Here is a 288,358-nt window from a genome sequence, read left to right as displayed (position 1 = left end):
TGGTAGGTGTCTCTTACCTGTTGTTGGGGGCGTCGAGAAATGGTGATGCCGTTGGTGCGTGGGTAATCTTCTCTCCACGTTTTTTCCTTTGCTGGTGTCTATTCTTAAGGTTTACCCGGGTGTGTCTCCTCTCAGCAGTGGGGAAATACGAATGCCTTTTCCCTCTGCAGCATCATCGTGTTGGGGATTATTCTCAGCTGGATGTTGTTTCAAGATTCTTAATGGGGAGGGAAATCCGAACTGTTATCCTCTGGAATTTTTTCAAGGGAAAGACCGATAAACAAAGAAGGGGCATGAGCATTGATTCGTGGTTCAAGTGTTTCGATGTCCCCCTGTACACCTCCGAACAGATGCGAGTGCAAGTTCTCAAGGCTGAGAAGAATATAATGCCATGGGTCATCCCCTCCAAAATCGACATACGTCCAGAGGACAGGATTCCCCTGTTTCGCACAGGACCTGTGGATATTTTAATTGAGCAAAGGAGAAACAGCCTTGGTGAACCTGCTCCCCTTTACACTTTTGTGACCCAAATAGCAGTAGTTTCAGGGGGTAAAAATACAAAGCTAGCCCTCAAAGACCCAGAACAGGAACGAACTCAAATTTTCTTCAGAACCCTGTCAGGAAATACCATCTGCAAGCAAATCTGGACAGGAATGCTGATAAAAAATATAAAGGAAGAAATACAAGTAGATCTAGGCATCCCAGCAAACCTGCTAAGCTTGATACATGCAGGTAAAATTCTACAGGATAATTTCACAGTACAGCGCTATGGTATTGTGCGAGACTCAACCATCATTCTAAGCACAAGGTTGAGAGGAGGAAGTTTTGGTTCCTGCTCAAAAGGCATTGGTTCTTTCAAAGATGTTGTCAAAGGGAAGGGGGAAGCCACCAACAAGCCAACTCCAACTCAAGAGCTACCTGGACCCTACATTGTGGAGCAAAGATCGCAGACTCCTGTACTGCAAATCGATTTGCCTGAGGTAAACAATTTTCATTCTGATTATTCTTCCTTGGCTGTTATATGCAGATTCAACGGTTTTTGGCCTAAAACAGATGCTTTAAGACAATGGATCTTCTCCACATGGACTACAAATTGTGACATCCTTTTGTGCTCCAAGGGTTTCTTTATTGTCAAATTCGACACGGCTAAGGAAAAAGATTTTGCCCTCCATGAGGGGCCATGGTTCTGGGGCAATGCTGGACTCTTCATGACCCCCTGGTTCCCGGGTTTCAACCCCTCCTCTATGGTGGTTTCCAAAATGCCAGTTTGGGTCAGGCTTCACAACCTCCCATTACATTTCTGGTTTCCTAATGTTTTTGCAGCGATGGGGAATGCCATAGGTACATACATCAAGCAAGATGTGGAAAGAATTGAAAGATGCATACATACTTTTGCCAGAATCTGTGTGGAGGTTGATCTTAGTCAAGGGCTACCTGACAGTTTAATTCTGATCCATAACAACACTCAGTGGAAACAACCATTAGATTATGAAAACACGGCCTTCAGATGTCGAGGCTGTCAACAAACAGGACATCTCCGTAATAATTGTCCACAAAACAAAAGAGAAAACAGAAGGAACAAGAAACAAGTTCATAAACCAAGAGGCTGGAAATGCACAGTGAATCCAGAAGAAGAAACAGAGGATGAGGGGGCAGTTAACCCCCCACCTGAACAACATGATGACCCTATTGGGGAGGATGCCACGGCAGCCACCCCCATGGCAAACAATCAGGAACATAAGTCCCCAGATTCTGGAAAAATTGCAGCACAGGCATCGATGGACTCTCTGGCGGAGAAGATACCAGATTTAGAGGACATGAGTGGGGCTAAAAGATAGCATTCTCCAGAACACTCTGATACGGACAAGGACAATCCTTGCATTTTGGGGGACTCTTCTCTCGTTCTTTTTTCATCCTCACCGGCTCTGGGGGAGTGGCGAAAAGTAGAGAAGAAGAAGGGGAGGAAAACATAATTTCCACCCCTTTGTACTATATTTCTTGTTTTTTTTCTTGTTTGAGAATCCTTCTAGTGCTTACTGTGGATTCTCTGAGGAAGCTGATTGCCTTGCAGATCTTTCGGCCTCTTAGCTTCTGTTTGTTTTCATTCCTCTCCTATGCGTTATCCCCTTTTGGATCCCGGGAGGTGTGAGTGGTCAGGACGGGTCATTCTGCTTGTTTTGTTGTTGTGACTGGTGAGCAGATAGTCAACCAGTTGAGACTTTTTTTCTCCCTGTTTTTCGGCGAAAAACGAGTCTTTCCGAAATGCTCAGCATTTTCTTTGTAACTCTCTATTTTTAATAGATGGTTCGCTTTTTTCTTGTGGAAAAAAAAATACACACACAAGTTTACAATTTATATTAGAAAATTACAATATCCTGGACTATTTCAAGATCCACGATCTTCTCCATAAAAATTTCAACATGAATCTCTCCAAAAAGCTCTCACATGAGCTTCTCCACAAATCCATTAATGAATTCTTAAGATTCTCTTGGATATCATTTTTCATGCTTTTAATCCTTTACAAAATAGATATTACCCTGTTTTTTTACAACTGCACCTTCTAGAACTTGTTCTTATTGACTTTCTCAGAGGATGGGTCGATGCTCCACATTAGAATCCCAAGGTATGAAAATTTATGGCCTCTTAGTCATATGCATCTGGTCTTCTTGTAACAACTTCAACTCATGAGTTGCAACTTGCCTCTACAGTAACAAGTCTCCACCTTGTGACACAATACCTAACCAAACTTTCTACTAAGTTTTGGATTTTCACATCTTCTTGGTTCTCTTCTCTAGAACCTTTCGATCACTCCTTGCTCTAGGTTGTTTCCAATCTCCTCACCTTCTTATGTTGTCACCTACACAGATAAAACAAATCTCTTACAAGATATTCAATCAACTTGTACCTTCTTCCATTGCTTCTCCTCAAAACTACACACAGGAATCTTCTACGCTCTAATACCACTTGATGAAAACGATTTATGGGGGTCTATCATTTTCAAGTTTTCTTATGGACTCTATCCAAGACATGTGGGTTATGGCCCCACTATGCTTCTGTTGTGCACTTTGTCTCGTGCATGCATGGAACATTAATTCCTCATGCTTGGATCGCACAATCATTACATGTAGTGTTAATTCATCAAACAAATTAAATGCATCGAATCACCATGCACACAAACAAAATTGCATAAACCAGACATTAATTAATTTTTATACTATTACATAGCATCTATTGGCACCATGGCTGGCCAAATATTCGTTCTAATGGTTTCCTTTAATACACATACAAGTTTACAATTTATATTAGAAAATTACAATATCATGGATTATTTCAATATCATGGATTATTTCAAGATCCACAATCTTCTCCATAAAACTCTCAAGATGACTCTCTCCACAAAGCGCTCAACATGATCTTCTCCAAAAATCTCTCAATGAATTCCTAAAATCCCTCTTGGATTTGATTTTTCATGCTTTTAATCCTTTACAAAATAGATATTACCCTACTTTATGACAACTGCACCTTCCAGAACTCGTTCATGCTGATTTTCTCATATGATGGGTCAATGCTCTTTCATCACCTTATAAGTTTACAGGCCCTGGGTTGATGATTAATGTATGGATTTTATGCATATAAATAACTCAATGGGGAGTTCAATGGACTATGTTATTGGAAAAGTTAATTGCTTCTGCCTAAAATGAAGACTTAATCACTTATATTGGATCATAAAACTTACCATTTCATTTAATGTGCAATTAATTCTCTTGGAAACACTATTTTTGTTGTGTATCTAGAATGGTTATTACATCTAAATGCCTCGTATAGTGCAATAAGTTGCAAGTTTTGTTGTTAAGTTATTCATATCCATTACTTGTTCTTAAATTTTGCAGTAGATGTCTAGATTGATTTTCTACATGGGCCTTGTAAGTCAGAAGCATATCAAAAACTTCACTCTCAAGTTTTAAGAAATAAATCTAGGTTCATGTGGAGAAGTCATCAATGAAGGTTAAGAGATATTTGAATCTAGAGAAATGAAAAGGAAGTGGACCACAAAAAACACTATGAAAAGGCTACAAGGGGTTCAAGACATGCCCAAACCCAAGTTTATCAAAACCGTCTAAACAATGTATGCAAAAAGTACAACATAAATATCATATTTACAAGAAATGAAAGGAACACCAGTTAAAAAATTTTGGTTATATAGCTACTACGATGAGTGATAATATAAATTACTAAATCACTCATGCCAAAGTTTGCTCAATCCATCGCCATGGAAATAAAAACTAATGGAAAATAAGGTGACCCAAAGTTGTCAAATCCATAAAAATGGTGATATGATTCTAATTTTTAGAACACGCTTAGAAACTTTTAAATCCTTGATTACAACTTTGTCATATGAAAACTATATTGCTTTACCATCGTGTGAATGAGTGATTTGATATACTGACAAAAGATTGCAAGAAGACTTGGAACACATAATCATTAAAATGACCATCTAGTTGAATTTCCTTAGACCTTACAATATTGAAATGTATATAATCAACAACATATATTTGTTTGGTGTTACATTAGTTAAGAGAAAAAAAACTATTTTTTTCCTTATCCATATGATAAGTTGCTCTAGAATCAATAAGACACACATGAGAATAAATAAATAAATGTTGCATTGAAGGAAAAACCAAAAGAAAAATATGCATGTCCATGAGAAGAAGAGTTAAACAAGGAAGAACCAAGATTGATGTTTTGTTTCTTCGTTGTTGTTTCTAAGGCATCCATCTTCTCAAAACATTTAAACTTTAGCTTACCACGTTGCTTAAAAATTGAAACATCTCTCAAACTTCTTACTTTTTTATTTTGATTATTTGTTACCATTGGGATTAGAAGCTAGATGAGAGGATTTTGGACCCTTGTTTTGCTTGTTGTTGTGAGGATGGTGTTTCTTCATATGCTTGGATTATTCTTTTTTAGGCCTCTAAGGTTTTGTTAAAAAACCCTACAATTTTGATCACTCCAAGATGTCAAAGATTATATTTTTTTTTAATAAAAATAATTGCAAAAAAATCAAGTAGGGCCATATGTAAGCATCCCCTTGGGTTTCTCTAGTGGAATGAAAAGTAAATGCAAAAAAATAATATACACTGTGAAGCTTGGAAAAAATAGCATGTCCATAGTGGGAATATGTTTATTCTATTTTACAATCTTTAACTAAAAGTTTGAATGTTTTGAACTTAAATAATCTTCAATGCAAGAGAAATCACTAACCTTTGAATAAATCGTTTGGTTTTCAATATTGTGGGCATGAATCTCATTGTGTTTACCAAATACAATTTTCATCTTTTATGAAGCTTTATCTAGGTCATCAATTCTTTGAAGGTGAAACTATACATCACTAGAGATGGAAATTTCAATTAATTCATGTTATTTATCATTTTTATTATCCAACTTTAAAAAAGACATCAATGGGGCAGTTTCTTTTCCCAGGTTAATCTAGTAAATTTATTTGCTTCATAGTACATCACACATGATTTCTATGAGAAGTAGTTTGAATTGAAAAGCCAAAAACTCTTAAAGTAGTCATATTAAAATATACAAGTAATATGATTTCAAAAGTAAAAATTGACTATCTAGATAAAAAGTCCTTGAAAAAATATGTAGCTTAAAAAAATGCACTCAATTATTTTTAGATGTCAAAGTTGTTGGGTGAAATATTTAAGGATATTTCAGGCATCCTTTCCCCCATTTTTGGCCATTTTCCCTCATTTGAACCTACAATCTCCCTAGTACAATGTCACTCCCTCTGATAAAGAAGCAATCTTTTCTTTGACGTATTATTATGTTATTTTCTACTAAGTATTGAATGAAACGATGCTTTCTTTGGGATGACTAACTAGGGTATCTCTGGAAGAGTTCTTCATAATTTTTTTTCTTTCAAGTATTTCCATAGCTACTGATAGCCATGGATGAATGGTTGTTGATTCCTTCTTGTTACACAGTTCAAGTTGTTGTTACACCTCGGGTTTGTCATTTTCTATTGTACACGGTTCGAGTTGTTGTTACACCATGAAGTTGTTGTTACACCGCGAATTGTCAAAACTATAGCTACTATTTTCAAAGACAATTGTCAAGGGCCGTATAAAGTAATTCCATGTGGAAAATTAAGAGTATTTTAGCAATTATAATTGTGTCTAAACAAGAGTGGTGTAACCACAACAAATCTTTAATGAAATAGTTTGTATCAATTTATATCTTTTTATTATCTTTGTTAGTTTAATCAGCATGAGAATCGCAGATTCTCATGACTGATTTGTTTTCCTAATTTTGGGACTCTAAAAAGACTTTATAAAAAGAGCTTAGTCTCATGTGAAGGGGGAATAGAACAGAGACATTACCAACTATTTGATCTTGTACTCTTCAGATATTTTGAATACAAGCATATCTCGTGATGTTATTACAATTTTTGTGTTGAATTTTTAACTAAGTTTTCGTTTTCTTCCTGCACCTTGCTAGGGAGGAAGGGCCCTCCTCTTTAGCAGGGATCGTAGTGTTGTTAGGATATTTATCTCTTTCATGTGTTAAAGTGTGGATTTCTTATTATCGTTGTACATGTTCATTGTGGATAGATACACTTTTACTTCCATATTTATTGTGTGTTGTTACATAGATTAATCAATTTCATGTTATTTAATTATTGTTATATATTTAGCTAATAGCATATGGCGTGCCTATATTTATTCTAAAAATTTTATGAAGTGTGGATTCTTTCCTTGCCGAGTGTGTTTCACTTCTACAGTGTGTTTTTTAATTCCTGCAAGTTTGTATTTCCATTCTGCAAGAGTATTTTAATTTCTGAAAGCATGTTCAACAACATCTTTTGTTCTTTGTTTTACCTTGTTGTTACATGTATCAACATATATAGTAAAAACACCTTTGAAATAAAAAGGCTTACCCTAGTTGATAATTAATCATTGTGGAAGTGATAAAATTGACCAAACATTTTGGCGTCGTTGTCGGGGAAGGTTTTTAATAGATACATTCAACCAAAACTTTATTTTGAATTTCCTTTTGATAGAGTGTTTCTAATTTTACAGGCATTGGGCGGTAAGATGAGAGGTAAGAACCTATGCATCGCTCTAATATACCTAAGTGGGCTCACCATTATAATAATTAGAACACTTAGGGTGTGTAAATTTTTTTATTTTCTTTTGATAGTGTGTCTTTAATTTTACAGGCGTTGGGTGGTAAGACGAGAGGTAAGAACCTGCACATCACTCTAATATACCTGAGTGGGCTCATCATTGTAATAATTAAGACACTTAGGGTGTGAAAACAAGTACACATAGGTTCCATGTGTAGAATGTATGAGTGAAGAAGAAGCAAAACATAGAAACTCTAATAAATCTACAGGCAAAATGGGTCATAAAAAGAACAAGAAAAATATTGATCAAGGGAGAAAAACATTTATCCAAGAATTGATCTCAACATAAGAGAGAGAGAAGACACCATAGGGACATAAGAAAAATAGGCCCACAAAAATATACTACTTCTACATCAAAAATAGGAGTATCTAGTTCCTTTGTTTTAGGACCCCATTTTCCTCAAACTAGCTTACAAACTCTTGAATCTGTAAGCCTAACTCAAGAAAACCACAAAGAAACTAGTGGCCAGGATTTTGGATTAGAAGGACAAGGGGAAACCAGTGGGAAGCATCAAGAACCAAAATCAGAAGAACATTCTTCTACTTTTCAATACCCAAACTGAGGCAGTGCAGTAAAATAGCCAGTCCCAAAACAATCCAAGCCATTACCACAAGAGTCTCTATCTATAGAACATTTGACCGAACAGTCTTTAGAAGGATACTCACCAAAACAAGAATTGGGAGAATTTCCAATGGGGGATAATAACGACAACAATAATAGGATAGATACCACTATTACTACTTTTGAATTTCCAATAAGTGATATAAGGGGAGAAGCCCCCATGAAAATATCCCTCTATGATCCATTCCATATTTCTAGGGAGTGACTATAGAAGATCCTGATTCTTTTTTGTTTGAGTTTGGTGTTCTGTGCAAGAGTTATGATTACACTTCAAATGCTCATAAGCTAAAACTATTTCTTCCTGCTCTGAAAGGAGAAGCATTAAGATGGTTTATGGGACTAGGTTATGCCACTATCTGGACATGGGGAGATATGAAGACTACGTTTCTGTAAAATACCAGGATTGATGTCGAACCAGAGATCTAAGAGAGGAGATATTCATAATGACATAGAAGTAAGAAGTGAACTTGGAAGATTATGTAGAGTGGTTCCATTATAACCTATAAAGGTCTAAACATAGTGATTGGGATCTAGAGATTTTGAAAATAATATTCATCCGAGGAATGAGAGATGGTTGCCTTGACATGTTGAACCTATTAGGAAAGGGAGATATATCTCAGGAGCCATATGATGAGATAATAAGACTTTTCTTAAGGTGTTCACAAGGATCGTCATGGGCAAGAAGTATGGCACGGGAGGCCTCTGTTAAAATACAGAAATATGTGAATAGAGGTGTGACTAGAGCTGAGATTGGGAACCTGTTTGACAATCTCAAGACCGTTATTCTTTGTACCTGATATGCCTAATTGAAAACATAACAAGTGAAAAAGTCACAGGATGAAGCTGGCAAAGCTTTGGCTGTGCTCTACCCAAAATCTAAAGAGAAACATTCCCTAAAGGAATGTAGAGTCAACAACATCAGCTTGTGCAATATTTGTGACCTAGAGAATTCTACAGGATATTGTCCAGAGCTCCTAATCAAGTGAGGTGATCTGATATGGCCATATACTAAAAACTGATGTAGAATTGATTAGCCATTGGTGATTTGAATGATAACTTAAAGCACGGAAATCGAGGAAAACTGCTAGAGCAGAACACTTTACGACAACTGATAAACCATAATGAAGATTCAAACAGAAGTGAAAATAGCAAAAACACAGATATACTAGACAACAATATTGATTATGGAGTTAATCCCTAATGGACTACGTCTCCGGGTCCGCTTTCAAGATGGGCGACCGTTTTATTAGGAATGAGAGAGAAGAAGTCGGTTACACAGTAAAATGTACATATTGAACTTGCAGATAGGAAATTTTGACCTCTGTCATCAGATAGCTCTCTGAACCAGCTTTCCAATGCCGCTTATGGTTTCCAAATCCGACTCCCAATGCTCCTGGAATCCTAAAACCAAAATCGCCTCTATTCCTCCAGAATCTGCACATGAAAACTCAAAAACCACTCTTCTGTTCACCAATGAGAAAATTCGCCTCTTGTAGGCATCCAGGTTCATCAAAACCTCCTTGGGCTCAATATATGGTGAATTTGGTTAAGTTTGGATTGGCTTTACAACTCGGTCAAGTTGTTAAGAGACACCTTTAGGCCTAGTCATGGTCTTCGAATTAGTTGACAACGAACTAAACAATTAAAACCCAAAATAAACTTTATAATAGCCTGGAAACCATTAGTTGGCAGCTAACCAGGTGGAGGTCCTTGACTGTATATGTGAACAGTTCATAATTGCGGTTAGGAGTCCGGAAGTTTCACTAACCATTCACCGTAACGGTTGGCGGTGACGGTTATCTTGGCGCTCACATAGTGTTGCCACACCTAACCTTAAGTGCCCACCAAACCCGTTGCGCTAACATTGACGGTGAATCCCCCACAGCATTCACATGCTACCTATCCGTTGCGATTATGACTCTGACACGGTCAAGTGACTGTGGTTACCAGCCGGTCTTATCCAAACTCTGTCAAATGCTTCCCTGATACGATTTAGGCACCCCCGCAATTTGGACAGTGTTTATAAATTGTTTGTAATGTTTTTGGTAATTACATTTAGACTGAGGGTTATATAGAGTTAGGATTATTGCATGGTTTTGGTTAGGACCTAGGTTTATGTTTCCGCCATTGTAGTGTTAGGTGTTAGGCTTAGGTTTAATGTATTTAAAATACATTTTAATGTGTTGCATAGATTTAGGACTATGGTTTGAATGATTTAGCATGGGTTAGGGTTTGTATATTTTAGGGTTAGGTAGCATAGGATTAGTACACATATTTAGGATTTATTTTAAAAACCCATGTGTAAAACATTGTCACAATGCAACATTCGTGACTTTGTCACATGATGACAATAAACCCATGTCGATTGTCGACACACGATGATATCAATCCTATGCCACGACGACAACTCATGCACATCGTTGACTCCAGCTGTCTTTCCAACGACAACTCGGACGATGAATCTATGCCACTGACGACACTGATGTCGACACACCAAACTTGCACAGTCAAACAACAAAACACATGTAGTCGACCAATCCTAGCGGAACTGTCGATGAACATAAGTCGACAGCCAGGTACAACACCACATCAAATAAATGCCATGAAACCATAACATTACCTTACCAACCTGATCATAACCAACAATGTCGATCTATCAAAGTTGAACTAAAGCGATGAGGACACTGAACAACACTTAAACACCTGTACGATTGGATCGGTGGATCCTCCTGGATCATTCCTCTCCACTTGAAAGGTTTTGGACCACAAAATTTTGACTAAAAAGTTAGTCTATGAGGGTAGAACTCCCTCTCTTTCCACCTTGACTTGACAATGTACCAATACACTCGATCAATCACCTGCATGTGATGACCCTGATGATGCTGACCATGGTACCTTTTGATTCGGTGACCTGTTTCTTCCATCCGCAGTATGAAAAACTTGCGACGATGGGAAAACAACCTGTTATCAACATGGCAATTGAATTCTTTCCATGAAGAATCATGAGTTAGTGATTCAAAAACATCTTTGAAAACAGTATTTGTAGAACTTTGTTCAATACATCTGATGGGTATTAACAATCTACTTTCCGAAATAACTGAAATATTCAAAGACTCCTTTGATTTTGACTTCATATCAATTATTTGACTTGATTTAATTTCCTGTTGACTGATTACTAAGTGAACTTGCTGCACAGAACTCATCCAGCTATGATGTAAATACTGCTACAACTTAGTTTGACTTTGTAAGTATCTAAGTAATTGTTTATTTTCTTGAAACACTATGTCTATTAACTGATATTTCCATTGACTAACACTTTCAGTTAATGCATTAGTTTTCAAACCTTGGTAAGGAAACTTTAGATTTTCTTTTGAAAATGCTTTGTCATGAAAACTTATAGACTTCCTCTCCACTTGAAGAGAGGTTTCATTACTTTTGAAAGCATGAAATGATGATGCATTACCAAAGAAATGCAACACTGACTTTCCCCAATACTGACCTGCACCCCTGAAACTGAAAATAAACATACCATCTGAAACAAGTCTCTGATTGGACTCACATGTACCATTACTTGCAATACACTGCTGATGATGATAGCTTCTACAATTCAGTTGAATGAATGAATTGAGATTCATTATGTCTTTAAGAAGATGTTCATAGGAAAGTAACTGCATCTCATGTTGCTTATCCTATTCATGAATAATATTTATTGGAAAAGAATTAACCACCTTAACCAATTGATCTATAAACTGAATCTCCAATCTCGAAAAATCAACCTTATGTTGTTCCTTAATAACCATGAGTACATATTTACTTGAACTTATTAACTACTTAACTTGATTTGTAACAATTACATCCAAGTTTGATTTGACTTTATGTTCCCTAACAATAAATTCAACCCCTTCTTTCTTTAGGTGATATTTATGTTCTCTTCTATAAAACACTGCATCTCGATCATAAAGATAGGGACTTCCTAAGACAACTCCATATATGTCTACTGGGACCACATCTAACTCCAATTCATCAATGTACTTAGATGTAATTGCAAATTGTAACCGACACTACTTTGTGACATGTATCTGAGTTGATTTATTAATCCAACCTAATGGGTATGGTCTTGGATGATTCTGTGCTTCCAATCCCAATTGATTAACTATATGTTCAGATATTAAATTTGATTGTGATCCACTATCAAACATTGTGTCAATCTTTATATGCTTAGAATTTATCCTTATGTGGAAGAATTCAATTCTTTAATCCTAATGTCGAGGATTTATGTTTGAAGAAGATACATTAGTTTTCAAACTTGAACCAGTATCAGAAGTTTTACTTGTCGTAACCATGGCAGTTATCCTCCTTTCATCACCTGAATCTAAACCTACATCCTACTGGAATGTTGTAATGGCCTTCTTTTCATCCTTCGCCTTAAGGAACATTTTAGGCTTAAGTTCTGGATGAAGTTTCTAGCACTTCGATTCATCATGACCAATTCTCTGGCAATGAGAACAAGTAGGTCTTTCCTTCTGAATGATTGCTGATTTCTTTCTCTTCGAAATGTTCTTCCCCTTACTGTCACTGGAATATCTAGTTTCCAACTCTTTGGATGATTGCCAATACAATTTGAATGGTCTGCCACCTGATTCAATATGTATGGCCTAAACATACACCTCATCAAAAACATCAGGATTAAACATCAATAAAGTATGCTGCAAATATGAATGTAAATTACCGATGTATTTTAACAAATTTTCACATGTATCCAATGATACCAAGCGCCAATTCTTTCTTCCTGAACTCCTGAGTAAACTCCTGAACACTCTGCCCTTTACCTTGCCTCAGATGCTACCAATCAATAATAGCTTGCTGCATGTATCCTAAAGGATAGAACTGTTTCCTAAGAGCTTTTAAAAACTTAGACCATGAAGAGATGACTTTTCCTTTACGCTTTACATCTAGCTGAGTTTTTCTTTCCCACCATATTAAAGTTGTTCCCCCCATTCTAAGTGTAGCTAACTAAATTTTAGTTTTATCACTAGAAATGTTTTGAATGTGGCAATACACCTCTAACTGCTTTATCCAGTTATCTAGCTTTTGAGCATTCATTTCACCATCATAAACAGGTAACTCAAATTTAACATCAAGTTTCAAAAGAGATGTTTTCTTAGGTTTCTTTTCCATTTCAGATTCTACACTGCAAGAAGAAGAAGAAGAACAGGATGATGGATATGATGGAGGTGAAGGAAGTTTATCTTCCTTGGCTTTACCTTTGTTCTTCTTCTATGCCTTCGAAGAAGAAACTACATCTCTCGCTTTCTTGTCTTCATACAATTCTCCCAACATCTGCTGCATAGTTAAGAATGCATGTTGAAATTGTGCCTCACTCATCTTAGTCTCAGTGTTTTCACCTGCATCAGGTCCTGACATGGTCAATTTCTAAACGACTCGTCACTTTCCAATCTCTGGATCGATCTGCTCAAGGATTCCTTCTCCTCATTGTGACTTAGACCTAGTTAACATTCAATGGCACTTCTACAAACAAAACCTACTTTGATACAAAATTATATGATCTGATATGACCATATACTAAAAATTGATGTAGAATTGATTAGCCATTAGTGATTTGAATGATAACTTAAAGCACAGAAATCGAGGAAAACTGCTGGAGTAGAACACTTTAGGATAACTGATAAACCATAATGAAGATGCAAAACAGAAGTGAAAATAGTGAAAACACATATATACCAGACATCAATATTCATTATGAAGTTCATCCCTGATGAACTACGTCTTCGGGTTCGCTTTCAAGATGGGCAGCCATTTTATTAGGAATGAGAGAGAAGAAGTCGATTACACAGTGAAATGGACAGACTAAACTTGCACACAGGAAATTCTGACCTCTGTCATTAGATAGCTCTATGAACCAGCTGTCCAATGTTGTTATGGTTTCCAAATCCAACTCCCGATGTTCTTGAAATCCTGAAACCAAAATCACCTCTGTTCCTCTAGAATCTGCACATGAAAACTCAAAAACCACTCTTATGTTCTCCAATAAGAAAATCTGCCACTTATAGGCATCCGAGTTCATCAAAACCTCCTTGGGCTCAATATATGGTGAATTTGGTTAAGTTTTTGATTGGCATTACAACTCGGTCAAGTTGTTAGGAGACACCTTTAGGCCTAGTCATGGTCTTTGAACTATTTGACAACAAACTAAACAATAAAAACCCAAATTAAACTTTATAATAGCCTGGAAACCGTTAGCTGGCAGCTAACTGGGCGGAGGTCATTGACTGTGTATGTGAACATGCCATAATTGTGGTTGGGAGTCCGGCAGTGTCACTGACCGTTCACCATAATGGTTGGCGGTGGCTGTTATCCTGGTGCTCACATAGCGCTGCCACACTTAACCTTAACTACCCACCAAACCCACTGCGGCTAACACTAACAGTGAATCCCCCACAGCATTCACATGCTACTTGTCCATTGCGATTATGACTCCAACACAGTCAAGTGACTGTGGTTACCTACCGGTCTTATCCAAACTCTGTCACATGCTTCCCCGATGTGGTTTAGGCAACCCCGTGGTTTGGACAGTGTTTATAAATTGTTTGTAATGTTTTTGGTAGTTACATTTAGATCGAGGGTTATTTAGAGTTAGGATTATTGCATGGTTTTGGTTAGGACCTAGGTTTATGTTTCCACCATTGTAGTGCTAGGTGTTAGGCTTAGGTTTAATGTATTTAAAATACATTTTAATGTGTTTCATAGATTTAGGACTGGGGTTTGAATGGTTTAGCATAGCTTAGGGTTTGTAGATTTTAGGGTTAGGTAGCATAGGATTAATACACATATTTAGGATTTATTTTTAAAAACCCATGTGTAAAACATTGTCACAATGCAACATTCATGACTTCATCACATGACGACAACAAAACCCATGCCGATCATCGACACATGACGATATCGATCCTTTGCCATGACGACAACCCACGCACATCGTCGACTCTAGTTGTCTTTGCAATGACAACTCGAACGATGAATCTATGCCACTGACGACACTGATGTCGACACACCAAACCTGCAAAGTCGAATGACAAAATAAATGTCGTCGACCAATCCTGGCGGAACTGTCGATGAACGTAAGTCTACAGCCAAGTACAACACCACATCAATTGAATTCCATGAAACCATAACATTACCTGAACAACCTGATCATAGCCAACATTGTCGATCAGTCGAAGCTGAACTGAAGCGACGACGACACTAAACGACACTTGAAAACTTGTGCAATTGGATCGATGGATCCTCCTGGATCATGAGGAGGTTCAGTCTTCTTACTTTATTGGGTCCAGGAAGTGTCACACGGAATCAGTCAAGAGTGCAGACACAACCGACCTTCCTAGAAGTCTAAGACATTCTAATGACAAACAAAACAAACTGGAGCTATCCTTCTCTAAACATGCATTATGATATGAGAAATCAAGTGTTTCGTTCTTACCTTTGTCCAAACGCTGTTGTAGAAGTCCAAGCTTTGTTGATCTGGATGAGCTCCTCCTTTTCTCCAAAACCTGCAATCACCAACAGTCAAACAATTAAATAGCACCTGATTATAACATAAAACAAAGCATATTCAACATATAGACCAAGGAGTACATGAAATAACCCATAAACAACAAGTTATTGAGAAGAATGGACCAATTTGCATTAAAGGTAATCAAAAGGAACCATTACAACCTAAGCCTTGGTGTTGTGCAAGCTCCTTCCAGGGTCCACAAGAGTCTTCCTCTACTTTGACAAAGCTCACCCACTTCCAAATAGAACAAGCAAAGATGGCAATCTCTCCTCACAAGCTTCTAAATGGGAGTCCTAATTCCTGCAGCATTTACCCTTAGAAATGTATAGCTTTCAACCTCCCTCCTTCTGGCCCAATGCCTGTATTTATAGTGCTCAAGAGGAAGTTAATCAGGTCCACCATCAATGGGATAGTCCCCTCTTTGGATGGGATCACTCCCTTATTGATGGGATAAGTTCCTCTTTGGTAGGGGTGCATGAACCATCTGGAGGCGCTCAATACATGTCGAACAACCTTCTAGAATGCTCTAGAAATGACCACAAGTAAGTTTTTGAAGATAAAACTTGTGCATTTTAACCTTTTCAGAGGGACGCACCTGCCCCTTTAGATACAGAGCGTCCTTGGACGCAGACCTCATGAACAATAGGTGCGTACCCGCAGGCAAGGTTTGAGAGAACCTGCGTACCCAGAGATAAACACATTTATAAAGACTTTCTCTCTTTCTTGGAGTTTGACATGGATAGCAGAGGCATAAGACTTGCTTAAGAGGGTAGTATGACTGTTGATAGAGCCATACCAACTGTAAATAGCCATGGTGACATTTTTTAGTGTAACAGATTGCCCCCTAAAGTGCGAAGCCTGGAATAGATTAGGGTTTTGTATTATCTAGGAAGGGTGAAGCGCTTTATCATTTCAAGGATTATCCCGTGGAGAGCCCGGTCAGAACCTGCAATTTTCAACACAAAATACATGTATAAGATTATATCATCACTGAGGTAGGCATTCCCATACTCAGATTAAAACTTTAACTAACAGACTAACTACTCTGATACAGGAATGATTTTGCAGTACATCATAATCATAGACTTTTGTAGACACAGTATGGATGCAGCCATCTGTTTATGATTAGTCTACTTAGATAATGAATACAAAACTCCTCGCAGCCTGGATGGTAAAGATTTGATCCAGGGTCTTCATTCCTACTTCTCGAATTGGTACGATTCTAGCCATGCAAATAAATGAGTCGATGTCGAACATGGTAGAAACCACTTGATTACCAGTCGATGATGTGAACTGTTAACAAGCGTGAGAGAGACCACCAGTAATGTCAATGGTTCTCAAAGTACCCAGTACAATCCATGAGATGTGAATGAATGAGTTGATGTCAAACATTTCACGGAATCCTTTGATCGAAAGTCAATGATGTAAACTGACGTCAAAGGCGAGAAATCTGCCATTGATGCATGCAGACTTCAAGGCACTGACGATTTCTAAGTCATCTCTCTAGATAATGTGCTGATGTCGATAGAAAGTGACCCGTTGCAGGCAAGCCCACAACATGAAATCATAAGTTGAAGAAATGTTGCTGTAAGGACTGACTCAGGGATGGTCAAATGGATGACAAGTATTTTGCAGATGAAAGTTTTGTTTGCAGACCTCTTGAACACATAACGACACGACAGATGGTTTGGTGCTAAATAACTCAAAGTTAATCCCCGGAACCCGGCTAAAGACTTTCAAAGTGGTTTGATCAACTGTGAGGTAAAGAATTTCCCAACCCAGGTGAATGAAAAGTGTCGTGTTCAAGAGTGGTAGTAAAGTTTCTTCTGAGACAAAAGGTAACAAATAGGCTCATTCTTCTCTCTTTTCCCCCACCATTTCTGGCAAGTACCTCTTTATTTTTAACAAGCTTGAGGAGGATAACATATGCTTGATTATAAGCTCATCCTTCGGATGAGTCCAACCTAGTTTTGATTCGAACCCTAGGAAGGAGTGGTTCGTTCCTGTTTGTAATTGAACAGGTCCTTTACTGTGAAATTTTAACGAGCCCAGTATAGGAGAAACTCGGCGTTTTTCAATTTTAGAGAGTCTGAAAAACTTAAGAAGACTCCAAGTTGAACTTTTTCGTAGATTTGTGTCCCTCAAGCCCGAAAAAGTATAAAATAATACCTGGGGGAACCGCTTGATCTTGCGACCAAGGAGTACTTTCATAATTAGTGCCACTGACCTGAAAAGTAAAAAGCGATCAAGGACACGTCGTTTTATTTCCATATCGAGTTTGAAACGACAAAAACCCGGCAATCTTTTCCTGATTTTACGGTCAGAAAAGAGCTATAAGGGGACCGTCTTTTAATTCCGTTTTAACGAGTGTAAAAGAAACGCTCGGCAATCTTTTCATGTTTTAGGAGTCAGAAAAGGGCTTAAAAGATGACTCTGATATTTTGTTCGTGAAAAAATGACAATTTTCCTTCTAAGTCCCTTTGTCCTGCACAAAAGCGACACATTACTCATACCTGTTTAAGATAGGCAAAAATACATCGAAAAACATCTTTCCATGGTGAAAAATGAACAAATTCATCCAAAAAACCTATAAAAAGACTTTTTACCATGTCATTTTTACCGTTTGACTGTTGAGGTTGAAAAAGGAGCTTTTGACAAGAAACTTCCCGTGGCCGCTGCGGAAAATCCGACCGTTAGAATCGACCGCCGTCTCTTCCAGGTATTTCACAACATCCTCCTTGTCAATTTCATCTGTTTAGAAATTTATTTTAGGTTTCATTTTTTATTTTTGGGGGGTTTTGGGTTTTGAAAACCGCTCCGCGGGGGACGCAGGTTCCCTAAAGGTTGGCTTGCGTCCCTCGACTTTTTCCTACACAGGGAAAAGGTCGGGGGACGCAGGCTACCTTCAAGCCACCTGCGTCCCAGCGCACTGTGTGCCAAACGCGGGGTGCGTCCTCCGCAAAACGCGGATTTTGAAACCCCAAGCTCCCAAATTAACCATTGAATTTACCCAAAATTGATTTTAATGCCTGTTTGTTCATGTGTAGGGCACTTATCATGCTGGATTGGAGAGAAAGAGAGCATGAGGAGGTTGATGAAGCTGCAATCAATCATCAACCTTCCCTTGATGCCCTAAGAGGATGTGGATTATACAAATACTGGGCCATACCTGGCATGAGGGCTCAGGTAAGATTCTTGGAGTGGCTGGTCGAGAGATGGAACGTTCAAGAGCAATGCTTTTATATCGGGGGGCAACAACTCGAGATAGAGCCCTCTGATATCTACTTTCTCACTGGCTTGCCGAATAGAGGCGAGCAACTCAATCTAGCCGGGACTAGGCCGGGTGGCCAATCCCTTGATAGTCTCCGAGCAGATTGGTGCCTACCTGATCGACACCATGCGAAAGGCATAGAGATCAAATACATCTCTCGGCGTGAACTCATGGTCTTAGCTTTCACTGTGACCAGGATTTGTGGCTTAGCCACTTTACATATTGCCACTGGGTCCCAAATGCGGATGGCAATTGACTGTCTCCAAGGCACCATCTTCAACTGGTGTGATGCGGTGTCGGCTAACTTAAAAGCTCAACTGACCAGGGCAAAGACCGGGAAACTAAAGACCTTTGGATATGGGCCTATAGTCGTGAGCTTTGCCCTAGAGAGAATTCTGATGCTGATCCCTCAGCATCTCACTGTTGATATTTTGGGTCCTCAGGAGCCAAAGCTGGTACGATGGGTTGCGGTGATGGCCCGGCATCCGGACGAGGGTGCGGCAGTTGTTCGATTCACTGACAGTTATTTTCACTGGTTAGAGGACCAGGTGTTTGCGATTCAGGACTTTCCGTATGCCGGAGTAGATTTTCGAGGTGATCCGGACATGGTTCTTCCACAGGGAGAACAATGGGATGACAGAGGTACTTTATTTTTCACGAGTTTTCAAATTATGTATTTTTTTGTTTTTTATATATATCGTCTCAAAACTGACAGTGAAATTTTCAAAATGCAGATGTTGGTCCACAGCGTCCAGCCAACCTCCGGCCTTTTGAGAGGAGACATCCAGCTGCACCGGTACCGGCCCCACAGGACACGGCGGCTGCAGAGGTACTAGCTGAGTTGGAGCATGATCTACAGCGTCTGACGGCGGATATACCTGAGACTACTATGGATGATATTCCTATCAGACTTCAGCGCTATGTAGTCGCGGTCCCTGGACCGTTTAGGAGATTTTTGCGCAAGGTAGCCCGTGCAGTGGTGTCGTACAGGGAGCACCACCAGTGATTGGCTAGTCACTTTGTAGACACATGTGACATTTTTGACTTTTTGTATTCTATCATTTTTGCCGATCATAAGGTGTTTTTCAACCTATGATCGAAGACGATGTATATTTTTTGACACACTCCTATCTATATATATATCACTATTACCGGCTCATCTTGTTTAACATGTATGATGAAATGTTTTTAAATTTACTTGCATGATTATCGTAAATGTCTGTCCAACACTCGAGAAGCAATTGCATCTGCTAATGTATTTAAGGACCTTGGAATATGCTGATATTCAATGTAATCAAATTCACGTTCCAAGAGACGCACTCTCAAAAACAACCTTAATAACACAGGATTTCTAATGGCATAAACTCTATTAAGCTGTAATACAACAAGTTCAGAATCTAACCTCACTATCAAACGTCGAATTCCAAATGAAATAGATTCGGATAATAATTCAACCACTGCACTGTATTCTGCAATGTTGTTCGTTGTTTGACCGAGGCTTACCCCATGCATAGAAACTAACTCGTCAGAGGGTGAATAGATAACCCAAGCTGCGGAAGAGATATTTCGTGTACTACGACAAGCACCATCAGCAAATCCAATGTATGTTTGGAGAGGCGTCGACATCTGTAATATCAAGAGTAAAACCAAGATAAGCCAGAATAACGACGAAAAACACACTCACTAAGCTAAGCACACTAACTAACTAACAATCATACTAGCTAGAAAGAAAACCTAACCTAACTAAAAATTCTCCATACCCACCATTTAAGCATAATACCTCTTTAGGTAAAGTCCATTTCTGGGTTTACCCAAAGAGTCCCCATCAAAATCTACCAGCTCATAAGCCCCTTTTGCTAGCTTTCGCTTTACAATATAGGGTCCATGCCACATGGGAACGAATTTTCCAGCACCTAGCTTATCGTTAGCTTGATCATATAAAAGCACTAGGTCTCCCTCCGAAAAACTTCGAGGGGTCACATTTCTATCATACTGAGCTTTCATTCGCTTCGCGTGAGTCTCGATTGCCAATGCAGCGTCACGTCGAGTCTCATCTAATTTAGCTAAGTACAATAAACGTTTCTCCTCTTCGGAAGTAGCTGGGAGTAATTCGACAGCCATTTGAAGTGATGGGATTTCACATTCAATGGGTAACACCGCTTCCAAGCCATAAACTAGCTGGAAAGGAGTGAACCCTGTTGAGGTTTTCACTGAGGTTCGGTATGCCCATAGCGCCGAAAATAACATGTTGTGCCAATTCGACCGATGAATACCAATGGTTCGTCGGATCATGATAACCAGAACTTTGTTGATAGACTCAACCAAACCGTTGGCTTGCGGATAATAAGGAGTAGAGCTGTCATGGCGCAAACCAAGCTGGCTTGTAAGTTCAGTCATCATGGTGTTTCGAAAATGGCTCCCATGGTCAGTAATGATTGCTTGTGGGACACCAAACCTAGTTATAATATGATTGAATATGAAAACTGCAGCTGTTTTGCCGCTTGCGTCGAATGTAGGCATCGCCTCGGCCCATTTAGTGAAATAATCAACCGCGAGGATGATATACGCATGCCCCCCGGCCGAGTGAGGGTTACAAGTAATAAAGTCGATACCCCATTTGGCGAATGGACCAACGGCAATTATAGGGTGGAGAGGAGCAGGTGGTGCGCGCATCTTTCGATCAAACACTTGGCAGTTGTGGCACTTCCGGACTGCAATGATACAATCTTTAAACATAGATGGCCAAAAGTAACCAGCGCGCAACACCTTCTGAGCTGTGGCATACCCAGACATATGACCGCCACATGCTCCAGAGTGACAATCATTTAAAACTCTCTCAGCCTCTTCGTGAGTTAGACAACGTCGAAAAACTAAGTCTGCCCCCCGGCGATAAAGTGTATCTCCAATAATTTTGTATTGCTGGGATTGAAACCGAATTTTTCGACGTTCCGCCTTTGAAGCTTCAGGCCGAAAGGTTTGGGTTTGGAGATAGATGATTATATCCCCATACCACGGATCTAAAGTACTGATAAGAAACAAAGATTCGTCCGCAATGGACTCCTCTGCCACAGTCTCTGTGTCAGTACGCGGGAAATCACACATCAATTCCGCAAAAACTAAGGATTTCTTAGACTTGGACTTCTCGAACTCCAAGTCGAACTCTTGCAGGATAACAATCCATTTAGAGTACTTGCCCCCTAGCAGTTGTTTTGTCAAAATGTAAATCATAGGGTTGCAATCCGAAATAACTGTAGTTTTACGGAGAAGAATGTAGTGACGAAAACGCTGGACAGCTTGAACGGCTGCCAGGGCCAATTTCTCCACATGCGAATATTTTAGCTCAGTGGGATTTAAGGTCCTACTGAGATAATATATCACATGTTCCGTTCCGAATTCATCTTCTTGAACTAACACCATTCCAATGGTGGAATGCGAAGCTGCGAGGTATAAGAAGTAGTCTCGGTTGTAGTTGGGAGGATGCAACAACGGTGCATGGGTCAACGCGTGTTTAAGTGCATCAAAAGATTGTTGGGCAATCTCGTCCCAAAAGAATTGAACGTTCTGTTTCAACAACCGTGTAAAACCTTTAGTGACCTCGGCGTAGTTTGGGATGAATCGGCGTAAAAAGTTCGCTTTCCCTTGCAAACTTTGGAGTTGGCGCAAACTCGAAGGAGGAGGCAATTTGATGATAGCCTCGACTTTCGAGGGATCGACGCGAATGCCGGCTTTTGAAACAACAAATCCCAGCAATCGACCTGTTTCTATACAGAAAACACACTTGTGGGGATTCAACCGAATTCGATAATGCCTACACCTCATAAAGATTGCTCGTAGGTGGACAAGGTGATCAGCTCGACGTAAAGAATGAGCAGGCAAATCATCGAGATACGGTTGCACAATGTGCTTGATGTCGTGAAATGCGTAAGACATCGCCCGTTGAAAAGTGGCCCCGGCATTCTTAAGCCCAAAAGGTAATTTGCAATAAGCAAATGTCCCCCATGGACAAATGAATGCCGTTTTTGGTTGATCGGCAGGTAGAATATTGATTTGATTATAGCCCGAAAAACCATCCATGAAGGAAAACATTTCACTTCCGGCACAATCATCAATAATTTGATCGATATAAGGCGTAGGATAGTTGTCTTTTGGACAAGCTCGATTAATATCCCTATAGTCGATACAGATTCTTATTGTTCCTTGTTTCTTATTGACTAGAACAATATTCGATACCCAATCCGTTAACGGGATCGGATAAATGAAACCTGCTTTCAACAGCTTTTCGACTTCTGCTTTAATCGCAGCCGCTTTTCGAGGGTGAATCTGACGCAACCGTTGCCGGACGGGTTTAGCATCCGGGTAGGTCTTTATTTCATGAACAACAATGGCAGGATCGATTCCCGGCATTTCCTCGTAAGACCAGGCAAACACATCGCGGAATTCTTGGAATAGGGCCTTGTAAGTTTGGATTTCTTCTTCTGTACATGCGGCACCTATATGAATGTTCTCCTCAATTCCGGGCTTCACTGAAATATCAATGGGAATAGTACGAGAAATATTCCCTAAATTCAACTCTGAATCAGAATGTTTCGTTGGATCCTGAGCGTCTTTGACATATTCAGCGGTAAAGATAGATGAAAAATCATTTTCAAATGCATCATCCTTAGGTAAAAACGAAGATCTGTGATGGAGATCCTCCCATGGTAGATCGTCTACACTTAGGATTTCGCGAAGTTGTTCGTCAGATGACACGACTTCGGGAAACGCTATCCGTTCTAAGGGTGAGGTGAAAAGTGACTCTTCACTGACCACATTCATTTGGTCGACCTCGGTCGAATGAAAGTCGGTAAAAGACATGAGAGCTTCATAAGCAATTTCATATGGACTCAAGGGCATAGCATTACCGAATGAGTCTATCTCAGAGTCAGATGGGACAAACCAAGGATCATCATAAATAATGTTTTCTGATGTAATCATATGAATTGTTGCAAACGAAGGTTCTACGCTGAGTGGAGGGAGAGGAAAAGTTCCCAGTAAACCGGAATCCTTAACTAAACCTACACCAACGTCCCTATAAGGGATTGTCGTCTTACCGACATGCTGGATACTCTCTGAAGAGGCTGGGTCGGATGAAAAGTATGTCAGCTGATCAATAGTCACGATCTTACCGTTATGTGGAAACTTAATTACTCTGAAGACCGATGAAACGACCGCTGTCATAGCATATGACCAACTTCGACCCAAAAGAAGGTTGTAGTCTAGAGGGGCATCAACCACTTCCACATCCAGACTAACGGTTTTACCTTCTACCCCTATAGGCAATTCCTGTAGAATACCAAACGGACGGAACCCACGGCCATCAAAGGCCTTAAGGATGGTGGGGGATTGGTTCAACGAAGGAGAACCAAGGGATCTCCAACATTGAATCGACATAATACACGTAGAAGCTCCCTCATCAATCACAGTCCTATGAATAGGCCTGTTTTTAACTATCACTGGAATTTGGAAAGCCATTTGATGGGGGAGACGCGGTGTACTATTTTCTAGATCGAAGATCATTAGATTCGGATCCTGAACATCAACAGCTCCTATAGCCGACAAAAGCAATTTTCGTTGTGCTGGACATGATTGCAGCACTTCTAACGCCGACATTGCTGAGGGTGAAACAGCTAAGTCCTCAACAATGTTGTAATTCTGGGCCGCTCTCGCATGTGGATTGAAAGCAGACCTTCGAAGTACACCCTTGGTGGGCGGTTTAATTACTAAGTCTGGGTTAGGTTTCTCGATCTGTAGTGGATCGGAACCAGGAGCTGAGGTTGATGGGTTAGAGTGAGAAGATTCTGCTTCCTTACCATCAACAGGATTCTTACTACCATAATCTTGTGATCGAGTCGCAATCCTCACATGAGACATCATCAAAATGGGTTCTTCACTGGCATTCGAGGAAGAACCTATCATCTTATTCTCCTGCTCCGGAAATGGATTTTTTAACACAGCAGGAGTGGGAGAACCTTTGACTATTTTCACTACCTCGGCCCGATGAGGGCAATCTCTCGTAAAATGATCCTCTTCACAAATAAGACAAGGATATCGAGGTTTGCGTTTTTCGTCATTGGTTTCCGACTTTTCAGTTTTCTCCTTCGGAGCCTTGTCTGCTTTAGCCTTCTTCTTTCCGCCGTTTTTTTATTTGGCCGTAGATGACTCTACAGCGTGAATATCGGCGGTAAGTTCAGGAGAAGACTCTCCTGTCGGGGAATCGGGCAAAGTGATAATAGGAGTAGTTGAAGCCTTGGAAGACTTCTTCTTGCTCTTTGTATTCACGATACCAATCATACCATCAGCGGCATGAGATCCCGAAGGAGCAGCAGCGATTTGATTCGACTTTGGAAGATCTGGAATCTTCTCGTGTAATGTACCTGACTGAGTGTAAACTAAGTCAAGGTATTGCGCCTGAGCAATGACTTGCTCCTCAGTAACTACTCCGGCCTTAGCTACATCTTCAGTAATCCTTGGTAATAATGATTTAACAAACCATTCAGCTAAGATTTGGTCCGGGATAAAAAATTTCACTAGCCTTCTTCGACGTCTCCACTCATGAATGTGATCGGAAATATACGTGGAGGTTGATTGTTTTAGTGAAGTTAATAACTCCGTACCGTTATCGTATCTGACCGGTAACTGAAAGTGAGTTAAGAACGAGGTAGCTAACTGGCTAAAATTGTAAAAAGAGGCCCGTGGTAACTCAATGTACCACTTGGCCGCGAGACCAATGAGTGTACGCTGGAAAAGACGTAAGCGGATCGAATCATCCGAGATAGAATTTGAAGCACACCAGAGGTGGTAAGTCATCACGTGATTGGACGGATCCTCTCCAGACTTACCTTCGAACTTGGGTATATCGCTGGGCAACTTATTTGGCATTGGCGGCCAGAACGGAAGATATTGAATTGGATCGTTCGTTAGGCACGTCAAGTCTGGTAAATCCAAATTTGCGATAAACGGTAACTGCCGGTTAGGATCTCTAAAACTCTGGGTCACAATACCGGCCCCAGGAGGAGGATATCCAGGATAACTAGGAACAGGAGTTGCATTTGGGATATTATATCCTCCTGGAAAACCAGGATTAACCGGACCGTACTGGGGTTGCTGAGGTTGTTGATAAGTGTACCCAGGATACGGTTGATACTGGTAAACCGGTTGTTGGACAGCTTGCCCAGGTTGGTACTGTCCCTGGTACGGAGGTTGAACAAATTGAGGTTGAGTAGTGACAACCGTACTTATACCAGGCTGGCCTACAGGCATCTGGACCGTGGTTTGAATCGTAGATCCGGACAACGGTACAGATGTCTGAGGAGTGGTTACAGAGACAGTAGAAACCGGAGCCGTCGATACTCCAGAAGTAAGTATGGTAGATGTGGCGGTAGTTGCAGAAGCCGTTTGAGATGGAGTGCTAGGTGCAATTGGCGGCTGAGTAACTACCGAAGTTACAGAGGTTTGAACACTTGACTGGACAGGTTGCGGTTGCTGGGGTGGACCAGAAACTACAGGTTGTCCAGCTTGAGGTACCGACTGCATACTTGGCTGCAACATCTGTTGACCCTGTGAAGGATCCCACACTAACATTCCAGGGTATTGACCCATAACAGGTTGAGGATACTGAGATCCATAGCCGGATTGAGGATAGGATTGATAATTGTAAGGTGCAGTTCCCATACCTTGACCGTATGATTGACCTTGAGGTGGTGGATAACCTTGACTTGAGTATTGACCTTGAGTTTGATAACCCTGAGGTAAATACGGATACTGGGGTTGACCTTGACCTTGAGGTTGGTATCCTTGAGGTTGATACCCTTGGGGTTGCCATCCTTGAGGTTGATATTGATACTGAGTTTGACCTTGGGGTACATATTGAGGCTGGGGTTGACCTTGAGGTATGTATTAACCTATAGGAGCGTACTGACCTTGAGGTTGCCCCCCAGACACGAATGAAGTACCTTGAGGTTGCCCCCCAGGCATTAACAGAGGCTGTCCCCCAGGCGGTAATTGGCCACCTTGAGGTTGGGAAACGGGAACTGAACCTGACATCATGTAAATGTCTCCTACACCCAATGGTACATTACCACTGTTTCCAACTAATAACCCATGATCAACGGGTTGAGGAGACGCTCCCGCAAAGGTACCAGAAAGAGATTGATACCCATTAGGAACAGAAGGACCACCATGTAAAAAAGATTCAGGACTTTGTGTAAACACGGACGACTGACCAGACATATTTACAGGAGTATGAATACCTCCAGGTGGAAAAGGAGTACGAGGTGTAGAAAAACCTAGCCCAAAGTTGTCTAAATAATTGGTTAACGAAAGGTACCAAGTAGTACTTCTAGGAGGACTGTAAAAGATAGATTCACGCTCCCTTAGATCAAGGGTAATTTGATCTTCAGGATCAGAGACGCCTCTTTCTTCCTCTGGAACTAGCTCTTCAATAGCAATCAAACCAACAGGAAGATTTTCGGTGATAATTCTCTCTATTCTCGGTGAATCAGGAACACTAGAAGTCGGAGTAACAGGTTCGGATATTTCTGGTTCTTCGCCTGTATCACTAGCAAACGAAAAACTACCAACAAGCTCAGAAACTGTAACAGCTTCGGGATTATAACCTGTCTCTAAACTTTGGTAATCTGGATGGACCACCAAGGAAGATTCTCCTTCTTCAGGTGAACCTACTCTACTGCCACTAGGAGGAGTTACAAGGACCTTTAAACCTTCTAGATGACTGGACTCGTCTTGAGGAGGTTCACCCCTAAGTCTACGGGATCTTCTCAACAATTCGGCCACAGAAACAACTTCAGGAGACTGGCCCCGAAGTCTACGGGACTGTCTCGGTAATTCCGCCACAGCTAAAACTTTTAACTACTACACACGAAAACAAAGTAAAAATTTCAAATCAAACCACCTAAAGTCTCTAAAGAACCAAACAAATTTGAATCACACGCCTAAAGAATCTAGGGCGTCAAACCAAACACAAACAATAGTCTTCCGAACCAAAAGCGCTAGTTGGTGATGAAGCCCAACCTCGCTGGATTCAGTACAGAAATGGCGGGTGGAACAGTTACCCCGACAACCTGCTTAATGAATAGACTGGACCAAGTTCCTCCACTTTAACCGTCTCGAGTGAAGTGAACCCCCCAGAAAATCCAAGTGAGTATAGCCGACGTCTGCTCCAGGTACAGTGGGACCTTCCCTCCACAGTCACCTCGGTAGAATCCTAAAGATAATGGCCACTAAGGTTACCAACCGCAACAAATGCACCTGGGGGAACAGTCTAAACTTCGACAGCACGCAAGGGCAGAGTAGCAAGCTCAATCCCCTTGCCGGCTCCTTGACAATAATCCAAGGTTTACCGACAAGTGACCCCTGGTTCCTCGACAATGGTTAATCCGAGGTTTACCGTTTGTAATACGTGCGTGTCTGGCGTCGTTCCCAACGAGGGGGGAATGATCCCCTCACTGGTTCGGACACGAGCTCGTGCTTCTCCTTTAAGAGGAGCTTTCCCAGAGTACAAGTGAGACAATTGGATTTATTCTATCACAAGATAAGCTACTTGTTTGGTTTTGTTGTCTTGGAGAGTTAATTACTCACCTACTCCAAGACACTAGCCTGATCTAAATTGGTGCTTCAGAGCCCTAGTAAATAAAAGTTACTATTTCGATTTTACTTTAAGCGTTACTTTTATGGTTGTTCTTTAAAGTCACAAGGTAGTGGAAGTGAAACCAATGGTGTGTAGACTCGACTCCAACCACTACAAAGATGCACCTAAGATGATTTACGCTACTTTGCTTTTTCAATGAAATTCTTAACTAAGAGAGTTGAGAGAATGCAAATTTTAGAGAAAACAACTTCCTTAGAAAAGACAATCAAAGAAACAATTCTCTTTTTCTTTTCAAGCAAACAAACATGACTACTCTTTACTTGCACAAAACTCTCTTTTTCTTTCAAAACTTTCAAAGCTACTTGAAACAAAACTTTTCAAAGGAGATGTTTTTGTATTTTCTCTTTTTAATAAAGCATATAAACCTATCTTAACACAAAACAATCTCAAAAGCTACAAAAACTATGAAAACTTGACTCACAAGCAAATCAAAAGAGAAATTACTCTAAACAAACCTAACAAGGCAAAAGCTCACAAAGATGATTCTAGGTTGTTTTACTTGATCAAAATCAAATCAAGGACCAGCTAATGCAGAATCAAAAGACTAGTCAAAACAAAACTCAAATCTTTTTGTTCTTTTGTAAAATGGAATTCAAGACTTAAACAACAAGCACTTCGAAATTGGCCCAAGAGACAACTCAATGGTAAGTTGCTCTCACAGGTAGACTTTATGATAGGTCTGACTTCTTAGAATGTTGACAAAACCAGAGAGATCTAAGGCTTGACAACTCCTACCGCCAAAGTCACTACAAGACCTACTCAAAATCAAACCCTAGGGCTTACACTTCGATGAAATCCACTAAAACACTCAATGCTATCGAAACAAGTTCAGGTGAAGATTCTTGGCAAGGGACTAATGAATCTGGGCAGAAAAAACCAAGAAAAAACAAAATCTAAGAGCAAAAAGTGTAAAAAATGGAATTTTCTCAAATTTTGGCAGGGGACGCAGGCAACCCGTTAGCACAGGTGCTGGCCTGCTCTGTGCACACAGCAAACGTGCGTCCAGGGACGCACTGTGCAGCACTCACAGGGTGCGTCCTACTGAAAAACTCAAGAAAAACCAAAATAAAACTAATCCTAAGCTAACCCACCCAGAGACAGAATCACAGAGCCAAAACCAGAAAAATAAACCAATTTTCTCAAAGCAAAGTTCACACAAAGGAAAAGACTTTTCTCATCAATGGAATCCCCAGCGGAGTCGCCAATTTGTCACACGGAATCAGTCAAGAGTGCGGACACAACCGACCTTCCTAGAAGTCTAAGACATTCTAATGACAAACAAAACAAACTGGAGCTATCCTTCTCTAAACATGCATTATGATATGAGAAATCAAGTGTTTCGTTCTTACCTTTGTCCAAACGCTGTTGTAGAAGTCCAAGCTTTGTTGATCTGGATGAGCTCCTCCTTTTCTCCAAAACCTGCAATCACCAACAGTCAAACAATTAAATAGCACCTGATTATAACATAAAACAAAGCATATTCAACATATAGACCAAGGAGTACATGAAATAACCCATAAACAACAAGTTATTGAGAAGAATGGACCAATTTGCATTAAAGGTAATCAAAAGGAACCATTACAACCTAAGCCTTGGTGTTGTGCAAGCTCCTTCCAGGGTCCACAAGAGTCTTCCTCTACTTTGACAAAGCTCACCCACTTCCAAATAGAACAAGCAAAGATGGCAATCTCTCCTCACAAGCTTCTAAATGGGAGTCCTAATTCCTGCAGCATTTAACCTTAGAAATGTATAGCTTTCAACCTCCCTCCTTCTGGCCCAATGACTGTATTTATAGTGCTCAAGAGGAAGTTAATCAGGTCCACCATCAATGGGATAGTCCCCTCTTTGGATGGGATCACTCCCTTATTGATGGGATAAGTTCCTCTTTGGTAGGGGTGCATGAACCATCTGGAGGCGCTCAATACACGTCGAACAACCTTCTAGAATGCTCTAAAAATGACCACAAGTAAGTTTTTGAAGATAAAACTTGCGCATTTTAACCTTTTCAGAGGGACGCACCTGCCCCTTTAGATACAGAGCGTCCTTGGACGCAGACCTCATGAACAATAGGTGCGTACCCGTAGGCAAGGTTTGAGAGAACCTGCGTACCCAGAGATAAACACATTTATAAAGACTTTCTCTCTTTCTTGGAGTTTGACATGGATAACAGAGGCATAAGACTTGCTTAAGAGGGTAGTATGACTGTTGATAGAGCCATACCAACTGTAAATAGCCATGGTGACATTTTTTAATGTAACAGGAAGCCTTGGAAAACATGACCACCAGCTATTTCTCAAGAATTTTCTTTCAATCCATGGAATAATCTATATAATTTTCAACAATTTGCATGGCAGTATCCTACTCCTCCAACTCAATTTCCTTCACCATGGAACCAATGATCTCCTTCTCCACCTTTTCAGTATCCTCCATCTCAGCTGTATTATTGGCCCGAGAATTGGAAGGGAAACTCTTTAGGCTTGGTCCCTCCTACATGACTGATGCAACAACAATTGCAACTTCCACCTCTCTCATTATCTACTACTACTCCTCCCATATATCCCCAATTACCTGTACAGTCTAACCCTAACCCAAATAATAAGGCAGCTCAAAATATAGAAGCCCCCACTTCTTTCCAGACTTACTAAATTACCCATGTTGGATGTAATGAGATCCACCTTCGATTGGGAAAAGTAGTAAACTCAAAAACCTCCCTTGTCATTACTGAAGAGGAATGTGAATCACCTAGGGATGATCCTATGGATTTTGACGAAACTGCTACACCTATAACAATTGATTCAAATAATGCTGACACATCTGTAACAACCAATCCAACTGTTATAGTAACCAAGGATCCTCCATATCCGCAAAGACTAGCTGAAACTAGGATGATTCCACAACTCAAATATGATTTTCTCAAGGATTCCCTTGTTACAAGCCATTAATGATGCTCCCATCTATGTGAAAACAATAAGAGACCTATGTGTTAAGAAACCTGGAAGGAAGCCCAAAGATCTTGTTACCATCCATGTGATGGGAAAATTGTTGAAACTAATGACTGGTCAACCTCTTTTGGCCAAATACAATGACCCAAGGAATCCTACAATCACTATTTATATTGATGGGAAGCCCATTATGAACACATTAATTGATTTAGGGGCAACAATCAATGTAATGACTAAATAAATCTTCACCACTTTAGGACCGTACGAGCTAAGACAAACACCTATAGTGCTAGAACTAGCAGATAGGTCGTGTGTTAAACCTGAAGGAGTGGTAGAGGACGTAGTCATCACAGTGCACTCCTGGAGGTATCCAACAAACTTCCTTATTTTTCAAACTAATTCAAATATTGGGGGACATCCCTTGATACTGGGAAGGCCTTGGTTTGCCACTGCAAGTGCATTCATAAGTTGTAGGTCGGGCTTCATGATGATTTCAAATGGACAAGCCACAAAGAATCTAAACCTTTATCCTCCTGTAAAACCAAGTAAGGATTTGGACAATCCCTTATGGGATGAATTTGAACCTGAATCATATCATTCTTAGCCACTCCTCACTCTTCGCAAATCGCAGTATTTTAAGAAGGAAATCGAGGATGATATTATCAATGGCTTTATCAGCAATTCCCATGTTGTTACTTCTATTGATGATTTAGGGGTAGAAGATACCATGGAAGACTTGAGTCTGGAACATACGAAAATCTCCCCTAATCTCAAGAGAATCCCAGTTGAAATAGAGCTAGGCAAAATTTTAAATATTAATCATAATTTGACTCCCAAATAGAACAGGATGTTGTTACAGCTGTTACAGAGACATAAAAAGGAATTTTCATGGGATTACACATACATGAAGGGCATTCACCCTAACCTGTGTACCCACCACATCTACTTGAACTAAGATTGCAACCCAATTAGGCAGCCATAGCAACACATGAACCTAGCACTTAAAGAAATAGTAAAAGAAGAATTGTGAAAGCTTATAAATACCAACTTCATTTATCCCATTTCTGATAGCCAATGGGTATATCCACTTGTTATTATTCCTACAAAGAATGGAAATTGGAGGATCTGTGTAGATTATAAAGAACTTAACAAAGCCACTCAAAATGACCATTTCCATTTTCCATTTATTAAGATCAAGTCCTTAAAACCTTATCTAGAAAAAAAAAAAAAAAAAAAAAAAAATCATTTCTAGATGGGTTTAGTGGTTATAATCAGATACAGATTGCCCCAAAGGATCAGGATAAAACCAACTTTACTTGCCCTAGGGGAGATTTTGCATACAGAGTTCTCCCTATTGGACTTTGTAATGCATCAACAACCTTCCAAATGGAAATATTAAGAATATTCGCAGATTTGCTAAATGATTGTTTAGAAGTATTCATGGATGACTTCACACCTTATGGTGGTGATTTTGAGCCAGCATTAGCCAATCTCGAAAAAGTGTTAAAGCGATGTGAGAAAACTAATGTTTCTTTAAGAACTAAAAAATGTCACATGATGATGAATGAAGGAATTGTGCTTGGGGATTATATCTCTAATGAAGGAATAAAAGTAGACTCTGCTAAGATATAAGTAATTCTGAAAATTCCAACTCCCAAAACACAAAAGGAGGTACGTAGTTTTTTGGGACATGCAAGGTAGTATAGAAGGTTTATAGAAATAATTTCAAAGATTACATCTCCATTATTTTCTCTGCTTACTAAGGATATGGAATTTGTTTGGACAGGGAAATGTGGATGTGCCTTTACAAAGTTAAAGCAGTGTGTATCCACAGCCCCTTGTTTTGCGAGGACCAAACTAGAAACTTTCGTTTCACATAGAAATAGATGAATCTGATACTACTGTGGGAGTCGTGTTAGGTCAACTAGAAGACAAGAAGCCATATGACATCTTTTACATCAACAAGAATCTGACTTCAGCAGAGTTAAATTATACAGTTACAGAAAAAGAGTTTCTTGCAGTAGTGCATGTCATTAATAAATTTAGGCACTACATTACATGTTATCAAGTATTTGTACACACTTACCACTCTACCATTTGTTTCTTAATTAATAAACCTATTACTAATGGTAGGGTTACATGTTTCTTGTTGTTGTTACAAGAATTTGATATAAAAATCTTAGATAAATCTGGAAAAGATAATGTAGTGGTTGATTTTCTTTTAGGATAATTGTCAATAGTGATTGCATGCTCGTTTAGGATTCTTTTCTAGATTAATATATTTTTGTTATTTCAACTCACTCACCATAGTATGCAGACATAGCTAACTACCTTGCTACAAGGAGATTTCCATAACATCTGGCCTCAAAAGAAAAGAAGAGTATTGTTTAGCAGAGTGCAATATACTCTTGGGTAGAGGGATACCTCTACTACACAGGGCCGGATCATCAGATCAGGCGTTGTGTGAGAGAGGATGATATTTTTGACATCCTCAAAGCCTTCCATGAAGAACCTTATGGAGGAAATTTTGCTAACAAAAGGACAAGGCATAAAGTGCTTTCAACAAGATATTATTGGCCTACCATATTCCAAGATGCAAATAAATTTGTAAAAGGGTGTGACAGTTTTCATAGAATGGGTCAACCACTCCGATCAGATGAAATGTCATTAAAGCCTCAAATAGTCTTGGAACCATTTGAGAAGTGGGCCTTAGACTTCTTAGGATGAATTAATCCATCTCAGCAGAAGTCCTACATTCTATTTTGTACATACTACGTCACAAAATGGGTTGAAGCAAAGGCACTAGTTAGGGAAACTGAACAGGTCGTTTTAGATTTCTTATTTGAAGACATTTTTGTTTGCTTTGGGGTACCTAGAGAAATATTGACAGATGGGGGACCATAGTTCACATCTCATTTGATCCAGAGGTTAGTTGAAAAATTCATGATTTGTCACAGAATTACTTCACCATATCATCCTCAGGAAAATGGTCAAGTGGAGAGCACTAATAAGGTTATCGAGGGAATTCTCACTATGATTGTAGCCAACCACCAAAGGAATTGGGCTGAAAAACTTCTAGAAGCACTATGGTCATATAGAACTACATGGAGGAATACTATTGGATTTTCACCATATGAATTGGTGTATGGTAAGAACCCATTATTTCCCATTGAGTTCGAAATAAAAACACTTAGGACAGCATTGCAAGTGAACCTGGATTTGACTATAGCTCATAAACATCGGTTGAACTAGTTAAATAAACTAGATGAGAAGAGATTGGTTGTCATCCAACAAACAGACATCATCCAACAACAGAGGGCCAAGTGGCATGACAAGTTTATAAAAAATAAGGTGTTTCATAAAGGATACTGGGCTCTACTTTATGATTCTTGATTCAAAGACTTTAAGAGGAAGGTCTACACCAGGTACCTAGGTCCTTATGAGGTAGATACAGTATTTGACAATGGGGCATGAGATTAGTTACCATAGAAAATTCCAAAGTGCCATTTCTTTCTAATGGGCATCACCTTGGGTTATATCATTGATGAGCCTAGGTATTGCAACAAGAATGTTGCAACTCCCAGGGCTACCATCTTTACTTATCAACCTGGGGTTCATACAAACTTGGAGGTGACAATGCTATATGCACAAGTAAAAGTGAAGGTCCTGCCTATTGTCACTGCTCATCTGGCAAGAGACCCCAGGGGTTCCAAGACAAACTTCTATAGAGTCAAAAGAAGCTTAATTCTTTGATGGAAGAAGAGAAAATCTATTCTAAGAGAGAGCTACTCTACTGCAATAATGAAGAAAACAACATGTAATGCTAAACCACACCATAACCTAACTAACCATCTAAACAGAATTGCTAAATCAACACTAACCTAATGCTGCTATCTAAGTTGCAGAGGTAAAGAGCATTAAACTATACTAAGGTGCAAGCAAAGAAACTAAACTAAATCTGTTTTCAAGTAGAAGAGCAGTTGGAGATCGAAATTGGTGAAAGGAGGACGTAAGGACACAGTAGTGCATAGGGACCGTTGGATCAATCAACAAACAGAAGATGGATGGTGGAGATCTTATCGCAAGGGCTTAAGTGAATAGATGGATGAACAGGGTTAACGAACAAGATGAACAGCATAGATCTTTTCATGGCCGATTTAGTGAATAGGTGAACGAATAGGGTAACGAAGCAGATGAACGGTGGAGGTCTTATCGCGAGGAATTAAGTGAATGGATGGACGAACAAGGTAACGAATCAGATGAACAGCGGAGATCTTATCGCGAGGAATTAATTGAATGAATGGAAGAATAGGGTAATGAAGTAGATGATCGGCGAAGTTCTTATCGCAGGAGGTTTAGTGAATAGATGAACGAATAGGGTTAACAAAAGATGAATGGCAGAGATCTTATCGCAAATATTAACTCAAGAGATGGACGAATAGGATTAATCGGAGGATGGACAGCGGAGATCGTATCGCAGGAAGAAAACGTGCGGAAATGATGGAGCGGGTTTCGAAGGCGGTAAGTAGTTTCTCGTGTGCCCTTAAAGTTGTAAGTTGTATTTTGAAATTTCACCCGATTAGCCTAACTTCCCAACATGTAGCACAAGAAAACCACTTTTCTCGCATTCTCTTAGGCGGATAATGGTCGTGCAAGAATCTGCGTGAGATTGCATGATAGTTGTTGGATCATGCGGGTTGATCAATGGTGGAAGTCGGCCAAGCTAGTTGGTGATCGGGTGACGCGATAGCCATCGAATCAGGCGAGGCAGATCGACGGTGGGGATTGAAAGCACAAAAACTGTTGAGGTGATGTAATAGTCGTCAGATCAGGTGAGGTAGATCGACGGTGGGGATTTAAAGCGCATAAAGTGTTGAGGTGACTTGATAGTCGTCGGATCAGATGAGGCAGATTGATGGTGGGATTTAAAGCGCATAAAGTAAGTGGAAGACTTCATGCGAGGTGGCAGTTGGATAAACTAATGAATCAGACGGTGATTGGGCAGGTTTGTTGTGGATCAGACGGTAAGGGGATTATGCATGAAGAATGTGCTGAAGGAGGTTTCAATGAAAACGACAGAAAAACTAGTGAGGGTGAACAAGTAACTGCATCAAACAACAAACTCCATAGCTCATGCGAGAACCAGAAACCTATGTTTTTGGGGTTGTTGAAGGGTCTCTTCCTCAAGTCATGGTCCCAGAGGGAGGAGATGAGGCCAAGACACCTGCAGAAAAATGGAGGTAAACTAAAGCACAACTGATCTACTCTACACTACTATAAGCGGAATGCATCTACTTAAGCAAATGAACAGAAAATCCATACATCTACACTATACTGATGTAATTAAAGTGCAGCTACTTAAGCAAATGAATAGAAAACCAGTAAGCTACTTAAGCAAATGAACAGAACCAGAAATATATGCTAGCATACATGTACAATAAAGAGGAGCTTTGGCTGCTTGGGTTGGGCCCTAACCCAAGAGCTTCAACCCTCTAAGTTAACTCAGTGTCGACTCAAAACAGAACTCATCTTTATTATAAAAACCATGGAATACATCAAAAACTGTCACAAGTCTTGCAATTCAAAAATAAAGTAGAGTTTTACAATAAAAATATGAATCCTACTGAGGTCCTAAGCCTCTCTACTTATACATCTAAAGTCTCTAATGACTTCCTTCCCATTAGGGAGGCTCAGCTCCCCACTCAAGATAAACTGGTTTTTGTCACTTTCACTTGCTCGGTTATCTTCTAGTCCTCATGCTTTAGTTGTTTGCACTCTGAGCTGATGGAGGAATATTCGAATGGAGGGGTGGTAAATGAGTAGGATTTACCTCCTATAATTCCTCCCCCTTGTCCCATTCAAGTTTTCACCAAGGTCTTTACCACAGTTCCTTGATTTTATCCTTTATTCATGCATTTCCCCTTGCTTTTATCCTTTATTCCTGTAGTACATGCACATTAGACCAAAAAGCAAAACATCCAACTCTAACTCATCTCATAAACAAAATATAATCAAAAGTATGCAATAAGTTGTGAGAATAGTTGGTTTGACTAAGCTAGGACGTGAATTAAGTCAAATTAAGACCCATATAATTACCTAATGATGAGGCTCATCATCACCGCCTACTGAAATTGTTTCTCATCCTTTGAGAAACTTAGTCAATGTCCATGTCCTTCATGGCTCTGGTAGCCTCTCTGACATCACATGCCTATGTTGTGGTCTCTTCTTCTTGTTTATAGAAGCCTTCTTTCCTTTCTACTTCTTCCCACTGCCTCTTTTCCTCTTCTTCTTTTCTCCCTTCTAGCACCCCTAGGAGTAGTGTTGGACTGAGTTTTAGGCCTATCCAATTGACCTTCAACCTTTGCATTGATTGTTTATACATTGGTGTCCTATTGAGTGCCTCTCTCAACCTTTGAGGGGAGTGATATTCTCTGATCTTCAAGTTGTGTGGTAGTGTTTTCCATCTCCTTTAGTAGGCATGTATATTATCATCTCTTAGCAGCCTAAACATATCCTCAAAATGTGAAATTGCTTGCTCTTGGGCAGCAAGATATCTAGGTGCCAGCTGAGGATCATTTGCAATTAGATTATGGGTGTTGATTAGGGCCATGGGATTTGATTGTTCAGCTCTGATGAAAAGAGGTTCATTTTTCTCTCTATCCAATATTCTTTTCATCTCTGCAGCCCTTGACTTCTCATGGTTCATTGATGATGCCAAAGCCATTAATTATAGATATCCTAACTCTACATTAAGATCCCAAATATTCATGTCTATGAGGGCCATGTTGTGCAAGTAAAACTCAGCCATTTTTTCCCTATCCTCTAGTGCACTTTGATCACAAAGATCAATAAACTGCCTATAGTCCTGAAATGGCATGGTTCCCCTTTGTGCTAGATATTTAATCTAAAATTGCAACTATTTTTCTCTGAGGTAAAGAGCATAGGATTTGGCTGGCATCCTACACTATATGGCCTGCAAGGAGAGGCTATTCATACGTGCTTGTTGGCTTTACTTTTCCTGCAGTTGTCCTCTCAAGGGCCTCTGGATACACCCTAGGTGACTCCACCTTGTTTTCTTCCCCTTTTTTTTCAATGCCTTCTTCCTCTCTGACAGAAGGACTAGCATCATAGATGAGGGTTTTGATGTCATCCTCTGCTGGTAAGTCTCTGGAGACTGACCATTTTATAGGGATCCTGAGGTTTTGGAGGGAATCCTCAATGAGGATTATGATCAAACCATGGTGAGCCAACTATTGGGAATTCCTTTCCTTTACTTTGTTGCTGGAGTCTATGAATGATTGCATCAAGAAATAGGGTATGTTGAGTCTTTGGTGAACTGGTGTTTCTACCCCAAATCTTAGTTCTTCAAGCATCCTAAAATGGTAGCCATAAACAACATTGTATCTACCCTCATATGAGATATATTTGATGAGTTGGTAGCCTACCTCACTCCATGGGTATGGAAGATTGTCCCTCCTTACTCCATTTTTATCCTCTGTGGGTTCTTCACCTTCTAAAAAGAATTTCCTTTTTGCCACCTAACTGTCTACTCCGTCTTCTTTTCTCCATGCAATTCCTATGGGAAGTGTGGTGACCCTACTGATGAACTCTAGGGTGAGATCTATAGTGAACCCTCAAACTATAACAGTGGCATGGATTCTGCTATGTGGAGTGAGGGAATGAGCAAATTATTGAGAAAACAAAGTTTTCTATGTATTTAATCCACTAGCTTTTTAGAGCACTTCTAGTTCATTTTCTTGTAAATTGGGATGGATTTTTAGATCCTACCTCTTTAGAATAGTGGCAGTGGACAATTCTCTTGATATTCCCTCTTGAACCCTTCTTTTCCTATCCTGTAGACTGCTTCTGTAGACTGTTCCTATAGGAATTCCTATGCATGCTCCTATGGAAATTCTCTTGTAGAACGATGGATCCTTGCTTCCAATGGGTGGCCAGAGTTATAAGAGCTACTTGAGTGAGGGAGTTTCAAGGAGGTGGAATGCATGAATGCATGCAAACGATGTTTTGTTTCCCTTTATACAACCTCATCATTCCCACTCCTCGTAATCAACTCCCACAGTTGTTAAATCCATAGTTAACCACTTCTTGTCCTACTCCTCCTCTATTTTTTGAGTTGACTGCAGCCATGTGTGAGAGGACACCCTGCTTTGTATGTGATGACTGAACAAAGGTGGCCAAATTAACTAGCCACCTTTTCACTTAAAAAACAACTACTTCTTAACCTTTACAACTTTTTATCAAATGATGCATATGAGTGAGTGAGTGGGATACTTACCTGTGGTCATGATGCCATGCTGCAGTTTTCAAAGATCAGAGGTGTTGTGTTGTCATTGTAGTATAGTGGTGAGTATTCCCGCCTGTCACACGGGTGACCTGAATTCGAACCCCGACAACAGCGCCAAAAAGTGATGAGCCTAGGTATTACAACAAGAATGCTGCAACTCCCAGGGCTACCAGCTTTACCTATCAACTTGGGGTTCGTACAAACTTGGAGGTGACAGTGCTATATGCACAAGTAAAAATGAAGGCCCTTCCTATTGTCTATTTGATTCATGGTCATTCTTCTTCCTCCTCTATTGTCTGATGATGGTTTCTTGGCTTTTGGAGGTGTCTGTGACTGGATATTTGATGTTGCTATTGTTGTGGAGCTCCTGGATTATCTTTCTCACCCACATGAAAATAACAATTATGTCTTTTTTCTTTTTTTCTTTTATTATTATTATTATTATTATTATTATTATATATATATATATATATATATATATATATATATATATATATATATCTATTTTAAGATGCCTAGGCTGCCTCAGAGAGGTTTTCACCCTAGATATCTGCCCTGGGCTCCTTAAGGAAGGTTTTCACCCAAGGATCTTCTTACTCTTTTTCATTTTTTTCTCATCCTTGGGCCGCTTCACGAGGTTTTCAACCCAAAGATGGGACTCAGGCGCCTCATGGAGGTTTTCACCTAAATCCTTATTCTTTTTTTGTCTTTTTCAGTGCCCTGATGAGGGAGGAGTCGGAACTTGCTCCACTATAATCGCAATCTTATTGATATTATCAATGAACTCTTGTTTTGATAAAGGCCTCTTGTACATTTTCAATTGGTGTCCATTAACTAGCAATGGAATGGCTTCTTCATCTATAGTTTTGATTTTCACTTAACCATTGTCATGGCATCTTTCCACCACATAAGGTCTGAGCCATCTTGTCCTTAGCTTGCCCTTTAAGTCTTTATACCTAGAATAATATAACAATGCCCAGTATCCCTCTTGAAATTGCTTTTCCTTAATATGTTTGTCATGCCAGATCTTCCTCTAAAGCTGAACTATCTCTGTATGTAGGAGGGCTTGCATTCTGAATTCATCCAAGCCATTCAAATGGAACAATATTTATTTCTATGCATGACTAAGATCCAAATTTAGTTGGGATGTCATCCTCAATGTTTTATATTCAAACTCAATTCCCATAGACTAGCTCATAGGGTGTAAATCTAGTGGTGGTCTTCCATGTTGTATTATAGGCCCAGGTGGCCTCAACTAGTCTCTCTGCCCAATCCTTCATGTTGTTGCTCACTACCTTGGTTAAGATGCTCTCCAATGCCCTGTTGGTCACCTCCACTTGCCCATTAGCTTGTGGATGATAAGGAGTGGAGGTCTTATGCTTGATTTTGTGATGGTTGAGCAATTCTTCAATCATGTTGGAGGTAAACTGGATGTCTTGGTCTATGACTAGCTCTCTAAGGTACCCAAATTTGTAGAATATATTCTCCCTTAGGAACTCAGCCACCTTCTCTTCTGTTGCTGCCTTAATTGCCTTGGTTTTAGCCCACTTAGTCAAATAATCAGTGCACACAATGATGTACTATTTTCTCTTTGAAGGAGATTTGATAGGCCCAATGAAGTCCATGCCCCACTTTTCAAATGGCTCGAAAGTCACTTGAGGTTGTAGGGGCATTTCATCTCTTGGAGTAGTCTTTCCCATCCTCTGGCACCGATCACACTGACTAATGTATTTTTTCACATCCTGATGAAGATTAGGCCAATAATAGCCTACTTGCAACACTTTGAATGATGTCCTCTTTGCTGCAAAGTGACCTCCACAAGGCCCATCATGACAGGTCAGAAGGATGTCAAAAACTTCCTCTTCCCTTACACACCTTCTCAAGATTTGATCTAGGCCAAGTTTGAATAGATTGCCCTGAATCAAGGTGAAGGGGGGGATTTTCTTAACTATCTTACTCTTTTCTTTGGAGGGAAAGTTTGGTGGGAACTATGTTGATACCAAATGGTTTGCTATATCAGACAACCATGGGGAGAGAACTGAAATAGAAAACAAATGCTCATCTGGTAACTGGTCATCCACCATTCCTTATTCACCTGCAGGCAGATTCATCCTAGATAGAAAGTCTGCAACAACATTTTCCTTACCAAGCTTATCAACAATAGTTAGATCAAACTGTTGTAATAAAAGAAACCATCTTATAATTCTAGCATTCACATCTGGTTTGTTCATTAAATATTTGATTGCAGCATGATCAGTATGCACAAATGTTTGATAGCCTGTAATGTAATGCCTAAATTTGTTTAATGAATGCACAACAGCCAGGAGTTCCTTTTCGGTCACAGTATAGTTTAGCTCAGCCTTTGACAAGTTCTTACTGATAAAATAGATGGCATAGGGCAATTTCTCCTCTTCCTGACCTAAGGCTGCTCCTATGGCTTTATGTGAGGCATCAGCATGAATATGAAAAGGGAGGGCCTAGTTTGGGCCTCTAAGGATTGGTGCAATGGTTAACTTACCCTTTAGAATGTCTAAGGCCTCTTGACAGCTCTTTGACCATATAAACTCAGAATCTTTGGCCAAAAACCCAAACAAAGGAGAGGCCAACTTGAAGTCCTTTACGAACCTTTGGTAGTATCCATATAACCCTAAGAAACTCCTGACATCTCTCTACTTTTGTGGAGGTGGGACCCTTTAGGTGATTGCTATTTTGTTTGGGTCCACCTGCAGTCCTTGCTGAGATATTGAATGACCTAGCACGGTCCCTTTAGTCATTAAGAATTCACATTTTTCTGGACTGAGAGATAGGTTCATTTCAATGCATTTGTGCAATACTTTGCCTAGGTTAGTTAGGGCTTCTTGAAAATCACAACCATAAGGTGTAATGTCATCCATATAGATTTCCACAGCATCATGTACTAATTCAGCAAAAATACTCAAGACTGCCCTCCGGAAAGTGGTAGGAGCATTGCATAGGCCAAAAGGAAGGACCCTATAGGCAAAAGTACCCCAAGGATAGGTGAACGTGGTCTTATCTTGGTCTTTTGGGTAGATTTGGATTTGGTTGTACCCACTGAATCCATCTAGGAAGGAAAAAAACTTCTTCCCTACCAGGCCATCTAGTACTTGGTCAATGAAGGGTAAGGGAAAATGATCCCTGCTTGTGGCTTTGTTCAACTCCCTATAATCAACACAAATTCTCCACTTACCATTTTTATTGGGAACTAACACTAAAGGAGAGACCCACTCACTGTCTGAGATAAGGTAAATGAATCCTGCATCTAGCAATTTTTGTAGTTCTTCTTTGACTATGTCTTTAAGAGTTGGATTCATCCTCCTTTGTGGTTTCCTGACTAGCTTGCAACCTTCTTTGATTTATACATGGTGAGTACACACTGAGGGGTGTACTCCCTTCATTTCCTTATAACTCCAAGCGAAAGCTTCTAGGTTTTCTCTCAACATGTTGCATAGCTTTTCCTCTTCTAACGCAAAAAGAGATGGATAAATTTTCAAAGTTTTCTCTGGAACAAATTCTATGGTTTTGACACGGAGTGGGTTGGAATTAGCCAAGCATAAGTCAATTGGATGATTGTTATGGGTTTCCCTTACTTCTTCTTCTAATGGTAGTGAACTAGGAGTTGGACTTTGGAGCAGATGTTCAATTAAGTCATCCTCATCTTGTTGTCCTCCTCCTATGGTTGCTTCCAAAGCATAAAGTTGGGCAGAATAAACCTCATTTTCTTCCTCATCCTCCAACCATAAAGGTAAATCATGCTCTAGGGTAGGTTTAGCAGGAGGGTATAGGACTAATTGTTTGGACATATGCCCGTTCTTGATGGTCATATTCCCAGCTCTACAGCTAATGTAAGCATCAGTTGTCGCCAACCATGGCCTCCCAAGGATGAGAGAGTAACCAGTAAACTTAGCCTTAAGCTGGAGAACTAGAAAATCTGTAGGGTACTCCCAGGAGTCAATGGAGACCATCACATCCTTCATAAGTCCCTCAGGGGTGAGTATGGAATGGTCTGCAAGTTGCAGATTTGTTGTGGTCTTCCTCAATGACCCTTGGAGGTTGAGCTTGAGCATGGTTTCCTTGGTCATTACATTAATGGCATCCCCAATATCAATCAGAGTGTGTGGGACAATGGTTCCATTGATGTGCACATCTACTACAGGGCTTCCAGGGTCCAAATATATTGGACAAATAACCTGCCCCAGAATTAAGTGAGACAACTGCCCAATGACATTAATGGTAGGGGCATCCCTTTTTCTTCTTCCTGGATGCTTGAAGCACTTCTCCTTAATCAACTTATTGTAAATGGGAACATCTTTGATTGCCTGGAGAAGGGGGATCTTTACACATAGATTTTTCAATTCTCCCAAAAGTTCAGTTTCTTCTATGGTAGGCTGGAGTGGTTGGGCTAATCTCTCAGGAAAGGGTGGATTTACTTTAAGGTTGCTTTCCTCTCTTTCTTACTCAACCTCCCTATGTGGAGAGGGAGGTTGGTTATCAAGGAGAATTCTCTTAGATATTAGGTTGATCTCCTGTATTTCTACAGCATAAACTCGGTATGATGTCTCTCCACTATAGACTTTTTGAGCCTGCCTATTGTTCGGGTTCAGATTTGGCTGGGCAGGCATCTGGGGTAGCTTAGGTGGAGTAGAGTGTAGGAGTTGTGGTTGGGTAGGTGGTGGAGGCAATAAGGCTGGAACATTGTTGAATTAGGGCCTCCACCCTTGGAGTGGGGTATTCCACTGAGGTTGTGGTTGAACATAAGGTTGAAATGACTGGCTGGCTCACTGGGAATGATACTGAGATGCATAGGACCAAGGAGGGGGTGTAGACCAAGAAGGATGAGTAGGGGGTCCCAAAGAAGGTATAGTTGTGGTTTGGTTGGGGTTGTAATATGCATGGGATGACCCTTGCATACCCTGCTAGTATGGTCTAGGCCCAGGAGGTCTCCTTTGGTTGATGTAGCAAAGCTACTCAGTGACCCCTTCATATCCTTGATATACAGCTTTGATTCTAGGTATAGAAGGGCACTTTTCTATGGAGTGGTTTTCTTCACAGACTGAGCAAATATTAATGCAATTCAATGGACATTCGTTCCTAGGATGCCTCCTGGTACATCTAGGACAAAATATGGCCATGGCTAATTCTGCTTCCTCTTGCTTCATTTTGATGTTCATGGTGTCCAATTGCAAGGCAAGGGTTTGCAACATATCACTTTTGAAATCTTCCAGCATATTTCCAATTTCACCCTTGATGGATAAGTTGGAGGATGATGTACTAGCCATAGGTTGACTATCCCTACCCTTTTTCCTAGCTTCCCTAGAATGGTTTCTAAAGACAGTCTTGATATCCTCATATGGTAATTGGTAGATATCTCCTCATATTAACATGTGTAAGGTATCCAGAAGATCTTCCCTTACTCCTCTAAGCAGGACCAGCTTTAGCGACTCAGGGTCAAGTGTGCACCTGGCCCTTTTGTAACTGAGCTGGAATATTTCTTCATAGTCTTCTAAGGATTCATCCTGGCCTATGGTCATCCTAAAAATCTCTTCTTTAGTATCCTTTGACCTACAGTAGTCCCTATATTTCTTGTTAAAAACTTTATGCATCTAAGCCCAAGTTGTGATGCTATCCCTAGGTAAACCCATGAACCAGCGGAATGCTGCATCCTTGAGGGTAGATGGAAACAATTTTAACTTTTGCTCATCATCTATATAGTCATAGGTTCAGCATATAACAGAAAACTCAAATAGGAAAGTGTCAAAGTCCTCTGTGGTCAGGCCATGGAAATGAGGTAGAGCAGAGGGGCTTATATTCTTCATCTTGGGGTACCCATTGGTCTCCCTGATGGGGAAGGCACTCTCAATTCTCTCTCTATTTCCTCTGTCATTTCGGTTTTCAGCCATTGGTTCAGTAGGAATGGGTTCTTCGTCTTCCTCTTCCCCTGTAGGTTCTTCAAATATGTAATGTTTCTCACCTAAAGGTTCCTCCAAATCACAATCACCGAAAAAGAGAGAAGGTTGACTGTTGGAAGCAGTAGGGGTATTTGACAAGAATTTCCCTAAATTGTCCCTATTCCTACGAGGCATGAAAGTAAATGTTTTTGGGTTGGTTTTTGTAATATTTTTTTTTTGTAAGTTGGAAAGTACTCTGCAAAAAGGAAATTGTTGATTGAATGAAAAACCACTAACAAGAAAATCTACTTGCTGAATTGAAATTCTACTTGCAGAATGAAACGGAAAGAAAATAATGACAAATGAAAGAAAGGAAGCTACTAACAAAGAAACCACTTGTTGAATTGAAATTCTACTTGCAGAATGGAAAGAAAAGCAGATAATGACAACTGAAAGAAAGGAAGAAACTAGATTACTCTTGCAGAAATAAACTAATGGAAGAAAATTGGAGGCTAGAACTAGAAGAAAGCAGTAATCACATTCTACTTAGACACCTCCTCGGTAACAGCGCCAAAAAGTGATGAGCCTAGGTATTGCAACAAGAATGTTGCAACTCCTAGGGCTACCATCTTTACTTATCAACCCGGGGTTTGTACAAACTTGGAGGTGACAGTGCTATATGCACAAGTAAAAGTGAAGGTCCTACATGTTGTCACTGCTCATCTGGCAAGAGACCCCAAGGGTTCCAAGCCAGAATTCTATAGGGTTAGAACAAGCTTACTTATTTGATGGAAGAAGAGAAAATCTATTCTAAGAGAGAGCTACTCTACTGCAGTAATGGAGAAAATAGCCTGTAATGCTCAACCACACCATAGCCTAACTAACCATCTAAACAGCTATGCTAAACAGAATTGCTAAATCAACACTAACCTAATGTTGTTATCTAAGTTGTAGAGGTAAATAGCATTAAACTATACTAAGTGCAAGCAAAGAAACTAGACTAAATATGTTTTCAAGTGGAAGAGCAGTCGGAGATCGAAATTGGTGAAAGGAGGAAGTAAGGACGCAGTAGTGCATAGGGTTCGTTGGATCGATCAATGAACAGAAGATGGATGGTGGAGATCTTATCACGGGGGCTTAAGTGAATAGATGGATGAACAGGATGAACGGTGGAGATCTTATCGCGGGTGATTTAGTGAATAGGCAAATGAACAGGGTAACGAAGCAAATGAATAGCGGAGATCTTATCGCGAGGAATTAAGTGAATGGATGGACGAACAAGATAACGAAGCAGATGAACGACGGAGATCTTGTCGCAAGCGGTTTAGTGGATAGATGAACGAACAGGGTTAATAAGAGATGAATGGCAGAGATCTTATCGCGAAGATTAAGTCAAGATATGGACAGACAGGATTAATCGGAGCATGGATGGAAAAGATCATATCACGGGAAGAAAACGTGTGAAAATGATGGAGCGAGTTTCGAAGGCGGTAAGTATTTTCTCGCACACCCTTAAAGTTGTAAGTTGTATTTTGAAATTTCATGTGATTAGCCTAACTGTGCGACATGTAGCACGAGAAAACCACTTTTTCCGCGTGCTCTCGGGCGGATAACGGTCATGCAAGAATCCACGCAAGATTGTGCGATAGCCATTGGATCAGGTGGGGCTGATCAACGGTGGAGATCATCCAAGCTAGTTGGCGATAGGGTGACGCGATAGTCGTCGGATCAAGCGAGGCAGATCAACGGTGGGGATTTAAAGTGCATAAAGTGTTGAGGTGACACAATAGCCGTCGGATCAGGCGAGATAGAGCAAATGTCAGAATTTAAAGCGCATAAAGTAGGTGGAAGACTTCATGCGAGGTGGCAATTGGATAAACTAATGAATCGGACGGTGATTGGGCAGGTTTGTTGTGGATCGGACGGTAAGGGGATTATGCATGAAAAACGTGCTAAATGAGGTTTCAATGAAAACGACAGAAAGACCAGTGAGGGTGAACAAGTAACTGCATTAAACAACAAAATCCATAGCTCATGTGAGAACCAGAAGCCTGTGTTTTTGGGGTTGCTGGAGGGTCTCTTCCTCAAATCATGGTCCCAGAGGGAGGAGATGAGGCCGAGACACCTGCGGACAACATTATGGTAATATTTTTCTCCTAGCTAACTTGCTAATTGAAAGAAGACACAAATGGAGGTAAACTAAAGCACAACCGATCTACTCTACACTACTGTAAGTGGAATGTAGCCACTTAAGCAAATGAACAGAAAAAACCATAAATCTACGCTATACTGCTCTAATGAAAATGCAGCTACTTAAGCAAATGAAAAGAAAACCAGGAAGCCACTTAAGCAAATGAACATAACCAGAAATCTATGCTAGCATACATGTACAATAAAGAGGAGCTTTGGCTGCTCGAGTTGGGCCCTAACCCAAGAGATTTAGCCCTCTAAGTTAACTCAATGTTGGCTCAAAACATAACTCCTTTATTATAAAAACCATGTATTACATCAAAAACTATCACAAGTCTTGCAACTTAGAAATAAAGTAGAGTTTTACAATAAAAATCCGAATCCTACTGAGGTCCTAAGCCTCTCTACTTATACATCTGAAGTCTCTAACGACTTCCTTCCCATTAGGGAGGCTCGACTCCCCACTCAAGATAAACTAGTTTCTGTCACTTTCACTTGCTTGGTTGTCTTCTAGTCCTCATGCTTTGGTTGTTTGCACTCCAAACTGATGGAGGAATATTCGAATGGAGGGGTGGTAAATGAGGAGGATTTACCTCCTATAATTCCTCTCCCTTGTCCCATTCAAGTTTTTACCAAGGTCTTTGCCACAGTTCCTTGCTTTTATCCTTTATTCCTGCATTTTCCCTTGCTTTTATCCTTTATTCCTGCATTACATGCACATTAGACCAAAAAGCAAAATATCAAACTCTAACTCATCTCATAAACAAAATATAATCAAAAGTATGCAATAAGTTGTAAGAATAGTTGGTTTGACTAAGCTAGGAGGTGAATTAAGGCCAATTAAGGCCCATATAATTACCCAATGATGAGGCTCATCAATCATAAACTAACATCAAAGGGTTCATTCGTCAACATTGTCTCAAGATTTGATCTCCACATTATGAGAGCAAGGGAAATTCTCCTATGCTGTGAAATTATTAAATTTCAATAAGTGTAGCGGTTGAAAACCAACCTTTTGTTGGCATACACCAAAAAAAAAAAAATAATAATAATAATTAATTAATTAATTAAAAATAAATAAATAAATCTGTGTGTGAAAACCCCTTGTGGGGAGTAGGTAGATAATCATACCAGCTGAAAACCACTTTGTGGAGGCTGATGCACATTTTCCTTTTAATAATTTATGTAATAGAATGAAATTTATGATATATAACAGCATGCTTGTTACAATCCCGTTTTTTATTTTATTGTATTATTTTGAGAATTATTTTATAGGCACAAAATTTTAATGCCCTCAAAAGAATACACTATTGTAATAAAGTACTGCTACAAACACTATTCAACCATCATGGAGAAATTCTTTTGTTTTTACATCTGTAACAGTCGGTTTGACGAAGATAGTTATCACATGAACCTAGTTGCAGCTGTATGCTTCAATAATCGCCATCACCAACACTTCATTATCGGCATCAATCAAATCACCCGTCGGTAAGTCATTCGAAAAAAGGAATATTGTTTCTTTCTTTATTTAGCAATTATGGCAATTAATACGTCATTTCATTTTGATGGCCGAGGACAACCTTTGCATTTAAGTTGGGGGGGTGACAAATCATTTTGTGATTCATGACATAACTCAGTTTAAAGTGACAATACCCATTAATCATTACCACCCTGCATGATTGATTACCTCATTAATTCTAATTGTATCCAAGTCAGATTTTTACACCTTTTGAATTAATGATGAAATGATAACTTGGGTGCACAACTTTCCAACTTGATATCCTTTCCTATCACCCTGATATCCGCCCCAACATAGCTTTGCACCCTCATTGCATAGACTTTTCAGGAATTGTGACGATAAGCAGGTGAAAATTTGTTAGTGACTGTGAAGGGTCTGTAATAGTGAAGGATGGGGGGAGAAATGGTAAGGCATGAACCAGATTCCACAGATGCTTTGTAGAAAGGCCCGGAAGCATACCAAATCTTCAGAGAAGTAGGGTGCATCGAATTCTTCGAGTGACTCAAGGGGCCGAATGGAAATGTTGCTCTGGAATTTCCCAAAATTTGAACAGGAGTCTAATAGAGGTTAGAGGCCTAAGTAATTGCCTGCATAACAACACTTCGACCCAAAGGGAAGAGGTAGTTCAATCAAAAAATTTACGACCCAGATCTCAAAGTTGAATTCTTGCAAGGAGAAGAACAATTGGTCAAGAAGGGTAGAGGATTTGATCGCCTTTCCCTTCCTCAGTCATGGGACGATGTTGCCATGTTAATTATTAAGTACATTCAATGTTAGGTGCGCTCGATGAAAGTCTTCAACTATCATTTTCTGTTGCTGAGCCATCTTCAACATGGGCAATTGGTGAATCTTCCCTATTTCCTATTGGAAAATTTGAAACATGTGGCTCCAGCGGTAAAGGTGGCCTCGCATCCAAAGTGTTGCATTACCAATCATGGTCTCATAAAATTGATCGTGATGGAAGCCTTGGAGAAGCAAGGAAGAAGTTGAAATTTTTTTATCAGTGAAACTCTTATAGATGCTCCTGGGGGAAGCTGATACAACTAAGGAACATGGACAATCTTAAAGATCACTTGAGAAACTGATGGGTGGTAGAGTACCAGAGAAAATGGTTAAGGTTGTTTCTCAACCAGAACCTCTGCCACCAAAGAAGAAACCAGAAGCCTCGCCATTGAAGAAGACATAACCCTCACCACCATCCAAGAAGAGACCATACGAGAAAGAAGAACAAAAGGAGAAGCAAAAGAGGAGGAAACAGACCAAGCAGGAAGACACTTCTTCACCTGGTAAGGATGAAATTCAAACCTTGTTGCTTAAAATTGAGAAATTAGAAGAAGGAAATAAGAAATTAAAGCAGCAATTAGGAGATAAAAAAAATGAAAAAGAAGGTTTCGGGTCTCAATACATTGGTTGAGGATGTTGTCAAGTTAGTATCAGAAACCACCCAGAGACCTTTATGTATATAATGTGTGGAGGGTTTAGCAAAAACAGGGTATATAATTTTCATTACAGAAAATTTCTCAGAAGGAACCCAAATGGAACCATGGGAGGCTGATATACAAGAACCCATTGACGATGTTGTTGATACACAACAAACACCAGTTGGAACGGATTACCCCATGAATTTTGACCTAGAAACTGACACACAAGAACCTGTCAATGATGTTGTTGATACACAAGAACCAGTAGTTGAGACAGAGGTTTTTAAGGAAGAAGAAGTGAGAGTTGTTCCACAAGAACTTGTCAATGAAGCTGCTGATACACAAGAACCAGCAGCTAAGGCAGAACATCTCGAAACACGAGATGTTGTTACACCCTCTACTGTTATTAAACAAGAAATTGCACAGGACCCTGAAGCAGGGTGGCATTCAAAAAAACTTTTGTTGGTATTGGAACTGTAGAATTGGAAGCAATTGGAACTTTCCCTAAAAAAGGGAATGATTTATGTGGAAGAACATCATAAGTTTATTCATAACCTTAAGGATTAGTGGGCTGAGGAATTGCTGACAGAAAAGTTGATAAAGTGGGAAATGAGGAAAGCTGAGATGGAGAAGGAAAAACAGAGACAACAACTACAACAAGAGGTCAAGAGGCTGACCGAAGAGAAAGGTAAAATGTATGAGTTAGACCTAAACCTTTTGGGTTGCAGGTCACCATCTCCATCCTATTCGAACTTCTTGTGGTAAAAAATTTATTTTTTCCAATTAAAAGCTATTTATGAGAACAGGCCCTACGATAGAAATTGCACTAATTCTAGAGGTATTTCGTTCATGCAATTTCGATGAGCAGAGTTTGTTATGCGAACTCTTTTTAAATAATATATTTTTTGAACATTCTAGTTTAAAAATGGTTTTAAATATCACCACCTATGTTGGAGATTTGCAGCTACATGCTTTCATATCTTTTACGAGAAATCAAATTGATTGGAATCTTGCCACAAAATCATATGTTATGAATGAAGAAAAGGCAACCTTGATGGTAACATCAGAACCCAGTATGGTCACTACTATGAGATGAGAATTTAGGAAATTTCTCAGTAACCCTGGCATGATATACCAATTGTCCCTCTACAGGAGAAGAATTGTTGGGTTTCATTTAATGTTCATGAACAATTGAAAAGTAGAGCATTGGTCAAGATCCTGAAACGGTGGGAAGGTTGCAGTGACGCATTACAAGCAGGGGATCCCTTAGGATACATCAATTTCGTGATTGTTGTTGGGGCTCGAATTCAAGTTTCCTTTGATTTGGCTCCCAATTGAGAAATACCAGCCTCACTTCCACCTGAATAGATATGATGAACGTCCCTGGAAAACTTAGTTTGTGTCTACCCAGGGGTACAAGAAGGATGACGAAGACACTGTTGGCGCCTATGATTTCACAAGATTGCATCAACAACATGCCAGTGTCACAATATCTGAGGACCCTGAATATTCCGAAGAGACCGCATGAGGAAATGTAGTGACTTTAGTTGGGAAGAGATGTTGGGTGCAATATTTAAGGATGTTTCAGGCATCCTTCCCCCATTTTTGGCCATTTTCCCTCATTTGAACCTACAATCTCCCTAGTACAATGTCACTCCCTCTAATAAAGAAGCAATCTTTTCTTTGACGTATTATTATGTTATTTTATGCAAAGTATTGAATGAAACGATGTTTTCTTTGGGATGACTAACTAGGGTATCTCTAGAATAGTTTTTCGAAATGTTTTTTCTTTCAGGTATTTCCATAGCTACTGATAGCCATGGATGAACGGTTGTTGATTCCTTGCTATTACACAATTCAAGTTGTTGTTACACCTCAGATTTGTCATTTTATTTGTACATGGTTCGAGTTGTTGTTACACCATGAAGTTGTTTTGTTGTAGCAGCTACAATACCCTCCAAAATTTTGCCTTAGCTTCGTTTTGGAGCCCCCCTACCAACCATCCTCAGCAACATGTCTTGCACTATCAATTACATGAGCTTCATTGGTTTTCTAGCAGCATGACAGCCTGTGCATGATAGCTTGTTTCACTCCCCTCACAGGCTGCTTCTTTAGACTTGGTCCAGCTCCTGGCTGAGCAGCTCCCTCAAGAAATTGCGCAATTGTGGAGGGGAACCAGTCTTCCCTCCAGAAAATGCACAAATCTAACTGACAGTTTGTTGGGCCCAAAAACTGCACAATCCTGTCAGACAGCCTTCCCAGTGAAAACTGTGAAATCTCGCCCAACAGTGTAGCTCGACCCAGGAATTGCGTAATTTTGGGTAGCAGTCAGCTGCTTCTCCCAGAAATTGCACAATCCCTATGGACAGACAGCCCAGATTCCTCCCAAAACTTGCACAAAAAATTCCCCTCAGTCAAGAAGGTTGTTGCTTGTGCCCTCAAGTTAACCAGTTCTACTCGGGAACCAGAAAACTTGACTTGCATGCATGGGCTTCTTTTCCCAAAATAGAAAAAAGCAACATGCAAAAAGCATCCCTAGATTTTAGGGATTTATTTTTAGCAGTTGGACGTTACATGCAAAGATCGTTTTAGAAACTTTCCTCCAAGTGTCGCTTTTTCCTAGATTTGTGGCATGCGTGTCATGAGCCTCAAACTTATTTATCCGATGCTTCAGAGCTCATTTCTTCACATCTATCTTGGAGCTCTAACATCCCATAGCACATCCAGGAGTCTTCGACACATCCAGCTCAGCCATTTTCGGGTAAGTCCGCTTTACATGTCTTTTGCGGCATTTCTGTCGCTTTTTGTGTTATGGCTTGTGTGAGTGTTGTCTACTTGATTTATGTGAACTCTTGTTGTCGTTTGCATGCATATTAGCTTGTACAAGCATCGTTTCATTTTTCATTAGCATCTGATTGTTGTCGCATGCATGACATCATTTTGCACGAATAGTCATTGATTCAGTGACTCGTTTCGCACACATCCATGTTGTCTCATTTTCTGAACATTGCATTCACTTTTTTCATGCATGATCATTCACTCCTGCTTACACTCAATATCGCCATGCATTCACATCTTCATTTGCTTTCATTTTCCCATCAGTGGGTCTGGGCAGCCTTGGCCTAGAAACTGCCTCACCAAGACAGCATTACGCAATTCTGAGAGGCAGTGACATCTGGCCCAGAAAATTGCGCAATGCGGTCCCTAGGCTTGCATCACTTGCAAGCTAAAATTGCACATTGCGCAATCCTAGCACCCAACAGGCTATTTTGGATTGTGCATTGTGAATTCCAGTAATCAACCAGCCTCCCGAAAGTCCAGACTTCCTTTTACGTAGTTCCGGCAGCTAGTCTCCTAGCCTCCCAGTAAAAATTGCGCAATCCTTGCTAGTCAATCCCCAGGTATGTTGCATGTCATTCCTCAAGTTTTCTTTGGTTTTAGCTGATAGATTTATTTCCATGCATGTTGCCATGTCTCCAGATATAGGAGGTGTTCTTCCATCTCTCAGCAGTTCAGGATCAATGGCCTCCAAGAGAGCAAGATCAAAGGACACCGTGGAGGCGCAACTAAGTAGTAGTTGAGCAAGTGTCTATGAGTTTGCCGATCTATGAAGACACCAAGATGATCATAGACAAAGACATCAAGCTGAAATGGCAAGAGGTCAATGATGCATTCTCAGGCACATTTGGGGAATATCTCAAAGACCGCCAAGTCTATGCGAACATTCATAAGTCTGACTTGTACCGGATTGCATGCAGGTACCCTACATTCCCATGCGCAGAACATGATACATTGGATCGTCTTGCACACTGATCCCAAGACAATGACATTGAGCAGTATCAGCGGGACATAGATCGCTACCTTCAGGGCATAGGGTTATCAACAGATGTACCATATGTTGAAGCCAATGATCACGATGGAGACACCCTTCAGCATACCCAGCAGTAATGCCAACTCCAGGGATATCTTGAAGAACTGGGTTAAGGATCCAGCCAAATTCAGGATGGCACCTAACAAGATTTATAATATGGAGATATTGCGGAAGGCGTATCAATACTTGGTCATCTTTGCATGTCGCTTGTATGGCCAAGAGAGCACGGAGACCTTCCTGCAGAGTTGGGTGATCGTGTTGGACCAACTGGCCAGTGAAGGCAAAGCATGCAACTAGTCCAACATGTTGGCTCACAGGCTGAAGGAACAAGTAACAAGAGCTCGACAGCCGCCCAAAGGTCAGCAAGTATAAATCTACATGTTCGCTTACATCTTGGATGCAATTTGTGCCCATCAGGAGTTCCCGGGCTTGAAGTGGGCATGGACATCAGCGGAAACCTCTGTGAATACATATTGTAGAATGTTGTCTAAATGCAGTTTCAGAGGAGTCATCACACAGTTGTCAGATCATTTTGTCACCCTGGTGTACAAGATGATATTTGAGCAGGATCCACCTTGCATGTCGAAGGAAGCAATGGAGGCATTGATCAACATAGTAGATTGGTATGCCTCACCATCCGACACCTTCATATGGATGTACAGCGCAGAGAAGCCTCCGCATGTTTTGTCGAAGTTTGCCATGGAAAAGCTCGTCATGCAAGAAGTATCATACCACATCTCAATAGGACTATTAGCTAGGCTACACCAAAAGAAGAAGGCACATTGGCCCGCTCTTCCGTTGCGGATCGAGTTATACGATGTACACAATTTCAAGCACATAGATGTCGAAGGAGAGGAGATCAATAAATATCCTTTCGACATCTGAAGCTTCAATCCGTATGACCTCCATTGTTTTGCAAAATATCACTGCACAAGAGTACAGTTTCAATGGATCCACGAGGCATGTCATTAGGCAGAGGAATACCCATGGAGATATTGTCACAACTTCTCCAGGCCCAATGAACCAGTCAGCATCGTTGTGGAATGGTTAGCGAAGCAACATGAAGCAGCATCCAGGAGAGCACCAGCAGCAAGGGTAAACATATCAGCACACGACAAAGGCAAGAGAAAGATTGTCAACAACCCAGAGGCGAAAAAAAGCTGCAAGTTCGGAGTAGACCCACTTGTGCAAAAAGCAGCTTTATCAATAAAGGCGAAGAGGAAACAAAGCGACAGGATGAACGTGCAAAGGTAGAGAGAAAAATAGAGGATCGAGGAAATAGTGAAGGAGTTGCATCATTTCAAGGAGAAACTCCGGAGGGAACAGGAGCTGCGCAGACAGGAGAAGGAAGCGCAGCAAGAACAGGTACAGCAGGGGGCACAACATGTACAGAAAAATAAAATTGCACCTGTACAGGTAGTAGACTCATCTGAACAGTTGGCACCAAGCAGACAGGGTGAGTAGTCGCAGGAGCAAGACTTTTCTCAAGAGATTGAACAAGCACTTTAGCAGATGGATACGGATATGGAGCAGCAAGAGTTAGAGCAAGACATCAACCTCATGCCTTACCACCAAGAGGTCGACCCACTAGCTTCACCAGATCGGAAGTAGAGCAAGTCCCAAGCAACCAAGGACATACTAAGATCCTTGGAGACAATTTGGAAGGAGAGATGCACAACATATCATTCGACAAGTCGCAACATAGAGTTGTGCAATCTCACAGAGTGTCTACTCTGGATGAAAACACATCTCCTACGTAGTTTGAGGAACGAGTGATCGTGTCTAATGTGTGCAAGCATCCAGCAGCATTGGCCAATGCTACCAGAGCATATGCCGAGGCTACTAGCTCGAGTGTTCGCTTCCTGATAGCAGAGAATGAGCGAATGGTTGAGGAGTTACAGACAGCCAAGTAGGGAGGAGAACTGGTTACAGCATCCACCCAAGCAGAGTTGAAGAAGGCGATATTGGATGAAGTATTTACCCTTCAGACATTCATGCGGTGTTGTATTCCAAGTTTGGTACCATGCATAAAGAAGTTGTCCATCTCAACGGTTGGCAGCAGCGATGTGCTAGGAGAGCACGTATCTTGTCAAACGTGCATACTGTTGTTGACTACATGCAAACATGGAAAATGAGATACAAGGGAGCCCCATTACACTTGCCCAAGATGATGAAGCCCAGAGCGGTCAAGCTGAAGGCACGCATCCAGAGTCAGATCCAGAACTATGAAGATCTCCTGCAACTCATCACTAGTTTGTAGGCTTCCCATGCACAGGTATTCAGGAGTATGGATGTTGTTGTGCATGCACATGCGATCCCATCTATTGGGACACTCACCGAGGAAAAGACAAAGGCACAAGTATGACTGGAACTTTGACGAGTTGATGTGCATAGCCACCAATGCAGACTTGGTGATCAGTGCAGACACCATGCATCAGTATGTCGTTGGTCCAGCCACACTCAAGATAATGATGCGCATGTTATCAGACGAGTTGGACATAGGAGCCAGAGCGGTGTACCCGGATGCGATGGAGGCAAGATTTCACTTCCAGAAAGATATCACCACAGAGTACACGGACACCATCACGGACTACCAAGCTTGGCATCAGTTTGCCACCATCAACCATCGTGAGGATGTTGATGAGTTGGTCTTCCCACGGTTTTCCAAGTCATAGTGATGTCTTGCATGGCTTGCTCAAGCCTATTTTCTCTCACATGGATACAAGTGCAGATTGTATGTAACGTCTTGTCAAGTGGAAGTTCAAGAGTCGATAGTTGGATGTAACAGTCATAGAGTAGATGAAGAGTCATGAGGGTAGAGGAACAGTCACAAAGGGAAATGTCAAGGGCCACCCCACCCTTTGCTATATATAGTCCCTCATAACTCATTGTAGAGGCTTTTGGTTAACCAAGCTTCCAATAGGAGTATCTCATAGAAAGTTTGGAAAGTATTGTAACAAGCCTTGGCCTCTCCACTGTGCAGAGCTAGTATATCTCTTTGGAGGAGCAAGCGGCAGCGACTGTAACGTTTCACTATCGGAACTAGTGGTTGGTCATGGTTGTATTGTATGATTGGAACTTTCACTTCGTAATATAACAAAGCTAGCACATTTCATGCATATGTCGTATTATATTTCAGCTGTCTTGTTTACTCTAAATGATATATGTATATGTTTTCTTACACATGCATGTATGGCTTTCTTATATAAGCATGTATGAATCTTACTGAAATGTGTTGTTGGTTTAACCATCACTTTGGATTGCTAGCTTACTTGCCTTCCAGTTTGTGATGCATCTTTGCTCGTGTGTTCCCTACTTAACTCTGTGCTTTCACAAGTTTCCAAGGGGTGCACTCACCTAACCCTCTGTGTGTTATAACTATTCATGCACCTTCCTTGACTTGTTGCATATGTCACACCCTTGCTACCAACAGGGACATCTTACTTGCCTCTGTGCGCAACTGCATTCAAGTCAATACTGTACGACCGACTGCTGGGACTCCTACACCAAACAGTCTGAGGTCTAGTTGGGACTTCTTACTGAGGATATCCCCTTACATGTTGGCGGGTCCAGCACCGACAACATTTATGGTGCTAAAAGGAGGGTCAGATGACAATATGTGTCCTCTCATCCTGTTTTGAACCTTTGCACATCTATCATGGATTCTATTACACTCGTCCCTCCACGATGTCTTTCGCATGCCAAACCTCTCAACATCACGAGGGAGTTTTTTTTATCTCTTGTCCAAATTCACGTATGATGATGAAGGCGAAGTAGCATGGCCTAAGTTTTTAGAATACTTATATGTATCCTTGAGAATGTAGAAGAGACCAGTCTATTGTTATCATACACACTTCGCGAATCCCCACAACGGTGGTGCTGCAGTTTGCCTCCTGTCAGCATGCACTCACTTGACCAGTTCTGTGATCTCATTATATCTACTTTCCATCATTTTGATCCAGACCCTCTTGACCAAAAACTGTTACAATAATGGAAAGCCCCGTATGAATCACCTATCAAATTTTGGGAACGCTTATGTGTGTTGCAGTTTCAAGCTCTGAAAATTCAGATGGAATTTCCATATCCTTGGGATAGATTTGAATATTGTCTTAACAAATCAGTCCATCCCAAGAAGAAGTTTGAGCCCAAACCTCGCTTAGCATACTTCATTAATGGAGTTGTGCAATCACCGATGGAAATGGTCATTGTCACAAGTGATTGTCCGTCGTCCCCTCATCAAACAGCTCCACCATCGCAGGGTGATGTGGGAGAGCAGGCACATACATCTGTTCAACCGTCACATTCTCCCAACATCGCTCCTTCCGATTTTTGCACCAGCCTGGTTGTGAATCCATTGGGTTATCACATGGATTTTGTACCTCAACCTCCAGATGACATTGTCTTGTGTTCTTCCATTATGGACTCTACACTTGTTGTGAATGAGGATCAAGCCATCGGTGGAGTTGGTGTTGCACAACCAACATGCACTGTCATTCATGAAGAGTATGACTAGGAACTTGAGCATCAATACTCGGTGAAGGATGACTTCCTTCTGTCCGAGCCTCCTCTGTGTTTTCCTGATATCTTTGGTGATTCTTCCATCCATGATTTCACATGTGTATCTCTATCTATGGATGCACCCATTATTGATCATTCACATAACACACTGGATGTCAGTCCATCATCCGACAACAGAGAGGATAAATTATTCACTGAAAATCCACTTGATTTTTCATCTTATTTTTTCGGAAACACAGAGGGTGAATTGGTCTGCTTCTCATCTACCCCTCTGTTTGATTCATTAGATCATGAGGATGTCAATGAAATCATTGATTTTGTTGATCATAGCTATCGTGATCTATTTTCTCCAGTATTTGATCACGATGATGATTCTATCGTAGTTGATTTTTCGAAGTCACCCTTTTATGATGATCTATCTATCAACGAATTCGAAATCCCCCAGACTATCAAGGCACTTCAGGTCGAACTGATGGTTATGTCAGGCCCTCGCTTTCCTGAGGTTGGTTTCACTTCTGATTAGGAAATTTTTGAAACACCCAAGGCTCCTCATCACACATATGTATGCATTGAAGATCAATCTCACACACAGATCATGCTTCCTCCACTCGAACTACACGATCCCATCACTCATACATTGGGGGAATCTTACATAGCAAGCACACATGCATGATGCAAGTTGTATTTATTTCTTTTGTTTGCTTGCATGTCACAGTCAAGAGTATGTGTATGCTTAACAATTGCACACAGTATCACACAACATCGTGATAAGTCCACGGATTGCATGTCATGCACTTGCACTCACTTATGTTATGTGGACACATTTAAACTTGGAGTGTGTTTGTCTTCATTGTTATATCTTTCATGTTTGTTGGTTTGCACAATTGTGTTGTTTGCAAACCATGCCTTCACCAACATGGGTCGACCAATGCGCCGGTGGCTGCATTGGAAGTATCACTTCACGTGATCAGGCCCATGCACCATGTGTTATAGACATTTTTGGGCACTGCAACCCCAAGCATGAAATGTCCATAAACAAAGGGCTCCTAAGTCCCTAAAAGTGTTGTTCTAACCCCTAAAGGAACAAGGTCAACTGATTACAGCTTCTCCCAGAAGTTCTCCATGAAAAACTGCTCAAAACTGGTCAAAACAGGATCATTTCAGTTGCTCCATAGGCAAAGTGCGTTGCATCTCACCTAAGTACACTCTGTGGGTGCATTGCATTTCAAAAATCCCTTTTATGGGGTGCGATGGGCGAGAAGTGACAAATGGAAGTGTCATTCCGTGAGGTGGAGAGGCATGGAATCTTCCAGAAACTTCTCCTGTGACACTTGCCTCTCTGAATTCGACCAAGGATGAGTAAGAGATCATCAATCTCCAAGTGGAAGAAAGAACTATCAGAGGGAAGACACTAATCAAATCACAAGCTGACTCATCTCCCTTACAGATATCTATATATGGATCCCTCATCCCAGAGATCCAGAGGCTGGAATTTTGCATCTTGTAAGGAATTGTTGTTGGTTTCTTGAGACAACATCATAGTTTTGGGTGATCTAAGCTTTGTATGAGGTAAAGAAGGGCTTACTAGCTGAGAGGATGATGCTGGGTCAGAACAACTGGTTGTAACTCCCTTTGCTCTTTCTTGGTTATCAATAAAAGCTATTCAAGTTTTCCTCCATACTCTTGTGTCATTTATGTTTTATGCATTTGTATGGTCAATTTACATCTGATCCTAGATTGTTTATGATTATAGATCCATGTTCTTGTATAGTGTTATGCTACTATGATCCTACAGGTACTCTGTGAAGCTGCGCGTACAAGGGAGCAAGTAGCGAAAGGCTATCAAGAGAGAGAGGAATCGAACTAGGAGATTAGCGCAAGACAGAGGTTGGCCTTCTTTGTTCTTCTCTCATCTATATTTCATAAAGGAAAAACGAAAGTAGCTTTACTTTGTTTGTTTCTAAGGTAGCTACCACACCTTAGTGGGATAAGCAGTTCTGTGTAGACACTTTTCCCTGTAACAAAATGGCGACTACGCTGGGGACAAATTAGTTTGTTTGTTTATCTTCCTTGTTGTTTATTTTATAAACTTACAGACGGAGCCTGAAGTCGAGCCAGGTAGCTTTCGAACTGCATTTGCTATGCAAATGCAAAGTAGATAAATGCCACTTCAGTCAATCTCCGGGATTTGTTTATGACTTAAACAACTGATTCACAAACTCTCTAATTTCCCTCATGGTAGCTCTTAGAACCTCCTTAGATCTACCCCTGATTGTTGCATTACTGATTACCATTTGCTCAGCCAAAACCCATGAACTAAACTACAAACTGTGACCCGGAACCCAAGCAAAGTCTTGTCTCTGACCCAGCGCAGGTACTGTTCTGTGAATCTGAAATTCAGCGCACTTCCCAAGTGTAGTAGGTTCACTGCATTTCAAGTTCATTGTGTTACAGGTGCGCTGATCAGACTAGGCATTGTTCAGTTTTGGTTTCTGTGATTCATTCTTTTCAGTTCTATTCATAAATTTTGCTACCTGTAATCAGTATATCTCTGTTTGAAACCCCTTTTCCTTGTTGTTATTCCGCCTCCAATGTGCAAAGAACTGTAAATGTTTTTGTGTATTTGTTGAGTCATTTTCAGTTCTCCTTTGCAAAAAGTAACGTAATTGTACTGTCGTCCATTGATTTGAAAGTGTCGCAAGTGTCGTTTTCAGTCATAGGAAAGAGCTTGGTTGCTATTGATAGTTTATTACCCTGTTACTATTGTATTTGGTCTGAATTTGTAGTTTTTCTAGTGTCGAAAGCAAGTATTCATTTCCAAATCGTAAAGTGTTGTGATTGTCTTCATTTTTTATTTTGAAAAAGAAACTTGTTAGTAATTGTCGCTTGAAAAGTAATTCAGATTTGTGCATTAGCTTTCTTTTTATCATTCACATACTAAGAAAGCCGAAAACAAATACATGCATGTGCATTTGCATTTAGACTGTTTGATTGGTTTGATTTAGGACAGTGCATTTAGTGTGTGCTCTTTGCTCTTTGTGAAAGAATACTGTCTCTCTTTCCTTAGTAGCTAGGATTTTCATTGCACAAAGAAGATAAAAGATTGTTTATCATCTTAGATTGCATTTTAGGAATTGTACATCTACATCTCGCGGTGAACCTGAAAGGAAAATTTCTTAAGCAAGATCAACTATAAAATAAATTTAATGAATCTAACAACGCTTTGGAACCTAACGCACAACATCTAGAAGTCTAGGCTAGAGACGTATTTCGACATCGTAAAGCCTGGTAACTGTTGTTCTCACTGATGGTTGGGTGATTCCTCCACTTTGAGACGATAAGTGCCAGTACAGACTTGTGCTCTCACGTACCGTCGAGTATATTTTTGGAGACCACAATAGGCTTAATCCTTTATCCATAGGAAGCCGTGTATGCCACCCTATCGATCGCAATGCACTGAACACAGCATTCGGGAAGATTGACTGCCGTACCGTAAAAAGTATTCTGTAGTTTTGCGATTGGTTTGGTAATCCCTCTACCTAGATTTCCAGAGCAGTCCCTTTCGTTCCTTTTCAGACTCCTTAACGGAAAAGCTCCATCTGAGCACTTGTCACTTCAGGCTCATTAAAAATCGAAGGCGACTAGAGTCATCTTTTGTTTTTTCTCAACTCTTAAAAATTGAAAAAACAAGTTGTGTCAAAGCGTCTAAAATTTATTTTAAACGGAATAATCATCACCCTTTCCTACGTTGATCTTAGGTTGAGAAAATGGAGTCCACCAACCAAGGAATTCCCCTTGGAGGAAATCCTAGTCCCTTCTCCTCTTGGGGAGATGTTGGTGCACCTCATATGGCCACATTGTCACTTCCAGGACTGACAATCGGCTTGCCCGTATGGCTCTTCTCAACTTTTGTCGTTCAGAACACCGCAATTCCTGAACAATCGAGTCAGCAACTAGATGATTCCAGAGTTACCCACCAACCTTCTACTTCCTCCAATTCTTCCTCTCCTCCTTCCTCTTCGCTTGATGGGGCTGGTAAAGCCAAAAATCAAGTACCTGAGAAGAAGAAGGAAAAGAAGAAGAAAGAGAAGAAGAAGACAGAGCCGAAAGCGAAAGGGGGCAACCAAGCATCGTCTAGCGAAAATCCACACACTGCACCGACCAGGCCTAAATCGCCATGTGTCATTTGCAAAGGAGACCACTATCATAGAGATTGTCCCTGCATCCCTCGGATATTAAGGGACTGGTATCCTCATTTACACAACCCGGTGTCATCAACCTCTGATGATCATGTTGAAAGAACATCGTCGACTAGTGAAAGTGAAGCCCCAGGACAAAAAGGAAAATATAGATTTCCTTGTAAACTGTGCGAAGGCGATCATGCCGTCCACCGTTGTCCCTTCTTAGACGAGGCTAAAAGAGTTTTGGACGATCGTCCGGTTTCACCGTTACGACTTCCTCCTAGATATAAAAAACTCTTGCCGAGTCCGTCACTAGTTCAAAATCCAGCTGACCCGCCCAGGTGGTCAGCCAAAGCATATATCATTGAAGACAAACCATCTGAACCCATACCAGACGAAAGTCAAAAGGTCGAGGCGACAGTTGACCCGGTCTTGCCTTCAGAGGTCCATCTTCAGATGATACAGTCACCGGAGAGAACAAGGATGACACCGTCCAAATTATTTTCGTAAGCACAGGCTCCGATGAACATGGGGGCAATTTACCCATTCCTTTACCGCAGGAAGGAAGTTCGTCAGAGTTGTACCCGGCCGTCTATTTGGCCCCACCTCCAAGCAACCTAGTTGTTTCCTTCGACTAGAATCAATTAGGCAAACCCCGCTTACCGGCTAGTGTACCATTCCGAATCATTGCTCAAATATATAGAATGGTTATAGCTGGTACCATCATAGATGAAGGGACTTCTGTGAGTATCCTTTCCTCGACTGCTTGGAAAGCGCTTGGTTCACCATCGCTTTTGCCTGAGATGAGAAATCTAACAGGCTTTGACAAAGGAACCAGTCGACCGTTAGGGATCCTTCCCAATGTGCCCATAACATTGAGAGGGAAAACCGTTCACATAAATGTAATGGTAGTTCAAGGACCCCTGGATTATAATATACTTCTTGGATGAGACTATATTTATTGCATGGGAGCCATTGTCTCATCACTCTTTAGAGTAATGTGTTTTCTGCACGAAGGAAGAGTGGTCAAGCTCGTAGACCAGCTTTCATTTCCCGGATCACACAGAGAAAATAGTCATATGCCATCCCTGAATGGTCTTTCCACACAAGGAATGTCTCATCAATCCCCGGTCCATCCACCTGATGAGCGCGAGTGATTCGGGGGACATGACTGAAACCCAGGGGGCATGCACCCTGGTCTGCTTCGGCAGGAAAACTTCGGGTATAGGGTAGGTTTCCGCGAGAGATATATGACTGGTCTGTACTCCCGTCCGTGATTGGAAGAGGGGGTTAGTCTGGAATAAGATTCTCTCATCAAAGTTATGTGAGTGGATTGTCTCACCTTTGTCTATTTCGGTAGACATCACCGAAGAAGTGTTTTGTTTGCGCTGTGAATAGAACAATCTTTGGTAACCTGAAAGAGGTAGACCTTTCCTGATAAAACAAATGTTTTGTCGGTGATATGAAGGGTGACCTTGAAACTCTGTTTTATACCTGGGGGCATGCAAACCTTTTGGCCTGTAAGCGAAGAGTGATCATTTATCTGTTTTTTGGATTGGTCGTTTCCTAACTTGCATAAAGAAAGGATGTGGGGCAAAACTCTAAAAATTGTCGTTTTCATAAATGGGACATTCTTATTATACGACTGGATTAATCGAGCAGTCTTAGCACATAGTTCAAGCTCGTTAAAAAATAAACATAAGTCATGAGCAAATGTTTCTCCCCGCGTTTAAGCTCATTAAAAAATGAACTATTTCCTAGTAAATAACCATCGTGAATGTAGTACTTCAGCCTTTAAAGCCTTGGTCGTGTTCTCATCATCACCTCCACTCTGTATTGGTCGATCATTCACCTCCATTTGATTGTTTACCCCTTTTGAGGAACAGCTGCGAAGAGTGATCCCACTAGCCATCCTTGTAACACTGCCGTGATTGGAAAATTCCAAACCTTACCTGGAATCAGCTGCTACCCAAGTTTATCACTCGTTCCTCAAAAGACGAGTCTCCTTTAAGCTCTTTTCAACTGACTCGTAAAATATGAAAATATTGCCGAGCCATTGGCCTCTCCAGCTCGTTAAAGGGACCGGAAGTGCTATCCCTCCTTTAGATTTTAATCTTTTTGGACCCGAGGGATTATTACACAAAAAGATCGAGCGCTTGTTTTGTTTGGCTCGTTAAAAGTATTGAAAATTCATCCCTTCTGTATTGTTTTATACTTTTTCGTACTTAAGGGATTAGATGAAGAAAAAGGAATTTTGGAGTTTCCTTTACGTCCCTTTTCAGACTCTCTAAAATTGAAAAGGACCGAGTTATCTTTGTCGTTAAACTCGTTAAAACTTAATAGCGACAAACTTGTCCATAGTAGACAAGAACGAGTTTCACTATCGCTAGGCTCGTTAAAACATAGCGATGGGTTTGCTTGAAGGGAAAATTATAGAAAAAGCACATGTTATCCTCCTCAAGCTTGACAAAAATAAAGAGGTACTGGTCAGCAATGACTGGGGAAAAATTGGGAAGAAAACTTGAAGAAACTTTGTTGGTAGCAAGTCGCTCTTGAACATGACACTTTCACTCCGCATCCAAGTCGGGTTGGGTTGTTTCATTCACCGGTCACATCGCCATGGTCCCATCACACCATCCACATTTTGGGTTAATGCTACTAATCCATCACATCAGTGTCGCCGATATGTTCAAGAGAAGTCATTTAGAGAATTCACCTATGTCTCACCCGCTACAATACATTTACACTCCATTCTTTCATGACCGCCACCCTGAACCTTATGTCATCAGATCGTTTTCACCTCCATTAAAATTATTTGCTCTGTTCCGTGTCATTGATGTGGGATTCATTAAGGCCCTCCTGTGACGGATTGCTTCTTGTCGACATCAGCTCATTATCAGAGAATTCGATCTAGGAACACCTCGTTCAGTACTTTGAAGCTTGCATGCCTCAATGGCAAGTTTCTCACTTCCGGCGACAGGTTTACATCAATGGCCTTCGACCGAAAGATTTTGCGTGGTGTTCGACGCCAAGTCCTTTATTCACACCACATGAATTGTACTGCAGTACCTTGAGGGTCATTATCATTATCGGTGATTCCTCTCGTGCCTGTTAACAGCTTACATCATTGGTTGGTAATCAGGCGATGTCTTTCCATGTTCGACTCCAGAACATCTCTCACATGGATAGACTTGTACTTCGAGTGAAGATCGAATGAGATTGAAGACCCCGATCTAGTTTCATCCATCAGGGCTGCTATATATATTCAAGGAAATAAAGACATCAAATGTACATTATTGCTGCACAGATAATCATCCAATCAAAGGGATGATGACTCTACCAGAATCATCAGTCTACACTCAGACGATTGTCTGTCCTATGTACATGAAAATGAATGTATAAAGCTGAGCATGGGAATGCCCGCCTCATCTAGATCATGAAAATATTATGAAGATAATGTGTTGTATTGTATCTTATTACAGGTCTCGTCCCAGCTTGAAAGAACTTCGGATCCTCATAATAAAGCATTTCACCCGACATCAAAATATTAACGACCTCATGCTTTAGGGGGCAACTGTTATAGACATTTTTGGGCACTGCAACCCCAAGCATGAAATGTCCATAAACCAAGGGCTCCTAAGTCCCTAAAAGTGTTGTTCTAACCCCTAAAGGAACAAGGTCAACTGATTATAGCTTCTCCCAGAAGTTCTCCATGAAAAACTGCTCAAAACTGGTCAAAACAGGATCATTTCAGCTGCTCCATAGGCAAAGTGCATTGCATCTCACCTAAGTACACTCTGTGGGTGCGTTACATTTCAAAAAGCCCTTTTATGGGGTGCGATGGGCGAGAAGTGACAAATGGCAGTGTCATTCCGCGAGGTGGAGAGGCATGGAATCTTCCAGAAACTTCTCCTGTGACACTTGCCTCTCTGAATTTGACCAAGGATGAGTAAGAGATCATCAATCTCCAAGTGGAAGCAAGAACTATCAGAGGGAAGACACTAATCAAATCACAAGCTGACTCATCTCCCTTACAGATATCTATATATGGATCCCTCATCCCAGAGATCCAGAGGCTGGAATTTTGCATCTTGTAAGGAATTGTTGTTGGTTTCTTGAGACAACATCATAGTGTTGGGTGATCTAAGCTTTGTATGAGGTAAAGAAGGGCTTACTGGCTGAGAGGATGATGCTGGGTGAGAACAACTGGTTGTAACTCCCTTGGCTCTTTCATGGTTATCAATAAAAGCTATTCAAGTTTTCCTCCATACTCTTGTGTCATTTATGTTTTATGCATTTGTATGGTCAATTTACATCTGATCCTAGATTGTTTATGATTATAGATCCATGTTCTTGTATAGTGTTATGCTACTGTGATCCTACAGGTACTCTGTGAAGCTGCGCGTACAAGGGAGCAAGTAGCAAAAGACTATCAAGAGAGAGAGGAATCGAACTAGGAGATTAGTGCAAGATAGAGGTTGGCCTTCTTTGTTCTTCTCTCATCTATATTTCATAAAGGAAAAACGAAAGTAGCTTTACTTTGTTTGTTTCTAAGGTAGCTACCACACCTTAGTGGGATAAGCAGTTCTGTGTAGACACTTTTCCCTGTAACACCATGTTATGCTCTTAACCTGCAAGACGATACCAGAATACAGAATATGCAAAGAAATATACCCAGAACATAGAATAGTGAGAAACAACAGCAAGTATTTTGTTATTCAGAAAGAAATGTTCACTTGCCTCTTCGAGGGGGCAACCTCCAATAGAGCAGAGCTCGATTACAAAATAAGACACGATGCTCCTCTCAAGGAGTCTCTATCCTTTATATATGACTCATACATGCAATACCATGGATCAATACCATGGTTCTTATTAATACCATCTATCTAATACCATGGCCCATTTGCAACTAACTGTGGTCCTATCATTAATTGTGAGTTAACCAATTACAATTATTAATATGGGCTTTATCGACTCCTTACTTAACTACATAAATAAGGGGGTTAGGGTGGGACCCTAACATGCCCTCCCCCTTAAGAATAGCCTTGTCCTCAAGGCTGAAGCTGCGGAAACTGCTGAAGAATAGTGGTTGGTTCCCAGGTTGCATCTTTCGGAGAGGTGTCTTTCCACTTGACGAGGACTTCCCTGATCATGCGGCCACGCAGGTGCCGTTCTCGTGTGTCTAGGACCTGTTCAAGTTGGAGCCAGATTGACCCTTCTTCATCCAATTCAGGTAGACTGGTTTGAATTCTGCAATTGTTCCCAATCACTTTCTTGAGGCATGAGACATGGAAAACTGGATGGATTTTTGCAGTGGGTGGCAAAGCTAGCTTGTAGGCCACTTCTCCAATGCGCTGAAGTACTTGATATGGTCCATAGAATTTTGGAGATAGTTTATGAAAACCCTTGTCTTTGAGTGAAGTTTGCTTATATGGTTGCAGCCTCAAAAATACCTAATCCCCTTCTTGAAATTGGCGCTCTGAGCGATGCTGATCTACCTATTGCTTCATGCGGTTTTGAGCTTGATGAAGATTCTCTCTAAGATGGGCGAGCATGGTTGTGCGGTTTTGTAGGAGTTGATCCACTGCTTGTACCTTTGAGCACCCCTTGATATAAGAAGTAGGGGAAGGAGGGAGTTGACCATAAACTGCTTCATAGGGAGTCACTTTGGTGGTGGCATGATAGTTGGTGTTATACCACCATTCAGTTAGAGGCAACCACTATACCCATAGATGTTGCTTTTCTGAAGTGAAACACCTAAGGTAGGTTTCCAGACATTTGTTGACGGCTTCAGTTTGACCATCTGTTTGTGGATGATAGGAAGTACTGAGTTTTAGTTGGGTGCCTTGTAGCCTGAAGAGTTCCTGCCAAAAATTACTGGTGAAGATCGGGTCACGATCAGACACAATAGAAGTGGGCATGCCATGCAATTTGAAGATCTGATCCATGAAAGATTGAGCGACCAAAGTCGGTGTAAACGGGTGGGGTAGGGCGCAGAAATGAGCATACTTAGAAAGTCGGCCCACAACCACCATGATGACTAACTTGTTTCTTGACTTTGGAAGACCTGTAATGAAATCCATAGAAACCTCTGTCCATATAAATGCCGGGATGGGCAACGGTTGTAATGTGCCTGGTGCTTTAACTGTCTCCCCTTTGTGGCATTGACAGACATCGCATTCCGCTACAAAAGTAAGGATGTCCTTTTTCATGCCTGTCCAAAAAAATGATCTTCTAGTGCGAGCATATGTCTTCTGAAAGCCTGAATGTCCTTCAATGGGGGATGAGTTCAATTCTGCCAAAATGCGGCTTTTGAGGGTGGATGTTGGTGATATCACGACTCTATCCTTGTAGCGAAGAATCTCATCCTGCCATGAGTAGCCCTTGGTGGAATTTGGATCCGCTTGCAATTGAGTAATGAGTTGGGAGAGCCAGGGATGTGAAAACCATTCCCTGCGAGCCTCTTCAATCCATTCTGAAATGGGAAGGGAAATTGCGAGCAGGGTACTTTCCTCCTCAAATTGGCGAGATAATGCACCTGCTACACTATTTTCGCACCCTTTCTTGTAAATGATCTCATAATCATATCCCAGCATTTTGGCGAGCCATTTATTTTGTTGTGGGGAGGATAGGCATTTCTCCAAAAAATATTTAAGGTTGTGATGGTCTGTGTGGATTTGGAAACGTCGCCCCAGTAACTAAGGTCGCCAGGTATCTACTGCATGTAAGATGGCCATCATTTCCTTCTCATAGGTAGATTGTCCCAGATTCCGCCCACTTAGTTGTTGGCTTGTGAAGGCCAAGGGTCAACCTTCCTGCATTAAGACCACCCCAATACCCGTACCCGAAGCATCACATTCAATGACAAAAGATTTGGTGAAATCAGGTAGTGCTAAGACTAGAGTGGAACACATGGCATTTTTGAGAGCTGTAAATGCCTGTTGTGCATCATCATTCCAGAAGAATGAATTTTTCTTGAGGAGTTGAGTGAGGGGCTTCGCAATGTGACCATAATTGCAGACAAATTTGCGATAATAGCCTATGAGACCCAAAAATCCTCTTAGGCTCTTCAAGGTCTTAGGTTGAGGGCAATCCTACATTGCCTGGATATTTTTGGGGTCCACCTTGACACCTTCACCCCCCACAATGTGGCCCAAATACTCAACTTCTTCCATGCCAAAAGAAAATTTGGTCATCTTAACAAATAATTTATGCTTGCGGAGTAGTTTCAAGAGCAGATCTACATGGTGAAGATGTGCAGCCCAAGTGTAACTATAGATGAGGATGTCATCGAAGAAGACCAGGACAAATTTCCTGAGATATGATTTGAGAAGGTGGTTCATAAGGCTCTAAAAAGTAGATGGGGCATTACAAAGACCGAATGGCATGACCAGGAACTCATAATGGCCTTCATGAGTTCTGAAAGCAATCTTTGGAATGTCGACTTCCTTCATGGGAATTTGGTGGTAGCCTGAGCGAAGATCCAACTTAGTGAAAAATTGAGCCCCGTTGAGTTCATCCAGCAAATCATCAACAACCAGGATGGGAAATTTATCTTTGACTATCAACTTATTGAGGGCCCTGAAGTCTGGACACATCTGCCATTCCCCATCTTTTTTGAGCACCATGACCACCGATGATGAATAAGGACTAATGTTGGGACGAATGACACATGCTTCCAAAAGTTCCTTGATTATTTTTTCTATTTCATTCTTTTGGGTGAACGGATATCTGTATTGGCGCACATTTGGTGGTTGGGCCCCTGGAACCAAGGTGATGCTATGATCATGTTCCCCTCGCGAGGGTGGAAGCTCATGAGGCTTGTCAAAGACTGGCAGATGGTTATTTAAAATCTGTTGCATCTCAGGATGAATCGGCAGAGAATTGGGTTCGACGGCCTGGATGGCATTAAATTGAGCTATAACTCCATGATGGCCCTTTTTTAGAAATTTTTCCATCCTATGTGAGCTAATGATAGAGGGAGCTCCCGCCTGGAGTCCACGGAGGGTATGTGTGGAGTTGTTCTGCTTAAAGCTCATATATAACTCCTAGAAATCCATTGTGATTGGCCCAAGAGTGTGAAGCCATTCAGCACCGAGGACAATGTCGCACCCTCCCATGTGTATGGCAAACATGTGGGTTTTCAACTGATAATCCCCCATTTGAAGTTTGACATTTTCACAGCGGCCTTCACATTTCATTGTTCCCCCATCCACAATTTGGACTTGGAAGTTAGAAACTGCTCATACAAAACAATGCACTGCTTCCACGACTTTTTGATGGATGAAATTATGTGTACTTCCACTATCAATCAAGACTACTACTGGGCGATGTTTAATAAAACCTCTGATTTTGAGAGTTTGAGGTGAAGAAATCCCTGCCAAAGCATGCAACGAAATAGCTGGTTCGTCAGGGACATTGTGCTTCTGGTTGTCCTCTTCTACCTCCTCTGGTTCCTCAGGTGGTGGGGCTTCCTCCGATGAGTTGTAATCAGTGGCACCAATTTGAAAAAACTTAGGCTCCTTGCATTTATGACCTGGGGAGTATTTTTCATCACAGTAGTAACATAATCCCTGCTTTCTTCTTTCGGCCATTTCGGCAGGTGAAACCTTTTGAACCTTAAGTGTTTGAGTCGTGTTGTGAGCCTGTGGGGGGCGACCCTTGGCGGTGAAATTTGGGCGAATGGACTAGGCTACTAATGCACGTTCCACGTTACGAGCTACCTTGCAAGCCTCCGACCATGTGGGAGGGTGGTGTAGTCGGACGTGGGCTTGTATGGCCTCTTTAAGACCGCTGATAAAACATTCTGTGTAGAACGCATCTGGGAGATCCCTAGTGCGGAAAGCTAAGGCTTCAAAGGCTGTAACATATTCATCCACTGTGCCAGTCTGTCGGAGCTTAGTGAGACGACCCAAAAAAGAAGATTCTTGGTCAAAGCGCTCTGTAAGAGCTTTTTTGAAGGTGGCCCAAGTCATAAAACTTCCATTGCAACGTTGATGCCATTCCCACCATTGCCATCTTTCATTGTCCAAGTACATGCTCCCCACCATAAGTTGAGTCTCATTATCTAAGATGTTATTCAGATTGAAATACTGCTCCGTCTGTGCTACCCATGCGCCCGGGTGAGAACCATCAAATTTATGCATATCCAGCTTGGGAGGTCGCGGACGGGATTGTTGGTGGGTGCCCCAGAGGTGAAGAGAGTGGCTAGACTCACCCTCACTATGTCCATTGCCAATATACGCCTCCTCGCGGGCTTCCTCCTTGCCCTTAGAGAGTGCATCAGATAGTTTGTCAAGCTGAGCTTGGATGGCTTGCAAGGATTGTTCAAGTTTGTCGATCTTCTCATTGGCCATAGCTTGAGCTCTAGTTTCTACCATGCACCGATCCGATGTACTTGAAATTTGGGACCGCCCAAATTTTTTTCGCTAACAATTGAATGGTACCACCTTGATCAGCTCGTCGTCCTGATTCTTATGGGCTAGATCACCAATAAGCGCCCCGGAGGGTCTCAGTTTTTTTTTCTGAAAACTCCTAACGGAGTTTTACTCCTTGCTTAGGAATACTGCAGTAGCTGAATCCTCAAAATGTTAATGCTGCCAAAATTCCTGCGGAAATCATGCCCCGGTATAGGAACCCCACACAACTACTCAGATCTGGTGGATCTGAGAGATCTGAATGGCTGATCAGGTAGCTCTGATCAGCGGAACAGATTGCTGCTACAGATCTGATGGATCTAATAGATCGGAATGGCTGGTCTGCTAACTCGGAACTGCGGGACTGATGTCTACTGCTGCTGCAAACCCCCTTGCAAGATCTGATCTGGCAGAGATTATGCGTGATCCCAAGTTAGAAAAGGGAACTATGGTCTCGAGGAGTGTCAGGTGCTACAGATCGCAATATACATAAGGGTCTGACAGTAGTACTCGGCCCAATGTTTCAGGGCTCTAACTAAGGAGGATCAACCGTACCCTTATCCGTACAACTCGACTACCCTATCATACGGGCGAGTAATCTCTCCGAGTGCTGTTCTCGGTGTACTGTAGCAGCAAGACATCCGACGGTTTATCTATGGCGAGGTTTCAAAGGAGCTAGGGGGCTTCCGATATACCCAGAGGGTACTTGGAAGACAGTCTGTGCGTGGTTCTGTCTAATGCGCTACTACGAAGGGGTGCCCATAGGGGTTACAAGGGAGTCCAATAAGCGTGACCACCTCTTGTATTTCCTACGTGCATGCCTCCCCAAATCCGTAGGTTTATGCGCTCAACGACAAATCTTGTGGTTTAAAGATGCCGGAACACGTCTCTAGCCAAAAAATTTTGCTAAGAAATGGAGATCCCACCGGCCCTGGAAAGAGCTCTAATACCACTTGTTATGATTTTAACCTGTAAGACGATACCAGAATACAGAATATGCGAAGAAATATACCCAGAACATAGAATAGTGAGAAACAATAGCAAGTATTTTATTATTCAGAAAGAAATGTTCACTTGCCTCTTCGAGGGGGCAACCTCCAATAGAGCAGAGCTCGATTACAAAATAAGACACGATGCTCCTCGCAGGGAGTCTCTATCCTTTATATATGACTCATACATGCAATACCATGGATCAATACCATGGTTCTTATTAATACCATTTATCTAATACCATGGCCCATTTGCAACTAACTGTGGTCCCGTCATTAATTGCGGGTTAACCACTTACAATTATTAATATGGGCTTTATTGACTCCTTACTTAACTATAACTATGACTCGATCCAACTACATAAATAAGGGGGTTAGGGTGGGACCCTAACACACCATTAGCTTAGGATTAGGAGTAGTGTTTTCTTTTGGTTGGTTTGTTTGCATGCTTGTTTGCTTCTTACTTTGCATGTTTGTTTTGTTTCCTGCTTAGTTGCTTACTCGCTTTTCTTTCGCATTTACTTCTAATTTTGCTTTGTTTTGTGTTTTTTTTTGTTTGCGTTCGTAGGTTAGTTTCGCATGAAACTGTGTGCGACTCTTGAAACAAGATGGGTAAAGTACAAGAGGACTTGTGCAGTTATCAATACTTGGTTATCTATCGTCCTACCTCTGTATGAAGAACTTGTTATCTTTATTCCATGATATGTCGATGGAAAATATGTATTGTTTGAAGTGAACCTTGGTGAAAACACAACACTTGCACGCTAACTAGTGTCACCTACTCTAGTCGGTTGTTTTTGAGTTAACCCTTGGCAGCTCAGTCAAGTAGAGTAAGGTGAGGGGGAAAACCTTAACAAGCACATCAAAGGTATATATAAACTACTTATCTGAAGGAACAACCTCTTCTGCTCTCAATAAGTCAAGATCTCTCTTTCACCTCTGAATGAATAAGTGCTACACACAGTTATGAAAATGAAAAGTGAAAATTTTCGAAAGAAAAAATGAAAAATGAATCAAGTGAAAGAAGAGAAAGGCTTCCTGCGCAGAGAGGTGATGCAAGTAAATCCGTCGTGGTGGTTGGCAGTGGAGCGATGCTTGTGTTCCTGCGTGACTCCACCGAGGTACTGTCCAGGCCTGCTGGCAACGAAGCAACACCAGAGATGAAACTAAGACCCTGATGACTATACTGCTTGTGCACCAACATACCCCACATCCCCAATCGAAACAATTGTGTTGGCTTGGCTTGGAATGTGTGTCGACTGACCAAGAGCTTGGCAGATGCTACATCTTACAATCAAGAAAGTGTGGAAACCAAGATGAACAAAGAACTAAACAATACTTCCAAAGGTGTTAGACTTTCTTTTCACAAACAAGGTCCATTCAGAAAGTTGGAGTTCTACCAATGTGTCGCCAAGTGTTGTAGTGGCTAAAACACCCTCCAAAATTTTTCCTTAGCTTCATTTTGTAGCCTCCCTACCAACCATCCTCAGTAGCATGTCTTGCACTGTCAACTACATGAGCTTCATTGGTTTTCCAATAGCATCACATCTTATGCATGATACCTTGTTTCACTCCCCTCACAAGTTGCTTCTCTGGACTTGGTCCAGCTGTTGGTTGAGCAACTCCCTCAGGAAATTGCACAATTATGGAGGGGAAACAGTCTTCCCTCCAGAAATTGTACAAATCTGACTAACGGTCTGTTGGGCCCAGAAACTGCAATCCTGTCAAACAGCCTTCCCAGTGAAAACTGCACAATCTGGCCCAGCAATGCAACTCAGCCCAAGAATTACGCAATTCTGGGCAACAGTCAGCTGCTCCTTCCAAAAATTGTGCAATCCCTCTGGACAGCCAGCCCATCTTCCTCCCAGAAATTGCGCAAAAAAGTCCCCTCAGTCAAGCAAGTTGTTGCATGTTCCCTCAGGTTGACCGGTTCCACCAGGGACCCAAAAAACTTAACTTGCATGCATGGGCTTCTTTTCCCAAAATATAAAAACGCAACATGCAAAAAGCATCCCTAGATTTTCAGGAGTTATTTTTAGCAGTTGGAGGTTACATGGAAATATCGTTTTAGAAACTTTCCTCCGAGTGTCACTGTTTCCTAGATTTGTGGAATGAGTGCCATGAGACTCAAACTTATTTGTCTGACGCTTCAGAGCTCATTTCTTCACATCGAACTTGGAGCTCTGACATCCCACAGCACATCCGGGAGTCTTCAACACATCCATCTAAGCCATTTTCGAGTAAGTCCGCTTTACTTGTCTTTTGCAGCATTTATGTCGCTTTTTGTGTTTTGGCTTGCGTGAGTGTTGTATGCATGATTTTTGTGAACGCTTGTTATCATTTTCATGCATATTAGCTCGTACAAGCATCGTTTCAATTTTCATTAGCATCTGACTGATGTCGCATGCATGACATTGTTTTGCACGAACAGTCGCCAATTCGGCGACTCGTTTCACACACATGCATGTTGTCCTGTTTTCTAAATCTGGCATTCATTGTATGCATGCACGATCATTCGCTCCTACTTACACTCACTATCATCATGCATTCACATCTTCATTTTCTTTCAGTTTCCCGTCGACGGGTCTGGCCAACCTTGGCCTAGGACTCTGCTTCACCAAGACAGCATTGCACAATTCCGAGAGGGAAGGCTCTGCCTTTCTCCCAGGAAATGTGCATTTATGGCTAGTGACTGTCCTCCAATATTGCCTTGCGCAATTTTGAGAGGCAGTGACTGCTGGCCCAGAAAATTGCACAATGCAATCCTTGGGCCTACATCACTTGCTAGCTGAAATTGTGCATTGCGCAATCCCAGCACCCAGCAAGCCAGTCTAGATTGTGCATTGCGCAATTCCAGCAGTCAACCAGCCTCCCGATAGTCCAGACTACCTTTGGTGCAGTTCCATCAGCCAGTCTCCCGGCCTCCCAGTAAAAATTGCAGAATCCTTTCCAGTCAATCCTCAGGTATGTTGCATGTCATTCCTCGAGTTTTCTTTGGTTTTAGCTGACAGATCTCTTGCCATTCATGTCGCCATGTCTCCAGACATAGCGGGTGTTCATCCATCTTTCAGCAGTTCAACATCAATAGCCTCCAAGAGAGCAAGATCAAAGGACACCGACGAAAGCGCAACTGGAGTAGCAGTTGAGTGAGTGTCTACAAGTTTACCGATCTATGAAGACACCAAACTGATCGTAGACCAAGACATCAAGCTAAAATGGCAAGAGGTCAATGATGCATTCTCAGGCACATTCGGGAAAATCTCAAAGACCGCCAAGTCTATGTGAACATTCACAAGTTTGTCTTGTACCGGATTGCATTAGGTACCCCGCATTCCCATGCGCAGAACATGATACATTGGATTGTCTCGCACACTAATCCCGAGACAATGACATTGAGCAGTGTCAGCGGGACGGAGACTGCTACCTTCAGGGCACAGGATTATCAACAGATGTACCACATGTCGAAGCCAGTGATCACCATGGAGACACCCTTCAGCATACCCAACAGCAATGCCAACTCCAGGGATATCTTGAAGAACTGGGTGAAGGAGCCGACCAAATTCAGGATGACACCCAACCAGGTTTACAAGACAAAGATACTGCGGAAGGCATATCAATACTTGGTCATCTTTTCATGTTACTTGTATGGCCAAGAGAGCACAAAGACCTTCCCGTAGAGTTGGGTGATCGCATTGGACCAACTAGCCAGTGAAGGCAAAGCATGCAACTGGTCTGACATGTTGGCTCACAGGCTAAAGGAACAGGTAACAAGAGCTCGGCAGTCGCCCAAAGGTCAGCAAGCATAAATCTACATGTCCGCTTACATCTTGGATGCAATATGTGCCCATCAGGAGTTCCTGGGCTTGAAGTGGGCATGGACATCAGCGGAAACCTCTATGAATATGTATTGTAGAATGTTGTCTAAATGCAACTTTAGAGGAGTCATTACACGCTCTCAGATCATTTTGTCACCCCGGTGTACAAAATGATATTTCAGCAGGATCCACCTTGCATGTGAAAGGCAGCAATGGAGGCATTGATCGACATAGAAGATTGGTATGCCTCACCGTCCAACACCTTCGTACGGATGTATAGTGCAAAGAAGCCTCTGCATGTTTTGCCGAAGTTTTCCATGGACAAACTCGTCATGCAAGAAGTATCATACCACATCTCGGCAGGACTGTCCGCTAGGCTGCACCGAAAGAAGAAGGCACCTTGGCCCGCTCTTCCGTTGCGGATCGAGTTATACGAGATACGCAATTTCAAGCACGCAGATGTTGAAGCAGAGGAGATCAAGAAATATCTTTTCGACGTCCGAAGATTCAATCCGTATGACCCGCATTATTTTTTAAAAGACCACTACGCGAGAGTCCAGTTTCAGTGGATCCACAGGGCATGTCATTGGGTGGAGGAAGACCCACGGAGATACTGTCACAACTTCTCCAGGCCCAATGAATCGGTCAGCATCGTTGTGGAATGGTTAGCAAAGCAGCATGAAGTAGCATCCAAGAGAGCACCAGCAGCAGCAACAACAGAGGTAAACATACCAGCGTGCGACAAAGGCAAGAGAAAGATTGTCAACATCACAGAGGCGGAACAAAGCTGCAAGTTCAGAGCATACCCACTTGTGCAGAAAGCATCATTGGCAATAGAGGCAAAGAGGCAACATCGCGACAGGAGGAATGGAAAAGACGAAGAGAAAAATAGAGGATTCAGGAAACAATGAAGGAGTTGGATGAGTTGAAGGAGCAACTCCGGAAGGAACTGAAGTTGCGCAGATAGGAGAAGGAAGTGCAGCAGGAACAGGTACAGGAGGGGGCACAACATGTACAGACCGATGAAACTGCGCCCGTACAGGTAGTAGACTCATCCGAACAGCTGGCACCAAGCAGGCAGGGTGAGCAGTTGTAGGAGCAGGACTTTTCTCAAGAGATTGAACAAGCACTTGAGAAGATGGATACGGATATGGAGAAGCAAGATTTAGAGCAAGACATCGACCTCATGTCTTACCACCAAGACGTCAACACACCAGCTTCACTTGATCCAAAAGCGGAGAAAGTCCTAAGCGACCAAGGAGATACTGAGATCTTTGGAGACAATCCAGAAGGAGAGATGCACAACATATCATTCGAAGAGTCGAGCATAGAGTTATGCAATCTCGCAGAGTGTCTACTCCAGATGACAACACATCTCCTGCACAGTTTAAGGAACGAGTGATCGTGTCTGATGTGCGCAAGCATTCAACACTGTTGGCCGATGCTACCAGAGCATATTCCAAAGCCACTGACTCAAGTGTTTACTTCCTGATAGCAGAGAATGAGCGAAAGGTTGAGGAGTTACAGAAAGCCAAGCAGGGAGGAGAACTAGTTACAACATCCGCCCGAGCAGAGTTGAAGAAGGTGATACTGGATAAAGTATTGTCCCTTACGACAGTCATGCGGGCATTGTATTCCAAGTTTGGTACCATGGATAAAGTAGTTGTCCATCTCAATGGTTGGCAGCAGCGATGTCCTAGGAGAGCATGTATCTTGTCAAACGTGCATATTGTTGTTGACTACATGCAAACATGGACAATGAGATACAAGGGAGCCCCATTACACTTGCTCAAGATGATGAAGCCCAGAGCGATCAAGTTGGAGGCACGCATCTGGAGTTAAATCCAAAACTATGAAGATCTTCCGCAACTCATCACTAGTTTGCAGGCTTCCCATGCACAGGTATTCATGAGTATGGATGTCATTGTGCGCGCACATGCGAACCCATCTATTGGGACACTCACCGAGGCAAAGACAAAGGTACAAGTCCAAATGAAGCTTGACTCGTACTTTGATGAGTTGACGCGCATAGCCATCAGCGCAATCTTGGTGATCAGCGCAGACACCATGCATCAATATGTCACTGGTCCGGTCGCACTCAAGACAACGATGTGCATGTTATTAGACGAGTTGGACAAAGGAGCCCGAATAGTGTATCCGGATGCGATGGACGCAAGAGTTTACTTCCAAAAAGATGTCACCACAGAGTACACGAACACCATCGCGGACTACCAAGCTTGGCATCAGTTCACCACCGTTGAGCATCGTGAGGATGTCCAAGAGCTGGTCTTCCCACAATTGACCGAGTCATATGATGTCTTGCATGTCTTGCTCAAGCCTATTTTGTCTCACATGGGTACATATGCAAATTGTATGTAACGTCTTGTCAAGTGGAAGTTCAAGTGTCAATAGTTGGATGTAACAGTCATAGAGTAGATGAAGAGTCATAGGGGTGGATGAACAGTCATGAGGGTAGATGAACAGTCACAAAGGGGAATGTCAAGGACCACCCCACCCTTTGCTATATATAGTCCCTCATAACTCATTGTAGAGGCTTTTGGTCAACCAAGCTTCTGATAGGAGTATCTTAGAGAAAGCTTGGAAAGTATTGTAACTAACCTTGGCTTCTCCACTGTGCAAAGCTAGTATATCTCTTTGGAGGAGCAAGCGGCAGTGACTATAGTGTTCTGTTGTCGGAACTAGTGGTTGGTCATGGTTGTATTGTATGATTGGAACTTTCACTTCTTAATATAACAGAGCCAACACGTTTCATGCATATGTCGTATTGTATTTTAGCTATCTTATTTACTCTAAATGATATATGTATCTGTTTGCTTACGCATGCATGTATGGCTTTCCTATATAAGCATGTATGAATCTTACTAAAATGTGTTGTTGGTTTAACCATCACTTTGGATTGCTAGCTTACTTGCCTTCCAATTTGTGATGCATTTTTTCTCGCGTGTTCTCTTCTTAACTTCGTGCTTTCACAGGTTTGCAAGGGGCGCACTCACCTCATGCTCCGTGTGTTAGAACCGCTCATGCACCTTCCTTGACTTGTTGCATATGTCACACCCTTGCTACCAACAAGGACATCTTACTTACCTTTGTGCGCAACCGTGATCAAGGCGATAATACTGTACGACCCACTATTGGGACTCCTACACCAAACGGTCTGAGGTCTAGTTGGGACTTCTTACCAGGTAGATCTCCTAACATGTTGACGAGTCCAGCACCGTCAACATGTTGTTACACCATGAATTTTTTGTTACACCGCGAATTGTCAAAACTGTAGCTGCTATTTTCAAAGACAATTGTCAAGGGTTGTATAAAGTAATTACACGCGGACAGTTAAGAAGATCTTAGCAATTATAATTTGTCTAAACAAGAGTGGTGTAACCACAACAAACCTTAATTGAAACAACTTGTAATAATTTATATCTTTTTATTATCTCAATTAGTTTAATCAGCATGAGAAACGCAGATTCTCATGACTGATTCGTTTTCCTAATTTTGGGACTCTAAAAATAATTTAGTCTCATGTGAAGGGGGAACAGAACAGAGACAATACCAAAATTTTGATCTTGTACTCTTCAACTATTTTGAATATAAGCATATATGGTGATGTTATTACAATTTTTGTGTTGAATTTTATCTAAGTTTTCATTTTCTTCCTACACCGTGCTAGGGAGGAAGGTCCTCCTCTTTAGCATGGAGCATAGTGTTGTTAGGTTATTTATCTCTTTCATGTGTTAAAGTGTGGATTTCTTATTATCGTTGCGCATGTTCATTGTAGAGAGATACACTTCTGCTTCCATATTTATTGTGTTGTTACACAGATTAATCAATTTTTCGCTGATAGCGTATGGCACGAATATCTTTATTTTGAAATTTTTATGAGGTGTGGATTCTTTCCTTACCGAGTGTGTTTCACTTCTACAGTGTGTATTTTAATTCCTGCAAGTTTGTATTTCCATTTTGCAAGAGTATTTTTATTTCTGCAAGCATGTTCAACGACATCTTTTCTTCTTTGTTTTATCTAGTTGTTACATGTATCAACAAATAGTACAAATACTTTTGAAATAAAAAGACTTAGCTTGGTTGATAATTAATGATTGTGGAAGTGATAAAATTGACCAAACAAAAGTCACCCTTTAAGAAATGCATAAAAGATAACTAAAGTGATGTGTAGTAGGTGAAGGTTGACCCACATAGTAATGGATGCACAATGAGGTTAATGAGGTTGTTGAGTTACAAATAAAAATAAATAAAAAGAAAAAAAATTCACTTCATTTTCCAACTTTTCCTATAAGTTTATTTTTATAAATAAAATACATTTACATAAGGCGATCCATTTTATAAAATATATAAAAATAATTGCATACAATCACTTTATACATTAAAATTGCATATAAAATGTAATTTTAAAAAACAACTCAAAGTTACTTTATAGTGATTTACTTTTATAATTTAAGTGAATTGCACTTTACAATAATGTTATATTATAACTTAAAGTTTTATGATATTTTTTCAAAAAACAACTCATTATAAAAAGTAAGACTTAAATTCAAAGCCAAATGGAACAATGCAAACTATATAGTAGATTTAATGGAGAAAGAAGGCTTTTTAATTTTTTTTAGAATTGTGCTTACCCTAAAAACCTTTATTTTGTTTAGCAGATTATAAAAATAAACAAACAAAAAAAACAACTTTAATTTTGATGATGCAAAAAAACAAACAAACAAATATGAGATTTAACAATATTAGTGTTAGATCTTGATTAAGAAATCTAGATAATATAAGTTTTATCTATATTTTTGATTTGTTGGGATCACATAAAATCCAAAGTAAAGATCATACATTTAACCAACAACAAAAAAACTTTCTATTCTATTTTTGGTTTTCTTAGATCACCCATAATACACAGCAAAGAGCATACATAGTCTGAAAATGATAGCAAACTACGAATATAATCATAAAAACTAAAATATTAACACAATATAAAAAAATTTAAAACCATGATAAAGTTGTATACCTTTATATTTAACAAAAATAATCATACTTTGGTTAAACGAAGAACTTTTAGAGTGAAATGTAGTGTTTTCAATTGAAAGCAACAAACCAAATAGAACAACCTGCTTAACTTATGAGTATAGAGAAATAGAAAACCCATAAAAATTTGTATACTTGTAGTGACACAAATTCAAGATCTTGATCAACAATAGTATGTATTCATAAGGGTTTTAATACCATGTTCGACAAAATTTGGTATTTCCACAAAGACATTTAAAAAATTGCTCATGCAAATGAATCAAAGATTTGTACAACATTGTATTATATGATTCAAACCTTTAAAAAGGGAAAATGATCATGATCCTAAACATTGTGACCACATTAAGCAATATATTAAATGCAACAGAAAAAAAAAAATTACATAAGAGTTTCTCACAATCAATCATCAATAGATGACTCCTCTAAACAAAGATTATGAATCAATATAATTGTTAGTATTGAGAGGAATATAAATTGTCGGATCACTTTATATTTAGAACATATCATGATTATAGAATTTTTATTTTCTATGTGGTTCATGGACTGAAGATCGATGACTGCTACATCCACAGAGTATTTGTACTAGGAAAATCTACCCGAAGGGATCCCTTTATGTTGGCTCAACCATAGAGCCTGACCCTGAGAGTGTTGAGAGAATTGAACCTGTGACCTCTCAATAGCAAATGTGATTTTCACAAATGGCACTCAACCAATTGAGCTAACCCTCAAGGCTTGATAATGATTATTGAATTGCAAATTTGCATAATTACTAATACAATTAATGCTTACTAAGGAAACACAAGAAAAAAACACATTTTATCTAAAGACACATTAGATGATGTCGATCTTAACTAACTCTTTAAATTTCCGAATATCCTAGCATTAAAAGTGAAAATCAATATATATATCCTAGCATAACAAGTGAAAATCAATATATATATATATATATATATACTTAAATCCTTCCAATATTTCATTACTTCAAAAAAAGAAAAACACAACCCTCGATAAACAACACTAATAACTCAACATCATGATAATTCAATTATAATTCTTTTGATATACTAAAATAGTAAAAAAAAAAAAAAAACAATTGTTACAATACGATGGCTTATCAATATCACATGATCAAAAAAACATAACTCACTTCATATGCCACGTTCATATGACATTTTTTAATTAATCGGTGCAAATAAAAGGGGAAAAAGAGCGTATCTACTTCGGAAATAAATCTCAGCGTATTTTTTTATTTGTGTATACAACTATAAATATTCTAGAATATTCCATGGAAGCCAAATATCTGTCATCCACCTAATAATTATTGATAATTAAATTAAAAATCTCGAAGCTCTACTCCGAAATAAACACCTATTTACATAATATTAGGTTAATAAAAAAACCTTTTTATTACTACTAACTTTTTTTAATAAAACTTTAATTCATGATCAAAAAAACATAACTCACTTCATATGCCACATTCATATGACATTTTTTTAATTAATCAGTGCAAATAAAAGGGGAAAAAGAGCGTATCTACTTTGGAAATAAATCTCAACTTATTTTTTTATTTGTGTATAACTATAAATATTCTAGAATATTTCATGGAAGCCAAATCTCTGTCATCCACCTAATAATTATTGATAATTAAATTAAAATTCTCGAAGCTCTACTCCAAAATAAACACCTATTTACATAATATTAGGTTAATAAAAAAACCTTTTTATTACTACTAACTTTTTTTAATAAAACTTTAATTCCACACAACATTAACATGTCTGTCACCCAAAACTTTTGATGTAATGTATTGCTCTTTCAAATATATTGATAGGATAAACACCATTTCCTTGTGCAACTCTGAACATCGTGGTAATGATAATTATAACTATAGGTGACTCATGTAAACTTCAAATTCTATAAAATGCAACTGAATTCAACAAATAACAAGAAACTTCTTATTCTTAGAAAGTTGATTTTACCTTTAACAACCAAAATAACACTTAGAACCGCTCAACATAACTACATAACGCAACAAACTTATTGTTCTTAACCTTTAACACAAAACACTATAAGCTGCTCAAAGTAGTTACATACCCAGAAAAATCATGAAAAATACAAATGCATTATATATATTACATGCCCTGTGATGATAAAATCTATTAAAGAATGGGTAAATTTTAACTTCTACAAAAATAGATGCAAATGTGCATCAGGTACAACAATTCTCAACCCTGCAGACTTATAGGTTGTGTAATAATTCTGCGAGATATATCCATTCAACGATGCTCAATTCCTCGGACAGTGGCATTGACTTCCATCTATGGTTTATTTTGATATAAACCTTGCAATCACACCCCGAGAAGTTGTAAGGGCTTTAGACGCTGCTCTGGTTGTTGTTGGATTACAGTATATCCTACAAAATAAATCAAAAGTATGAATAAAATGTCCAAAAAATACAGTATCTTCCTTCTTAAGAAATCTCCTTCAATTGATGTATGAAAGGGAGAAATGCAAAAGTTGGAGGAAAAAGCATCCATATAGACTGTACAAAGGAAAAATGGTCTTACGATGAAGTAAACATGGCCACTAGTCATTAATAATATAGGGCTTGATCATTAATTTATCTTTTAAAGCATTATCAGTAAAACAAAAAATTATTGGTTAATAATCACACACACAAAGGAAAAATATTGATGAAGAATTCATGCAACTTCACAAAGAACCTGAGACAACCATAACATTGTGAAGAAAAGAAATACATGAAAGAATATAGAGAAGTGCTGGTAGAAAGAAATAATTTTCATTGCAAAAATATATTCGTGTATAAAGTTCCAACATTCAACTCTTGGCATTCTTTGTTTCTCATCAATCATATTTATTGTTGTGAGACATTATATGTGTCTCACACATTTTTATCTAAGTAAATGACCATTTACACATTCCAACCTCTAAGTTTACATGCAGGTTGGATGTTTTTCGAAACTTCTTATTTCTCCTATTAGATAAGAGCTTGAACCATAATTTGAACTTTATAAGGATTTTACTTCTTATTTCTCCTGATTAGCTAAAAGTTTAAACCACATTCAACTTTCCAAGAATTTTGCAAAAAAATATGGGAACTCCTAGGAACATTCTTTAAAGTTCTTTTAAAAATGAAGAAAAAAAGAATTCTATCACAAAAAACTACTTTAAATTCGTATTATTAATTTGAAAATCATTTGCTTTTTACAAAATGTAAAATATGGAAATTTACAGATTTTGAAAGCAAGATGTTGGACACTTTAAGAGAAACGTTTCAAAATAAAAGATACTGATAACAAGTAGCAGTGTGAAAGTTATTAAAGAAGAATTTCATAAATAAAGCTCCAAAGGTTAACTTGCTTGTACAAAAGTTCACAGAGGTTTCTGGATCAACCCCCATTGAAATCTTTAGGGTTTACTAGCCGGTATTTCAGCTTCCAGTTACTACCTTCCTCATAAAATAGGGGAAGAATCCTCACTTGGAGTCGTAAAGCCTGGTAACTGTTGTTCTCACTGATGGTTGGGTGATTCCTCCACTTTGAGACGATAAGTGCCAGTACGGACTTGTGCTCCCACGTACCGTCGAGTATATTTTGGGAGACCACAATAGGCTTAATCCTTTATCCATAGGAAGCCGTGTATGCGGCCCTATCGATCGCAATGCACTGAACACAGCATTCGGGAAGATTGACTATCGTACCATAAAAAGTATTCTGTAGTTTTGCGATTGGTTTGGTAATCCCTCTACCTAGATTTCCAGAGTAGTCCCTTTCGTTCATTTTCAGACTCCTTAACGGAAAAGGTCCATCTGAGCACTTGTCACTTCAGGCTCATTAAAAATAAAAGGTGACTAGAGTCATCTTTTGTTTTTTCTCGACTCTTAAAAATTGAAAAAACAAGTTGTGTCAAAGCGTCTAAAATTTATTTTAAACAGAATAATCATCACCTTTTCCTACGTTGATCTTAGGTTGAGAAAATGGAGTCCACCAACCAAGGAATTCCCCTTGGAGGAAATCCTAGTCCCTTCTCCTCTTGGGGAGATGTTGGTGCACCTCATATGGCCACATTGTCACTTCCAGGACTGACAATCGGCTTCCCTGTATGGCTCTTCTCAACTTTTGTCGTTCAGAACACCGCAATTCCTGAACAATCGAGTCAGCAACTAGACGATTCCAGAGTTACCCACCAACCTTCTACTTCCTCCAATTCTTCCTCTCCTCCTTCCTCTTCGCTTGATGGGGCTGGTAAAGCCAAAAATCAAGTACCTGAGAAGAAGAAGGAAAAGAAGAAGAAAGAGAAGAAGAAGACAGAGCCAAAAGCGAAAGGGGGCAACCAAGCATCGTCTAGCGAAAATCCACACATTGCACCAACCAGGCCTAAATCGCCATGTGTCATTTGCAAAGGAGACCACTATCATAGAGATTGTCCCTGCATCCCTCGGATCTTAAGGGACTGGTCTCCTCATTTGCACAACTCGGTGTCGTCAACCTCTGATGATCATGTTGAAAGAACACCGTTGACTAGTGAAAGTGAAGCCCCAAGACAAAAAGGAAAATATAGATTTCCTTGTAAACTGTGTGAAGGCGATCATGCCGTCCACCATTGTCCCTTCTTAGACGAGGCTAAAAGAGTTTTGGACGATCGTCTGGTTTCACTGTTACGACTTCCTCCTGGATATAAAAAACTCTTGCCGAGTCTGTCACTAGTTGAAAATCCAGCTGACCCACCTAGGTGGTCGGCCAAAGCATCTATCATTGAAGACAAACCATTTGAACCCATACCAGACGGAAGTCAAAAGGTCGAGGCGGCAGTTGACCCGGTCTTGCCTTCAGAGGTTCCATCTTCAGATGATACAGTCACCGGAGAGAACAAGGATGACACCGTCCAAATTCTTTTCGTAAGCACAGACTCCGATGAACATGGGGGCAATTTACCCATTCCTTTACCGCAAGAAGGAAGTTCGTCAAAGCGTACCCGGTCGTCTATTCGGTCCCACCTCCAAGAAACCTAGTTGTTTCCTTCGACTAGAATCAATTAGGCAGACCCTGCTTACCGGCTAGTGTACCATTCTGAATCATTGCTCAAATATATAGAATGGTTATGGCTAGTACCATCATAGATGAAGGGGCTTCTATGAGTATCCTTTCCTCGACTGCTTGGAAAGCGCTTGGTTTGCCATCGCTTTTGCCTGAGATGAGAAATCTAACAGGCTTTGACAAAGGAACTAGTCGACAGTTAGGGATCCTTCCCAATGTGCCCATAACATTGAGAGGGAAAACTATTCACATAAACGTAATGGTAGTTCAAGGACACCTGGATTATAATCTACTCCTTGGACGAGACTATATTTATTGCATGGGAGCCATTGTCTCATCACTCTTTATAGTAATGTGTTTTCCTCACGAAGGAAGAGTGGTCAAGCTCATAGACCAGCTTTCATTTCCCAGATCACAGAGAAAATAGTCATATGCCATCCCTGAATGGTCTTTTCACACAAGGAATGTCTCATCAATCCCCAGTCCGTCCACCTAATGAGCGCGAGTGATTCGGGGGACATGACTGAAACCCAGGGGGCATGCACCCTGGTCTACTTCGGCAGGAAAACTTCGGGTATAGGGTAGGTTTCCACGAGAGATATATGACTGGTATGTACTCCCGTCTGTGATTGGAAGAGGGGGTTAGTCTCGAATAAGATTCTCTCGCTAAAGTTATGTGAGTGGATTGTCTCACCTTTGTCTATTTCGGTAGACATCGCCGAAGAAGTGTTTTGTTTGCGCTGTGAATAGAACAATCTTTGGTAACCTGAAAGAGGTAGACCTTTCTTGATAAAACAAATGTTTTGTCGGTGATTTAAACGGTGACCTTGAAACTCTATTTTATACCTGGGGGCATGCAAACCTTTTGGCGTGTAAGCGAAGAGTGATCATTTATCTATTTTTTGGATTGGTCGTTTCCTAACTTGCATAAATAAAGGATGTGGGGCAAAACTCTAAAAATTTCCGTTTTCATAAATGGGACATTCTTATTATACGACTGGATTAATCGAGCAGTCTTAGCACATAGTTCAAGCTCGTTAAAAAATAAACATAAGTCATGAGCAAATGTTTCTCCCCGCGTTTAAGCTCATTAAAAAATGAACTATTTCCTGGTAAATAACCATCGTGAATGTAGTACTTCAGCCTTTAAAGCCTTGGTCGTGTTCTCATCATCACCTCCACTCTGTATTGGTTTATCATTCACCTCCATTTGATTGTTTACCCCTTTTGAGGAACAGCTGCAAAGAGTGATCCCACTAGCCATCCTTGTAACACTGCCGTGATTGGAAAATTCCAAACCTTACCTGGAATCAGCTACTACCCAAGTTTATCACTCGTTCCTCAAAAGACGAGTCTCCTTTAAGCTCTTTTCGACTGACTCGTAAAATATGAAAATATTGCCGAGCCATTGGCCTCTCCAGCTCGTTAAAGGTATTGGAAGTGCTATCCCTCCTTTAGATTTTAATCTTTTTGGACCCGAGGGATTATTACACAAAAAGATCGAGCGCTTGTTTTGTTCGGCTCGTTAAAAGTATTGAAAATTCATCCCTTCTTTATTGTTTTATACTTTTTTGGACTTAAGGGATTAGATGACGAAAAAGGAATTTTGGAGTTTCCTTTACGTCCCTTTTCAGACTCTCTAAAATTGAAAAGGACCGAGTTATCTTTGTCGTTAAACTCGTTAAAACTTAATAGCGACAAACTTGTCCATAGCAGACAAGAACGAGTTTCACTATCGCTAGGCTCGTTAAAACATAGTAATGGGTTTGACCGAAGGGAAAATTATAGAAAAAGCATATGTTATCCTCCTCAAGCTTGACAAAAATAAAGAGGTAGTGGTCAGCAATGACCGGGGAAAAATTGGGAAGCAAACTTGAAGAAACTTTGTTGGTAGCAAGTCGCTCTTGAACATGACACTTTCACTCAGCATCCAAGTCGGGTTGGGTTGTTTCATTCACCGGTCACATCACCATGGTCCCATCACACCATCCACATTTTGGGTTAATGCTACCAATCCATCACGTCAGTGTCGCCGATATGTTCAAGAGAAGTCATTCAGGGAATTCACCTGTGTCTCACCTGCTACAATACATTTACACTCCATTCTTTCATGACCGACACCCTGAACCTTATGTCATCAGATCGTTTTCACCTCCATTAAAATCATTTTCTCCGTTCCGTGTCATTGATGTGGGATTCATTAAGGCCCTCCTGTGATGGATCGCTTCTTGTCGACATCAGCTCATTATCCAAGAATTCGATCTAGGAACACCCCGTTCAGTACTTTGAAGCTTGCATGCCTCAATGGAAAGTTTCTAACTTCCGGCGACAGGTTTACATCAATGGCCTTCGACCGAAAGATTTTGTGTGGTGTTCAACGCCAAGTCTTTTATTCACACCACGTGAATTGTACTGCAGTACCTTGAGGGTCATTATCATTATCGGTGATTCCTCTCACGCCTGTTAACAGCTTACATCATTGGCTGGTAATCAGGCGATTTCTTTCCATGTTCGACTCCAGAACATCTCTCACATGGATAGACTTTTACTTCGAGTGAAGATCGAATGAGATTGAAGACCCCGGATCTAGTTTCATCCATCCGGGCTGCGATATATATTCAGGGAAATAAAGACATCAAATGTACATTATTGCTGCACAGATAATCATCCAATCAAAGGGATGATGACTCTACCAGAATCATCAGTCTACACTCAGACGATTGTCTGTCCTATGTACATGAAAATGAATTTATAAAGCTGAGCATGGGAATGCCCGCCTCAGCTAGATCATGGAAATATTATGAAGATAATGTGTTGTATTGTATCTTATTACAAGTCTCGTCCCAGCTTCAAAGAACTTCAGATCCTCATAATAAAGCATTTCACCCGACATCAAAAGGTTAACGACCTCATGCTTTAGGGGGAAACTGTTATAGACATTTTTGGGCATTGCAACCCCAAGCATGAAATTTCCATAAACCAAGGGCTCCTAAGTCCCTAAAAGTGTTGTTCTAACCCCTAAAGGAACAAGGTCAACTATTTACAGCTTCTCCCAGAAGTTCTCCATGAAAAACTGCTCAAAACTGGTCAAAATAGGATCATTTCAACTGCTCCATAGGCAAAGTGCGTTGCATCTCACCTAAGTACACTCTGTGGGTGCGTTGCATTTCAAAACGCCCTTCTATGGGGTGCGATGGGCGAGAAGTGAAAAATGGCAGTGTCATTCCGCGAGGTGGAGAGGCATGGAATCTTCCAGAAACTTCTACTGTGACACTTGCCTCTCTGAATTCGACCAAGGATGAGTAAGAGATCATCAAACTCCAAGTGAAAGCAAGAACTATCAGAGGGAAGACACTAATCAAATCACAAGCTGACTCATCTCCCTTACAGATATCTATATATGGATCCCTCATCCCAGAGATCCAGAGGCTGGAATTTTGCATCTTGTAAGGAATTGTTGTTGGTTTCTTGAGACAACATCATAGTGTTGGGTGATCTAAGCTTTGTATGAGGTGAAGAAGGGCTTACTGACTAAGAGGATGACGTTGGGTCAGAATAACTGGTTGTAACTCCCTTGGCTCTTTCTTGGTTATCAATAAAAGTTATTCAAGTTTTCCTCCATACTCTTGTGTCATTTATGTTTTATGAATTTGTATGGTCAATTTACATCTGATCCTAGATTGTTTATGATTATAGATCCATGTTCTTGTATAGTGTTATGCTACTGTGATCCTACAGGTACTCTGTGAAGTTGGGCGTACAAGGGAGCAAGTAGCGAAAGACTATCAAGAGAGGGAGGAATCGAACCAGGAGATTAGCGCAAGACAGAGGTTGGCCTTCTTTGTTCTTCTCTCATCTATATTTCATAAAGGAAAAACGAAAGTAGCTTTACTTTGTTTGTTTCTAAGGTAGCTACCACACCTTAGTGGGATAAGCAGTTCTGTGTAGACACTTTTCCCTCTAACACCATGTTATGCTCTTAACCTGCAAGACAATACCAGAATATAGAATATGCGAAGAAATATACCCAGAACATAGAATAGTGAGAAACAACAGCAAGTATGTTATTATTCAGAAAGAAATGTTCACTTGCCTCTTCGAGGGGGCAACCTCCAATAGAGCAGAGCTCGATTACAAAATAAGACATGATGCTCCTCGCAGGGAGTCTCTATCCTTTATATATGACTCATACATGCAATACCATGGATCAATACCATGGTTCTTATTAATACCATCTATCTAATACCATGGCCCATTTGCAACTAACTGTGGTCCTGTCATTAATTGCGGGTTAACCACTTACAATTATTAATATGGGCTTTATCAAGTCCTTACTTAACTACATAAATAAGGGGGTTATGGTGGGACCCTAACATGCCCTCCCGCTTAAGAATAGTCTTGTCCTCAAGGCTGAAGCTGCGGAAACTGCTGAAGAATAGTCGTTGGTTCCCAGGTTGCATCTTCCGGAGAGGTGTCTTTCCACTTGACGAGGACTTCCTTGATCATGCAGCCACGCAGGTGCCGTTCTCGTGTGTCTAGGACCTGTTCAAGTTGGAGCCAGATTGACCCTTCTTCATCCAATTCAGGTAGACTGGTTTGAATTCTGCAATTGTTCCCAATCACTTTCTTGAGGCATGAGACATGGAAAACTGGATGGATTTTTGCAGTGGGTGGCAAAGCTAGCTTGTAGGCCACTTCTCCAATGCGTTGAAGTACTTGATATGGTCCGTAGAATTTTGGAGATAGTTTATGACAACCCTTGTCTTTGAGTGAAGTTTGCTTATATGGTTGCAGCCTCAAAAATACCTGATCCCCTTCTTGAAATTGGCGCTCTAAGCGATGCTGATCTACCTGTTGCTTCATGCGGTTTTGAGCTTGATGAAGATTCTCTCTAAGATGGGCAAGCATGGTTGTGCGGTTTTGTAGGAGTTGATCCACTGCTTGTACCTTTGAGCACCTCTTGATATAAGAAGTAAGGGAAGGAGGGAGTTGACCATAAACTGCTTCATAGGGAGTCACTTTGGTGGTGGCATGATAGTTGGTGTTATACCACCATTCAGCTAGAGGCAACCACTGTACCCATAGATGTTGCTTTTCTAAAGTGAAACACCTAAGGTAGGTTTCCAGACATTTGTTGACGGCTTCAGTTTGACCATCTATTTGTGGATGATAGGAAGTACTGAGTTTTAGTTGGGTGCCTTGTAGCCTGAAGAGTTCCTGCCAAAAATTACTGGTGAAGATCGGGTCACGATCAGACACAATAGAAGTGGGCATGCCATGCAATTTGAAGATCTGATCCATGAAAGATTGAGTGACCAAAGTCGGTGTAAATGGGTGGGGTAGGGCGCAGAAATGAGCATACTTAGAAAGTCGGTCCACAACCACCATGATGACTAACTTGTTTCCTGACTTTGGAAGACCTGTAATGAAATCCATAGAAACCTCTGTCCATATAGATGTCGGGATGGGCAACGGTTGTAATGTGCCTGGTGCTTTGATTGTCTCCCCTTTGTGGCATTGATAGACATCGCATTCCACTACAAAAGTAAGGATGTCCTTTTTCATGCCTGTCCAAAAAAATGATCTTCTAGTGCGAGCATATGTCTTCTGAAAGCCTGAATGTCCTGTAATGGGGGATGAGTGAAATTCTGCCAAAATACGGCTTTTGAGGGTGGATGTTGGTGATATTACGACTCTATCCTTATAGTGAAGAATCTCATCCTGCCATGAGTAGCCCTTGGTGGAATTTGGATCCGCTTGCAATTGAGTAATGAGTTGGGAGAGCCAGGGATGTGAAAACCATTCCCTGCGAGCCTCTTCAATCCTTTCTGAAATGGGAAGGGAAATTGCGAGCAGGGTACTTTCCTCCTCAAATTGGTGATATAATGCATCTGTTACACTATTTTCGTGCCCTTTCTTGTAAATGATCTCATAATCATATCCCAGCATTTTGGCGAGCCATTTATTTTGTTGTGGGGAGGATAGGCGTTGCTCCAAAAAATATTTAAGGTTGTGATGGTCTGTGCGGATTTGGAAACGTCGCCCCAGTAACTAAGGTCGCCAGGTATCTACTGCATGTAAGATGGCCATCATTTCCTTCTCATAGGTAGATTGTCCCAGATTCCGCCCACTTAGTTGTTGGCTTGTGAAGGCCAAGGGTCGACCTTCCTGCATTAAGACCGCCCCAATACCCGTACCCGAAGCATCACATTCAATGACAAAAGATTTGGTGAAATCAGGTAGTGCTAAGACTGGAGTGGAACACATGGCATTTTTTAGAGTTGTAAATGCCTACTATGCATCATCATTCCAGAAGAATGAGTTTTTCTTGAGGATTTGAGTGAGGGGCTTCGCAATGTGACCATAATTGCGGACAAATTTGCGATAATAGCCTATGAGACCCAAAAATCGTCTTAGGCTCTTCAAGGTCTTAGGTTGAGGCCAATCCTGCATTGCCTGGATATTTTTGGGGTCCAACTTGACACCTTCACGCCCCACAATGTGGCCCAAATACTCAACTTCTTCCATGCCAAAAGAACATTTGGTCATCTTAACAAATAATTTATGCTTGCGGAGTAGTTTCAAGAGCAGATCTACATGCTGAAGATGTGCGGCCCAAGTGTAACTATAGATGAGGATGTCATCGAAGAAGACCAGGACAAATTTCCTGAGATATGGTTTGAGAAGGTGGTTCATAAGGCTCTAAAAAGTAGATGGGGCATTACAAAGACCGAATGGCATGACCAGGAACTCATAATGGCCTTCATGAGTTTTGAAAGCAGTCTTTGGAATGTCGACTTCCTTCATGGGAATTTGGTGGTAGCCTGAGCGAAGATCCAACTTAGTGAAAAATTGAGCCCCATTGAGTTCATCCAGCAAATCATCAACAACCAGGATAGGAAATTTATCTTTGACTATCAACTTATTGAGGGCCCTGAAGTCTGGACACATCCGCCATTCCCCATCTTTCTTGAGCACCATGATCACCGATGATGAATAAGGACTAATGCTGGGACGAATGACACCTGCTTCCAAAAGTTCCTTGATTATTTTTTCTATTTCATTCTTTTGGGTGAACGGATATCTGTATGGGCACACATTTGGTGGTTGGGCCACTGGAACCAAGGTGATGCTATGATCATGTTACCCTCGAGAGGGTGGAAGCTCATGAGACTTGTCAAAGGCTGGCAGATGGTTATTTAAAATCTATTGTATCTCAGGATGAATCGGCAGAGAATTGGGTTTGACGGCCTGGATGGCATTAAATTGAGATATAACTCCATGATGGCCCTTTTTTAGAAATTTTTCCATCCTATGTGAGTTGATGATAGAGGGAGCTCCCGCCTGGAATCCACGGAGGGTATGTGTGGAGTTGTTCTGCTTCAAGCTCATATATAACTCCTGGAAATCCATTGTGATTGGCCGAAGAGTGTGAAGCCATTCAGCACCGAGGACAATGTCGCACCCTCCCATGTGTATGGCAAACATGTGGGTTTTCAACTGATAATCCCCCATTTGAAGTTTGACATTTTCACAGCGGCCTTCACATTTCATTGTTCCCCCATCCACAATTTGGACTTGGAAGTTAGAAACTGCTCATACAAAACAATGCACTGCTTCCACGACTTTTTGATGGATGAAATTATGTGTACTTCCACTATCAATCAAGACTACTACTGGGCGATGTTTAATAAAACCTCTGATTTTGAGAGTTTGAGGTGAAGAAATCCCTGCCAAAGCATGCAACGAAATAGCTGGTTCGTCAGGGACATTGTGCTTCTGGTTGTCCTCTTCTACCTCCTCTGGTTCCTCAGGTGGTGGGGCTTCCTCCGATGAGTTGTAATCAGTGGCACCAATTTGAAAAAACTTAGGCTCCTTGCATTTATGACCTGGGGAGTATTTTTCATCACAGTAGTAACATAATCCCTGCTTTCTTCTTTCGGCCATTTCGGCAGGTGAAACCTTTTGAACCTTAAGTGTTTGAGTCGTGTTGTGAGCCTGTGGGGGGTGACCCTTGGCGGTGAAATTTGGGCGAATGGACTAGGCTACTAATGCACGTTCCACGTTACGAGCTACCTTGCAAGCCTCCGACCATGTGGGAGGGTGGTGTAGTCGGAAGTGGGCTTGTATGGCCTCTTTAAGACCGCTGATAAAACTTTCTGTGTAGAACGCATCTGGGAGATCCCTAGTGCGGAAAGCTAAGGCTTCAAAGGCTGTAACATATTCATCCACTGTGCCAGTCTGTCGGAGCTTAGTGAGACGACCCAAAAAAGAATATTCTTGGTCAAAGCGCTCTGTAAGAGCTTTTTTGAAGGTGGCCCAAGTCATAAAACTTCCATTGCAACGTTGATGTCATTCCCACCATTGCCATCTTTCATTGTCCAAGTACATGCTCCCCACCATAAGCTGAGTCTCATTATCTAAGATGTTATTCAGATTGAAATACAGCTCCGTCTGTGCTACCCATGCGGTCGGGTGAGAACCATCAAATTTATGCATATCCATCTTGGGAGGCCACAGACGGGATTGTTGGTGGGTGCCCCAGAGGTGAACAGAGTGGCTAGACTCACCCTCACTATGTCCATTGCCAATATACGCCTCCTCGCGGGCTTCCTCCTTGCCCTTAGAGAGTGCATCAGATAGTTTGTCAAGCTGAGTTTGGATGGCTTGCAAGGATTGTTCAAGTTTGCCGATCTTCTCATTGGCCATAGCTTGAGCTATAGTTTCTACCATGCACCGATCCGATGTACTTGAAATTTGGGACCGCCCAAATTTTTTTCGCTAACAATTGAATGGTACCACCTTGATCAGCTCGTCGTCCTGATTCTTATGGGCTAGATCACCAATAAGCACCCCGAAGGGTCTCAGTTTTTTTTCTGAAAACTCCTAACGGAGTTTTACTCCTTGCTTAGGAATACTGCAGTAGCTGAATCCTCAAAATGTCAATGCTGCCAAAATTCCTGCGGAAATCACGCCCTGGTATAGCAACCCCACACAACTACTCAGATCTGGTGGATCTGAGAGATCTGAATGGCTAATCAGGTAGCTCTGATCAGCGGAACAAATTTTTGCTACAGATCTGATGGATCTAATAGATCGGAATGGCTGGTCTGCTAACTCGGAACTGCAGGACTGATGTCTGATGCTACTGCAAACCCCCTTGTGAGATCTGATCTGGCAGAGATTATGCATGATCCCTAGTTAGAAAAGGGAACTATGGTCTCGAGGAGTGTCAGGTGCTACAGATCGCAATATACATAAGGGTCTGACAGTAGTACTCGGCCCAATGTTTCAGGGCTCTAACTAAGGAGGATCAACCGTACCATTATCCGTACAACTCGACTACCCTATCATACGGGCGAGTAATCTCTCCGAGTGCTGTTCTCGGTGTACTGTAGTAGCAAGACGACCGACGGTTTATCTATGGCGAGGTTTCAAAGGAGCTAGGGGGCTTCCGATATACCCAGAGGGTACTTGGAAGACAGTCTGTGCGTGGTTCTATCTAATGCACTACTACGAAGGGGTACCCATAGGGGTTATAAGGGAGTCCAATAAGCATGACCACCTCTTGTATTTCCTACGTGCATGCCTCCCCAAATCCGCAGGTTTATGCGCTCAACGACAAATCCCGTGGTTTAAAGATGCTGGAACGCGTCTCTAGCCAAAAAAAAATTGCTAAGAAATGGAGATCCCACCAACCCTGGAAAGAGCTCTAATACTACTTGTTATGCTTTTAACCTGTAAGACGATACCAGAATACAGAATATGCGAAGAAATATACCCAGAACATAGAATAGTGAGAAACAACAGCAAGTATTTTATTATTCAGAAAGAAATGTTCACTTGCCTCTTCGAGGGGGAAACCTCCAATAGAGCAGAGCTCGATTACAAAATAAGACACGGTGCTCCTCGCAGGGAGTCTCTATCCTTTATATATGAATCATACATGCAATACCATGGATCAATACCATGGTTCTTATTAATACCATCTATCTAATACCATGGCCCATTTGCAACTAACTGTGGTCCCCTCATTAATTGTGGGTTAACCACTTACAATTATTAATATGGGCTTTATTGACTCCTTACTTAACTATAACTATGACTCGATCCAACTACATAAATAAGGGGGTTAGGGTGGGACCCTAACACACCATTAGCTTAGGATTAGGAGTAGTGTTTTCTTTTGGTTGGTTTGTTTGCATGCTTGTTTGCTTCTTACTTTGCATATTTGTTTTGTTGCCTGCTTAGTTGCTTACTCGCTTTTCTTTCGCATTTACTTCTAATTTTCCTTTGTTTTGTGTTTGTTTTTTTGTTTGCGTTCGTAGGTTAGTTTCGCATGAAACTGTGTGTGACTCTTGAAACAAAATGGGTAAAGTACGAGAGGACTTGTGCAGTTATTAATACTTGGTTATCTGTCGTCCTTCCTCTGTATGAAGAACTTGTTATCTTTATTCCATGATATGTCGATGGAAAATATGTATTTTTTAAGTGAACCTTGGTGAAAACACAACCCTTGCACGCTAACTAGTGTCACCTACTCTAGTCGGTTGTTTTTGGGTTAACCGTTGGCAGCTCAGTCAAGTAGAGTAAGGTGAGGGGGAAAACCTTAACAAGCACATCAGAGGTATATATAAACTACTTATCTGAAGGAACAACCTCTTCTGCTCTCAATAAGTCAAGATCCCTCTTTCACCTCTGAATGAATAAGTGCTACACACAGTTATGAAAATGAAAAGTGAAAATTTTCGAAAGAAAAAATGAAAAATGAATCAAGTGAAAGAAGAGAAAGGCTTCTTGTGCAGAGAGGTGATGCAAGTAAATCCGTCGGGGTGGCTGGCAGTGGAGCGATGCTTTTGTTCCTGCGTGACTCCACCGAGGTACTGTCCAGGCCTGCTGGCAACGAAGCAACACCAGAGATGAAACTAAAACCCTGATGACTATACTGCTTGTGCACCAACATACCCCACATCCCCAATCGAAACAATTGTGTTGGCTTGGCTTGGAATGTGTGTCGGCTGACCAAGAGCTTAGCAGATGCTACATCTTACAATCAAGAAAGTGTGGAAACCAAGATGAACAAAGAACTGAAAAATACTTGCAAAGGTGTTAGACTTGCTTTTCACAAACAAGGTCCATTCAGAAAGCTGGAGTTCTACCAATGTGTCGCCAAGTGTTGTAGTGGCTAAAACACCCTCCAAAATTTTTCCTTAGCTTCATTTTGTAGCCTCCCTACCAACCATCCTCAGTAGCATGTCTTACACTGTCAACTACATGAGCTTCATTGGTTTTCCAGTGCATCACAGCCTGTGCATGATACCTTGTTTCACTCCCCTCACAAGTTGCTTCTCTGGACTTGGTCCAGCTGTTGGTTGAGCAACTCCCTCAGGGAATTGCACAATTATGGAGGGGAACCAGTCTTCCCTCCAGAAATTGTACAAATCTGACTGACAGTCTGTTGGGCCCAGAAACTGCAATCCTGTCAAACAGCCTTCCCAGTGAAAACTGCACAATCTGGCCCAGCAATGCAGCTCAGCCCAAGAATTGCGCAATTCTGGGCAGCAGTCAGCTGCTCCTTCCAAAAATTGTGCAATCCCTCTGGACAGCCAGCCCATCTTCCTCCCAGAAATTGCGCAAAAAAGTCCCCTCAATCAAGCAAGTTGTTGCATGTTCCCTCAGGTTGACCGGTCCCAAAAAACTTGACTTGCATGCATGGGCTTCTTTTCCCAAAATATAAAAACGCAACATGAAAAAAGCATCCCTAGATTTTCGGGAGTTATTTTTAGCAGTTGGAGGTTACATGGAAATATCGTTTTAGAAACTTTCCTCCGAGTGTCACTGTTTCCTAGATTTGTGGCATGAGTGTCATGAGACTCAAACTTATTTGTCTGACGCTTCAGAGCTCATTTCTTCACATCGAACTTGGAGCTCTGACATCCCACAGCACATCCGGGAGTCTTCAACACATCCATCTAAGCCATTTTCGAGTAAGTCCACTTTACTTGTCTTTTGTAGCATTTATGTCGCTTTTTGTGTTTTGGCTTGCGTGAGTGTTGTATGCATGATTTTTGTGAACGCTTGTTATCATTTTCATGCATGTTAGCTTGTACAAGCATCGTTTCAATTTTCATTAGCATCTGACTGATGTCGCAAGCATGACATTGTTTTGCACGAACAGTCGCCAATTCGGTGACTCATTTCACACACATGCATGTTGTCCTGTTTTCTAAATTTGGCATTCACTGTATGCATGCACGATCATTCACTCCTACTTACACTCACTATCATCATGCATTGACATCTTCATTTTCTTTCAGTTTCCCGTCGGCGGGTCTGACCAACCTTGGCCCAGGACTCTGCTTCACCAAGACAGCATTGCACAATTCTAAGAGGGAAGGCTCTGCCTTTCTCCCAGGAAATGTGCGTTTATAGCTAGTGACTGTCCTCCAATATTGCCTTGCGCAATTTTGAAGGGCAGTGATTGCTAGCCCAGAAAATTGCACAATGCAATCCTTGGGCCTACATCACTTGCTAGCTGAAATTGTGCATTGCGCAATCCCAACACCCAACAAGCCAGTCTGGATTGTGCATTGCGCAATTCCAACAGTCAACCAGCCTCCCGATAGTCCAAACTACCTTTTGTGCAGTTCCATCAGCCAGTCTCTTGGCCTCCCAGTAAAAATTGCAGAATCCTTTCCAGTCAATCCTCAGGTATGTTGCATGTCATTCCTCAAGTTTTCTTTGGTTTTAGCTGACAGGTCTCTTTCCATTCATGTCGCCATGTCTCCAGACATAGCGGGTGTTCATCCATCTCTCAGCAGTTCAACATCAATAGCCTCCAAGAAAGCAAGATCAAAGGACACCGACGAAAGCGCAAATGGAGTAGCAGTTGAGTGAGTGTGTACAAGTTTACCGATCTATGAAGACACCAAACTAATCGTAGACAAAGACATCAAGCTAAAATGGCAAGAGGTCAATGATGCATTCTCAGGCACATTCGGGAAAATCTCAAAGACCGCCAAGTCTATGTGAACAATCACAAGTTTGTCTTGTATCGGATTGCATGTAGGTACCCTGCATTCCCATGCGCAGAACATGATACATTGGATTGTCTCGCACACTAATCCCGAGACGATGACATTGAGCAGTGTCAGCGGGACGGAGATTGCTACCTTCAGGGCACAGGATTATCAACAGATGTACCACATGACGAAGCCAGTGATCACCATGGAGACACCCTTCACCATACCCAACGGCAATGCCAACTCCAGGGATATCTTGAAGAACTGGGTGAAGGAGCCGACCAAATTCAGGATGACACCCAACCAGGTTTACAAGACAAAGATACTACGGAAGGCATATCAATACTTGGTCATCTTTGCATGTTACTTGTATGGCCAAGAGAGCACAAAGACCTTCCCATAGAGTTGGGTGATCGCATTGGACCAACTGGCCAGTGAAGGCAAAGCATGCAATTGGTCTGACATGTTGGCTCACAGGCTAAAGGAACAGGTACCAAGAGCTCTGCAGTCACCCAAAGGTCGACAAGCATAAATCTACATGTTCGCTTACATCTTGGATGCAATATGTGCCCATCAGGAGTTCCTGGGCTTGAAGTGGGCATGGACATCAGCAGAAACCTCTATGAATATGTATTGTAGAATTTTGTCTAAATGCAACTTTAGAGGAGTCATTACACACTCTCAGATCATTTTGTCACCCCGGTGTACAAAATGATATTTCAGCAAGATCCACCTTGCATGTTAAAGGCAGCAATAGAGGCATTGATCGACATAGAAGATTGGTATGCCTCACAGTCCAACACCTTCATACAGATGTATAGTGAAAAGAAGCCTCTGCATGTTTTGCCGAAGTTTTCCATGGACAAACTCGTCATGCAAGAAGTATCATACCACATCTCGGCAAGACTGTCCGCTAGGCTGCACCGGAAGAAGAAGGCACCTTCGCCTGCTCTTCCGTTGCGGATCGAGTTATACGAGATATGCAATTTCAAGCATGCAGATGTTGAAGCAGAAGAGATCAAGAAATATCCTTTCGACGTCCGAAGATTCAATCCGTATGACCCGCATTGTTTTTTAAAAGACCACTACACGAGAGTCCAGTTTCAGTGGATCCACAGGGCATGTCATTGGGTGGAGGAAGACCCACGGAGATACTGTCACAACTTCTCCAGGCCCAATGAATCGGTCAGCATCTTTGTGGAATGGTTAGCAAAGCAGCATGAAGTAGCATCCAGGAGAGCACCAGCAGCAGCAACAACAGAGGTAAACATACCCGCGTGCGACAAAGGCAAGAGAAAGATTTTCAACATCACAGAGGCGGAACAAAGCTGCAAGTTCAGAGCATACCCACTTGTGCAGAAATCATCGTTGGCAATAGAGGCAAAGAGGCAACATCGCGACAGGAGGAATGGAAAAGACGAAGAGAAAAATAGAGGATTGAGGAAACAATGAAGAAGTTGGATGAGTTGAAGGAGCAACTCCAGAAGGAACTGAAGTTGCACAGATAGGAGAAAGAAGTGCAGCAAGAACAGGTACAGGACGGGGCACAACATGTACAGACCGATGAAACTGCGCCCGTACAGGTAGTAGACTCATCCAAACAGCTGGCACCAAGCAGGCAGGGTGAGCAGTTGTAGGAGCAGGACTTTTCTCAAGAGATTGAACAAGCACTTGAGAAGATGGATACAGATATGGAGAAGCAATATTTAGAGCAAGACATTGACCTCATGTCTTACCACCAAGACGTCAACACACCAGCTTCACTGGATCCAGAAGCGGAGAAAGTCCTAAGCGACCAAGGAGATACTGAGATCTTTGGAGACAATCCAGAAGGAGAGATGCACAACATATCATTCGACAAGTCGAGCATAGAGTTATGCAATCTCGCAGAGTGTATACTCCAGATGACAACACATCTCCTGCACAGTTTAAGGAACGAGTGATCGTGTCTGATGTGTGCAAGCATTAAACACCGTTGGCCAATGCTACCAGAGCATATTCCAAAGCCACTGACTCAAGTGTTTGCTTCCTGATAGCAGAGAGTGAGCGAAAGGTTGAGGAGTTACAGAAAGCCAAGCAGGGAGGAGAACTAGTTACAACATCCGCCTTAGCAGAGTTGAAGAAGGTGATACTGGATAAATTATTGTCCCTTACGACAGTCATGCGGGCGTTGTATTCCAAGTTTGGTACCGTGGATAAAGTAGTTGTCCATCTCAACGGTTGGCAGCAGCGATGTCCTAGGAGAGCACGTATCTTGTCAAACGTGCATATTGTTGTTGACTACATGCAAACATGGACAATGAGATACAAGGGAGCCCCATTACACTTGCTCAGAGCGATCAAGTTGGAGGCACGCATCTGGAGTTAAATCCAAAACTATGAAGATCTTCTGCAACTCATCACTAGTTTGCAGGCTTCCCATGCACAGGTATTCAAGAGTATGGATGTCGTTGTGCGCGCACATGCGATCCCATCTATTGGGACACTCACCGAGGCAAAGACAAAGGTACAAGTACAAATGAAGCTTGACTCGTACTTTGATGAGTTGACGCGCATAGCCATCAACGCAAACTTGGTGATCAACGCAGACACCATGCATCAATATGTCACTGGTCCGGTCGCACTCAAGACAACGATGTGCATGTTATCAGACGAGTTGGACAAAGGAGCCCGAATAGTGTATCCGGATGCGATGGACGCAAGAGTTTGCTTCCAAAAAGATGTCACCACAGAGTACACAAACACCATCGCGGAATACCAAGCTTGGCATCAATTCACCACCGTTGAGTATCGTGAGGATGTCCAAGAGCTGGTCTTCCCACAATTGACCGAGCCATATGATGTCTTTCATGTCTTGCTCAAGCCTATTTTGTCTCACATGGGTACATATGCAAATTGTATGTAACGTCTTGTCAAGTGGAAGTTCAAGTGTCAATAGTTGGATGTAATAGTCATAGAGTAGATGAAGAGTCATAAGGGTGGATGAACAGTCATGAGGGTAGATGAACAGTCACAAAGGGGAATGTCAAGGACCACCCCACCCTTTGCTATATATAGTCCCTCATAACTCATTGTAGAGGCTTTTGGTCAACCAAGCCTCCGATAGGAGTATCTTAGAGAAAGCTTGGAAAGTATTGTAACTAACCTTGGCTTCTCCACTGTGCAGAGCTAGTATATCTCTTTGGAGGAGCAAGCGGCAGTGACTATAGTGTTATGTTGTCGGAACTAGTGGTTGGTCATGGTTGTATTGTATGATTGGAACTTTCACTTCTTAATATAATAGAGCCAACACGTTTCATGCATATGTCGTATTGTATTTTAGCTATCTTATTTACTCTAAATGATATATGTATCTATTTTCTTACGCATGCATGTATGGCTTTCCTATATAAGCATGTATGAATCTTACTAAAATGTGTTGTTGGTTTAACCATCACTTTGGATTGCTAGCTTACTTGCCTTCCAATTTGTGATGCATCTTTTCTCGTGTGTTCTCTTCTTAACTTCGTGCTTTCACAGGTTTGCAAGGGGCGCACTCACCTCATGCTCTGTGTTAGAACCGCTCATGCACCTTCCTTGACTTGCTGCATATGTCACACCCTTGCTACCAACAAGGACATCTTACTTACCTTTGTGCGCAACCGTGATCAAGGCGATAATATTGTATGACCCACTATTGGGACTCCTACACCAAACGGTCTGAGGTCTAGTTGGGACTTCTTACCAGGGAGATCTCCTAACATGTTGACGAGTCCAGCACCGTCAACATGTTGTTACACCATGAATTTTTTGTTACACCGCGAATTGTCAAAACTGTAGCTGCTATTTTCAAAGACAATTGTCAAGGGTTGTATAAAGTAATTACACGCAGACAGTTAAGAAGATATTAGCAGTTATAATTTGTCTAAACAAGAGTGGTGTAACCACAACAAACCTTAATTGAAACAACTTGTAACAATTTATATCTTTTTATTATCTCAATTAGTTTAATCAGCATGAGAAACGTAGATTCTCATGACTGATTCGTTTTCCTAATTTTGGGACTCTAAAAAGAATTTAGTCTCATGTGAAGGGGGAACAGAACAAAGACAGTACCAAAATTTTGATCTTGTACTCTTCAACTATTTTGAATATAAGCATATATGGTGATGTTATTACAATTTTTGTGTTGAATTTTATCTAAGTTTTCATTTTCTTCCTACACCCTACTAGGGAGGAAGGCCCTCCTCTTTAGCATGGAGCGTAGTGTTGTTAGGTTATTTATCTCTTTCATGTGTTAAAGTGTGGATTTCTTATTATCGTTGCGCATGTTCATTGTAGAGAGATACACTTCTGCTTCCATATTTATTGTGTTGTTACACAGATTAATCAATTTTTCGCTAATAGCGTATGGCACGAATATCTTTATTTTGAAATTTTTATGAGGTGTGGATTCTTTCCTTACCGAGTGTGTTTCACTTCTACAGTGTGTATTTTAATTCCTGCAAGTTTGTATTTCCATTTTGCAAGAGTATTTTTATTTCTGCAAGCATGTTCAACAACATCTTTTCTTCTTTGTTTTACCTGGTTGTTACATGTATCAACAAATAGTGCAAATACTTTTGAAATAAAAAGAATTACCTTGGTTGATAATTAATGATTGTGAAGTGATAAAATTGACCAAACAAAAGTCACCCTTTAAGAAATGCATAAAAGATAACTAAAGTGATGTGTAGTAGGTGAAGGTTGACCCACATAGTAATGGATGCACAATGCAGTTGTTGAATTACAAATAAAAATAAATAAAAAGAAAAAAAAATTCACTTCAACTTTTCCTATAAGTTTGTTTTTATAAATAAAATACATTTACATAAAGCGATCCATTTTATAAAATATATAAAAATAATTGCATACAATCACTTTATACATTAAAATTGCATATAAAATGTAATTTTAAAAAATAACTCAAAGTTACTTTATAGTGATTTACTTTTATAATTTAAGTGAATTGCATTTTACAATAATGTTATATTATAACTTAAAGTTTTATGATATTTTTTCAAAAAACAACTTAATATAAAAAGTAAGACTTAAATTCAAAGCCAAATGGAACAATGCAAACTATATAGTAGATTTAATGGAGAAAGAAGGCTTTTTAAATTTTTTTTAGAATTGTGCTTACCCTAAAAACCTTTATTTTTGTTTAGCAGATTATAAAAATAAACAAAGAAAAAAAAACAACTTTAATTTTGATGATGCAAAAAAACAAACAAACAAATATGAGATTTAACAATATTAGTGTTAGATCTTGATTAAGAAATCTAGATAATATAAGTTTTATTTATATTTTTCATTTGTTGGGATCGCATAAAATCCAAAGTAAAGATCATACATTTAACCAACAACAAAAAACTTTCTATTCTATTTTTGGTTTTTTTATATTACCCATAATACACAACAAAGAGCATACATAGTCTGAAAATGATAGCAAACTACGAATATAATCATAAAAACTAAAATATTAACACAATATAAAAAAATTTAAAACCATGATAAAGTTGTATACCTTTATATTTAACAAAAATAATCATACTTTGGTTAAACGAAGAACTTTTCGAGTGAAATGTAGTGTTTTCAATTGAAAGCAACAAACCAAATAGAACAACTTGCTTAACTTATGAGTATAGAGAAATAGCAAAACCCATAAAAATTTGTATACTTGTAGCGACACAAATTCAAGATCTTGATCAACAATAGTATGTATTCATAAGGGTTTTAATACCATGTTCAACAAAATTTGGTATTTCCACAAAGACATTTAAAAAATTGCTCATGCAAATGAATCAAAGATATGTACAACATTGTATTATATGATTCAAACCTTTAAAAAGGGAAAATGATCATGATCCTAAACATTGTGACCACATGAAGCAATATATTAAATGCAAAAGAAAAATAAAAAATAAAATAAATAAATAAATAAATAAAAAATAAAAATACATAAGAGTTTCTCACAATCAATCATCAATAGATGACTCCTCTAAACAAAGATTATGAATCAATATAATTGTTAGTATTGAGAGGAATATAAATTGTCGGATCACTTTATATTTAGAACATATCATGATTATAGAATTTTTATTTTCTATGTGGTTCATGGACTGAAGATCGATGACTGCTACATCCACAGAGTATTTGTACTAGGAAAATCTACCCGAAGGGATCCCTTTATGTTGGCTCAACCATAGAGCCTGACCCTGAGAGTGTCGAGAGAATTGAACCTGTGACCTCTCAATAGCAAATGTGATTTTCACAAATGGCACTCAACCAATTGAGCTAATTGAGCTAACCCTCAAGGCTTGACAATGATTATTGAACTAATTACTAATGCAATTAATGCTTACTAAGGAAACACAAGAAAAAAACACATTTTATCTAAAGACACATTAGATGATGTCGATCTTAACTAACTCTTTAAATTTCCGAATATCCTAGCATTAAAAGTGAAAATCAATATATATCCTAGCATAACAAGTGAAAATCAAAAAAAAAATATATATATATATATATTCTTAAATCCTTCTAATATTTCATTACTTCAAAAAAAGAAAAACACAACCCTTGATAAACAACACTAATAACTCAACATCATGATAATTCAATTATAATTCTTTTGATATACTAAAATAGTAAAAAAAAAAAAAAATATTGTTACAATACGATGGCTTATCAATATCACATGATCAAAAAAACATAACTCACTTCATATGCCACGTTCATATGACATTTTTTTAATTAATCGATGCAAATAAAAGGGGAAAAAGAGTGTATCTACTTTGGAAATAAATCTCAACTTATTTTTTTATTTGTGTATACAACTATAAATATTCTAGAATAATCCATGGAAGCCAAATCTCTGTCATCCACCTAATAATTATTGATAATTAAATTAAAAATCTCGAAGCTCTACTCCAAAATAAACACCTATTTACATAATATTAGGTTAATAAAAAAACATTTTTATTACTACTAACTTTTTTTAATAAAACTTTAATTCATGATCAAAAAAACAGAACTCACTTCATATGCCACGTTCATATGACATATTTTTAATTAATCAGTGCAAATAAAAAGGGAAAAAGAGTGTATCTACTTTGGAAATAAATCTCAACTTATTTTTTTTATGTGTATACAACTACAAATATTCTAGAATATTCAATGGAAGCCAAATCTCTGTCATCCACCTAATAATTATTGATAATTAAATTAAAATTCTCGAAACTCTACTCCAAAATAAACACCTATTTACATAATATTAAGTTAATTAAAAAACTTTTTATTACTACTAACTTTTTTTAATAAAACTTTAATTCCACACAACATTAACCTTTCTGTCACTCAAAACTTTTGATGTAATGTATTGCTCTTTCAAATATATTGATAAGATAAACACCATTTCCTTGTGCAACTCTGAACATCGTGGTAATGATAATTATAATTATAGGTGACTCATGTAAACTTCAAATTCTATAAAATGCAACTGAATTCAACAAATAACAAGAAACTTCTTATTCTTAGAAAGTTGATTTTACCTTTAACAACCAAAATAACACTTAGAACCGCTCAACATAACTACATAACGCAACAAACTTATTGTTCTTAACCTTTAACACAAAACACTATAAGCTGCTCAAAGTAGTTACATACCCAGAAAAATCATGAAAAATACAAATGCATTATATATATTACATGCCCTGTGATGATAAAATCTATTAAAGAATGGGTAAATTTTAACTTCTACAAAAAGAGATGCAAATGTGCATCAGGTACAACAATTCTCAACCCTGCAGACTTATAGGTTGTGTAATAATTCTGCGAGATATATCCATTCAACGATGCTCAATTCCTCGGACAGTGGCATTGACTTCCATCTATGGTTTATTTTGATATAAACCTTGCAATCACACCCCGAGAAGTTGTAAGGGCTTTAGACGCTGCTCTGGTTGTTGTTGGATTACAGTATATCCTACAAAATAAATCAAAAGTATGAATAAAATGTCCAAAAAATACAGTATCTTCCTTCTTAAGAAATCTCCTTCAATTGATGTATGAAAGGGAGAAATGCAAAAGTTGGAGGAAAAAGCATCCATATAGACTGTACAAAGGAAAAATGGTCTTACGATGAAGTAAACATGGCCACTAGTCATTAATAATATAGGGCTTGATCATTAATTTATCTTTTAAAGCATTATCAGTAAAACAAAAAATTATTGGTTAATAATCACACACACAAAGGAAAATTATTGATGAAGAATTCATGCAACTTCACAAAGAACCTGAGACAACCATAACATTGTGAAGAAAAGAAATACATGAAAGAATATAGAAAAGTGCTGGTAGAAAGAAATAATTTTCATTGCAAAAATATATTCGTGTATAAAGTTCCAACATTCAACTCTTGGCATTCTTTGTTTCTCATCAATCATATTTATTATTGTGAGACATTATATGTGTCTCACACATTCTTATCTAAGTAAATGACCATTTACACATTCCAACCTCTAAGTTTACATGCAGGTTGGATGTTTTTCGAAACTTCTTATTTCTCCAATTAGCTAAGAGCTTGAACCATAATTTGAACTTTATAAGGATTTTACTTCTTATTTCTCCTGATTAGCTAAAAGTTTAAACCACATTCAACTTTCCAAGAATTTTGCAAAAAAATATGGGAACTCCTAGGAACATTCTTTAAAGTTCTTTTAAAAATGAAGAAAAAAGAATTCTATCACAAAAAACTACTTTAAATTCGTATTATTAATTTGAAAATCATTTGCTTTTTACAAAATGTAAAATATGGAAATTTACAGATTTTGAAAGCAAGATGTTGGACACTTTAAGAGAAACGTTTCAAAATAAAATATACTGATAACAAGTAGCAGTGTGAAAGTTATTAAAGAAGAATTTCATAAATAAAGCTCCAAAGGTTAACTTGCTTGTACAAAAGTTCACAGAGGTTTCTGGATCAACCCCCATTGAAATCTTTAGGGTTTACTAGCCGGTATTTCAGCTTCCAGTTACTACCTTCCTCATAAAATAGGGGAAGAATCCTCACTTGGAACATTATATTTTCGAAAGTGCTGAATAAAAGGTAAAAAAAGAGAATTTTTCAAAAAAAAAAAAAAAAACTTAATAACTTAGATGATATATTTTTCAAATTGAAAAAGTCCAATCATAGACACAATTAGAAAGAACTCATATTAGCAATACTTTGTGCAAGCATTATCTAAAATCATGCAAATATTGTCTACTACAGAGAACAAAAAAAATGATGTTATCAGATTCATAGCTCTTTTTATATATAAAAAATCAAAGTTTGTTTTGAAGAATCATCGTCCCTAATCTCAAATGTAACCTACATCATCTATTGAAAAGAAAATACGTGTTTGGATAAGACACAGGATATGGTGTATTTTTATGGAATTGTGCTTTTTTTTCACAAAGGTGATAAAACCTATCATAACTTAGTTGTCAACCAATAGTGAGGACAGATATCATTGTTTGTTATCCACAAATGTGGGCTGACTCATCACAGTTGTTCAATGAAAACTGTGCTACTTAGAATTCCCCACTCGTGATCCATAAGGGGTTAGTTCCACTCCTGCCAAATGCTTTTGGGTCTTGGGCCATTAACATATTTCCTTACATCTAAGAAAAATTGGTTAGGGAATCAACCACAATTTCAGGTCTTACATCAGGAATTAAAAAAAAAAAAAATCTGTCAGGGGAATAGATGACTATATGTTTAAAAAATTTCAAAAGCAATTTTTTTAGCTTCCTCGTGGAGGGGGAGTGTTATTTTTTCATTGTCGGATAATTTACAATTAGCTGAGATTTATTTTTATCTCTGATCACCAATTTTGTAACCAGCATTTATGTGTATCATGGTCAGTACGATGCACATAGTTGAGAATTCGTGGATGAGGTGATGAGCTAAGCGGGGTTTCGATAGAATTGCACTAGTTAAGAAGTTAGAGTATCCTCCTTGTCGGAAATATGGCCTTAATTCTGTCTGAAAAAGTCCATATATAACTCCTTTGGCAATAATTTATTCTGGAAATGCTCACATCGAGGAGAGTTTGTTCGTGTGTGGAAATAATTGAGCCAAACAAATGGCATCTCTCCACTGGGCAGGAGGTGAATGAAGGAGAGAATAAAAAATTGGCCATAGAAAGTGAGATGGTCATTGAGCCCAATCCCAGGACAGCATGAGTGCAACCAAGGAAAAGGCCTCTTCCCGAAAGGTGTTGCAGGGAATATGACCACAAAAGGTACTTGATGAGCCCTGAAATTATCCTCTTTTGCTCATCTTTTCTCTCTTCAATTACCTACATAAGCCCAAGCATTCCATTTTTGTACCTTATCCATTGTGAATATATCATAATTATAGACCTTTTAATTTATCCAGTTCTTACTTGTGAATTGATATATTTGGTAGATTTATGAGGAATTGTGATGGAATATTTGGCTTGCATGTGTTATTTGATATGACTGTGTTAAGAGGATATGTTACAGAATGACTTACGAATGTTGTTCATTGCCTTTTTGAGAACTTGTGTTTTGTTGTAGAGTCTTCTCCTCGTCACTATTGCAGAGTTGTCTTTACTCATCAACACAAAATGATTGAAACCTCATTGAAACAGCACTCGCCTTAATCAGTATAGAGTCTAGACTGCGGCGTTCTCCTGAACTCTACTGCCCAAGAAGCAAAGTGTAAAAGTTATGTCAGACTGGGTAATGCAGTGTAAAGGCATTTAACAAATCATTAAGTAAAATGCATTTGTAGAAAGAGTCGAGGAAGACTTATAATGGAGTTCAAGAATCGGTTAATCAACAACTACCCAACACTTGTAACTACTGAGAGACATTCTGTTGTTCCCAAGGGAAAGATAGGTAAGGGAAACCTCTGAATTCACTGGGATTTGGAAGTATTCAAGAACATTCCAGTATTTAAATATATCTCCACAGCTTGATTTATCTTAACTATGTTTTCAATCCGATAGTTGATTTGAACTTAAACAGGAATGCAACAACTTACAGATATAATCATAAACACAGAGATGCAGCAGAAAAATACTTCATTTCATTAATAGAAAAATACTAAACTATGCTTACAAATAGAATGGAAATAAGATAGCTCGGGCGATGGTAGCTTATCTCTGAGAAGAGATGTGGCAGCTACATGCCTCCGAATTGAGTTACAATGAGGCTCAAGGGCCTTTTTATTATTGAACAATAAGAGAAAACCCTAAACAACCAAAATCCTAACCCGAGGAGATGTACCACCAACAGTTTATGGGCCCCGTTGGGATTAGTTGGGCAATCAACTTCCTGGGGTTGTAACTTGGTCGTATTATCTTCATTTGACGCATATGATACCTCGTTGGAAACGTCATTTAGGGCTTCGAAACAGCGCCGGAAGTTCAAGACCTGAAAAGTAGCCAAAAATAGTAAATTGTGCTACAATTTAAGGAAACTGAAAAACTGAAAGAGACAGTGGTAGGGGTCCAATTGGGATAGGCGGGTGGCCACCAACATCCACCTGGATCTTTCCTCCCCCCTTAGGAAGCAATGGCCCACATTGCATTGAGTGCCTCCATGAGATGGGGAAACTTCCACTGAACTTGGTCCTTGGTGAGATGTTCTGCAATCTCTGATGTGTCCAGTAATGGTGGGAAGCATGGTCGAGGGTGGTCCACATTGAACACTCGGTGCAAGCCAAGGAATGGGGGAATGTTGTGCTCCAAAGCATTGTTTCCCACAACCTTGGTAATGGTGTAAGGACCATATCGAAGTGGTCTGAACTTCCGATGGGCTCTTGTAAGGCGTTCTTTCTACAAATGCAACCAGATTTTGTAGCCCACTTGAAACTTGTTGATCATGTTGCTGCTTGTACTTGGCATTTTCCACAATGGAGCGGCGATATATCGACCCGTTGGGTGGAGGTGCTCCAGGAGTCAAATCGAACGAATGCTTGACCTGACAATGCAACGGTACCCCTGTGGGTGAGGAGAAGATGTCCCTGTATTCTTTCATGATCGTATCCTCTTGCTTCTGTTGCGTGGAGGAACCCTTCCCGGGGGCCATGGATGTGGCTATGATCTTCCCCTTACTTTGAGAGCGAACCAGAAAGAAAATAAATTTCCTAGTCTGGGAGATGATCTTACTGCATTTCTTAGCAGAGATCAAAGAGGTGGCGGTAGGTGGGGCTACCTCCGGTATCCTGTATAATGTATTACCCAAAGAAATAATCACAAAGCGAGGTCTAGACTCATATACAGCATGTCGCTTCCACAAGTATGGTTGTCCTAATAATACATCACAAACGTTGAGAGGAGCAACATCACACAATACCTCATCTGTGAAGGGCTTGATGCTGTAGGGAAGCCGACACTGCTGGCTGACTCGGAGATCTCATCCTTCCTGAAGCGGCCCGATGTTGTACAGTTGTGGGTGTGGTATGGTCAGTAGGCCCAGTCACTTCACAACCTCTGCTGAAATGAGGTTCTTTTGGTTGCCACTGTCGACAATGAATTGCAACAGCAAGCCCTTCACCCACATTTGTGAGTGGAAAAGACGCTCCCCTTCCTCTGGATATTCAGGCTCATTCTTCTGGATCTTGGTGGTGGCAATAGTGGTGCTGGACTCCGCATCAATAATTTGCTTCCCTTTGTCATTCCTCTTGTCGAGTTCTGACTCAGGGTCGAAACATGCATCTGATTCTAAAGCCTTCAACTTGGCCACCAGCGACTGCTTGGCCCGACATTCACTTGTGTTGTGAGTGGGGCTCTTATGGAACTCACACCACTTTCTTGTGTCCTTTGACTTCGTTGTGGTGTTCTTTTCTTGCAACTTCGACGAGTTGTCTTGGGTCACCCTGCCTTGGCTTTGTCCTATGTTCTTCGGATTCGTAGATCAAAAGTCTCGCTTCTTTCGTTTAAACTTTTGCTCGATCTTAACAACGTATTGATACGTTGTGCCAAGCGAGGAGATGTCCAGGAACTCCATCTCGTCCTGGATGTACCTGTGTAGGCAGCCACGATAATTGAGTACCAAACGCCGCTCAGAATCTTTGATACCCAACTTTGTGAGAAGGATATAAAAAATATTGGTAAAATCTGGCACGTCTTGGTCCCTTCCCTGCAGCAGCGTGGTCCACTTTAGGTATTTATCCTCATAGCTTCCGACAAGGTAGTACTGCGCCTTGATGGCATCCCGGAATGAATTCCAAGTGAGTGCCACTGAAAATAATGAGGCCGTAATTTCATCCTTCTTCTCGCAGTAGGTTTTCCACCAGTCCTTGACATGGGGGGCGGCTTTGAGAAGTACAAAAGTGATCTTTTCTTGGCTCGAAAAATCATGAACAGAAAAATATTCTTCTAGCAGATTTAACCATTTATCTACAGCATCTGCATCTATCTGACCCTCAAATATGGGAATGTCAAACTTAACATGTACCTTAAAGGGTGTGGCGCTTCCAGAGTACCTACTAGAAGTAGATGTGTCGCCCCAAGGTAGCCGTTGAAGGATCTGGGCAAAGTTGTCCATCATCGCGTTCCTTTGTCGCTCAAGGGCTTCTTCGAGCAAGATTTTGAAAGGATCTCCTGCCCCCTCATCTTTCTTTTCTTCTGCCATGGGAGGTCGTCGGGTTTTGCAAGGCTGATCCTGCAATGCTTCAACTAGATCGAGCCCTAACTCCTTATACCTTGACCTCAATGGGGACATGCAAAGAAAAACAGAGAAAGAGCAAACCCATCTGATACCACTGATCCGAACTTAAACAGGAACGCAACAACTTACAGATATAATCATAAACACGGAGATGCAACAGAAAAACACTTCATTTCATTAATAGAAAAATATTGAACTATGCTGACAAACATAATGGAAATAAGATAGCTCGCGTGATGGTAGCTTACTCTGAGAAGAGATGTGGCGCCTACATGCCTCTGAACTGAGTTACAATGAGGCTCAAAGGCCTTTTTATTATTGAACAATAAGAGAAAACCCTAAACAACCAAAACCCTAACCTGAATAGATGTAACACCAAGAGTTTATGGGCCCCGTTGGGGTTAGTTGGGCAGCCAACTTCCTGGGGTCGTAACATGGTCATAATACCTATGTTTGACGCATATGATACCTCGTTGGAAAGATCTCTCCAAGGAATACAGTTGCTGACGCGATTTCCATAGGAATCGCTGAATCCATTTTGCCAAAAAAACATCGTTCCTCAAAACAGGTCTAGAAGTTCAGGCCCCGAAAAACTGCCAAAAATAGTAAATTGTCCTACAATTAAGGAAACTGAAAAACTGAAGAGACAGTGGTGGGGGTCCAAGTGGGATAGGCGGGTGGCCACCAACATCCACCTAGATCAATAGTGTTCAAGCTATAAGTCACAAAATATTTGTAATTCTAGTGTTTTAATTAATGAAGCGAAAAACTGAAAGAGACAGTGGTGGGGGTCCAAGTGGGATAGGCGGGTGGCCACCAACATCCACCTAGATCAATAGTGTTCAAGCTATAAGTCACAAAATATTTGTAATTCTAGTGTTTTAATTAATGAAGCGATTGTTATAATATATTTGAGTTGGTGGTTCGATTCAAGGATGAGCAAGGTCGCACTCAGGGAGGTGCGCTAATGAATGTACCGACAGCATATGTGTTCCATATTACAATGTGTTGTCTGATTACGTTTTCCAGCACCATGCTTTCTTCTACTGTTTACTTTCAACCAGTGTTGATAATATCGGTATCGGAAAAATATCGGTGAGGGTCATGAAAATATATTTTCGGCAATATCAACGAAAATATCGGCAAACATAAAAAAATGCATAATATATTCAGTTTTTTCAGTTTTTTAAGCATATAAAGCAACAACATGAAATAAACACATCGGCACATCAATATGAAGAAAGCATTGATATATATGACGTAGTGGATGTAAAATAAAAATGATACATCAAAGGCGATACCAAATCTTGTTGATCCCTGATAATTGTCCAATCAAGGACTCCAATGTGGAGAACCAATACAAAATAACATGACATATATAAAGTATCTCATCATCATGAGTTATATGTAGCAAAACAAATAAAATTAGCAGCTAGCTATCTAAGATTAGTGCCCTCTCCCCCTTTTATAGGAAAACATGATGGGTTGTTTGTCAGGCCTACCCCTCGCAGTAGAAGGCCCTGACCTTGCACCTAATGTCAAATAATGACTATTGGGTATGGAATTGTGCTCTCCTAAATTTGTAGTGGATGGCGCTGACGTTGACGCTCCCACAGTCTCCTCCTCCTCCCCCGAGTCCTCCTCCTCTTGCTGCCCCTGTACTAATGGTTCCTCCTCTAACCATGTAGGTGACTCCTCCATAATGGGCACATCAAACGCCACCCTCCATTTATAGAAAATACATCCATATTGTGTAAGGAAATGGCATCCAGACCCATTGGTTTCTCTATTTGCTTCACTCTAAGTCGGAGATTGTAATGCACATACACTAAATCATTGAGGCATGAGAACTCCAACCTGTAAGAGTGTCAAAAAAACTAATGAGTCTTGACACTTGAGGGTTATAAATTAAAATTACAATAAATGTAATTGCTCAGTCAAAGGTTGAAGCTAAAAGTTATGTCGATTGCACTTCTTTGAGTGTATTTTCTCAAATACACTCCAATTGCGCTCACACCCTGAAGAACTACAGGTTTGACTCAAGATTCTTATGGCCAATTTCTACAAATTTGGTGCCCTTGCACCATAGCTTCGCTGCCAAACATCTATAACAAATAAAGAAAAAAAATGTTAAAAACTTAAAACATAATTCAACTTTCAAATAAAACATAATTGAATTTAAAAAATCTAGAATTATAAATTAGTAATTTGAAAATTCTAATGAGCCATGACTTGTCACTTATGTGGCATGAAGAGGGTCATTTCTCGAATAGCATCCTCAAAGCCAAATAGGCCAACACAATCCCAATAAAATTGTATCTTGCAATTGATTTTGCTGTGAAGCTCGGGAGAAGGTACCATCCAATGAATATAGGAATGGAGCCCTTCCATCACCTCGTTATCAAATCAAAGCCGCATTTGTATGAAAATGTGGGGTTGAGGAAGAGTGTTGTTGCATGAATGGGTCGATGAAGCATCCCTGTCCACCCACAATCAATCACATCACATAATATCATCTGTCTATTAAGCCCAATAGAACCCTTGTTTGCATAATAAGCATGAATGGTCTCCTTGGCCTCATACAAATAAGCCATTGCAAGCTTCTCCCCATCTACCAATCTCAGAACCTTTACTATAGTTTCACTAACTGAGCACACTTCTTCCGTTGAGAAATCAATGCTAGTAGTTAGGGTTAGATTTCTCTTTCTTGATAATTACTTGTGAATTAAGTTGGTTTGTTTTACTTCTTTGTTATATTATCTTTCATCAAGCAATTACCAAATTATGTGTATGAAGATCACAAAAACACGAGACACAAGATGTAGGCAATCTGCCAGGGCAAAACCCCTATCTAGGGGAAAACCCAGTCAAAATATCTTCCTTCAATAGTTTTCTTGAGATAATCCAAGACTCTTCAACCTAGACACAGACCTCCTCCAACCACCAAGTCAACCTCTCCTTCCAACAACTTCGACCTTGCAGCAATAGCACTTCGACCCAGAAAATCCAGAATTTCGACCTTCCAGCAGCAAAATCTTCGACCCAGCACTTTCAGAACTTTGACCCTTCCAGCAGTAAAACTTCGATCCAGCAACTCGGCCAGTAACTTCGCATAAGAGAGAGAAAGAGAGCTTGAAACCTTCAACCTTGATCCTTCCAACACTTCTTCTTCTCTTCTTGGAATTTTGCATTTTTTCTGCCTCCTTCACTTGGATATCGAACACGTGAGAGAAATGCCTCCAAATGAATTTGAACTACTTGTATATATAGGCTTTAGGTGAGATCGAATTGCCCAGTTTGAAGCCGACTTTATCTCTTTAAGACTGACTTGGTGTGATGATGGTGTCAAATTCCTTATTTGACTCAATAATAAACCTTTTTACATGATTCAAAAGCCCAAGAAGGGTCTCATAAAATGTACAATGACTCTAATGACTCAATATAAATCCTAGGAGTCCACAATGGAGACTTTGACTAAGAAAATATGACCCAAGCATGAAACCCATGCTTTAATAAGAAATTGTAGCAATAATAAAAAAAAAAAAAAAAAATTCTTTTGATAAGTACATCACATAATAACTCAAACACATTTATGAAGACCGAACCTAGTTACATTCTTGAACACTCCCTCTTAACTAGGGAGGTATTCATAATAACATATACAAGTACAAGGAAGATCTCAAAACATATGAACTATGAAGAGTTTAGGCATCGCAATGCCATGGACTAGATTCCTGACCAGGGAAATTTATCCAAGTGGGACTAAGATGGACTAAAGCTTTTAGCCTCTCTAGGTACCATCAAGCTTACTTTCTAACCATCAACCCAGGGATCCAGGTGTGTATTTGAGGTCAAAGCTCTATGACCAACGCCACCCTCCCTACTTCGGGATCTAGACATCAACACATAGTGTCGGTCTGATGTCCTCCCAGGAAATGTGTCTCACACACAAAGCCTCAACAAATCTCTTCCAAACTTTTATCATCATTAACAAGATCAGCAATATCTACTAAACCAAGCATGTTTCTAAGATATTCAAATTTCTTATTAGGAAGAGACTTTGTTAGTATATCAACTACCTGATCATCGGTCGAGACATATTGTAGCTTCACGATCCCATCCTGCACCAAGTTCCTAATGTAGTGGAACTTATTGTTGATATGCTTCATCCTAGCATGAAACACGGGATCTTCAGACATCTTGATGCAGCTTTGATTATCACAGTTTATCACAGTAGGACCCAGAGGCTTCTCGAACAAATTTGTCAGAAGCTTCCTCAACCATACAGCCTCCTTTCCTACTTCACATGCAGCTACATACTCTGCTTCAACACTACTCAAAGCAACGGGATCTTGCTTTCTACTAATCCATGAGATCATGGCAGATCCCAAACTAAAGCATCCACTTGTAGTGCTTCTTCCATCAGTCCCATTAGCACCCCAATCAGAATTTGTGAAGCCAAATAGCTTGATTTCCTTGCTATCGTACATTAGGCAGTGATGTATAGTCCCAGGAAGATATCTCAATATATGCTTAACAGCTATCCAGTGATCATGACGAGGCTCCAACTGAAACTGACTAATAATGCTCACAGCAAAACATATATCCAGCGTAGTATTTACCAAATACATCAGAGAACCCACCAACTTACGATACGAGGTAGGATCTACGAGACTTGAGTCAGAGCTCCTCAACTTCTTGAGATTGGTGATCATAGGAGTAGTCATGGTCTTGGAATCCATCATTCCAAATTTCTGCAACAACTTGACGATATACTTTCGTTGCCCCAAATATATCTCCCTAGGCTTCTGCCATACTTCCAGACCTAGGTAATAGTGCACCAATCCCAGATCCTTCATCTCAAATTTGGCTGCCAACATCTTCTTGCATTCTTGAATCCTTCACTCCACACCTATAATGAATAGATCATCCGCATATAGTAGAATAATGATTGCCTCATTATCCACAACCTTGATGTAGAGATTTGGATCAACAATACTTTTGACAAACCCAATTCTTAGAAGGTATGCATCCATTCTTGCATACCATGCCCTAGGAACTTGCTTCAAATGATATAGGGCCTTCTTGAGTCTACAGATATGAGTGTCTTTGCTATTTACTTCAAATCCTTCAGGTTGTTAAATGTATACTTCCTCATCGATGGTCCCATTCAAAAATGTTGTCTTTACAGCCATTTGATTTTGATGGATATTCCATCCCATTGTAGCAGCCAATGAAAACAAAGATCTAATGGTAGTATACTTGGCGATGGTTGCATAGGTTTCTTCATAATCTATTCCTTCCTTTTGAGAGAAACTCCTTGCAACAAATCTAGCTTTGTATTTGTCTATACTTCCATCAACAGCGTGCTTGATTTTATAGATCCATTTGGAGCTGGCAACTGATTTGTCACTAGGTCTAGGAACGATTTCCCAAACCCCATTCTTCATGATGGATTGATATTCTTCCTGCTTTGTCTTCTTGCATACTTCTTGATGAGCAGATTCTTCAAATGTAGATGGTTCAACTTCACTTGGTCCTTCTTCTTCTTCTTGAATTGTATAGGGATTGTCGTGGTGTACTTCTTCTTCTTCTTGGAATATTGGTATATTTTCTTCATCGGAATCAATAGGGATATCTTTGGATCTTTTGTAGGCATGATTTTCATCAAATATAACAACCCTGCTTACTTCAATATGTCTTCCTTCCTTGATGTAGATTCTATATGCTTTTGAGAAGAGACTATAGCCAACGAAGATCCCTTTGATGCTTGTAGAATCTAACTTCTTTTGTTTTTCCTTTGGAACGTGGATATAGGCAGGACTCCCAAAGATTCGAAGATGGTCCACACTTGGCTTCTTCCCTGTGAATGCTTCCTTAGGTGTCATATTCTCAAGAATTCTATGAGGACTTCTATTTTGAATATATATTGTTGTCATTGTTGCTTCTCCCCATAGAAATTTTGGTAAGTCTTGATCAAGGAGCATTGTTTGTATACCTTCTTCAATTGTCCTATTCTTTCTTTCGGCCACTCCATTTTGTTCGGGATAGTAGGGAACAATGAGCTCCCTCTTAATTCCTGCTTCTTTACAATATGCAATCAATTCTTTAGAAATGTATTCCTCCCATTGTCGAATCTCAAAGTCTTTATTTTTCTTTCAGTTAGGGTTTACACTTGAGATCTAAACTCCTTGAATTTCTCAAATACTTCATCATTTTTCTTGAGAAGGTAGAGCCATGTCTTTCTAGAGTGATCATCAATGAATGTTACATAGTAAAGATGACCTCCAAGTGATTTGTCAGACATAGGCCCACACACATCAGAATGAATGAGGTCTAATATTTCTTTAGACCTTGTTTCACTATTTGTAAATGGTTTTCTTGTATGTTTACCCAAAGAACATCCCTTGCAAACTCCTTCACGATCTTCTTTGATATTGGGGATGCCATGAACCAGTTGATTAAGAGTGGGAATGACCTTGTAGTGTAGATGACCATATCTTCTATGCCATAGCTCAATGTGATTGATTTTCATATGAACTAGAGCTTGAGGAGATGGTGTTATGACTCTATATAAGCTTCCTTCACGAACTCCAATAACCCTATCTTTATCAATACTTGAATCTTTTCCCCAAACCAAAACCTTTCCATCAACAAAAGCAACTCTATCCCCTTTATCTTCTAAGCAAGAAATTGAAAGCAAATTCTTTTTCAAACTTGGAACATAAAGAATATTGTTGAGTTGTAGCTTAGCTCCATTCTCCAGCTTCAAATATGTTGATCTCAAGCCTCTAACAGCATAGATTTTGTTGTCTCCCAATTCCACTACATGAGAAGATGGTTCCTTTGATAGAGTGTGAAGTTGTTTACTCTCCCCTGTCATATGCCTTGATGTTCCACTGTCAATAATCCATGCATTATCATCATTAAGTGAACCTGTAAGTGCAACTAAGAACCCTTGACTTTTGACCTTGTTGAATAAATAGTAGAAGATCTTCTTGATCCAACTTCCTGCAGTATTGAATCCCATTCTCATATAACTTATCATAGAGGGAGTAACCATTTCCTTCGAGCCAACAGAGTGATCTTCAATCTTCCTTGACCTTAGCTCTAATACCATGTTGAGAAATCAATGCTAGTAGAGTTAGGGTTAGATTTCTCTTTCTTGATAATTACTTGTGAATAAAGTTTGCTTCTTTTACTTCTTTGTTATATTATCTATCATCAATCAATTACCAAATTATGTGTGTATGAAGATCACAAAAACAAAAGACACAAGATGTATGCACTCTACCAGGGGAAAAACCCTATCTAGGGGAAAGCCCAGTCAAAATCTCTTCCTTCGATAGTTTTCTTGAGATAATCCAAGACTCTTCAACCTAGACACAGATCTCCTCCAACCACCAAGCCGACCTCTCCTTCCAACAACTTCAACCTAGATCTTCAACCTTGCAGCAATAGAACTTCAACCCAGAAAATCCAAACTTTCAACCTTCCAGCAACAAAATCTTCGACCCAACACTTTTAGAATTTCGACCCTTCTAGCAGTGAAACTTCGATCCAACAATGGCCTAGTAACTTCGCATAAGAGAGAGAAAGAGATAGCCCAAAACCTTTGACCTTGATCCTTCCAACATTTCTTCTTCTCTTCTTGGAATTTCACACTTTTTCTACCTCCTTCACTTGGATATCGAACTTGTGAGATAGATGCCTCCAAATGAATTCGAACTACTTGTATATATAAGCTTTAGGTGAGGTCGAATTGCCCAGTTTGAGGCCGACTTGGTGTGGAGGTGTCAAATTTCTTATTTGACTCAATAATAAACCTTTTTACATGATTCAAAAGCCCAAGAAGGGTCTCATAAAATGTATAATGACTCTAATGACTCAATATAAATCCTATGAGTCCAAAATGGGGACTTTGACAGATAAAATATGACCCAAGCATGAAACGCATGCTTTAATAAGTCATTGTAGCAATAATAAAAAATTTATTTTTCATTCTTTTGATAAGTACATTACATAATGACTCAAATACATTTATGAAGACCGAACCTAGTTACATTTTTCAACATCTCCTCCTTGTGAAAATGTGTTAGTGTACACCATTTTTGCAATGGCTCTCCAATTCCGTCTCCTGTTGTATCAACAATCACGCCACTCATCAGAAACAAACATTTGCTTCAACTCAAACTAGCATCGAAGCAAAGACTAGAGAGTAATCAAGTTGGTGGCAAAATGTGTGACTGCAGGATGTTGCAACTCCCTATTTCTAGTGTATCTCCTCATGAGTCTAAGAACAAAATCATGGTTATATATAAACTTGGGGATGCTCCTAGCCATATCAATCACCTCCTTGATGAAGGAGAGCTTCACCATATCCTCAAGCAGCAAATTGATACAATGTGTTGCACATGGAGTCCATCACAATGTGTGGTGCCTCTTCATAAGCATCTTGCCGACAGCCATATAATTTGTTGCATTATCTGTTATGACTTCCACCACATTTTGCACACCAATCTCCTGAATGAAACCCATCTAACAACTCACATATCAATGTTGCATATTTTGTGTTGATGCATACACTGATTTAATAAACATGGTACTTTTAGGGCAATGTACCGAGAAATTTAGAAGGGTCCTACCCAATGTTGCACAAAGTGGGGACAAAACGGGGACGTTTTTTGGAAGCGGGGACGCGGAAGAGCCATTTTCCAAAAATCTAGGAAGCGAAGCGTCTGCTATATATATATATATATATATATTTGCATTTATATTCAAAATAAACATCCCAAATACCAAATTAGTTGTAGAAGACATGAAAACATGCATATTTTAGCATTAATCAAGATAGATATGGCATCCATGATTCCATTGTAGTTACTAGTATGTACATCAATGATTAATTATTTGAGCATGAACCATCTATATTCTAGCAATTACAAACATCCATCAAATTTTTAAGCATATTATAAAACATAAAACATTTAAGCATATTATAAAACATAGAGCATATTATGATTTATCTAGTAAGTGAGCAACTGTCAACATTTGTCATGTCCAAAATTAAAAAATAATAATGTTTACAAAATAGGTCACTTGGTCACCGCCAAGACAAAAAGGTTCAAATTCACAAGCCTACAAGTCTAATGATTAATCTATGACAAAAGTAGTAAATTGTGAATATATCTACTAATCTCTCCTCCTTCCACCACGAAGAGAACGTGGCGGCAGGCCTCCATGTGGTGGCAATGAAGAAGATGGTGCATGTGGAAGTTGTGGCACTAAAACTGATGAAGACAAACCCCCTGTTGTTGGTGTTGAACCATGGAACCTAGGAACCAAGGGACCAGATGGGGGTGGCATCTCAACTCAATCATCATCATCCTGGAATCACTAATTGCATGCATGCTCCCAAATGGACCAGTGCTAAGCATATAGTTGCTCAATTATCTCCGTACGAAACGTGTTTCGGAAAAAACCGAAACACAGATCGGGCCGAAAGGTTCCGAAATGGCAGGAACCGCATTTTTCAGCCCGATCCGTGTTTCGGTTTTTCCGAAACGCGTTTCGGAGGGCCAACCCCCCACGGATCCGTACGGTTCGCAGATCGGACTTTTGATCCGTGGGGGGGGGGGGAACGTTTCCTACAACATTGGTCCTACCCTTCCTATCTATCCAACCATCAAACATCATTGTGCATCCAGACACCTCCCATGTTTGCTTCAACTCTCCCAATCTAGAGTTGATGTATTACTTTTCTACTTGAAGGATTGGCCCCTGCAACTCCTCATGTGTAGCGCTTTCGTACCTTGGGCCCACAATAGCAATAGCATCGCACATTGTTTGTCAAAATGGATTGTTTTTGGTGATGGTGAGAGGTAAGTCACTCCAGAAAAGACACCTCCCTATAACTCTATTTGCTTCTTATTTCTTTTTTTTTAACAACTGACTTTATGGAAGGTTGTGCTCCATATCTAGTTCGTGGAACAAAAAATGATGACCTCCCACTCTCAGTAACATCAGAAGGTAACACTGTGGAGCCGCTCCCACTACCCTCAGCCTCAAACTTAGAAATATCCTTGAAGATCTGCCTGCATGTTCAGCCTTGTTTCTTTCTGCCTCTTCTTTCTTTTTGTCTTTTCCATTAATTGTTTCAAGAGCTTTTTGTATAAGCTTCGCACTAGAAACCATAGAAAGCCCAACATCATGTCCAAGGAATCTAGCCAGAAGGTATTTCAATCATGTAGCCCCTCTTGTCATCTTGGTCCTGTTGACCACTACGTGTCAATGACCCATAGCAGTACAACCCCTTTTTTCGCAAAAGGGATAGCGCCTGATCGACGTGTCTGTGTCATTCAACTATCATCATCAACCTGATTATCATGTTATAATGTAAACCCATTCTACATGTGTATAATGTAAATAATCTCAGCAGATCTGTGTCGTGTATGTAATTGCCTAGGTAAACCTACTTTTCTGGTGATGATCTACATTCCGGGAGGTTTTTTGTCTCACCGATCCATTCTCGAATGGTCAGCAAAGTTTTCCTTCAACCTTACCCCAAAGCCGAAATGGATTTTGTCACTGGGATCTTAGGCGAGTCCTAGTGTTCTAGATCGAGTCTATGTAAAAGTGATTTGGGAATAATCCTGACTATTTGGTTAGGTTATTTTATTACAAATTGCTTGGTCTGCTGAATTATATTTGTGTCGCAGAAATGGGTAGTCTGTGAGGGTCTTTTACAAATGGGTTTTCCCCCTTGAGATGTAAAAAAATATAAAAATCATCATGTAAAGTGTCTTGAGGGTTGGAAAAATAATTTATCCCCTCATATGTTAATTAATTAAATTTTCTTGCCAAAATTTAATTGAAATCCTAAGCCAGAAATTTAATTATTTCTAGATCCTAGATAAATTTAAATTCTCCAAAAACAAAATTCATCGGTCCTTAAAAAATCAAATTTTTTAAGGTCCCTGGACTAAGGTAAATTAATTATTTTGCTAAATTTTAAGCCTTTGGTCCCTGGCATTAAGTCAAAGTCAAAATTTTGAGGAAATTATATCAAAATTTTAATTTTTGAATTAATTAAAATGCATTTAATTGAAAAATTCGAATTTCCTCAAGAATTTAAAATTTCGATAGATGAGATTAAAAGAAGTTTTGATTCTCATGAACAATCGAGATTGCTTTGACGAGGATCACTCGAACTAGTCGTTGGAAGATTTATCTTTAAATAGGAATTCATTTGTCAGTCAATTCATCCGAACTCTGGATCGTGTACTAAGCTCTCAAGCTCCTTGTATACTTTTTTTTAATGCAAGTCTTTGGGGTTTCAACGTGCTATAGTGTTCCTCTTCATGAATTTATGGTAACATTGTTTTAATTTCTGCTTAATATTATGTGAAAACTGTCAATCAATAGCTCTCTTAGAATAATCTGAATATATCTTATTCAGTTTGTTGGATCTAGGGTAACATTTTTAATTTTGATTGAAGTAGCAGGTATCTCTATTTTTTCATAATTTTATTGTTGTTCTATTTTTCTACTTGATTTGATGGTTGATCTAGTGTTTGCAGAAAATCTATCAAGTTCTCATTGAGCGTTTGAGGATAGTCTTCAGTTGGACTAGCCAACTCTCAACACATATTTTCTGAAGAGCCTACTTCACATAAGCCTCAGGGTTTATCTAACGATAATCTGTTTTCTCCAGGGTGTTTATGGGCTAGTACCTCTCTAAAATTTCAAAATCTTTTAAATAGTTTATGGAAATTTTGATAGATCTTACTATTAAGAGCCTTAGATTATCAGATATGGGAGCGGAGTTGGACTCATACTCCTCAGATCTGATAGATTTGTAAATTATTTGCATAGATTAAATTATTTGTATAAATCTGTTATTTACTTGTGTAGATCTGAAATTTTGTAACATAATTTTGAATTTTAACACTTGGGTTTTTGGATTTTCTCTATTTTTGTACATATTGGGTATTGGGTTTTTCTATTTTCACTTATGCAAGAATAGATCTGAGAAATCAGCTAAGAAAATCTTTAGATCTGAGCTAGATCTAGACCCTTAAGGGCAAGATCTGGGCTCAAAGATTGTTTGCAAGAATAGATCTGAGAAATCAGCTAAAAAAATCTTCAGATTTGAGCTAGATCTAAACCCTGGAGGGCAAGATCTCGGCTCAAAGATTGTTTGCAAGAATAGATTTGAGAAATTAGCCAACAAAATCTTCAGATCTGAGCTAGATCTAGACCCTGGAGGGCAAGATCTGGGCTCAAAGATTGTTTGCAGGAATAGATCTGGGAAATCAGGCAAGTAAATCTTCAAATCTGAGATTTTTTCAAGCAGATCTGGAGATTTTGAGACAGATCTAGGCCCTGGAGAGCAATATCTTGTCCCAAATATTTTTGCATGGCCAACCATTAAAGAATTTGCAATAAATCTGAAGATCTGAAACAAAATAATTTTTTTCATAATAAGGGTTTCAAGTATTGGGGATCCTAAGCCCAGATTTGCCTTCTCCTAGCCCAACGCTAGTTCTATTGGGTCTAGTGCTAGCTCTCATTGGCCCTAGATTCCCCTTGCTCCATTTCTAATTTGAATATTTGATTTTCTAAAGCTACTCATTGATGGGTTTTTGCAGAAAATTTGGTGAAAATTTGTGTTTCAAGTATTGAAATTTTTTTGGCAACTTGGGCAAATGATCTTCAAGGCCTAGGGCCTAAGGGTTTGATCTCTAAACCATCTTTTTCCTCATTGTTTGCTACAATAGTCATATACCTTTCTAATAGTGGTGAAAAACGCATTTAAGTGGTCTGAGATTAACTAAAAAAAATTGCTAAATACATTAATAAGTCATTTATGTTTGATGTGTATCAAAAATTTGGCCTAGATCTACATTTTGGGTGACTGTTATCTCTGAATATTTTTGTTTCTGAAGTCTGAAATATAACAATAGCAAAATTTCATGTGGCTTAGCTTAAAATCAGTTCCTAAGTTGTCTAATACATTAAGGAATTAATTTCTTGAGTTGGGCATTCATCATTAGGCTTATTTCATGTTTGAATTGCTGGCTGTAATAAGTATATCAGATCTGATATAATTCTAGAAATCACATCATAACAGGCTGAAAATTTTTTATAATTCAGTGGGCAAGTTTGGAACTTTTCGGTAATTTTTTGGCATAAAGATATCATTGATAGCTCACTGTTTTCATTGTCATATTGTTGTTGTCATAAAGTTTTTCTTACTGCTGTCCTAAAAACTAATTTCTGAAAATTAAATACTTTGTCATGGAATTGTGATAAAATGCATATCTTTTGTTTCATAAACTGAGTATTTTTCGAGCATCTGATATTAATTTGTGAAGACGCTTTTGTTCTCTGAGTTATAATTGCATTTGAAAGAATCTAAAAGATTTGAAGTAAGCTTGTGATCTAATTATGATATTGCTAAGAAGTTTATCTTTCAATCTTTGTCTAGTGAAGTGAACATTCATTTTGACAATTAAGGGCTTTGATATATAACTTTGAATCAGATCGTAGCATAAGCACTTTTCATCCTTGAATCTAACTTCATCTCATCTTCTAATCATCTCGTGCGTTTGCATATTAAGTTAGTTCTGCATAACTAAAATTTACTTCCAAGCATAAGCTTGGTCAATAGAGAGATAGGTATCCATCCATCTTTGCTTGAAAAGCTTGCTTTTAATAGTACTTAAAACGATGACCTTGCAGTCGTCAGAGCCACAACTCTCTGCAGCGCCGGAGGCACCGGGTATGTTAGATTTTCAGGAGAGGTATCGTTAATCACACCTTAGTGTGCTTCACCTTATCTTCTTTCTGCCAATTACTACGAAATCAGGCTCAATATAGAAAGGATCAAAGGGTTAAAACTTAGATAGGCATTTAACTAAAATTAACCAAGATTCTTGCATCTCATATTAGCTTTAGGATCTGCACTTCATATAAGATAGTCATTCATCCAAGCAGTAGTTGCAAATCAATTACTTGGTCCTAAATTTCCTAGCAAGATAGTTGACTCCATAAGGCACTGGCATCAATTGCTTAAAATCTAATCAAATCCTATAAATCTTGCTAAATCTAAATCAAGTACTTGGTCGCTTCACTGTGTCTCCTGAACTGGCTAGTTTCCAACTAGTTCTCCATCATTCCATTTTCAAAGGGTCTACCCCCTTTAGCCTGTTGTAGGGAGACAGCTTAAACGGAGAGATTAGGGATCAGGGTGACAACCCCTGATCTGAGTCGTTGTCACGATGCCTAGACATTCTGTGCAACAACAGGTCCCACACAATTTGCATGACAGATATGCTCGATTTGTCCCACCATTAGGTTCCCCATACTCCCAAAATGGATCCAAGGGCTTTGGCATATTTGTAGTGGATTAATGGATAGCATCAAAATTCAAACCTAGGGCACTGAAAAGATACAAAAAGTTGCATTAAACCCCATACATAAAAAATAACAGCCACCTCATTTAAAAAAATTAAAAAATAAAAATAAATAAATAAAATTACTACATTATTTGCAATGAAAAATGGCAATAAGAAGGTACATAAGAAAGTTTTTAAAAAAATGAAGCTTGTTGTCCAAATATGGAGAAAACCCTTGCATTGGTTCATGGGCATGAAAATCATAGCAAATGACAAACAAACAAAAAATGTTGGTAGGCAAAGAGGCAAGCAAGCATAACCCTAAATCTATGAAACAAATCATTAACATAAGGGTTTTTAAGGACATACCTGTTAATGGTAGCCCATGGGGCTTTGGATTGACAGTGAACGGGTGCACTGTTAAGGCACTCCTTGCGATAGGTCACTGGTTCAAATCCCTTGTGGGTGCTTACTTACCACCAAAAAAAAAGGACATTCCTATTAATGGAAGAAATGAAGTTTGTCTCACTGATCTTGAATCTTTGATCCACAAAAAAAATTGGTTGGTGATGATAATGGTTGTTTGATCCTCAATCCCTCCTTGAAAACCACCACAAAGCTCTTCCCCTTCCTTCTCCAAGACCAACAAAGCAAAATGACCAATTAAAAGTCAAAAAAATGGTTTTGTAGCTACGGCCCCGTGCACCCTATGATAGTTTCGGTCGTCGCATGATATTTCGCTGAAATATCAACGTATATCGTAAATATCACGATATTTTCAAAATGGAAAATATCGAGATATTTACCTGGTGATATATCGCTTTGTCGAAAATATCGCAATATTTCTAATATTTTGTGAAATTTTGGCAATATTATCAACTCTGCTTTCAACAACACATATTTTCTTTCTAGTGAACAACACGTATTTTCTTTCTAGTCTTGATATCATTTCTATTTCCCCAACACTTCAATTTCAACAAAGTTGAAAGAATAGTTAGGGTTTAATTGTGGTTCATTTTGAATGGTTTGCTCTCAAATTAATTCTTTAGCTATTGTATAAAGGACAATCATGTTTGTTCTTAATGCTAAGGAATTCTATGTCGTTTTAAAGTGTTGTGTATTAGATTACAAGATTCGGCAGTGGTTAACTTAGTTGGAATCCTTGTACTTGCATATACAATGTGCAACACTTCAAAGCTAATGCGCCCAGATTGATAAATTAGAGCTTATAGAATTCAATAGTTACATTAGTGTAATTATGTAGCTCAACAATTTTTTGCACCATGGAAAAAAATAGTTAATCACCTATGGGATTAGGATTTACAATGTGGAGAAAATGCAAGGTTGAAGATCAACATTCATCCTTGAGTGTGCCTCTATGCAATGCATCCTTGGAAGCAAAACTTTTGGACAATGAGGATGAAGCAGCAACAACAACATCAACAGCAATGCCACGCCCATCCACTAGCAATGCTCAAGTTGCACCAACTTTGTTGCCACCTCCATCTGCAAAATTGCGTGGAAGTTATGTGCCTTTTGGTTCTAGGCGTGATCATCAAACTATGCGGGAGGAGACTCCCATTATTGATAGATCATGAGAAAAGAAATTAGAAGTTTCTCATGGCAAGAAGAAATTTTAGTAGATAGTAGATTTACTTGTCTTTTCTAATTTCTAGTACTTTTTATCAGTGTTGAAAATATCGGTATCGGCAAAATATCGGCGAGGGTCTAGAAAATATCTTATCAGCAATATCGGCGAAAATATCGGCAAAATATTGGCAAATATCGGCAAGCATAAAAAATAATTTTTTCAAATTTTTAAATATAGCCGATATTTTCAAAATATCGCGATATTTTGCCGATATTTTCCGATATTTGCCGATATTTTGAAAATATCGCGATATTTTCTCAGCGATATATCGTTTTGCCGAAAATATCGCGATATTTCCGAATATCGCCGATATTATCAACAGTGCTTTTTATAACTATTAACTCTTTCATGATTATTATGGTATTTTTTGTAAAGAATATATGACAATTTAAGTTTGAAGTTTGGAGTTGGCAATTATAACTCATTGGTAATGAATTATGAACATGATGCTTTGTAAAACATTTCATTTCATGTTTGATATCCTTTGTTATAGTTTGATAATGGTTACAAGTACAACTTTAGTGATGACAAATGTTATATATTGAATTTTGAAACTTTAAGATTTACGAAAATCAAGATGTTGTAACTTGTGGACCTGTGGTTGATGAAGACTATAACTACTAGATGATTGATGTTATATGGTTTAATCCATGTTTTTATGCTTTTTATAACTAATTCATCATTCTAAATGCTTTTGTTGACATATATGCATCAAAATATATAAAAATATATATTATATAAAAAACGCTCCTAACTCGGAAGCTTCTGAAAATTGTCATTCTTGCTCTCGCTTCCAGGCAGCCTTGCTTCAAAGGCATCAAAGCAAGCTTCATGTTTAGCATCGCAAGGACCTTCCTTTTTGTTGAAAATGTAACTAATGTCAGTCTTCATAATGTAAATTTTCATAATTAATAAATCGATTATCTTTACTAGGATGATCATTATAATTTGTTTTTCAAAATATGTAATTCGAGTCAAATTCACCTCAAGAAGCCAGTCGGCCATACCTGTCAAGTTGGCCCTGCCCAAGATGACACAGTTATTTGATCCCCTCTGGACAAGTATAAATAAAAGGCAAGTTGAGCTCATTTGGAGACCAATTCGTAGCACTTTGATTCTCTATTCTTCTGTGGCAGAACAAAAAAAGAGCGAAGCTTAGGAGAGAAAAAGAAGAGGCTGAAGTTTGATCTTTCTTGAAGCTCGCATGTCTCTTGTTGATATGTTGAAGCTTAAACCTGGTGTTGAACTCGTTGATGGAACTGTTACTGTACTTGATGTTGAATCTATTGATGCCTGGTGTTGAACTTGTTGATGGAACTGTTACTGTATTTGATGTTGAATCTGTTGATGGAAGGATATCTTGTGTGGTTTTCTTTCTTTTTTCCAGTGGGACCCAATTTGGCAAAACAGGGTCTGAAACATTCCAGGAGCGTTTTGAGGCGTCAAATAACATTTTATGGGGGTAGAACCCTGCCACTTTAGTGCAACACCTTTTCATGTTATTCTACACATAGATCTTTACAACAATGCAAGAATCGTGTCAATCAGAGTCTATATGCAAAAGTTATGTCACTCAAAAGTTGACCCTCCTATTTTCACCACCATAATTCCAGAGTATGCCATGTCAGCACCCATTATTCATGAAAAAGGGGCTAGCCATGAGATTATGATGTAAAGGACTCTAGAAGAGTCTATATTATAACTCTAGTTAAGAGTTGAGGTATTCAAACTTAACCACTAGGAGGAAAAAGAGGCCATTCTTTCGAGTGCATTTGTTCATAGTTGAGCAAAAATAGCCAAGAGAGATAGGAGGTAGAGCACACACAGAGGAATTGTGCATTGTAGCAACCCACGGGCCACAGGCATACTTCTTTGTGTCTGCAGCCATATTTCCATTTAGAGAAAGAGAGAGGAGTGGCCTCACCTTCTAGTTGGGTTTATCTCCCGAAAGGGTTTCCTAAAGCATATCTTGTATCAAATGTGTGTGAGAGCTTTTATTTTGTCGTTCTCTATTTTTTGCATAATTTTCATTCACATGCATGCACTATTAACAATGAATCTATAGATACAGAGATTTAAAAATTTGAAATAGTGTAGAATTTCAATTTTTAAATATAATATTATCATATTTGTTATAACGAACTATCCAGTGGAATATCCATAGCAGTTTATGGATCATATTGGTATTAGAGCAGGTTTCTTTGGGTGTATTGTGGAGATTTGCAAGGGATTTAGATCGGTTGGGCCAAAAGTCGTAAAACCCTAATCATGGTCGACGAATTTTTGAATAACGTTCGCAATCCTGTAGAGGAGCTGTTTTCATAGCTGGAACAACAAGTCACTGATATAAATCTTAATGTAAATCTCCTCATGGTGGCCCTCGGCAATGAGCTTGGGATATTTGGAGAAGATGGGAGTTCAAATGCAGAGGGCAAATCAGAAGGGGGGTCAAGAGATCGGGAAGACGAAGAATCAATTGAAGAAAGAACCCAGAAAAGATCAACCAAGTTTGAGTGTCGTTGATCCAGGTGGATATTGGTGACCACCTGCCTATTCCACCTAGACCTCCAATCGGTTTCATCAATTTCCTCTATTATAGCAGCATTTACTACTTTTAGCAGTTTTTTAGGTCGTGAACTTCCAGAGCTGTTTTGACCCCCTAAACAGATTTTTTTAACTGTCGCAAATCCTGTAGTACTTGGAGATACCTTTCTAATGAGGTATCGTACGCACCGAACAGAGATCATATGACCAAGTTACGACCCCAGGAAGTTGGCTAACCAACTACCCCAACAGGGCCCACAAAAACTCTTGGCATTCCATCTCCTAGGGATAGGGTTTTTGTTGTTTATTGTTTCCCTTTGTTGTTCAATAATAAAAAGGCCCTTAAGCCTCATTGTAACACAGGGCAAAGGCATGTAGCCGCCACATCTCTTCTCAGAGATAAGCTACCATCGCCCGAGCTAATTTATTTCCATTCTATATGTAAGCATCTTTCAGTTCTTTGATATTAATGAAATGAAGATTTATTTCTGTTGCATCTTTGTGTTTATGTTTACATCTATATTCTGTTGTGTTCCTGCATAAGTCCAGATCAGTGGTATTAGAGCGTATGCTCTTTCTTTGTTTTTCTTTGCATGTCCCCAACAAGCTCGAGGTATAAGGAGTTAGGACTCGAATTGGGTGAACCTTTACAAGACCAACCTCGCAAACCCCGACGACCTCCCATGGCAGAAGAAAAGAAAGACGAAGGAGCAGGAGATCCCTTCAAAATATTGTTCAAAGAAGCCCTCGAGCAACAAAAGAACGCGATGATGGATAACTTTGCCCAGATCCTTCAGCAGATGCCCATAGGCGACGCATCTTCATCCAGCAGCCACTCTAGAGGCGCCACTCCCTTTAAGGTACAAGTCAACTTTGACAATCCCATATTTGAAGGCCAAATAGATGCAGACACTGAAAATAGATGGTTAAATCTGTTAGAAGGATATTTTTCGGTTCATGATTTTTCCAATAAGGAAGAGATTACTTTTGCACTCCTCAAAGCCACCACCCATGTCAAGGACTGGTGGGAAACCTACTGTGAACAAAGGGACGAGAGAGAACCCTCACTGTTTTTCGACACACCCACTTGGAATTCTTTCCAAGACGCCATCAAGGAACAATATTACACCGTGGTGAGCTATGAGGACAAGTATATACAATGCACTACATTGCGGCAGCAAAGGGATCAAGATGTGCATGAGTTGACAAATCGTTTCCATACCCTGCGCACAAAATTACGTATCAAAGATTCTCAAAAACATCTAGTGCTCAAGAACCGCAGTTGTTTGCACAAATACATTCAGGAGGAAATGGAGTTCCTAAACATCTCCTCACTTGGTGCAGCATACCGATATGCTGCCAAGATTGAGCAAAAATTCAAGCAGAAGAAGTGAGACTTTGGATCTGTGAACCCAAAGCAGAGCAAAGGTGCCCCCAAGCCACAGAGCAAAGATCAAAGTCAGGCCGCGACCCCCTAAGACAACTCCTCGAAGCCGCGAGGAAAGAATAATGGGAAGGCGAAGAAAGACACTGGCAAATGGTGTGAGTTCCATAAAGCTCCCACTCACAACCCGAATGAATATCGCACGAAGCAAGCGTTGGTGGCCAAGTTGAAAGACTCAGAGACAGATGCATGCTCCGACTCTGCGTCGAAACTCGACAAGCGAACCGATAAGGGAAAATAGATCATTGACGTTGAACCCACTGCAACGGTAGCCACCACAAAGCCCCAAAAGGTGGAACCTGAGGATCCAAAGGAGGGGGAGCGCCTCTTCCACTCACAAATGTGGGTAAAGGGTTCGTCGGTGCAGTTCATCGTTGACAGCGGGAACCAGAAGAACCTGATCTCAGTTGAGGTCATTAAGAGATTAAATTTGCCAACAACATCGCACCCACAATCGTACACCATCAGGTGGCTCCACCAAGGGCGAGATCTTCGTGTCAGCCAACAGTGTCACCTGCCTTATAACATCAAGCCCTTTGCAAATGAGGTATTATGCGATGTTTCCCCTCTGGAAGTCTGTGATGTTTTATTAGATCAACTATACCTATGAAGCATCATGTTGTATATGAATCTGGACCTCATTCTGTTTTATTACTTTGGGTCAGAAATTGTACAAGATACCAGAGGTAGCACCGACTACTGCCCTTTCTTTGATCTCTATTAAACAATGCAATAAGATCATTTCCCAAACTGGGAAATTTGTCTTCCTTATGATTCACACTCAGAACAAGAGGAAGATTGTGACCACAACCACAGCCTCCAAACAAAGCTCCTCTGCACAGCAGCAGAAGATGGACAAGGTCGTGGAGGAGTACAGGGACATCTTCACCTCACCCACAAGGGTACTCCTACACTGTCAGGTCAAGCACTCCATCGATCTGACCCCGGGTGCAGCGCTACTTAATGGACCAATCTACCGAAGCTTGATTCTAGAGAATGATGAGATCAAGAGGCAGTTTTAGGAGTTATTGCAGAAAGGGCACATCAGGGCAGGTTCATCACCATGTGGGAGCCCAATCATGTTGGTACAGAAGGAGGAAGAAACCTGGAGGCTCTGTATTGACTACCGGACGTTGAATAAGATCACTATTGAAAACAGGTATCCAATCCCACGGATTGATAACCTTCTTGACCAGCTCAAGGGGGTCAAATATTTCAACAAGAATGACTTGAAGTCCGGTTATCACCAGGTATCGATCAAACCCTCTGATGTGTGGAACACTGCCTTCAAATCCAAGTAGGGCCTTTTCAAATGGTTGGTCATGCCATTCGGGTTTATGAATGCCCCTGTAAGCTTCATGCAGCTGATGGACGACATCTTGATCTTCAGCCAAAGTTGGGAAAAGCACATACACCATACCGACAGGTCCTCAAAACACTGTGACAACACAAATTGTGTGCCAATTTGGAGAAATGCACTTTTGGTATGACCCAGGTTCAATATCTGGGGTACATCATTGATGAGAGGGGTGTGCATGTGGACCCAACCAAGATACAAGTTATTCAGGATTGGCCAGCCCCAACCACTCTAACAAAGTTCCATAGCTTTCTGGGTATTTCCAATTTCTATCGTAGGTTCGTGTTGGGTTTCTTTCATATCACTTGGCCTTTGAGTCAAGTCACCAAGGGCGGAGCGAAAGCAAATTTCTTTTGGTATGAATCCCAACGAAGACGTTTACCGAGTTGAAGCATCGCCTCTGCTCTACATCAATGCTCACATTACCAGCCCTGCAGCAACCATTTGAGATTGAGACAGATGCCTTCGACTATGCTATTGGTGCAGTTCTTACTCAGCAGGGGCATCCGGTGGCATATCACAGTGAGACACTTTCAAACACAGTCTGAACGTATCCCACCTATGACAAAGAGATGTATTCTACTATGCAGGCATGCCGACAATGGAAGCATTACATTAGGGGGAAAGAAATGGTCATCCACACAGACCACTAACCCCTGCAATTCATCGCCATCATAAAGGGTCCACATATCTGCAACAGTTCCATTTGAACATTAAGTACAAGAAGGGCAGCACCAGTAATGTTGCCGACTGCCTCAGTTGACCGTTGGTTATGGCTCTAACCACTGTGCTCGATACTTGTGCACATGAGACTTGGGAATGGCCGCATCTTTACAAGAGTGATTCAAAATTCGACACCACATACCAGATGCTCCTAGAAGGCAAGCATGTTCCAAACTTTCACCTACAGGATGCACTGTTATGCCACCTGGGATACCTCTGTGTTCCTTCAAGCGAGCGTGCCAAGATGATTTGGGAGGCACACTATGGTCGGGTCACTGAACATTTTGGTGAAGAAAAGACAGTGGTAGTGTTGCAAGAAGTATTTTTATGGCCAAACCTTCGACAAGATGTTGGCAAGTACATCAAATCATGCATTGCCTGCGCCATTGCCAAACACACAATCAAGAAGCAAGGCCTGTATACTCCTTTGCCTACCCCTAGTCGGCCCTGGGAATCCATCTCCATGGATTACATGAAGGGCCTTCCTTCTTCCAAACATGGCAACGACTATGTTTTCGTGGTCGTTGCCAGATCCTCTAAGATCGTCATTCTGGCGACCTACAAGAAGAGTATCACAGCAAAAGCCACTGCAAACTCTTCTTTGAACGAGTATAGGTACACTTTGGGTTCCCACAATCCATTATCTCATATCGGGATAACAGGTTCCTAAGTACATTTTGGTCAAGCCTCTAGTTGTTTTGAATACCAAGCTCGTAAAGTCCACAACCTTCCACCCCCAAACTAATGGCCAAACAAAGGTCGTCAACAGGATGATCGTGCACATCCTGTGCATGTACAACTCGAAGCATCCACACACATGGGATGAAAGCGTCCCCTATGTCCAGCACAACTACAACAGAGTTCTCCACAGCTCAACTAGCCACAACCCCTTTTAGGTGGGATTGGGGTTCCAGCCACTATGTCCCATTGATGTTCCATACCACTTGCAGCTACTTAGGCAGATTCGTCTCATCAAGTCAAAAGCCGACAAAGCTAACAGCTTCATTAAGGGCATTCAGCACATCCGCCAATAGGTCCATGACATATTGGACAAAGCAAATGCTAAGTACAAATAACATCATGACCAACATCGGGTGCCACACAAGTTTCAGGTGGGCGACAAAATTCGATTACATTTGCAGAAGGAGCGCCTCACTAGGGCCCACGACGAGCTTCGCCCACTCTGATATGGGCCTTACACCATCACTAAGGCTATAGGGGACAATGCTTTCGAGCTAAGCATTCCATCGTTCCTTGGCCTGCACCCAATATTCAATGTGGATCGGTTGCGGCCATACTTTCCCCATTGTTGGACACATCCGACGTTGTTGAGCAACTGACGCCAACAAAGCTCAACCCAAGTTGTATCGAACAAGCCACAACAGATAGGATCATGGACACACAGGTCAAGAACACTCGCTAGCAGAGGATCCAGCTATATCGCGTCGTCAAAGCAGGCCAACTCCTTCACCGAGGCAAGTGGTTCCCAAGGGACCAATTTCAATAGAAATTTCCTCACCTCATGGAGGCTCTACACGCAATGGGGACCATTTCTTCCTAAGAGATTTCTACCGTAGGTTCGTGTTGGGATTCTCTCGTATCACTTAGCCTTTAAGTTAAGTTACAAAGGGAGGAGCGAAAGCAAAGTTCTTTTGGTCTGAATCCCAACAGAAGGCGTTTGTCGTGTTAAAGCATCGCCTCTGCTCTCCACTAGTGCTCACATTACTAGACTTGCAGCAACCATTTGAAATTGAGACGAATGCCTTCGACTATGCTATTGGTGCAGTGCTTACCCAGTAGGGGTATCCAGTGGCATATCACAGTGAGACACTATTAGATACAGTCTGAAAGTATCCCACCTATGACAAGGAGATGCATTCCATTTTGCAGGCCTACCGACAATGGAAGCATTACATTTTGGGGAAGGAAATGGTTATCCACACAGACAACCGACCCTTGAAGTTCATACAAACACAAGGAAAGTTGCAGAACGATCGCCATCAAAACTGGTCCACATATCTGCAACAGTTTCATTTGAACATTAAGTACAAGAATAGCGGCACCAATAATGTTGCATACTACCTCAGCCGACCGCCGGTTATGGCGCTGACCACTGTGCTCGACTCTTGTGGACACGACTTCGGGACGACCGCAACTTTACAAGAGTGATCCGAAATACGACACCACGTACCAGATGCTCCTGGAAGGTAAGCAAGTCCCAAATTTTCACCTCCAGGACACATTGTTATGCCACCTAGGACACCTCTGTGTTCCTTCAAGCGAGCGTGCCAAGATGATTTGGGAGGCGCACTACAATCGATTCATTGGACATTTTCGGGTAGAAAAGACAGTGGCAGTGTTGTAGAAGTACTTTTATTGGCTGAACCTTCGACAGGATGTTGGGAAGTACATCAGATATTACACTGCCTATGCCACTGCCAAACCTACAATCGAGAAGTAAGGCATGTATACTCCTCTATCGACTCCTAGCCGGCCCTAGGAATCCATCTCCATGGATTACATGTCGGGCCTTCCTTCTACCAAGCATGGCAACGACTGTGTTTTCATGGCCATCGACTGATTCTCCAAGATGGCCATTCTAGTGGGCTGCAAGAAAAGTATCACAGCAGAAGCCACTGCCAAACTCTTCTTTGAATGAGTATGGATACACTTTGGGATCCCACAATCCATTCTCTCAAATCGAGACAGTTGGTTCTTCTAGTCAAGCTTCTAGTTGTTGTTGGATACCAAGCTCACTAAGTCCACGGCCTTCCACCCCAAAACTGATGGCAAAACAGAGGTCGTCATCAGGATCACTGTGCACATCCTGCGCATATGCAACTCGAAACACCCATGCTCATGGGATGATAGCCTCCCCTATGTCCAACATAGCTACAACAAGGGTCTCCATAGCTCAACTGGCCACAGCCCCTTTCAGGTGGGATTGGGATTCCAACCACTATGTCCCATTAATGTTACCACACCATTTGCAGCTACTCAAGGAGATTTGGCTCATGTCCAGTCCAAAGTTGACAAGGCTAACAGCTTCACTGAGTGCATCTAGCACATCCACCAGTAGGTCCATGACATATTGGATAGAGCAAATGCTAAGTACAAACAACATCATGATCAACATCGAGTGCCACACAAGTTCTAGGTGGGCGACAAAGTTTGGTTACATTTGCAGAAGGAGCGCCTCACTAGGGCCCACCGCAAGCTTCGCCCGCTCTAATATGGACCTTACACCATCACTAAGGCTATAGGGGACAATGCTTTCGAGCTAAGCATTCCACCGTTCCTTGGCCTGCACCCAGTATTCACTGTGGATCGGTTGCGGCCATACTTTCCCACATTGTTGGACACATCCGACGTTGTTGAGCCACTGACACCAACAAAGCTCAACCCAAGTTGTATCGAACAAGTCACAACAGATAGGATCATGGACACACAAGTCAAGAACACTTGCCAACAGAGGATCCAGCTATATCGAGTTGTCAAAGCAGGCCAACTCCTTCACCAGGGCAAGTGGTTCACCAGGGACCAGTTTCAATAGAAATTTCCTCACCTCATGGAGGCTCTACATGCAATGGGGATCATTTCTTCCTAAGGGAGGAGGACTAATCCAGGTGGATATTGGTGGCCACCTACTTATTCCACCTAGACCTCTAGTTGGTTTCATCAGTTTCCTTTATTATAGTAGCATTTATTATTTTAACAGTTTTTCAAGTCCTGAACTTTCGAAGCTATTTTGACCCTCTCAAAAACGTTTTTTTGAAGTCCGCAATAGGCATCCTGCAAATCCTGTAGTACTCGGAGAGACCTTTCTAATGAGGTATCGTACATGCCAAACGGAGATCATATGACCAAGTTATGACCCCGGAAAGTTGGTTGCCCAACTAACCCCAACAGGGCCCACAAACTCTTGGAATTCCATCTCTTAGGGTTAGGGTTTTGGTTGTTTAGGGTTTCCCTTTGTTGTTCAATAATAAAAAGGCCCTTGAGCCTCATTGTAACACAGTTCAGAGGCATGTAGTCACCACATCTCTTCTCAGAGATAAGCTACCATCGCCCGAGCTAATTTATTTCCATTCTATATGTAAGCATCTTTCAATTCTTTGATATTAATGAAATGAAGATTTATTTTGGTTGCATGTCTGTGTTTATGTTTATAGATGTATTTTGTTCTGGGCGTTTGCTTCCTTGTCCTTGTTTACATAAGTCCAGATCAGTCGTTAATCAATCACAGCCCCTGTTTAAAATGGAAGCAAACGTCGATATCAAGTCGTACCATGGCAAGATCGACGCTTTGAAGTTGAATCAATGGTTGCAGCAATTGGAAGTGTAGTTCAGCGTCCACCAAATCGACGAAGAACAAAAGATCTTATTTGCGTGATTGAAATTAGAGGGTCGTGCCCTGACTTGGTGGGAGAGCCACATGGAGACCTTGAGGTTGGAGGGAGACCCTCTAGTGACTAAGTGGAAGGAGTTTAAAACCCTCATTAAGTCTCAGTTTTACCTTATTGGGTACATAGTCAGACCAGTGGATCCAGTGGTACTACTTCAAGCAAAAGTTGGGGCAAAGCGTGCAAGAGTACAGCACAGAGTTCAGAGAGATCACTACAATATTGGGTATCTCCCCAAAGAACTCAAATGTACTCCTCAAGTATTTGGGGGGTCTACATCGCCATCTGCAGGAGCAAGTGGTGTTGTTCAAGCCCAAATCAGTGGACGAGGCTTGTGTACAAGCACAGTACCTGAAGAACATAGGCCTCAAGAGAGCGCAATCAAGTGGATCGAAGCAGAAGGAGCAACAAGACGCTTCTAAGGAGGGGAAGAAGAAGCAAAAAGGGGGAAAACATAAAAAGATGACATCCACAGCACACCAGTGCAAAGACCCCAGCAACCACTGCAACATTGACGACCATACAGAGGAGAAGTGTTGGAAGTTGCATCCAGAGCTAAACCCAAAGAACAAGAAGAAAGACAATAAGAAGAACAATCTCATGGCCACTAATATAAGCAACCATGTTGAAAGCAGCTCAGACATGGATAAGAAGATCGTCTGTACCTCAGTGCATAAGGAGGTGAATCTGAGTAGCCTTCAACAATAGGAAGACTATGTTATCCAAGAGATCAAGTTATCTTAGGCCAAATTCATTCTGAGGGAGCCGTGTTACAGGTTCTAGGGTTTTGTATTTTTCCTTGTATCTCTATTGGACAAAAACCCAAATTTTCAAGATAATGAAATGGCACAGAATGGTTGTGGGTGAATTTATTTTGCAATGTTTTGATCTCTTTGGTTTAGTTCCACTGCATATATTTAATTCTAGAAGTTAAAATACCAATGATTTTATTTTTTAGTGATTCGGTAATTATTTGGGTAAATAAATAAATTGTTGGGCATAAATGATATTGCCATGAGAAAATAAATCTGGCTGGTATTAGAAATTTAACAATACTCCATATGATCAAGAAGATATGGTCATTGACGCATTTGAGCCATCATTGGATCCTCCTGTTATCATCTCTCAATCATATTCTAGTCGTATAAATTTTGAACATAATGAATTGGCATTTGTTGACCCTTTTGAATTTGATTGTCATGATGAGCAGCCTAGTTGTCAAGGTCTTGCCTACCAACCCTCTCCCTCATCATTTCACTCCCAGTGTGTTTCTAAGTACATCAGGGACAATTGTATGCCTAAGAAAGCTCTTGAGCAAAACTTCTTGACCTTGATCATTGATTTCTCCATTTTTACGCTCCAAGAAAGGATCCAATGGCGCAAGTTGGATTCTTCTTTTCCCTCTTCATTCATTGCTCCTCTTCATAATCCATGGTCTACCTATTTTCCCACCTCCCACCCTTCTAATCTGACATGTGTGTATTATAATTGTTGTGATCATTCTTGGTTTTATCCCATGATTAACCATGAGGGCAAGAGGTGTGACATTGATCTAATGATATGTTATTTGCATTGCTTATATGACTATACATAGGTCATGACTTGTATGCTAGCACTGAGTAGTGTAGATGCATTGCATATTTTGTGACCATTATAACATCATTCATATCATGTTTCATGCTAGAATAGATTGCACATAGAATAGATTTTATATTCTGTATGGATTTATCATTTACATATAAAATATGGGTGACACCCTAGACCTCGTGCACATGATCGCAAACAAGTTGATTACAATGTGCAAGTTACAGGTTTGTGGGGCCAGGGATTGTTGGAGTTCTCACGAACTCCCCATTTGAACAAATGGATCATGCGCTCTATGGTGAGCTCATGTCCCGGAGTTGGAGCTAGAAGTTACCCACCAAAATGGGTAACCCTATAGGAGAAAATTTTACTTTTTCTCCTATTCTTGACAGCCAGTCAGTCAGCCACATAGCCAACAACCCCTGACAGCCACCACTAGTTGAAGACATGCCATTATGTCTCTACCACTTACATCAACCATATGTTTCTCACCCATCCCGCATGAGCACATGGACGAAGGTGGGCTTCCTCATAAAAGGTACTTTAACCATTTTGCAATCGGGTACTTATGCTTGTTTGTTGTTAGGCATTTGACATGGATTATGGAATGATTTAGAAGAAGGATGGGCTTTGACTGTGATCTTGTTCTCTCACCTTAAAAGGGGGCTTAATCTTCGATCCTAGTCTAGTGGGACCTCCCCTAATGGCCCAATGGGTGTAAGAGGGGCACTACTTGGGAAGCCCTGATTGAGATAACATAGTTCCATCTATCCCTATGTCATACTTAACAGTTTCCATCATACATTACAGCCCTTATCTCACCTCCATTCTTCGGATTCAATTTGGCACCCATATGTCCACATACCTGGGTAGGGCCCAAAAACTTTTCCCTAGGAGTTTGACATAGTTAAAAGAAACAGAAAGAGCATATCATGGCCACAGCAAAATTAAAGAAAGAATATCAAAATGCAAAAGATGGCCATATGTCTCTACCACTTACATCAACCATATGTTTCTCACCCATCCCGCATGAGCACATGGACGAAGGTGGGCTTCCTCATAAAAGGTACTTTAACCATTTTGCAATCGGGTACTTATGCTTGTTTGTTGTTAGGCATTTGACATGGATTATGGAATGATTTAGAAGAAGGATGGGCTTTGACTGTGATCTTGTTCTCTCACCTTAAAAGGGGGCTTAATCTTCGATCCTAGTCCAGTGGGACCTCCCCTAATGGCCCAATGGGTGTAAGAAGGGCACTACTTGGGAAGCCCTGATTGAGATAACATAGTTCCATCTATCCCTATGTCATACTTAACAGTTTCCATCATACATTACAGCCCTTATCTCACCTCCATTCTTCGGATTCAATTTGGCACCCATACGTCCACATACCTGGGTAGGGCCCAAAAACTTTTCCCTAGGAGTTTGACATAGTTAAAAGAAACAGAAAGAGCATATCATGGCCACAGCAAAATTAAAGAAAGAATATCAAAATGCAAAAGATGGCCAGGGCCAAAAGAATTAGCATGTGGGCAAAAGCCTGGCATGAGCTCAACCTCACTCATGGCCATCACCTGGTTCCTGAGCACATGTTGCTCTATCACATCAAAAGAAGAAACCCTTATATGTCCCAACTCCGACAAGCAATCAACTGACTCATCATTAAGGGGTCATACAACTATCACATCAATCAAAGAAAGCTCTAACACTTGAGCTAGGGGCAGTAACACAAAGAAAAATCAAGAAAAAGTAAAAGGCACACGAGAGGGGTGGAAAACCAAAGGCCGAGTTGGTACCTCATGCATCCACAAATGCTCCCTCCTCACATCTATACACTCAAGATGTGGACACTCCCATCAGCTGGTCCCTCTGACCATGGCACTTGGCCATGAAGCCTTATTCTTAGTTTTTGTAGCATCGAAGGTGTTCTAGTCTCAAAACTTTGTGGAGAGGCCAAAACACAAGATTTCTCCATAACCCAGAAATCGTTTCTAGAAATTCCACCTAGAAGTGTCTCAATTAGATTATTAGTCTATTTTTAATTATTTCCTAAGTTTAAACTTAGGAAAAGGGGTTAATTAATCATAATTAATTGAGATAAGGCGTGAATCATCTAGAAACTCACATGGATCGACTCAGATATGATCTTAGCCCTTGATTAAGTTTTAATCTTGGTTGTTGGAGTCTCAACAGAAGATTATAAGAAGAAGTCGATGCATAGACGGAGAGATTGATTTCCTTGGGCAGTTCAATTTTCCAGAGACAGCAGCCGAAAGAGTTCGAGCTAGAAGGGAAGCAGAGACATAGAGGGGCAGGGACAATGATCCGAAAGAAGTTTTCCAGTTCCAGAAAGGTAGCAATAAGAGGCCGAGTTATTCCCAGTGAGGTAGCACAGAGGACTGCGCAGGGAGCATCAGAGGGCAATTCAATTTAGCTATGGGAAAATTCGATTCAGCTTCCAGAGGCCAGGAAAGTCTTCCAAAAGGCCAGATAATCATTTCCACTAGCAGAGACAAGAAGAACGACTTGATCAGAGGCAGTTCCAGGCCAGACGTCAAAGGGTCTACGTAGAGGGTCCAAGAGGACGAGTTTTTTGAAGCAGAGCTGTGTCGGGGTTGCTTGTAGAGGAAGGGAAATTCCCTTAGATAATTTCAGCTAGATTTTCTTGCTGTGGATTGCCAATTTTCGACATCCAGATTGTACTCAGATTATTTCACTATTGCTTAATAATAAAAACCCTCAGTTACTGCACCATTTTCCCAAGTTGGGTTTTCTCAGGACATTTGTACAAAAATAAGTGTCAATTTTATGTGTGTGCTAGCGTATTTCTTAGTTTCCAACATTATTATTTTCCACAGTTTTATTTGTGAAGGTTGTAGTGTGATTTACTCGATATTTGTCGTAGAAAATAAATTGTTATATTAATTAACAAATAGAAGAATTAATTCCAGTTGTTGCATTAGGATTTCAGACTTGAAATTTTCACATGGTATCAGAGCGAGTTTACAGGAAGCTTAGAGGCACGAGAAGAGAATTTCGTTGTTCATAGAGAGCAGCACGCTGAAATTTTCTAGGGATGCACAGTGCCTAGCTAGGCAATACCACTGGTTGGGCAAGGGTACGATTTTTAGTTACAGGGTGGCAGAAAATCCGAATTGTCCAAAATAGTGATTCCAGCAGGCAGAGGGAGCAGCAGTATCTCAGATTTTTTGCTGAGCAGATTTCTTGTTTGGGTGCAGAGGGTTTTGCAACAATTTGCAGTGGCAGAATCAGCGTCAAGTGGAAGAGAAATAGCACACACTGAGGGAAATTTCTCTCAGAAGGGTTTCTAGACAGGAAATCCAAATTTTCTAGTTGAAGGTTGGCAGTCGTTGTGAGCAGATTTTCACTCAAGCAGGGAGTGCAAATAACAAATTTAGCAGTCAAGCAGAGGAAGATGTTCCTACAAGAGAAATTGAGGGGCATCAGGATGCAAAAGGGCGAGAACATAGATGCCTTCCTCACTAGGATTCAGGAAGTCCGAGATCAACTAGCAGCCGTTGGGGAGGCACCCCAACCCATAAAGCTTGTACAGTTGACATTGAATAGTGTCTCAGAGGAATTGTAGGTGTTTGTCCAAAGCATCTTAAGCAGAGACACATTGTCAAAATGCGACAGGATGTGGTCCGACCTACAACAGGAAGAGTTGAGGCGGGCTCTAGTAAATAGCACCATCAGCGGTAGTAGCAGCAAGGAACTGGAGGGTGAAGAGGAGAATGTGGCCCTGGCATCAAAGGGTCTCAGTCAAGGAAAGGGGTAAAAGAAGAAGAAGGACTTGTCAAAGGTCAAGTGCTTCAGATGTGGTGATTTCAGCCACTATAGTACACAGTGTCCTCTCAGGGAGAAGGACAAGCAGGAGAAGCAAGACTAGGCGGCAGCATCCGCAGAGATAGACAAGTTGTTCTCCACGCTGGAGGAAGAGTTTAGCATGCTTGCAGCTATACCTCCAAGAGTGAGGTGGGGCAATATGGAGCTATAGTCCTAGAGTTGCAGGATTTAGGCAAGGTCCATTGAGGTGTCCTCCTCATGGGTCATTACTTTGCTACAAGGGACCATAATATTCAGTAGCAGGATGGATCAGTGTCAGTGATGCAGTCATATTCTGGAGTGACAGTTGCAGAGTAGCTACATTCAAGTGATGAGGAGCGCAATGCAGTGTTGACAGCAGAGCAAGTGGCTCAGTACCAAAGTCAACAGCAGCGCAGAATCCTTAGTGGACAGTGCAGGGGCTAGTAGCAGCCAAGACACAAGAGACATATACAGCAAAGACACAGATGATTCAGTGTTTAGGATGCTTCTTATTTGCAATTGCAGCAGCAACAGATGAGAGGGAGTTGCAGTGCAAATGCAAAGTTGGCAGTAGTACAGCAGTGTCATCAGCAGCACAGATGCAGCGTCAGAGTTGTGCAGCGGTTGGTGGGCAGTGCAGTAAGTCGCTGTGGTCAGACATCAGCAACTTGACAGAAGGTGATATATAGACAGGGTGTTCTAGCAGCAGTGCAGCACTAGAACACCTTCCTCGCCAAGGAGCGTTAGTTTTTGTAGCATCGGAGGTGTTCTAGTCTCGAAACTCTGTAGCGAGACTAAAACGCAGGAGTTCTCCATAACCCAGAAATCGTTTATGGAAATTCCAACTAGAAGTGTCTCAATTAGATTATTAGTCTATTTTTAATTATTTCCTAAGTCTAAACTTAGGAAAAAGTGTTAATTAATCAAAATTAATTGAGATAAGGTGTGAATCATCTAGAAACTCACACGGATCGACTCAGATATGATCTTAGCCCTTGATTAAGTTTTAATATTGGTCGTTGGAGTCTCAACAGAAGATTATAAGAAGAAGTCGATGGGTAGATGGAGAACACACACAAACAAGAGATCGATTTCCCTAGGCAATTCGATTTTCCAAAGGCAACAACTGGAGGAGTTCGAGCCAGAAGGAAAGTAGAGACAAAGAGGGACAGGGACAGTGATCCAAAGGACGTTTTCTAGTGTCGGAGAGGCAACAGTAAGAGGTCGAGTTATTACCAGTGAGGCAGCATAAAGGGTTGCACAGGCAGCTTCTGAGGGAAATTCGATTTAGCGGTGGGAAAATTCGATTCAGCTTCCAAAGGCTAAGAAAGTCTTCCAGAAGGCCAGAGAATACTTTCCAGCAGCAGAGATAGGAAGAACGACTTGATCAAAGGCAGTTTCAAGCCAGACGTCAAAGGGTTTGCGCAAGCACTGTGCAGAGGGTCCAGGAGGACGAGTTTCCTGAAGCAAAGTTGTGTCAGGTTTGCTTATGGAGGAAGGGAAATTCACTTAGAGAATTTCGGCCAGATTTTTCTTGCAATGGATTGCCAATTTTCGGCATCTAGATTGTAAGATTATTTCATTGTTGCTTAATAATAAAAACCCTCAACTGTTGCACCGGTTTTCCCAAGTTGGGCTTTTCCGGGGACATTTGTCCAAAAATAAGTGTGTCAATTTTATGTGTGTGATAGCATATTTCTCAGTTTCTAGTGTTATTATTTTCCGCAATTTTATTTGTGAAGGTTGTAGTTTGATTTCTTCGATGTTTGTTGTAGCAATTAAATTGTTAAATTTATTAACAATTAGAAGAATTAGTTCTAGTTACTGCAATAGGATTTCATACTTGAAATTTTCACACTTATCCCCTTTGTTACCATTATTATTATCCACTAACACCTATCAACTTAAGGGTGGACTGAAGAAATGTTACTTCCCCTTAGGGGTTGGAAACACCTAATAGGCTGTCCTTTAGCCACTCCTACGTAAGGATAAAACACCATTGCAAGTTCAAGGCCCTGATTTTGGAAGGGGGTCCTTGAATGAAGTATTAAATAGCCCATGACACTCAAGCTTGGTTCACTTAGATGCAATAATGATTTTTGTCCCTAATGACTAGTTGGTTCCAGCAGCCCAACTCTTAGGTGCCTTACCCACAGGTACAAGGCCATCAGAGAAATATATTGGTACAAACAGGGGAAGCGTTGAGACTCTTGGGCCTCCTAGCTGCATCAACATTTGACACATGTACCAGGGCACCCCCTTGCACCCAGGACGTTGTACCACTTTGCATTGGATTTGATGATTCTTCAGGATGACACACCTGGACCCAACATACCCCCAAGCTATCCTTAGCACTAACAGTTGATTCAGGGTCAAGATGAGGACGGACTCTGTTGAAATTTCTAAGTCTATCCATTAGAAATTTAATTTGTATTCTTCTGATTTATTTCTTCTACTTGTTAAATTCGAACAAGTTATTTAAAGCATATAAATAACGAAATGAACACAATACAGTCTCAACATCTACAGATCATCAGCTAAAATAAAACAAACACACAAGTGACACCGTTATTTTTCGACAAATGTCCCCAGAAAAACCCAATGCGGGAAAACTGGTGCAACTATTCTGAGGGTTTATTACTATGTCGTATTTCCTTGAGTACAAACTGGGTATGAAACTGGCTCACCCGACAGAGAAAAACAACCGGCAATAATACCTCTCTATTCGAAAACAGGTATTCAAAAAACCTGTCCCACGAAACTCTCTCCGCAACTCTAAAGCACTACGTCAACCTCCTGCTGCTCTACGTCAGCCCTCTAAGGCACTGCGCATCGCTCTACGTCACTCCAACTGCCCTCTGCGTGGATGACACTGGCCCTCTGGCCTCTATGTTGTCTCTGTTGGGCTCTGCGTGGCCTGCTCTGGCTGCTGCTTCTCGCTCTCTACCTCTGCGCTGGTCTCTCAGCACTATCTCTGCCTCTCTATACAGTACTCACTGCCCCTCGTTGTTGATCATTGATTCGAATTTGCTTAGCAACCCCGCTCTAGCAAATCAAATAACTGATCACTCTGGTGTATTCTCCAACTGACCCTCAAGCCTCCTCTTATACTTTTCCTATTGGTGCTTCAACGACCGAAATTAAATCTCTAATCAACGACTAAGATTAGATTTGGCTTGATTCATGACTTTTGGAACCTTCTAACCCAGTTTTATATTAATACCCACTAATATTTTATTTTTCCTAAGTTTACACTTAGGAACTTCATTAAAAATATTAATTATTTTAATATCTCCCAAACCGGGTACAATCTGTCCAAACCATTTATGGGTCTTGGAGATCTAACGTGCTTTAGCCTCTCCACCAATTTTCATGGCTAGAGCACATCTGATGCTACCCCAAATCAACACTCCCTCTTAGCGAGGGTTGTGCTCTAGTAATACTCCTCACTTAACATCACTCTGATTATCCGGCACCGGTACCTATGCTGATTCTAGGCCTCCTTGCCCAACATCCTCTACACTGTTGCATCCTGTACTGCTGCCCATGGCCCTGCCACTGCCACTGTTGCATCTGTACGGTAGCTCCCTTTGCATTCGTATTGCCGCTGGTCCTTTCTCCCAACACTGCATCTGCACTGCCACCCCCTCTCATCATGTTGCATCGTGCTACTACTAACTGCTACTGCATTGCAACTCAGTTACTGAGAAGTAACTAATCCACCCAACTACTGACATCCCTGTAAGGCTAGAAACACTCCCGATGTTGAAGCTCCCTCTACCGCTAACAAGTGCTCCCTCTACTAACCTCTGCGCTGCTGCAACAACTCCCTGCATCTCGTACTTTTGCACACCTCTCTGTGCCATCCTGCACTGGTACAACACTCTCCGTGCCACTAGCATTGTTGCAACCTGCTAGCCTCGCATTGCCCGAGGACTCCTGCATTGTAGTCGTCTTCGCCGCTCCATCCGCATTCGTCTCTACTAACATCCGCCAATCCTGCTACTCTCTCTTCGGGGCTCTCGTAGCAAGGTATAATCCAAGAGGTTGGGTACCTCAAGGATCTTGCCCCTCATCGCCTATAGTCCTCCTGATTACAGCTCGATGTCTCCCCACCTCTTCTCTAGAGGTACATGAGCACTCATGGCACAATCATCATCCTCCTCGACCTCCTTCTCTACCTTCGTTGGCGCTACCTTAGAGACAGACGCCTCTCCCTTACTCTTCTTCCTCAGACACTGGTTCGCATAATGACCCACTTCCCCATAGTGGAAGCACTTGACCTTGGAGAGGTCCTTCTTCTTCCTCTTCTCTTGCTTTCCCACAGATGCTAGAGCTGCATCCTCTTCCTCTTCCTTCTTGATCCGGACTCCTTTGTTGCTACTTCCCATCTTGCTCAACCGCCTAATCTCCTCTTGGCGAAGCGCCGCCCACAATTCTTCCCAATCTGGAAGAATCGCCCTGCCCAATATGCTCTAGACAAATGTCTCTTCATCTGGCGTGGCCCCTATGGAAGTCAATTGGTCCCAAATCTCCTTCAACCGATCGAGGAAGTGATCTATCTGTTCCCCCTTCTACATCTGGTATGACCGCAGCTGATTTTCAAGTAACATATTCCTCTGCATGAAAGTATGTTGGTAAAATTTCTTCAGGGCGTCCCACATTTCCTTTGTCGTCTCCTTCTCAACAATATGTTGGACCACATGATCCTTGACCCCATCAAGGATGATACACTTCGCCCTGGCCATTGCCTCCTCGAACTTTTCATTTTCAGCCGGGTCAACTGGGATCGCCATAGTTCTCAAGGCAAAGGCCTTGATGCGATGTCTATCTAGAATGGATAGGATCCTAGCCTTTCAGACCACAAAGTTGGACGCCCCGTCCAGCATGTCTTGATCCCTCAGCCCATTCATGGTCATCAATCTGCTCTTCTATCGACTCCTCTGAGTCTCTACTTCCCTCCAGAATCTCTTCAACTCCTGCTGAGTCTCTCTACTTCCCACTTGGAAGTTCTCTGTTGGACTCCCTCTGAGTCACGATTTCCCTTCTGGAAATCCTCCTGCCAAATGTCAAGTTGCACCTCTCCGATCTTTTGTGCACCTACAACACTGATCCGGATTCCTTAGCTAGAAATTTGCCTCGGTAGTAACTCCCTCTACCTTGGTTTTGCCCTGTTAAGTATTGTTCTGCCCACAGTACCCCACCAGCTTCGCTCCTGCAAACTACCCACAACTTCCTATGCCACATCAACAGAAGGACTGAGCCTCTAGGCTCTGCGCAATCCCGACAGTGGCAAAACAGCTCCCTCAGCCAACTGCGTCCACCCTCTTGGTCTCCGTGTGAGCCTCTTTTTGCCCTCCCCAACCTCTACGTTGGCCTTTCTCTGGCCCAGACTGATGACACAATCCCTCTGCGTCAACCCTTTTATCACTTTCTGCAAGGATCAGCTTCTGTCACTCGGGACAGCTGATTCTGTTGCAAATGCTCTGCTTCGTTGATGCCTTCAGCTCTCATGTGATCTACAACCACGCTCTAATACCATGTTGAAATTTCTAAGTCTATCCATTAGAAATTTAACATGTATTCTTCTGGTTTATTTCTACTTGTTAAATTCGAACAAGTTATTTAAGGCATAAAAATAACGAAATAAACATAATACAGTCTCAACACCTACAGATCATCAGCTGAAAGAAAACAAACACACATGTGACACCGTTATTTTTGTACAAATGTCCCTGGAAAAACCCAATGTGGGAAAACCAGTGCAGTTATTCTGAGGGTTTATTATTATGCAGTGTTTCCTTGAGTACAACTAGGTGCCAAACTAGCTCACCCGACAGAGAAAAACAACCAGCAGTAATACCTCTCTATCCGGAAACAGGCATTCAAAAAACCTATCCCACGAAACCCTCTCCAGCAACTCTGAAGCACTGCGTCAGCCTTTGCTACTCTGCGTCAACCTCAGAACCCTCTGTGTCAGCCCTCTGAGGCACTGCGCAGCCTCTGGGACCCTCCTGGTCACTCTAGTTGCCCTCTGTGTGTATGACACAAGCCCTCTGGCCTCTGTGTTGTCTCTTCTGGGCTCTGCGTGGCCTACTCTTGTTGCTGCTTCTCACTCTTTGCCTCTACGCTGGTCTCTCAGCACTATCTCTGCCTCTCTGTCTAGTACTCACTGCCCCTTGTTGTTGATCACTGATTCGACTTTGCTTAGCAACCTCGCTCTAGCAAATCGAATGACTAATCACTCTGGTGTATTCTCCAACTGACCCTCAAGCCTCCTCCTATACTTTTCATGTTGGTCCTTCAACGGCCGAGATTAAATCTCTAATCAACGGCTAAGATTAGATTTGGCTTGATCCATGACTTTTGGAACCTTCTAACCCAGTTTTATATTAATACCCATTAATATTTTATTTTTCCAAAGTTTAGACTTATGAACTCCATTAAAAATATTAATTATTTTAATATCTCCCAAACCGGGTACAATCTGTCCAAACCATTTCTAAGTCTTGGAGATCTCATGTGCTTTAACCTCTCCACCAATTTTCATGGCTAGAGCACATCTGATGCTACCCCAAATCAACAGTCTCACCTTCAGAGACTAAGGAGTGTGAAAATTTGGAAACCCGAATCCTATTGCAGTAACTGGAAATAATTCTCCCAATTGTTAAATTAATTTTTAACAGTTTATTAACTGTTTGCTACAACAAATACTAAATCAATCACACTGCAACCTACACAAATAAACTACGGAAAAAATACTAGCACACATATAAAATGACAGCTATTTTTGGACCAGTGTCCCCAGAAAAACCCAACTTGGGAAAACCGGTGCAGCAGCTGAGGGTTTTATTATTATGCAGCGGTGAAATAATCTGAGTACAACTGGATGCTGAAACTGGTAATCCTACAGAGAAAAACTAGCAAGAATAATCTAGTGAGGAATTTCCTCACTCCACAAGAAAATCCGAGCTCTGACCTTAGCTCAAGTTGAGCTGTCCAAACTAGCTCTACGCAACTACTGCGTCACCCTAGCACAGTCACTTATGCACTCATGTTAAACCAGCTTCTCCTCAAGCCGTCTGGTCTGTTGTCATCTGGGAAAATATCTCTCCTAGCCTCTAAAACCTTCGCCTAGCTTCTAGTACTGAAACTTGCTTTTTCCCAACAGATACGAAATTGCCTCTAGAGGCTACTGCGTTGCTCTGTGTTAGCCTCACTGTGGCTCCTCTACCTCTCTGCAAAATGCACTCACCAGATCTGGAATCCTTCCTCCAGCTTCACTGTCCCTACCCCTCTCTCACTGCTTCGATCTCACTAGCTCTCTCTCTAGCAACTAACTGTTGTTACTCTGGAAATCAATTTGCTCATGAAATCGAACTCTCCAAGTCATTTCTCCAAGCCCCATCGACTTCTTCTTATAATCCCTTGTTGAGACTTCAACGGCCAAGATTAGATCTTAATTGATGGCTAGGATTAACTTGAAGTCAATCCGTGTGAGTTCTAGAACATTCAAACCTTAACTTAATTAATTCTGACTAATTAGTCATATTTCCTAAGTTTAGACTTAGGAAATATTTAAAAACTGACGAACAATCCAATTAAGTTATTTCTAGGCAGAATTTCTAGAAACAATTTATTGGTTTTGGAGATCTCATGCATTCTAGCCTCTCCACAAAATTTCAAGGCTAGAACATATCCGATGCTACAAAAACTAACACTCCCTCTTAGCGAGGAAAGTGTTCTAGAGCTGTTGCCCCCTATAGCAACACCCTGTCTCTGCATCATCTCCTGTCACGTTGTTGATCTCTAGCTGCTATTGCCCACCAACCACTGTGCAACTCTTATATGTGTTGTTGTTGACTCTGTTGAACTGCTACCAACTCTGCATCTGCACTGCAACTCCCTCTCCATCTGTTGCTACTACAACTGCAACATTTGCAACTAAAAAGCATCCTAAATATTGAATCAAATATGATCAGTATAATGCATGTCTCCCAAGTCTCTGACTGCTGCTAGTATATGTGTTGTCACTGAGGCATTTGCACTGCTGCTGACTTTGCACTATGCTACCTTCAGTGCTGCCAACTCTACATTGCGCTCCCAAGCATTTGACTGCAACTAGACTCTGCATTTGTCACTCTAGCATTTGACTGCATCTACTATCACCAATCCATCCTGCTACTGAATATTGTTGGCTCCCGTAGCAAGGTACTGATTCAAGAGGTGGACCTCCTCAAGAATCTTACCCATCTGTAGCACTCTGGGGCTACAAAACCAAGTCACTCCACCTCACTCCTAGAGGTATGTCAACAAACATGGCAAAGTCTTCCTCCAGCTTGGACGATAGCCTATCAATCTCTGCTGATGTTGCTTGTTGATCCTGCTTCTCCTCTTTGTCCCTCTTCCTGAGAGGACACTAGGTGTTGTAGTGACCAAGCTCACCACATCTGAAACACTCGACCTTTGACAGGTTCTTCTTCTTCTTTCGTTGCTCCCCCTGTCCCTGACTGGTACCCTTCGATGCGAGGTCCACATTCTCTTCCTCCTTCACCTGCTTTGATCCGTTGTTGTTGTCACTGATGGAGCTCTTCACTAGGTCTCGTCTCAATGCCTCCTGCCCCACCTTGGCAAGGTGTCTCTGCCCAAGATACTTTGGATAAATACCTGCCACTCCTCTGAGACACTGTTGAGTGCCAATCGCACTAGCTCTGTGGGTTGAGGCACTTCCCCAATAGCAGCAAGTTGGTCTCGAATCTCCTGAATCTTGGTGAGGAAGGGGTCTATGCATTCCCCTTTCTGCATCTTGGTGTATCTCAGCTTCTCCTATAAGTACATCTTCCACTGCTTCGAAGTGCACTGGTACAGCGTGGAAAGTGTATCCCGCATCTCCTTGGCAGTACCTTTGCTAGCTATGTGAGAAACAATGTGATCCTGAACACCATCAAGGATCAATCTCTTCACCCAAGCCATCTCTTTTATGTACTCTTTCAGCTGATCTGCATCTGTGGGGAATCGGTATAGCTACCACTGCATCTATGAATGATTTCAGGGCATATTCATCCAGAAGGAAGGACATCCTTGCCTTCCAGATGACATAGTTAGAAGCACCATCCAACTTGTCTTGATCTTGAAGTCCAGCAGTGGCCATTTCAAACAATGTCGAAAATCTCCTCATCCCTTCTGCTCAGCTGCTACTAGGCTATTCACGCTCCCTTCTAGAATGAGAAACTTTGCTCACAGCAACTGTTGATCTGCAAGGGAAATCAAACTTCTTGAGACTAGAAGTTCCCTGAGGAAAATTTTCCCTCAGTGTGTGCTCTTCTTCCACCCGACGCTAGTTCTGCTCTAGCAAATTGCTGCAAAACTACTGCGTCCAGCTAGAGATCTACTCTGCGAAAAATATTGGTTGCTCCCTCTGCCACTGGAACCTCTCGATCTAGAGAGATCAAATTTTTCTGTCCCTCAGAAAAATCGATTCTCCTCACGAAATTTGACCTCTTGGCCAAGGTGACTGCGTTGCCTCTAGGGTTTTGACCTGCTGCCCCTCAATGAATAGTGAAATTCCCTCTTCCTTCGCTACTAAGCTCTCCAGCTGATCATCTGCGCTCTGATACCAAGTGAAAATTCAGAAATCCGAATCTTATTGCAACAATTGGAAATAATTCTCCTAATTGTTAAATTAATTTTTAACAATTTATTTACTGTTTGCAACAGCAACACTGAATCAATCACACTACAACCTACACAAATAAACTGCGAAAGAAATAAACGTTGGAAGAAATACTAGCACACACACATAAAATGACAGTTATTTTTGGACCAATGTCCCTAGAGAAACCCAACTTGGAAAAATCGGTGCAACAGCAGAGGGTTTTATTATTTTATATATATGAGACATAAAATAATAATAAAAATATTTATGGATATGGACAATTATTCGGGTGTTGGGCAAGCAACAAGCAGGAAGGGGATGAGTCATTAGGAAATTAATAATAAAATTGTATATAAATTGTTGATGAAGTTAAGAGGAACAAGACAGGTACACCATGAGATCGCTGAGAGGCTTAAGTGGGAAGACAATAAAAAGGCCAATATTTAGACAAAGTAGCTTTGGTCAACAGCTGAACACGCAGAAAGCCTTGACATTGAACTAGAGCGAATCATTCCTTCTATAGACATTGTCGTTGTATATACCTAAGCTGGACGACATAGTAAAGTTTACAATCATGGGTTGTTCTCTGGTAGGGGCAGTTTTACATTCAATAAGTCAGACTCCGGTAAATCAGACTGATAAAAAGAGATCATTCCAAACATAGGCAAAGAATCTATTGTAGACACAACTTACAGGAAAAAAATACAAAGACGACTATTACAGAAGAATAAATCTCTATTCAATCGGAAACGGGGATTATGTAGTGATACTAAATTTAAAGATCATAGATAATCTTTATCTAGATTTTATATTAGATTTCACATTTTTATAAAATATTTGAAAATCTGAAGGACAATAGTGAAAATAAATAATTTTATCAAATTCCTAAATATTTTCAAAATTTACAATCAAATGAAGTTCAACTGGAATAAACCAATCTGCAAAGAACTGTAGAATAAGTTGTCCAAACTGTCTACTTCTATGAGATCAGCAATAAAGCAGTTTTCTACGACTAGATTTTCAGGTTGTGCGACTATGTATTGTTACTCATTTAAAAAAATAAAATCTAGTAGTGTGTACTTATTTAAATTTAAATAAAGTAGATGAAGATGTTTATAGATGCATTCCAATTTTTCCATTGAAGTTCCATGAATTGTAAATTCCCTTAAATTCTTCTTCATGGTTCTACCTTTTTCAATGTTTTTTCCCTTCATTAAGCAAAAGTTTATATACAGTTCATCAATCAGTTTAATTTATATAATTGCAAGTATAGTTTTTCTTAAGCATATCAACCATCTTCAAATCAACAACCTGCCCTACAACAAATTGTTGTTCACCAGGATCACCACCAATCCACCAAAACTCCTAGCCAATCTCGTTGCAAGCCAGTCAAAACCACATCTCCATGTCTTCAGCTGAACCCTCTGCTCCATGATCTAGACAATCCCATCTCCTTCTGAGTTACTTTGTTGTTGATGCAGGAAAATTTACTTCTTCCTGCAAGTTCTAATTTTCTACTTCTAGGATGTCAATGCAATATTGACATCAAGGTGCCCATACACCTTTAACCACTTTTTGATCTCGGCTTTTTGTTCCTACAATAAAACAAACACACAAAAATCTATGCACCCTCACTTGTGATATTTAAATCTCATATCATTTAATTTCAAATCCATATACAAGATTTGAAACTTTGCTTAATTCCAGATTACACATAAAATTGGAATTCTTCATTCACACATATACACAAAGACAATTTGTAAACATAATGAAAATTTCTTTCATTAATAAAACCATGTCCATACAATTACATAACAATTACAGAAGTATTCATTCCTCTCTTACCCAGATCTCATATTCATTTTGGCCTTTAGCTTTCCATTGCTCTGATCTCACATTCATTTTGGCCATTAGCTTTCCATTGCTCGTAGGCTTACAATAAATACAATTAAGAAATACAATATCTTTTCTAAATCCTAAAAGCACTCCATAAATCAACTTTTCCTAAATCCTAAAATCACTCTCTGATTTATTCCCTAAAGCTCTCATAATTTATTCACTAAAGCTCTCATGATTTATTCCATAAACCTATCATGATTTATTCCATAAACCTATCATGCTCTTCAAGGCAACTTTGCTTTTGCCTTATGGAAAAATCTCTCCTATCCATAGCTTTTCTAAAATTGTTTTATAATAATTAAATGAAACTAAGAATATTTACAATTAAGGAGTTATAATTCCTTTACAATATTGAAACCCCTTTTGGAGCTTTTTTTCAAAAATCTTGATGGATTGGAAGCTCTAATGCTCCTGCATCAGCTGTGCGCACTCTAATTCACTAGCCCTTCAAAGTACCTCTGATACCATGTTGATTTTCCATGATATTGGAGTCTAGGTTAGAATCTTACAATCACTGATGCTACCAATCCAAGTATCACAACAAACTACTTTGCACAATGAAACAATAAATAGCAGTAAATCAACACGTGCACAAATATAGACAACCTTTTACAAATTTTAACTACCCAACTTCATCATATTAAGAAACTGATAATACAACAGTCTAGGGCTCCCGTACCAGGGATAATGGCCCTCATACATCCACTTATACAAGACTACAACTAGGACTTGGTGTCAACAACTATGGCAACCAAACTGCCCGAACAAGATACACTGACCATCTAGCTGGTGTAGTGCGCTCACTCAGCTCCTCTCGATCGTATGTTGAACACACTTGCCCAACCCTTCGGCTCTCGATATGCAACAACACCAACATGCCTCTATCAATGAACTAGCTTCATTAGGTCACTGAACACGACTCCAACTGCTCTTTAGCTAATAATTAGTCCTTCAATGCATCAACACATCGAGACTCTTGTTGCATTGTTCACAACTTTGTTTGTGAACAACTCTCAACTGCCCACCGCTGCTCCTCAACTCCTTTGGGACTTCTTGCCCACTAGTTGCTCCTTAGTCCTTCAAGGACACAACTCTTAGGGACTTTCTTCCCACTAGTGTCTTCCTGTGTTGCCTGATGAAGACACACTTAGGGCACGGAGGGCTGCCAACTATCACTGCAAGATGTCCTTCTCCAACAATGAACTTGGGTTGATGTGATCTGCTCCCTTGACCTCCTTTCTTTGTCCTTCAAGAATCAATCTTGAGCTCACCCAATTCTGCCTCTTCTAAGTTAGTCCTTCAAGAGGATGTACTTAGGGCTTGGAGCAAGCCACTACAACCCTCCTAACTCCTGTTCTTTTGGTTGCTCCAATAATTGTCCTGCACTAGGACAACATCCACTAGCAAATCGCATCAACTCAAGAAGATGGCATACCTTGTCCTGCAACCCTCTGCTGCTCCTCTTGACATTGGCATATGTGCAAATGTTGATGATGAATCTGCTCTTAAGATGTTCAGACCACTATCCAAACTAGGACTATCGAATTTCCTAGCAAATTATCAACTAAAAGAGCACTTACCTCAGATTTGAAGACCCCTTCTGCTGCCTCCAAGATTGGCTCTTGTGCCATAGTAGTCCTGAAGTATTTGGTCTAGTTAGGGCACCAAACCAACCCTTAACCAACCCACAAATGACCCCAAACACTTTGTTGTCCCTTGACAATAATCCCGCCCTCCTTCGTTGTTACACAAGCCATTCTAGGACGTTGTTATAGTCCTCTTTTGACTGCCAACCAACCCTATTCTAGGTCTTGGTCCTGCTTGTAGCTACTCTACAGATTTCAGGTTTGTTCAAAGGAGAGACAACCCTCAATGTATGCACAAAACTCTTAGAGAAGCCCTCCACTATCACAGTAAGCCTCTTGCAATTCTGACCTGTCCAAAACACAAGAATATACCAAAAAATCACTCGGCCCTGTCATTTCCTTGTTGTGGCTGCCTAAGATGCTCTTTACTTATGATGATTGCACTCAAGAAATGAGGCTCCTCCTCACTTCTATTTATACAAATCATTAGATTGTGCAACAACTAGCCCTTGGGGCATTACTAAGTCAAAGCCAACTTTAACTTTGTTGCGGAATCCCACACAAAACTTCAAAAAATTATTTTCTCCATTTTTACAAGGCATCTCATGGTGCTTGAAATGGCTCCTTGCTCCTTTAAGGATGTCCTACGTCCTCCATGAGCCATGTCATCACATCTCATCATGGTTTTAGCCCCACACCTTTGGGTACAAAAACCCCAAGCTTGGGTTCTAAGCTCACAAACCATATTTGTGTACCCATTCCTTCAAAACCCTCTAGCCTAGGATTTGGAGTACCTCCTGTTGTCGCTCAGATTTTATAGGCACGGTATGACAATGACTGAGGTCAGGGGATTTCACTCTAATCCCCGACCTCTCCATTCCAGTTGTCTCCAAACAGCAGGTTATGGGGGGTAGTCCCTATGGAATGTGAAAATGCAAGACTCGTTCGGGAGACACAATAGAATGGCTTAGCCACTTGGTTGACTTTAGCAAAGTTTTAAAGATTCGATTAGATCTATATATGAGACCAGTGCCTTATGGAATCAACTACTTGCTTTAGATCAATTATAAACTAGGTGACCAGATGAACAACCGTTGCTTAAATGCTCAACTATCTTATATGCTATGCAAATCTTATGACCTAGGTGTAATGCAAGAATCTTAATTGATTTTAATTATATGCCTAGCTAAGTGGATCCCTTAATCCCTTGTTGTTTTGAGGCTAGTCTCAAAAGTAAGTGGTAGAAAGAAGTCAAGGTGAAGCAAGCAAAGGCTTGGTTAACGATGCCCCTCCTTGAAATCTAATGTACCTGATGCCTCCAGCGCTGCAGAGATTGTGGCTTTGATGACTGTAAGGTCATTGCTTTAACCACTAGAGAGGGTCTGTCCACACTTCCGCTCTTGATTAGATGATTAGATATTCAGGGAGGATATTTAATCATTTAATTTCTCCTCCATTCTTCCGTCAAATCCTTTCAAGATATGTTTTTCTGCCATAGTTGAACATTGGCACTTTGATAAGGCCTCTGTAAGAGAGGGTTTTGTTTGTGAGCAAGGATTTGTAACTCATCAACAACCACCCATACAACAAACCCTAGATCTGACCATTATGCTTCATAGATTGTTGTCCAATGATAGTGAACAACATTAAAAGGCCTCATAACACTTGAGGGAGCCCCCTCTAGTTCGAGGGCCAGCGTGAACCCAAAGATTGGTCGAGTTAGTTTCTTGGCGCAGTTTCGCAGCCAAGAACTGCCTTCGAGAAACAAATACAACAAGAGGTATTGCAAACCGTAGGCTAGAGGGTTTTGGAGGAATGGGCACACAAATATGGCTTGTGGGTTTAGAACCCAGACATGGGGTTTTGTACCCAAAGGTGTGGGGCCAAAACCAATGTTATCATAAATGAATCGGTGAATGAACTGAAAAACCCTATGGACCGAGAACCGGTTGGAACTGAACCAGAACCAATAAAAAACCGGAAAAAACTGGTTTACCAAAAACACATAAAATATTCATATTTTAAAGAAAAAACATATATATTCATGTGCATCCATATGAATCGAAGCCATGAAAGTTTTCATTTATATAGCAAGTATAGTGCATATAACCAAAATAACACTTAGTGCACAACATCGTTGAACCAAAAAACATCAAGAAGCAGGCTCTAAAAGGCCTTTATAGTCCAAAATAACATGATAGTATGATACTACAATCTACAATACTATAGCTATAGCCTACAAGTGCTAATTGTCAATGTCATCATCAAAATCATCATCCTGATCATCCTCCTCATCCTCATTTGAAGAATGAGTAGCATCCAAGTCTGCAATCATTGCCTATATTGGGATCTTTGTCATCAATATAACCCTCTAAGCATTAAAATAAGATAGATGAAGCATAGCATGTTAAGTCAAGATTTTGTTTAAGTGATGGGTCATGGTTACAGGGGAGTGGCCCCCCTGTCGAATCTGTCCCAAAGCGCGCTCCGGGAAGGAGCGCATTGGGAGCGACCCCAGGAGCATTCTTCCGAATTCGCTCAGGGAGCAAATTCGAGAGCGCGCTCTCTAAAAAAAAATCGCTCCCTGCCTTTTAAGGAGTGATAAAGGGAGCTATTACAAAAAAATTTGTGTGTGGCAACCTAATGTTCAATCCTATGGCCCTAGTGTTGATATGCAGTTCATGGTAATGTTAAATTCTTAAAAGTGACATTCTCCTTTATCTTTCATTTTCATCCTTTTACTTAAATTTTTAACATTACCATGAAATGACTCGGGGTGTTTGAGAGTGGTTTCTACCTCATTGGATTTCATATGGAGGAAATATAAATTTAGATTTCACTCAAAATCTAGCAGACTAGTCATTTTTTCAGGATTTCAAGATTGTGGGGGATTGTAATGTTTCCATTGAATTTTGTCATGTACTAGGGTATAGGACTTGTATTTAATCAAGACCACCAAGCCCTCTTTGCGGGGGAGACTCCCAATGATCAAGAGCACTAAGGCCATTCGACTATGCAAGAGGAGACTCCCAATAAACCACAAGACAAGAAATTAGAAATTTCTCATGGCAAGAGGGTCAAGCAATAGATAATAGATTTACTTGCCTTTTCTAGTTTCTAGTACTTTTTATAACTATTGACTCTTTCGTATTTATTATGGTATTTTTTGTAAACAATATATGACAATTTAAGTTTGAAGTTTGAAGTTGGCATTTATAACTCATTGGCAATGAATTATGAATATGATGCTTCGTGAAAGTTGAAAGTTGAAACATTTCATTTCATGTTAGATATTCTTTGTTATAGTTTGGTTACTTCATAATGGTAATGGTTACAAGTACAACTTTAGTGATAAATGATGACAAATGTTATATATTGAATTTTGAAAGCTTGAAACTTTAAGATTGATGAATCATGAGACTCGATATGTTGTATGGTACTAACTTGTGGACGTGCTTGATGAAGATTATAACTTCTATATTATTGATGTTATATGGTGCAATCCATGTTTTTATGTTTTTTAAAATCTAATTCATCATTCTACATGCTTTTGTTGACATATATGCATCGAAATATATAGAAATATATATTATATAAAAATTTGCTCCGGAACAGGGAGGTTTTGAAAATGTCGCTCCACACTCCCGCTCCCAAGTAACCTTGTGATGGGTACATTTTTAGTAGAGTCATGATAGAGGAGTTTGACAACCAATGCCACTAACATCAAAGTACATAGAGGAATTGGTGCTCTTTATTAAATACTCGTTTCTTACCCTCATACATGACAAAATCCAATGGAAACGTTGTAATCCCCGCAATCCTGATATCTTGAAAAATCGTTAAGTCTGTTGGATTTTGAGTGAAATCTAAAATTCTACTTTCTCCGTATGAAATCCAATGAGGTTGGAACCACTCTCAAACATCCTTATTCATTTCATGGTAATGTTAAAAATTTAAGTAAAAGGATAGAAATGAAAGATTAAGGAGAATGTCACTTTTACTTTAAAAATTTAACATTACCCTGAAATGGATAGCAATAATAGGACCATAGGCTTGAATATTAGGCTAAGGACCATAGGCTTGAAAATTAGGTTGGCCCAGGGGAGAATTAAAAGTGGGCCAACCAAACGAAAAGGCAATTTTTTTACGTTGCCTTGGAAAGGTACAAACTACACAAAATCGGCCTTGAACCGATCGGTTTTGTGCAATAGGCCGGTTTGGTACCGAACCAACCTATTCCGGTTCAGACCGCTTTTGGGCCAAAAACAGTCAAACCGGCCAATTCCATCGGTTCCGGTCCTGTTTTGATAACATTGAGTGATAGGTCGCAGCCCTTCGTGCCCTAAGTGGGTTTTCATCAGGCAGCACAGGAAGACACTAGTGGGAAGAAAGTCCCTAAGAGTTGTGTCCTTGAAGGACTAAGGAGCATCTAGTGAGCAAGAAGTCCCAAAGGAGCTAAGGAGTAGCAGTGGACAGTTGAGAGTTGTGAACAAACGAAGTTGTGAACAACTCGACAGGAGTCTCGATGTGTTGATGCGTTGAAGGACTAATGATCAGCTAGAGAGCAGTTGGAGTCGCGTTCAGTGACCTAATCGAGCTAGTTCATTGATAGAGGCAGGTTGGTGTTGTTGCAGATCAAGAGTCAAAGGACCGAGCAGGTGTGTTCAAGGTATAACCAAGAGGAGCTAAGAGAGTGCGCTGCATTAGCCAGATGGTCAGTGTATCTTGTTCGGGAAATTTGTTTCTCATAGTTGTTGACGCCAAGTCCCAATTGTAGTCTTGTATCAATGGATTTATGAGGCCCATTATCCCTAGTATGGGAGGCCTAGGTTGTTGATGTTTGTTAATATAACAAAGTTGGGCAGTTAAAATTTGTAAAAAGTTGTCTATCTTTGTGCACGTGTTGATTTACTGCTATTTATTGTTCCGTTGTGCAAAGTAGTTTGTTGTGATACTTGGATTGGAAGCGTCAGTGATTGTAAGATTCTAACCTAGACTCCAGTATCATGGAAAATCATCACCACATATTTGACTCAAAGCAAGAACCCTGAGATTAAAATTGCTCAAACAAAGACTTGTAAACAGATATAGGAGTTCAAGTCCTAAATGCTGTAAAACATCTAAATTTTGGTCAAAATAACTTCACAAATTCATTTCGAATAATCACCTAAAAAGTGGAATAAGACTACACGTAACACAACTATAATCATTCTAGGGTACTTCCATAACAACTCACAAAGAATTTACACTGATCCATCCTAGTTTTATCTCTTCAATAATATCCAAATCAACTATAGCTAACCCTATGACATTAATGCAAGTGACATAAATAAATCTCATCCTATATTCTCAAGCCATACAACCTTACGATGGATTTGCCTAGTAATCCACCACATGTTTGGAGAGCTCAAATTGAAGACCCTATCTTAATACACACATCCTATGAAGGAAAAAGGTTGACTACCAACAAATTCATTAGGAATCATAACATTTAAAACCTTGTAGGAAATCTACAGGAAAAGCTCCCAACATCTTCTCTGGGTCAATGTGGGTGTCAATTATTTATTAGAAATAGTTTCCATATACAAACAAAAGGCCATCATAAGCTCAAATAAGGCCAATCCCTTCCCACAGTGAAAAATTATTCCTCGCCTTGGCCCTTTACTAAGCTCTGGTAAGAAAGCCGCCAGCATGAAGAAGTTATCTGTAAACACTGGGCCTATGGCTTCGCCAACACTGATCCTTCTTTGCAGAATTAAAATTGTATATCTCTGCAGTCATTGTCAATCCGAGATCAAGCTTCTCAAGATGCTATTCAGCAACAGGCGTGAATGATTCTGTTCAGATTTAGTTTCAAGACTTGGTTTATTTGCTTGTAATTCCAAGACCAATGCCAACAATGGAAAACAAGTCCACCCTACAGTTTGCTATGCCATCTGAATAACACACTCTGTACACCCACCACTTTATTATCAACCCATTTGTCTAGTCATCATATTCATGTGGTTTACACAACAAATAAGCATTCCAGTGAACAGAGCAAAGGAACTATACTATTCTGGGTTGTTTCTTGTGATTTACACACTGCTCAAGTTATTATTTTAATCTAGCAATGCAGCAAACCAACAATTGCGCTGTGGATACCCATCAGCATTCAAAGCAAATTAATTAAAGTGCTGTGAGGGTTCGAATGTGTATCAACTTCACGGGTGTTGGGATTAATTACCACCGGAATGAAGGAATCAGACAGAAAACCAGAATCACTAAGCAATTAGTTTTTAAACACAATAGACACAGATATTACCCTGTAAAAAACCTTGGAAAAATCTCTGACATCAAATCGCTATGCTCGGTATTTATTTCTCAGCAATTATAGAATTACAATGGTGTTTGACTCTTTGGAGTCTTACAGATTACAATCACAGCAATTTTATTTAGCATTCCCTCTATTCTCTGCCAAAGAAACCCTTTTGCATCACTGTGGAAGAGTTCATAGGAAGTGCTGGCTTGCTAGGAGCATCTGGAATGCAGGCCAAGTGTCCCCATCTCTTCAGCTCCCCTACTGCAACACTTTTCCTCTCCCTTAGTCTTTTGTTGGCAGCATTCCAATTGGAGTTCCTTTTATTCGTGTTTTTCTTTAATTTTTAATTTTTAGTTCTTAAAATGGCAGTGCAGCACTTTGTAGGTAAGTGGTAGCTGGTTGAACTAGCATGGGGCCCTTCACACTGTCAACTATATCCTCTAATCTCATAATCAAATTCCATAGCCACAAGCTTCACTTTCGTAGCCAAAAGTTGTAATTTTTCCGAGTGATTTGCATTGATTTGGGCCATTAAACAATTTGATGTTTATTGCAGATCCTTTTTGGATCAAGAAGAGATGTCTCCCTAGTTCTACACTTTCTCTCACAAAAACTCCACCCAGAATTCTTCTATTTTAGGGAGACCCCAACCAAAGAGAAGAGATCTTGGTGAAACAATCATTGCACTCTTCCCACCTGCCTGCCTGCTTGACATAAGCAATGATTATGGACTTGCGCTAGTTATTGGAATGAGATTGCCTGTTACTTGATGCATGAAAAGATCCATTTTATACAACCTGAAAGGATATACCAGAGTTTGTGTTCAAAATTTATTTAAGTTCAGAATCTGCATGGCAAAGGGAAGCCTACCACAGAACGCACCATAGATCATAAAAATTGCATTTCCCTACATTTAAATTTTAAGCAGCAAGATTACCTAAGTTGAAAATAATTTCAATTAGAAGTTGCAAAGCTAGATTTTAAATACAGTTTATTGTACTTTGGAAATCAGAAAATTGTAAAAAGGCAAAAATTTATTTAGGAAAGATGAAAAATAGCCTCACCCAACAGCTGTAGCACCCCAAGAAGCCATGTTGTAAATAGTTTTCCCGCTATCCCATATCTTGCGGAGTTTTCCTTTATTTTTTGTAACAGCAAATGTTTTCTTCAAAGCTGGACAGTACATAACTAATAAATATGCATGTCTTGGACTTATTAGTTACTACTGAAAAACATTTAATTTGAAAAAGCATGCAAATGTCTGGTTCTCGAAGATGATAAGCATGATGCTACATCATTTTAGTATTTACATGGAATAAACTCATGCTATAAAACATTTCAACATGTAAAACTTTAAGTACAAGGAATAATCTCTAATAACGTAGGGTAATACCTTCCTGAAGTTGCTCAGGAGTCATTTCCTGCAAGATAATTCCATAGAAAATAGCAAAAAAGAAACCATAAGATTCATATCATTCTTTCTCAAATATTGAGAAAAACCTACACATTAATACTAAATAGACTTTATGCTGTTAAATTATCACATAAATATAGCAGACAATTAACTTCAGGCAATGAGGATATCCTTTTAGGTTTATTACTAGCTGTTAGCTGTTAAATATAGGTTTCAGTTAAAATTTAGAATGCTACTACATGGTAAAAAAATATATTCTTTTCTTGAGAGTATTTTTCCAAGCCAAAAGCTGATGCAAGTGTGTATGCAACACATTAAAGTCACATGTATTGTATGTTGATGTTATAAGCTCAGACAGGTGCTTGTACAGAGGCTCGGTGTCTAGCATGCAGAGGAATTTCTCCCTAGCTCAGAGGGAGTGTTAATTTGGCAGTTCAGAGACAAACTCCAACCATGGGACTAGATTCCTCTTTACGAAAGGACCAATTTTGACTATTGAAGCACTCAATTTGGAGAAGGGAAAGTGTACTTTCGAATTGAAGCCCACAATGTCACATTTGATCAGGTCGGCCCTAATAGGAAAATGGACACCCTTGAAAGCTTATAAATACAAGTGATCTCAAGCTCATTTGGACATCACCAAGCCTCTTCTTCTTCTCTTCTTCATTGATTGGTCATCACAAGTTTGAGGCTGGGTCAAGAAAGTTGGTTTGTACAGGTTCGAGATTACAGGGTTTGAAGCTTGCATGTGTTTTGGGTCACAACTGTAGGCTTGTCACAGCTAGATTTCGGCTATAACCGCAGAAATTTGGTTCGTACAGGTCCAAGATTACAGGGTTCGAAGCTCGCACATGCTCTAGGGTTTTGGGTCACAAACGCAGGCTTGTCACAGCTAGATTTTGGCTATAACCGTAGGCTTGTAGGCTCAACAGTGCAGTTGGAAGGTCTCAACCGCACACATCCTTCTTCCTTTGTGTGATTGGGCTCTAGGGCTGAAATTTGACATTTGACTACAGTTGACCACAGACAGGAAAAGTTGTGTCTGATCTATATTGATGCTGGGAACATATTTATTAATGTTGTTGGGATAATTTCGCTGGATGATTTTGTATTGGGCTCATTGTTGTTGAAATATGTAACTAGGTTCGGTCTTCATAATGACATATGCAATCATGATTGTATTTGATGTAATGAGTAATCATGATTTTATGTATTTGATGTAATGAGAAAAATAAATTTATTATGTTATTCTTGAGGCATGAGTTTCATGCTCAAGGGAAATTTATTTTTAGGTCAAGCACCCAATGAGTGCTTCTAGGGCTTGTCATTGAGTCTACAAGCCAATAGAGTCATTGTCATGTATGAAAGACCCTTTTGGGCACGTTACATATTGTCAAGAAATTTTATTTGAGTCAAAAGACCCTCCAAGACCTTGTCATGTTGCAAAGATCAAGTCGGCCTAAAGATAGCAATTCATACCCTTCAAAAGCCTATAAATAAGAAGGAACTCGACGTCAATTGGACACTCACTCAAGCAAGTTCGATCTTCTCAAAAAAGTTGCTGGAAAAGGACGAAAAAGAGTAAGATCAAAGTTATGGGCCTCTCTCTGTCTTGTGCTAGGGTTTCTACAGTTTTTGGGCAAATCGAAGTGTTGGAAAGCTACTGGGCAAGTCGAAGTACTAGATAGTTACTGGGCAAGTCGAAGTGTTGTTGGGCAAGTCGAAGTGCTAGGAAGAAACTGTTGGGTCGAAGTTCCAGAAGAATTTGTTGGGCAAGTCAAAGTTCTAGAGGAATTCGCTGGGCAGGTCGAAGCTACAGAAGAATTTGTTGGGTAGGTTGAAGTTGCAGAAGAATCTGCTGGGCAAGTCGAAGTTGCAGAAGAATCTGCTAGGAGGTTGAAATTGCAGAAGTTGTTAGAAGGAAAGCTCATTAAGGAAGAAAGGTTTGACTTGGTCTTGGAGGGTCTTGGTCAAGGGTCATAGGTCTTGGAATTCGTCAATTGAAGATTCTATAAGAAGAGAAGAATTCTTGTGGGTTTTCCTCTCAGTTGGAGAGGTTTTGGCCCTGGCTGATCGCCTATATCTTGTGTCCTTTGTCTCATTGTTCTTTATGGTTTGGTAGTTGTTTGATGAAGAGAATACTAATAATAATCAAGTGAAAGAAGAAGATAATCAAGTTAAGTAAAATTACATCACAAGCAATTATCAAGAAGAGAAATCACCTAATCTAGCTGCCTCTAGATTTCTCAACATGGTATTAGAGCTAAGGTGACTACATCAAGGAAAGGCAACTTAAAGAAGGACATTCGAGGGCCAAAGCACTAGAAGATCATCAAGAGTATCAATCATCAAGAAGAACTATTCATCTCAAGGATCATCACATCCAAAAGAAAAAAGACCTCAAAACCCTAGCTCATCCAAAGAAGGGTTATATACTTGAAGCATTCTTGAGAAGCTCACATTGTCTTCACAAAGGTAAGATCTACAGGACTCTACCTCCACTTGAAGAAGGACTACTCATTGAAGCATCTTGAAGTATCTACATCCAAGGGAAGCAACAAGAGGCGTTGTCATCATCATCAAGGAATCAAGTGATCTCCCTCTCTTGGAAGGAGCACTTTTGAAGGAAGAAGACATCTTCTATTATCAACATCATCATCTAAATCAAGAAGGCATCTTCACTTGACAAGTAAGTACCTCTATATTTATGACTGAATCTACTATCAAAATGACTTCATTTTGCAAGGAATGCAACAAATTGGTTGGGTCATCAAACTTTCTTGCATGGAAGAAGAGGACAGATTTGATCCTCATAGAAAATGAAGTCATTGAACATGTAAAGGTACAATCACTAAACCTCCAAAGGAAGAAGCTCAAGCTCTTGCAAAGTATATGAAAGGGGAAGTAAGGGCTCAAAGGATTCTCATTGAATCCATCAAGGATCCCCTCATACCCTATGTATCAAAGTTGGAGACATCAAAAGAAATATATGACAAGTTAATATAATTGTTCTCTATAAGTTGCAAGAGAAGTGATATCTTTCAGGAATGAGTTGTACAAAATGAAGATCTCAAAGGAAGATGGAATAGCCTCATATTTTATGAAGGTATTAGAAACAAGGGACCAACTACAAGAGTTGGGAGAAATATTGTCCGATAAAGAAATGAACACCATAGTGCTCAATGCACTTCCAAAGGAATTCACATCTAGTATCTTTGGAAAGAAGGAAGCCACCCCATTCAGTGAACTTTGGTCATTGTGTAAAATTGAAGAAACTAGGTTGAAGGCAAAAAGCAATGTAAGATCAAACGAGCAAGTCCAAGCATTTTCTGCCATGGCTAGGAAGAAAGGAACATTTGGCCTTTAGAAAAAGAACAAGAAGAATATGTCGAAAATCCAAAGCTATGGTTGTCATGAATATGGGCACTACAAGAGAGATTGTCCTAAACTCAAGAAGGAAAACAACAAAAGAAGAAGGGAAGAAGTCCATATCACTGAAGAAGTGGAAGAAAATGAGAAGAAGAAATCAAAGGAGGAAGTGAGAGATCTCTATTATGACTGAGATAATCTCCTCCACTAAGTTCTTTTTAGTTTTGTAAATAATAGCTATCATGGTAGGAAGCATTATAAGTATGATAGGATGCATCATATTAGGAGATGGCATCATGGTAGAAGCATACAATTGAAGCAAGAGCTCATTATAGTAGCTTGAAAAGGAGAGCTGAAGTAGAATTCTACATGGATGTAGCAATCATCACATAAAGGAAGTAGCTCGTGGTAACCTCATTGAAAGCATGTGTAGTGCATATGGTTGAAAGAAAGTCATCTAGCATGATAGAAGGAATTCATCATACATCATCATCATGAGAAAGGAGCTTCTTCCGGATGAGGATAATCTAGATCCTTTATTGGAATCTTCATTAGAAGGTTCACCTCTACTTGGAAGAAGCAAGTGTCTCGCTAATCATTCCACCTTGTGTGGGATACATTGTTTAGAAGGATGATGGTATGGTGACAAAGGAGTGCAGCAGGTCAAGTTGATTGAAGTACTTTCAATCAAGGAAAGGAAGTTGTCGAAGGAAGTCAATATGACCAAAAGGAGAAAAGAGGTATCTATTTGATAGATTAAGTCATGTCATCATATAGTTGTTGATAGCATGGGTAAATGCTCCACCTTGTGAGCATGATCAAGGATCTCTTCCTTTGAAAAATTCATGAAAGCAAGGTTCACATATTGACAAGATGAAATCAACATAATATGTCCTCATATGGAATATGAGGTGGTTGACAATCATGATGAAGGAACTTTGTCAAGAAGTTCCTGGGGAAGCAATATGTGAAGGAAGGAAGAAGAGATCGTAAAAGTTGCAACTATGGTCTCATAAGGGAAGGAAATCAACATCCAATGACTAAAAGAATTAGACATGACATCTCCATAGAAGGTATGAAGACCTTGATAAGGTCTATAAAAGAAAGAAGACCCTTGACACATGAAGTCTTGGAGATGTGTTTATGAATGTGTAGGATGTTGCAGGCAAGCAAGATGTCATGATGAAAGGCCATCACAAAAGGTAACTTTGATTTGATGTTCATTTTCTATTGTTGAACAACATCTCAATGGGTTGATACAGGGTGTTGTTGTCACCTTGCACACACACCTAAGTTAGTGGTTAAAGCCCTTAACCCCACAAGGTGTGCCCTGTGGCAAAACTAAAAGATGGGGTTATCACCTATTCCCAGCTCTCTCCGTAAAAGCTCTCTCTTAGGTAAGCTAAGGGGGGTTGTCCCTAATGAAAAGTTAGATCAAAAAATGGTGTGAGGTTTTTAAGAGATACTAAGGTTAAATGGATTACTTCAAGATTATGAGCAAGTTCAACAGGTATGATAAGCAATACAAGATATGAAATAAAAGGTGCTCTCAATAATCATCGACACATAATAAAAGATAAGCATGTAAACCAGTGCCTTCAATAATGCTTCAAAATAATAAACACTTGCTCAAAAATAAAATGTTTCAAAATGAAACATCAAGTAATCTCGCAAAATTAGACCAAGATGAGCATATACACATCAATTGCAACAATAAAGGAGATAGTACTTGAAAGTAAATGATCAAATTGACAAGATAGTGACACCAAATTACTCATGAGCTAAATGATCATCAAAGCAACAAATATATGAAATAACTTCAAATAGTGTTGCACCAATGAAGGATATTCCAAGTACAAGAAAGTTAATTGTTGCAAAAGTAAAAGATCCAAATACTTGCAATATAAAGCAAATGCTTCTTGAGAAAATGATGATATTTTCAAATATGACTCAAATAAATTCAAGATAATATATATAGGAGAATTGCATTTGCAAGTAAAGTAAAGTTGTGATGTAGAGATGTTATTGGTTTATTTTATTATTTGTATTCTAAAACAAAGTTTCAATTGAACTATGGTCCCGAGACCTCATCCTTGCCCGGAAATCCAAATCTCACAATGAGGAGTCAGTAGGGGTGGAGGGTCCCTAAAGTCTATACAGCCAACATAAGTTGGAGGTTAATTTGTTTTTTGGAAATGCCAATTAGTAATAAAGTGTGCCCAAGTGAGATGCTTGAGTCATTAGAGGAAATTTCAGCCTAAAAGTGGCATCCTAAGGAAAAATAATAAAATAATAGTTATGAATTTTGGAGGGAAAAAATAAAACTACATATTTTATTGTATTTTTAGCTTATCTCCTTACTGATTTATTCAAATTTCATGTGTGGACACTCATTGAACGCAGAATAAAATTCCACATCCAATGAGTACCCATTATGCATAATTCTGAGAAGGCCCACATTGATAAACATTGGAAATACATTGAAAAAGCATGTTCAACACATTTTTCAATGTATCTTCAATTTTTATCAATGTGGGCCTTCTCAGAAGTATGCATAATGGGTACTCGTTGGATGTGAAATTTAATTTCGAATCCAACGAATGCTGCCTACACTTGAAATTTAAGTACATCTATAAGGAGATAGTCAAAAATACAATTAGAAAAAATAGTTTTTTTATTTTCCCTCCAAAATATTTACATGTACCACTTTTTAAATTTAAAGGATTTTAATTGGTTTACATATTATATACATGAAAATTTCATGGGCAATTTTAAGATAATATTTCCTCTAATGAAATGTTGCTCTTTCCAAAATTAAGTATTGGTGCTCAAGTATAATGGACAATGCTTAAGTAAAAATGCTCCACAATTGCTTTGCAAGAAATAGAGTCAATGCCAAATTGCTTCAACAAAAGAATGTTCAATAATAATCAAAATGCCACATAAATAAAATTGACAATGATAAAGCAAAGTACTCAAGAGACTTGTGAAACCAAGATGGTTAAATTAAACCAATTTAAGCTTGCCAATTGTGTAAAATACTCGCTTGCTTTTAGAAAAAAGGATATTTTGTGTGTTGTCATAGCAGCTGAATGCAATTACTCGAGAAATTGAAATAAACAAATGTCAAACTTGTGCTCTAATGAAAATGGATGTGAAAACTATGTCAGAAACTAATCATGCATGAGTGAAATGAAATTAGCAAATGAGAACTAGAGTAACTAAACAAAGATAATTAGTTCACCCAAAAGCAAAGATCCTCCCTCCAAAGGAAAAGGGATACCATGGGAAAAATCCCAAGCTCCCTCACAAAAAAAACTCGCGTTTTTTAATAGTGAATAGTAACAATGAAAAGAGACCTCTCTAGGGACTTCGAAAAGATATTAAATCTTTACAAAATTTGTGCTTGTGATGCACTAGACTTCCTCCTTAAATGCCCAAAGTAATTGGCAAAAGAAAAGCATAAAGAGAAGGCCTCTAAAGTCTGCAAACTTCGAGAAATATTTACATGAAAAAAATCAGATTGTGAAACTCCCCAAAGCTGCCCAATGTGTGAATTGTTTTGGTATTCACAAATCAGCCACTTTACAATCACAATGCATGCAAAAGGAGAAAGGCTAAGCCTCCTATAGCTCTTGTTCCTTGAACAAAAACTTAGCAGTCCTCACAACAACCCACGACTGTCCTTGAAAACTAGTCTTTAAGTGAGAGGCCAAAGTCCTACACTAGATCTCTAGATTTTACTGTAATTAGTGCATGCATGCAAATGGAAATTATGCAAAAGTTAGCGAACGACAAAACCCTTTCGGGAGAAAACCCAGCTGGAAGGTGAGGTTGCTTCGCTCTCTTTCTCTGTCTGGAAATATGGTTGCAGGTACAAAGAAGTAATGCTTGTGGCCCGTGGGCTACTACAGTGCACAGATACTCTCTATGTGTTCTACCTCCTATTCTCTCCTTGCTATCTTTGTTCAGCTATGGAACAACATGCTCTCGAAAGAATGGAATGCCTCTTCTTCCTAGTGGCTTGGTTATAACACAGCCTAATAGCCTACTAGTGATTAATTTTGACTACATCAACTCTTAACTAGAGTTACAATATAGACTCTTCTAGAGTCTTTTACATCACAAACACGTCGCTAGCCCCTCTTCCATGAATAATGGGGGCTGACGCAACATTCTATCAAACTATAGGTGTGAAAACAAGAAGGTCAACTTTATGTTACATAACTTTTGCATACGGACTCCAATTGGTGTGCTTCTTGCACTGTTAGAAAGGTCTCTATGTGTAGAATAGCAAGAAAAGGTGCACGCTAAAGCGGCAAAGTTTTACCCCAAAAAACGTTGTTTGATGCCTCAAAATGCCCCCGGAATGCTTCAGACCCCATTTCACCAAACTGGGTCCGCCGGTAAAAACGGTCCCGTGAGTTGATTTCTCCACTTTTTCCACTCCAAATGCATCGAGATGGATGACAAACAATATAACGATCCAATTCGTATCACACATCCCCATTTTGGGAGGCTTTTGGTCCCCAAAAGCTTTTACTGAATGATGTGAGGAAATTTTTCCTCCACCTTCTCTCTGGTGTACCATTTAGCTTTGCCTGGAAGTTGTCCCTTCAACCCAATCTGCCAAAGGTCATGTTGCCCCTGTCTTGTAGTTTTGGACCTCTTTTGCAAAACTGTATCCTTTTTCAACTCTACCTGAGTGTTTGGCACCAAATCCTCCACAGAAGGTAGGACCTATTCCTCTTCCTGATCTAGCATGGAAGGCTCATAGAGTTTCAAATTCTCTACATTCACAACTGAGTAAATGCGCATATATGGTGGTAAACTAAGTCGATAGGCATTATCACCCACCTTTTCCAGTATCTCAAAGGGACCATACCTCAGAGCCTTGATTTTCTTACCAAGCCCCTACAGCCTCTCCTTGTTCAATTGTAGCCATACTTTGTCTCCCACTTTGAATGATTTCTCTGTTCTGTGTTAATCATGCATGACCTTATACTTCTCCTGCGACTTCTGCAGTGTTTCCTGTACCTGTAGATGGATATGCCTGATCTTCTCTATAAATTTTTCAGCCCTCAAAGTATCTCCTGTAAGATCTTCCCTCACTCCTCCTTGCTGCCCATATGCAATATCCAAAGGTGAAGGTGGCAAATATCCAAAAAAAATCTCAAATGGGGACTTTCATGTAGAAGTGTGGACTGCTCTGTTGTAAGAATGTTGTATATATACCATATTTTCATCCCAGGTCTTCGGATGCTTCTGGTTGTATCCCCTCAAAAGTTGCACCAAAGTCTTGTTGACTACTTCTGTCTGCCCATCTGTCTATGGATGGAATGTTGTAGATCTCTTCAAATTTGTGTCCATCTTCTCCCACAATGTAGTCCAAAATGCACTGAGAAATCTTGTGTCCATGTCTGAAATGATGCTCCTTGGTATCACAAAGTGCACCCAAACTTGTCCAAAGAACAAGTTTGTTGTTTTTTGTCCATTGATTGTATTTTTACAGGGCACCAGAACACACATCTTGTTGAACTTGTCAACTACCACGAACAGGTAGTCATGTCCTTTCCTAGTTGTCAGTAAACCTCCCACAAAGTCCATGGAAATGTTTTCCCAAGGACAAGTAGGGACAGGTAAGGGATGATACAGACCATGTTTCCTGTTGCTAGGCTTGCTGGTAGAACAAATCATGCATCCTCTTATGAACCTAGCTACCTACTCTTGCATCTTGGTCCAATACACATACCTCTGCAAGTTAGCCATGGTCTTCCCTACACCAAAGTGCCTTGCAACCTTGGAGGTGTGAGCCTCTCTAATCAGCTGCAAACGCTCACCTTTAGGAACACATAGCTTATCCAGCCTATAGAGTAACCCATCCTAGAGATGGTAGTCAACGATGTTGTCGCCATCGTGCACATGACTCTGACTCTACAACTGTTGATACACCTCCTTGAAGTCCTCATCTTCTGAATATGCCTCTCTGTATGCATCATGGGTGAATGGCTCCATGTGCATAAGAGTCCCCAAAGCTGTAATCTTTGATGTGGGTGGCCTTGAAAGCATATCGACCAACTTGTTTGTGTTGCCCTTCTTATACTTGATCACCAAATGAAATTGCTATAAAAACCCCATCCACTTGTAATGCCTAGTCTGTTGTAGCTTACTCTAGGCCTGCAAGTACTGTAACGGCTAGTGATCTGTGTGGATTACTATCTCCTTTCCCATCAAATAGTGATTCCACTTCTTCACAGCTTGCACCATGGCATAGAGCTCCTTATTGTAGGTAGGGTAGTTAAGAACTGCCCCATGAAATATTTCAGAATGGTAGCAAACAGGCCTTCCTCCCTGCATCAAGACAACTCCCATAGCATACCCACTCGCATCTGTCTCCACTTCAAAGGGTCGTTGCAAGTTTGGTAATGCCAAAACTAGTGCTTGGCTGGTCTTCTTTAGCTCTTCGAAAGCCCTTTGCTTACCTTTTCCCCACTGGAAACTCTCGCCACTTGTTGTTATGGCATGGAGCGGTGTTGCTACCACTGAAAACAAGGCTATGAATTTACTCGGGTACTGTGATGCCCCAATGAAACTCCGGACCTCAGAAACATTAGTAAGCATCGGCCATTTCTTGATGGCCTCCATCTTGGAAGGATCTATCTTCAACTCTCCTCCCAGATACACCAAAAAATGCTATGCAAACTCGCACTTCTTGAGATTTGATAGCAGTTGGTGCTTCTTCAATGTTTCCAGCACCTGCGTCAAATGTGAAATATGCTCCTCGAAGGTAAGCTCTATATACTAGTATATCATCCACATAGACAATAACAAATGAATTTATAAAAGGGTGCAGTATATCATTCATTAATCTCATAAACGTAACTGGTGCATTACATAGGCCAAATGGCATAACTAACCACTCATACAAACCTTGCTTGGTTTTGAAGGTGGTCTTCCATGTATCTTCTTCTTTGACTCGAACCTGGTGATATCCAGACTTCAATTCCAGCTTGGTGAAATACTTTGCTTGCTACAACTAATCTAGCAGATCGTTTATCCTAGGCAGGGGATATCTGTTCTTGAGCATGATTTTATTCAACACCCTGGAACCTATACACATCCACCAAGTCCCATCCTTCTTCAGCACAATGATGATGGGTGACCCACATGGTGATGTACTCAATCAAATGACACCCTGTTCTAGCAGTTGTTGCAACTGTTTCTTCACCTCACCTGCTTCTATAATGGACTCCCTATACAACCCAATATTTGGCAATAGCTGGATCTCATGCTCCACTTCTCTCTTAGGTGGTAACCCTTTAGGTTCTCGGAACACATCCTTGTATGCCTGTAACAAATCCTCCAATTGTTGTTTTTGTTTCTTAGTACACCCCTCCAGGGATGCCTTGCCTCTTATTGACTCCTCTTCAGACTGACTTTCTCTTAAAAACAATAAAACATACTTCTTGCTGGAACTGATCAATTTCTTGGCCTGGTTGGCACTTACCAGTGAAATTTTCGACTTGCCTTTGTGCACGTTGATGATGAACGATTTTCCATCCTTGATGAGCCAGTACTGGTTAGCTCTCCTCATGAATATTGCATCACGCATGTACATGTATGGACTCCCAAACACAACTCCACATACATCAAGGGGAACCACATCCAGATCTATTTCATCAATAAAATCAACACTGATATCAAATCTAATTTTGCATTGTTTTGTTACCTTCAGTTTTGCATCCTTATTTACCCATCCCAGTAGATATGGACTTGGATGATCACGAACTTCCAACCCCAACTTCTTGACCAGCTCTGTTGCAATGAGATTCGCCTGTGATACTGAGTCAAACAAAGCATCAATCTTTGTCTTCTTGACCTGTATCTTTATATGGAAGAGTTTGGTCATTTCTTTCTCTTCCTGTTGTTGAAGGCTACTCAAATTCACCTCCTTCTGCACTGATGTACAGACGATCTTCTCATCCACGTCCGAGATGCTTTCAACTTAGTTGCTCGAATTAGTGGCCATGAGATTCTTCTTATTATCTTTCTTCTTGTTCTTTGGGTTTAGCTCTGGATGCTACTTCCAGCACTTCTCCTCTATATGGCCATCAATGTTGTAATGGTTGCAATGGTTGCTAGGATCTTTGCACTGGTGTGTTGTGGTTGTTGTCTTTTTATCTTTTCCCCCATTTTGCTTCTTCTTCCCCTCCTTAGAAGCTTCATGTTGCTCCTTCTACTTCGATCCACTTGATTGCGCTCTTTTCGGGCGTATGTTCTCCAAGTACTGTGCATGTACACAAGCCTTGTCCACCGATTTGGGCTTGAACAACATCACTTACTCACGCAGATGGCGGTGCAAACCCCCCAAATACTTGAGGAGTACATCTGGATTCTTTGGAGAGATACCCAGCATTATAGCCATCTTTCTGAATTTGCGGTGTACTCCTGCACGCATTGGCCCAGCTTTTGCCTAAAGTAATGCCATTGAATCCATTGGTCCTCCACGTACCCAATGGGATAAAATTGCGACTTAATGAGGGTTTTGAAATCCTCCCACTTAGTCACTAGAGGTTCTCCCTCCAACCTCAGTGTTTCCGTGTGGCTCTTCGACCAAGTCAGTGCATGTCCCTCTAATTTCAGTCGCGCGAATGAGATCTTTTGTCCTTCCTCGATCTCATAGATGCTGAAATAAACTTCTAGTTGCTACAACCAGTGATTCAACTTCAGAGTGTCGATCTCGCCATGGTATCGCTTGATATCGACTTTTGCTTCCATTTTGAACAGGGATTGATTCACAACACTCAAACTAGGTTGATCTTTTCCAAGTTCTTTTTTCATCTAGTTTTCGGTGTCTTCCCGATCTCCTGATCCCCCTTCTGATTTGTCCTCTGCATTCAAACCCCCATTGTGGTTTATATCTATGACTTGTTGTTCGAGCCGCAAAAACCTCACCTCTGCAAGGATCATGAAGTTCATTTACAGAATCGTCGCCCATGATTAGGGTTTTACAATTTTTGGCCCCGCCGATCTAGATCCCCGTAATCTCCACAAAATACCCAAAGAAACCCACTATGATACCAAATGATCCGTAAATTGTCGTGGATATTCCAATGGTCAATTCGTCAAAACAAATCTAATAATATTATATTAAAACTCTAAAAAATTGTACACTATTACAGTTTTATTAAATTTCTAGATCTGTAGATTTTACTGTGATTAGTGCATGCATGCAAATGGAAATTATGCAGAAGAATAGAGAACGACAAAATAAGTTCACACACACATAAGACACAAGATATGCTCTCTGGGAAACCCTTTCAGGAGAAAACCCAACAAGAAGGTGAGGTCGCTTCGCTCTCTTTCCCTGTCTGGAAATATGGCCGTAAGTACAAAGAAGTAATGTCTGTGGCCTATGGGATGCTACAATGCACAAATCCTCTCTGTGTGCTCTACCTCCTATCTCTCCTTGCTATCTTTGCTCAACTATGGAACAAAATGCTCTGGAAAGAACGGAATGCCTCTTTCTCCTAGTGGCCCGGTTATAACACAGCCTGATACCCTACTAGGGGTTAATTTTGACTAAATCAACTCTTAACTAGAGTTACAATATAGACTCTTCTAGAATCTTTTACATCACAAACACGTGGCTAGCCCCTTTTCCATGAATAATGGGGGTTGACGCAACATCCTCCCGAACTATAGGTGTGAAAACAAGAAGGTAAACTTTTGAGTGGCATAACTTTTGCATACGGACTCTAATTGACGCGCTTCTTGCGTCGTTAGAAAGGTCTCTGAGTGTAGAATAACATGAAAAGGTGCGTGCTAAAGTGGTAAAGTTTTACCTCCAAAAAACATCGTTTGATGCCTCAAAATGCTCCCGGAATGTTTTAAACCCGGTTTTGCCAAACTGGGTTCCACCGGTAAAAACAGTCCCGTGAGTTGATTCCTCCACTTTTTCCACTCTAAATGCATCAAGATGGATGACAAACAATATAATGATCCAATTTGGATCGATCTATGTTGATTTGGGGTAGCATCGGATGTGCTCTAGCCACGAAAATTGGTGGAGAGGCTAAGGCACATGAGATCTCCAATACCCAGAAAGGGTTTGGGCAGAGTCTAAACAGTTTGAGAGATATTAAAATAAATAATATCTTTAATGGAGTCCCTAAGTCTAAACTTAGGGAAATAAAATATTAATGTGTATTAATATAAAATTGTGTTAGAATGGTCCAAAAGTCATGGATCAAGCCAGATCTAATCTTAGCCGTTGATTAGGGCCTTAATCTCGGCCATTGATTTGTCAACAAGAAAAGTATAAGAGGAGGCTTGAAGGTCACTTGGAGAACACACCAAAAGATCAAGATTTCAACTTTTTGAGGCTAGGTTTGCTGAGAAAGTTGAGAGAGAGATCAGAGTTGCAGCTGAGGGGCAGTGAATATAGCAGAGACGCAGAGATAGCACCGGGAGGATTAGCGCAGTAGCCAGAGAGAGGACGCAGAAGCAACCAATGGTTCACGCAGAGCCAACCAGGGCTCACACAAAGGCAGCCAGGAGCTGCGCAGTACCTCAGAGGGCCAGCGTGGGTAACGCAGAGTGCAAGAGGATTGACGCAGTGCCTCCAGAGGCTAACGCAGAGCCTCTAGAGGCTGACGCAGTGCCTCCAGAGGCTGACGCGGGCCAAGCCAAGGTGACGTTGGGCTAACGCTGGGCCAGAGAGAGGCTGACGCCTAAGTCACCAAGTTCGAATTCGAGTTCGAGTTCGAGGACCTTGAAATTCGAATAAAGTTCGGCAACTCAAATTTTGTCGATAAAATTCGACATATAGAAATTCGAAAAAAAAAATGTATATTAAAGATAGAGGGCAGATTTATACACTTATAAAGACTATCTTATTGTTAGAAATTATATTAATAATGGAGTCAAAGCATAATTCGATGAAAAGCTTGAAATGTATAGGAAAAATCAGCAAGTTATGTAGCACATGAAAAGTAGCAGCTAGCTGGCAGTATTTTTGCAATTCAGGTGTGTTGAGAATTTTGTTTGATGAGCTTTTGATACTTCAGAAATCTGTACAGTCCCAGTCTCAGGCTTCAGGCTTCAGCATATGTGTAAATTGTAATGAAGATCTCTCAGTAATAGAGTAATAGAGTCTTAGGGTATATAAACTTCTCTAAAACTAAGTAGTCATTCCTAAATGGAAAGGGGTTCTTTATCCAATAAATAAAAAAGGATGTGTACAGTGTACACCATACACTAATTTCCAATTTTCCCCTATAGATCAAATCTGGGAATAATCGTTCCCCGTGGATAAAATCTGAGTGTAATCTGGAATGCCCAGTGATAATTTATAAATAACAAAACATATTAGAACATATTATAAGTTCTCTTGACGAACTGTGAAAATGTCTATTGAGTGAATAGAATGAGCCTGATTTAATACTGTTCTAGTGGGTGTATCTATTTTATTAAGGTAAAAGCATGAGCTTGAATAATAATGTTCTAATGGGTATATCTATTTCTTCAAAGCTCCCGAATGATGCTGTTCCAGTGGGTAATGGGTATACCGTATATCTATTTCATCAAAGCTATTTAGGATGCTGTTCCAGTGGGTATATGTATTTCATCAAAGCTATTTAGGATGCTGTTCCAGTGGGTATATGTGTGATGATTGATCTGTCCAACGTTAAGGATGTAGGCTACAAGTTACTAAACTTACTGACGAACTGCCGCATAGTCATTCAAGGAAAGTTCCAAAAGATCATTCATTAAAAGAATGATATGCTCTGGTGGACAGATGCTGCTATCAATGCGAAACCGATGGTAACTTGACTGTGATGCTATCATGTAACACTAAGGATGCTGGTAACTTAACCCTAGCCCGAGCCCGTCAAGGTGTCGTGTTACAGTGTAGTCTCTGTCTCTGTCTCTGTCGTGCGGCGGCAATGAAAACAACAATGAAACCTAAGCTAAAGCCTAAAACAGCAAGTTAGCAACACGCATACCCGAAAAAACGAATTTGAACGCATATAAACGAATTTAATCGATTTTAATGTCGAATTTATTCGACAAAAATTCGAATACGCTATTAAATTCGAATACGCCATTAAATACGCCGAACTGAAACGAATAAATTCGAATGACCATTAAATACGCCGAATTTCGAATTTTTTCGATTAAATACGCCGAATCCGGTGACTAAGGCTGACGCAGTCCCTAGAGGCTGATGTTGGGTTTCGTGGGGCAGATTGGAGTTGTAGAATTGCCGGAGCGTTTATCAGGGGTTTTAGTAAAAATGTCTAGTTCCGAGTAGAGAGGTACTACTGCCAAGATTTTTCTCTGTTGGGTGAGCCGAATTTGGCACCCAGATTGAATTCTGAAACTGCTTAATAAATCAAACCCTCAGATAGCTGCACCAGTTTTCCCGCATTGGATTTTTCGAGGGACATTAGTCCAAAGACAACGGTGTCACTTGTGTGCTTGTTTCTATTTAATTCAGTTGACAATCTATAATGTGTTGAGCATGTACTTGTATTTATTTCCAGTATTTACATGGTAAATAACTTGTTAATTAACAGAACAAGTAGGTAGGAATAAATTAGTAAAGTGCATGAAAGGTTTCTAACGTGTCAGACTTAGAAATTCCAACATGGTATCAAAGCGTGGTTGCAAATCACAAGAGAACTGAGGACATCAGCCGAACAAAGCAACAGCAGCAGCAGAAAACAGTTGTCTCAAATGACAGAAGTTGTTCCCAGCAAAATAGCAGCAAGGAAGGAATGACGCAGTGCCTGCATCATCAAGATTGAGCCAAGAAGAGGTAGTGCAGAGGCTGAGGGAAGCAAGGGCAGGCTCACGCAGAGGCCAGGAGGGCTAACACAGTTGGCTGAGGAGGCTGATTTGCAGGTGTCGGGATTGCGCAGAGCCTAGGAGCTCTAACCTTCAGGTTGCTGGGGTTTAGAAGGTTGTGGGTAAGTTTCAGAGTGAAGTTGGTGGGGTACTGTAGTCAGAATAGTACCTAACAAGGCAAGGCTAAGGTAGAGGGAGTTGCTACCGAGGTGGATTTCTAGCCAAGGAATCCATATCAGTGTTGCAGTTGCACAAACGATTGGAGAGGGGCATCTCGACATTGGCAAAAAGGGTTTCCAGGAGGGAAATCGAGGCTCAGGCGAAGTCATACCAAGAACTTCCAAGAGGGAAGTAAAGGAGCAGTGAAATGGCACCACACGGAGTAAGAGACCAAGACAGACTAGACGAAGCCTCAAACTTTGTAGTCTGGAAGGCCATAATCTTATTCGTACTAGACAGGAATCGTGTCAAGCACTTCGCCTTAAGGACGATAACTACCCCAGTTGATCCGGCTGATAACGGCAGGTACGAGGATGCAATGGTGAGGGCTAAGTGTATCATCCTTGACGGGGTCAAGGATCATATAGTACCACATATTGCCGAGAAGAACACGGCACAGGAGATGTGGGAGGCCCTGACCAAGTTGTATCAGCATACTTCCGTGCAGAGGAAGATGCTACTAGAAAATCAGCTACAATCATACCACATGCAGAAGGGAGAACAGATGGACCCATTCTTCAGTCAATTGAAGGAGATCCGGGATCAACTGACTTCCATATGGGCAACGCCTAATCCATAATTGATGGTGAGAACAACCCTAAACGCAATCTCAGAAGACTGGGAGGGGTATGTCCAGAGCATATTGGGCAGGACGACCCTTCCAGATTGGGAGGAAATGTGGGCTGCTCTTCGCCAAGAAGAGATCAGAAGGCTGAGCAAGACGGGAAGCAGCGACAAGGGGATCAGAATCAAGGAGGAGGAGGAGGAGGATGCCCTAGCATCTGAGGGAAAGCAGGAAAAACGGAAGAAGAAAGACCTCTCCAAGGTCAAATGCTTCAACTGTGGGGAGCTAAGTCATTATGCGACCTAGTGTCCAAGGAAGAAGAGTAAGGGAGAGGCCTCCGAGACCAAGGCAGCGCCAGCAAGGGCAAAGAAGGAAGTGGAGACAGACGATGATTGTGCCATGAGTGCTCATGTGCCACTTCAGAAGAAGTGGGGAGACATCGAACTGTAGTCAGGCAGACTACAGGCGATGAGGGGCAAGATCCTCGAGGTACCCAGCCTCTTGGATTAGACCTTGCTACGAGAGCCCCGAAGAGGAGTAGCAGTACTGGCGATGTCAGTAGAGACGGATGCGGATGGAGCGACACAGGGAGCTATAGTGCAGGATTCCCAGGACAGCGCGAGGCTAGCAAGCTGCAACAATACGAGAGGCACGGGAGTGTTGCACTAGTTCAGGATGGCACAGAAAGGTGTGCAACGGTGCGAGATGAACAAAGTTGTTGCAGCAGCGCAGAGGTCAGAGAGGGAGCACTTATCAGTGACAAAGGGAGCTTCAGCGTTAGGAGTGTTTCTAGCCTGATGGAGATGTCAAAGTTGGGAGATCAGTTACTTTATTCTCAGTAACTAGTTTGCAGTGCAACAGTTAGCAGTGGTAGCACGATGCAACATGATGAGAGGGGTTGCAATGCAGATGCAGCAGTGGCAGTGGCAGAGCCATGGGCAGCACGGATGCAAAGAATGCAGCAGTGGCAGTGGCAAGGCCATGGATAGTAGTATAGGATGCAGCAGTGCAGAGGATGTTGGACAGCAGGCCTAGCATCAGCACAGGGAACGATGTCAGATGATCAGGGTGATATTCAATGAGTATTGCTAGAGCATAGTCCTCGCTAAGAGGGAGTGTTGATTTGGGGTAGCATTGGATGTGCTCTAGCCACGAAAATTGGTGGAGAGGCTAAGGCACATGAGATCTCCAATACCCAGAAAGGAATTGGGCAGATTCTAAATAGTTTGATAGATATTAAAATAATTAATATTTTTAATGGAGTCCCTAAGTCTAAACTTTGGGAAAATAAAATATTAATGTGTATTAATATAAAATTGTGTTAGAATGGTCCAAAGGTCATGGATCAAGCTAGATATAATCTTAGTCGCTGATTAGGGACTTAATCTCGGTCGTTGATTTGTCAACGAGAAATGTATAAGAGGACGCTTGAGAGTCACTTGGAGAACACACCAAGAGATCAAGATTTCAACTTTCTGGGGCTGGGTTTGCTGAGAAAGTTGAGAAAGTGATCAGAGTTGCAGCTGAGGGGCAGTGAATACAGAAACAGAGAGGCAAAGATAGCACTGGGAGGATCAGCGCAGTAGCCGGAGAGAGGGACGCAAAAGCAGCCAAGGGTTCACGCAGAGCCAGCCAGGGCTCACGCAGAGCCAGCCAGGAGCTGCGCAGTGCCTCAGAGGCCCAGAGGACTGACGCAGTGCCTCTAGAGGCTGACGCAGGCCAAGCCAGGGTGACGCTGGGCTAACGTTGGGCCAAAGAGAGGTTGATGCAGTCCCTAGAGGCTGACGTTCGGGTTTCGTGGGGCAAATTGGAGTTGTAGAGCTGCCAGAGTGTTTATCCAGGGTTTCAGCCGAAATATCTGCTTCCGAGTAGAGAGGTACTACTGCTAAGATTTTTCTCTGTTGGGTGAGCAGGATTTGGCACTCAGATTGTATTCTGAAACTGCATAATAAATCAAACCCTCATATAGTTGTACCGGTTTTCCCGCATTGGGTTTTTTCGGGGACATTAGTCCAAAAGCAACGGTGTCACTTGTGTGCTTGTCTCTATTTCCTTCAGTTGATGATCTGTAATGTGTTGAGCATGTACTTATATTTATTTCCAATATTTACATGGTAAATAACTTGTTAATTAACAGAACAAGTAGGTAGGAATAAATCAGTAAAGTGCATGAAAGGTTTCTAACGTGTCAGACTTAGAAATTCCAACAATCTAGAGCAAGTAAATAATCCATATGCTAATGTAAGATAGCTATACATCAACACAACTTGAAAAGCATAATGGAAATAATAGCATAATGAAATAAGTTGAAAAACAAGAGCAAGAATATCAAGATATTACTATACACAAGGACAAAAAAACCTCAAGTGTAACCCCAAAGTCTTTTGTATTAATTGGCAAAAGAGTGTACAATCCAACAGAGTATCCTCAAGCCCAATGGCTCATATCAATATTACATAGTGAGAGAAAATAGCTCTATTATATAGAAGTTTGGGAGCCAATCCCAAGACAATTAGGTGGCAACCCAATGCTTCTTCATGCAAATTCAAATTTCCCATGTGGCAACTCGATTTCTCCCTATGAGGCCCATGCAATCCTTGATGAGGGAGCTCGAATTAGATGAGAGGACATGTGGGAGAGTGAAGTGGAGTGGTAGGAAACCACTATCCACCTCGCTCAAGTAAACTCTAATCCAATCTCAAGTCAACTCGTGATATCTCCTTGAAGCTTGAGTTAACTTCCTCAAATCTTGGATCTTGTCACTGGAACTCGTTGTCTTCTCTACAAAAAATTTGATTTGCTTGATTTGTGGCTTATAGTCCACATCACTTGGCAACTCAACTTTGACCTTTAGATGAATTTACACCTCATTTCCACATCATTGAGCATGTGTGGATATTTATTTTTCTCCATTTATTTAATATCTAGGATAATTTATTCTTACATTTTCCACTATACTTGGGAAAAGTGAGTTTTGAGGGTCTAAAACTTATTTTGTACCCCTCAAAGTGTGTCATAGTAGAAATTTGAGGGTGAAAAGTGTAATTTTGAGCACACATACCCCATACAACTTCTCTAGGCATCACTTATTACATTTTACATTTAGATTTTATTCAAATTTCTGCCCCGCTGGAAATTTAAAAAATTGACCCTAAACCTAATCAAATTCCACGAAATTTTACGAGTGATCTAGTATGGTAATATACAATGATTGTAAACACTAAGGATCACCCAAGGCCTCACCATCAAGCGGCACTCCCGCTTTGGGGTGTTGGAAAATCAAAGTAATTATATTAGGGTTTGATTCTCCTTTCTTGATAATTACTTGTGAGTGTGGTGGCTTCTTTTACTTCTTTATTATTGTATCTTTTCATTAAGCAAGTATACAAATATGAAGATCACAAAACAAGAGACACAAGATATAGGCACATGCCAGGGAAAAACCCCCCTCGAGGGGAAAACCCAGTCAAGATAATTCTTCCTTTCAATAGTATTCTTTGAGACTCTTTACCCTAGACCAAGACCAGACTTTCCCTCCACACCATGTCAGCCTCCAAGATCTTCGACCCCTTCTAGCAACTTCGACTAGGCAATAGCTTCCGGCAACATGCAGCTTACGGCAACAACGAAATCTTAGGAGACTTCGATCTCCCAACCCAGACCACGAAACAAAGAGAGAGGCACCAAAAGTTCGATTTTCTTCTTCTCTAGAGACTCCCCCAAACTCGCACTTCTTTCGTCCTCTCGGCAACAGACTTTGCACTTCTCCAGCTCTTCTTGAGATATCAAACTTGCTTGAGAGTGAGTGCTTCAAATGACTTCGACCTCCTTCAATATATAGGCTTCTAGTGGGTCGAATGGGGGTCCTTAGGCCAACTTGATCTTCCTTAGGCCGACATGATGTGGAGGACACATAATTCATATTTGACTTGATACAAAACATTTTTACATGATTTGAAAGCCCAAGAAGGGTTTCTTCGAATATACAATTATTCTATAAACTCAATATTAATCCCAAGAATCCACAATGGAGACTTCGACTAATATAATGATGACCCAAGCATGAAGCCCATGCTTTAATAACTCATTGTTACAATAATAAAATCTCGTTTTTTTATTCTTTTGACGAGTACATTACATGATGACTCAAGTACATTATTGAAGACCGAACATAGTTACTTTCTCCAACATGGGGTTTTGCTTGGAGGAAAAAGCTCAATTAATTATTAAGTCCCCGTAAGCACCTAATAATTAACGAAGTGAAAAAAACCTCCCAGAGTAAATTCACTTGATGAAAAGGTCCCAAGTTACCTAGGCCTATTACATGACTCTAACTCATTACACTAGCATCACTTTACATCATCCCCATAGGGCCTGTGGAATCTAAGTACAATAGAAAAAGATGAGAAGAAGAAATAGAGTTGAAAAACTATGATGATATGGTGAAATCTGATGATACATGAAGCCTCTGGTACATCCTTGGGCATGGAGTCTTCAAAAAAAATGGATACACTTCAGTGGTCAACATCTAACTCTACATGGGAATGCATGCTAGATAGGAAGTGATAGTATGCAAGAACCTGGAATTTGCATCCACCAACAAAAGACATATATCAGTAGCGTCCGTTCAAAATATCATCATATAAAATCAAATACATAAAATGGAAATTTATTCTAAGACAATTTATTCAAAAAATGCAACTACTTAACAAAAATGACAAAGAATAAAGTTAGAAATACAATACAGAGATGCCCCATGGCATTAGATATTCTCTTTGTAGAACAGTTTGAGCAATTTGCCATTGATAGGTAGCTCAAGTGATTCTCCATCCAAGGTGCTCAAATGGTAGGAATTTTGTCCAACTACTTCTCTAATAATATATGGTCCAAGCCATAAACTGTCAAACTTACCATGGTTACCTAGATTTTCATTCCTGCGTTCTGAAAATTGTAACTACGTTCAGTCTTCATAATGACGTGTAATTGTGATTTTATAAAATTGATGAAAACAAGAAGAACTAAAATTATTGTAATGCTTGTCTCATGGGTTTCACGAGCAAGGAATTTTATTTTAATGATGGCTCCTATTGTGAGCCTTTAGGATTTGTCATCTAGTCATAAAAGTCAATTTGAGTCTATGTCATGTATAAACGACCCTTCTTGGGCATGTTACACTTTTGTATGAGTCATTAAATGTATAGGAAGGCCATCCAAGACCAATCAAAGTCTCCTCCTCAATTCGGCTTCAAGAAGGATAATTATATCTTCACCAAATGACACGTCGGCCCAACTTGCAGTCATGTCGGCTTATTATGATGACAAACAACTATAAATAGGCCACTCAGCCTCATTTTAGAGCAAGGAATTCCAGTGCAGGTCTAAAGTTAGCAAGAAGTGTGAAGGTCAGCAAAAGGAAGCCTCCTCGCCAGCGTGAAGATAAAAGAGGAGCAAAGTTTTCTTCGGTATCTCTTGGATCTATTTTGGGTTTTGTTTTAGGACACATGCAAAGAAGGTAGAGGATACTTGCTGCACAAAGAACCGAGAAGGATAACAGTTCTAAAACGGCAGCTGAGTTGGAAGAAATTCAAGACAACAAGTGATCCAGATTTAAACAGGAAAGCAACAAATTACAGATACAACCATAAATACAAAGATTCAGTAGAAATAACACTTCATTTCATTAATATCAAACACTGAAATATGCTTACAAACATAATGGAAATAAGACTAGCTCGGGCGATGGTAGTTTATCTCTAAGAAGAGATGTGGCGACTACATCACTATGAACCAATGTGGAAAAAGTCGAAGTCGGGATTAATTCGGCAAGGTTCCAAAAGTTGAAAAACTCGTCAAAGCCAAGAGTTTTTTGAAAAAGTCGGCAAAATTAAAAAAAACACAAAATTATTCATTTTTTTAACTTTTTTTAACATCTAGAGTATCCACAACATCAAATAAATGCATTTCCACATAAACATGTAAAGTAAGCTAATATAGGATATGTATATGAAGTCTAGTGCTACATCACAGATCAAAATAGTGAATCAACTCCTGAATTTTGAGTCATGTCTGAGTCTCAGCTCTCAAGAGTCAAAATATCAAGAAAAAATATAATAAATGTATATCATGAGTCATCTAAAAGTCATCAAATAACTAGTCACTGAGATCCTCTTCCCCTTTTAATTTTTTTTTCCTAATTGTATTAAGAAATAAGTCATGCATTTATTCAGTAGATTGTAATATGCTTGGGTAATAAGGTGTCAGGTGGTAGGTCCAATGAAAATTAACAGTGAGTATCACAGTAGATGTGAAAATTAATGCTTGGTGACTCCAAGCTGCTTATTTTCTGAGAAAACAGTGGATGTTAGATTACTAACTTAGCCTTGGCATCTATTATTCAAAAACTATTGGAGGTAAAATCCACCTCTGATACATAACCTTTCCCCACATTTACAAGGAGTTCACCACTAAAGAAGATTCCCTTTCAAAATGTGCTCTCATTGCAGGAAGGATCTTTGCTATCACAAGATTTCACAAGTACTTTGTTCCTATCTGAGAAATGGGTTTTTTTTAGGCACTGGTTTTATTTTTTTTGGATAGGTTGTTATTTGATCTTCATGACCTCTTTGTTGTTTCTTCTAGAATCATTCAACAACTGTAACAATGTTTTTGATGGTGTGGGGTTCTTTCTACGGAAGACTGTTGTATGCCTGTCCTTTTGGTACTTTTGTAATCTTTTGAAGGGGCAGTGGTTGTTAGAGTCTGGATCACTGAAAGCCTGGAGGCTTAGCCAATGTATACTTTGCTTTCTAACTAGAAATATGAAGTATAAAGATTTGTTTTTCCTTGGAAAACAAAAACATATCTTAACCTCAAAACTAACAGATTACAAATGAGACTACTATGCTCGTAAGAAGTATGACAAACAATACAATGCAATAACTTGAAAATGCATGGATGGAAGCTTCAATTTATAGTTTTTTTCACCCTTGCGGCCTCTTTATCCGCGGCCTGGGAAGGAAGGAAGACTTTTTGGGTCGACTCCCGATTAAATCGGGAGTGTAAGGAAAAAATCGCGATTTTTTCCTTTGTGAAAAAGTCGCCAAAAAGTCGGGGGATTAAATCATTTAGTTCAAAAAATCGCGTTTTTAGGATTAAATCGGGATTTTTTGCGGACTTTTTCCACAGTGCTATGAACTATGTTAAAATGGGGCTCAAGGTCCTTTTTTATTATTGAAAAATAAGAGAAAACCATAAACAACCAAAACCCTAACCCGAGGAGATGTAACACCAAAAGCTTATGGGCCCCGTTGGGGTTAGTTGAAGAGTCAACTTCTTGGGGTCGCGACTTGGTCATATTATCTCTGTTTGACACGCATGATACCCCGTTGGAAAGATCTCTCTGAGGAATACGATGGAAAAGACAATTTTAGACAGAAAATTGTTGGTACAAGATTGCCAAAAAACGTCGTTTAGCACCTCAAAATGGCTCCGGAAGTTTAGGACCCAAAAAATTGCTACAAATAGTAAATTGTGCTACAATTAAGGAAATTGAAAAATTGAAAGAAACAATGGTGGGAGTCCAAGTGGAATAGGCAGGTGGCCACCAATATCCACCTGAATCATTCCTCCCCCCTTAGGAAGCAATGGTCCCCATTGCGTTGAGTTTCTCCATGAGATGGGGAAACTTCTGCTGAACTTGGTCCCTAGTGAGCCACTTGCCCTGGTGAAGGAGTTGGCCTGCTTTGACAACTCGATACAGTTGGATCTTCTACTAGCAAGTGTGCTTGATCTGCGTGTCCATGATCCGATCAGTTGTGGCTTGTTCCATGCAATCTAGATTTAACTTTGTAGGTGTGAGTTGTTCTGCAAGGTCTAATGTGTCTAGCAATGGTAGGAAGTATGGTCGAAGGCGGTCCACATTCAACACTAGGTGCAGGCCAAGGAATGGGGGAATGCTCAGCTCAAATGCATTGTCTCCCACAGCCTTGGTAATGGTGTAAGGACCATATCGGAGTGGTCTGAGTTTCCGATAGGCTCCGGTAAGGCGTTCCTTTTGCAAATGCAACCAGACTTTGTTGCCCACCTGAAACTTGTGTGGCACCCGATGTTGATCATGTCGTTGCCTGTACTTGGCATTTGATTTCTCTAGAATGTCATGGGCGTGCTAACGGATATGTTGGATCTTCTCAATGAAGCTATTTGCCTTATCGGTTTCGGACTTGACATGAGCCGAATCTACCTCAGTAACTGCAAATAGCATGGCCACATCAATGGGACATAGTGGCTGGAATCCCAAGCCCACCTGAAAAGGGTTGTGGCTAGTCGAGCTGTGGAGTGCCCAGTTATAGCTATGGTGGAAATAGGGGAGGCTCTCATCCCATGTGGGTGGATGCTTAGAGTTGTACATGCACAGAATGTACGATCATCCTGTTGACGACCTCTGTCTGGCCATCAGTTTGGGGATGAAAAGTTGCGAACTTGGTGAGCTTGCTGCCCAACATCGACCAAAGATTGGACCAAAATGTACTGAGGAACCTGTTGTCCCGATCTGAGATGATAGACTGTGGGATCCCAAAGCGTACCCACACTCGTTCAAAGAAGTGTTTAGCAGTGGCTTCCACTGTGATATTTTCTTGCAGGCCGCCATAATGGCTATCTTTGAGAATCTGTCGACGACCACAAAAGCACAGTCTTTGCCATGCTTAGTAGAAGGAAGGCCCGACATCTAATCCATGGAGATGGATTCCCAAGGTCGACTAGGGGTAGGTAGCGGAGTATAGAGGCCTTGCTTCTTGATGGTCAGTTTGGCAATGGCGCAGGCAGTGTAGGATCTGATGTACTTCCCGACATCCTATCGACCCCGAAATGCCCAGCGGCCCAACTCTAGTGTGCTTCCCAAATCATCTTGGCACGCTTGCTTGAAGGAACACAAAGTTGTCCTAGGTGGCATAATAGGGCATCCTGGAGGTGAAAATCTGGAACTTGTTGACCCTCCAAGAACGTCTGGTATGTGTGGCCTAATTCTAAGTCGCTTTTGTAGAGAAGTGGCCAATTAGAAGTCTCGTGCCCACAAGAGTTGAGCACGGTGGTTAACGCCATGATCGATGGTCGGCTGAGGCAATCTGCAACATTATTAGTGATGCCCTTCTTATACTAGATATTCAAATGGAACTATTGCAAGTATGTGGACCACTTCTGACGGCGATCATTCTGCAACTTCCCTTGCGTCTGTATGAATTGCAGGGGTCGGTGGTCTGTGTGGATGACCATTTCCTTCCCCAAAATGTAATGCTTTCATTGTCGGCAAGCCTACACAATGGAATACATCTCTTTATCATAAGTGGGATACTTCCAGATTGTGTCTGAAAGTGTCTCACTGTGATATGCGACTTGATGCCCCTGTTGAGTAAGTACTGCCCCAATAGCATAGTCAGAGGCATCTGTCTCGATCTCAAATGGTTGTTGCAAGTCTGGAAATGTGAGCACCGGTGCAAAGCAGAGGCAATGTTTCAACTTTGTGAATGCCTTCTGTTGAGATTCAGACCAAAAGAGTTTTGCTTTCGCTCCTCCCTTGGTGACTTCACTCAAGGGCCAAGTGATATGAGAGAATCCCAAAACGAACTTGCGATAGAAATTGGCAAGGCCCAGAAAGTTGCGAAGCTCTGTCAGAGTGGTTGGAGCTGGCCAATCCTGAATGACTTGGATCTTGGTTGGATCCACATGCACCCCCCATTCATCAATAATGTATCCCAAATACTGAACCTGGGTCATGCCAAAAGTGCATTTCTCCAAATTGGCACATAGCTTGTGTTGTCGCAGTGTTTGGAGAACCTGACAGATGTGGTGGAGGTGCTCTTCCCAACTTTGGCTAAAGATCAGGATGTCATCCAAGTATACCACTACAAATGAGTTGGTGAATGGCCGCAAGATGTCATCCATCAGCCTCATGAAGGTTGCAGGAGCATTCATTAACCCAAAAGGCATAACCAACCATTCGAAAAGGCCCTCCTTGGCTTTGAAGGCAGTCTTCCACACATCGGAGAGTTCGATTGGTACCTGGTGATATCCTGATTTCAAGTCGATCTTGCTAAAATATTTTCCCCCCTTCATTTGGTCCAGAAGATCATCAATCCGTGGGATCGGGTACCTATTCTGGACAGTAATCTTGTTCAGTGCCCGATAGTCAATAAAAAGTCTCCAAGTCCCATCCTTCTTCTCTACCAACACGATCGGGCTCCCACAGAGCGATGAACTCGAATGGATGTGACCTTTCTACAGCAACCCCTGAATCTGCCTCTTGATTTCGTCATTCTCCATAATAGAGCACCAATAGATTAGTCCATTGGGCAGCGGCGCACCTAGGGTCAGATCGACGGAGTGCTTGACCTAACAGTGCAGAGGCACCCCTGCGGAGGAGGTGGAGATGTCCTCGTACTCCTCCACAACCTTGTCCATCTGTTGTTGTCGTGCGGAAGGGCCCTGTCTGGAGGTCGTGGCCACCGTCTTCTTCTTTCCCTGAGGACGTATCATCAGGAAAACAAATTTCCCGGTTTTCGAAATGAGCTTACTGCATTGTTTTGCAGTAACCAAAGAGATGGAGGTAGGCGGTGCTACCTTCGATATCTTGTACAACTTATTTCCCAAAGTAACAATAACAGCATGAGGCCTTGACTCATACACAACATGTCGCTTCCATAAGTATGGTTGGCCTAATAATACATCACAAACATCAAGGGGAGCAACATCACATAATACCTCATCCATGAAGGGCTTGATGTTGTATGGAAGGTGGCACTGCTGGCTCACGCGAAGATCCCATCCTTGGTGAAGCCACCTGATGGTGTACGGTTGTGGATGTGCTGTGGTCGGTAAGCCCAGCCACTTCACGACCTCTGCCGAAATGAGGTTCTTTTGGCTCCCATTGTCGACAATGAACTATAGAAGGGAACCCTTTACCCACATCTAGGAGTGGAAGAGGCACTCCTCCTCCTCTGGATCTTTGGGTTCCTCCTTCTGGATCTTCGTGGTGGCAACGGTGGTGTTGGGCTCCGCATCAATAATTTGCTTCCCTTTGTCATTCCCCTTATCGGATTCTGACTCGGAGTCAGAACATGCATCTGATTCCGAAGCCTTTAGCTCGGCCACCAGTGACTGCTTGACCTGACACTCACTTGTGTTGTGAGTGGAGCTCTTATGGAACTCACACCACTTTCCCGTGTCCTTCTTCGGCTTCGCGGTTTTGTTCTTTGCTTGCGGCTTTGGCGAGTTGTCCTACGCCGCCCTACCTTGGCTTTGTCCTTTATACTGTGGTTTGGGGTCACCTTTCCCTTGCTTCGGATTCGCAGATCCAAAGTCTCTGGCACATCGATCTTGACGGCATATCGGTATGTCGTGTCGAGCGAGGAGATGTCCAGGAATTCCATCTCGTCCTGGATATACCTGTGCAGGCAGTCACGGTATTTGAGAACCAAATGCTTCCCAGAATCCTTGATACCCAACTTCGTGCGAAGGGTATGAAAAAAATTGGTAAACTTTGGCACATCTTGGTCCCTTCCCTGTCGTAGCATTGTCCACTTTATGTATTTATCCTCATAGCTCCCGACAAGGTAGTACTGCTCCTTGATGGTATCCTGGAACGAGTTCCAAGTGAGTGCAGCTGAAAACAGTGAGTTCGTACTTTCATCCTTCTACTCATAGTAAGTTTCCCACTAGTCCTTGACGTGGAGGGTTGCTTTGAGAAGTGCAAAAGTGATCTTTTCCCGGCTGGAAAAATCATGAACAGAAAAATATCCTTCTAGCAGATTTAACCATTTATCTACAGCGTCTGCATCTATCTGACCCTCAAATATGGGAATGTCAAAGTTAAATTGTACCTTAAAGGGTGTGGCGCTTCCAGAGTAGCTGCCAGATGTAGATGCGTGGCCCTTGGGTAGCCGCTGAAGGATCTGGGCAAAGTTGCCCATCATCGCATTCCTTTGTCGCTCGAGGGCTTCTTCGAGCAAGATCTTGATAGGATCCCCTGCTCCCTCGTCTTTCTTTTCATCCGCCATGGGAGGCCATCGGGATTTGCGAGGCTGGTCTTGCAAAGGTTCAACCATTTCAAGCCCTAACTCCTTATATTTCGACCTCGTTGGGGACATGCAAAGAAAAACAAAGAAAGAGCAGACCACTTTGATACCACTCATCCGGATTTAACAGGAATGCAACAAATTACAGATACAACCATAATACAAAGATGCAGTAGAAATAACACTTCATTTCATAATATCAAATACTGAAATATGCTTACAAACATAATGGAAATAAGACTAGCTCGGGCAATGGTAGCTTATCTCTGAGAAGAGATGTGGTGGATACATGCTTATGAACTGCGTTACAATGAGGCTCAAGGACCTTTTTTATTATTGAACAATGAGAGCAAATCCTAAACAACCAAAACCCTAACTCGAGGAGATGTAACACCAAGAGTTTATGGGCCACGTTGGAGTTAGTTGGACAATCAACTTCCTAGGGTCGCGACTTGGTCATATTATCTCCGTTTGACACGCATGATACCCCGTTGGAAAGATCTCTCCGAATGATACCCCGTTGGAAAGATCTCTCCGAGGACAACGACAGAAAACATAAAAAAAAAAAAAAAAAAAAAAAAAAAAAAAAAAAAAAAAAAAAAAAAAAAAAAAGATTTTAGACAAAAAATTGTTGGTACAAGATTGCCAAAAAAATGTCGTTTAAGGCCTCAAAACGGCTCTGAAAGTTTAGGACCCGAAAAACTGCTAAAAATAGTAAACTGTGCTACAATTAAGGAAACTAAAAGAAACAATGGTGGGGGTCCAAGTGGAATTGGCGGGTGGCCACCAATATCCACCTAGATCAAGAAGGGAGTCGAGTCAAGCAAGAAGAAGACCCTATTCAAAGCAAAGAAAGTGAAGGCATAAGATAAGGTCTTGTGCATAAGCTAGGGTTTCTGAAATAAGATTGCAGACCTAATTCAAGGAGGCTAAAGGTGTGAAACAAAAGGAGGTTGAAGTGGAAGAGGAGTGCAGCAGAAAGTTGAGTATCGTTGTCTAAGGATCTCATCAAGGAAACTTGTGTCTTGGTCTTGGAATGGCAAATAGGTCAAGGGTTTTGGTCTTGGTATTCGTAAATTGGAATCTTTATAAGAAGAAGAATTTGTTCGAGTTTTCCTCTCAAGTGGGAGAGCTTTTGGCCCCAGCTAATAGCCTATATTTTGTGTCTCTTGTCTCTTTATGATTTATGCATTGGTAGTTGTTTCAAAGAACACTAATAACTTAAGTAAAAGAAGATCCTAATCTAAAGAAGTAAAAAGCACTCACAAGCAGTTACTAATAGAAAAGAAATCACTTAATTGCTATGCCCTAGATTTCTCAACACTGCGGTCCCATAATAAAACCATATCACCGTTAGAAAAATTTCTATTCCTAGATGATTTGTCAAAATTTCTTTTAACCTTCGATTGGTTTTTACAACAATGTTCAAAGGCTCTTCTCCTAGTTTCATCCAATTCTATAATTTGGTCACTCCTATTTTGCACAACAGTGTTCTCACATGTAAAACTTTGTAGAAGTTGGTAAGTTGGTAGCCTCAAGTGCACAGGAAGGGTGACATCCAAGACATAAACTAACTCAAAAGGACTCTTTCCTATTGAACTCTTCTTTGTAATCCTATCAGCCTACAAAGCATATTTAATTTTGTTATCCCATGCCCTTTTGTTATCCCCTACTATCTTCTTGATGAGGATGACCAAATTTTTATGCTAAACTTGGCTAAGCCATTACCCTGAGGATAATTATTTGATGAGTGGGATAAGACAATGTCGTACTTAAAGTAAAATGGTGAGAATTTAGCAGAGCTAAAAGCCTTGGCATTATAAGTTGTGATCTTGGCAAGGACACCAAAACAAGTGATGATTTTGTCTACAAGAAAATCCATCACTACTTTGTCAGTGGCATGTTTTGTAAGGATGACTCTACCCATTTAGTAAAATAATCAGTGGAAGTTATAATCCATGAGTAGCCATTACTTGAATTTTCATTAATATTCCCTATAAAGCCAAGCCCCAATGTTGAAAGGGAGCTTCCACGACCATAGGCTGAAGAGGCAAAGAAGCTAACTTTTGCTTCTCAGTGAATAGGTGACAAGCTTGGCACCCTCTCACATACTTGTGCACATCAGAAAAAATAGAAGGCCAATAATAATAACCAGCTCTCAAGATTTTATGGGTAGTAGTCTTAGTGGCGTAATGCCCTCAACAAAATCCTGAGTGAAACTTAGTGAGAAACTTTTAAGCTTCATCAACACATCTAAGTATCACCCCCTCTGGATTTCTCCAACCCAAACCATCCTTCATAATGCAATACTTAGTTGCTTTTAGCCTTAATGCTCTTCTTTTATGGCCAACTAGATGGCTAGGACATGACAAATTTTGCAAATAATAGATAATGTCTTTATACCATTCAAGTTGGTTTAACTTTTGAAGTTCTGATGAAGTTGATTCCAAATCATTTTGACAAATCAATCCTAACACCCTCTCATTCCCCTCAATCAAGATTTTGGCCAACCCTTGGCCCTTTACCAGCTTGGTAGGTCTAATATCTAAATCATATTCTTGAATCTTGGAGACCCACCTAGCCCTGGTTCCTAAGCAATCAATTTGAGTTAAAATGTCTTTTACAGCAAAGTGGGGAACAAATGCAATTACTCTAGAATATCCCACATAAACTCTAAATTGCTTTAGGGACTTGACTAAGGCATAAGCCTGCTTTTCCATGGTGCTATATTTCAGCTCAAACCCTTGAAGGGATCTACTCATAAAAGCAATAGGTTGCTCATACCCCTCTTTGTTCTTTTGAAGCAACACTCCAGCAATAGTATCTTCAGATGCAAAAGAGAAAATCAAGAACTCCTTTGAATAATCAGGGCTCACAAGAACAGGTGCTCTAGTAATGGAATATTTAATCTCCTAAAAAGTCTTTCTTCCTTCTTTTCCCCAAACAAACTTAGCATTCTTCATTAGAAGTGATTGAACGAGCTTAGCTATTTTCGCATAGTTTGGAATAAACCTTCTAAGAAAGTTGATATTTCCTAAGAAGGATTGAAGGGTCTTGATATTATGAGGCAAATGGATCTTTTAAATTACCTCAACTCTCTCAAGGTCAATCTTGATCCCATCCTTGGAGATGATGTGACCAAGCAACTTCCCTTCAGTTACTCCAAAAACAGACTTAGTAGGTTTCAATGATATTCCATACTCTCTACACCTATCAAAAATTCACCTTAGATGACCCACATGGGAAACTCCATCTTTAGAAAAAACAGTCAAGTCATCTTGGCAAATCCCAGTTAGGCCCTTAAAAGCATAATCCATAACCCTTTGAAAAGTTTCTCTAGCATTAGTTAATCCAAAAGGCATCCTCAAATACTCAAAAGTACCCCATGGTGTGGTGAATGTTGTCTTATGCCTATCCTCCTTCTTCACCATGACTTGGTTATAACCTAAAAACCCATCTAATAAGGACATCATCCCTGATCTTGTCACCCTTTGTAATAAGGTCTCCTTGTTAGGTAAATGGTAATTGTCCTTTTTACAATCTAAATTGAGATTTCGAAAGTCTACACATAGCTCAATTGATCCATTCTTCTTTCTCACAATAACCAAGTTTGAACACCATGTGAAATGCCTAGTGTGAGCTATGATTCCAGCTTAGAGCATCTTTTGCAACTCATTTTGCACCAAGGGGGCTAACTTAGGATTTACCTAAGTTTTTGCCTAAAGGGCTTGGCATTCTCATCCTTTAGAGGAATCATATGTTCCATAACATCTTCCCTATATCATTTTAACTCATCATATGAGAAGGCCAAAACATCCCTATATTTTTGAGGTAAATTTAATAATTTTCTTCTTTCCTCCTCAGTGCTACCCTTCCCTATCTTAATAATCTTTGGATCTTGAGGGTTACCAATGTTTACTTCAATGAATTCCCCTGGGTGAATTCTCTTATCCTCTTTTCACTTCACAGCATCATGCCTATCGAACATTTGCTCCATGGCTACATGATCCCTAGAAGTGGGATTTGACACTTCGTTACACTCCACATAGTTGCAACCCTCTTCATTGTAGCCAACTTTGAAATCAGAAAATTCCTCCATATTATTCAAAAATATAATCACTTGGCTTTCATCATTGAAGATTTGTCAATGCTCAACATTGTCAGGCAATGATGGTCTAAAAATAACTTCCATCTTAATCTTATCATCCATCAAATCCTCTCCAAGCTATAGAGTAGATGCAGCAATGTCTAGCTCATCAGCTCATTTATTTTCTTCTCTTGGAATTGTTTGAAGATCCAAAGCATCAAAATATTCTATATCATTCCAAACAACATTGTGATACTTCTTCAATCTATCATTCATTCTTACAAGCAAATTGATTTTTTAATTGAAGAATGACTAAATCAGAGTCCCCCTTGATACTAAACATTTTAATTTTCAAGTCTTTTGCCAACTCTAGACCTAACAACAAAGCTTCATATTTCCCTACATTGTCAGTTGCATCAAATTCCAATCTATAGGCAAACTTGAATATATGACCAAGGGGGAAGGTAAGGACAATTCCAGCACCCTTACCAAACTTTGAATGGGCACCATCAAAATTCATATGCCAAATCCAATCTTTCTTACTTTCCACTTCCTCCTCCAAAGGAGCAATAGAGTTAGCCAAGATAGCATAATTTCCCAAAACATCAGATTCACACACAATTTCATTATAAGGCTTTTTGGGATTCTCCACATGATATTTTCTCTCCAACTCCCTATCTAATCTAACCATGATGCCCTCACTATTAGGGATGGTAGCATAACTTAGATCCATTTGCAAACTACCCCTTATATCAGCTCCCCACTTTCTAGACAACAACATCCCCCAAGCATCAAGCACATCAATCACCACAATATCCATGGTGATCATAATATCAGGATGTACTGCCAAGTGGACTTGAAGATCCTTTATCAAACCACAAACTTCAATAATTTTTGAATCCATAGCACAAATGTTGTGGTAAGGTCTAGAAATCCTCAAGTTTAACTGATTCATGACCTTCTTGGTCATAACACAATATGATGCCCAAAGTCAAACATACAATTGTGCAAAAGAATACCATTGACCAACATAGTAATGAAAGAGGGTTAATGGTCTTTGTTATCTCTACACATCACTACTTTGCAAAGTGATAGGGGCATCCTCATATCTATCCTTAGAAAAATTCGATATTTCCTTCCCATGAGGTGCATCAATGGCTTTCAACAACCTAGACTTTTGGGAGGGAATATTTAGGATTTCAATCACAGGTACCAAAATCTTTGCATTATTTATCCGACCTCCCAAGTCTATATTTAACCCAGATGTAGGAGTGAATGTTTTAGAGGCATTCTGATTTTTCTCTTGTCCTTTCCCCTTTCTTTGATAAGTAAGACCTCTATCATTGGCTATCTCTACAATTTGATTTTATGAAGGCTTTTCTCCATACAATTCAGTGATCCTATCCAACTCCCCAAAATTATTCACACTATGGGAAGATGGAAAATTTTTATTGATCTTATGCCTATTTTCCACAACCCTCATCCAATTCTCCATGGACAAATGATGCTCCTTGACAACCACATTTATTTGCTCACTTGTCCCAAACATTCCCCCTCCTAAAATCCTTCTCACATGAGGACAAGTGGCTTCATCATGCATTTCATCACAAGGTCTACAATAGGGAATTGAATGATCAACTAAATTAGTAGACTCAAGTGGATGTGGCCTATGCTCATTGGGAGGTCCCATCTTTTGCCATTTATCATTTCCTCTATTTCGAATCTCCCAGCTTGATTCCTTTCCATGGCTACCAATCTATTTTGGATGGCATTCATTTGAGTAATGTGATTTGATTCCATAGTTTTAATGAGTTGAGTTAATTTCTTGATAGGATCATATGCATTTTCTTCCTTCGCCTTCCCTTTGGAGTCATGAGGCTTTGATGGCCCTCTATTAAAACCAGGAATTTCAGGCTTTCATGATTCATGTCTAGCCTTTTCCATCTTCAAGGCTTCAATTTGAGCTGCACCTAGATTTGCAGGCTCCTTCCTTCTTAGCTCATAAGCAGTGTCAACACCAAAAGCATCCAAACATGAGCACAAAAGAAATTGTTTAGGAGGCTTAACTTCAGTAGTCATGCTTTTCACCAAATCATTAAATCTCTTATTAAATTCCTCCATGGTTTCATTCTCATTTTTCTTCATAAAGCTATTGATCAAGTGCCCTCTTTTCTTTCTTCTCTCCAAACTTATTCATAAAAGCAGCAATGACGGCTTGCAATGAATCATAAGAGTTAGCAGGTTGCTTAGTGAACCAATCAAGAACATCCTCTCCTAAGGAAAGGACAAGGAATCTCATCTTTACATCCTCTTGGTTAGCAGTGTTATACCATTTGAAAATGCAAACATTGAAGCTCTTAACATGTGATGCAGCACTAATGCCATTGTTACGTTGAAAAGAAGGTAACATTTCAATAGCCTTGTCAGCGATATTGTGTGGATAGCCATTAATGTTAGTAAAGTTACAAGGAGCAAAAAGATCATTCATGATGTTAGGCTTTACTTGTTCTTGAAAAAGAAAATGAATATTAGAAATAGCCTCTTGCCCAAGACTAGCAAGAAGTCTATTATGAGAAATTCTATTTAACCTCACTCTAAAAACCCTTTCAGTCTCAGGAATGGGGCCAACTAGACTACTTGGAATTCTCTTAGTAGAAATTATTGCAAAATTTGATTCAAGTGGAGTCGCCACTTGAGCAGGAATCTAACTCTAACAACCCAAAATGCAAAAACCAAAAGTTAGTCGATTTCCAAGAACAAGAGGACTTGTCCCCGGCAATGGCACCAAAAGATGTTGTTTTCGCCTTGCACACACACCTAAGTTAGTGAGAAAAGCCCTTAACCCCACAAGGTGTGGTTGGTGGCAAAACTACGACATGGGGTTGTCACCTATTCCCAACTCTCTCCATTAAAGCTCTCTCTTAGGTAAGCTAAGGGGGGTGGTCCCTAATGAAAATTTAGCTAAAAAAATGGTGTGAGGTTTCTAGGAGATACTAAGGTTAAATGGATTACTTCATGATTATGAGCAAGTTCAACAAGTATGATAAGCAATACAAGATATAAAATAAAAGGTTTACTCAATAATCATCCAGAAATAATAAAAGATAAGCATGTAAACCAGTGGCTTCAATATTGCTTCAAAATAATAAACACTTGCTCAAAAATATAATGTTTCAACCCACAAAATTAAATGTTAGACCAAGATGAGCATGTACACATCAATTGCAACAATAAAGGAGATAGTAGTTGAAAGTAAATGCAAAAATGACTAGATAGTGACATCAATTACTCATGAGCTAAATGATCATCAAAGCAACAAATATATGAAATAACAAGAAATAGAGTGGCACCAATGAAGGATATTCCAAGTACAAGAAAGCTAATTGTTGCAAAAGTAAAAGATCCAAATACTTGCAATATAAAGCAAATGCTTCTTGAGAAAATGATGATATTTGCAAATATGACTCAAATAAATTCAAGATAACATATATAGGAGAATTGCATTTGCAAGTAAAGTTAAGTTGTGATGTAGAGATGCTCTTGGTTTATTTTATTAGTTGTATTATAAAAGAAAGTTTCAATAGAACTCAGGTTCCCAGACCTCATCCTCACCCAGAAATCTAGATCTAACAATGAGGAGTCAATAATGATGGAGGGTCCCTAAAGACTATACAACCAACTTAGGTTGGAGGTTAATTATTTTTTTCGAAATGCCAATTAGTAATAAAATGTGCCTAAGTGAGATGCTTGAGTAAATGTTGTTGCTTCCAAAATTAAGTATTGGTGCTTGAGTATAATGAACAATGCTTAAATAAAAATATCAATATGTTCAATGGAAATGAAAGAAAACTTCGCAAGTTCACAATTGCTTTGCAAGAAATAGAGTCAATGCCAAATTGCTTCAACACAAGAATGTTCAATAATAACCAAAATGCCACATAAATTAAATTGACAATGATAAAGCAAAGTGCTTAAGAGACTTGTGAAACCAACATGGCTAAATTAAACCAGTTTAAGCTTGCCAATTGTGTAAAATACTCGCTTGCTTTTAGAAAAAAGGATATTGCATGTGTTGTAATAGAAGTTCAATGCAATTACTCAAGAAATTGAAATAAGCAAATGTCAAACTTGTGCTATAATGAAAATGGATGTGAAAACTATGTCAAAAACTAATCATGCATGAGTGAAATGAAATTAGCAAATGAGAACTAGAGTAACTAAACTAAAATGATTAGTTCACCCACAAGCAAAGATCCTCTCTCCAAATGGGGAGAAGGGATACCATGGGAAAAATCCCAAGCTCCCTCACAAGAAAATTTAGCGTTTTTTACTAGTGAATAGTTACAAAGAAAAGATACCTCTCTAGGGACTTCAAAAAGAAAGGAAACCTTTACAAACTTTGTGCTTGTGATACACTAGACTTCCTCCTTAAATGCCCAAAGTAATAGGCAAATGAAAGGCATAAAAAGAAGGCCTCTAAAGTCTGCAAACTTGGAGAAATGTTTACATAAAAAAAAATCAAATTGTGAAACTCCCCAAATCTGCCCAATGTGTGAATTGTTTTGGAATTCACAAATCAGCCACTTTACAATCACAATGCATGCAAAAGGAGAAAGGCTCAGCCTCCTCTAGCTCTCGATCCTTGAACAAAAAATTCACAGTCCTCACAACAGCCCATGGCCTTCCTTGAAAACTAGTCTTGAAGTGCGAGCCCAAGGTCTTGCACACAACTTGTTAAAAGTTTCAAACAATGAATCCTGCAAGCTGCCACAAGAACAAGTTGGAGAGGGCTACAAAACAGACCAAGTGTTAGCTATGAAATTAATCAAGGAAACTACAAATGTATATGTACAATAGTCTACAAAAGTTAAGCTAAAAGAGTATGAGTAATGTTGATTTGGGGTAACATCGGATGTGCCCTAGCCACGAAATTTGGTGGAGAGGTTGGGGCACATGAGATCTCCAATACCCAGAAAAGGTTTGGGCAGATTCTAAACAGATTAGGAGATATTAAAATAATTAATATTTTTAATGGAGTCCCTAAGTCAACTTAGGGAAAATAAAATATTAATGTATATTAATATGAATCTGTGTTAAAATGGTCCAAAGGACATGGATCAAGTCAGATCTAATCTTAGCTGCTGATTAGGGACTTAATCTCAGCCGTTGATTTAACAACGAGAAAAGTATAAGAGAAGGCTTGAGGCTTGAGGGTCACTTGGAGGACACACTGAGGGATACCAGTCAGTTCAATTTTTGGAGTGGGGTTTACTGAGAAATTGAACCAGTAGTCTGGAGAGCAGTCAGGACGCAGCATGTATGGAATAGAGAAACAGGATATTAGCACAGAGGCAAAGAGGCAAACGCATAGCTAGAGGAAGCCATGCAGAGGCAGCAGAGACTATGCAGAGCTAGAAGGGCGAGCGTCATCCACGCAAAGGCTGCAGGAGTGACGCAGAAGGCTAGAGAGGCTGCGCAAATCCTCAGTAGGCTGACGCAGAGGGTTTCAGAAGAAGTGTTGGAAATTTGTCTATCTGTGGGTAAGCCAGTTTGGCACCCTGTTGTACTAGAAAATTGTTGAATAATAAAATCCTCCCTTGTTGCACCGGTTTTCCCACATTGGGTTTTTTCGTGGACATTAGTCCAAAATAACTGTGTCAATGTGTGCATATGTTTGTTTCTGTATTACGGTGTGATATCTGCAACAACAGTTATTTTAATGTTTGTTGAATTAATTTCATGAATAACTTATGATGAAATAAATAGGAAAAGTAAATCAGTTGTTGCAGTGATAGAATTTTCACATGGTATCAGAGGAAGTAATCAGAGATAGAAAGGGAAAATCAGTTATGGGTTGAGACCACAATGCAGAGGCATCCACCTCAGGGGACTCACGCAGATTTTCAGAAGATTGCACAAGAGAGAGAGATTTTGATTTCTCTATGTTGGCTTCTAGGTTGGAAGAAGAAGTGGCGTGCATGACTAATGCTGCATCATCAGAAGTATGGTATATAGATAGTGGAGCCTCATGGCATATGATAGGAATCAGGGAGTGTTTCTCGGAATATCGAGAAGAGAAGATGAATTTTCAAATCACCATGGGGAACAAGGCAAAGTGTACTCCAGTAGGAAAGGGTACCATAGTTTTTCAGACAGAATCAGGAGAACGGTTCCGTGCCACAAATGTGCTGCATGTACCAGGATTGGGGATGAACTTACTTTCCGTGTCACAACTACAAGGCAAGGGCTATGACGTTTACTTCATCAAGGAAAAGGTATACGTCAAACACCCGAGCTGGAAAAAGAAAGTGCAGATCGGGATCAAAAGTAATCGATTGTATAGGTTACAACTAGAATCTCCAATGGCACTAATAGGCAGTCATGGGGGCAAAGACTTGAACGAACTATGGCATAGAAGGATGGGTCACTTGCACCATGGAACTCTGAGAATTCTTAGGAGCACTGTAACAGGAGTTCCAGATCTGAGTATGGAACGAGATGATGTATGAAGGGGATGCGCTCTAGGAAATTATGCCAAGGCGGCATTTCCTAGGAGCAACCACAGGGCCAAGAGTGTACTAGGATTGATACACTCATATAATTATGGACCTATGTCCGTCAAAGCTCTTAGTGGTGCCGAGTATTTTCTTACCTTCATTGATGACCACTCGAGGAAAACTTGGATCTATTTTCTAGAAACCAAGGATGAGGTTTTCTATCGATTCAAGGAGTTCAAGGCTCTAGTGGAGAATCTGACAAAGTAAGAAAATAGAAGTCTTGCGCTCAGATAATGGTGGAGAGTATGTCGATAAGGACTTCACTGATTATTGCGCTAAGGAGGGCATCAAAAGAGAGTGGACAGCTCCCTACAATCCGGAGCAGAATGGGGTGGCAGAAAGGAAAAACAGGACTATTGTAGAAGCAGCTAGGGCCATGCTGTATGATCAGGATATGCCAAAATTCCTGTGGGCAGAAGCATGCAACACAATTGTCTACGTTCAAAACAAGACTTCTCATCGGGCATTGGGCAAGATTAATCCAGAGAAAGTCTTCACAGGGAAGACGCCTGAAGTCAATCATTTCAGGATATTTGGGAGTTTAGCGTATTGTCGCATACTCGAAGAAAAGAGGAAGAAGTTGGATCAGATTGCAGAAAAGGGGTATCTGGTAGGATGTAGCGAGAACGCTAAGGCATACAAAATCTATCTTCCAGGAAGCAGGAAGGTAGTAGTACAACGAGATGTAAAGTTCATGGAAGACAGAGCTTTCAGAAGATCTCGCGAAATGCCTTCTGAGGAGCAGTCGAAAGAGGATCCGTTGGTCATGCCCCTTCAACCAACAGAAGTAAAGAATTCTTCCTCAGATCAGGAAGATTCTCAGGATGAGGAGGAGGAGCAAATAGAAACACCTGTTGGAAGAGAAAGAACCAGCAGGGAACTTTGTCAAATTCTGCGTGATGCAGAGAACTTCATCGAAGAGCCAAGGAATAGTAAGAGAGAGCGAAAACAACCAGACAGGTATCAGGCGTTAGTAGCTTAGGATGGGGAGCCTGCCAACTTCAAAGAGGCAGCTCAGCATCAGGTCTGGCTAGATGCGATGGTGGAGTATAACTCCATAATGATAAACAATGTCTGGAAAGTGGTGTCAAGGCCTCAAGACAGATCTGTGGTAGGTTTAAGATGGATCTACAAGATCAAATATGTTGCGGACGGCAGTGTTGAAAAATACAAGGCCAGATTTGTGGCTAAGGGGTATGCTCAAAAGGAAGGGATTGACTATGAGGAGACCTTCGCTCCGGTATACATACATCTATTAGGACCGTGATATCTCTTGCAGACCAAATGGGATGGGAGATCCATCAGATGGATGTCAAGACAGCATTTCTAAACAGGGTAATAGAAGAAGAGGTATACATTCAACAACCAGAGGGCTTTAAGACTCATGAGAAGAAGTCTCATGTATGCAGACTGAAGAAAGCCTAGTATGGGTTGAAGCAGGCATCAAGAGCGTGGTATGGTCAAATAGATGGCTACTTGCAGAAGATGGGGTTTGTCAAGAGTGACGCGGATCCAAATCTCTACTATCTAGTTGTAGAGAACGAGCCACTTATCTTAGTATTATATGTGGATGATCTCTTCTTGACAAGATCATCCAGACTCATTGAGGACTGCAAGAAGAATCTAGCCACAGAGTTCGATATGAAGGATCTGGGATGAATGCACTACTTCCTAGGGTTGGAAGTTTGGCAGCAGAAAGGAGAAATCTTCCTTGGGCAAGGGAGGTATGCTACAGAAATCCTGAAAAGGTTCGGGATGGGAGACTGTAGACCTATGGCTACGCCAATGATCACCAACTGGAAGAAGATTGATGCATCAGAAGACAAGGATGTTGATCCCACCCTATACCGACAGCTCATAGGGTCCCTAATGTATCTAGTCAATACCAGGCCAGACATTTGCTACGCTGTCAACACCCTCAGTCAGTTCATGGTGGAACCAAAGAGGGCACACTGGGCAGCAGCCAAACACGTTCTCAGGTATTTACAGGGAACAGTTGATTATGGGCTCTTATACACCAAGGGGAAGGATATCAGGTTGAGTGGATTTACTGATGCAAATTGGGCAGGAAGTTCAGTGGATCGAAAAAGTACCTCTAGGTACTGTTTCAACATTGGGTCAAGAATGACCTCTTCGTGCAGTAGAAAACAGAAATTTGTGGCGTTGAACTCGTCTAAGGCAGAATATATGACAACAAGCACAACTTCATGTGAGGCCATATGGCTTAGAAAACTGTTTGTAAACCTATTCAGAAGAAATATGGAGGTGACCAAGATCATGTGTGATACTCAGAGTTGCATCAAACTCTCTGAGAATCCAGTATTCCATGATAAGTCGAAGCATATTGATATCAGTGTCATTTTGTCAAAGATTGTGTCCAACGAGGAGCTGTACAGTTGAGCTACACTCCTACAGGGGAACAAGTGGCAGATATCCTCACCAAGGCCCTTCGAAAGTCAAAATTTGACTACTTCAGGGAAAAGATGGGGATGGTAAAGAACCCCTTTCAGAAGTAGTGTGTTAGCAGCACGAATGAAGAGGGAGTTGCAGTGTAGATGCAGTGCTGGGAGAAAGGACCAGCAGCAGCAAAGATGCAGAGGGAGTTGCAGTGCGGATGCAGTGTTGGGAGAAAGGACTAGCAGCAGCACGGATGCAGAGGGAGTTGTCGTACAGATGCAACAGTGGCAGTAGCAGAGTCATGGGCAGCAGTACAGGATGCAGCAGTGCAGAGGATGTTGGGCAAGGAGGCTTAACATCAACACAGGGACCGGTGCCAGATGATCAAAGTAATACTTAGTAAGGAGTATTTCTAGAGCACAGTCCTCGCTAAGAGGGAGTGTTGATTTGGGGTAGCATCGAATATGCCCTAGCCACAAAATTTGGTGGAGAGGTTGGGGCACATGAGATCTCCAATACCCAGAAAGAGTTTGGGCAGATTCTAAACAGATCAAGAGATATTAAAATAATTAATATTTTAATGGAGTCCCTAAGTCTAAACTTAGGGAAAATAAAATATTAATGTGCATTAATATGAATCTATGTTAGAATGGTCCAAAAGACATGGATCAATTCAGATCTAATCTTATTCGTTGATTAGGGACTTAATCTCGGTCGTTGATTTATCAACGAGAAAAGTATATGAGGAGGCTTGAGGGTCACTTGGAGGACACACTAAGGGAGACCAATCAGTTCAATTTCTGGAGCGGGGTTTGCTGAGAAATTGAACCAGTGGTCTGGAGAGTAGTCAGGACGCAACAAGTACGAAACAGAGAAACGGGAGATCAGCACAGAGGCAGAAGAGGCAGACGCAAAGCCAGAGGAAGCCACACAGAGGCAGCAGAGACTATGCAGAGCTAGAAGGGCCAGTGTCATCCTGTTAAGTTATGGTATGTTCTATGCTTATAACAGTTGACTTCTTTTTCTTATTATATTCCACCGATTAGCAATCACATGTACATAAAGTAAAGTGCAGATAGAACATTAAACGATCGACAGAAAACAAGCCAAGACAAGAGACACAAGATGTGGCGGCTAGCCAGGGACAAACCCCACAATGTGTGGGGAAACCCTTTGATCAAATCTTCTTTTATCTTCAATAATTCAGCAGAGAGAAATAGTACAATAAATCTTATTCATATCAGCAGTAGCAAACCCTAGATCAGCAGCATCAGCATTAGCGGCTTCATTATCAAACTAGGGCAGACGATATCTCACAAACCGACCGTCGGATTGACTTCATTCCACCACCAAAAGTTTCGGCTTCTAGAGGAGGTTCATATGAACCTACAGCGCAGTTCAGATGAGGAGATCTTCTAGGCCACGCAAGTCAATCTTTACTTCTGCAGTTGCAGCTTCAGTTTCAGCAGTTTCTGGCTTCAAACTAAGGCAGTCGATATCTTGCAAATCGTTCGTCGGATTGAATTCATTCCACCACCAAAAGTTGCGGCTTTCAAAGGAGGTTCAGATGAACCTACAGCGCAGTTCCAAAGAGGAGATCTTCTAGGCCACGCAAGTCAATCTTTACTTTTGCAGTTGCAGCTTCAAATTCAACAGCTTCCGGCTTCACATGTGAGAGAGAGAGAGACCCATTTCAGCGCAGTAGAGAAGAGACTCATATCTGCGCAGTAGAGAGAGAGAGATGTGATGAGATGAGTGAGTCCAAATGAGCAAAAGTCCTCTTATATTTATACACAACGTTGGTGGGTGAATAGATGCGACTGTTGGGCTTCTGAACCTACATGAGTTGTAAGTCGGCTTGATAATAATTCCATAATCAAAATAAATTCATATCTCCATGAATACTTATCGGAATTGGATGATCTTTATATCAATCCTACACCTCTCGACGAGAGGAATCTAATAAAAATATTATTAGCCATGAATAAGATGACCCACATGAAGTTTTGCCCTGGTTGCCAATTTTAACACATCCACCCAAAGGCTACAGGAGTGACGCAGAGCCTCAATAGGCTGACGCAGAGGGTTTCAGAAGAAGTGCTGGAAATTTGTATATCTGTGGGTAAGCTAGTTTGGCACCCTGTTGTACTAGAAAATTGTTGAACAATAAAATCCTCCCTTGCTGCAGTCGTTTTCCCACATTGGGTTTTTCTGGGGACATTAGTCCAAAATAACTGTGTCAATGTTTGCATATGTTTGTTTCTGTATTATGGTGTGATATCTGCAACAGTATTTATTTTAATGTTTGTTGAAGTAATTTCATGAATAAATTATGATGAATTAAGTAGGAAAAGTAAATCAGAGGCCGCAGTGATAGAATTTTCACAAGTAAACTCTCTTCTTTGCTTAGCAATAATTTGGCTCTAAAAGAGCAAGATTATAGCAAATGAAGCACAGTATTTTGAGAAATAAATATTAAATGGATAGCTTGAGATATGAGCCCAAAACCCCAAAGAAATCCCTGCAAGACAAATTTGAAAGATGAGGTTTTAGAAATTAACAAATGTGAATTATCCTTGAGTATTTCAAGAATGTGTTGGTTCCTTCAAGAACTTCCCCTCACGCTTGAAGTTTGATCCAAAGAAAGATTTTCTACACAACTTCACATAGACAAATTAGATCCATATGGGCTTAATCACATGCAATGATGAGAAAATTTTAGAGATATATTGGACATCAACTAAAGCATTCTCTATCTAGAGCAAGTAAATAATCCTTATGCTAATGTAAGATAGTTATACATCAACACAACTTGAAAAGCATAATGGAAATAATAGCATAATGAAATAAGTAGAAAGACAAAAGCAAGAATATCAAGATATTACCATACACAAGGAGAAGAACACCTCAAATGTAACCCCAAAGTCTTTTGTATTAATTTGCAAAAGAGTGTACAATCCAACAGAGTATCCTCAAGCCCAATAGCTCGTATCAATATTACATAGTGAGAACCCATATCTCTATAGACTATTATATCGAAGTTTGGGAGCCAATCCCAAGGCAAATGGTGACAATCCCAAGACAATTAGGTGACAATCCCAATGCTCCTTCATGCAAATTCGAATTTCCCAAGTGGAAACTTGATTTCTCCCTATGAGGCCCACATAATCCTTGATGAGGGAGCTCAAATTAGATGAGAGGACATGTGGGATAGTGAAGTGGAGTGGTAGGACACCACTATCCACCTCACTCAAGTAAACTCTAATCCAATCTCAAGTCAGCTCATTATATCTCCTTGAAGCTCGAGTTAACTTCTTCAAATCGTGGATTTTGTCACTGGAATTCGTTGTCTTCTCCACAAAAATTTTGATTTGCTTGATTTGTGGCTTATGTGGAATCCACATCACTTGGAAACTCAGCTTCGACGTTTAGATGAATTTCCACATCATTTGAGCATGTGTGGATATTTATTTTTCTCCATTTATTTAATTTTTGGGCTAATTTATTCCCACATTTTCCACCAAACTTAGAAAAAGTGAGTTTTTATGGTCTAGAACTTATTTTTTACCCGTCAAAGTGTCTCATAGGAGAAAGTTGAGGGTGAGAGGTGTAATTTTGAGCACACATGCCCCATACAACTTCTCTAAACATCACTTGTTACATTTTACACTCAGATTTTATTCAAATTTTCACGATGTGGGAAATTTAAAAAATTAAGAAATTGACCCCTCGACCTAATCAAATTCCACGAAATTTTACGAGTGATCTAGTATGGTAATATACAATGACTCTAGACACTAGGACTCACCCAAGGCTTCACCATCAAGCCGCACTCCGGCTTTGGGGTTATGCTTAGAGGAAAGAACTCAATTAATTATTAAGTCTCCGTAATCACCTATTAATTAATAAAGTGAAAAAAACATCTTAGAGTAAACTCACTTGATGACAAGATCCCAAGTTACATAGGCCTGTTACAATGATTCAATTCATCACACTAGTATCACTTTACATCATCCCCGTAGGGCCTGTGGAATCTGAGTACAACAGTAGAAGATGAGAGGAAGAAATAGAGTAAAAAAACTTTGATGATATGGTGAACTTTGATGGTACATGAAGTCTATGATACATCCTTGGGCATGAAGTTTTCAAAAAAAAAATTAGGTACACTTCACTGGTCAACACAGGGCTACTAGAAAAAAAGAGTTGTAGTTGTCACCTACAACTAGCACTCATGTGGTTGGATGAAAGATCCTAGAGAAAACATGACTTCAAAGAGGTAGTTGTATGAAGAAAAACCAAGATGGGAACTAGAGGATCACTTTCCGACAAAGAGAAGGATGACATGACCAATGTGGCTCGTGAAGCAAAGTGATGGATGGTCGATCCCCTACAAAAGATGAAAGCTCCATAATGTTGGAGATGAACTTCATGACATCGAAAGTAGGAACCCCATGTTGATTTGCGGTAGCATCGGATGTGCTCTAGCCACGAAATTTGGTGGAGAGGTTGGGGCACATGAGATTTCCAATACCCAGAAAGGGTTTGGGTAGATTTTAAACAGTTCAGAAGATATTAAAATAATTAATATTTTCCCTAAGTCTAAACTTAGGAAAAATAAAATATTAACGTGTATTAATATGAAATTGTGTTAGAATGGTCCAAAAGACATGGATCAAACCAGATCTAATCTTCGCCATTGATTAGGGACTTAATCTCGACCATTGAATTGTCAACGAGAAAAGTATAAGAGGAGGCTTGAGGGTCACTTGGAAAACACACTGAGGGAGACCAGTCAGTTCAATTTATGGAGCGGGGTTTGCTGAGAAATTGAACCAGTGGTCTAGAGAGCAGTCAAGAGGCAGCAAGTACGGAACAGAGAGATGAAAGATCAGCGTAGAGGCAGAAGAGGCAGACGCAGGGCCAGAGGAATCCACACAGAGGCAGCAGAGCCAGCAAGGCCTGCGTCATCCACGCAGAGGTTGCAGGAGTGACACAGAAGGCCAGAGAGGCTACGCAAAGCCTCAGTAGGCTGACACAGAGAGTTTCAGGCTCACGCAGAGGTCAGTTGGGCCTACGCTAGGTTCAGAAGAAGTGCTGGAAAATTTGTCTATCTATGGGTAAGCCAGTTTGGCACCCTGTTGTACTAGGAAATTGTTGAATAATAAAATCCTCCCTTGCCGCACCGGTTTGCAACATTGGGTTTTTACAGGGACATTAGTCCAAAATAACTGTGTCAATGTGTGCATATGTTTGTTTCTGTATTTCGGTGTGACATTTACAGCAGTATTTATTTTAATGTTTGTTAAAGTAATTTCATGAATAACTTATGATGAAATAAGTAGGAAAAGTAAATCAGTTGTTGCAGTGATAGAACTTTTTCACATGGTACCAGAGGAAGTAATCAGAGACAGAAAGGGAAAATCAGTTATGGGTCGAGACCACGATGCAGAGGTATCCACCTCAGGGAACTCACGCAGATTTTCAAAAAATTGCACAAGAGAAAGAGATTTCGATTTCTCTACGTTGGCTTCCAGGTTGGAAAAAGAAGTGGTGTGCATGACTAGTGTTGCATCATCAGAAGTATGGTATATAAACAGTGGAGCCACGTGGCATATGACGAGAATCAAGGAGTGTTTCTCAGAATATCGAGAAGAGAAGATGAACTTTCAGATCACCATGGGTAACAAGGCAAAGTGTACTCCAGTAGGAAAGGGTACCATAGTTTTTCAGACAGAATCGGGAGAGCGGTTCCGTGCCACAAATGTGCTGCATGTACCAGGATTGGGGATGAACTTACTTTCTGTATCACAACTACAAGGCAAGGGCTATGACGTCTACTTCATCAAGGAAAAGGTATACGTCAAACACCCAAGCTGGAAAAAGAAAGTGTAGATCGGGTTCAAAAGTAATCGGTTGTATAGATTAAGAAAGTGCAGATCGGGATCAAAAGTAATCGGTTGTATAGATTTGATCCGGATTTAGACAAGAACGCAACAAAATACAGAGATAACCATATACACAAAGATGCAGTGGAAAATAATACTTCATTTCATTAATGTAAAACACTGAAATATGCTTACAAACAGAAATGGAAATAAACCAACTAGGGCAATGGTAGCTTATCTTTGAGAAGAGATGTGGCGGCTACATGCCTCTGAACTATGTTACAATGAGGCTCAAAAGCCTATTTATTGTTGAGAAACAATGGAAAACCCTAAACATCCAAAAACCTAACCCTAGAAGATGAAACGCCAAACTGTGGGCCCTGTTTGGGTAAATTGGTACATCAATTTCCCGGGGTCGTAACTTTGGCATACGATCTCCGTTTGACGCGCACAATATCTCGTTAGAAAGATCTATCAAAGAACATGGACCGATGTTGTTCCCAGTTTTCCCAATAAAACATCGTTTAGGGCCTCAAAACGGCTCCGGAAGTTCAGGACCTAAAAAACTGCTAAAAATAGTAAACTGTGATACAATTAAGGAAACTGAAAAGCTGAAAGAAACAATGGTGGGGGTCCAAGTGGACTTGGCGGGAGGCCACCAATATCCACCTGGATCATTCCTCCCCCCTTAGAAAGCAATGGTCCCCATTGCGTTGAGTTCCTCCATGAGATGAGGAAACTTCTGCTGAACTTGGTCCCTGGTGAGCGACTTTACCTGGTGAAGGAGTTGGCCTGCTTTGACAACTCGATACAGATGGATATTCTGCTGGCGAGTGTGCTTGATCTATGTGTCCATGATTCGATCAGTTGCAGCTTGTTCCATGCAATCTAGATTTAACTCTGTGGGTGTGAGTTGTTCTGCAATGTCGGATGTGTCTAGTAATGGTGGAAAGTATAGCCGAAGGCGGTCCACATTGAACACTAGGTGCATGCCAAGGAATGGGGGAATGCTGAGCTCAAATGCATTGTCTCCCACAGCCTTGGTAACAGTGTAAGGACCATATCGGAGTGGTCTGAGTTTTCGATAAGCTCTGATAAGGCGTTCCTTTTGCAAATGCAACCAGACTTTTTCGCCCACCAAAAACTTGTGTGGCACCCGATGTTGAACATGTCGTTGCCTGTACTTGGCATTTGCTTTCTCCAGAATGCCATGGACATGCTGGCGAATATGTTGGATGTGCTCAATGAAGCGGTTTGCCTTATCTGTTTCGAACTGGACATGAGCCGAATCTGCGTGAGTAGCTGCAAATGGCATCGCCACATCAATGGGACATAGTGGCTGGAATCCTAAGCCCACCTGAAAAGGGTTGTGGCTAGTCGAGCTGTGGAGAGCCCGGTTGTAGCTGTGCTAAACATAGGGGAGGCTCTCATCCCATGTGCATGGATGCTTTGAGTTGTACATGCATAGAATGTGTACGATCATCTTGTTGACAACCTCTATCTGGCCATCAGTTTGAGGATGGAAGGCTATGGATTTAGTGAGTTTGGTGTCCAGCATCGACCAAAGACTGGACCAAAATGTATTGAGGAACCTGTTGTCCCGATCTGAGATGATAGACTGTGGGATTCCAAAGTATACCCACACTCGTTCAAAGAAGAGTTTAGCAGTGGCTTCTGCTGTGATATTCTTCTTGCAGGCCGCCATAATGGCCATCTTCGAGAACCTGTCGACGACCACAAAAACACAGTCATTTCCATGCTTAGTGGAAGGAAGGCTTGACATGTAATCCATAGAGATGGATTCCCAAGGTTGACTCGGGGTAGGCAGCAGGGTATAGAGGCCTTACTTCTTAATGATCGGTTTGAAAATTGCGCAGGAAATGCATGATCTGATGTAATTCCCGACATCCTGTCGAAGATTCGGCCAATAGAAATACTTCTGCAGTACTGCAACCGTTTTCTCGACCCTGAAATGCCCAGCAGCCCAACTGTAGTGTGCTTCCCAAATCATCTTGGCACGCTCGCTTGAAAGAACACAAAGGTGACCCAGGTGGCATAACAAGGCATCCTGGAGGTGAAAATCTGGAACATGCTGACCCTCCAAGAGTGTCTGGTATGTGTGGCCGAATTTTGGGTCGCTTTTGTAGAGAAGTGGCCAATCAGAAGTCTCGTGCCCACAAGAGTTGAGCACGGTGGTTAATGCCATGATCGGTGGTTGACTGAGGCAATCTGCAACATTATTGGTGATGCCCTTCTTATACTTGATATTCAAATGGTACTGTTGCAGGTATGTGGACCACTTCTGATGGTGATCATTCTACAATTTGCCGTGGGTCTATATGAATTGCAGGGGTCGGTGGTCTGTGTGGATGACCGTTTCTTTCCCCAAAATGTAACGCTTCCATTGTCAGCAGGCCTACACAATGGAATACATCTCTTTGTCATAAGTGGGATACTTCCGGACTGTGTCTAAAAGTGTTTCACTGTGATATGCCACTGGATGCCCGTGTTGAGTAAGGACTACCCCAATAGCATAGTCAGAGGCATTTGTCTCGACCTCAAATGGTTGTTGCAAGTCTGGTAATGCGAGCACTGGTGCCGAGCAGAGGCGATCTTTCAACTCTGTGAATGCTTTGTTGAGACTCAGACCAAAAGAATTTTGCTTTCGCTCCTCCCTTAGTGACTTGACTCAAGGGCCAAGTGATATGAGAAAATCCCAACACGAACCTGCGGTAGAAGTTGGCAAGACCTAGAAAGCTGCGGAGCTCTGTCAGAGTGGTTGGAGATGGCCAATCCCGAATGACTTGGATCATGGTTGGATCCACATGCACCCCTTGTTCATCAATAATGTATCCCAGATACTGAACCTGGGTCATGCCAAAAGTGCATTTCTCCAAATTGGCACATAACTTGTGTTGCCGCAGTGTTTGGATAACCTGTCGGATGTGGTGGAGGTGCTCTTCCCAACTCTGGCTGAAGATCAAGATGTCATCCAAGTATACCACTACAAATGAGTTGGTGAATGGCCGCAAGATGACATCCATTAGCCTCATGAAGGTTGCAGGAGCATTTGTCAATCCGAAAGGCATAACCAACCATTCGAAAAGGCCCTCCTTGACTTTGAAGGTAGTCTTCGAGACATCAAAGGGTTCGATTGGTACCTGGTGATATCCTGACTTCAAATTGATCTTGCTGAAATATTTCGCCCCCTTCAGTTGGTCTAGGAGGTCATCAATCTGTGGGATCGGGTACCTATTACGGACAGTAATCTTGTCTAGCGCCCGATAGTCAATACAGAGTCTCCAACTCCCATCCTTCTTCTGTACCAACGCGATCAAGTTCCCACAAGGCAATGAACTCAGACGGATGTGACCTTTCTGCAGTAGCTCCTGAATCTGCCTCTTGATTTCATCGTTCTCCAGCATGGAGCACCGATAGATTGGCCCATTGAGCAGCGGCGCACCTGGGGTCAGATCGATGGAGTGCTTAACTTGACGTGCAGAGGAACCCCTGCGGGGGAGGTGAAGATGTCCTCGTACTCCTTCACGACCTTGTCCATCTGTAGTTGTCGTGCGGAGGAGCCCTGTCTGGAGGTCGTGGCCACCGTCTTCTTCTTTCCTTGAGGGTGTATCATCAGGAAAACAAATTTCCCGGTTTTGGAAATGAGCTTACTACATTGTTTTGCAGTAACCAAAGAGATGGCGGTAGGCAGTGCTACCTCCGATATCCTGTACAACTTATTTCCCAAAGTAACAATAACAGCACGAGGCCTTGATTCATACACAGCATGTCGCTTCCACAAGTATGGTTGTCCTAGTAATACATCACAAACTTCAAGGGGAGTAATGTCACACAATACCTCATCCGTGAAGGGTTTGATGTTGTATGGAAGGCGACACTGCTGGCTCACGCGAAGATCCCGTCCTTGGTGAAGCCACCCAATGGTGTACGGTTGTGGATGTGTTGTGGTCGGTAAGCCCAGCCGCTTCACGACCTCTGCCGAAATGAGGTTCTTTTGGCTCGCACTGTCGACAATGAACTATAGCGGGGAGCCCTTCACCCACATCTAGGAGTGGAAGAGACGCTCCTCCTCCTCTGGATCTTCAGGTTCCTCCTTATGGATCTTCGTGGTGGCAACGATGACATTGGGCTCCGCATCGATAATCTGCTTCCCTTTGTCATTCCCCTTGTCGGGTTCTGACTCAGAGTTGGAACCTGCATCTAATTCTGAAACCTTTAGCTCAGCCACCAGTGACTGCTTGGCCCGACACTCACTTGTGTTGTGAGTGGAGCTCTTATGGAACTCACACCACTTTCCCGTGTCCTTTTTCGGCTTCACGGCGCTGTTCTTTGCTTGCATCTTTGGCGGGTTGTCTTGGGCCGCCCCGCCTTAGCTTTGTCCTTTGTTATGCAGTTTGAGGGCACCTTTCCCTTGCTTCGGATTCGCAGATCCAAAGTCTCGGTTCTTGTGTTTAAACTTTTGCTCGACCCTGATGGCATATCGGTATGCAGTGCCGAGCGAGGAGATGTTCAGGAATTCTATTTCTTCTTGGATGTACTTGTGCAGGCAGCCGCGGTATTTGAGTACCAAATGCTGCTCTGAATCCTTGATACCCAACTTTGTGCGAAGGGTATGGAAAATATTGGTAAACTTTGGCACAGTTTGGTCCCTTCCCTGCCGCAGCGTGGTCCATTTTATGTATTGATCCTCATAGCTTCGGACAGGTTAGTACTGCTCCTTGATGGCATCCCGGAATGAATTCCAAGTGGGTGCAACTGAAAATAGTGAGCCTATACTTTCATCCTTCCGCTTGCAGTAGGTTTCCCACCAATCCTTGACGTGGGGGGCTACTTTGAGAAGAGCGAAAATAATCTTTCCCGACTGGAAAAATCATGAACAGAAAAATAACCCTCTAGCAGATTTTACCATTTATCAACGGCATCTGCATCTATCTAACCCTCGAATATGGGGATTTCAAAATTAACTTGTACCTTAAACGGTGTGGCGTTTCCAGAGTAGTTATTGGAAGCCGATGCGTCGCCCCTGGGTAGCCACTGAAGGATCTGAGCAAAGTTGTCCATCATCGCGTTCCTTTGTCGCTCGAGGGCTTCTTTGAGCAAGATTTTGATAGGATCTCTTGCCCCCTCGTCTTTCTTTTCATCCGCCATGGGAGGCCGTTGGGATTTGCGAGGCTGGTCTTGCAAAGGTTCGATCAGTTCAAGCCCTAACTCCTTATATCCTGACCTCGTTGGGGACATGCAAAGAAAAACAGAGAAAAAGCAAACCGCTCTGATACCACTGATCCGGATTTAGACAGGAATGCAACAAAATACAGAGATAACCATATACACAAAGATGCAGCGGAAATAATACTTCATTTCATTAATGTAAAATACTGAAATATGCTTACAAACATAAATGAAAATAAACCAGCTAGGGCGATGGTAGCTTATCTCTGAGAAGAGATGTGGCAGCTACATGCCTCTGAACTGTGTTACAATGAGGCTCAAAGGCCTATTTATTGTAGAGAAACAATGGAAAACCCTAAACATCCAAAAACCTAACCCTAGAAGACGAAACACCAAACTGTGGGCCTCGTTTGGGTAAATTGGTACATCAATTTCCTGGGGTCGTAACTTTGGCATACGATCTTCGTTTGACGCGCACAATATCTTGTTAGAAAGATCTATCTGAGAACTACAACTTTGGGAAGAGCAACATCGGTCCATGGGCCCATGTTGCTCCCAGTATTCCCAAAAAAAACGTCGTTTAGGGCCTCAAAAAGGCTCCAGAATTTCAGGACCTGAAAAATTGCTAAAAATAGTAAACTGTGATACAATTAAGGAAACTGAAAAGCTGAAAGAAACAATGGTCAGGATCCAAGTGGACTTGGGAGTGGCCACCAATATCCACCTGGATCAAGATTACAACTAGAATCCCCAATGGCACTAATAGGCAGTCATGGGGACAAGGACTTGAACGAACTATGGCACAGAAAGATGGGTCACTTGCACCATGGAGCTCTGAGAATTCTCAAGAGCACTGTAACAGGAGTTCCGGATCTGAGTACAGAACGAGATGTTGTATGCAGGGGATGTGCTCTAGGAAAGTATGCCAAGGCGGTATTTCCTAGGAGCAAACACAGGGCCAAAAGTGTACTAGGATTGATACACTCAGATATCTGTGGACCTATGTCCGTCAAAGCTCTCAACGATGCCGAGTATTTTCTTACCTTCATTGATGACCACTCGAGGAAAACTTGGATTTATTTTCTGAAAACCAAGGATGAGGTTTTATGTCGATTCAAGGAGTTCAAGGCTCTAGTGGAGAATCTGGCAGGTAAGAAAATAAAAGTCTTACGCTCAGGTAATGGTGGAGAGTATGTCGATAAGGACTTCACTAATTATTGCGCTAAGGAGGGCATCATAAGAGAGTGGACAGCTCCCTACAATCCGGAGCAGAATGGGGTGGCAGAAAGAAAAAACAGTACTATTGTAGAAGCAGCTAGGGCCATGTTGTATGATCAGAATATGCCAAAATTCTTGTGGGCAGAAGCATACAACACAGCTGTCTACGTTCAGAACAGGACTCCTCATTGGGCATTGGGCAAGATTACTCCAAAGAAAGCCTTCACTAGGAAGACATCTGAAGTCAGTCATTTCAGGATATTTGGGAGTTTAGCATATTGTCGCATACCCGAAGAAAAGAGGAAGAAGTTGGATCAGTATGCAGAAAAGGGGTATCTGGTGGGATATAGCGAGAACGCTAAGGCATACAAAATCTATCTTCCAGGGAGTAGGAAGGTAGTAGTACGACGAGACGTAAAGTTCATGGAGGACAGAGTTTTCAGAAGATCTCGCGAAATGCCTTCTGAGGAGCAGTCGAAAGAGGATTCGTTGGTCATGCCTCTTCAACCAACGGAAGTGAAGAATTCTTCCTCAGGTCAAGAAGATTCTCAAGATGAGGAGGAGGAGCGAACAAAAGCACCTGATGACAGAGGAAGAACCAACAGGCAACTTCGTCAAATTCTGCGTGATGCAGAGAACTTCATCGAAGAGCCAAGGAACAGTAAGAGGGAGCGAAAACAACGAGACAGGTATCAGGCGTTAATAGCTCAGGATGGGGAGCCTGCCAGTTTCAAGGAGGTAGCTCAACATCAACTCTGGCTAGATGCGATGGTGGAGGAGTATAACTCCATAATGGTGAACGATGTCTGGGAGGTGGTGTCAAGGCCTCAAGACAGATCTGTGGTAGGTTCAAGATGGTTCTACAAGATCAAATATGCTGCGGACAGCAGTGTTGAAAAATATAAGGCCAAGTTTGTGGCTAAGGGGTATGCTCAAAAGGAAGGGATTGACTATGAGGAAACCTTCGCCCCAGTAGCCAGGTATACATCTATTAGGACCGTGATATCTCTTGCAGCCCAAATGGAATGGGAGATCCATCAGATGGATGTCAAGACGATATTTCTGAACAGGGTAATAGAAGAAGAGGTATACATTGAACAACCAGAGGGCTTTGAAACTCATGAGAAGAAGTCTCATGTATGCAAACTGAAGAAAGCCTTGTATGGGTTGAAGCAGGCACCGAGAGCATGGTATGGTCGAATAGATGACTACTTGCAGAAGATGGGGTTTGTCAAGAGTGACGCGGATCCGAATCTCTACTATTTGGTCGTAGAGAAGGAGGCACTTATCTTAGTATTATATGTGGATGATCTCTTCATGACAGGATCATCTAGACTCATTGAGGACTGCAAGAAGAATCTAGCCACAAAGTTCGATATGAAGGATCTGGGATGAATGCACTACTTCCTAGGGTTGGAAGTTCAGCAACAGAAAGGAGAAAACTTCCTTGGGCAAGGGAGGTATGCTACAGAAATCCTGAAAAGGTTCGGGATAGGAGACTGTAGACCTATGGCTACACCAATGATCACCAACTGGAAGAAGATTGATGCATCAGAAGACAAGGATGTCGATCCCACCCTATGCTGACAACTCATAGGATCCTTGATGTATTTGGTCAATACCAGGCCAGATATTTGCTACACTGTCAACACCCTCAGTCAATTCATGGTGGAACCAAAGAGGGCACACTGGGCAACAGCGAAACACGTTCTCAGGGATTTACAGGGAACAGTTGATTATGGGTTCTTATACACCAAGGGTAAGGATGTCAGGTTGAATGGATTTACTGATGCAGATTGGGCAGGAAGTTCAGTGGATCGGAAAAGTACCTTTGGGTACTGTTTCAACATTGGAACAAGAATGACCTCTTGGTGCAGTAGGAAACAGAAGTCTGTGGCTCTAAGCTCGTCTGAGGCAGAATATATGGCAGCAAGCACAGCTTTGTGTGAGGCCATATGGCTTAGAAAACTGCTGGTAAACCTATTCAAAAGAAATATGGAGGCAACCAGGATCACGTGTGATAATCAGAGCTGCATCAAACTCTCTCAGAATCCAGTATTCTAGGATAGGTTGAAGCATATTGATATACGGTGTCACTTTGTCAGAGACTGTGTCCAACAAGGAGCTGTACAGTTGAGCGACACTCCTACAGGAGAACAAGTGGCAGATATCCTCACCAAGGCCCTTCAAAAGTCAAAATTTGACTACTTCAGGGAAAAGATGGGGATGGTAAAGAACCCCTTTCAGAAGTAGTGTGTTAGCATCATGAATGAAGAGGGAATTGCAGTGCAGATGCAGTGTTGGGAGAAAGGACTAGCAGCAGCACAGATGCAGAAGGAGTTGCAGTGCGGATGCAGTGTTGGGAGAAAAGACCAGCAGCAGCACGGATGTAGAGGAAGTTGTCGTACAAATGCAGCAGTGGCAGTAGCAGAGTCATGGGCAACAGTACAGGATGCAGCAATGCAGAGGATGTTGGGCAAGGAGGCTTAACATCAGCACAGGGATCGATACTGGATGATCAGGATGATACTTAGTGAGGAGTATTACTAGAGCACAGTCCTCGCTAAGAGGGAGTGTTGATTTTGGGTAGCATCGAATGTGCTCTAGCCACGAAATTTGGTGGAGAGGTTTGGGCACATGAGATCTCCAATACCCAGAAAGGGCTTGGGCAGATTCTAAACAGTTCAGGATATATTAAAAATAATAAATATTTTTAATGGAGTCCCTAAGTCAAAACTTAGGGAAAATAAAATATTAATGTGTATTAATATGAAACAATGTCCAAAAGACATGGATCAAGCCAGATCTAATATTCGTCGTTGATTAGGGACTTAATCTCGGCCGTTGAATTGTCAACGAGAAAAGTATAAGAGGAGGCTTAAGGGTCACTTGGAGAACACACTGAGGGAGACTAGTCAGTTCAATTTCTGGAGCGGGGTTTGCTGAGAAATTGAACCAGTGTTCTGGAGAGCAGTCAGGAGGCAACAAGTACAGAACAGAGAGACGGGAGATCAGCGCAGAGGCAAAAGAGGCAGACGCAGGGCCAGAGGAAGCCACACAGAGGTCGCAGAGACTGCGCAGAGCCAGCAAGGCCTGTGTCATCCACGCAGAGGCTGCAGGAGTGACGCAGAAGGCCAGAGAGGCTGCGCAGAGCCTCAGTAGGCTGACGCAAAGGGTTTCAGGCTCACGCAGAGGTCAGTTGGGCCTACGCTGGGTTCAGAAGAAGTGTTGGAAAATTTGTCTATCTGTGGGTAAGCCAGTTTAGCACCCCATTGTACTAGGAAATTGCTGAATAATAAAATCCTCCCTTGCTGCAACGGTTTTCCCACATTGGGTTTTTCCAGGGACATTAGTACAATATAACTATGTCAATGTGTGCATATGTTTGTCTCTATATTACGGTGTGGCATCTGCAGCAGTATTTATTTTAATGTTTGTTAAAGTAATTTCATGAATAACTTATGATGAAACAAGTAGTAAAAGTAAATTAGTTGTTGCAGCGATAAAATTTTTCACACCCCACAAGCAGCTGATTGTCCCATGGTCTCCGCCTAGATCAAAAGGTTGTTAGAGGCAAGTCCTTGGTTAAGAGGGAGCTTGGACGAGTCCCTAAATAAGAGGGAGCTTGGGTACATTCCTTTATAGGAATGGGTATATCCTCACTAGTTGAGCAGGAGAGATAGACACATCATTCTTGTCTTCACTTTGGGAAGAAAGAATGGAGGATTGAGTAAGCATCTCACATCCAATACTCTTTGAGGATAAGGTAGGGCATCCAAGATAAGAGTAGTTGAAAAGGATCGATACTCTTTGAGGACTAGGAATCAGAGATAAGAATAGTCCTGGAAGGACATAACCTCTGAACACACAGGTGGGGTATTGTGCATTGAGAGACAATGATGATGGTGTTTATAAGTCATAGGTCTCGCCAGCATTGTGCTTTGATCTTGTGGAGAAATAGAGTTGTTAGTCAAGGCCTTGCTATGTGACAATGTTGGATGATATGATGCTAAACAGATGGGTTACCAATTCGACTCTTCTTATGAGAATTCTACGGGAATTCTTCAAATTGAGAATGTCCAAGTAACTTGTATGGATCATGAATACCTCCCTAGTTAAGAGTGAGTGTTGAAATATGTAACTAATAATGACATGTAATCATGATTTTATGTATTTGATGTAATGAGAAAAATAAATTTATTAATGTTATTCTTGAGGCATGGGTTTCATGCTCAAGGGAAATTTATTTTTACGTCAAGCACCAATTGAGTGCTTCTAGGGCTTGCCATTGAGTCTACAAGTCAATTGAGTCATTGTCATGTATGAAAGACCCTTTTGGGCATGTTACATATTGTAAAGAAAATTTATTTGAGTCAAAAGACCCTCCAAGACCTCGTCATGGTGCAAATATCAAGTCGGCCTACATGAAGGGACATGTCGGCCTAAGGATAGAAATTCATACCCATCAAAAGCCTATAAATAAGAAGAAACTCGACCTCATTTGGACACTCACTCAAGCATGTTCGATCTTCTCAAGAAATGAAAAAAAAGCAAGATCAAAGTTTTGGGCCTCTCTCTCTCTCTCGTGCTAGGGTTTCTACAGTTGCTGGGAAAATTGAAGTGTTGGAAAGCTATTGTGTAAGTCGAAGTACTGGAAAGCTACTGGGCAAGTTGAAGTACTAGAAAGTTGTTGGGCAAGTCGAAGTGTTATTGAGCAAGTCAAAATGCTAGGAAGAAACTATTGGGTCGAAGTTCCAGAACAATCTGTTGGGTAGGTCGAAGTTGCAAAAGAATTTGTTAGGTAGGTCGAAGTTGCAAAAGCATCAGTTGAGCAGGTCGAAGTTGTAGAAGAATCTGCTAGGCAGGTCGAAGTTGCAGAAGAATCTGCTGGGAGGTCGAAATTGCAGAAGTTGCTAGAAGGAAAGCTCGTTAAGGAAGAAAGGTTTGACTTGGTCATGGAGGGTCTTGGTCAAGAGTCATAGGTCTTGGAATTCATCAATTGAAGATTATATAAGAAGAGAAGAATTCTTGAGGGTTTTCCTTTCAGTTGGAGAGGTTTTAGCCCTGGTTGATCGCCTATATCTCGTGTCATTTTTCTCATTGTTCTTTATGGTTTGGTAGTTGTTTGATGAAGAGAATATTAATAATAATCAAGTGAAAGAAGAAAATAATCAAGTTAAGTAAAAATACATTACAAGCAGTTATCAAGAAGAGAAATCACCTAATCTACCTAGCCCTAGATTTCTCAACAATTGTACTCTCTGCTGAACATTTTATGACAATCTAATAAGAAGAAGCATTTCAAAGGGTTTTCCTCATAGTGGGTTTTTCCCTAGTCTTTGACCAAATCTAGTGTCTCTTGTTGATGTGTTGATTGTCTCCTTTGTCTTTGCATTTACTGTTCTATCTTCAATTACTGTTGATGATTGAAAATATTAATTGTTATTGAAAAGATTGCTAATTGAATAATTGAATTGGGTTAAAAGTAATTGAAACGACATAGAGCAGTGTGAAATTCAACATGGTATCAAAGCTAAGGTGAAGGTCAAGCCCAAAAGGAGACAAGCATTGAAGCAATCATCTTTGGAAAGTTGAAGGAGACTATCTAATCAAATCAAGATGTCTTCCTCTTTCTTCAAGGAGCATGAGAAATTGGGTGACTCATCTAACTTTGTTGCATGGAAGATCAGGTTGGAGATCATAGCTGATAACAATGATGTTTTGGAATACATTCAAGGAAAAGTATATGAGCCAAGAATAAGTACAAGAAAGGTGAGTTAAAAGCAAAGCAAATTATAGTTGATGGCTTACAAGATAGTTTACTTGCATATGTTGGAAATTTAAGGAAGTCTAAGGACATGTATGATAAGATAGTTGGCATATATGAAGTCAACAATTTGAATGAAATCATCTCCTTGAAAGATCAACTCAAAGACATGAAGATGAACAAAAGAGAGTCTGTACAATCCTACATTATGAGGATATCTCGTCTTAGAGATCAATTGCAAAGAGTTGGGGAAACTGTGTTTGACAAAAATTGGTGATTATAACTCTTAGAGGTCTCTCTCACATCTGGGAAACCTTCATCACTATAAGCAACAACAATATATTCTCGTCATTTGATGAGATTGTTGGAAAGCTCACTCAAGAAGAATCAAAGATGGTATTTGTTGAAGAATCAAGGGCAATTATGTATAGTATGATTCTTCTAGATTTGATAACAATTTGTGAAGCACTTTTACAATTTATCTTTGTTAGCTTGATCTTCTTCTCTTATTATTAGTGTGAGTGTTTACTTCATCAAACTGCTATCAAAACACAAGAAACAAGAACACAAGATGTTGTCTCTCTGCTGGGGAAAAACCTTTTTCTCTTAAAGAGGAAAACACTTTCGTAAATTTCTCTTATTGAAGCTTCTATTGATCAGTGCTAAACCCTAGACCCTCGACAAGAATATCCTCCAAGCACAAGTCAAGTCCTTCCTCCTTCCTGCACTTCATTCCCCGGCACTTCGTCCTCCTTCTTTCGGCACTTCGTTCTTCTTAAAATTGTTGATAGTCCTTGTTGTACTTGCTCTAGAAGAGACACTTATCCTTGATCTTTAGTGAGACCCTTTACTTGTGATGATCCCTTCCTTCCTCTTGACCAACCGAGCTCCTTCTTCAAGGTGTAGTTGCAGACTTGATATGACTGTCCTGCAGCCCTAAAATCTCGCACGTGTGGGAGGTCTCCTTGAGTATTTGGTTCCTTTATTCTTCGATTGAGAGAGTTTCTTCTTCGCTCTAATGGGAGGCCTTATAGGCCTAAGTTTCAAGCCCAAACAACGAGAAGTATGAGATTGTTACGTTGTTGCTATTATGACCGCAGAGATGCTTCCTTTTCTCGCACATGTGACTGTGTTTTACCCTAGAAGCAGTCCTCCAATCTTCGGTGATGACTTCTCCTTCTTTGTTTCACTAGAGGCTCCTTATACTCAACCTTTTTCACCATTTTATTAGTCCTCCTTGCTCGCTTATTTCAGAGGTGGATTGCTTGTCGTTTGAGGGAGTGGACAGCCTTTATATATAGAGGACTGTCCCTCCTTTAGGCCGACTTCAGTTTCCTTCATCATTTTTGCTCCTTTGATGATGTCATTGCATGGAGAGGACTTGTCTTTGCTTGGAGGGATATTATTTGACTCTTATATAAATATGTACATGGTGTAGCATGCCCTTAAGGGTCTTCAAACTTTCTTTTGACTTTTTGACTTACCTATAGCACTTTAACATGTGCTAGACCTATTTCAATGAGAGGGAAACACATTGATAAATATAACAAAAATAATATTTCTTTCCTTGAATAAATACAAACATCAAAAGTACATTTATGAAGACTGAACCTAGTTACACTTTCTTCAACACTCCCTCTTAACTAGGGAGGTATTCATAAATCATTACAAGGTGTTTGGCTATTTTTCAATCTTGAAGAATTCACATAAGAGAAACTAGATTGGAAATCCATCTGTTATAGCATCATAGTAACCAACATTGTTCATAGCAAGGCCTTGACTAACAGCTCTATCTCTCATAAGATCAGAGCACAATGTTGGCGAGACCAATGACTTATAGACACCTTAGTCATTGTCTCTCAAGGTACATACCCACCTAGGTTTTCATTGAGTATGACCTTCTAGGACTATTCTTGTCTTGGGTTCCCAACCCTCAAAGAATATCGATCCTCTTGCCTACTCTTGTCTTGGATGCCCTACACATCCTCAAAGAGCATCGGATGCCAGATGATTACCCAATCCTCCCATTCTTTCTTCCCAAGTGAAGACAAGAATGTTGTGTCTATCTCTTCCTCTTGATTGAGGAAGACATGCCCAAGTTTCCTCTGACAAGGAACTTGCCCAAGCTCCTTTGTAGTTGGGAACTTGTTAGAACTCCCTCTTAGCTAGGGACTTGTCCATTCATCAGCAACTTCTTCTTTGTGGGTCCTTTAGCTGCTTGATCTCCTTCTTTCCTTCGATGTCATGAAGTCTTTGTTTGAACTTCTTCTTGGTAGGGCATCGGCCATCGATCACTTTCCTTCCTGATTTGTCATGTCATTGCTCCCTTCGTGGAAAGTGGCCTTCTTGATATATATCAGGTCCTTTTGTCATCTGGCTACTCCTTTGTCATCTTGTTTATGCTTCAGAATACTTATCACATGGATGCTTAGTTGTACTTGCTTGTTCCCATACTTTGATTTAGTAGCCCTTCATGACTTCATCCTGATATTGCTTCAACATCAAATGGTGCTTTTGTTGGATGGCTTCTTCATCATGACATCATTGTAGAGTTGAATCAGTTATCTACACCTTACTATCTCTAAGGCCTTCATAGGTGTCAAGGGTCCTTTGACCTTTTTCTTCCTTTGTCAGAGTTGTCATGCCTTATTTCAAGAGATGTTAATGAATCTTGTCAGATAGTGATTCTTTGTGACCACGATGTTCTTCTCATGCTTGATCTCTTTCTGCATTTGCTCCTTCATGATCTCTTTCTTCATTTGCTTCTTATTGGATTGATTAGTCAACCACCTTATACTCCTTATGAGAGCATTTCTTCATGTTGACCTTTATTGCATTGTAGTGCATGCCTTCAGGCATATCATTGGTGAAAGAGACCCTTTATTCTTGATCATGCTTCTAGAACTTTTCTCATAACCCAATATATATGATGACATGACTTAAACTTTGATGCATACATACCTCATCTTGATTCTGCTTTGATCATCTTGGCTTCATTTGATGGTTCTTCTTGATTGGTGTAGCCTTTCTTGCTTCATCTTTTCTTGCCTGCATATCATCCTTTCTTGAATCCCATGAATGGGACTCCCAATGAGACATCTGCTCTTATTTATCAACCTTCTTTTGAAGATTCTATTAGAGGATCTTGAAGACCCTTATCCTGCAAATGTTTCTTCCTTTTGATGATAGAGGCCTTCTAAGATTCTCAATCATGATCAATTATTCTTTCATTGTGGATGAGGTCCTATAATAGGTATGCTCCTTCTATATGAATATCTTGAGCTATATCTACCATGCTCCTATATTCTAGAAGATATCTTTAACCATGCATTCTATTCTATTTCTACATGCTCCTATACTACTCAAAACTTTGAAAGAAGACTTTAAGTAAAGAGGTTGACTTAGTCACAGTAAACATCTGGAGGATCTTCCTTCTTCTGCTTCTTGTCTTCTTCTTTCACTTCTTGAGTTGCATGAGTTTCTTCCCTTTTTCTTTTGTCATTGTTGTCATTCTTAAGTTTAGGACAATCCCTTTTGTAGTGTCCATATTCTTGGCATCCAAAGCATTGGACTTTGGACATATCTCTATTGCTTGTTCTTCGTGGACCAAATTTGCCAAATTTTCCCTTTCTCTTGGCCATGCTAGCAAATGCTTTCTCCTTTGATACCACATCATCTTTTGCTTTGAGTCTAGTTTCCTCTATCTTGCATAGAGACCATAGTTCACTTAGTGGGCTAGCTTCCTTCTTGGCATATATGCTTGATGTGAAGTTGCCCCAATCCTCAGGTAGAGCATTAAGTACTACAGTTGTCATTTCTCTGTCAGACATGACTTCTCCTAGCTCTTGAAGTTGATCCCTCATCTTAGAGATCTTCATGAAGTATGGAGTTATTCCTTCCTTTGATATCTTCATCTTGTACAAATCATTTCGTAAAGATATCACTTCTCGAGTTGTGCTTACCGAGAATAGCTCAATTAGTTTATCATAGATTTCTTTTGATGTTTCAAATTTGGAGACATATGGAATGAGAGAGTCTTTGAGATGTAATGGACTTGCTTATTCTAGAAGACTTGATAGCATGCCTTCTTAGATGCTCTTCAAGTTTCTTTCTTCAAATCGACTTGTTTGGTGATGAGATTTGCTTGATGACTTGACTTGTAGTGCTTCTCTCCTTGAAGATGGTGTAGCTTGATGTAGGTCCTTTTTGTCTTGCTCTTCTTGTAGGTGCCTCTATACAAAAGGCTTCTCCTCTTGCTTTGTAGATGGTAGACTTTCCTTTTCCTTGATGTGTTTGAGATTTCTTGGCTTGATGCTTCAACCTTGTAGGTGCTCTTGAGATGTCCTTCCTTGATGAGTCTCCTTATGAGTGTTCTTGAGATGCCCTTTCCTTGATTTGTCACCTTAGCTCCAATACCATGTTGAAGAATCAAGGGCAATTATGTATAGTAGGATTCTTCTAGATTTGATAAAAATTTGTGAAGCATTTTTACAATTTATCTTTGTTAGCTTGACCTTCTTCTCTTTTTATTAGTGTGAGTGTTTACTTCATCAAACTACTATCAAAACACAAGAAACAAGAACACAAGATGTTGGCTCTCTGCCAGGGCAAAACCTCTCTCTCTAGAGAGGAAAATTCTTTCGTAAATTTCTCTTATTGAAGCTTCTATTGATCAATGCCAAACCCTAGACCCTTGACAAGAATATCCTCCAAGCACAAGTCAAGTCCTTCCTCCTTCCTGCACTTCGTTCCTCGGCACTTCGTCCTCCTTCTTTTGGCACTTCGTTCTTCTTACAACTGTTGATAGTCCTTGTTGCACTTGCTCTAGAAGAGACACTTATCCTTGATCTTTAGTGAGACCCTTTACTTGTGATGATCCCTTCCTTCCTCTTGACCAACTGAGCTCCTTCTTCAAGGTGTAGTTGCAGACTTGATATGACTGTCCTGCAGCCCTAAATTCTTACACGTGTGGGAGGTTTCCTTGAGTATTTGGTTCCTTTCTTCTTCGATTGAGAGAGTCTCTTCTTTGCTCTAGTGGGAGGCCTTATAGGCCTAAGTTTCAAGCCCAAATAATGAGAAGTATGAGACTGTTACGTTGTTGTTGTTATGACCACAGAGATGCCTCCTTTTCTCGCACGTGTGACTGTGTTTTACCCTAGAAACAGTCCTCCAACCTTTGGTGATGACTTCTCCTTCTTTACTGCACTAGAGGCTCCTTATACTCGTCCTTTTTCACCCTTTTCTCGGTCTTCCTTGCTCGCTGATTTCAAAGGTGGATTGCTTGTTGTTTGAGGGAGTGGATAGCCTCTATATATAGAGGATTGTCCCTCCTTTAGGCTGACTTGAGGCCAACATGATGACTGTAGGCCGACTTGAGTTTCCTTCATCATTTTTGCTCCTTTGATGATGTCGTTGCATGGAGAGGACTTGTCTTTGCTTGGAGGGATATTCTTTGACTCTTATACAAATATGTACATGGTGTAACATGCCCTTAAGGGTCTTCAAACTTTCTTTTGACTTTCTAACTTACCAATAGCACTTTAACATGTGCTAGACCTATTTCAATGAACAAGAAACTCATTGATAAATATAACAAAAATAATATCTTTTTTCTTGAATAATTACAAATATCAAAAGTACATTTATAAAGACCGAACCCAGTTACACTTTCTTCAACAATATTAAGAGACAGGATACAAAAGCATGAAGAACGACAGCCCGTTGCATTCGTCACTCAAAACAAGAAGAAGAAAGAAAAAGGAGGTCCATCAAATTCAAGAAAGTCACCTCCTCGAAATACAAAGAGAAGGAATGATAGAGCATCATCTCACATTGAATGTTACAATTGTCACAAGAAAGGTCATTATGCTTGATATTGCCCCGAGAAGAACAATGGTTCATGCTAGAACACCAGAAGCAACAACAATAGGTTTGATGATCGAAGGAATGATCGCAATGGAAGAGATGAAAGAAGAAGAGATGCTCCAAGTCATCAAGAAGAAGATCATCGTCCTCAAAAGAAGTCAAGATACTCCAGGATTGAAGATGAATTTGGTATCAATATCTGCTTTGGAAGACGAAGGGATGAGGGTTTCCTTCATCAAGCGAAAGGTTCTTACTTGGCCTGTTGGATCACATATGAGAGATGCATTCACATTGGGATCGAGATTTTAAGGACTCTACAGAGTCAATAGAAGACCTCTTCTAGCATTGGTCGATGATACTAATCATCTAAGTGAGCTATGGTACCAAAGATTGGCCCATCTACATTATGATGCTCTTCCGAAATTGAAGAAATTGGTCTCTGGTATTCCCAATGTTCAAGCCCAATATGATGGAGTGTGTCCAGGTTGTGCTAGTGGAAAGAAGGCAAGGCGACCATTCCCCTCTAGCAAGAACAAGACGAATGACATCCTCCAACTTATTCATTCTGATATATGTGGTCCGATGCTCATACATTTTATTGGTGGCCATCTCTATTACATCACTTTCATTGATGACTTCTCAAGGAAGACATGGATATATTATTTGAAGCACAAGGATGAAGCCTTTGAAATGTTCAAGGAGTTCAAAGGTTTGGTCAAAAATCAAATAAGGAAGAAAATCAAGATATTCAGGTCTGACAATGGTGGAGAGTGTTGAAGAAAATGTAACTAGGTTCGGTCTTCATAAATGTACTTTTGATATTTGTACTTATTCAAGAAAAGAAATATTGTTTTTATAATATATGTCAATGAGTTTCTTGCTCATTGAAGTAGGTCTAGCACATCTTAAGTGCTATAGGTGAGTCAAATAGTCAAAAGGAAATGTTGAAGGCCTTAAGGGCATGTTACACCATGTATGAATATGTATTAAAGTCAAGAAAATGCCTCCAAGCAAAGTCAAGTCTCCTCCTATGCAAAGGCACCACCAAAGAAGCCATCCGAAGTAAGACAACAAGTCGGCCTACAAACTGTCTTCTAGTCGGCCTTCTAGTCGGCCTAAAGGGAGGGACAGTCCTCTATATATAGAGGTTTTCCACTCCACTATAACGCCATCCATCTCTCTGAAATCAGTGAAGGTAGCCGAGAAAAAGGGTGAAGAAGGGATGAAGAAAGGGTCTACAAGTATAGCGAAAAAGGAGGAAGAAATACCGAAGCCTTGGAAGTTTGTTCTAGGGCTAAAAGACAGTCACACGTGCGAAGAAGGAGAGGGTCTCTCTGCTATCATAGCAGCCCTCTATTACAGTCACACAAACTTCATTATTTGGGATAAGAACATAAGCCTAAAGGGTTTCCAAGACAAGCGAAGGAAGGAGGAAGAAGACCAAGTGAAGAGGACTATTTCTAGGGCTAGAAACAGTCACATGTGCGAAGAAGAGGTGGGTAAGTTTGCGAGTATAATAGCAGGATCAAACAATTCATGAATTAGTGTTGGTTGGGTTTGAAATTAGGCCTACAAGGCCTCCCAAGTCAAGCGAAGAAGCCTATCTCTCTAGCAAAGGAAAAAGGACCCTAATTCTCTAGGGTACCTCCCACATGTACAAGAATTAGGGCTGCAGTGTTGTCACACTAAGCCTTCCACAATACACCAAGAAGGAACTCGGGTGATCAAGAGAGGGAATGAGTATCCTTAGGTGAAGGATATCGCTAAGGAAAAGTATCTCTTCTAGAAGATCTACTTACAGTGGAAGGAAGAACGAAGTGTCGGAAGAAGGATGAAGTGTCGAGGAATGAAGTGTCGAAAGGAGGTAGACAAAGTGTCGGGGAAACATAGTGCAAAGAAAAGGAAGGACTTGACTTGTGCTTGGAGGTTCCTCTAGTCAAGGGTCTAGGGTTTAGCATTGATCAAGAAAGAAGCTTCAATAAGAGAACTTACTGAAGGGTTTTCCTCCCAAGAGAAGAGAGGTTTTGGCCCTGGAAGAGAGCCAACATCTTGTGTTCTTGTTCTTATGTTTTGGTAGCAGTTTGATGAAGCACACACACATGCATTAATAAGAAGAAGAAGAAGATTAAGCTAACAAGAAAATGTGAAACGACTCCACAAATTGTTATCAAGTAATGAAGAATCACACTACACTTATTTGACCTAGATTCTTCAACATGGTATTAGAGCTAAGATGACACATCAAGGAAAGGGCATCTCAAGAAAACTTATCAAGGAAGGACATCTACAAGGTTGAAGCATCAAGCCTAGAAGTCTCAATCACTTCAAGGACAAGAAGGTCTCCAATCCATCATTCATCAAGGAAGTCTACATGGCAAGAAGAAGAGCTTTACATAAAGGCACCTACAAAGAAGAGCAGATTGAAGCAGGACCTACATCAAGCTACAAGTCATCAAGCAAATCTCATCATCAAGCAAGTCCACTTGGAGAAGGCAACTTGAAGAACATCAAGATCCTAGGAAGACAAGCCATCAAGTCTTCAAGGAGAAAGAAAATCCATTACATCTCAAAAATCTATCAAGTATATGTCCCCTTCTGAATATACATCAATGTCTTTTTGCAAGGAAAGCAACAAATTGGTAGGTACCAATAACTTTCTTGCATGGAAGAAGAGGACTGATCTACTTCTCAAGGAGAATGAACTTCTAGAACATATCAAAGGGAATATCACTATCCCTGCTAAGGAACAAACTCAAGCCTTAGCTAAGTACAATAAGGATGAGACAAGAGCACAAAGGATTCTAATAGAATCAATCAAAGACTCTCTCATTCCTTATGTCTCCAAATTTGAAACATCAAAAGAAATTTATGATAAGCTAGTAGAGCTATTCTCGATATCCACAACTGGAGAAGTAATATCTCTAAGAAATGAATTGTACAAGATGAAGATAACAAAGGAAGGAATAGCTCCCTACTTCATGAAAATCTCTGAAATGAGAGATCAACTTCAAGAGCTTGGGGAAGTCATGTCTAACAGAGAGATGACAACTATAGTACTCAATGCTCTACCTGAGGATTAGGGCAACTTCACATCAAGCATATATGCCAAGAAGGAAGCAATCACACTCAATGAAATGTGGTCTTTATGCAGGACAGAGGAAATCAGACTTAAAGAAAAGGACGATGTGGGATCAAAGGAGAAAGCATTTGCTACCATGGCCAAGAGAAAGGGAAAATTTGGCAAATTTGGTCCACGAAGAACAAACAACAAAGACATGTCCAAAATCCAATGTTTTGGATGCCAAGAATATGGACACTACAAAAGGAATTGTCCTAAGCTTAAGAAGGACAACAACAACAAAAGAAAGAGGGAAGAATCTCACATGACTCAAGAGATGAAAGAAGAAGAAAAGAAGCAAAAGAAGGAAGATCCTCCGAATCTCTACTATGACTAGGTCAAACTCTTTACTTCAAGTCTTCTTTCAAAGTTTTGAGTAGGATAGGAGCATGTAGGAATAAAATAAAATTGCATGGCTAGAAACATCTTCTAGAATCTAGAAACATGAAGTACATAGAGTTCTAGATACTCATGTAGAAAGAGCATTTATAAATGAGAACAAAAATGCATGGTTAGAAATATCTTCTAGAATATAGGAGCATGATGAACATAGCTCAAGATATTCATATAGAAGGAGCATACCTAGAATAGGACCTCATCCACTATGAAAGAAAATTGATCATGAAAAAAAATCTTAGAAGACCTCCATCATCAAAAGAAAAGAAACATTTGCAAGGCAAGGGTCTTTAAGATCCTATGATGGAATCTTCAAAAGAAGGTTCATAAACCAAAGCAGATGTCTCATTGGGAATCCCATTCATGGGATTCAAGAAAAGGATGATATGCAGGCAAGCTAAGATGAAGCAAGAAAGGCCATCCGCCACACTTAGGACAACCAAATGAAGCTAAGATGATCAAAGGAGAATCAAGATGAAGTATGTATGCATCAAAGTTTAGTCATGTTATCATTTGTATATTATTGAGTTATGGGAATAGTTCTATAACATCATCAAGTATGAAAGAATCTCTTTCACCAAGGACATGCTCGAAGGCATGTACTGCAATGCAATGAAGGTCAACAAAAGAATATGTTCACATAAGGTTGTTGACTATGAAGCAAGAAGAAATGTTGACTAGTCTAGGAAACAAGCAAGGAAGAAATACTCCCACAAGAAGCATAAGATGGTTGACCTATCTATCTAAGAAGAAGCAAATGAAGAAAGAGATCAAGCAAGTGAAGAACACCATGATCACCAAGAATCACTATCTAACAAGATACTTTGAAGATATCTCCCGAAAGAAGGCAGGACAACTCTGACAAAGGAAGGAAGGACCTTTGACACCTATGAAGGCCTCAGAGATATGAAAGATGCAGAGAATTGATTCTACTCTACAAAGATGTTGTGGGAAGAAGCCATCTAGCAAAAGAAAAAGCAATGTTGAAGCAATATCAGGATGAAGTCATGATGGGCTACTAGGTCAAAGCATGTAAACAAGAAAGTACAACGAAGCATCCATGAGAAGAGTATTCCAAAGCATGGATAGATGACAAAGGAGTAGCTAGATGACAAGAAAACCTGATGTATGGCAAGAAAGACACTTTCCATGAAGGAAGCAATGACATGACAAACCAGGAAAGAAAGTGATCAATGCATGGTGCCCTACCTAGAAGAAGTTCGATCAAGGACTTAATGACATCAAGCAAGAAAGGAGATCAAGAAGTTGAAGGACCCACGAAGAAGAAGTTGTTGATGAATGAAAGAGTCCCTAGTTAAGAGGGAGCTCTGACAAGTCCCTAATCAAGAGGGAGTTTTGGATCACCCCTGATTACAAAGGAGTGACATTTGTGTTTTTCCATCTCATGGGTCATGCACTAGACCAGGACTAACAGTTGTAAGTCTAGATGAAGGCCATGAATGGAAATATAGACACAAGATAGACACAACATTCTTGTCGTCACTCATGTGGCCCAGGGCTGCCCCTTTCATCCCCTACTCCATTCATCTCTTTATCACATACCACCACATTTTGAAGGATGTACTTTCGACATACTATCCCCTTTAGAAGTAGAAACCACCTAAAAGGATACTTGGTTAACCCCATTTAGAGCTTGGAGACATTAGCACATGCCAAAGCCCATTATGAAAGGGCAAGCCATTATGAAATCCCCACCTATTGTTTGTGGTTTGTAAGCAATTTTACTCGATTTCCTTGATGACTTGTTTTACTGGAAGGCTAGGGGACACATTGGATCTTATGCAGGATTGCAGGTGGTCTCCATCTTGGGTTTGGTCTCCCTATACGGGGTCCTAACCCTCCAGAGGGCTACATTGGCACATGTAGGGTGTGTGTTGAGAGCCATGGGCCTCCACAGCAGTAGACAACACTCCATGGATCCCCAGAGATGTTCAAATACTGCTCAAGATTCACCTATTAGATGAGGAAGATGCGTCCAGTTCACCTTTGCCCAGCCAGCCCCACAGTTGTACCATGCACTTGGCAAATGACCCAGGACTTGTATGTTGATGTGGCATCACTTACACCATCATCTGAGCCCTTATAGATGGTCTACAGGCATCTTCGACTTACTTGGAGACCCATGAGGTCACTTGTGTGCCCTCACAGCCATTGGGAGCACCACAAGTTTATTATGTGGAGAACAAGGGGCCAACCCCTTGCCCATTACTTTTGGAAGTCCAATTCATCATTTTGGAACTTATGGACTTCATCGGGCTTCTTAGAGAGCCCAATGACATGCATTATTGATCATTCGACCTCTTGAAAGGCATGTTATTTTGTTTATGAGCTAGTTGGTGGGCTTGTCGCCAAAAGTTAGTTATTTGCATATTATTTTTATTTCAAGGGCTAATGTAGGCTCTAATAGGTAAATCAAACTCATTAGGAGAGTATAAATACAAATGATGAGAGTTCATTTCTCATCATCACTAGGTTTGGACTTGTATGTCTCTTGAGATTTTCGTTATTCCTTCTTGGTGGACGAAATTTAGGAGCATGGATAAATACAAATGATGAGAGTTCATTTCTCATCAGCACTTGGTTTAGACTTGTATGCCTCTTGAGATTTTCGTTATTCCTTCTTGGTGGACGAAATTTTGGAGCATGGATGAATTTTGATGTATGGATTGTCTTTTCTTATCTTGGAGCTTCATGATTGGCATTGTCTATTGGTGGCTGGATATATTCTCTTACATGTAAGTGCAAATTTAATGCTATTATTCTTTTACTTTGTCACATGCATTAATAATGAGATTTTCGCTATACTAGGGCTAGTTGTTGCATGCATTTGCTACGAAATTGTGGAATTATGTTTCTATATAGCATATCTCTATGTATGCGCCATGTATGTTGAACGAATTCTCCTACAGATAATTCAATGGTTGAATTTATCTTCATAAGCCACTTCACCTTGCAAAACAAAGTATAAATGCTTGTAAGGTCACTCTCTTTGCCCTAGTGACAAGCGAAGTTGATCTTAAGGCCTCCTTGACCTAGAAACGAAGTCTATCTTCATATTCTTCTTGACTCCAATCTCCCCAAAGGATTAGGCACTGGTCTACCATAAGGTGATCACTCAAAGAAACATTTTTCTTCATCTCTCCTTCTTTATTCTAGGTCTAACCACATTAGGACTCCTAGGGCATCATTTTCCCGACAAACCACCCATAAAAAAAATTGATCTCTTGGCCTCTACTGTGTTGGTGTGTCTCCTAGGCCTCCTCCAAATGTGAGGAAATTCCGACAGTGGGGTTGTGAGATATCACAAGCCCTAGCCTCGAGATTGGTTGTTGCCCTAAGTTTCCCTAGATTAGTTCCTCATAGGGATCATTTTGCTCCTTTAACTGAAAATCAATTCTTTGGTCCTTTTCTCCTCCTTGTTTAGGTCAAGTCTATCATTGGTTACTAAAGTCCTCTTGACCTACTGGGTCCACTTGGTCCTGTTTGGTCCCATACCTTTGAAAAGTCAACTCTTCAAAAACCATTTGGGAAACCAAGTTCAACAAGGATTTTAGGGTTTTGGAAGCTCCTTTACAATTCACACTCCTTAAACCTAGCCCTTAAATCCTCATCCCCTTCTCCTAGAAAGCTTTGTACCTTGCTTAAGAAGCAAGCAAGTCCCATTCTTGAGCCTCCCCTAGGAAAGGGTCCCCGAGATCACTTCACACCCATCTTAGTTGATCTATCCTTTATAAGTGATTCTCTATATACCAGGTCTCCTCCCATCGGTGAAAGTTTGTAAAGAGTAGGAAGCTTTAGTTGTGGTGATAGTGGGCTTTAGTTTCATTATTGCTCTTGACCTAGCAAGTGCCCCTCTAGGACCCCCTGCTAATTTGAGCGGTAACAGTACCAAGAGTGGCTAAAGCTTGAGTACACCTTAGTCCCACCCGATTAGAGTACCTTGGTCAGGTATCTAATTTATAGCATTGTGTGTATTGTGACTCTTCATAGAGCATATCATTTGGAGATCTCCCATGTACCCCTATATATATGTAATTATGAATACCTCCCTAGTTAACAGGGAGGGTTGAAAAATGTAACTAGTATCATTCTTCATAAGTGTAATTGAGTCATGATGTAATGTACTTATCAAAAGAAAGAAAGAAAAAAATTATTATAAAAGAAATTGTTTTATTAAAGCATGGGTTTCATGCTTGGGTCAATAATTTTTAGGTCAAAGCCTCCATTGTAAGCTTCTAGGATTTGTGTCAAGAGTCCTTGTCCTTGGCATTATGTAAAAGACCCTTCTTGGGATTTTATCAATCAAGAAATGAATTTCTTTTGATGTAAATTAGGTCATTTAGGCCTCCTCCACCAAGTTGGCCTCAACCTGGACAAGTCGGCCTAATTAATTATGACTACCTCCCTAGTTAACAGGGAGGGTTGAAAAATGTAACTAGTATCATTCTTCATAAGTGTAATTGAGTCATGATGTAATGTACTTATCAAAAGAAAGAAAGAAAAAAATTATTATAAAAGAAATTGTTTTATTAAAGCATGGGTTTCATGCTTGGGTCAATAATTTTTAGGTCAAAGCCTCCATTGTAAGCTTCTAGGATTTGTGTCAAGAGTCCTTGTCCTTGGCATTATGTAAAAGACCCTTCTTGGGATTTTATCAATCAAGAAATGAATTTCTTTTGATGTAAATTAGGTCATTTAGGCCTCCTCCACCAAGTTGGCCTCAACCTGGACAAGTCGGCCTAATTAAGAGGCAGAAACCACTATATAAAGGCAGCAACTCGACCTCATTTGGAGCACACTCACAAGCAAGTTCGATCTACAGTAGCTGGAGGAAGAAAAGAGAGCGAAATCCCTAAGAAGAAGGAAAACCTAGCGAAGGAGAAGGAAATCTTCGTCAAACAAAAGTAGTCGAATTTTCTCTCTCTACTACCACACGTGCGAAGTTTCTGGGCTGTTGGGGAGGCTAAAATTTCAAATCTGCAGTAGGGTCAAAATTCTGGAAGCTGGGGGCTGAAAATTTTGTTGTTGGGTTGAAGCTGGGAGGCAGGAGGAGACTATTGAAGTTTGAAAAATCATCTTAGAACGCTGACTTGATGGAGGAGGAAGGTCTTTTGATTAGGTCTAAGGTCTTGGTTTGTCTCACCTTGATTTGAATCTATTAGTGGAAAATTTTTACTGGGTCTTCCCCTATAGAGGGGTTTTAGTCCTGGTTGAGTGCCTACACCTAGTGTCATTGATCTTCATGTTTCAATTTGATGATCGCTTGATGAAAAGAACATAAAGAAAGTTAATAAGACTACAAGAATCACAAGTAATTATCAACATAAGAGAATCTTTCTACCTTTCTGATTTTCTAACACATTAAAACCCTAGCAACAATTATTCCATGCAATTACTATCAAAAAGATAACCAACAATAAAGATACTCACAAGATATGCATGAACAAGTCCTTCATTATCCCAAATTGATGTCTCCACAATAAGAGCTAGTCTCCAAAAGAAAAGTTATCCACAAAGATCACATCTCCACAAGAATACGAGCTACAACAGTTGGGCTGAAATCCTCTAACAAGGCCAAAACAGTCCACTAGTGATGATGAGAATCAACTATGAGGTGACCTCTACTTATATGAGGTCTACCTCAACTAATATTAGCCTAAAAATCCCCCTAAAACAAGTTTGACAAGAAGTAAACCTTGGGTTGCAAGCCAACCCACTAGCTCAATGCTAAAACATGCCATAAAGGTCTACCTCAAGTTTCAACTAATATTAACCTAAAAATCCCCCAAAAACAAGTTTGACAAGAAGTAAACCTTGGGTTGCAAACCAACCCACTAGCTCAATGCTAAAACATGCCATAAATGCACACACGTGAGTCGTAAGCCTCAACAATGCTGACATCATGCCCTTTTTGGGCTACAAATTTCACGTCATGGTTAGATGAATGGTGAAAATGTCTGTGCCAGAATCATCCATCATTTAAGGAGCATCCCTCAAATCCACCTCAAATCATCCTCAAGGGTCCCAAATCCAGCTGGGGTGTCACCATGTCATCTCCATGGGTCTCCAATGGTCAATGCAGGACCTCCTCTCTCCAGCGCTAGGGCTCCATCAAGTGCAACAAGACCTCCCTAGTCATTTCATGGAAGACCGTCCTCATTTGGGCTTTGAATCATGGTCTGCCCATTAGGCAATGTCAAGGCCAAACTGGGGGCATACTGAGTCTAGCGATGCAATCATAAAAAAATTTCTATGTTGGGTCAACGAAGATAAATGTCCTGAGTTCTCGAAGTGCTTTGGGACATGTATCATTTGCTCAAGACATCACAAGGCCCAATGCTCTGATGCAAATGGACAACGTTGTATCTACTAAGTCATCAACCTCTCTGAAAGGCCTAGGTACTTGTGGAGTGAGTGCCCTCAAGGCCTGGGCTATTATGGACCACCTGACAAACCAACTTAAACTCCAGTGAAAGTAACCATTCATTAAAGACTAAGATCATATAAGCATCTAAGTGGACCAAACTTGTATGTTAAGGGCATATTAATACTTCAAACTTGGATCATCTTTTGATATCTAACTAAACAAAGTCCCACAAAGGTGTTCCCTACCTTGATAGAGGTGGCTAACGGTCAACCCTAATAGGTGCTTCCAACCCCCAAGAGGAGGTGGCACTTCCAAGGTCAACTCCTCAATCAATATCTATTAGTGTCAATGAGTAGCAATGGATGGGAAAAGGCTCCATGGCCAAGTGCCATGGTCAAGGGGACCAACAGATAGGGAGTCCACATCCTGAGTGTATAGATATGTAAATGGAGGGAGCAATCGGGGAGGCATGAATTACCTTGCTCGACCTGCTTTTTCCACCCCTCTAGTGTGTCTTTTACTTTTTCTTGATAATGTTTTGTATTACAGTGCATAGCTCAAGGGTTAGAGCTTGCTCCTTATGATGTAGGAGTTAATATTACCCTTTAGGACAAGACAATTCATCGCTCATCAAGATTGGGACATGCAAGGGTTCCTTTCGATGTAATGGAGCATCATGTGTTCGGGAACTGAGTGATGGCTAATAAGGAGAGTAGAGATCATGGTAGGGTTTTGCACACGCGCTATCTTATGTCCCAACCATCCTTTGCATTTTGGTTTTCTTCTTTTTCTTTCATTGTGGCCATATTATGCTTTTTCATTTTTTTAGCTACATCAACCTCAAGGCTTGTTTCCCAACCCTACTCAAGGAGTGTGGACGAGAGGGTGTCAAATCCCAATGAACCAATGACAAGTTAGATCCGAAGAATGGAGGTGGTATAAAGGGCTCATAATGTGAAATGGAAAGTGGCAAGTATGTTGTAGGGGAGAATGAACATGCTATCTCAATCCAGGTTTGCCACGTAGTGCCCCTCCTATAACCCTAAGGCCTCAAGGGAGGTCCCACTAGAAAATGGCTAAAGATTGACCCCCCTGGTAAGGTGAGAGAACAGATTTACAATCAAGATCGGTTGATCTTCCAAATCACCCCTTCATCCATACTAAATGCTCAAAACAAACAAGTATAAGCACTCGATTGCAAAATGATCGAAGTCCCATTTTGAATAGCAGCCCACCTTCATCCAAGTGGAAATATCGAATGGTGAGAGTTACGTGGCTGATGTAGATGAGGAGGCACATGGCATATCAACATCAAGAAGTGAATATTACGGGCTGTTGGCTGGCTGGCTGTCCGACTGACTGTCCAATATAGGAGAAAAGTTTTCTCCACTGGAGTTACCCATATTGGTGGGTAACAGGGCCATTTTCCCAAATGGGAGCCCAAGTAAGTTCCGAATTTTAATGAAAAACTTTGATTGTGTAAAATCTGTTGTCATCTTTTTGTGATTGAGATTGGTATATTTTGCTTATCCTGAATTTTGTTAGGAACCTAGCTGTGCAATTAATCAGTAGATCTGTAATCTGCTAGGAATTAGGTGTTGGGTGTAAGTTTGCAGGGAAACTAACAGTTACTCCTATCCAGTCAATTAATTTTAATCAATGAAGCATGAAAGCTGTTATCTATTTATGATCAAATTTTATTAAATTTGATTTTTCTATCTAGATATGCTTGAGGAAAGTTGGGAAAGTTGGTGAAAAAAGTAAATTATAATGGACTAGTATAGTCTGGCAAGGCTGCATGATGATATACAGGGTACACTGTGGTTTTTGTATAATGCATGAGGCTAATACGGTTCTATCACAGGTCAAATGGTAGTTGCTAAAACTTCTAATAACTTTATAACAATTCAGCTTAACTTATTATTGTTAGTCATTATATTATAAATATGAGAGGATGATGCAACGGGGTTCCTGCCACTCAACAACCATTCAGAATTAAAATACAAGTGCACAGTAAAACTACTATAGAGGTAGCCCTGAGGGTTATCTCAATCAGTCAGTGCTACTGTTGCCATGCTTTTTCCAGTAATTTAGAACACTATGCAGGTCCCCAGTTTGATTCCGACAGGAGCAGACACTGCCTGTTTTACACTGGGTACCATCCTCGGAATGAGGGGAAGTGCATGGGAGTTTCCTGGGAGTTATTTCCAAGGAAAAAAATACTATAGAAGTAGCATCAATGAATTGTTATCCAAGTCATCAGCAGATTGTTAATATCTAAATGGATCTTCAATGGCACAAGTTGAAAAGGAAAAACAGACCTTGTCCAAAAATAGCATTTACAATGGAACATAAAGTATACTGTCCACTAAATATATTCAACACTAAAGCAGGAAAAAACAATCTTCACTAAGTTATTAAAGAAAGAAAAAGGCATACCTTCATGTCGTTCAAAGTTAAAAGATATCTAGCCATATAGAATGCAATTCCCTCCACAATATCTTCTTGATTGACAACAACATAGCTTTCCTGGTTTATACAGCTGCATGACTGATTTTGTTTGCCTCTTAGCAAGTCTGCCTCTGTTACTAAATCCCATGAACTGAATTCATCTGCTTTACCATCATAACAGTATTTATACCTCAGTTAACAGCGATGTGACAGAAAAATGCATGCAAATGAGCTTAACCGCAAATGTGTGAAATCTCCCCCCCATGTTTAGCTTATAATCAAATGTTATTGCCAGCCAAAAGTAGCTCCATGGATACATGACAGTAAAGAATGAACACACGTGCACTATATATCTCAGAGACAACATAGTAACAGCAAAAATTTAATAAAACACAACATGAATGACTATTTTGAAGCTACCTACATTAAATTATTTAAATATTATGCAGATCAGAAATCAGGTGAGAATAATGCCAACTTGAAGCATACCCACTGGCCTCTCAGCAATTTCTAGTATGTTGGACAGGAAAACACTCCTTAACTTGTTGACAAATACTGGAGACATTACTTTAATCTTGAGAAGATGGTACATCTGCAAAAACCAGGCAAAAATACACTTTCATTATCTAGATTTAGTGTGTTCAAAAGAAGACTTTGGTTTGCACTATTATAAATCAAAAAACTATATGAACATGGGTAGCATCCATAGCATTCATGTTGAAATATTCAGTACATGGTAAGCAGACCTACACTTAGAAATAAACTAGAACCTGCAGCTAGGTATGAATCTTTGCAAAATTAAATCCGGAAATTTCAGAATTGTGGATTATGGACAAATCTAGGAACTGTGGGTTATGGACAATTAACTTAAAATTATTTTTGTTAATTGAATTTTTCTTTTATTTGAAATCCTTCCTACTAGGGCTGACCTTGTCATCATCAAGTACAACATCAAAATGTATCCTTCCAAGTGATTTTGGCCTTCTTTTCACTTAAGCACTCCTCCATTAAGGTCATTCATTGCCTCCTTTTGTGACCAGGTGTATGCCCCCAGTGGACCTTCTTTGACCATAGTAACCACTTTCTAGTTCCATATGACACTATTTCAATGAAGGTGTTCCTCCACAATCTTTTTTCTTTACCACATACCATGGTCTAGGCTTTCTCCAATGCAGAGTGTTATGCAGAGTGTTACAACAAAATCAAGAACCACCAGATGATGTGAAGTCCTAAGCATCAAGGGGCTAGTTTTTTGCAATGTTACAATTATCTTTACAGGGAATTTATCGTCAGGGGTCCAAAATTTAAATTATCGTCAATATCATGGAAAATATCAGAAATAATATAAAATTTATAAGATGTCAAGTGGTAAATCAATCATTGATAGTAGATACTGAAATATGATATCTGTCCTCAGTCATAATTTCTGACAAGATAATACAAAATCACATTAAAGCAAAAATAAATGTATGTCATGAGATGATCATCATGAGGCATCTAGATACTATAACGATAATCTTATAATAATAATGCACTAAGAAGGTCTGGCCAAGGATTAGGTTTCCCTCAGCCTTGAGAAACTTGTGGTTCCCATGCAATTCCTTAGTTCCTCCCTCTAATCTCTCTTTCTAACAGTATCAAGAATTCAGTTCTTTGCAATAATGACAATATTTGCAATAGTTATAGGAAAAATATTATTAGTTTTGTAGCATCGAACGTGTTCTAGCCTTTAAATTTTGTGGAGAGGCTAGAATGCATGAGATCTCCAAAACCTAGAAATCGTTTCTGGAAATTCAGCCTAGAAATGACTTACTTAGATTATTAGTCAGTTTTGAAATATTTCCTAAGTCTAAACTTAGGGAATATGACTAATTAATCAGAATTAATTAAGTTAAGGTGTGAATGTTCTAGAAACTCACACGGATCGACTTCAAGTTAATCCTAGCCATCGATTAAGATCTAATCTTGGTCGTTGAAGTCTCAACAGAGGATTATAAGAAGATGTCGATGGGGCTTGGAGAAATCTCTTGGGCAATTCGATTTCATGAGCAGATCAATTTCCTAAGTAGCAGCATTCAGTTGCCGAAGAGAGAGCCAGAGAAATTGAAGCAGTGAGAGAGGGGCAGAGACAATGAAGCTGGAGGAAGGATTCCAGTTTCGACGAGTGTATTTTAAGAGAGGTAGAGTAGCCACAGTGAGGCTCACGCAGAGCAGCGCAGTAGCCTCTAGAGGCAATTTCAAAATTGTTGGGGAGAAGCAGAGTTTCAATGCCAGAAGCTGGGTAGAGGTTCCAGAGGCCAAGAAAGACATTTTCCCAGACAGCAGCAGACCAGACAGCTTGAGGAGAAATTGTTCTGAGCTGAGTGCAGAAGTGACTGCGCAAAGCCAGTTTCAACAACTCAATTTGAGTTGAGATTAGAGCCTGTATTTGCCTGTGGAGTGAGGAAATTCCTCACTAGATTTTTGTTGCTAGTTTTCCTCTGTAGGATTGCCAATTTCGGCATCCAGTTGTACTTAGATTATTTCATTGCTGCTAAATAATAAAACCCTTAGTTGTTGCACCGGTTTTCCCAAGTTGGGTTTTTCTAAGGACATTGGTTCAAAAATAACTGTCATTTTATGTGTGTGTGCTAGTATTTCCTCCAGCATTTATTTCTTCTGCAGTTTATTTGTGTAGGTTACAGTGTGATTGATTCAATATTTGTTGTAGCAATCAGTAAATAAATTGTTAAAATTACTTTAACAATTAGGAGAATTATTTCCAATTACTGCAATAGGATTCGGGTTTCCAAATTTTCACATGGTATCAAAGCGCAGATGATCAACCGGAGAGCTCAATGGTGAAGGAAGAGGAAGTTTCGTTGTTCATTGAAGGGCATCAAATTGAAACCCCAGAGGCAGCACAATCACCTTGGCCAAGAGATCGAATTTCTTGAGGAGAATCGATTTTTCTGAGAGAGGGACGGAGAAAATCGATCTCTCTAGATCGAGGGATTCCAGTGGCAGAGGGAGCAGCCAGTATTTTTCGCGGAGCATATCTCTAGCTGGACGCGGTAGTTTTGCAGCAGTTTGCTAGAGCAAAGCTAAAGTAGGGTGGAAGAGAAAAGCACACACTAAGGGAAATTTTCCTCAGGGAACTTTTAGTCTCAAGAAGTTCAATTTCCCTTGCAGATCAGCAATCGTTGTGTGCAGAGTTTCTCACTCCAAAAGGGAGTGTGAATAGCTGAGCAGCAGCTGAGCAAAAGGGAAGAGGATATTTTCGAAATTGTTTGAGATGGCCACTGTTGGACTTCGAGATCAGGACATATTGGATTGTGCTTCCAACTATGTCATCTGGAAGGCAAGGATGTCCTTCCTTCTAGATGAATATGACCTGAAACCATTATGTTGACTACTCTGTGTCAACGACCCCATAGCACTACACCCCTTATTTCGCAAAAGGGATCCATCATGTTCGAGTGTTCGTGCTATTCAGATTTTATCATCAGCCGGCAGTTTTATGAATATGTCAGCCCATTTTGCTCACACGTGTGGGTTCTTTCTAGCATTTATGTTGAAAGCTAGTGGGTTGGCTTGTAACCCAATGCATAATTGTGATTTTACTTGTCATTTAGGGAATTTTAGGCAAAATTAGAATTCATCCTCCTCATATAAATAGAGGAGAGGATTATTTCATTTTCATCATCATCACTTGTGAATTCAGCCCCTCTTATGAGAATTTTGGCCTCTTGTACCTATTGGAAAGATGTGATCTATGGAGCATATTGTGTTTCAGAGCTTTCTTCAAGTCTTTGGCGAAGTTTCCTTGGATCAATGATTGGATTGTACATGCATATTATCTTGTAAGTGCCTTTTTATTGAAAATTTTATATTTCATGTCTAATGTATTGATCCGAATTGGATCCATAGAAGACTATCAAAGAACCATGACTGTATTAGGTCGAACAAATCTCTAAGGAAATCCAAAACAGCGATCAAAGACACCCTGAACCAGTGGAAATGGCAGCCAACGTGGAACGACGAGGACCTCGGTCAAAGCGCACTGACCGAGGCCCATGGAGACTGCGCAGGAGGTCAAAGTAGCCCTTGGGAGCCCTGGATCAGGAAAAGGAGGTGGAATTTGATGCGCGATTAGCGCAGGGCCGTGAAGGAAAAGCCTGAGCACTCGGTCGCATGGGGGAACCGAAGAACCGCAAGCGGAAAAGGAAAAAGCATTGAAAGTACAAGGCGGGACCCGCGCTTTGGAAACTGGCAGTTTTGATCGGGGCGCCCTTAAACGATAAGAGGTTTTGGACGAGAGCGGAGCGATTCCATACATCGATCGACGCGTGGCAGGCGGAGGTGAGAGAAAACCGCCGTTGATCACGTGCTATCGGTTGAGCAAGTCAACCGCACGAAACGTGTGTATGGCGTCGGATATGGGGGACTCAGATCAGACGGCTGAGATCGCGCCCGATGGAGGAAGCAGAATCGATAGGGAATTAAGCCGCGTTTTAGAAGGATTTGGAATCCATTTGACCGCCACGATGGAGGAAGAACGCATCCACGATGTAACTGAAGACACGAACCGACGAAGCAGGTTGGCGCCGTTTAGAGCAGGACAAGTGGCCACTCCCTGAGCGTTCATGATGACACCGAACAGGGAACTCCAAGCGCAGCTGCAGAAGGTGAATCGACAGAGGCGGAAGAAGAACCGAACAGGCATTGGATGAATGGCTAAAAGCCATGAACAGAGGAAGAATACAATTAGTTGAGTTTTCGAGAGGGATAGAGAACCCCGAGAGACAGAGAAAGGAACCAGAATCCCGAGAGGAGGACGGAACACAGAGAATAGTAAAGCAAAGCAGAAGGGACAGAGGGCCGAGCTAACCAGCGACAGCATCGAGCACCAGAGAGCTTGAAGATTCAAGCCATCCCATAGAGGCATCTGTCCGGACTAAGCATCACATTTGGCTCTTTCCACCGTAGACCAGAAGGTCACAGAGCTGGTAGGAAGAAGTATGTGTACTCAAGTGGCTTGGGGAATCCAAGAACCACCCTGCCAGGCAAAAACATGCTTCAGGAGAACTCACATTGAGTCCCTGTATTGTAATTTCTCTACTTAAAGACACAATAAAACAAGGCCACCACTGAAAGCTGGACCGGAGATGTAGCCTGGAGAATAGGGTGAACTCATTAAAATTGCTTGTGTCTTTATGTTTGCTTACTGTATTTCTCTGTTGTCCTTCCATTTTATTGTCTATGTATTGGCAATCTGATCAATCCGTTGCTTCAATAACACAGACCACACACCAGCACATGAGTCTGTAATACCTTAGTTTAATAAATATTTAGCTGATGTCACTCATAGGGTGAATATTAGATCATGTATGGAATAAATTGATGATCTAGGTTAAATATTGTGCCCTAATTTTGTTGAATATTAAATGCATTAAAAATAGGTCATATTATTGCACACATTACTCATTGTATGATATGTGAATGACAATCCCCTTGGTGATATTATATTAGCTCTCCCAAGTAAATTTTGAACCCTCACAAAGGTAATAGTTATGGTTTTGATGCTAAGGCATCAAAATATCCTTACTCCTTTGTAAGTTCTAGCCAACCTTAAGAATCCATAGACTCCAACCCTAGGACTAGGCATTGGCTATCCAATGTCAGTGATCAAGTCAATTCTTATGCATAAAACCAAATTCTCTCTTCTATAATATGGCCCTCTTAAGGCCAAGTAGCCTAGCTAGGGCATAGTGAGAATTGGCTAGGAAGAGCAAGTTTTGGTCTTGGAAGGTCTCAACATCTAGGGTTGAGTGGTTGCCTCAAAAGCATTCCCTTTTGGTGGCCATTCCTTCTATGTTCATCCATAAATTCTCCAACCCTAGTTGTGTTCCCTAAGATAAACACTAGTTTGGTTATAGCTTCAACTTGAGGGCTCATTGATGGTTTCATGTGCCTTTCCCTTGCTAACACTCACTAATGGAAACCTTTTCTTGGCTCCCTAACCTTAGGTCATCCCAACTCAACCTAGCAATTAAACCCTAATTCTTGCATTGCCTCAACTTGGCCACTCTAAGGAAAGTACATTGTTGCTTCTTCATTATTAGAGCCTTGAACCTAAGTTGTGTCTTTCCCTTAGAAGCCTCATAGTCACCTTATACCTTGAAAACCTAGAATATCCATTGTAGGTCACCTTATACTAGGACTCTTATTGGTGAAAGTCCATAAAGAACAGGGGATAGTAGTTGTGGTGACAGTGGGCTACTACCTTATTATTGTCACTTGGTCTAGTGATAGCCTTGTAGGGTAGCCCTCTCCAAGGCTTGCTAGATTTTGCGGCAACATGGTCTAAGGCGCATATTGCCTCAAAATCTAGCAGGCCTTGTGAGAAGCCTCACAAGGAAAAGGCCAAACCTTGTTGCAACAATAAGGGAGATTGTCGTTGTCACCTCAGCAATGTTTCTCCTCCTCTTTGGTGGAATTGCACCACACGGGAGGCTTCCCAGTGATCACCTAAAGGATATTCTATGTTATGTGGCTCAAGGTGATGTAAATGTGGACTAGGTAAAGATACTCTTCAATGGACAAAGACACAATTCTTTTTGTATAGGAGCAATGTATCATATACCAAGCCCTAAAAGAGGCACATGTGACCTAGGGTTTCAAGATATAGATCAATAAAGGAATATCTAGGCATACAAGCACCAAGGAAAGGGTTTGCAAATGATGTAATCAACAAAGGAGAAGGCAAACCCTCAAATTAAGCCCTAAGTTGAAGCCCTAGCTAGGGTTAGGGTTTTTCTAGGGCACAAATTACTTAGGGAAGATGACATCAACCCTTCTAGGGCAAATTTAACCATGTAAAATGCTAGATTTTGAGTGAAAATGATCAACAAAGCCCTAGCTCCAACGTATATCCAAGAAAGCCCTAATTGAATTCGACCCTACAAAATAACCCTAGTGACTTGCCTTGAATGACTTAGAAAATAAGGAAAGGAGAAAATTCTTAAGTTTTTGAATTTTTTTATCAACAAAATGATTCCCAGTGCCTATTCCTACTTGGGTGATGGAGTCTTTAGGGCTAAATTAAGAGAAAGTGAATTAATGCTTGGAGTAAGGGGGAAACCCTAGTTTTCACTTAATAAACCCTAGTTATCTTTTCTTTGTGAGGGGAAAAATTAAATAGTGGAAACTCTCTAGGATATATCCTATGGATTTCAAGGAAATTTAACATGCAACAATCAACCAAGATTTTCTATAAATAATATGCATTTAGACATGGAACAAGAAAAACCCTAGCATTAATTAATCACATGAAAATCAATAGAAGCCTACAATCAAACTTATAATTCTTCCATGAAATAGCCTTCTTTCAATCAGAAAAAGACATCTCCAAGACAAAAATCAATCTCCAATAGCAATAGCTCCAAAAATATCACATCTCCACAAGTAGCAAGTTACACAAGGCTAAATTGAGCTCTCTAAAGGAGACCAAAATCCATGAGTGATAACGAAAAATAAGATAAGATTGATCTTCTACTTATATGAGGTCAATCACTCTTAATTATTAGCCTAGAAGCCCTATCACAAGTTCAATTTTAAGTGTACATGAAGAAAATGGGTTACAAGCCAACCCAATAGCTCGATACAACACAATAAGCAACTAAAAGCCCACACATGTGGGTCGAAACTCTCTCTAGCATGATGTCATGCCCTTTTCGGGCAAATAAAGCTCCAAAAATGCATGGAATTGACAAGATGCATCTCCAATCATCATAGTCAACCAAGTGATTGAGGGGAAGCCCTAAAGTCAAGCCTCAAATGTCTCCATATGTCAAAAGCCAGCTATGGGCGCTCTGCGTCGTCTCCAAGGGGACCATCAAGACAACATGGTGCAATCTCTCTCAAGCATGGGGCTCTATGAGGTGTTACAAGCCCTCCTTAGTAATCCTTGGGATGACCATCTTCATCTGACTTTGAATCAAGCCATGCCATCAAACAATGTAAAGGCCAACCTAGGGCCATGTTGGGTCCACTAGTTACATCATCAAGAATCTCCAATACTAAGCAAAGTGAGCTCAACGTTTCAGTATCTATGGGTGCTCTAAGGTGTCAATCAACTATTGGAATCATCAAAGTGCCTAACGCTCTGCTGTGGAGGGGCAATGCTACATTTGCAAGGTCATCATTGGTCTCTAGACGTGTAGTACAACTTGGGCATCATGTGGTAAAGGCATGGAGTGTGTGCCCTCAAGGCTTTTGTTGCTCTGTGAAGGACCACCTAGAAAAATCATCTCAAATTCAAGTGAAAGTCACCATTCATTAGAGATAATGACCATAGATGCATCATAGTGGACCATACTTAATTATTAAGGACATAGTAAGACTTCAAACTGAGATCACCTTCAACTATCTAACTAGTCCAAGTCCCATAAAGTGTTGCTTACCTTGTTAGGGGTGGCTAGATGATCAACCCTATTGGGTGTTTCCAACCCCTAAGGGGAGGTGACATGTCCAAGGTCAACCCTTCAATTCATAAGTGTTTATAATAGTAGTGACAATGGATGGGAAAGGCTTCATGGATTGATCCCATGGCCATGGAACCAGCTAATGGAGGTCCACCATCTTGAGTGTATAAATGTATGGAGGGAGCAATCATGGTGGCATGAGCTGCCCCTTTCCTCGACCTGCTTTTTCAACCCATCTGGTGTGCCTTTTACTTCTTTTTGATAATGTTTTGATAAGGAACATAGCTTAGGTTTCCAAGATTGCTTTCAATGATGTATCAATTTTCACCATTTAAGGATGAATCAGCGTCTCGCTCAACAGGGTTGGGACATGCAAGGGTTCCTTTATTATACGATGGAGCATCTAGTGCTCAAGAACCGGGTGATGTCTAACGAGGAGGATAGAGCTCATGCTAGGATTTTTCCCACATGCTAATCAATGTCCCAACCATCTTTTGCATTTTAAACTTTTCTTTTTCTTTTGTTGTGGCCATCTTATGCTTTTACCTTTCTTTTAGTTGCATTGTAATGACCCACTTATAATAAATTAATATTTAAGAAATTAAATAAAATTAATTAAATTATAAATTATAAATTAAATTATTAAAATAAATAAATAAACTTTATTTCAAATTAAGATATGCAAATAAAATCAAATCAGATTTTTGTTTATAAAAATCGACACGTATCATAATTTTGACACGGTGATGGGGGATGTCGGCAAATAGAAACTTATAAGAAGGAAGGGACAGTGGGAGGCAAGGGGGGAGAAAAAAACGGGAGAAAAGCTTATACACAGTTGGTTAATCATCAGGAACAACTGGGCCTTGCTTGTTCTGAGGTTTCTGGGCACGCTGAATAGTGTGCTCCAACTGAGGAGTTTACTGGACTGAGTAGCGAGGTTCTGCTCAGTTTGGCTGGGTGGTTTCGGTCGTTTGGTAAACAGAAGCAAACTGGAGGAGTCCTGAAACATTTTTCATCTGCAACAGACATCCACAGCAGACCAAGTAAGTACTTATCATCCAAGCCAGCGATTAGTCATATGAAGTTTTTGCATAAATTTAGAATAGAAAATTTTCTTAAAGTCTCATACTCTGTTTAGGATAGATAGCTCTACATAAACATTTTACAATATTTACAATTCAGTAAATCATTATAGAATCAAAAATGGTCCTTTACAGTCCCTTACATCAGCTCAGTCTTTACATGCATCAACCTCCAAGGCAAAGTTTTATGGCCCTCAGTCAAGGATGTGGATATGAGGGTGCCATATCCCAATGAACCAATCCAGCGAATCGCAATCATGGTGACAGACCTATCTGAAGAACAATTAGTCATGATATTCACAGAAGCATTAGTCGAACCCCTACAAGGCTGGGTCAAGGCATTCAATCCTGCAACCCTTCAGGAAGCCACCAAGTAGACTCGAGATATGGGAGGTGCAGCACCAAAAGTGAAGGCCACACCCACACCACCAGTCATTCCTAAGGACAAGGGTAAGAAGATATCTCTAGACAACGAAACTAAGAAATATCGGCTAAATGAAGAGATACGAAATGAACTTAGAAGAAAGAAGCTTTGTTTCTCTTACAAAGAGCCATGGGAACCAAGTCATCGATATTTGGGAAAAGGTAAGATTCACTACATTGAAGCACTGCCCAATAGCGACAGTGAGAGTGATACAACGCAACCACCAAGCAAGGAGCTTAGCATCTATGAAGAAGCACCACCCCCAAAAGCAGTGAGGAAGCCACTTCCAAGAATTGAAGGAGGTACTATCACCACTCTCTCAGGATTTCCTAAATATTACACATTCAAAATCAAGGGCATTGTACAAGGGCAATGTGTCATAGCATTGATAGATGGTGGAGCGACATATAACTTTATCGATGCAGCCATAGTGGTAAGGAGAGGCTTCCTCGTCCAAGAATTTGAGGGCTTCAAAGTGAGGGCAGTTGATGGATACCATATGACATGCACCTAGGTAGCTCCAAAATTGAGCGTTATTCTTGGTAAGCATACGTTCACCAATGATTTTTATGTGATAGAATTAGCAGATACTAACATGGTGCTGGGAGTTTAGTGGTTGTATTCACTAGGGAGAATTGTGATGAACTACCAAATGACAGAAATGGAATTTAGAGGCCCAAAGGGCAGCAAGGTAGTTCTAAGAGGCATGACCAATGGTGGTCCCCACATTGTCACAGCCCAGCAAATGGAGGTTATACCTAAACAAGAAGTCACTTGCATGTTAGCTTGTAGAACTACACATCACAACCTACAATCCAATGAGGTCAGACATGCAAAACATCACACATTCTTGAGGGATTGGAGAGCCCACCTCTTAGCAGAGTACTCCAAGAATAAATTTGCTTGCTAAATATTGGATGGATTCATTCATGATGACAGGTATAAGGTGGAAGACGAAAACATCTTCTACAAAGATGAGATATATTTTGTCCTTGAATCTACGCTTAAGGAAAATCTCATTAGAGCTAAACATAGCAAACTAGTTGAAGTCACTGAGAATTTAATTACAGCAGCAAGGGAAGAAAGGACCGCAAGTCAAACTGGCATGTAGACACTGTACCCAGCCGACACCATTGATTCATACGCTGACTAGCCTATTGTTGAACAAGTGGGGTCAAACAAGACTGCAACATCTTTATCAGGCATGATTTTGAACCAAAGAAAACCTATTACCTACAAAGTATATATTGGTTTGAAGCATAGCAGACTTGAGGGCACAAAGAAGAATATAATGCAAGGGCCGAAGATATTGGCTGTTGTCTATATTCTGAACCAATTTTTCTTGTCCCTGAACCACTTTGGGAGATGATTGGGCACAAATTTCAGAGAAATCTTGTTGGAGGACGTTCTTGGAAAATTGTGGAGCAAGGTGGAAGTCTAATGGGTCAATTGACTGCTATAAAAAAGGGAGAGAGGTGCAGCGTGGACATTGTTGAAAACTCTGATGGACGAATTGACTGGATTATACATTGGCAGCATAAACTTAGCATATTGGAACCTGTGAAGTTTGTGCCTCATGGAAGTATAGAATTTGAAGCATACAAGGGTCACCATCATCTAGTAACTAATGAAGACATCGGTGGAGGCAGTAGAGCGCAACCTATAACAGACGAAATAACATCTCGCAGTGTCGGTATGTTTGGAATAGTAATCGTGAAGTTTGAAGGAAATTTTTCATGTTCAAGGGTTGATGAGAAGAAGTGGCAGCACTCGGATTTGCCATAGCTTGGGGACAGGCAATGTTGGGGAGGGGGGACTGTAAGGTCCCGAGGGATTAATTGGCACAAGGGTCGAAGTAGCCTATTGATCCTCGTAGGCTATAGTCCTCGATAAAGGGGAAAACCCCAAAATACCCAATGTTGGGCAAGTTTTGGGGCAGCTAGGGAAAAAAGCCCAAAGTGGGGGCTTGGTGTGAACATCACTCAATTAATTAAAGAGAAAACCCCCTCATGAAAATCTATAAATACAAGAGGCTTAGAAGCACTTGAGGCATCATTGAATTGGATCATTTGTCTCTGTTCGTCTTTGAGCCTGAGGATCTGAGAATTTTAAGGCCCCGTCTTTCTTCTTGGACTAGTTTTGGTGGAGGTGATCCCACCCTACCTAGTCACTCTCCTTTATTTTCCTATAGGTTACTTTGTTCTGGCAACAAGGTTTTTATTGGAAATAGCAGCAAATTAATTTTGGGAATATCTATGGCAAGGTAATACCTAACCCTACTAAAGTTGGACGAGTTCTTTAACGTTCAGTTATTGGACAGATCAAAATCTTCTTGAGTTTAGTTATCACGGGTTTCTCTATCTGTGGCAAAATCAAGACATCCTGAAGCAAGCCACAACTGCAGAGGCTAGAATAACGGATCTGAAGAAGATTAACAAGACAATCAAATCTCTTTTGAGGTAGAATCCACCTGAGGCAAGCTAATTTGAATCTCTTTCTAACATCCTGCGAGTTTGTTTTGGGGTCAAATCACAGCAGAATTCTAGACAGACTAAGACTGAGGCCATACAAACCTGCTTTATGGCAAATAGGAGAATTGTCTGAAGCAGACCGCATATCTTGAGGCCAAGCAACCAATTTTGTGACAGATCGCAATTCCTGTAGTCATCCCATGACAAACCGAATTCCAGAAGTGGTCTTGTGACAATCTGAGGGTTTTTAAAGTATTGTTGTGGGTAAATCCAAGTTCTTGAGGCTGAGCAAGGTCATTTGGAGCACCAGTCACAACCCCAAGGATTTCTGAGGTTTGTCCTACAGGTTCAAAGTCCCAAAAGCAAGTGTAGATCCGATATAGAACTAACGGGTTCCTAAGGAAGTGAGAGGGTCTAGACTTTTCCAAAATTGAGACTGTTGAGGTGGGCCAAGGTAGAGAACAAGCACAGGCCTGAGGCAAATTCAGGTATTTAAGTAGATAGAATTTGTGTAATAATTATCAGTCTGTAGATAAATTCAGATCTAGGGTATTGTTATGCTACTGAACTTGTTAAGCGCTGTTTGGACTGCATTTGGATTCCACTGGTTGATGGACTATTGAATCCTATTGTTGGGGTTATTATATTATTTAAAGCCATCATTGTTATTGATGTTATATGCTTTGTATCTAAATTATATTGTTGTACACGGGAATTAAAAAATAAAAATAAAAAAATGTTGAAACCCTAGCTATTTAAGGAAACCTAGGGCAAAAATATCCTTGCAATATTACACTCTATCAATACATGGGCCTAAACCATGAGGTGTTTTGCAAATCTATTAATTAGTTCCCCAAACCATGTGCACAACGGAATGGTACCCCAGAGAAGTGTATAGAAGTAGTTATCTGATATCAATAAACAATAAAATACTCTTCCATAATCACCTCATGATAATGCTCAACCAAGCAAAGGTGGTGCACCCTAGAAAAGTGTGTTGTGCCTTGGAATTAGTGCCAAAGAGAGGAGTGCTCCATATAAAAGCCTCAAGTAACCTCTAAATAACCCCTCCAAGTGTGAAAGTATGTGAAATGAAGTAGGGCACTCACCAATAGAGTCAAGTAGATAGTAGAATGATCAAATCATGCACAGAGGCTACTGGTCTAACCATAGTTCACCTCCAAATAGTCACCAAATGATAAAATCACCATGAACAAGTGTGCCAATGATGGACGCACTCTACTAAAGTGTTGCACAATGCAAATAAAAGATGTTCTCCCTAGCGAAATCCCACCATGATAACAACAAATCATAAAGCCCAACGTAAGGCAGACCACCCCAAAGGGATCATTACATCAAACTACATAATCAGATCTTATAAAAAAGCTAGCTCACCAAGATATAAGCAGTCCCTCCCCCCCCAGCACTTTTTTCTTTAGGAGAAATTACACCAAGGGTACTAACATCATCAAGCACATTTCCACCCAGGTGATGTCTAGCAAATGTTACGATGTTATCACCCAAGGAAATCCCACCAGGGCAACATGCATCACCCCACCATAGCAATATCATAAGATAAAGAAACATAAGAAAGTGTTAACCCCATCCAATCATCAAGTATGCCCCCCATCATGCATCCAACATAAGGACCATATCGAAAACGCCCTCTTAGTGGCAATCCAATAATAATAACACCATCATACCTAGTTGCTAAGATGCTCCATGAAGAAGATAACAAATAAAGAAGGAAGCATCCACATGTCAAGAGAGAGTGATCCATCAAGTAGGGCATGCAAGTAGCACCAAAACCATGACCATCCACCAAGTAGAGAAACAAAGCTTCTCAACTAAAGGATCTCCAATGCCAATAGAAGAAGCTTAGTGAAGGTGCATATCCCCCAAGTCCATCAAAAACCCAAGGAACCACCAGCAAACCACACCAAATGTGATGAAAATCACAATGTGGAACCTTACATAATATGAGGTATAACACAAAGGATGTTAAATGACAGATTGCAGGCCATGAAGAAAGATTAAGCTGAAAGATTGATAAAAGCTTGTGGTTATAATTAACTTGATTTCAAAGCCAAGTTCGGCCAAATTAACAGAAAGGACATAGATTTTGGCAGGAATATTATGGATTGCGAAAGAAAATAGAAACTCCACGACATAAAAGTGATGCCTTTTTCCTTTGTTATGATATCAATTGATATCTTTCAAAAAGATATAGAGAGTATGGTAAATGACAGATTGCAGTCCATGAAGAAAGATAGAGCTCCAAGATTGTCTAGAAGTTGGTTGTTATAATTAACTTGATTTCAAAGGCAAGATCAGTAAAATTTACAGAAAGGACATGGATTTTGGCAGGAATATTATGGACTACCAAAGAAAAATTGCAACTCAAAAAAATAAAAGTGATGCCCTTGTAGTGACATTGACTCTTGGGGACACAATAAATAGTAAATACAGAACTCAAGTCACACTTATTTTGGCTTTCAATCACTTGGACTGTGGTGTTATTTTTCACACAACCTCTACTATTTTAAGTTGGTCGGATAAGATACTCCGTGGACCCCCTCAATGAAATAGATCATTTACCACCAAGGGCCCCAAATCTTGGTAGCAGAATCAAGTTCATCTGTGGCCATCAATGGGAAGCCATGAGGGCTAGATTCTAATAAACACTGGTTCTCAATGTCCATTGAAGTGCTGTTTTTCAACTATCTTTCTCTACAGTGATGATATTATCTTAGGTCTAACTTTATATAGAAAAGCAATAACTTGTTGATTGTGATAGCCTTGTTTTCATTGCTTAAGATTTTGCACCAGCTTTGCTTCAAAAGACTTTCAATACATGTATGAAATTTTCATAAGCTACAATCCATTTTGTATCATCCACTCTTTTATATTTGCCAGTCACATGGTTGCATCTTGTCGTCCTTGAAACTGAGACTGAGGTCACAAACCTTTTGTGCTACAAATGCAGTACTTTATGTTAGTGACAAATGTAAGTCAAGCGCTTTTTTTCCTACCAATAAAACGCATGTATCACTTAGATGTTATTATCAACATACTGTATGATCGCATCATATCGTGATATCCATCACAATTGGAACATTACTTGAGAGGCACCCGAACTGGAGACAAATCAAACCAACACATCACTTATACTCGATCAAAAGCAAGGGTAGACAAGGGATTTAAGAACAGGGAGAGGATTGGAACAGTTAGAAATGTCAGTCATAAACACAAAGCTTTCTACCAGATAAGTCAGACTTTTATAAGATTAACACCAAGTGTTTTCATAGTATTTGTGGCTTAGATTCAACGGGATTCCCTTCAATTCCAACATGGAACATCTTGCTAATCATATCATGTCAGAACCAAAGAAGCAATGGACTAAACTTACATAGAATGTTATGATCACCATCAAATCAATGATTTCTTGTAATACAATACAGGAACTCAGTGAACTACATCGATAAAACTTTCAAAAATGTAATCACGATTCACACGTACCTCGTCAATTTCAGAGTCATGGCTCCCGGAATATTGACTATCTGAATCACCTTGGGAGGCATTGGGTTTCAACAATTTGAGGGCCTTTTGACACTGCTCTATGGCTGCTTCCAGAGCTTGTCTTTGTGCAAGCGTCTGATCTTGTTCACCCTCCATATCTGTCTCTCAAGAACAACTCCCAAGCAACCAATATATTTGGTTGAATCGATATTTTCACATGATCTGATAAACCCACTTTGTTCTGGGAATTAATGGAAGAAAATAGAGCACAATCAAACCATCATACCCTGTATTGTGTTTAGGGAAGGGATATGATATATTTGAAAAACATGAGTTGTAATTCTTTTGTGGGTTTTGTGCGCTGGAAAGGTGCGAGCATTGCTCTACCTCCATACTTTTTTGATTCGCTAGAATCTCAATCAGGGCATGAGGATTTTACAGTGCCGTTGGCCTGTAAAGGACAACAAAAGGCGTGATGAGTATAACGATATCAATAAAACAAATGCAAATCCCACCGCTGTGGGTTTGACATGGCATGTCGCGATTCAGTTTCGCGCCCGCCTGCAAATACGGATGTTTTTCATATGGTTCACATCTATGAAACAAAACAAAAAATGTTATAAATGACGTGAAGGATACAAGAGTTCAGTCAAGTGAATTGTGCTGTTGACATTGTTGATGATTTTTTCAAACTAACATAACCGTTAAGATGTATAATAGTTGGTTTTTAGGAAGTGATTGAGCTTTATGTAATTTTAGTAATAACGTTTCACATTTAAATAACAAGTTTGAAGCTAAACTCAACATAAATAAATTGAAAATTGAAAAAAAAAATCAAAATTGTGTTTGAAATTATTTTAAATAATTTGTATTTAAAAAACCAAGTATATATGGTTTGTTCTATTTTTTATTACTGACAATTGCCTTTAAAGGTACACCGAAGGAATAAAGGATTGGGGAAGTTTATATCGCCACTAATAGAGCCCAATGTTGAATACATGCACATAAGATTTTCCAAACTCTCCAATGCAAATGCCATGAGACGAGCCCACTACTCACAACTTATGCACAAGACTACTCACCATGGTGTTGACATTCTATGTAGAATGATATGGAAATACAAGTGCTTAGATTTATTATTTTGCCTCAAACTAAGGGGGTCTCGGTTAAATGCAATTAGTGCTTCAATGGACCACCTACATGTGGCTTGGTGGTTGGGTAAGACATAATAACATAATGTTATCATCAATGACTTGGAAGAAAACTAAAAAAACGATTTATATATGACAAAGCACAACACTCAATGATTGTGCAATTACTTAACATCACAATTTGTTTGTAGTCGAATTTGAAAGGGGAAAAGAAAACAAGATATTACTACTAATTTGTAGACACCAATTAGATAAACACAACCAACAACCGAAAGGGATAAAAAACATAAGTTGATTCATAGGCAATTTGCATATTGGGCTTATATAAAAACTCTATTTTTACGGATCCAAATCATCGAACTTTTCGAGATCATAAACGAATTGTTGGAGGGGAAACAAACTAATCAAACAGGAAACAAATCGATTTAAAAAGGATCTCCCTATAAATTCAAGAGGTTAAAAAGAATCGTGTAGTGTTTGTTCACCATGATGCATGATTCCCCTACAATAATATCTAGTGCTTTGTTCGTGATCACAGTGCAAGTGATTAGTTAAATGTGTATAGTGTGTATGGTCTAGATACCTTAAAGCTAGCACTTTCTTCCCCTCAAAGCTAATATGTTAGTTATGCCTAGCTTTTGATATATCTATGTTATGTCTAGTTGTGCAATTAATGGTTTATTAAATTCAAATAGTTTGCCTAAAATCAAATCAAGGTAACATGTTCTGAGCATCCCTGCTAGGGCACTCATTGGGAGAAAATAAGCATCCCCGAAACGTCACTAACGATTGAAATTGTCGCATACAAATGGGTAGGTGTATTGGTAAGTTGTAAGTTGGCATGGGACCTAATAATAAACACTGGTGAGAGAGACACGCATGGAAAAATGATTATTTATATTATGATTTATTTTCAAGGCTACCTTGTCACACAACAAACACTTATTGCCTCTTGCTCTTCCACGTTGCATTCTTCATGCAAAGAGATCCAGTGAGAGAGTGACATGTGTTTGTCTGTTTTTTTGCTTCAAATTTTACCTCTCTGCATAGAGCTTGAGAAAGTTTGACATGGGTATACTTGCATTTCAATTGTATATATCCATTTGCTAAAGGTTTACTTGCATTTCAGTTGTATAGATCCATGTTTGAAGCTTGACAATGGCGTCTAGAGGATTGGTCAAGCTAGACCTCCTGCTCATGTGTCGTGCTTCGATATCCTTCGCTCATGTCATTTATCTTGAAAAGTGATTCAACAATGGATGGGAAAATCATGGGTGATATCTGATTGGAAGAAGGATTTGGTCAAGCTAGTCCTCCTGCTCATGTGTTGTGCTTTGATAGCCTTCACTCATGTTGTTTATCCCGAAGAGTGATTCAACAATGGATGGGAAAATCGTGGGTGATATCTGACTGGAAGAAGGATGAGGGTACAACAAGGGAGTCACTTCACACTGTTGGAAAATGAATGGGGACCCTGATGACAAAGGGATTCAAACTCATCCATATGCACGTTTCTTCACCATTTTGTCTGAGTTTCCAGAGTTTAACAACAAGGATAAGACACTTGTTCTTCAATTTTCTATGAAGCATGAGCAGAAACTTAACTGTGATGGTGGATATGTGAAGTTATTGAGTGGTGATGTTGACCAAAAGAGGTTTGGTGGAGATATATGTGGTTATAATGTAAAGAAGGTTCATGCAATTCTTGCTTATGGTGGAAAGAACCATCCTATTAAGAAGGATGTATCATGTGAAATAGATCAACTTACTCATGTTTATATTTTTATTCTTCGCCCTGATGTTGCTTATAGCATTCTCATTCTCATTAATAACAAGGAGAAAGATTCTTGAAGTTTATACACTAATTGGGATATTTTTCCACCAAAACAAATTAAGGATCCTGATGCCAAAAAAAGCAGAAGGCTGGAAAGACAAAGAATACATTCCTGATATAGAAGACAAAATGTTATGAACCGGCTCACAAAAATATAGAAAAGATAGATCGACGACTTCAAAATCAACCTCTTCGAGCCGGAAACCTCCTTTACATTACACAAATGAACAATTCTTGGATGATACAAATGACTAAACCTCCTTTCTATATATAGGAGTCTAGGGGGTCACAATATAATCAAAACCGACATAACAATAATAATATAAGGGCACAACAATAACAATAGTGGGCTTCTATGGGGCACACTAAATATGGGGACAATAGGGGAAAAATAATAACAATAAGGGCTACAATGACAATAGTAATGTGGGAATCACTAGTATTATAGGGACCTCACATGCCCCTCTCATTCAAAAAAGTGTTGTCCTCAATGCTTGAGTAGTTCCAGATGCTTCTGTATAAAATTCTCATCCTCCCATGTGGAATCTACAGTGGGTAAGTTCTTCCACTTGATGAGATACTCCAAAATTGATCGATTTCGTAGGTGTCGAGCTCTTGTTTTTGTGACTGCTTCAAGTTCCAATATGATTTTTCCTTCCTCGTCAAGTTCTAGTAATATTGTTTGAACTAGGAGCTTGTCACCTATAACCTTCTTTAAACATGAAACATGGAAAACTGGGTGCACTCGATAAGCTGCACGAAGCTCCATTTTGTATGCCATAGTACCAATCTTTTGCAACACCTTGTATGGACCATAATACTTTGGTGATAATTTGTTATCCTTCTTAGCTTGCTTGAGGGACATTTGTTTATATGGTTGTAGCCATAGGAATACCTAGTCATCTACATCAAAACTTCTTTCACTGGTTGATATGCCTGTTGTTTCATTCTATTTTGCGCCAAAGTGAGGTTATCCTTTAAGAGTTGGAAAACTTGTTGTTGATACTCGATGTGATCTTCCACTGCTTGAACCTTAGAATTTTCTCTTAAATATGACGTGATGGATGGTGGATGATATCCATAAAGTGCCATAAATGGGGTCATTTTCACTGCAGTATGGAAGGAAGTGTTATACCACCATTCAGCCAGAGGCAACCATTTGACCCATTATATATGTTTATCAAAGACAAAGCAACGAAGATATCCTTCCAAACATTTGTTTACTATCTCAATTTGCCCATCAAATTGAGCATGCTAAGATGAGCTATGAGCTAACTGAGTACCGAGATAAGAAAATAATTATGTCCAAAAATTTCCAGTGAAAATGGGATCTTTGTCACTTACAATAATCTTTGGGTTTCCATGTAGCTTTTGAATTGTTTCCATAAATGTAGTAGAAATTGTACTGGCTTTAAATGGATGAGATAATGCACAAAAGTGTGCATACTTGGTAAGTCTGTCAACTACCACCATGATGACAATCTTTCCTTCGGACTTGGGTAAATCTGTGATAAAATCCATTGAAACCTCCTCCCAACGTTGGCTTGGAATGGATAAGGGTTGTAACAGACCTGGGGTCTTAATTGTTTCAACTTTATTTTGTTGGAAAACCAAACATTCTGCCACAAACTTTTGAATATCCAATTTAAGGTCATCCCAAAAAACATCTTTTTTAACCCTGTGGTAAGTTTTTAAAAATCCTGAGTGCCCTCCTAAGGGAGAAGTGTGCAATTCCATAAGAATCTTTTGTTTGAGTTGGGAATTCTTACATAGGTATAAGCGATCTTTGTACCATAACGAATCATTTTTCCAGCTAAATGTATCAGATGTACTGGGATCTTGTTGTAACTTTGAATGAGTGCCCACACTTATTCACCATTCTTCCATTCATCCCTTGATTCATTTATCCAATCTAGTTGGATAATTGAAATGGCGCAAATCAATGCTTCCACATCCTCATCCTTTCTTGAGAGTGCATCTGCCACAACATTTTGCTTCCCTTTTTTGTAGATGATTTCAAAGTCTTAACCCAACATCTTTGTGACCCATTTTTGTTGCTCTTCTGAAGATAATATTTTTTCTAAACAATATTTAAGACTATCATGATCCATTTTTACCTTGAAGTATCTTCCCATTAGGTAGGGTCGCCATTTCTTATGTGCATGTAGTGTTGCCAACATTTCCTTCTCATAAATAGTTTTGTGTAAATACTTTCCTTTGATTGGACGACTTTCGAAAGCAATGGGTCTTTCTTCTTGCATTAAAACAACACCAATTCCATTTCCTGAGGCATCACATTCCACAATAAAGGTTTTTGTGAATTCCAGTGTAGCTAAGACTGGTGCTTGGCGCATTGTCTCTTTAATATGTTCAAAGGCCTTTGTTGCTTCTGGAGTCCATGAAAATGCATCTTTCTTCAATGATGTTGTTAGAGTTGTTACTATTCTCCCGTAATTCTTAACAAACTTTCGATAATACCCTGTCAACTCAAGAAATCCTCGTAGATGCTTTATGGATGCGGGGATTTTCCATTCCTTAATGGCTTTAATTTTGCTAGGGTCTACCTTAACACCTTCATGAGATATAATATGACCCAGATATTCCACCTCTTGTACTCCAAAGAAACATTTGGAGCTTTTTGCATATAATTGTTTCTCTTCCAATAGTTGAGCACCATGTCAACATGTTGAACATGATCCTTCCAAGACTTGTTGTAGATTAGTATATCATCAAAAAATACTAACACAAAAATTCCAAGGGTTTGAAAATGGAATTTATCAAACCTTGAAATGTAGAAGGTGCATTGGTAAGGCCAAAAGGCATGACCAAAAATTCATAATGACCCTCATGAGTTCTAAATGTTGTTTTCAGAATGTCTTCACTATTCATTCTGATTTGATGATATCCTGAATGAAGATCCAACTTGGTGAAGTAAATTGAACCATGCAATTCATCCAATAATTCATCAATGACAAGAATGGGAAATCTATCTTTAATAGTGAGCTTGTTGAGCTCCCTATAATCCGAACACATGCACCATGATCCATCCTTCTTGTGCACCAATACTACTGGAGCAGAGAAAGAACTTTGATTAGGTTGAATTATACCAGCCTCTAACATTTCTGCAACCATGAGTTCAATTTCACTCTTTTGGGCATAGGGATATCTGTAAGCTTGATGTTTGGAGGAATACTTCCTGGAATCAAATGAATAGCATGATCATGATCACGAATAGGTGGGAGGCCTTTGGGAGTCTCAAATACCTTGGAATGATTGTCCAAGGCTATTTGGAGATCTGGAGAAATAGATGATTTCGATGTGGGAACCTCTAGCGAACATAATTGTGCAATTACGCCTCGTTGTTCTTTCTTTAGAAGCTTTATCATTTTGTTAGAGCTGATTATCTTTCTCAGATTCCCTACAATACCCCTTAATTCAACTTCCTTTCCTTCTGAACAAAATTTCATGAAAAGTTCTTGAAAATTAAGATCTATTGTAACCAAGGATTGTAGTCATTGGACTTCTAGTACAAAATCATCACCACCCATTGGAATGGAAAGCATTGGGCTATTCAATACATATTCTCCCATGGATAGCTTGATATTATGGCACTTTCCAGAGCAATTTATGGTTCCTCCACTTGCAATCATCACTTGACACTCTGGTGATGGATATAGGAAGCAATTCAATTCCTTGGCTATCTTACAATTAATAAAATTATGGGTACTTCTCAAATCAATCAACACTATTACCTTTTTCTTCTTGATATGTCCTTCTATCTTGGTAGTTTGAGGAGTGGTAATTCCATCCAATGCATTACAAGATATTGTCGAATTCATTTCTTCTTTATCTAGGATTTGTTCCTGGTGTATATCCTCTTCTTTTGACGTTTCTTGTTCCTTTTCTTCCTCCTCTTCACAATCTATGTAAAATAGTTTCTTCTCAGCACACTTATGACTTTTAGTGTATTTGCTATCACAACTTTAACAAAACCCTTTTGCTCTTTTTTCTTACAATTGTTGTGGTGTCAACCTTGTAGGTTGTGGAAGGCTAGGGGAAACAACACTTCCATCTTTATAGTTGTGAGTGGTAGGCTTCCTTGTTGCCATAATTTTTCTTGCCAACCTGAATGTCTTCTCCAATGAATTAGGTTCCCAAAGGCGAACCTCATGTTGGATGTTACCCTTTAAAGTCCCTATGAACACATCAATCCTATGCTCCTCTAGAATATCTTTTATCCTTATATTCAATTTTTGGAAGTCCTCAATGTGCTCCATCATCGAGCCCTTTTGTTTGAGATTTATCAATTGGCTAAAATAAGTGTTGTTTTTTGTATCCTCATAATGTGCTATCATTTATTCCATAAAAACTGCGCAAGTGACAATTTGTTTACGAGAGCAAAGCCATCGATACCATACAAACTGATTTGGTTCCAAATATAAAGTTGCAATGTGTACCTTTTGTGCGTTTTGCACATTATGGAGATCGAAATATTGCACCATCTGTAGTATCCATGTTACGGGATCCTTGCCATCAAACTTCCTCGTATCGATCTTTGGAACATGGTGGGTCTTCAATCCAATGTTAGAGTCTATGAAATCATGATTAACATCTCTTTTGTTCTCATCATGAGTTTCCTTTACTACCCTTTCACCATTAGTAAACATTTCTTTTAGCAACTTTGTCAAATCTGTCTTCAAATCTTCCATTTTAGCTTCCACATCATTCATCTTAGCTTCCACGCCTTTCTTTAAACCATCCATCTTAGCTTCCACATCATTCATCTTAGCTTCCATGCCTTTCTTTAAACCATCCATCTTATCTTTCATGTCGTCCATCTTAGCTTCCACGCCTTCCTTTAAACCATCCATCTTAGCTTCTGTTACTTTTTGTGAGAGTGAATTTTGTTGCACTTGGTCTTGTAATTTTGATATATCATGTTGCATTTCTTTCTCTTCTTCATAAGTCATGCTAGATCTTTCAGGTTGCTTACTAGGTGTTTCCATTTTCTTTCGTCGGGGCATCAATTAATGATAATTATGCTTCAATATGCCCTTTGAATTCCTTCAAACTAATTTTTCAAACCAAACTTATGCAAAATTTTAAAAAACTACACACCTTTTTTTTTACTTTGTAGGAGCTCAATATTGAATCTGATGTATCTCTGAAATTTAGGATCTCCAAGGTTTGAACTTGCGAACTGTGGTAGCCCTCTGAGTCCTCTTTCCATATGATCGAAATTGGATTCTCCAAGAAATCGTTATGCCAAATCTCCCAAGATGACCTGATTATACACTTTTTCAGTACAGTGAACTTGTACGAAGTGCCACTTGTCACTGTTTCAACCTTCAGGCCTGAAAATGATGCACATAAAACTACAATTCGTCCTCTTTTTGTGGCTTCTTATGAAATTTCAATCTGATACTCAAAGAGAAAGTTAGGACAATTTTCCCAAGGTCACCTTTTTGGGATGTAATTCGGGAGCTTGAAAAAACCCTAACTTCCTTAGATCATATCTCTGAAAATGTAGCGAGAAAAGGTCTGAAATTTAGACCCCAGGATCATTGAGATTTCAGCTCAAATGATTTTTTTTCGCTTCTGAAACATCGCAAAAAAAAATTATAGCGAAAATGCCACGATGACCTGTTTGGAGTAGCGAAACCCTAGAATCCAAACCTCTAATACCAAATGTTATGAACCAGCTCACAAAAAGATAGAAAAGATAGATCAACGATTTCAAAATCAGCCTCTTCGAGGGGGAAACCTCCTTTACATTACACAAATGAACAATTCTTGGATGATACAAATGACTAAATCTCCTTTCTATATATAGGAGTTTAAGGGGTCACAATATAATCAAAGCCGACATAACCATAATAATATAAGGGCACAACAACAACAATAGTGGGCTTCTATGGGGCACATTAATAACAATATGGGGACAACAGGGGCACAATAATAACAATATGGGGACAACAGGGGCACAATAATAACAATAAGGGCTACAATGACAATAGTGATGGGGGAATCATCAGTATTATAGGGACCTAACACAAAAAGGTTGAGGGATATGATGATATTTCGCAAGAAATTCCAGATCAAGATGCCACAAAGCCATAGGACTGGGATGATGAGGAGGATGGTGAGTGGAAAGCTCCAACCATTATGAATCCAGAGTATAAAGGACCCTATAAGCCAAAGAAAATCAAGAATCCAAAGTACAAGGGAAAATCGGTTACACCAATGACTGACAATCCAAATTTTAAGGATGATCTGCAACTGTATGTTTTCAACAATCTAAAGTACTTAGGAATCAAGCCATGGAAGGTAAAATCAGGAACATTATTTAATAACATTTTTGTATGTGATAATCCTGAATATGCGAAGAAGTTGGCAAAGGAGACATGGGGAATACACAAGGATGTTGAAAAGGAAGCTTTTGAAGCAGAAGAGGAAAAGAATGATGAGGAGGAGGATTATAAGGATTCTAATGATGAGGAGACAATAGATGAGGAGCATATTGAGCATGATGAGTTGTAGGTGAGACACATTAGCTGGAAGTTAGTTGTGGTAGAGATTCTAACAAAAATTCAAATGTTGTTAGCTTAGCGAGAAATTATAACATGCTACTCAATCATATTTGATGTTCCAAAATGTTTTGGAACAAACTTGAGTTCATTTATATCAGGTATTTTCTGAGAGGGGCACATCAATTTTTCAAGGATTAAGTTCAAATGAATCTATTAACCTGCATAGAAAACTTGTATCTTCTGAGAAATTTTCAATAGAAATAAATTTGGAAAGCTATTTGATATTTGTTATAAAAAAATTTGAAAGCTATTTGATATTTGTTAAAAAAAAAATCCATGTCTCATGTATATTGCGTTTTGATTTTGTGCGCTCTGGTACAGGTAAATGACAATGAGTGGCCTCTCATAGAGGCCGAAAGCTACAGAGTTTTGGCAGATACTGTGTTCAAGTCATGGGAAGAACAAGTTAAGGTAAAGGTATGTTAGATAATTTCTTTAAGTGCATGTAAGTAACTGGGCTATTTATTTCAGCAGAAGAGAAAAGAAGGAAAGAGGCGGGGTAAACAAATAGTTGAATAATTTGATGATGATTACTGTGATATTGAGAGTGAGTATGAATGTGAATATGAATTTGTGCCTCCCTTGACTTGAGTTTGCAGTCATTTGGTTAATAAATCCAAAATCGAAGATGGTTCGACAGTTCTAGTGAAGAGAATGGGGCTCAAGAATTTTAGGCAGAGATCAGTATGTTGGGCAAGGTCCGTCATCTAAATCTTGTTGCAATCCTTGGGTATTGCACTAAGAACAATGAAAGGTTGCTTGAATTCATGAATTCATGCCTTAGGGAATGCTTAGCCAACACGTTTGGTCTTGCAAAGCCTGCTTCTGAGGATAAAACATGAGTGGAAACAAGCTTGGCCAACACATTTGGATATCTTGCTCGAGATTATGCAGGCGAGTTTTGATCGTAGTACATCTTTAAATGTATTTTTTTTTAGGCAAATTGTGGATTTTTTTTTAGACAAACTTGCTTTTCCTTGATGTCAATTATAAAATATTCATTTCTATTTCTCTTGAATATTACATCCAATCGATTGTAACTACAAAATCAGATGTTTACAGTTTTGAGTTGTGCCTATGGAGTTGAACTGATAACATGTTATAATGTGGTTCTACAGTTGTTCCTATGGAGTTGATAACAGGCTAGAAGGCCTTGGATGTGAAGCAGTCTTAAGATAAGGTACTTTTGCGTATGTAGCTTGGATGATAACATGCCAAAATGTAGTTTAGGAGTTGTGCTTATGGTATGAAGATAAGGTTCATTTGTTGCCTTTGTTTAGACACATCAATAGGGATCAGGAAGGAGTCGGGACATTTATAGATCTAGTATTCCAATCAATGATAAGGCTGAGCTTTCCGTGCAGTGGCTCATTAGCATGACTACATCGCATAACAGAAACAGATAGTTCGTAGATAGTCGAGAAAAGTGGAAAAGTGGCTCGTACAAAAGCTTTTTCATTTCCACCTGTCAAGTTTTTATTCCATGAAGGAAGACGAAAATGGAGTGTGAGGATTGGCTGGGTTGAACAGCGTTTGTCTAGCCAACTCCATAGAGGGAACACCTTTGATGTAATTAAATTTTAAAATTATTAAAGTCTTCTTAAATAACTTAATATATTTTAAGAAAATGAATAAAGATGATCTAGTAAAATATTATATTAACATAACAAAAATAATCATGGGTGTGTGTCTTAAAATTATCCAAGGAAGGAAGGAAGGACTTTTTTCCCATTTGGTGGATTTAAGCCATATACAATCCAATATCACATAGTATATTTATTTTTTTCCAATTAATGATTGCATTGCATTGAAAAAAATAATAAAAGCATGTATATGCGATGGAGTAGTTATGTGAGAACACCTTCAATGTAATTAAATTTTAAAGTTATTGAAGTCTTCTTAAATAACTTAATATATTCTTTAAAAAAATGAATAAAGATGATCTAATAAAATATTAGATTAACATAACAAAAGTAATCATGGGTATGTGTCTTAAAATTATCCAAGGAAGGAAGGACTTTCTTCCCATTGGGTGGATTGAAGCCATGTACAATCCAATATCACATAGTATTTTTATTATTTTCTAATTAATGATTGCATTGCATTGAAAAACATAATAAAATCATGTATATGTGATGGAGTAGTTATGTGGAATAAAGTCTTTATGGAAATAGGATAAGTGTTAAAATTTTAATTAGTTTCCTTGAAATATTATATATTTATGGATATAGTGCTAGTCATAAACTATGAAGTAAATGATAAGTTGTGATATTCAAATAGAATTTGAAAAATCTATTTAAATACGCATTAATAATGATACACAAAATTACTTAACATTTATGGAAGTAGCTTTAAGTGCCTTCAATACATATTTGCATGGCATTTATAGAACTAAGTTTAGTTCCCTTCTACGCATACTCATCAATAATGGCACGCAAATTTAGACAACATTTATGAAACTAGGTATGGTGTTATATGTGACATCTAAATATAGTGATTGGATAATAATTTGATTTAGAAAACGTATTACAGGGCTTTTGGTTTGAACTAAGAATTGTGACATCCAAATTACAGATTTTAAAATATTTGTGTCTCTCTTTTTCATCTATGCATGCTATATAACTTAACATCACAACAATAATCCCTACCCCACTTTTTTTTAAGAAACCTCAGTGCTATACAAGCTAGAGGATAGGAAGCAACGTCATGTAAGATATGGTATGTCATAGTCGAGAAAGATATTTCTTCGTGGAGTAAAAGAGTTCATGCATTAAACCACATGTCTATTTGAAAATCTAAGAACCTATCTTAAAAAGCAACCTCTATACGACTGTTCATCAATTCATGTCAATTGTTAGTTGAAATCCCTTATGGTACAATGATGTTTGTTGTTGCTTCATACACTGTAAAAGGGATAGGGATAAAATTAACTAGGAAAAAAATTGTTAGAAGTTCTTTTTGCAAGCAATGTGAAAAGTAAGGATGAACACCCTCAAATACCTCATGATGCATTCAATAAGGACATCTACCTACTCAAATTTGCAAGGCCGAATCAAGATGAAGTGAAAAGTGAATTAAAATGAACTTGTGAGGTGTTCGTATATGATGGATATGCTTACTTATCCTCTTGGTGTCTCCATTCCTTATCAAGCAATGGCCCTCATCTAGTCAAATCTGCAAGAGAAAAATGTTCTTCATGGGTGACTACTTGTTCTTCCTCTTGCCTACTTATTACTCTACCTATTTATTTATTAAAGGCCCGGGAGAGGTAGAAATGGTTGAAGTTGTCAATTTACTAGATGTAATCTATGACTATCAAACTATTTTCATAGTCAATCGTCAATTAAAATGTGTATGTTGTCGTTGTGTGGAAATGACCTACTAAGCATCTTTTTTCACGTTGTAGTTTGTGTTTCATATTACTTGTCTATTTGGGAAAAGGTTCCATATTACTTGTATGTCTAGGAAATGGTTTGAGTAATCAATCTATCTTAGTGGTGCTAATGTGTTTGTTATTGCTTATAGTAAAGAGAAACTTAGTAGGGTGCATGCGAAGATGAAGATGGTGGTTGATAGTCCATGATAGAAAATGTCAAAGAATGTTAATGAGATTCTAAACAAGTTTTAGCAAGAGGTTGGCGTGTATCAATAGGTCCTCATATTCTACAAATTCACCAGTAATAATTGTTGAGAAGTAAAAATGTGATATTGTCACTTCCATATTTGAATAAGTATGTCAACTGTTGTATGTAACTTTCCTCTTTCACTAAGTATGACCATTGTATGTAATTATAACTAAGTATGACCATTGTATGTAATTATAACTTCCAATATTATTATTTGCATAGTTTAAGAAACATGGCTCAACTATTTTATAAAGTGTGTATTTATGTTTACATGATTTGTTAATTACTGAAGTATTAAATAATGCATGCACTAATAGTTACTCAACCACAATTGAGGAATGATCACTGCATGGAGGAATGGTGTAAATAATGCAATCAATTTCAATGTATTAAATCATGAACATGTGTAGAGGTCGAGGCACATCTTGCTTGAGGTATGGTTGGCATATGTAGATGATTACAATTAGATGGGCATATTTTGTTATATGCTCATTATTTCATTTAGGTTCATTGTTTTATGATAAAGGCGCAACTTATCTATCAATTTTATTTATCTCTAATAAATGAAGACATGCGTCATTATTTATGTCCTTATGAGGCAATAATTTGATTTGGTTATTATTGTTGTTGTGTTTTATCTTCCATGATAAATATCATTATATTCCACATGAGGTTCTTTAGAATTTCCTGTAGATTAACAAGCTCATGCAATTTACTAAAGCACAGGACAAGAATATACTTCTACTTTCAACGAGTGGAAGCCAATAGATCAATGAAAATAATATGAACAAGAAGAAGATAAATCAATGGCACATAACACAATGAGTATCCGGGGAAAGGCTCAACAAAAAACTATCTACTATATGTATTGCATTAAATTAGAAATCCAAGATGATAATACAATGCTTGTTCTCACAAGAACAATCCCAACACTCAATATGATCAATCTCCCTGCTCACAAGCAAGCTCAAACCAATCTCTAGCCTCTTCTACTTCTCTCCAAGCCCATAATTCCTTGCAGCCTTGGTCCAAGAATTTGGATGAATACAATATGCTTCGCTCAACCTTGAGCTTAACCTGCACAAGTATTTCCTATCCTCCGTCTGATGACTTCCTTTGGCCAATACTTAGCCAAATTTCCAAGCCTCCAAGCTTCTAATTCTTTGCAAAATTCTTGGGAGAATTAACCCATATTTAAAGGGAAATTCCTCATCCATAACTCCGCAATCCAAAATTAGGTCCTTCTCTGATTACATGCATGATATTTACAACTCAGTAAATCATATAATTGATAGTACATTGTCCCTGCACTCTAGTTTCAACTGGGTCTTTCTCAAAATCGACATGCATGAGTTTCTCATAAGGGAATCTTCAGTTAACTAGAGTGACACTTGTGGATGCACTAGTGCACCAAATGATTGTTAACTCTCTATTAGTTCCACAAAAAATTTGAACTAATTTAATTGGCCATAACTTAGTAAACTAAGTTATCTAATTACAAATCATAAATAAACTCATCTTGAACCCCTAAAAATTAGGGATCACACTCACGTGACTTCAGATAGACTTCCAACTTGAAATTCCTAAGTTAACTAAGTCAACTTAACTTAGATAACTATTACAAGTTGTTATGAGAAAATAATTACAATTTTAATTCACAATTTAATTCAAGGACAAATTAAATTGGAATTTCTGGATTATATTTTTAACATTTATTGTTGATATTTTCAACACTCCCTCTCAACAAGAAAGGAATTCAACTCGATCCTTATCCTGAACCTTTGGAATGTTCTGCATGCAACACTTCTCTCTAGTGTTGTTGTTGCAACAACTCCAAAAACAAAACAAAAACTTCCAACCTGAATCAGTATGATGCATGTGTCATCAAAGTATCTGACTGTTATTGGCTCTGTCGACAGAAAACTTTGTGCTTTTGTTGAATCTGCCTTTTTTCATTGTCATCAACCCTTCTCTGTGCTCTTCAGTATCTGATTGCTCTAGCCACTATCACTTTGATCTCTGACTGTATCAATCACCACTGATTCCTCCCGCTACTATATACTTTGGGCTCCCGTAGCAAGGTACAATCCATGAGATAAAACCTCTCAATGGACCCTGCCCAATTTGATCCCTCTTGGGACTATCACTTCACATCACCCCACCTCACCTGGAGGTATGGCTACATGTGCTCCCTCTTCTCACCTGGCTCAAAATTCCCCCCTATTGGAGGTCTGCATGAGTGGATGCCTCCACTCGGTCTCCTCTCCGTATCTCCAATTCTAGTTGCTCCATAATTTTTTCAGATTGCTTCTGAGGCTTATTTTGGGGTTGTATGTTGAGAGGTAATTCATTCTCCCTCTCAACCACCAAGTCTATAACCTTTGCCTTGCTACTCAAGGCTTTGCAATCATCTTGTACCTCAAGAGTATACAGGGTCTTGACCCGTGCACCGATCTATTTCACCTATCCCATGGCAATGTGTCTAAGCAAAACATTTCCCTTACTAAAAATCACATCATAGCCATGGTCTTCCAATATCACGACTGAAATAAGATTATTCTTTAGTCCTGGAAAATATATCACATCTATGATCCTGAGAGGGGAGCCAGACTCCCTCTGAAAGGTAATCGTACCGATACTGGTAGCTCTACACCTCCTGTCATCTCCCAACTCTATGCTCTGCTTGAGGTCTTTCTCCTCAAAATCATTAAAGAGATCTACATTCCTCGTCATATGAAATGAGGCACCGGTGTCAAGATACCATGTGCCACCCATGACAGTATTGGCCATGCATGCAATGAGAGTGAAATCAAGTTCGAATTATGAAGCTAGCTCTTCACCTATGTTGAAGATGCCACAAGATGATGGAGCTTAGTGAAAAGAAGTCGCCTTCACTAAGTGGGCCCGCAGGCTATTTTTGGCGCAAAGTCCATTTTTAGACTATGTCTATTTTTAGACATATGGATCATGGTCTATGAGTTGCAGGATGCTATTTATGGATGATTGGTCATGTTGGTAAAAATAGATGGACCTCTATTTTTAGACATATGGGCGGAGTCTATTTTTAGACTGCCAGTCAAAAAATAGAACAGTCAAATATTATTAGCTCTTAATATTATTTGGACTATAAACATTATCTTATCCTCTTGCAGCACTTCAGTTCGAGCTACGGATGTGGCACATGCAACTGCCAAAAGGAAATACACTTTTCCTATGGGTTAGTTGAGCTATTGCATGATGGACTTCAGTTAGAACTCAAGTGATTGAGTTTGGTGGAGTTGATTGAGGAGTTGATGGAGTTGTGTTCAGTTTGACTTAGTTGAACTAGTTGTATTTAGTCTAACTGCCAAATACACTAGCGATGAGTGATGTGAATTAATTATTAATTAATTCACTAATTATCAACTCATAAATCAACTAAAGAATACATCAGTTAACTCAGTGCATGGACAGTTCAGTGGAGACAAGTGTTAGAGGTGGGTGAAAGGGTGAGACTACTATCAGTTGTGACTATAGCTGTGCATGAGATTTGCACAATCATTGATTGAGATTGCCAATGAGGATTGCGCAGTACAAGCCAAGGGAATTCGAACTTGGATCAGATCTATTCTCAACTTGGATTGCGCAGTAGAGGCAGGCAAACAGTGGAGGAGATTTGAACCCGTGACTTGTTCAGATCTGAGCTAGTTTGTGTGTAGCATGTGGAGATAGTACTGAGTACTTGTGAGGAGTATTGTACTATGTATTGTTACATGTTCTCTACCACTATAATATACAGATATTGGGGGTTTTCAGCTGTATGCTTTCCCCATTACATACTGTGTTGATATGTGCGATTGACGTTTCAATGTGCGCATGCGATTGTTTTTTAATTCCGCAAATTGATGATCAATGGTAGAGGAGGTTATGTATTATGTATGCATTCCGCAAATAATGTATAATCAGGATAATATCTGTGAATAAATGTTATATTATTCAAATTTCTACATGGTATCGGAGTGAAGTTGATCATCAGATCTATTATTTAGAAAGTGATTACATTTTTATTTCTTCTGGCAGAGTCTGTAATCGGGCCAGGTAGCCGCTGGATTCATCCTTCTTTTGGAAGGTGAGATATCCGGTAAATGCCCATACAGTCAATCTCTGTATGAGAAATACTTTGTTCTCATGAATTTTAGATCAGAATTGGTTGAGTTTTGAGCTGGTGGAATTCGAATTTGTAGCAGTGTTTTCTTGGTGTCGAAGTTGAAATGTCTTTCAACGGATTGCGATTGGAGTATGCCCTTGTAGGCAGCTCAAATTATATTGCATGGAAAGAAAGGATGGAGGCGGTGTTAGATGACAATGGGTTGAAGGAGTTCATAGAGGCTAAGGTCCCAAAGCCTACTGATGCTGCTCAAGTTGAGGCTTGGAAAAAGAAGACAGCAACGTGTCGAAGGATTCTGTTGGAGGGCGTGAAGGATCACATTGTATCCAGCTTGCATGGAAAGGCTTCTCCATACTTGATGTGGAAAGTGTTGATAGATTTATTCCAAAGCAAGAGCGACCAGAGGAAGTTGGCGCTCAAGGATAAACTCAGAAACATTAAGTGTGAGAAAGGAGACAGTATGCCCAAGTATCTCACGAAGTTCACCCAATGTTGGGATGAGCTGGGAAGTGTGGGGGTGACTCTCGATGATGAGGACTTGGTGAGCTTGGTTCTCCTTGGTCTTCTAAAGAGTTGGCATTCCTATCAGGACTCTATTATGAAACTAGCTCATAAAAAAGATAGAAAAGAGAGATCCACGCCTTAGAATTCAGCCTCTTCGAGGGGGCAACCTCCTTTACATTACATAAATGAACAATTCTTCGATGATACAAATGAAAAAACCTCCTTTCTATATATAGGAGTCTAAGGAGTCACAATATAATCCAGCCGACCTAACAATAATAATATAAAGCCACAAAAATAACAATAGAGGGATTCTATGGGGCACAAAAATAACAACATGGGGGTAATAGGGGCACAACAATATAAATAAGGGGTATAACTACAATAGTAATGGGGTAATCACTAGTATTATAGGGACCCAACATGCCCCTCTCCTTCAAAAAAGTGTTGTCCTCAACGCTTGAGTAGTTCTGGATACTTCTGCATAAAATTCTCATCCTCCCATGTGGAATCTTCAGCGGATAAGTTCTTCCACTTGATAAGATACTCTGAAATTGATCGATTTCGTAGCTGTCGAGTTCTTGTTTCTGTGACTGCTTCCGGTTCCAATATAATTTTTCCTTCCTCGTCAAGTTCTGGCAATATTGTTTGAACTGGGAGCTTGTCGCCTATAACCTTCTTTAAACATGAAACATGGAAAACTGGGTGCAATCGAGAAGCTGCAGGAAGCTCCAATTTGTATGCCATAGTACCAATCTTTTGCAACACCTTGTACGGACCATAATACTTTGGTGATAATTTATTATCCTTCTTAGCTTGCTTTAGGGACATTTGCTTATATGGTTGTAGCCGTAGGAATACCCAATCACCTACATCAAAACTTCTTTCACTGCGATGTTGATCTGCCTGTTGTTTCATTCTATTTTGTGCCAACACGAGGTTATCCTTTAAGAGTTGGAGGACTTGTTGTTGATGTTCGATGTGATGTTCCACTGCCTGAACCTTAGAATTTTCTCTTAAATATGATGTGATGGATGGTGGTTGATACCCATAAAGTGCCATAAATGGGGTCATTTTTGTTGCTGTATGGAAGGAAGTGTTATACCACCATTCAGCCAGAGGCAACCATTTGACCCATTGTGTTTGTTTATCAGATACAAAGCAACGTTGATATCCTTCCAAACATTTGTTTACTATCTCAGTTTGCCCATCAGATTGAGGATGATAAGATGAGCTATGAGCTAACTGAGTACCAAGACAAGAAAATAATTCTGTCCAAAAATTTCCAGTGAAAATGGGATCTCTGTCACTTACAATAATCTTTGGGTTTCCATGTAGCCAGTAGAAACTGTACTGGCTTTAAATGGATGTGATAATGCACAAAAGTGTGCATACTTGGTAAGTCTGTCAACTACCACCATGATGACACTCTTTCCCTCAGACTTGGGTAAACCTGTGATAAAATCCATTGAAACCTCCTCCCAACGTTGGCTTGGAATGGATAAAGGTTGTAATAGACCCGGTGTCTTAATTGTTTCAACTTTATTTTGTTGGCAAACCAAACATTCCGCCACAAACTTTTGAATATCTGATTTAAGGCCATCCCAAAAAAATTCCTTCTTAACCCTGTGGTAAGTTTTTAAAAATCCTGAGTGCCCTCCTAAGGGAGAAGTGTGCAATTCCATAAGAATCTTTTGTTTTAGCTGGGAATTCTTACAGAGGTATAAGCGATCTTTGTACCATAACGAATCATTTTGCCAGCTAAATGTATCAGACGTACTGGAATCTTGTTGTAGCTTTCGAATAAGTGCCCACACTTCTTCGTCATTCTTCCATTCCTCCCTTGCTTCGTTTATCCAATCTGGTTGGATAATAGAAATGGCGCACAACAATGCTTCCACATCCTCATCCTTTCTTGAGAGTGCATCTGCCACCACATTTTGCTTCCCTTTTTTGTAGATGATTTCAAAGTCATAACCCAACATCTTTGTGACCCACTTTTGTTGCTCTTCAGAGGATAATCTTTGTTCTAAAAAGTATTTAAGGCTATCATGATCCGTTTTTACCTTGAAGTGTCTTCCCATTAGGTAGGGTCGCCATTTCTTAAGTGCATGGAGTATTGCCAACATTTCCTTCTCATAAATAGCTTTGCTTAAAAACTTTCCCTTGATTGGACGACTTTCAAAAGCAATGGGTCTTTCATCTTGCATTAGAACAGCACCAATTCCATTTCCTGAAGCATCACATTCCACAATAAAGGTTTTTGTGAAGTCCGGTGTAGCTAAGACCGGTGCTTGGCACATTGCCTCTTTAAGATGTTCAAAGGCCTTTGTTGCTTCCGGAGTCCATGAAAATGCATCTTTCTTCAATAATGTTGTTAGAGGTGCTGCTATTCTCCCATAATTCTTAACAAACTTGCGATAATACCCTGTCAACCCAAGAAATCCTCGCAGATGCTTTATGGATGTGGGGATTTTCCATTCCTTAATGGCTTTAATTTTGCTAGGGTCTACCTTAACTCCTTCATGAGATACAATATGACCCAAATATTCCACCTCCTGGACTCCAAAGAAACATTTGGATCTTTTTGCATATAATTGTTTCTCCTCCAATAGTTGTAGCACCCTGTCAACATGTTCAACATGATCCTTCCAAGACTTGCTGTAGATTAGTATATCATCAAAAAATACTAACACAAATTTTCTAAGGAATGGTTTGAAAATTGAATTCATCAAACCTTGAAATGTTGAAGGTGCATTGGTAAGGCCAAAAGGCATGACCAAAAATTCATAATGACCCTCATGAGTTCTAAATGCCGTTTTCGGAATGTCTTCAATCTTCATTCTGATTTGATGATATCCCGAACGAAGATCCAACTTGGTGAAGTAAATTGATCCATGCAATTCATCCAGTAATTCATCAATGACAGGAATGGGGAACTTATCTTTAATAGTGAGCTTGTTGAGCTCCCTATAATCCGGACACATGCGCCATGATCCATCCTTCTTGTGCACCAATACTACTGGAGCAGAGAAAGAACTTTGACTTGGTTGAATTATACCAGCCTCTAGCATTTCTGCAACCATACGTTCAATTTCACTTTTTTGGACATAGGGATATCTGTACGGCCTGATGTTTGGAGGAACACTTCCTGGAATCAGATGAATAGCATGATCATGATCACGCATAGGTGGGAGACCTTTGGGAGTCTCAAATACCTTGGAATGATTGTCCAGGACTTTTTGGAGATCTGGAGAAATAGATGATTCCAATGTGGAAACATCTAGCGAACATAATTGTGCAATTACACCTCTTTGCTCCTTTTTTAGAAGCTTTGTCATACCATTAGAGCTGATTATCTTTCCTGGTTTCCCTGCAATACCCCTTAATTCAACTTCCTTTCCTTCCGTAGAAAATTTGATGAAAAGTTCTTGAAAATTAAAAGCTATTGTACCCAAGGATTGTAGCCATTGGACTCCTAGTACAACATCAGCACCTCCCATTGGAATGGAAAGCATTGGGCTAGTCAATACATATTCTCCCATGGATAGCTTGATATTATGGCACTTTCCAGAGCAATTTATTGTTCCTCCATTTGCAATCATCACTTGACACTCTGGTGCTGGATATAGGAAGCAATTCAATTCTTTTGCTACCCTACAATGAATAAAATTGTGGGTGCTTCCTGAATCAATCAACACTATTACCTTTTTCTTCTTGATTTGTCCTTCTATCTTGATGGTTTGAGGAGTGGTAATTCCCGCCAATGCATTACAAGATATGGTCGGATTTATTTGTTCTTCATCTAGGCTTTGTTCCTGGAGTATATCTTCTTCTTTTGACCTTTCTTGCTCCTTTTCTTCTTCCTCTTCACAATCTATGTAGAATAATTTCTTCTCAGCACACTTATGACCTTTAGTGTATTTGCTATCACAACTGTAACAAAGCCCTTTTGCTCTTTTTTCTTCCAATTGTTGTGGTGTCAACCTTATAGGTTGTGGAAGACTAGGGGCAACAACACTTCCGTCTTTATAGTTGTGAGTGGTATGCTTCCTGGTTGCCATAATTTTGCTTTCCATTTTTCTTGCTAACCTGAATGCCTTCTCTAATGAATCAGGTTCCCAAAGGCGAACATCATGTTGGATATTATCCTTTAAAGACCCTATGAACACATCAATCCTATGCTCCTCTGGAATATCTTTTACCCTTATGTTCAATTTTTGGAACTCCTCAATGTGCTCCATTACTGAACCCTTTTGTTTGAGACTTATCAATTGGCTAAAAAAAGTGTTGCTTTTTGTATCTTCATAATGTGCTATCAATTCTTCCGTAAAAATTGCCCAAGTGATAAATTTTTTACGAGAGCAAAGCCATTGATACCATACAAACTGATTTGGTTCCAAATATACAGTTTCCATACGTACCTTTTGTGTGTTTTGCACATTATTGAGATCGAAGAATTGCTCCATCTGTAATATCCATGTGGCGGGATCCTTGCCATCAAACTTCCTCATATCGATTTTTGGAATATGGTGGGTCTTCGATCCAACATTAGAGTCTATGGAATCATGATTAACATTACTTTTGTTCACATCATGAGTTTCCTTTACAACCTTTTCACCATTAATAAGTATCTCTTGTAGAAAATTTGTCAAATCTGTCTTCAAATCTGTCTTCAAATCTATCTTCAAATCGTCCATCTTAGCTTCCACACCATTTATCTTAGATTCCACGCCATTTATCTTAGATTCCACGCCAATTATCTTAGCTTCTGTTAGCTTTTGTGAGCGTGACATTTGTTGCACTTGTTCTTGTAATTTTGATATATCATGTAGCATTTCTTCCTCTTCTTCATGAGTCATGCTAGAGCTTTCAGGTTCCTTACTAGGTGTTTGCATTTTCTTTCCTCGGGGCATCAGTTACCGATAATAATGCTTTACTATGCCCTTTGAATTCCGTTAAACCAAGCTTACACAAAAATTAAAAAAAAAAACTACACACCTTTTTTCACTTTATAGAAGCCTGATATTGAATCTGATGTATCTCTGTAATTTCAGATCATCCAATTCTGAAATTGCAACCTGTAGTAGCCTTCTGTGTCCTCTTTCCAATGCCACAAGTCTGACCTTGATCAGGAGCTCTGAGCGCCTTTGAAATCTCTGGAACTCATCCTCTTTTTAGAGGTGACATGTCCGGTGAATGCCCCTACAGTCTATCTCTGTATAAGAAATAATAAGTTTATACATTTTTAGAGGTCATTTGGAGTGTCTAGCTCACAGTTGAAATTATTGGAAATGGATACCTTGCACCCTTAAACAAGTACATTCCATTTTCAAATCAGATGGTATCAGAGCACTAGGTTTTCTTGACTGACATCACTAGCTTGATTGTGTAGCTTGAAAGGTGTCTTAAGCAGTGTTGAAGATTGACTGCTTCATTATTCTGCAAACTACTTGTTGTTTGAGTTGGCTGAAGCTCTTTTGCTCATTTTTACAATGACAACTTCCATAAGTGAGTTCTCAAAATCGTCCTCCTTCACAAGATTCTTTGATGAAGGCTTGAAGCAAGAATTTTTCATCATGATGAATATGGTGAGAGAAATGTATGAGGATGAAAGAAAGAGCTCTAGACTTCAAGAGCAATTGAATTCCATGAGGGAAGAGAATCAATTGCTTTCTAACCAATTGCAGGAAATGGAAGGCCAAATTCATATTGCAAACATGAAGCTGGAAAGGATGCATGAGTTGGAGACACAACTCCTTATTGACAAAGAAGCCTTAACCAAGTATCAGCTTGAAGAAGAGGTAAACAATTCTAGTTTGTCTTCAAATTCTTATAAGAATGTTTATGTTGGTTCTTTTGAGAAACATACCAGAGGCATAGGGTCCAAGGTGATGTCCAAAATGAGATATGAAGGAAAAGGATTGGGAAAACATGCACAAGGTATAGTTGAGCCAATAATGGTTGAGGTAAGGCCTAAGAATTTGGGTCTTGGCTATGGACAATCTTATGGAGAAAGTTCCAAAGCAGCCATGAAGGCAATTGAAACAGTTCCTAGAAGGAGTTTCATTTCAGGTTCTTTATCTCAAGGTTGTAAAGGTTGTATCCTTGAGGAATGCAATAGTTTGAAACATGCGTTGCAGGAAGAAGGTGTGCATAAGCATGCACTTGAACAAGGAAGTGGTGAACGCTCTAAAACCATTGAAGGGATTGATGGTGTTCCAAAAGGAGCCTCTTCTTCTTTCGATTCACCACCTTATGAAGGTAATGAAGGTGAAAGACAAAGGTATAAATTTGATTTCTATCACACTTCCTTTGATCATGTAAAGCATGGTAAATTTCCACACAAGCATTGGAAAAGAATTGCATGTTCTTTTTGTGGTTTGTTTAACCATAGTGTTTCTAGATGTTGGAGAAGAATGGCAACATGCAGGAAACTTTTGAAGGAAAGGAGGCAAGAAGCCAAAGTTCCATTGAACAATGCAAATCATGCTGTCAAGAAGATGAACATGTGTTGCACTTATTGCCATAAGCATGGACATACTGTTGAAAGGTGTTGGACTCTGAATCCAACAATGCTTCCCCAAAAGTTGAAGAAACTGGAGAAAGAGTATGGCAAGAATGGGAAGGAAGTTTCCATCATTGATATGTGTCAGGATGATACACATGTTGATATTGATGTGCAGTTAAAGGAAAAGCCTTTGAAATGGATTGGTAAGAAATGATTAGAATTCTTATCCAATTAAAGTTGCATGTCTTTTGATTGAATGCATTTCTTGGTTAAGGGAAGGCAAGTTGCAGGATGGAAAAACTGAGTATGAGACTCACTCTATCGTAGCGAAAGTTATATTCATTTCAGTTTTGAAAGTACATGTACATGTGATTGAGGATATTGTACTTATGATTGTACTTAAGAGAAAGTTGAAGGATAAACTGCATGCATGAGAATGATATGCATGAGCACAGGGATCATGATGATTTGCTTGTTTTTTAAACATGTATGTGTGATTAACTTGAAGGGTTGATTACTTTGTTTTTAACCATGCATGTAATGTAATATTGACTTGGAAAAAGTTAATTTGATCTCCAAGATTGTAAAGAGGAGAAATGATGAGGTGTTTCATCTTTGCAAAAGCCTTCTCATTTGGGAGGCAACTCTTCTTCTGGAGCGAAGGTGCCATGGATGGGCATCATGACAGCTGGAAAGCGCACATGTTCAGGGGAATATTTCAGCTCATATATCAGAAAGTTTCATTGCTGGTTTCTACAAACTTTTAGTTTGTCTGGCGAACAAGCTTGGTCGGGATTCGACGAGTACTTGGTTTATGCAACAACATTCGCCATGACGACAGTTGATAAGGCAGGACATTTTGGCATCAGTATGCTATTTTGGCTGAACGGGGGAGGATATTTCTATTCCTCAAGTGCTGTACAGTTCAGTTCAGAGATTCAGTAAGCTTTTGGGGACCAAAAGCCTTCTCATTTGGGAGGTGTGATCAGGAGCTCAGTACCAAGTGTCGTAAAATGGTTAAAAATGAAAGTGATCAAAACTAATTGGAACCTGAACGACTAGATAGAGCTTGTCTTCTTGATTCCGGTGCCGCAAACGGTTCGAAAGTTATGCCAACAACAAAATTGCCCAATAACCCTTAGTTTTTGGAATTTTAAAAAATAAAATTAAAAAAAGAATATTCCACGAAATATTCCTTGGAATATTCTGGGGAATATCACTTTTGGCCAGCCAATCACAGGCTGCCACGTGGCAGGCTCGGAGGGCACCACATGGCCCATGATGACGTCAGCAAAGTTTGTTTGGAGCGCATGTTAAAATTTGTGGCATGGGCAGGGTTTAAACACAGGACCTCCCACGCACTAATGAACATCCTTACCGTTGCACCAACACAAGCACGCTTGTTATATGGGTGGGAAAAAACAATTTTTAAAGTTTAAATGACTTTGGGCGGGGCCCCAAGGGGACCATCCCCTAAGGGCCAGCCCCCATACCATACGACCAGGTGCCGAGAACCGTGGGCTAAGCCCCTAACCTCCGGGCACAAAATCCGAGGTTAACCGCCCAACGTTCATAAACATTTATTGTAACTACAGTTAGCATGGCGGAATATTTGGCGAAGCGCGCCAAATTTGGCGGCCGCTCCACAATTAGCAGGCTTATCTGGCCGTAACTAAGGTTAACTGGAGTTTTTTTAGGCCAAGCTGGCAGTTGGGAGTAAATGGCCATAACTTTGGCTAGGAAAGTCGGTTTTGGATGATTTTTTTTTTTGGGTATTTTGGACCTTCTAAAGCCATTGGAACAGGTTTCACAGCCATCTGAGGTCATTTGCAGGTGTTTTAGCTTCGTTGAAGTTCCAGGAGCCACAAGGGCCAAATCAATTTGGGAGCTGCATTGGGAATTGTGCAGCCAGTGAATGTGGAACGAAGGTCATTCCTGAAGGTTTTCAGCATTATGAATCCATTTCTACAGCTATTTTTTCCTTCTTAGGCATTCTTCTCACTGTTTAGCTTCAGGGAAGCTTTCAGGGCCACTAGGGCCATTTCAGGGATTGAGCTGTTTGGGGCTCTGTTCATCCGTTTTTGGTGATTCAAAAGCCTATGTCTGCTATTTTCGACCTCCTGAGTCTAATGGAAGAGGTTTCAGAACCAATTGAGGTCATATTCACCTCAAAATTCTCCATGCAAGTTTAAAGGGCCACTAGGGCCAATTGGGGAAAGTACTATATAAGGTACAAAATTCACTGTTTAGTGTTTGGGAAAGAGCATGTTTGGCTAATTCCTATCTTCTGATTCTGTATTTACAGTCAGATCTGTCCTTTGAGACACCTATATTCTTGTATTAACCTTTGTAGCAATTTTAATACAAGAGGACAAGCCTAGTTGGAGAGGCTTGGTCAAGTAGATGTAGCCCAGAGGGGGGGTGAACTGCTTTATCATTTTGATGTATTTATTTGCTGAAGATGATATGCTAAACAAAACTGATATAAAGTATTAAACAACAAATAAATATAACTTGCATACACACATAATCACCTGTTCAGCTACATAAAGTTACTTGTCTCATTCCACAAGAC

General features: G+C 40.2%; 1 protein-coding gene and 1 pseudogene across 1 annotated transcript; one reads left to right on the top strand and one right to left on the bottom strand.

Moving 5' to 3' along the window:
* Positions 1-108,224: 108,224 nt before the first annotated feature.
* Positions 108,225-261,990, bottom strand: LOC149138708 (uncharacterized). The gene is made up of 6 exons (XM_089447379.1): positions 261,421-261,990; positions 245,946-246,048; positions 245,445-245,617; positions 167,044-167,071; positions 166,715-166,823; positions 108,225-108,573 (listed from the first exon to the last, which is right to left on the bottom strand). Exons 1-6 carry the CDS (start codon positions 261,574-261,576, stop codon positions 108,486-108,488), a joined length of 657 nt encoding a protein of 218 aa, XP_089303505.1. The 5' UTR covers positions 261,577-261,990; the 3' UTR covers positions 108,225-108,485.
* A 1,739-nt stretch (positions 261,991-263,729) lies between these two features.
* LOC149138707 (calreticulin-like) lies at positions 263,730-270,945 on the top strand (annotated as a pseudogene).
* The last annotated feature ends 17,413 nt before the right edge of the window (positions 270,946-288,358 follow it).

The sequence above is a fragment of the Pinus tabuliformis genome, chromosome X (assembly GCF_031772625.1).
Source record: "Pinus tabuliformis cultivar Carrire ecotype Pingquan chromosome X, CPIR1, whole genome shotgun sequence".
Taxonomy (NCBI): domain Eukaryota; kingdom Viridiplantae; phylum Streptophyta; class Pinopsida; order Pinales; family Pinaceae; genus Pinus; species Pinus tabuliformis.
The sequence above is the reverse complement of the archived record's forward strand: the minus strand, read 5'-3'. Positions and strand labels throughout refer to the sequence as shown.

Excerpts from the sequence above, each read along its gene's own strand:
- LOC149138708 (XM_089447379.1), bottom strand. The coding sequence starts at position 261,576 with ATGGAGGGTGAACAAGATCAGACGCTTGCACAAAGACAAGCTCTGGAA. Across the intron at positions 246,049-261,420 it reads ATGACTCTGAAATTGACGAG|ATGTACCATCTTCTCAAGAT; the intron begins GTACGTGTGAAT and ends TGGTTTTTGCAG. Across the intron at positions 108,574-166,714 it reads TGGGGTGCTACAGCTGTTGG|GATATACTGTAATCCAACAA; the intron begins GTGAGGCTATTT and ends TTTATTTTGTAG.